The sequence below is a fragment of the Diceros bicornis genome, chromosome 9 (assembly GCF_020826845.1).
Source record: "Diceros bicornis minor isolate mBicDic1 chromosome 9, mDicBic1.mat.cur, whole genome shotgun sequence".
In the NCBI taxonomy this organism is placed as follows: Eukaryota; Metazoa; Chordata; class Mammalia; order Perissodactyla; family Rhinocerotidae; genus Diceros; species Diceros bicornis.
Genome location: NC_080748.1, coordinates 5266255 through 5488557, shown reverse-complemented (window position 1 = coordinate 5488557; position 222303 = coordinate 5266255). Strand labels below are relative to the sequence as shown.

The window sequence follows — 222303 nt, the reverse complement described above, 5'->3', positions numbered from 1 at the left end:
TTCAACATAATAAAAAAGATCTTTGCTATTAAGTGCATATCTGTAAGTAGTACCATGCTGGCATTATTAACCATTACATCCTTTTCCATTAGTAAAGAACATATTTCTTAGCAAGAGAATTTTCTATTTCCAAAAGTGGCAGCTTAAACTTAGTGGACAAAATGTGCTTATTCACTGTAGAAACGAAGAAAAATTTTATTGTTATTGGACACTGGGATGAAATACATATGGCCTACTGTTAAAAAGAGAAAACTAGCTTGAATGGCAACATTGTTTTTCTTTTGCAGCTCACATCAGATAGTGTTATAATTTTTGTTTCAACCATCAAACATACTTTAGAAAACTCAAGAGGAGAAGGAAAGCCTGTTGTATTTACTGATCGTTTTGCTTACTACGTTCTTTCTTTCTGATGTTCTTAGTTTTTTCTTCTATCTTTTCCATTCTTTTCAGAAAACAGCCTTTAGCCATTCTTTTAGGGTAGGTCAACTGGTGACAAATTCTCTTAGGTTTCCTTCATCTGAGAATGTCTTCATTTCCTCCTTTTCCCTGAAGAATATTTTAGGTCTATCTATTTGGGATATAATCCTGTTTGGGGTATAGGATTCTGGGTTGATAGTTCTTTAATTTCAGCACTTGAGAAATATTGCGCCACTTTCTTCCAGCCTCCATGGTCTCTGATGAGAATCTGTTGTTATTCTAATTATTTTCGCTCTATAGATAAGATGTTTTGCTCTGGCTGCCTTCAACGTTTTTTCTTTGCTTGCTTTTCAGAAGTTTAATTATGATGTTTTCGCTTGGATTTCTTTGGGTTTACCCTGTTTGTGGTTCACTCAGCTTCTTGAATATGTAGGTTTATTACTCTTGCCAAATTTCAGAAGTTTCCAGCCACTATTTCATTGAGTACTTTTTCATCCCTGCCCTCTTTCTCCTCTCCTTCCAGGATTCCAATGATACAAATATTATATATTTTGTTACAATCCCTGAGGCTCTGCTCACTTCCCAACCCCTCCGCCCCAGTATTCTATCTTTGGTTCACAAATTCTTTCCTCTGTCCCCTCCATTCTGCTCTTGAGTCCATCCACTGAGATTTTTATTTCAGTTATTGTATTTTTTAGTTCAAAAATTTCCATTTGATTCTTTATATCCTCTATTTCCTTGCTGAGACTCTCCATCTTTTCATTGAGTGTTTGTAATTGCTCTTTGAAGCATTTATTATGGCTGATTTAAAAATCTTAGATAAGACCAATATCTCTGTCATCTCACTGTTGTTATCTATTGATATATATATATATTTAGATCTTCCTGGTTCTTGGTGTGATAAATGATACTTAGTTGAAACCTAGACTTTTTTGTTTAATGTTCTGAGACTGGGTGTTTTGTTTTAGCTGGCTTTCATTGACATTGCTCTGGCAAGGAAAGAGGGCCATGCTGCCTCCTTACTGTTTGGTGAAGGTAGAAGTCCCCACTCAGCCTCTTGTGACACTCAGGGTCAGGGAAGTCTCCTTGTTAGTGCTGAGCAGGGGTGGAATTACCTGCTCTCCATGTTGTGTCCAGTGACATCATGGGAGTGGCCTCACTACCACTGGGCAGTTCCCTCCAAGTTTTCACCCTGGAAACTACTGCATGCACTTGGACACCTAGCTCAAGTGCTCTCTCCAAGATACAGCCTACCCCGTCCACCTCTTAGATGTGTGTTCCCTCCTCCAGGCTCTGCAGCACTTTGTACAAACCTCTCGCCCAGCACACATCACGCTGTGCTGTAACGATTTGTTTACAAGCCTGTGGCTGCTCCTAGGCTCCTTGGAGGCAGAGATCCAGTTCCATTTCTCTTGTAGCTCTGGGCCCAAGTGCAGTGTAGTGGCAGTAGCACAAGTGTCGCAGGCACTTGATAAGTGTTTGCTGAATAAAGGAGTGAAAATCACTGCTTGTTAATCACTCTTCCACCCTGGAGTCAGAGAGGGGTCGGCCCTTATTAAATGTGATCTTGATCTCTCTGAGTCTCAGTTATGTTATCTGTAAAAGGGAGATAATACTAGTGCCTATTTCAGAGATTTTATTGGTAAAGATTAACTGATACACTGCAGGTAAAGTACTCAGCCATGTGTCCAGCTCATTACTATCCTTTTAAAGTATTAGTGATTCCTGTTACCTTGGGTAAGTCACATAACTGCTCCCACGTCAGTGTGCCCATCTGTAAAAGGATGGAGTAGGACCGAGTTATTTCTAAAGCTGTTATAGCTTTCAAGAGTCGTTTTAATGAGATGCTACAACAACCCCTATTTAAAGTCGGTGTTTTAACATGCTCATATGATTCTGAAAGGGCTTTTATGTAATAAGCCGTTTTTTAGAGTAAGCAATCTACAACTCAGGGTCATGGGAACATGGGATAGGGTCTAAACCAGCTTTGGTAGAAATGTATATACCTGAGAAGTGATTTTTATGAAATCTTTTTTTAAAGTTACTTAAATGTCTACAGAAAATAGAGAAACTACTTTTTAGCTATTAACCCAATATAACTGTTGCTCGGTTTTTATTGCAGGAACCTTCTCCAAATCTGCCTTTACCATGAATTAACCATCGCAAGATCATACTTTCCATTGGTCACAATAGTTGGTCACAAAAGAAGTAATATTTACACTGGATAATGTTTCTCAGCTTACAAATATTTTCATGCCCGTGATGTCATTCAATATTTGCCACAAACCTGAAAGATGGCAAATATTGGGAATTCATTTTACAGTTGAGAAAACTGAGGACTGGGAGACTTGCCTCACAAAACTAGCATGTGGCCCTTCTGTGCTCTGAACCAAATCTTGAGATTTCCATGTCTTTGTCAAAAATTTTGTTCAGGAAAGGGAAATGCATTCTTCTTCAAAATAAATAACCCTATGATGGTTAATTTTATGTGCCAACTTGACTGGCCACAAGGTGCTCAGATTAAACATTATTTCTGGGTATATCTGTCAAGGTGTTTGGGGACGAGATTAGCATGTGAATCGGTGGACTCAGTAAAGTAGATCACCCTCCCCAATGTGGCTGGCCATCATCCAGTCCATTGAGGGCCTGAATAGAACAAAAAGTGCAAGAAGGAGGAATGTGCCCCTTTTTTCCTGCCCCACTGCTTGAGCTGTAGGATCTCTCCTCATCTTCTCCTGGCCTTGGATTTACACCATGGGCGCCTCTGATTTCCAGGCCTTCAGACTCGGACTGATTTATACCACCAGCTTTCCTAGGTCTTCAGCTTGCGGACTTATGGGACTTCTAAGCCTCCATAATCATGTAAGCCAGTCCTTGTAACAAATCTCTCTCTATATATAGATAGATATAAATATAGATGATATAGATATAGGTCTCTTATTGGTTCCATTTCTCTGGAGAACCCTGACTGATATAAATCCTCTGCTCATAGCAGCATTATTCGCAATAGCCAAAGAGTGGAAGCAACTCAATTGTCCATCAATGATAAATGGATAAACAAATTGTGGTATACACATACAATGGAATACTGCTCAGCCTTAAAAAGGAAGGAAATTCTGATACATGCTACAACAGGATAAACCTTGAAGACATTATTCTAAACGAAAGAAGCCAGTCACAAAAAGACAAATACTATATGGTTCCACTGATATAAGGTAGACTAAATCATAGAGACAGAAAGTAGAATGGTGGTTGCCAAGTCTGGGGGAGGTGGGGGGAAATGGGGAGTTGTCTTTTAATGGGTACACAGTTTCAGTTTGGGAAGACAAAAAGTTCTGGAGATGGATGGTGATGATGGTTGCACAACAATGTGTTTGTACTTAACACAACTGAGCCGTACACTTAAAATGTGCTAAGATGGTGAATTTTATGTTATGTGTGTTTTACCACAATTAGAAATAAAATACATGAATAACCCTCTGGGGGACTCCGGTCTGTGGAGGAGGAGTCATGGTCACCTGCTCGTGGCCACTATCATCAGAAGCCTTCAGTGGGGTTGGCTCAGCCACCCAGAATCCGGTGTCAGCGTTGCTAGTTTCTGCTGTCTAACACTGAAGGGGTTTGTCTTTCCGAGTTGCCCTGTTCCACTCGCAGGCCCCTTCAGAAGCTGCACACCACGTGTGTGCAGGAGCAATGTGAGGGAAGGGTCTCACACCAGGGCGTGTGAGTGGGGACCCAACTGCTGTGACTCTCTAGTCTTAGGGGACAGAGGAGGGTGGGAGTGAGCTAAGGTGGAGTACACGCTCCACCGGAGGGTGCTTTCCATCCATGTGAGGGGACTTTGGTCTATTGCTCTTCTCAGGTCGTCAAATCCAGCAGTCCCTATTCTGACTGTACTCTCACAAAAGTCTCCCTCCCTCCTTACTTCGATCTTGTTAGAATCCAATTATTTGGCCATCCTTCCTCAGGCTCTCCTTGTGTCTTTTCTTCTCCTGGGGGTTGATCTCAAGTGAGCAGTCTGTGCTTAACTGTGTATCCTGAGATACACAAGTTATTAAGGCTGTGCCTGTGCGAAGAAGAAAGTACTTCTCTTTCTAAACAAAATTATAAAAGATGTTGGCACCAAGAATTTTTGGTTCAAATCTCAAATCTGCCACTTATTAGTACTGTGATACTAGGCAAGTCACCCCACAATCAAAATTCTGTTAGTGTCTTTGTTTATTTTGTTAGGTTTTGAATATACTGTTAAGATCTTAGTGTTTTCAGTTCAATTCAACAAGTATTTAATGAACACCTATTATGTGACTGGCACTATCCAAGGGGAGACATCCTCCCTTCCTTCCTTCCTTCCTTCCTGTCTTCCTTCATTCACTCAAGACCTTTTTTTGTGTTTACCTTCTATGTACCAGAAACTGCACTATATATTGAGGATACCTGTGTAGAAGACAGACATGCTTTTTGCCTCCTAGGACTCTCAGTGGAGTAAAACATTTAAAAGTTATAATGCAATAGCCTAAAAGGTATGATCAGGAAGTGCAAGTGCTGTGGCAGTACGTGTGAGAGTACCTGAGCCAGCCTGGAAAGGACACAGAAGGCGGCCCAGAGGACATGATGCCTGCCCTGAGACCTATGACAAATAGGAGATGGCCAGATAAGGGGAGTGCAATGGTGGTGAGTGGGGGGAGTTGCAGTGTGGCTGGAGCTTTATAGTGCTGAAGGAGATTCAGGCTGGAGATACAGGCAGGGGCTGGACCACAAAGGGCCTGATGAGTCTTGTTGAGGAAACTGGGCAAGGTTTGCCAAAGATGGTTTTTGTTGCTTGCAACCAAAGAATCTACCAGATTCAAATTGAATCATAGATTCATACATCTCAAAGCTAGCAAGGAGCTCCAGAGATAATCTGGTTTGGAACCAAGTCTTTGGGCAGATAAGGTATTATTAACTTATTTTATAGATGAGGTGGATAAGTCAGACTGAGGAAACGTAAATAACCCATCCAGTGTCACAGTGAGTGAAAACAAGAACTCAGGCCTCTTGTCTCTCAGGATGGAGTGGTTCACCCACTGCCATCACATGTTTTTATCACACGTGGTTTCTAGTATAATGCCTTGCTTTGTGAGGGAATCATTTTTGTAGAGATAGTAATGCAGAATTTAAGCATGTCAGTTGAAAACAATAAGAGGAGAAAGCCACATTAAGCTGGTAAAAGAGCGAAAGTGCCAAATAGTGCTGCTTCCAAGATTTAGAACAACCCTTTTGGATTTTTTTTAACAATCCCCCATGTTAAAACACAGTTCTAATCTTCCTTAACTTGGCTTTTCCTGGAATTAATCCTCCCCTTACCCAACTGACTCTTTTCTTGTGTTGAGCAAAACAAAGTTATCCCTAGTGACTTCAGCAGCTCAGACCCTGTTCAAGAATGCAAGGGCCCTGGAAAGGATCCATCTAAAAAGGCTGGGCTAGGAGCCACCTTGTGGACAAGGCTGTGCAGACCTGGCTGTTTCAAGAGGCCAATGCTTTGGAACAGACTTGTATAGCTGAAGTATTTTTCAAAGTAATAAAAATGTTTAAATGAGTCCTGTGTTTTATTACACCTCCTAGGAAACCTTTTTCCAAATAGAATTTATCTCTAGTCTCTGTTGAGTGCACACAGTACCGGTTTCTGCTAGGGTATGGTTCATAAGATTACAGAAAATTGCGACGTTAGACCAGAGCAGCACTGTGGTCTGTGGACTTCAGAGGCTCCACGAGGTCCCCTTTTCCAACTGCATATCTGGGGGAGGCTGGACTTTCTCCATCAACCTCAACAATATATCACAACAGATTGAATGTGGAGGCAGAAATAAGAATCCAGGTGTCTTCTATTAAACCAGATATTCAAGAGATTTGCAAAATATAAAACAATGCCATTCATGCTATCACCATAACTTTTGTTTTGCTTTGGAAAAGAGAGTTATTTTGCATAAAACATGTTATGTTAACATGTAATGTTTTTTTTTCAATTAATAAATATATTTAAAATTTCTTAGTTTTACTTTCTAGTATGAAAAATTTGATAGATATAATCTTTTCTACACCTTCACTCCACACACACAAAGCTCTTCCGAGTCTTCAATAATTTTTAACAGTGTAAAGGAATCCCGAGCTCAAAAAGTTTGAGACCGCTGAACTAGAGCAACGTACCCTGACGCGCGCGGGCAACGCCGCAGATCACGGACGGTCGGCGCGAGCGGTCCTGCGCCTTTCGCGGCCCTGGCTCGGGCCCGCGTAACGACGTAGAATCGGGTGACGTGCACTGGTCTTTCCATCAACCTCCGCTTTGAAGGCTCGACTTCTCCCACTCGTATTGGTGCCCGTATGAGACACCTTATCTGCCGCTGCACATCCTTGCTCCTCACTGGCTCTGGCACCCTTGGGCGCACCCTTGGGCGCCGCGGGACACCGGCTGTGCGTGGACTCCACCAGCGCCGTGTGGCACCACCAATGGCAGTTGCCTCGCGCTCGCACCCCGGGACCGCTGGCCCCACATTTGAGAAGCCACAAGCGCAGGGACAGTGCAGCCTGTGGGGCGGACCTCTGACCACCGAGATTTAGGAGAAAGCAGGTACGTTGTTCTCCTTCCTGCCTGCCATGCACCGTGCTCAGAGACAGGTCTCTCTGAAGACGGTTCAGGAGCTGGAGCACTTGGCTGTGCCAGGTGTGGGTGGTGACCGGCTCCTGCGCCCCTGCTGTCAAGCTCCCGCTCAAAAGTGTAATTCTGTCAGTTAGGGCTAGGCAGAGCTTACCGTCGACCGTGTTCTCAGCATCCGCAAACTCTGAGCGACCTTCAGAGCGAGCAGCATGTCTGTTATAGTTGTCTGGCGTTTAATTTGACTCTGTCACAAGTATTAAAGCAGCAGCTTCTAAAACTACAGTCTTTTAAGAACTAAGCTTTCGAGTTTCCTAAAGTGACGTTCTTTTCTATTATCCAAAATAACAAAAATGCTATTATTCACTGAGCAGTGTATTCAGGCTCTCTCAAAGCTCTCAGAACATGAAGTGTCTATCCTTAACGAAATTTGTTTAAAATTGTGCATGGGTCAAGCTTATCTAGTGAACATTTTATATATTAAACGTGAAATCAGGAATTCTCTTTTTGTTAGTTTTCCTTTATCCCATTCACTCTTGAAAAACTTTGAGGCATAATTTATATAATTCATGTCATAAAATTCACACAAAAATATACCATTCAGAGCCAGCCCTGATGGCCTAGTGGTTCAAGTTCTGCACGCTCCGCTTAGGTGACCCAGGTTCGGTTCCCCGTGCGTGGAAGCGCGCCAGTCGTCTGTCAGTAGCCATGTGGTGGCGGCTCACGTGAAGAACCAGAACTCACACCTGTACACAGCTATGTGCTGGGGCTTTGGGTGGGGAAAAAGAAAGAAAAAAAAGGAGGAAGATTGGCAACAGATGTTAGCTTAAAGTGAATCTTCTCCTGCCAAAAAAAATAAATAATTAATTAAAAAATATACCATTCAATGCTTCTAAGTAAGTGTTTCTAGTTGAGCAACCATCACAATAATCCAACTTTAGGATATTTTCATTCTCCTAATAAGATCCTTCATGCCCATATACCATCCCCCAACCCCAACGCCAGGAAACCACTAATCTGCTTTCTGTCTCTATAGATTCACCCTTTCAAGACATTTAAATAGAATTATACACTATGTGGCCTTTTGTGACTGCCTTCTTTGACTTAATGTTTTTGGGCTTCATTCATGTTTTAGCACGTCTCAGTATTTCATTCGTTTTTCTGCTGAATGGTATCCCATTGTATGGATGTAACACATTTTGTCCATTCACAAGCTGATGGATATTTGGGTTTTTTCCTGCTTTTTGGCTATTATGCATAAGGCTGCTACGAACATTTGTGTGCAAGTGTGTAGTTATGTTTTCATCTCTCTTAGGTAGATGCGTAGGAGTGAAATTGCTGTGTCATATGGCAAATTTATGTTTAGCCTTCAAAGAAACCGCCCAACTGTCTTCCAAAGTGGCTGTTTCTCTCATTTTTAACTGCATTAGTGGTCTTACTGCAATCTTCACAGCACCCCCAACTTTACAAATCAGAATACTGTATTCAATAACAACCACAGTGGCCAATTTTCAATGTAAATTATAGTCTTGTCATGCAAATAGATGTGAATTGAAATAGTTGTACCTGGCTTGCCTGACAATGGGGCAGTCACAGTTATGCTTGCATGAGGGGCTCTGGGGGTAGGGAAGCTTTATCCAGAAGAACTGCACCCTTGGGTCCACGTTGTTCACTTTTTCTTCCCCAGCTGTTGCCCTTTCCCCTCCAGGACCACTGCAGTCCAGTGAAGGGTCAGTCACATGAACATCAAGCATCGCTGAGGGCAGTGGCCACTGCAGTCTCTATATGACACTCAAGGTCACTTCCAGGTCTGCGTCTCAGACACTCCCCTCAAGATCAACTCAGCCCACTCTCCTTTCTGGTTGAAGAGCCTGTGTCCTCTTTCTGATCGCCAGAGGAGTACGTGCTCCTTGTTTGACTTAGGTCAACCTCTCCTGGTCAAAGTGCTCTTTGCACAGCCACCTCTCTCAATAAAGAGAGGATGTCCTGGTACGCTTGGTCATAGGAAGACTGTTTGCTGACAGCCCTTGTTCAACCCTCAGCTGATCTTCTCCTTTTCCTTGGAAAAAGATTCACTCTTGGGGCTGGCCTGGTACCGTAGTGGTTAAGTTCACATGGTCTGCTTTGGCGGCCCAGGGTTTGCAGGTTCGGACTCCAGGCGTGGACCTACACACCACTTATCAAGCCATGCTGTGGCAGCATCCCATATAAAGTAGAGGAAGATGGGCATGGATGTTAGCCTAGCACCAATCTTCCTCAGCAAAAAGAAGAGGATTGGCAACACGTGTTAGCTCAGGGCTAATCTTCCTCACCAAAAAAAAAATAGATTCATTCTCCCATCCCTATCCCCCTTCTCCCTCCTCCTTCTCTCTCCACTCCCCCTCCCCCTCCCTCCTCCCTTCTTTCCTTCCTTCAACAAACCTGCATTGAGCACCTACTAGTGCCAGACATTGTGCAAGGAAACAAGAAAACAAAATAACTGAGACCCAGTCCTGCCATTGGGGAGCTCACACCGTTGGGAAGACAAACACATAGACTTTTTTGTTTTGTTTTGTTTTGTTTTTTGGTGAGGAAGATTAGCCCTGAGCTAACATCTGCTGCCAATCCTCCTCTTTTTGCTGAGGGAGATTGGCCCTGGGCTAACATCTGTGTCCATCTTCCTCTGCTTTGTATGTGGGAGCCTGCCACAGCATATCTTGATAAGTGGTGCCTAGGTCCATGCTCGGGGTCTGAACTTGCAAACTCCAGGCTACCGAAGAGGAGCATGCAAGCTTAACCACTGTGCCACTGGGCCAGCCCCGGCAGATTTGTTTTTTTAATATGATAAATTCTGGGATTAAAATAAGCAGGCTTGGGCCGGCCCCGTGGCTTAGCGGTTAAGTGTGTGCGCTCCGCTGCTGGTGGCCCAGGTTCGGATCCTGGGCACGCACCGACACACCGCTTCTCTGGCTATGCTGAGGCTGCATCCCACATACAGCAACTAGAAGGATGTGCAGCTATGACATACAACTATCTACTGGGGTTTTAAGGGGAAAAAAATAAATAAATAAAATCTAAAATAAGCAGGCTATTATGGAAATAATGAAAAACATTTTTAATATTTTTTGATCTGCCTTTTATTTTTATTGGAAGAATAAATGAATAATTGTTTTAAGGTATAGAAATTGAAAAATTTTTATGACGTCAAATTTGATGTTATTTTCTTTGAAATTTTTAAATATGTATTCTTGTCTATTCAGAAATTAAACATTGATCTCTGTTTATTCTAGTGTTCTTATATTTTCATGTGTACATTTAACTCATTAATCCATCCAAAACATGTTTTCATGTATGATGTGAGAAGACTCTGACAATTTTTTTTCAAAAGAGTTCATGTATTTAGTGTACAATCAACACCTACAAAGCAACAAGAAAAATAGTAGCATCTTGATATAAAAAATGGGTGAAGACTATGAACCAGAAATACACAGAGGAAATACAAGGCACTAATACATATATCACAAATATTCACCTAATCTTCGCTAGTAATTGAACAAATGCAAATCAAAACACTGAGATATCATTTTTCACTTACCAACGTGGCAAAGATTAAAAATGATAGCATTCTCATTCTAGAATGGTTACATTGAAATAGACACTCATGTGCTACTGATAAAAGTAAAAATAGTTACAACTTTTCTGGAAAATGATTTGATGATAACTTGTAAGGAACCAATAAAAAATGGGACAAACATTTATGCACAGCAGTATTTATTCCAATACATTTATAGTAGTATTTTTAAAAGGCAATTACACGTCCAATAATAAGAGGACAATTAAAAATATTATGGTATAACTCTATGCCATATTGAAATTTCACGAATCTTTAGAAATCCTATTCTCAAAAGTTTTTAATGACAACCTAAATGATCGCTATATAATGTTAAGTAAAAATGCAGGATACAAACTGTATGTATAGTGTGAGCTCAATTATGGAATGTAGAGAAGAAAAAAAAGAAAGAAATATATAAAAATTTTAAATGTCTGAAAAGAAATATGACAAAGTGTTAAAAAAAATGGTTGCCTCTTCTGGGTGGTATGATTATGGGTAGTCTTTTCTTCCTCCTTCTTTATATTTTCTATATATTTCTAAATTTTCTACAATGAAAGTATGATTCTTTATATGATGATTATAAGGAGGTAAAAATGGGTATTGGGCTCTAGGATCTCTAAGGCCACTTTTATCTCTAAAATTCTATATACTTCACAGTACATTCTTATCACTAGGGTTTTCTTGACATTCCACTGATAATAGCAGAATATATTACAAGTTTGCTAATAGCAATGTTGTTTTGGCATGTCATTGCCTGAGATTTCTAAATCTTGGACAAGACTTCAATGTTGTCTGTGGAACTTAAGTGCAAGATTGTGATCTTTTATGAAGTGTATCAATGCTGCCAAAAGACTGAACATCAAGATAGTAATGCAAGGAGATGATAATAAAGTTTTACTTGGATGTCAGCATCGTGGTGGAGTAAGTTGTTCTATGTGTCTCCCATCTAATTACAACTAACTGGACATCCATTAACCAACAGAGGATTCCCTACACAACACAACAGGATGCCTGAGAGATACACACACTTAATACATCTGAAGGTGGGTGGACTGGATTCCTGGGAAGCAGTGGAACTAGGGGAACAGACCCCTCCCCTTTCCTGGTGGCAGCGATCCAGGTCACGGGTCCTCATACAGTGGCCAGTGCAACTGTGAGTAGAGGCAGGGGCAGCCCAGCCCACACATGAATGCTTTTGGTGTAGTAACCCAGCCTGCAAGAGCACCCATCTACCACAGTGGCCCCACCCATGTGCACACTCCCCACCAAGTGGTGGCAGCTCAGCCTGTGCAAAGGTGCCCTGCCCACCAAGTGTAGCAGCTCAGCCAGACCTGCCTGCGGAGCACAGCAGCCTTGCCCACGTGAGCACAACTCGCCCATCTAACGCAGCAGGCCCCTCCACAGCCTGCCCACCAAGCACAGCAGCCCCACCTGCATAAGCACAACCTGCTGAGTGGCTGTGGCCAGCCCATTTGAACACACAGTGGCCCGACCAGCACAACTACCAGCAGACGAGGCAGGACCAGAAAATGCAGCCCCTGCTCCTCCTCCAGCAGTGGCAGGTGGAATTTGCAACCTGATACTACAACAAATGTGCCAGCAAAGGATCAATTCATCAAACATGATGAAGAACTACAGTAACACTGAAGAACAGAAGGAAAATGACAAGTCTCCAGAAATCAAGCCTGAAGTCACAGAAGGTTACAATATAAATGACAGAGAATTGAAAATAGCTGTCAAAAAGAAACTCAGTGAATTACAAGAAAACACAGAAAGACAGTTCAATGAGCTCAGGAATAAAATTAATGAACAGAAGGAGTACTTCACCAAAGAGATTGAAGCCCTTAAAAAAAAAAACTATACAGAAATTCGGGAGATGAAGAACACAATTAGTGAGATAAAAAATAATGTAGAAACCATAAAAAATAGAGCAGACCTTATGGAGGAAAGAATTACTGAATTACAAGATAGAAATCTAGAAATGCTTCAAGTGGAGGAGGAGAGAGAACTAAGATTTTTAAAAAAAGAAGAAATTCTTCAAGAAATATCCAACTCGATTAGGAGAGGCAATATAAGGATTACAGGTATCCCAGAGGGAGAAGCAAGGGAAAAAGGAGCAGAGAGCTTGTTCAAAGAAATAATAGCTGAGAAGTTCCCAGACCTAGGGAAATCACTGGACTTATAAGTACATGAAGCCAATAGAACTCCTAATTACATTAATGCAAAAAGACCTACTCCAAGGCTTATAATATTAAAACTGTCAAAAGTCAATGACAAAGAAAAAATATTAAGGGCAGCAAGGCAGAAGAAAATAACCTACAAAGGAACCCCTAACAGGCTTTCAGCAGATTTCGCAGCAGAAACCTTACAGGCTAGGAGGGAATGGAATGATAGCTCCAAAATACTGAAAGGCAAAAACTTTCAGCCAAGAATATTCTATCCAGGGAAATTATCCTTCAGATATGATGGAGAAATAAAAGCTTTCCCAGATAAACAAAAGCTGAGGGAGTTCATCAGCACCTGACCTGCCTTACAAGAAATGATGAAGGAAGCCCTCCTACCTGAAAAAAAAGGCAAAGGTTTACAAAGCTTTGAGCAAGGAGATAAATAGACAGACAAAAACCAGAAAGTTGCAGCTCTCTATCAGAATAAATTAGCAAACATTTAATTTTAACATAAAAGATAAAGGGAAGGGAAGCATCAAAAATAACTATAACCAGGGCCAGCCTGGTGGCATAGTGGTAAAGTTTGTGTGCTCGGCTTCAGCAGCACGGGGGTCATGGGTTCAGACCCTGGGCACAGACCTATGCACCGCTCATCAAGCCATGCTGTGGCAGAATCCCATTATATATATATGTATATATATACGTATGTGTATATATATATACGTATGTATATATATACATATATATATCAGTGACAATCTTCCTCAAGCAAAAAGAGGAGGATTGGCAACAAATGTTAGCTCAGGGCCAATCTTCCTCACAAAAAAAAAGAAAAAAGAAAAAAACTATAACCACTTCAATTTAGTCTCAAACTTACAACACAGAAAAGAATAATTTATGACAACAATAAGACAGCAGGGGAAGAGGAAATGGTTGGAGACAAGGCTAATGGAGATAAGAGGCTATCAGAAAATGGACTATCTCATCTATGAGACCTTTTACACAAACCTCATGGTAACCACTAAACAAAAAATCAGAGCAGAGCCACAAATCATAAATAAAGAGAAAACTGAGAAAAACACCACAGAAAACTACCAAACTGAAATGGCAGTCAGAAATAGAAGAAAAAAAAAAACAATGGAAATATAAAACAACTGGAAAACAAAAGATAAAATGGCAGGATTAAGCCCTCATATATCAATAATCACTCTAAATATAAGTGGATTGCATTAATCAATCAAATGACACAGAGTGGCTTTTGATTTAAAAAACAAGACCCAACAATATGCTGCCTCCAGGAAACACATCTTAGCTCTAAAGACAACCATAGGCTCGGAGTGAACCGATGGAAGATGATACTCCAAGAAAATGGCAAGCAGAAGAAAGCAGGTGTAGCCATACTTATATCAGACAAAGCAGACTTCAAGATAAAAAAGATAATGAGAGACAAAAAGGGGCAGTATATAATGATAAAAGGGACAGTCCACCAAGAGGATATAACAATTATTAATATATATGCAATGAACACAGGAACACCAAAGTATATAAAGCAACTATTAACAGACCTAAAGGGAGAAATTGACAGCAAAACAACAATAGTAGGAGACCTCAACACCCCACTTACATCAATGCATAGATCATCCAGACAGAAAATCAACAAGGAAACAGTGGCCTTAAAGAAAACACTAGACCAGATGGACTTAACAGATATACAGAGAACATTCCATCCAAAAACAGCAGTATACACGTTCTTCTCAGTGCACATGGAACATTCTCAAAGACAGACCATATGTTGGGAACAAGGCAAGCCTCAATAAATTTAAGAAGAGTGAAATCATCTCAAGCATCTTTTCTGACCACAATGCTATGAAACTAGAAATCAACTACAAGAAAAAAGCTGGGAAACTCACAAATTTGTGGAGACTAAACAACATGCTACTGAACAACCATTGGATCAATGAAGAAATCAAACAAGAAATCAAAAAATACCTGGAGACAAATAAAAATAAAACACAACATACCAACTCTTATGGGATGCATAAAAAGCAGTACTAAGAGGGAAATTTATAGCAATACAGGCTTACCTCAACAAACAAGAAAAGTCTCAAATAAGTAATCTTAAACTACACCTAACAGAACTAGAAAAAGAAGAACCAACAAAGCTCAAAGTCAGCAGAAAGAGGGAAATAATAAAAATTAGAGCAGAAATAAATGATGTAGAGACTAAAAGAACAGTAGAAAGGATCAATGAAACTAATAGCTGGTTTTTGAGAAGATAAACAAAATTGACAAACCCTTAGCCAGACTCACTAAGGAAAAAAGAGAGAAGGCTCAAATAAATAAAATTAAAAATGAAAGAGGAGGGCCGGCCCCGTGGCTTAGCGGTTAAGTGCGCGCGCTCCACTACTGGCGGCCCAGGTTCGGATCCCGGGCGTGCACCGATGCGCCGCTTCTCCAGCCACGCTGAGGCAGAGTCCCACATACAGCAACTAGAAGGATGTCCAGCTATGACATACAACTATCTACTGGGGCTTTGGGGGAAAAAAAAAAATGAAAGAGGAGAAATTACAATGGATGCCACAGAAATACAAAGGATTATAGGAGAATACCATGAAAAACTATATACCAAAAAATGGGATAACCTAGAAGAAATAGATAAATTCTTAGAATCATACAACTTCTAAAAACTGAATCAAGAAAAAATAGAGAATCTGAATAGACCAATCACAAGTAAAGATATTGAAACAGTAATCAAAAACCTCCACAAAAAACAAAAGTCGAGGACCAGATGGCTTCTCTGGAGAATTCTACCAAACATTTAAAGAAGATTTAATACCTATCCTTCTCAAACTATTCCAAAAAATTGAAGATGGAATGCTTCCTAACTCATTCTATGAGACTAACATCACCCTGATACCAAAACCAGACAAGAACAACCCAAAAGAAAAATTACAGGCCAATATCACTGATGAACATAGATGCAAAAATTCTCAATGTGATATTGGCAAATTGAATACAGCAATACACTAAAAGGATCATATCCCATGATCCAGTGGGATTTATACCAGGGATGCAGGAATGGTTCAACATCCGCAAATCAATCAATGTGATACACCACGTTAATAGAACAAGGAATAAAAATCACACAATCATCTTCATAGAGGCGGAGAAAGTATTTGACAAGATCCAACATCCATTTATGATAAAAACTCTCAACAAAATGGGTATAGAAGCAAAGTACCTCAACATAATAAAGGCTGTATATGACAAACCCACAGCCAACATCATACTTAATGGTGAAAAACTGAAAGCCATTCCTCTGAGAACAGGAACAAGACAAGGGTGCCCACTCTCACCACTCTTATTCAACTCAGTACTGGAGGTTTTGGCCAGAGCAATTAGGCAAGAAAAAGAAATAAAAGGTATCCAAATTGGAAAAGAAGAAGTAAAACTCTCCCTGTTTGCCAATGACATGATTCTATATATAGAAAGCTGTGAGAATCCACATAAAAACTATTAGAAACAATCAACAACTACAGCAAAGTTGCAGGGTACAAAATCAACTTACAGAAATCAGTTGCATTTCTATACTCTAATAACGAACTAGCAGAAAGGGAACTTAAGAATACAATCCCATTTACAATCACAAGAAAAAGAATAAAATATTGAGGAATAAATTTTACTAAGGAAGTGAAAGACCTATACAATGAAAACTATAAGACATTATTGAAAGAAATCAAAGAAGATGGGCTGGCCCCGTGGCTTGGCAGTTAAGTGCGTGCGCTCCGCTGCTGGCGGCCCGGGTTCGGATCCCGGGATCGCACTGACGTACCGCTTCTCCGGCCATGCTGAGGCCGCGTCCCACGTACAGCAACTGGAAGGATGTGCAGCTATGACAGACAACTATCTACTGGGGCGTTGGGGGAAAAATAAATAAATAAAATCTTAAAAAAAAAAAAAAAAGAAAGAAAGAAATCAAAGAAGACACAAAGAAACAGAAAGATAGTCCATGCTCATGGATTGGAAGAATAAACATAGTTAAAACGTCCAGTAGTATAGTAGTATACCTAAAGCAATTTACAGATTCAATGCAATCCCAATCAGAATCCTGATGACATTCTTCACGGAAATAGAACAAAGAATCCTAAAATTTATATGGAACAACAAAAAACTCCGAATAGCCAAAGCAATCCTGAGAAAAAAGAACAAAGCTGGAGGCAACACAATTCCTGACTTCAAAATATACTACAAAGCTATAGTAATCCAAACAGCATGGTACTGGCACAAAACCAGACATCACTTCCCTTACAATGGGTTAGTACTTACTGCTACTCAGCTCGCAGTCAAGACTGGCCTGAAGGCCTGCAGCGCCCTCTGTGCCTATTCATCAGTTCCCTGCTGAAGATTGGTCTGCAGCTCCCCTGCTTAGGCCATTGACTGGGTAGGAACAACCACTGAGTATTCTTAAGCTGTTCTTCCACAGAAAATGAAAATAGGTTGATGGAAAACAAACAGTTTCTAAAAAAAAAAAGCATATCTTTGTACAAGAATTTTTTTCTGCATCTCTAATTATATCCTTACGAACATTTTGAAGGCCCCTGTTACATATTTCCAAATTGATTTCCCAGAACTGTTGTGCCAATTTATACACTCACGAAAGTGTTAACTTCATAATACCTTTCGTGAATGTTATCTTTATTTTATTCTTTAAATATTTCATTTCTGTATTTTGAATAAATATACAACATGATGTTTCACATAGGCTTTTCTTTCATTCCAGAATTGTGGCTGAGGCCCAAAGCCAGGGACAAAAGATGTTAAGAACTCCACATTCTATGTTCAGGAAGCCTTTGAGACCCCTCTGGATGTACTGAGAAATGCTAGGGGCAGCCCACCCTATCACGGATCAGCTTTCCAAACGCTCGCACTTGCCCAGTCAGCATAAACCTTTTTGTTCCCGCTTGGACTTCAGCTCATCCCGAGTTGTGGCTGATCAGGACACCTGTGTCACCTAAGCATGGGAAGAGAAACTGGGGAGAGGTGAAGGGTGAGAGGGAAGGCGGACGAGCAGTCCACGGTCAATCGTTTGGCTGGATGTCTCCCCTTGGGTGAAGTAAGATTGTGTCAGTTGAGCGGACACTGTGGATGACAACCGGACCTGAGACAGCCTATTCAAGAAGGCTGCCCACTGGGCCAGGTGTGGGAGATATGGAGGACCAAGAGAAGCAGGAGCCTATACAAGAGGCCACGCTGGAGCTGGACTTCACATATCGGGGGGGTGCAGATTCACTCCTCCCAGAGCCCTCCAAAGGACCCCTCCCCATGCACCCATGGAAGCTCTGCATTTGGAGGGCTGCCTCACAGAGCATCAATCAGCATTAGCCAGAGAGATAGGGACGACCAACAGGATGTGGGAACTTACCATGAGGTAATGAAGTTTAAGTCCCAGGGCCCCTCACCTGCATGGGCCCATTTTGATTTTAATACTCAAGGGTCATCAACATTTTATAAATTTGTATAAGCTTCAGGTCTGGATCCCGGATCTGCACCTGACAGGCAGTCATACAAGGAAACCTCTGTCTCCCACACTCTTCTTTCTTTCTCCAACACCAGAGATGCCAGGAAAGAGATCTACTCACTTCCCACTTCAGGCATCAAGGCACCTGTGCAGTGTGCATCCAAAGTAAAGAATTTGACCAAAATGTCTTTAAGGGACTGGCTACCCAGTGGGAAAGGGTAGTTTAATTTGGGACAAAGTTATTGGGGGGGCATATATATATATATATATATATAAATACATATTTCCTGTTTTGAATCTAGACTCAACTAGATTCAAAAGTTATAAAAAGGTACATAGCTGTGGTTCTCAAACTGTGTGCTGAGGTGCCCCGTGCACAGCAAACTCACAGGGGCAACAAGGGATGTTTTCAAATTTGTCAGCAGACAGCGTGATGTCTCTTGGACACCACTGTAACTACTAGCTCAAGGTAGCTCACAGTTTCAACATTAGATCACACTGCATTCCTTGCAATGATATATATCTTTGCGAAGCTGGGATTTTGTGGGTGCCATGCTAAAAGCAAGCATCTTGTGAACAGCAGTGTGGAATGGGAAATGAAGGTGGCGTCAGTGTCTGGTCTTGTTCCAGGATTTGAGGAGTTGTGCAGTGCCCATCAAGCACACACATCCCATTAGCAATTGTGGTTACTTAAAAACGAAATAAAAATAGCCTTTTTCTTTCAACTTATATGAATTTTTTTTCACATGGCTAGTAGATTTTTAGGATACAAATACTTATTGTTTGGAACTAACTACATAATAAATAGAACTATTCGACATTTCTTTTGGCCTAAGGGCACTGAGAAAGTATTACTGAGACACTAAGCACACAGGGACTGAGACAGCGTGGGAACCTAGGGCGTGCAGCAGTCAGGTCTCTCTCCTCCGCCGGTAGCCAGAGGCAGCCACAGAGACTAGATTCTTGTGTGTCCTAGAGATACTTAATGCACATAATACTAGCTAACATTTATTTAACTTTTACTTTTTGCCAAGCACTATCTTAAGCTTCGTATTTACTAATGAATTTAGTCCTCTAGGTTGCAGGTGCTATTATCACTCCTGTTTTACAGATGAGGACACTAAGTCTCAGAGAAGCTAACCAACTGCCCAAACCCTACACATGCTAACAGCTTCAGGGCCTGAGCTCTTAGACCTACTCTACAGTACCTTTGTGCGAAGTTTGCATATTATCTTTAAAAACATGTCAATTTAATAAGGAAAAAATGCCAGTTGTCTGAGTATTAGTGAAGTTAAACACTTTTTCTTATGCTTATTGATTATTTATATTTATTCTTTCTATGACTTTCCTTCTATGTGAACATTTTTAAGCTTTTAAAATGTCACCCCTTTCTAGGACGTCTCAAAATCAGTGTTAATTCTTTTGAAGTACCCAATCAGGCAGAACGCCTGACTACTGGGCTAACTGGAATCTTCTACTCCTCTAAGCTTCAGTAGATCAAATCCATTTTTTTAAAGTAGAAGTTTATGTTCTAGGGGCTGGCCCAGTGGCATAGTGGTTAAGTTTGTGCGCTCTGCTTCGGCGGCCCAGGGTTCGCAGGTTCGGATCCTGGGCGTGGACCTACACAACACTCATCAAGCCATGCTGTGGCGGCATCCCACATACAAAATAGAGGAAGATGGGCACAGTTGATAGCCCAGGGCCAGTCTTCCTCAGCAAAAAGAGAAGGATTGGCAACAGATGTTAGCTCAGGGCTAATCTTCTTAATCAAAAAAGAAAAAAAAAGTTTATGTTCTAGAGACAGAAAACTAAACCTGAGCTTTTTCCCTCATCGCTTCTAGATTAAAATGGTTATTTGAGGAAAATATAAAGAGAAGAATCTCCCTACCTCATAAAAGAAACCTTAAAACGGTTGTCTCTGACAATCAACGATTGTGAGAAACCACTCACCGCTACTTGCTTTTCTAAGATCAAGTGAGTGGTTCTTTTTCAAAGTCTGGGGAAGAAATCAATGTTATGTGACATCTTCTTGTCTAAGTTCCTTGATGTTTACAGTTTATCTTTGCTGATTGTTCTTTGTTTCTCCATGTGGGGATTTGTTCCATATCTGAGTTGAACTGAAGGGTTTTGAACTGGTAATGCTGAGACATAGATTTAGCAAATACCAGTCCATCTGAGTTCCAGTACAGAAAGCAGCAGGTGAGGACCTCAACAACTGTTGATTTATGTGAAGAATTGAGTCCTGAAGATAAAAATAATTAAAATAGGACTAGCCCGGTGGCATAGTGGTGAAGTTCAGCCCACTCCACTTTGGCGGCCTGGGTTCGCGGGTTCAGATCCCAGACACAGAGCTACATCTCTCATCAGCCATGCTGTAGCAGCAACCCACATACAAAGTAGAGGAAGATTGAATTGGCACAGATGTTAGCTCAGGGCTAGTCTTCCTCAAGCAAAAAGAGAGGAAGACTGGCAGCAGATATTAGCTCAGGGCTAGTCTTCCTCAGCAAAAAAAAAAATAATAATATTAAATTCTTTCTCAAACATTAAACAGTCTAAAACCCATTTTTCTTGTAAGTTTCCTTTTATTATATCAGTGATTAGTCCAGTAACGAACCCGCAGCACGATGATCACGTATCAGCTGTGATCTAGACTGTCAAGGAAAGATTGTCCCCATAGAGCATGCTTTTTCATAGATAACTTCTCTTTTTTTATCCAAAGATTGTTTTATAAAAATATACAGGATTCTTTTTTCCAAATAAACCTGTATTTTCCAATTAAGTCTGGGGTCTTTAGGAACTGGTAAAATAATGAGCTACACAAGGCATATAAAGATTAGGAAAGGAACGAGCTAGAAACTAAGATAATGCACTTTATAGATGAATCTATGAGTATTTTTAAAAATTATTATTTACTTTTATTAAAGAGAAATAACTAGAATCCACCTTTGAGATTTCAAGAAGTCTTTAGTACTTGGAATGAGAAACACTTTAAGGCTAGAGAAAGAAAACAAAATTGTTGCCCCAAATATGACGGCAGGTTTTCTTCCTAATTAAATTAGTTGTTTTTACCCCAGAATTTTGAACTTAAAGAACTGTTGAACTAGAGAAGAGACTTCAGTTAAAGCCAGAGGCAGCCCCATGATGTGTATCTCCTCAGGCAGCGTGGGAATTTCCCACTGCAGTTGTGAATTGTGATAAGTAGGGGTTCAGAACTAAAGGCTTAGAATGGCCTAAATGAGCTTTGGTTGCTCTGTCCTGATCTTCCATAAATAGCTTTTCCAGAGATCATCTAGATTTTGTTTAGATTTTTCTGCATGTTTCTCTTCTAGGCCAATGAAATTTATTCTAAATAAAAGTAAAGAGATAACTGTTGCAAGTTTTATTTCTTCACAATAGCTTTCATGATCACAGCTGAAATAAACACAGATATAAGGTAATAAGAACACCTGTAGAAATGCTCTTATGCACATGTACTCGGTGGTTTGATTTCCTTTACTCTGGAATATACATACAGAATATACCAATATCAATACGCTTGTCTGTACCTAATCCAGTAGATAATTTTTTGTGTGTGAGGAAGATCAGCCCTCAGCTAACATCTGCCAATCCTCCTCTTTTTGCTGAGGAAGACTGGCCCTGGCCTAACATCCATGCCCATCTTCCTCTACTTTATATCGGACGCCGCCACAGCACCGTCTGACAAGTGGTGTGGTGGTGCGCGCCCGGGATCCGAACCCGGGCTGCCAGCAGAAGAGCGCACGCACTTAACCGCTACGCCACGAGGCCGGCCCCTCCAGTAGATAATTTATCCTGAATTCTCTGCAGTGTTTTAGTCTAGAAAGTACCATAGCTTCTCTGACTTCCAAATCAAACCAACAAACAGCAGAGGGAGCTGGTGATGTGCTTTTGCAAGTGAGATTTGCACTCCTCAAGGATCCACAGAATTTCTTGGCACGCTGTTTCCAAGGAAAGGAAAGTAGGAATTCTTCATTAAAACACCTGTAAATTACGATATTGTCTTTTAGTAATTTCTTTTTATATCTATATATTCTAGGAAAGTGTTGTTGAACCTACAGTCACTTAAGAACAATATTGTGCAGATTTCTATTATGTCAAGGCAAATCTGCTTCATGTGCTCTCCCCACCCCCAAAACACTAGACAATTGTCAAAGGATCCTTGAATGGCGTGGCTTACTCTGTCCTTGAACCATTATGGGCCCCTACTATTTGTTCATTCCATATTGAGTCAACAAAAATATATTGAGCAGCATTATGTTATATTCGATGCGTGTACTGAGCATCCATTCGCACATATTGAATGCTTAAAATTGAAGCTTGAATGTTTGAAAATCCATGGGAGTCTCTACATAAATTCATCACAAGTTTTTGCAGGACAACAGTATAAAGCAGATAGGCTTACCTGATTCAGTTTATAAGTTCTATAGGTCATTACTTTCATCAAACTTGAAATTTGTAGCATTTACCTTCCAGATTTAGATGAATTTAGAACTTTGGAGAGAGAATTATTTTAAAGATACAGAAAGAACACAGTTTTACTTCAAATAGGACTCTTTTTTCCTTTTAAGTGAATGTGTGGGGACAGAGTCAGGAGAGCCTGTTGGGGCAGTCTTTTTTTTTTTTTTTTTTAATTGATTTTTTTCCCCAAAGCCTCAGTAGATAGTTGTATGTCATAGCTGCACATCCTTCTAGTTGCTGTATGTGGGACGCGGCCTCAGCATGGCCCGAGAAGCAGTGTGTCGGTGCGCGCCCGGGATCAGAACTCCAGGCCACCAGCAGCGGAGCGCGTGTGCTTAACCACTAAGCCACAGGGCCGGCCCATGGGGCAGTCTTGATGAGAGATGGGCTTGAGCTTTGTTTGAAGATAAATAGGATGAAAATCATTGCAGGAGGAGGGATGGTGTGACAGGTGAGGGGAATGACAGATGAGGGGAACAGGAGTTGCGGAGTGGAGGCCAGAATGCAGATGGCATGGCTGGTCTCTGGGAGAGTGGGACCAGCCTGGCTGAGGTAGATCATGACTTCTCTAGTTAAAAAAGCAAACAAACCAAGTCTTGCCAAATACTATGTTCCTTCCCACTAGACATATCAGAGGATGCTATTCCAAATCGATGCATTCTCTAATGTGGTGGTTCTCAAAGTTTTTGTTTTGGAACTCCTTCACACTCTTAAAAAGTATTGACAAAGGACCCACTGAAAGCCGAGAGGTCCTCTCTCTGCTGAACAGTTATCAGGACAAGCAAGGAGTTTTCCTGACTCTCCCTCTGGGTGTCTTGTGAGGATGGCCAGGGAAAAGCCAGGCAAGTAGGCAACATTTCCCTTTGCCCCTGTGGCTGCCAGATTCACTAATTTTGTTGGCATCAGGTCCACAGTGATGAAGCAGGGCTTTGTCCGGCACGTAGAAAGCCAGATCCAGAAGACCTCGCAGTGTAGAGCCTCCTCTCCCAGGAAGAACTGCAAAGGATAAAGAATGAGGAGAAAATAGAAAATATCAGACAACTGCTAACAACTGCCTAGTGTGCACGTTGTACAGAAAAACCTTGTCTTTATTGCAGATCTTTCTCAGTGCCTCAGACCCAGAGGCTTTAAAAAGACCAGAATATTTTGGGACATTTGGCAAAATACGTAAAGTTGCCATCAATAACAGCACATTATATTCAGGCTCACAGGGTCCAAGAGCCAGCGTTCATGTCACCTATTCTGGTCAGAAGATGCTCTCAGGGCCACGCAGTTGCGATGACACGGTGGAGACAGCAGAACGCCTAAGGCATCTCTAGGTACAACGGAGTACTGCAGCTGCTGTTCCAAGAATAAGCACCAGTTCATATTTACGTGAACTGGAGGACAAAGCAGAAGCACACCGAGAATATGAACAGAAGCCGCTTCAAGAATTGTATAAACCAAATCTGAGTTTCCTCCGACTATCCGTGGGTTTAAATGTTAAGAATAAGAACAAAGTGATACCACTGCAGAGCCCTATCGACAAACCAGATTCTCTCACAGGGGATGGTGATGATCCCCACAGACATCTAACAGGAATAGGCCTTTACTACCCCTTGGTTTGTCCAAATTCAGCCCAGTCATCTCTGTCAGTTCATGCAGTCACAGGGCACGGTCTCCTTTGGAAGGAGCAAGGACAGAGTCACAGCTGCTATTCTCAGACCACCCAACCCTATCCCAAGTGGATTTCCTCCTCTCCCTAGCCCCACCACAACACCCAGGGACTGGCCCACAGCACCTCCTCACACCAGAAACCATGCCACCGTCATCCTCTGCCCACTGGCAAGCAGCTTTGGCTTTGATTTTTCTAGACACCCAGAGGGCATCTTGACATTTCATCCCTTTGATGTCACTTGAAAAGCTTAGCAGGCCTGCTTGAGAGGAACTGTCAGACTAAGACTGAGCCTCCCTTTGGCCCACCTCTCTTCCAAACTCTCCTCATACTCTACAGTTGCCAATGGTCCAGACTCTGGATTCTGACACCCTGCAGCATCCACTAATGCCACCTCTCTCAATAGTCCCTTTTCAGGCTTGCCACAGAGGAACCCTTAATTTTAGCAGCTCCAGGTGGTTTATAAGTCATTCCGTTTTCCAGGCCAGGAAGCCCCCTACCCTCGGATGACCTTCCCACACAATAGCATCATGCACTTGAACTGCACAGCAAACCCCACCTCAAATAGTAACTTCTTAAACTTGAATCTCCTGCCATGGCACAACATAGCTCTGGGAGGGGTCCCTACGGCAGGTAGGTTCATTTAAAACCTTTGAGAATCTATAAATAACTCATGACTTCAGGTTGTTGGGTCAGTAGGGTTAGTCTCAGAAATTTCTCTGGAATAACATATAAGATCTTTATCACAATCTCAAAAAATTTTAAACGGATGGATGCCTTATAATATTGAGCTTTATAAGAAAGGTAGAATGTTGTACCTGGTTATTGGTTAGAAGCATTTTACTTAATGGGAGAGTTGCTAAGTTTTTATATGTCATATAAATGAAACAAACAAAAAGAAGAAGAAAGAAAAAAAAAGAAAAACAGACACTAAAACTATGGTGCTGTCGAGTTCAACAGCATAATAAAAGTCCTGATTTTACATTCTAAAAGTAAACTGGTTCACAACACATGGACAGAGAGAACTGTTTAGTGGTTACCAGGGGCAAGGGGGGTCGGGGGGGTGGGCACAAGGGGCGGAGGGAGGCATTTATACGGTGATTGACAAACAATAATGTACAACAAAAATTTCACAATAAAAAAAGTAAACTGGTTCAAAAATAATTGTCAAGATGATAATTTGTGAGAGCAGGAAGGATAAAGTCACTCTCCAACTACTTTTTGGAATTACTTTGATACACATACACACGCACACACACATACATCGAAACTGTGCTATATATTAATAAAGTACTTAATATTTGAAAATTCCAAATATTAACATTCACAGACATATCACATGTGCAGAAATATACGTTCTGTGAAAAACAAATATTTTAAAGAGATATTTCCCTTTTGGTCTGTCATGTTTTTATTTCTGGGGAAACACATTACGTTCCTAAAAATTTGATACCATAATACTTCTGGTTCTGTAGTGCTGCCTTTGAAAGTTTCAGAACTTTGGGTTATGAGATCCCTTAACATTTTCTAGATCAAGTATCTTCTATATCAAAGGGAATTATTCTTATTAAGTGTCTCATTTTGGGCCGGCCCTGTGGCTTGGCGGTTAAGTGCGCACGCTGTGCTGCCGGCTGCCCGGGGTTCGGATCCCGGGTGCGCACCGACGCACTGCTCCTCTGGCCATGCTGAGGCCGCGTCCCACATACGGCAACTAGAAGGATGTGCAGCTATGACAGACAACTATCTGCTGGGGCTTTGGGGGAAAAATAAATAAATAAAATCTTTAAAAAAAAAAAAAGTGTCTCATTTAATTTGGGCTTTAGAGATGCCTATTAAAAAAAATTTTGATCGTCTCTTGAGTCTCTCAAGTAAATACCTTAATCTTTCATTCTGTTGCATAATTCATACAATTCATCTACATTCCTTGTCAGGGCCTTTAAATTAGGGCATAGTGTTATCCTAATAATACGCTGCTTACCTGTGAATACTTACTAGTTGTACAAGTGGTAAATAGTACCACTACACTTCCAGTACTATGTTTAATAGAAGCGGTATGTGAATGGGCATATAGTTGGATCCTGGTTTTTTATCGGTTCAGCCAATCTATGTTTTTTGATTGGGGAATTTAATCCATTTACATTTAAAGTAATTACTGATATAGAAGGGCTTACTATTGCCATCTGAAAATAGTTTTGACCTGTAGACCCTCTGAAAGGGACCCACTAGGTATTCTGGGACCTCTTAGATGTCCCAGGTCACACTTTGAGAACTGCTGCTCCAAGGTATTTCATCAGTGTGTTTATGTTGACAAGAAGTTTATGACTTGACAAATGATGCTTCTGCAAAAACACATGATGGTCCCTTGGTAAACACAAAAACAAACCAATATGCCTGGTTCCAATTATCGTGAAAAGGTAAAAAAAGTGAATACTATATTATGGGTTGTACAAACATAAGGAATCTGATAGTAGTCCCAGATTACTTTGCCATATTTCATAATTTAAGTCTGAGAGAAAGACTCAGATAATGTACTAAACTGTAATGTCAACTTCTTCACAGGTGGCATAAAATTCAAGTTACTGAACATCTGAGCACCCAGTAGTGCACTATCAATGGTTATAGCAAACGTCATGACATTCCCAGAACAAACTCTCTTTTAAAAAGGAAAAGCTTCATACTTTCTATAGGCAGTTTTGCTTTACTTTCTATATAATTCAAGTTTGACATAGTTTTTTTGTGTGTTTGTGTGAGGAAGTTTCGCCCTGAGCTAATCTGTGCGTCTTCCTCTATTTTGTAGGTGGGTCGCCGCCACAGCATGGCTGACGAGTGGTGTAGGTCTGCACCCGGGATCTGAACCTGTGAACCCAGACTGCAGAAGCAGAGCATGTGGAACTTAACCACTACGTCATGGGGCCAGCCCCTTGACATAGATTTTTTTTTTTTTTAATAATTTTATTTATTTTTTTCCCCCCAAAGCCCCAGTAGATAGTTGTATGTCATAGCTGCACATCCTTCTGGTTGCTGTATGTGGGACACGGCCTCAGCATGGCCGGAGAAGCGGTGCATCGGTGCGCACCCAGGATCCGAACCTGGGCCGCCAGTAGCGGAGCGCGCGCACTTAACCACTAAGCCACAGGGCCGGCCCTTGACATAGATTTTTAATAGAGTCTTCACAGTAGGCATAATTGAAAAAGTTGACATGATAGTTTGAAATTTATTTACTTAAGCTATAATCATTCCAAGTGATTTATTCTCTACCTAGAAGCAGTATCCTAGAGTTAAGAGCACGGAGTATGGAGCTAGAAAGCATAGGTTCAAATCCCAGTTCCACTATTTCTGAGCCAACTTACTTAGCTGCTGTATGCCTCAATCTCCTCACCTGAAATTTGGGATAATAATAGTATATTATCTCACAGGGTTGTTGTGAGGATTAAACGAGTTAATAGAAGAAAACAGCTTACTGTTGTTCACATGGTAATTGTGCTGTAAACATTAACTATCATTACTGTAGCATTCCTAAATTGATTGGAATGTTTACTATTTTGAGATATACAAATTCTTGTATATTTCAATAATCTATATGTTGGTCTATGATTCTCTGACACCAAGTGGGTGTCCTACAATTCAACTCAATTCTGACACTAACTACTCAGTGTTAGTGCAGACCCACAAATTAATAGCTCAGTCCCACAAGTCTGCCTCCACTTCAGATGCTTGTTGCAAGCCTGTACTTCTGACTCACCGGCTATAAATCAGGGACCCCTACAACTCCCTGTTTAGGTTCAATAATTTGCTAAAATGGCTCACAGATCTCTGGACAACACTTTACTTACATTTACTGGTTTATTATAAAGGATACAAATGAACAGCCAGATGAAGAGGTACATAGGGCGAAGTCTGGAAGGGTCTCAAGCCAGGAGCCTCTGTCCCCATGGAGTTGGGGTGTGTCACTGCAGGTGGATGTATTCACCAACCTGGAAGCTCACCAAATCTTACTATTAAAGAGTTTTTATAGAGCTCAGTCTCCAGTCCCCCTTCTCCCTGGAGGTTGGTGAATGGTTCCAAAACCAAAGGAACCAAGCTTCCTACCCTTTAACCACTTGGTTTTTTGGGTGACCACCCCATCCTGAGGCTATCTAGGGGCCCCACCCTAAGTCACCTCATTTGCATAAACTCAGGTGTGATTGAAGGGGCTTGTTATGATTAGCAAAAGACACTCCTATTGCTCCGGAAATTCTGGATTTTAAGAGCTCCTTGCCAGAAACCAGGGACAAAGACCAAATGTATTTTTTATTATACCACAGTTGGAAAGGAGTGAGAGAAATGATGAAAATGAATTCACTGCTGTTATTTTAAATACATTAGTCTTATCTTCTCAACTAGACCTCAAACTCTTTGGAAACGAAGACCATCACTTCAATTTCAATTTGTCCTACAGTATCAAGCACTGTGCCAAATAAGTACTCAACTGATAACAGTAATACCATGCATTCATAGAATGCTTTATAGCTTCACAAAATTGTCTCAAATGTATTATCTTTTTTGAACCTCACACACTTGTGATGGCCTCCATTTTACAAATGATCAAACTGAAGTCCTAAGATGGTGTTACTTACCCAGCAAATATATCCCATTAGAAGCAGAGAAACAGTACAAACTCAGTTCTTCTGACTTGAATTCCAGCCCTCGTCTACTCGATCACAAAAGATATTAAACTGTAAGATAGGTGACTGGTTCCACTTGGCTTGGTCCTAAATCACTTAACTTCTCTAGGTTTTATTTTCTTCATTTGAAAAACAGGAGATCATTTTTTTTTTTTTTTGTGAGGAAGATGAGCCCTGAGCTAACATCTATGCCAATCCTCCTCTTTTTGCTGAGGAGTACTGGCCCTGAGCTAACATCCGTGCCCATCTTCCTCCACTTTATGTGGGACGCAGCCACAGCATGGCCCTACAAGTGGTGTGTCGGTGAGCACCTGGGATCCGAACCCGGGCCGCCAGCAGCGGTGCGTGCGCACTTAACCGCTATACCACAGGGCTGGCCCCTCTCTTCTAGTTTTAAAATATCATTGTCGGTGATCTACAATAGCTGGCTTTCCCCTTGCACTACAATGTCAGCAGTGGAGATAGTCAGTAATTATGTTTTTGCTTAACAAATGTTCCCAGAGAGCCACTAATTTAGGAAAGACACAAAATTTAGTAAAGTTGGCTATACGACAAATTCCACTGGTTTCTATTTAAAAAAAAAACAACCAAAACCCAAAACACCAAACCTATCTTTCCAAGGAAAAATATATAATGTACTCAACTAATCACTTTTGGTGAAGAATAAGTAAGAATAATTTTGGAGCCCATGACATCATAGGTGTTAAAGGAGTACCCTAAGATTAGAGGAGATGTCTTTGTGACATGTTCTTGATTTCAGGAATGTTTCAACCTGACATCAACACTTTCCTAAACCTTAAATATTTCTCTCTCACGCCTAGTGAGAAATTATTGGAATTTGTACAACTTTCTTCTCTTCTATTTCAGGATATGAAGAGCATGTGGTTAGGCTCCTTACCCCTTCCCAGGAGAGTATGACTGTTGAATAATAAATAGAAAAATAACTAGAGTCAGGCATTGGAGAGGAGGTTAAACTAGTAGGTAAATTCTAGTGTCTTCCAATATTGAGATTCTACAACTTCAATGTTTCCCTGCCCTAAAATTCATGGCTCCCAGTTATGTGAGATGTCTGTAACCCACTCTACAAAGCCTTTAAATTCAAAACACTAATTTCAAAGGAAGCATACTCATCCTCACATTTGATAAAATACTTTTCCTTCTTCCTCTTTCTTAAAGAATGTCTAGATGCAAAATTCTTACGTAATTGCACAAACCAAATGCTTTGGAACACAAGGCCCAACCTGAAGCATTATATGCCTCAAACATTTAATGTCACAAACTATTCATTTGTCTACACTTTTGCAGATATAGCATTTATCTGCAGTAATTACTCTTTGCAACAGCTATAGACATTTTGTAATCTTTTTGCAGATTGCTATACTTAGTCAAATATTTATTGAGTGCCTACTACATGTCAGGGACTATGTTAACTACTTAGTTTCACACAATTCTTAAAATAAAGAAGGCCATTAACTGCATTTTGACTCACTTTACCATTATGTAATGAAATAAAAGTTAAACTTCCTTTGTTTCTCAAGCAACAAAACCCTTGTTAATTCACTTTCTTAACTTCAAGAGAGATGTCAAATACAAGAAACAACCTGTTGCTTTTTTTTTTGATGGAGCTAATAATGCAATTCTGTTTGCAGTGACATAAAAAATAAAACTTACTTATAACTAGGAAGAAGAAATAGAGGAAGATTTCAACAGAGGAAACTTAGAAACACTGAAATGCGTTTGACTTTCTGTGTCTCCCCAAGAAACAGAACAGCACCAAAAGGTAGAAATTATAGAAAAGTAGATATCGGCTCAGAAAAAAAAACCTTCCGTCCAAACAACTTTTCTAGCAGTTAAAGCTAGTTTGAATACTGAAATAGCTGTTCTAGGACCAGTTGCCTGGAACGTTGTAAAGGAGATTGAAGCACTGGAGGGAAAGTTGGATTACTAGATACTCTAATGTACTTTTCAGCATGGATTCCGCAATTAACATTACTATTATGAATTCCTTAAAAACGACAAAACTGTTGGCAACTGAGTTCTTACTGGACTCAGGAAGCCAGGTAGTCAGGATACCCCCTCTCCTATGTGAGACAGCCCTCGGAAAGAGCAAACGGTAAGAGAGGGTGGGTTTTCCTGCCAGGGTCTCGCAGCGACCTTCTGTCCAAATCAATTCGGACGAATCTCCTGCAGGACTTCCACTAAGAAAACGAAGCGTTCTATCCTGGAATGCTCTTTTTTATGGCAAAGAGGGACAGAGAAGTAGGACGCAGAAGACGGAGCTGTTAGGCACGGAGGCGCACTCTGAAGGGAGGAAGTGGGGAGAGCGGTTCCAAGTCAGAGCCTGCGGGGCGTGGAGCGTGGAAGAGAAAGGAGGGGCAGGGGCAGATGGAGTGAAGGGCAGAGAACCGAGGGAGCCGGCCGGCGTCTCGGGCACTACCGGTTGATGCGGCGGAGTGTGTTCACGGTGGAGGGAACCCAGCGGGTCCTGGGGACAGGCGCTGCAGAAGCCGCCAGGAAGGGGCGCCGGATAGCACGCATGCGCGGGCAAGGAGCCGCGGGCGCCCGCTGCGCGCGGCCGTCGCCGTCTGGGCCAGCCGCCCTGGCCTTGCCCGGCGTCGGACTGCGGGCGCCACAGCCCCGGCGAGGCGGCCTGGCTCACGCTCCTCTCCATCTCTGCAGCCCAGAAGCCGGAGGCCACGCCAGCCGCACAGAAGCTGCAACGCCGGCGGCGACCGCGGCTGCGACGGCCGCTAGGAGCGCGAGAGGCTCCGGGGTCGCTGCGGCGATTGGCCGGCCGCGGCGCCCGCTCCCAGAATGCAGCGCATGGCGCGTCATTGAAGAGAGACCATGATGGCGGCGGCGCTGGGGCCCCCAGAAGTGATCGCTCAGCTGGAGAACGCGGCCAAAGTTCTGATGGTGAGTGCGGCGCGTCCCCCGCACGCCGGCACCTGGGGGCCTCCGACTGGCCCTGCTGTGCTAGGCTTTGCCGCCGCTGGGCTGGCGACCGGCAGGGGCCTCCAGGGACCTCTGGAAGTGGAGGAGGTGGTGGTGGCGTGGCGCAGGATTCTCCATCCCACTTTCCTCTGCCTTCGTCCTCCTTTTCCTGGGGCTGTCCCCTTCCCCTGGATGTCCGGCACCCCAGCGGGACACGGAATATGGTGTTGTAGGAAAGAGTTTCCTGGGCCACGGTCTTCGCCCTGCATGCTGCGGCCCACCGGGGCGAGGGTAAGGCGCGGGGAGCGAGGTCAGGTCATCCCCGAAGGGCTTTGGTCGGGGGCTGTGTGCTAGCCGCTGGGGAGTTGGTGTCAGGAGGGGAGAGATGGCCCAGCCCAGGTGCTGTTAGCCATCCTCGTTCCCTTCGTGCATTCAGGTCCTTAAGCGCTTCTTCTGACCTGTAGCCTCCTCGGGGGTAACCGCAGCCGGCAGCACGTGGAAGGACCGGCAGGAGAGAGGGGAATCTTTGGGACCAAGGTCATTGGGGCAAAACTTTTTCCAGGACTGAGCTCCCTCTGGGTCGCGCATTAACTTCGTTCTTACACTATACAATACACAGTTTGATGAGTAGGTTCTTTACTCAGGGAGTTTGGGAAGGCCAAGTCAAAGGTTCCAAAAAGTATTCCACGCAGGGAGTAGAAGTGAGGATAAACTATATTCAGTTACTTGGTGAACTGTGTGTTTGTATTTGTTGGCCCACTTTTATTTTTTAAAGTATAACCTCCGTGTTTGTAGATTTTTTTTGGCAGTTAGAGGCTCATTTGATTACTTGAATTGATTCAGCCTTTCTGAGAATTGAATGCAGCCAGCTTTGTTTCCTTTTTGGACTTTTTTCTTTTCCTTTTGTTTCGGTGATTGAGTTATGTGTTCGAGCATCACATTTAAAAATATTTGAACTAATTCTAACATAGTTTGTAGTTTCATTTATTAAGTTTTGTTTTCACACGCACAACACCAGATAGGTCATGAAATTTAGCTCATGCAATTGAGAAGTATAATAAAAAGCGGGATTTGCTTGCTTCATTACGAGCAAAGTTAAGTGAATCGTTTTGTCACAAAACTGAGTAGATAACGTTTTCAGACTCTTGCAAGTCCAGGAAAAACTACCTAGTATCTCCCTTAATACGAGGTTCTTAAAATCCCCGACAGCATTTCCTGAAATACCTGAAAATTTTCTAGGAACTAGAAGCCTCATTTTCGTTAGAAGTGTTTGATTTAAAAAACACTGCTTTAGTTCTTACATTGATAACATAAAATTAGTGTTCTTCATCATTGGCCTGAATATTAATTGGTATTTGTGCTTGCCAGTACCTTCCCTCTTCCCTGACAAAGCTAGTTTTATCACCTATAAGGGAGTAGCTGAGAAGAGTAGTAGTAAGTACTGTTTATTGAGGGCATACTACATGCCGTAGACTGTGTTTGAGACTTTACATACTTCATGAATCCTTGCAACAGCTTACAAAGTTGAGAGCGAGTTGAAGTGGCCCAGATTACAGTTACTAAATGGTTAAATTAGGTCTAGAACTCAGGTCTGTCTGGCTCTAAAGCTGGATCTCTTTCCACTCTACCTCACCACCTCTCATATATGTTGTATAGATATCCGTTTATGTACTTTTTAATCTTTCCAGAGGAAAAGAGTATTAAAAAAATATTATGTTATTAAAAATAGGAAATTCGTTTTTGGAAATTTCCACTTACTTTCAAAAATGTGTACCAGAAATGTGTAAGAGTATCAGTTACTGCATTATTTCTCAGTATGAAAGCTGCATTCCAACTTATTAATAACAGCTCACATTAGTAAGTGCTTACTATATACGAGGCACTATGCCAAGCACTTTACGTATTTTACCTTGTTTAATCCTCAGTAACTCTCTGAGGTGGGTATTATTACTTTCATTTTATAGACTAAGGGGCTCACACATGTAAATACTAAGTAATTTACCCAGATTTTCAAGGAAAGTGGTAGAGTGGGAACTCTGACTCCAGTCAGTCTGTTACCAGTCTGTGCTGCTTAATGTCTAGTGTAGTGAGACTAGAAAGCAGATAAATTGATTCATTTCAGGATAGTTAAGATTGTTAAATCTATTTCAATTATTAAGCATTAGAATATTAAAAAAAAAAAAGTGGGTGATTTTAACATTTATCCACTTGTGGGTCAGATGGATATCTGTTTGAGGAAATCTTGTTTATAGAAAATTGCTATATATTTTAGCTGTTAATATGTTTTGGGATTCAAGTAATTAGTGATGTCTTTCACAATCATTTTTGCTTAATTTTACTCTTTGATAGTCTGTATATTTCTTTAATAAAAATCAGCATAGAGTTTTAGTGTGTAGAACACTCTCAAGAGATCTTTTAGGACAGGTCTTAGGGAGTCCACGGCGGATATCAGAAGGAAATTGTAAGCAGATTTTGGGGTGCAAATACAGTTTTGGTAATAGATTCTGTAGCTTTTACCAGCTTCTCTCAGGAAGTAGAGACCTAGTCTGATTTCCTAAAATTAGAACCTAGTCTAAGCATTTCTCCCTTCCATTCTACAGATGGGGAAACTGAGGTTCAAAGAGGTAGAAGTGACTTGACGGAGGTAGATCACAGAAGAAATTAGTGATGAGAGTGATCCTGAACCCGGGTGACCAGACTCCCATTTCAGAACTCTTCTGAAATTTTTACTCAACCATGTTGCTTCTCAAAGTCAACATATTATAATACCATAAATGTTACATTTTATTACCTGATGGGAAATTTCTAGATGTGTTTTTGGATATTCCAGTTGTTTCACTGTGAACCTCTATATTCAATCTTGTTTAGGTTATTGGATAAGCTGCCAAATAAAGTAGTATATTAGACCTGTAGAGTAAAAAAGATATTTATGGATTTTATAGGTCTCAATCTATAAAGAGTGATTTCTCCCTCAAAGGTAGTAACAGAATATTTTCTGTAGATGCTTGTAAATACTGCTTAATCTGATTCTAAACAGTGAGGTTACTTGCTAGAAAATAAACTTGAAAATGAACAAACTAGAATGAGGAAGGACTGTTGTAAATTAATAACAGCATGCAAGTGAAGTTATTTATTCTGGAAGCATTGTGCAAATGGAACATTATTTAAATAGGTCCTGAAAATTTCCTGTCCAAAAAGATTCCACTTGTTGGCTTTTGCTTAAGATACCTAACCCTAAATTTTTGAGAGGATGTTAAATACATATCAGAGTTAGGTAAAATTGACCACACTTCTGTGCTAACATTCTCATCTGTGAGAGTCTCTCTGACTATATGAACTTAACAGGTTATATTTACAGACCTGAAAATTTGGTGTTGTAGATACATTTTACATTATTTAAAAATGATAACTAATACTGGAATATATTATTTTAAAATATATCAACAACACACAGATATACAGAATAAAAAGTGAATCTTCCTCTCCCTTTCCCCACTCTCAGTCCCCTCCCTAAGTAATCCGTATTAAGTTTGACTATACTTTGACCTTTTTTCCTATGCTTGTACAATATATGTTATGTAGTTTTTCTTTTTTTTTAACATAAATGATATGCTATAAGTATTTTCCTTGATTAAAAAAAAATTGTAGGGATACCTTTCTGAAGAGTAAGAAATTCAAGCTGTGCAGAAAGGTATGCAAGGGAAAGTAAAAGTTCCCATTCTTTCTCTTCAGAGGTGACTGTTTCTTGGGTATCCATGTTGAAAATCTGTAAACATATAAGAGCATACATACATCATTTTTAAAAATGTATTTTTTTACATAAATGAGATTGTATGATCCATATCCTCCTGTAATTTTCTTTGTTCACCTCATTGTGGATGAATTTTAAAGGAAATTGTTTCCATTTTCTTTTTTTTGTGTGTGAATAGATATGAAATGTAAGTTGTGTTTTGATTTTGGAGACACTATAATGGAAAAGTTTAGTGTTCTTTTAGTATTAATATCACGTTTGTTTGAACCATAAATCCAAAGTGTGTTTTATTTATTTATTGTCTTGAATTTCCTTGGTTTTGTTCCCCTGCTCCTTAGACTGTTAGAGATCGTCCTTAGTGAGTGTGTGCGGTGATAGTGTAAGATGATGCTAAGCACGTATGTTAACTGATACTTTATAGAATAGTAATTTCATATATTTGTTTTAAAACCAGAATGGATTTTAATATATCTAAATCCAATTTTAATGAAGGACTAGTTTTCGTAGTTTTTATTGTATTGGAATTTGGTTAATATTTTGAAAGCATCTGCAAAATTGAAGTGCTATACAAAAATTCTTATTTGATTCTCACATCAATCTTATGAAGTAAGTAGCGAAGAGCTATTCTTAAACTTTATAAATGAGAATATCTGAGATTCAGAGTGGTTAAGTGATTGGCCTGCGGTCATATAGCTGATTTGGATCTGGAATTCCATCTGTGGCCACTCATTCATTCTGGAGCATTTCTTTAGTATATGTATGCTAGACATGATGCTATATATGCTGAGGAGACAGGAGAAAGACTGACCTTGTTTTCAAGGAGGTCATAGTCTAATGGGGGAGAAAGGCAAACTTTAGCAATTATTAGGTAATGTTATAATAGAAGTATATACTTTGTTCTGTGAGAGTACAGAGAAGGGACATCTGTCTCAGACTGAGATGGGGACCTAGAAAGGGCTTCTTGGAATAGGTGATCCTTAAGCTGAGCCATGAAGGACAAATTGGAGTTTTCCAGTTGCGTAAGGGGTATTCCAGGTAGATGTATGTATTTGCATGGAGGCCTAAGAGAACCAAATGCATTCTGTTTGGGGAATATTTGAGCATTTATTTAGTAGATATTTCCTGAGCCTCTTGTATGTATAAGGTTCAATGCTTTTATCTTTTTGTGATCAATAATTCACATCATAAAATTAAGAATTTTGGTTATAGCATTTACTTTTCTTATTGGAAATATGCATTATATTGAGTAAGCATTTTTATTTATTTCAACCTTGTCTTCTGATCTTTGCTGTGGGATTAGATATTAGAAAACTCGCACTAGCAGAATTCTTTTTCTCAAAAAACTAGTTAGCAGGAGATTTTTATTTAAAATTCAGTTCAATTAAATGTGTATTTTGCAGTGAGACTTGTGTCAAACTTAACTAATTGGAACATAGCCAGTGATCCAGAGAAGAAATGTGAAAAGACTTTTGAAGTGACCTGTAGATATCTAAAAGGCAGTTGATAAAATTTAGCAGCATTTTATGATTAGAAGGAACTAAACTAGGAATTGAAGAAATTCTCAATACGATAAAAAATAGTTTTTGAAAGCACTAGTAAATGGTGACACGTTTACGAGTAAAATAGGGAGTCCTAATATAACTATCATTCAACACCTTCTGGAGGGCCTAGCTGATTCAGTAAGATAAGAAAAAGGAATAAGTGCAAATATTAGAAAGAAAAGTAAAAAAGATGATTATTTGTAGGTGGTATTCAGAAAAAAAAATCCAAGGAAATTAACTAAAAAACTATTAGAACCATTAGTTGTTTGATAAGGTGGCCAGACATAAGACACAAAAACCAATTGCAAGATTCCCTTATATATATACAACGATGATCAGCTTAAAAAAGGAAAAAAGATCTCATTCATTAGGAATAAAAATTGTAGGGATAAATTCTAGGACACTATTTAATAAGAAACATGCAACATCTTTATGAAGAAAACTAGACAGCTTATTTGAAGAATATGAAAGAAGATCTGAATTAAATGAAGTCTTAGTTCCTCAGTCCAAAGAATTAATCCGGTTAAGGTGGCAATTCCTCCCTCAATCTATAAATTGAATGTGATGTCAATCAAAATCCCTCTTCCCTCCTCACCCATGTTTGAGGTGGGAGAAAAACTTGACTAATTAATTAGAAAATATATCTAGGAGATTAATTGTATGAGAATAACAAAGAACATTTTAAAAAAGAAGAATGAAGGTTTGGGGGACTTGATGTACCAGGTATTAAAATGTATGAAAAAACTAAAGTAATTGAAACATTGTAGCACTGGCATGGGAAAAGAATAGAAAGTTGAAACAGAATAGTTCAGAAACAGACCTGTGATTAAAATGATATTTCCAATTGTAAAGGTATAGGGAAGTGGATAATGCTAGTGGAAGTATAAAAAGCTACAAGTTTTTGGTAGATAGTTTGGCAGTATGTTACAAAAGCCTTAAAAATGTATATTTCCTTTGACCCCACCTATTTCACTGCTAGCCATTTTGTTTAGCCTCTGGAAATACTTGCACATACACAAAAAATGTTTACTGTGGCATATATACCTTGCTATAGCAAAGAACTAAAATGATGTGAATGTCTAGTTGAAAGAAATTGGTTAAATAAACTATGGTATTCTATACAATAGAATTTTATGGAACTCTTACAAAATGTGGATCTAATATGTGGTAGGTTTTCTTTTTTAATGGAAAGAGTCTCAAAATAAGTGAGTGAGAGAAAAAAGTGCAGAACATAATATGATCCTATTTTTGTTTTCTTAAAAAAAATCTGCTTATATTTGTATATGCATAGAAACAGAATTGGAAGATACATACTAAAATTTTAAGAATGGCTGTCTAGGGAATGGGATTGAAAGTGGCAAGAGTCCTCAATTTCTGTGTTTTAATGTAATTTGAATTTTTTATGATATAAAAATATTGTATCACAAATAATATGTCATTTTGATAAATTTGAATGTTGCATGTGTTTTTAAAATCTATGACTATTTTCTTGAGTTCTCTATAATTTTATTCTAAAGAATATTAAAAGCTGTATCCTGGCTTAGGCTGAGTAAAGACTAGATTTATGTTTTTGCATTTATAAATCACGTCATCCTATTTCTACAGATTTGTTTAATCACTGCTAGTTAAGCATAACCTTGCTAGCAAATAAAAGGAAAAATATTCTTTTGAGAAAGAGCTACTACAAAACCAATAAACTTTATTCTGGAGAAGAGATAGGGATGTATTCTCAGGCCAAGCTCTATTCACTTGTAATTGTGGGAAAAATTAGGCCCACTATAAAGTGACAAAGAGAATATTCTAGAATAGGGGCTTTCAAAGTTTAGAAGGTGCATAACCAGTCTTAGAATGATTGCTAAAATTGCAGATTCCTCTGTCTTAACTATAAAGGTTCTGATTTACTAGGCTATGTCTCATTCCGTTCCTTCCTCTTCAATGGCTTTCTGAGTAGGGTTCTGAAAGCTCAGCGTAGTTGCTAGCCTGTGCCTCATACTCTAGCCATAAGGCTGTTTCTATCTACTGTCTTTGTTTTTCAGCCAGGGCTGGCTACATAATTTGCAGGGCCCCATGTAAAATGAAAATGTGGAGCCACTTGTTCAAAAGGTAGGAAAAAAGTGCCATTAGAGGTTCTAAAATATAGGAGTTTTTCTTTTAAAAACACGTATTATATTACTTATAAAACATAATAGGGATAATAGTGCTTTATGAGTAACAACAAACAAATTGCAAAAAAATAATATTTTGATATCATAATTTTTATATAATACAGTAAATAGTGCTTTATGTGATACCAGGGCTGATCATAAGATTTTTTTGGCTTGCTTTTCTACAAATTTATTAAGTCATCAAAATCTTTACCTTGAGCAAGTTCATTTTCCGCCAATATAATTGAAAGTGATGTCAGTTGCTCTTGGCAAATGCAAGATTGCGAATAATTTTTTATTTGACTAGGATCTTTGTGTTGATGCAACTGTTTTCAAGAGCTGTTAAATTTATAGGTTGTGATGGTGTTGTGCTCTGATTAATTATTTACAAATATGAATTTTAGTACATTTAGAGCTGATAATTCTTTTTTTTTTTTAAAGATTTTATTTATTTATTTTTTCCCCCAAAGCCCCAGTAGATAGTCATATGTCATAGCTGCACATCCTTCTAGTTGCTGTATGTGGGACTCAGCCTCAGGATGGACGGAGAAGTGGTGCCTCGGTGCGCGCCCGGGATCTGAACCCGGGCCGCCAGCATCGGAGCGCGTGCACTTAACCACCAAGCCACGGGGCCGGCCCTAGAGCTGATAATTCTTGCAGAACATTTTTTTCTAGAAAGATTTAGCTCTTCATATAAATCAGTTTCATGTAAGTTGAGTTTAATTGTAGATGTAAATTTATACAATATTTTAATATTTCCTCTGACACTTCTTGTTACTCCTAGAGGTCATACAAGAAACCAAAAGTAGCTTAATGATTTGTATATGATTAAAAATGCCTGTTTATGTATGCATCCTGCCATTGTATCTTCAATTATAAGAAAAAAGGAAAATTGTCTTCCTCATTAATAAATTGTTCATCCAGAGCCTTATGTTAAAATAGCATTCTTTTCCATTGAATGCCGTGATCTTTAAATTTAATTTCTGTTTCTAAGCCTGTAGATATTTGCTTCTCTGTAGCAGTTTTGGAAACCAGAGATTCTAAACTCTGAAGTTCTTTGTTTTTTTTTTAAGATTTTATTTATTTATTTTTTCCCCCCAAAGCCCCAGTAGATAGTTGTGTGTCACAGCTGCACATCCTTCTAGTTGCTGTATGTGGGACGCGGCCTCAGCATGGCCGGAGAAGCGGTGTGTCGGTGCGCGCCCGGGATCCAAACCCCTGCCGCCAGCAGCTGAGTGCGCGCACTTAACCGCTAAGCCACGGGGCTGGCCCTGAAGAGTTCTGATAACTCCCTGATATGCATTATTGCAGTGTCCATGTGTACACTTATTTTGTAATTTATTGACACGTTTACTGCCTGAGTTCCTGTCACAGTGCTCAGGCTGGAGAATTAATATTTGTGCAGGTGCCTCAGGGATAGGCTCTGGGGATGGACAGGTAAGCTGGCCTCCCACTGTGGATTGTGATGCTGCTGCCAGTCTGGGTCCAGGTCCCACCCTAGCCACCTTGGGGGCCTGTGGCCCCCAGACTACCTCGAGGCATGTGCATGTGTGCCTGGCCACCAGGCTGTCTTCACTACTCCCATGTATGCTTCATTGTCCCATTGGGCTTCACGTAACACAACACAAGTTCAAAGGTAAAATTGTTAAGAATTTCATGATGGCAGTAGCAGAGTATCAGATTAAGCATGGGGCCCTTTTGAGAGTTGGGCGCAAGGTGACTGCACAGGTCACAGACTCATGAAGCTGGCTTTGGGCTCCATCATACTGGAGTCCATCATATTTGATCTGCTCCCTCCTTCCAGAACCTTACATGTATGGATTCCCTTGGCTTGGAACACCCATCTCTCTCTTTTGCCTAGTTCACATTTAATTCTTCAGATCTCAGCGTAGTTGTTTACTTTGTCAAAAAAAGCCTGACCACTCTGAACTAGATTAAATTATTTTTTATAGCACTGTTTGCTTTAGTAACATTTATCATACCTGCAATTTTATGCCATGAATTTGATTATATGATTGACTCCTCTACTGGATTGTAAAGCTCCATGAGGACGGGGATTCTGTTTGCTCATTGTTGGCCCACTGTCGTGTCTGAAGCATCTAGCACATGGCCTGGCATGTAGTGGGCATTTGATAGTAATTTGTGAACTGAAATATATGAACTAACTGCTTTGGGGGAGGCATACAGTGTAGTGGTGGGTTTCAGAGACAGATTACCCAGGTTTGAATTGAGGTTTTATTACTGCTTGCTCTGTGTGAGGCTTTGGATAAGTTTTTATCTTTCTGGCTTCTTAGATTCTTTCTCTCATCGCTTTTTCTCTGTATCAGCCACATGCTTTCAGTCCTTCTTCAATCCTTCCCTCTCCTGTCCGCCATCCTGCCACAGGACCTTTCATCTACTATTCCCGCTGCCTAGAATGCTCTTCTTCACTTACCTAATCCTTCAGATCTCTCCATAGTCTCTTTCTCAGGAAAGCCTTCCTTAGCTTCTCTGAGAGGTGAAATTCACCTGTCCTATACTTGGATCACTGTGTAGTTCTTTCATAACACCTACTGCATTTGGAATTTTACCTTTTTTTTTTGTGATTAATTAATGAATGTTGGTCTCTAGACTCTAATATGTATTAGTTTAGGGACCTTGTTTGCACATAGTAGTTGTTCAGTAATAATTCAGAGTGAAAAGAATGAATGAATAAATGATGAAGGGAGTAGTGTGAGATGAGCCTAGGGAAATAGGCAGGGGCTAGCTTATCTTAAGGCCTTATTTGCCAAAATAATTAGCTTGAATTCACCCAGTAGTGTGACTTGTCAGATCTGTGATTTCAATACGTCAGTGGCAGAAGTGTAAAAATCTGATCTAACATAAGCAAGATGTGAGGTAGGAAACAGTTAGGAGGCTGTTGAAGTTGTTCAGCAAAGAGATGATTGCTGAATCTTTGTTGAGATTCTGAACAAAACCACGGTAGGAGGGGATATATTAATATTCTTAGAAATTTTTTTTAATGCCAAAGTCACTCTTATGCTAATGGAGAGTGAATATATATTTGGAGGAAGCTGGGGAGTACCCCAAAATAGCTTGTATAAGCTCAAAATTCCTTTTTTATCTTAAGAAATTAGTAGAAATTTTATTTTAATCCATAATATATATCCGTTTTCATATAAAATTATTTGACCCCAATCTTTGAATATAAGTTTAATAACTTTAGAATGCTGGTCTATCTTTATTTTGTGGTGTTGTGACAGGAATCAGAGAACTAATTAGAAAACAACAGTAGTAAGATAGTGACCTAATCAGATGAGATATTAGAAAAATTACCATGTTGTTATATTAGTAAGCACACATGGAAAATTATTGAATTTAGGAATCGAAAGGCAGTATAACATAGTCTAGAGCCAGACTACCTGGATTCTTCTTGGCTCCCCATTGAGTAGCTATATGACATTTGGCAAGTCATTTAACCTCTATCTGTCTGTTTCTTCATCTCTAAAATAGGAAATGATAATATCTACCTCAGGAAGTTAACGTGAAGATTAAATGATTTCATTTATGTTAAAAGGAAAATGTGGGGGCTGGCCTAGTGGCATAGCGGTTGGGTTTGCTGGTTCGGATGCTGGGCGTGGACCTACTCACTGCTCATCAAGCCATGCTGAGGTGGCATCCCATGTAGAAGAACTAGAAGGACCTACAACTAAGATATGCAACTATGTACCGGGGCTTTGGGAAGAAAAAAGAAAAAGAGGAAGATTGGCAACAGATGTTAGCTCAGGACCAATCTTCCTCAAAAAATGTCGTGCCTGGCATGTAGTAAGTGTTCTGTGAATATTATTTGTTACTTTGTACTTTAATGTGTCAAATAACATTGCATCAAAGCAGGCAAATCAAGGTAACCTTATAGTAAGCACTCAAATATTTAAGTTAATTAAATTTCTTCTAGAGTAGGACTGATAGAACTTTCTGTGTTGATGGAAATGTTCTGTATCTATACTCTTCAATATGGTAGCCAGTAGCCACATGTGGCTGTTGAGCACTGGAAATGTGACTAGTGCAATGGAGGAACTAGATTTTTCATTTTAATTAATTTAATAGCCACATTTGAGTGGTGACTACCATATTGGGCAACACAGTTCTAAAATGTGGCTGTATGTCTCTTTGCATTCATCTTCTGATTTGTCAATACTAATTCCAGATTTCAAATAATTCTCATAGGTTCTGTCATTACTTCTGGTTGTTGCATTCCCAACTGTCAAAATGCAATACTGATTCTAAGTATCAAATGCATCTTTAATAGGTTCTATCCTATTATTATTATTCTTTCTCTTGCTCTAGAATCATCAGAACACAATACTTTTGGTGAGGAAGACCAGGCCTGAGCTAACATCTGATGCCAATCCTCCTTTTTTTTTGCTGAGGAAGATTGGCCCTGAGCTAACATCCGTGCCCATCTTCCTCTACTTTATATCGGACGCCACCACAGCATGGCTTGACAGGTGGTGCATCGGTGCGCACCCAGGATCCAAACCTGCGAACCCCAGGCTGCTGAAGCGGAGTGCGCGCACTTAATTCTATGCCACTGGGCTGGCCCCAAGACAGTGAATTTTTTCATCACCTTTATATACATGCCTACCTCTGACATTTGTCTACTTATGAACTGTATCAAGCAAATTTTTTATATAGACATCATAAAAAAGTAAAGAATACTGTCACATATCCTTTTTAGCAAAACAAGTTGGTTTAGGTTCTTGTCACAGAATATTGGGTAATGAAGTAATTCTCATGTAAATGACTCACTGGATGAGAATACCATATTTCCTGTTTGTCCTTGGAAGTATATTGTTCATTCATTGATTCTTAAGTTTGAGAAAATTCATCTAGGGCAGAGTTTTTCCACTTGGTCACTATTGACATTTGGGGCTGGATCATTCTTTGTTGTGGCAGGCTGCCCTATGCATTGTAGGATGTTTAGCAGCATACCTACCGTATTAGTTGGCAGTGGCACTCCACAGTTGTGGCAACCAAAAATGTCTGTAGACATTGCCAAACGTCCCCTGGGGGACAAAATTGCCTCGGTTGAGAACTACGGATCTAGAATATCATCATCTGAAGATTCAAGGTCTGAGATTACACTTATATGATCAATTTTATCATCATTAGTAGAGTCTGTCCATTAGAACTTTCTGCAGTGTTAGGAATATTCTATACCTGTATTGTCCAATGTGATAGCCACCAGCCACGTGTGACTATTTTTTTGTGTGTGCGTGAGGAAGACCAGTCCTGAGCTAACATCCAATGCCAATCCTCCTCTTTTTTGCTGAGGAAGACTGGCCCTGGGCTAACATCTGTGCCCATCTTCCTCTACTTTATATGGGACGCCGCCACAGCATGGCTTGCCAACCGGTGCGTCGGTGTGCACCCGGGATCCAAACCGGCGAACCCCAGGCCCCCGTAGCGGAGTGCGTGCACTTAACTGCTTGCGCCCCTGGGCTGGCCCCCACGTGTGAGACTATTAAGTATTTGAAATGCGGCTAATGCAACTGAGGACCTAAATTTTTTTATTTAATTTTAACTAATTTAAATTTAAGTAACCACACGTGGCTAGTGGGTACTATATTGGACAGTACAGGTCTAGAGTGCTCCTAGATGTGTCTTTTTGCATTCATCTTCTGATTTACCTCATAATTGTGAAATATCTTTCCTTGTCAGTTTTCTTCTCTTTGTCATTTTGGGTGGAAAATGAAAAATTCTGAATTCTTAACACTATTCAGTGAAACCTAAAAATAGATTACAAAGATGGTGTTTCCAGATTTCTTTTATATTTTCTTGAAATAGCATGCTGTACTTTGAGTAATGTAGTAGAAAACTTGAGGATAATGTAATAGCACTGACTTATTTTGCTATTGCATCACTTTTCTAGATGATGTCATCATTTCTTGTTTTTTAATTTTGTTATTATTTTAGTCTTTTCTTAGCATAGTTGGGAATAATTGATGAGTTTTGATGAACTAGCACAATGTTTCAAGATATAGGAAAAATATCACTAAGATCTCATTATGTATCTTAGACTTATAAAAGGGTCCAGAGGATCCATAAGTGACTTCAAATTAGAATGAGTTTTATTCCATTTTTTTATTGATGTCATAGTAGTTTATAACATTGTGAAATTTAGTTGTGCATTATTGTTTGTCAGTCACCATATAAATGCGTCCCTTCACCCCTTGTGTGCACCCCCAACCCCCTTCCCCCTGGTAACTACCGACTGTTCTCTCTGTCCCTGTGTTAGTTTATCTTCCACATTGAGTGAAATCATGTGGTGTTCGTCTTTCTCTGTCTGGCTTATTTTGCTTAATGTAATACCCCCCAGGTCCATCCATGTTGTCGCAAGTGGGACGACTTTGTCTTTTTTTTATGGCTGAGTAGTATTCCATTGTATGTATACCACATCTTCTTGATCCAATCATCAGTCGAGGGACACTTGGGTTGCTTCTACTTCTTGGCTATAGTGAATAATGCTGCAATGAACATAAGGGTACATAAGCCTCTTTGGATTGTTGATTGTGGGTTCTTTGGATAAATACTCAGTAGTGGGATAGCTGGATCATAAGGTATTTCTATTTTTATTTTTTTCTGGACTCTCCATACTGTTTTCCATAGAGGCTACACCAGTTTGCATTCCCACCAGCAGTGAATTAGGGTTCCCCGTTCTCCACAACCTCTTGAACGTTTGTTATTTTTTGTCTTGGTCATTATAGCTGCTCTAACAGGTGTAAGGTGATATCTTAGTGTAGTTTTGATTTGCATTTTCCCTGATGATTAGAGATGTTGAACATCTTTTCATGGGCCTGTTGGCCATCTGTATATCTTCCTTAGAAAAATGTCTCTTCATATCCTCTGCCCATTTTTTGATCGGGTTGTTTGTTTTTTTGTTGTTCAGTTGTGAGTTCTTTATATATTATGGAAAGTAACCCCTTGTCAGATATATGATTTGCAAATATTTTCTTCCAGTTGGTGGGGTGTCCTTTCATTTTGATCCTAGTTTCATTTGCTTTGCAGAAGCTCTTTAGTCTGATGAAGTCCCACTTGTTTATTTTATCTTTTGTTTCTCTTGTCTGAGTAGACATGGAATTCAAAAAGATCCCTCTATGACCGATGTCAAAGAGTGTACTGCCTATATTTTCTTCCAGTTTTATAGTTTCAGGTCTTACCTTCAAGTCTTTGATCCATTTTGAGTTAATTTTTGTGTATGGCAAAAGATAATGATCTGCTTTCATTCTTTTGCATGTGGCTGCCCAGTTTTCCCAGCACCATTTTGAAGAGACTTTCCTTTCTCCATTGTATGTTCTTAGCTCCTTTGTCAAAGTTTAGCTATCTGTAGATGTGTGGTTTTATTTTAGGGCTTTCAATTCAGTTCCGTTGATCTGTGTGTCTGTTTTTGTACCTGTACCATGCTGTTTTAATTATTATTGCTTTGTAGTATATTTTGAAGCGAGGGGTTGTGATGCCTTCAGCTTTGTTCTTTTTTCTCAGGATTGCTTTGGCTATTCGGGATCTTTTTTTGCCCCATATGAATTTTAGGATTCTTTGTTCTATTTCCAAGAAGAATGTCCTTGGGATTCTGACTGGGATTGCATTGAATCTGTAGATTGCTTTAGGTAGTATGGACATTTTAACTATGTTTATTTTTCCAATCCATGTGCATGGGATGTCTTTCCATTTCTTTATGTCATCATTGATTTCTTTCAATAAAGTCTTATAGTTTTCATTGTATAGGTCTTTCACCTCCTTGGTTAAATTTATTTCTAGATATTTTATTCTTTTTGTTGCGATTGTAAATGGGATTGTCTTCTTGAGTTCTCTTTCTGTTGGTTCGTTATTATAGAAATGCAACTTATTTTTGTAAGTTGATTTTGTACCCTGCAACTTTGCTGTAGTTGTCGATTATTTCTGATAGTTTACCAATGGATTCTTTAGGGTTTTCTATATATAAAATCATGTCATCTGCAAACAGTGAGAGTTTCTCTTCTTTGTTGCCTTTTTGGATTCCTTTTTCTTGCCTAATTGCTCTGGCCAAAACCTCCAGTACTGTGTTGAACAGAGTGGTGAGAGTGGGCACCCTTGTCTTCTCCCTCTTCTCAGAGGAATGCCTTTCACATTTTCACTGTTGAGTATGATGTTGGCTGTGGGTTTGTAATATATGGCCTTTATTATGTTGAGGTACTCTCCTTCTATACCCATTTTGTTGAGAGTTTTTATCATGAATGGATCTTGGGTCTTGTCAGATGCTTTCTCTGCATCTACTGAGATGACCATGTAGTTTTTATTCCTTGTTCTGTTAATGTGGTGTATCACATTGATTGATTTGCAGATGTGGAACCATCCCTGTGTCCCTGGTATAAATCCCATTTGATCATGGTGTATGATCTTTTTAATGTATTCCTGTATTCAATTTGCCAATAGTTTGTTGAGGATTTTTGCATCTATGTTCATCAGCGATATTGGCCTGTAATTTTCCTTCTTTGTATTGTCCTTGTCTGGCTTTGGTATCAGGGTGATGTTGGCCTTGTACAATGTGTTAGGAAGTGTTTTCTTCCTCTATTTTTTGGAATAGTTTGAGAAGGATAGGTATTAAATCTTCGTTGAATGTATAGTAAAATTCTCCAGAGAAGCCATCTGGTCCTGGACTTTTATTTTTTGGCAGGTTTTTGGTTATTGTTTCAATCTCTTTATTGTGATTGGTCTGTTCAGATTCTCTATTTCTTCTTTTTTTTTTTTTTAAAGATTTTATTTATTTATTTCTTCCCCCGAAATCCCCAGTAGATAGTTGTATGTCATAGCTGCACATCCTTCTAGTTGCTGTATGTGAGACCCGGCCTCAGCATGGCTGGAGAAGCGGTGCGTCGGTGCGCGCCTGGGATCTGAACCTGGGCTGCCAGTAGCGGAGTGCGCACACTTAACTGCTAAGCCACGTGGCCGGCCCTCTCTATTTCTTCTTTTTTGTTTTTTTTTTTTTTGAGGAAGATCAGCCCTGAGCTAACATCCATGCTAATCCTCCTCTTTTTGCTGAGGAAGACCGGCTCTAAGCTAACATCTATTGCCAATCGTCCTCCTGTTTTTTCTCCCCCAAAGCCCCAGTAGATAGTTGTATGTCATAGTTGCACATACTTCTAGTTGCTGTATGTGGGATGCGGCCTCAACATGGCTGGAGAAGCGGTGCGTTGGTGCACGCCTGGGATCTGAACCCAGGCCGCCGGTAGCGGAGCGAGCGCACTTAACCGCTAAGCCACGGGGCCGGCCCCTCTATTTCTTCTTGATTCAGTTTTTTGAAGGTGTATGATTCTAAGAATTTCTCCATTTCTTCTAGATTGTCCATTTTGTTGGCATTTAGTTTTTCATAGTATTCTCTTATAATCCTTTGTATTTCTGTGGTATCCTTTGTAATTTCTCCCCTTTCATTTTTAATTTATTTATTTGAGCCTTCTCTCCTTTTTTCTCAGTGAGTCTGGCTAAGGGTTTGTCAGTTTTGTTTATCTTCTCAAAGAACCAGCTCTGTTTCATTGATCCTTTCTACTGTATTTTCGGTTTCAATTTCATTTATTTCTGCTTTAATTTTTATTATTTCCTGCCTTCTGCTGACTTTGGGCTTTGTTTGTTCTTCTTTTTCTAAGTCTGTCAGGTGTAGTTTAAGCTTGCTTATTTGGGATTTCTCTTGTTTGTTAGGATGGGCCTGTATTGCTATGAGTTTCCCTCTCAGGACTGCTTTTACTACATCCCATATGAGTTGGTATGGTGTATTTTCATTTTCATTTGTCTCCAGATATTTTTTGATTTCTCGTTAATTTCTTCAGTGATCCATTGGTTGTTCAGTAGGATGTTGTTTAGTCTCCAGATCTTTGTCACTTTCCTAGTTTTTTTCTTGTAGTTGATTTCTAGTTTCGTAGTATTATGATTGCAAGTGATGCTTGTTATGATTTCAATCTTCTTAAATTTATAGAGGCTTGCCTTGTTTCCCAACTTATGGTCTGTCCTTGAGAACGTTCCGTGCCCGCTTGAGAAGAATGTGGAATCTGCTGTGTTTGGATGAGGTGCTCTCTAGATATCTATTAGGTCCATCTCGTCTAGTTTTTTGTTTAAGTCCACTATTTCCTTATTGACTTTCTGTCTGGATGATCTATCCATTGATGTAAGTGGGGTGTCAAGATCCCCTACTATTATTGTGTTGTTGTTAATATCTCCTTTTAGGTTTGTTAATAGTTGCTTCATGTGCTTTGATGCTCCTGTGTTATATATATTTATAAGTGTTATGTCTTCTTAGTGGAATGTCCCTTTTACCATTATATATTGATCCTCTTTGTCTCTCATTACCTGTTTTATCTTGAAGTCAGCTTTGTCTGATATAAGTATGGCTACGCCTGCTTTCTTTTGTTTGCCATTAGCTTGGAGTATTGTCTTCTGTCCTTTCACTCTGAGCCTGTGCTTGTCTTTAGAGCTGAGATGTGTTTCCTGGAAGCAGCATATTGTTGGATCTTGTTTTTTAATCCATCCTGCCACTCTGTGTCTTTTGATTGGAGAGTTCAATCCATTTACATTTAGAGTGATTATTGATATATGAGGGCTTAATGTTGCTATTTTATTGCTCACTTTCTGGTTCTTTTGCAGTTCCTTTGTTTCTTGTCCCATGTGTTTTGGACTACCAATTCAGTGTGGTAGTTCTGTATGGGGGTCTCTTAGTTTTCTCTTTACTTACCGTATGTGTCTCTCTTCTGATTATTTGTTTAGTGGTTACCATGAGGTTTGTATAAAAAAAATCTCGTAGACGAGATAGTCCATTTTTTTTTTTTTTGTAAGGAAGATCAGCCCTGAGCTAACATCCATGCCAAGTCCTTCTCGTTTTGCCGAAGAGTACTGGCCCTGGGATAACGTCTGTGCCTATCTTCCTCCACTTTATATGGGACGCCGCCACAGCATGGCCTGACAAGCGGTGCATCAGTGCGCATCCGGGATCCGAACCCAGGCCACCAGCAGTGGAGCGCACGCACGTAACCGCTATGCCACAGGGCTGGCCCCCTGAGATAGTCCATTTTTTGATGGCTTCTTATTTCCTTAGGCTCCTCTTCCCCTTCTAATTTATTATTATCACAACTTATTCCATCTCGTGTTTTGAGTTTGTGTTTCAAGTGATGAGGTTATATTTATTTTTGATGTTTTCCTTCCCTTAATCTTTGATGTTATAATTAAGTATTTGCTAACCTGTTCTGATAGAGAGCTGCAATTTTTCTATTTTGTCTGCCTATTTCTCTCTTTGCTCAAAGGTTTGTATCCCCTTTCTCTCTTCTTGTTTTTTTCAGGCATGGGGGCCTTCTTGAGCACTTCTTGTAGTGGGGGTCCTGTGGCAATGAACTCCCTTAGCTTTTGTTTATCTGGGATAGTTACTATTTCTCCATCATATCTGAAGGATATTTTCACTGGATAGAGTATTCTTGGCTGAAAGTTTTTGTCTTTCAGAATTTTGAATATATCATTCCACTCTCTCCTTGCTTGTAAACTTTCTGCCAAGAAATCAGCTGAGAGCCAGTTAGGAATTCCTTTGTACCTTTTTTTTTTTTGTCTTGCTGCCCTTAATATTTTTTCTTTGTCATTGACTTTTGCCAGCTTTACTGCTATATGCCTTGGAGAGGGTTTTTTTATGTTGATATATTTAGGAGATCCATTGACTTCATTCACTTTTATTTCCAGCTCCTTCTCCAGGTTTGGGAAGTTCTCAGCTATTATTTCTTCTCTGCTCCTTTTCCCCTCTCTTCTCCCTCTGGAATACCTATAATCCTTATGTTGCGTTTTCTAATCGAGTTGGATATTTCTCGGAGAGTTTCTTCATTTCTTTTTAGTCTTAGTTCTCTCTCCTCCTCCATCTGGAATATTTCTGCCTTCCTATCATCAATATTGCTAATTCTTTCCTCCATATTGTCAGGTCTGTTTTTTAAAGATTCCAGATTTTTCTTTATCTCCTCCATTGTATTTTTCATCTCCAACATTTCTGATTGGTTTTTCTTGATAGTTTCAGTCTCTTTTGTGAAGAAGTTCCTGATTTCATTGAATTATCTATCTGTATTTTCTTGCAATTTGTTGAGCTTTTTTATGATAGGTATTTTGAATTCTTTGTCATTTAGGTTATAAATTTCTCTGCTCTCAGGATTGATTTCTGGGTGCTTGTCATTTTCCATCTGGTCTGGAGATTTAATATATTTTTGCGTACTGCTTGAGGGCATGGGCTTATTTTTCCTCATTCTCAAAATATCTGGTCACAGCTTCCACCTGCCGCCACTGAGTGGGGCAGAGCTATGTAGTTTGAGCCTGCCGTGATATGCGGGCACTCTGGCCAACCGGTTGTACTGGAGCGCTGGGCAGGGTGAGGGGCTCTTTCTTTCACCTGCCCAATCCCAGGGGCTTCTTGCTCTTCCCTTGCTATCTGCTCTCCTGGGATGCTAGCTTGATGAAGACACCACTGCAACAGTTCAGTCCCTTCCATATGGGAACTTCCCACAGGCTGTGAGAGAACTTGGAGAGGGATGGTTTTCCCGTGGAGGGCCACCCCCCTCCCCCCTCTCACTGTAATTGCTGTGCAGTCCCGGTCCCAAGGTCATTGTCGTTGGGGAAGGAGAGGAGTTCCCCTTACCTCCTTCCGCTTCCTCTGGGGGTTCCAGCACCTCCACCTTCAGATGTAAGGCTGCGTGGGTCTCTCAGACGTCTTTTGTGTTGTGTGAATGTCATCTGTTGGTATTTGAATGTCCTTTTTGTTGGATCTTGGGAGGAGAGTCTAAGGGGGAAAGCTCACTCGGCCATGATGCTGATGTCACTCTCTTATTCCATTTTTTAAGAAGTAAAATTTCTCTGTATTCTTTGGAAGTCTTTTAATAAAAAATTAAAATCATGAAATATCAAGCATTACAAATAAATAGAACTGCTTAAAAAAAAATTCCAAATATTGAGTCCAGTGGACCCTGATAGTATACTAATAGTTACTGAGAGTTTAAAGGAATGTCTTTATTATCTCAACATTAGGTATGATGTTTGCTATAGTTTTTTTTGTAAATTCTCTTTATCAGGTTAAGGAAGTGTCCATAATTCCTACTTTGCTACAAGTTTAGTCATGGATCTTAATTTATTAAACATGTTTCTGCATTTTTTATGATAATCTCTTTCCTTTAATATGTTAATGTGGTGGAAGATATTAGTTGATTTTGTAATGTTAACCCAGTTTTGCATTCCTAGGTTTAACTAACTTGGTCACAGTGTACATTATTATCTTTATTTATTTATTTTTTATTGATGTCATAATAGTTTATAACATTATGAAATTTTCATTGTACATTATTGATTGTCAGTCACCATATAAATGCCCCCCTTTATCCCTTGTTCCCACCGCCAACCCCTTGCCCCTGGTAACCACCAATCTGTTCTCTCTCTCCGTGTGTTAGTTTATCTTCCACATATGAGTGAATTCATGTGGTGTTTGTCTTTGTCTGGCTTATTTTGTTTAACATAATAAGCTCCAGGTCCATCTGTGTTGTTGCAAATGGGACAATTTTCTCTTTTTCTGTTTTAACTAACTTGGTCACAGTGTACATTATTATCTTTATTTTTTTAAAAAATTCCATTGTTGGATTTGGCATGTGAACTATCTTAAGATTTTTTTCATCTCTGTTCATGAGTAAGATTGACCTGTAAGTTTCTTTCTTGCACTGTTCTCGTCTGGTTTTGGTATTGGCATATTTATGCTAACCTCTGAAAATGTGTTGAAGAGTGTTCCCTTTTTTGTATTCTCTTGAAATCTGTGTAGGATTGGAATTATTTGTTCCCTGCTGTTTGGTAAAATCATCTGGGTCAGTGAGTTTAACATGTAGTTTTTAGAAAAACTACAGCAGTCCACCCTTATCTGCAGTTTCAGTTATCCTTGGTCAACCTTGGTGCAAAAACATTAAATGGAAAATTCCAGAAATAAACAATTCATAAGTTTTAAATTGCGTGCTATTATGAGTGGTGTGATGAAATCTTGTGCTGTCCTGCCCCACACGTGAATCATCCCTTTGTCCAGAGTATCCCCGCGGTATGGGCCACTCATCCGTTTGTCACCTAGTAGCTGTCTTGGTTATCAGATGGACTGTCATGGTATTGCAGTGCCTGTGGTCAAGTAACCCTTATTTTGCAGAATAGTGGCCCCAAGGCGCGAGAGTAGTGATGCTGGCAATTCAGATATGCCAAAGAGAAGCCATAAGGTGCTTCCTTAAAGTGAAAAGGTAAAAGTTCTTGACTTAATAAGGAAAGAAAAAAAATCATATGCTGAGATTGCTAAGATCTATGGTAACTTTTAGTACGGTATGTTGTTATAATTATTTTTATTGTTAGTTATTGTTCTTAATGTCTTACTGTTGCCTAATTTATAAGTAAGGCTTTATCATAGGTATGTATGTGTAGGAAAAAACAGTAGGTATAGGGTTCGGTACTATCCACAGTTTCAGGCATCTGCTAGGGATCTTGGAACATATCCCCCAAGGATAAAGAGGGACCACTGTATTTTCAGCTGCTTCATTTTATTTAATAGTTGCTATTTCATTAAATAGCTTTGCTATTTCTTCTTAAGTCAGTTTTGATATATTTTTCTAGTGATTTGTCCATATCACATGAGTTTTTATGTTTATCACCATAAAGTTGTTTTTCTTTTAATATCTCTTTATTATATGAGCTATCTGTAGATACAATCTCTTTTAATCTTGCCTGTTTATATATTTGTGTTCTTCTTCCCCTCACCTCCCTTCTGTGATTAGTCTTGCCAAAAGTTTTGTCAATTTTATTAGTCATTCCAAAGAAGCAACTTTTGGCTTCTTTGTTTATCTCAGTTGTATATGTATGTAATTTCTGTTTCATTGTTTTCTGCTCTTATCTTTATTATTTCCTCCATGGTATTTTCTTTGGGTAGGTTCTGCTATTTTTCTAAGTTCTTAGTTTGGATGTTTAGCTCATTTGTTTTAATTTCTAATGTAAGCATTTAAGGCTATGCATTTTCCTCTAGTACTCTATTTGTACACTACAAGTTTTTATTATATGAAGTATTTTTTCATCAATTCTAAATGTTTTGCATTATGATTTCTTCTTTCATCCTTGAATTTTTATAGTTTTTGTTGTTGTGAAATCAGGTTCTGACTTAATTGCTCTGTGGTCAGAGAATGTGTCATGTATATACCATTTTATTTAAAGTTTGTTTGGATATGCCTTATGGCCTCATATGTTGTTAGTTTTTGTTCAGTGTGTGTTTGAAAAGAATGTGTGAAATCCAGTTAAAGGCGCAACCTATTTATGTGCATTGAATTAAACTTGTTAAATCTTTTAGTCTCCATAAACTAGCAGTTACCTAGTGAGGTGTGTTAGTGGATTTGTTAGTAGTTCTGTCATTTTTTTCTTTACATATATTTGAGGCTATGTATTATTTACATACCATTTTAGTTGACCCTTTTATGATTAGTAGATGACCCATTTCTCTTTAGTAATATTTTGCCTTACATTTTGTTTTTTTCTGATGTTGTCATAGCTACATCAGTTTCATTAACTTGCTTTTGATTAAAATTTGCTTAGCATGACTCTTTCCATCCTTTTACTTTCAGCCTTTCCGTGCCCTTCTTTTTTTGTATGCATGAAGTTGGATTTTCTTTTTTATCCAGGCTGACCATCTTAGTTTTTTATCTAGAGTGTTTAGTTTATTTACATTTATTTGTGATTACTGGTAAGTTATGATTTATTTATATTATTTTGTGCATATATGTGTGTGTGCTTCCTTTTGCCTTCTTTTGGGGTTTGATAATCTTTTGTTTCTCATTCCATAGTTTGAATGTTATAATGTATGTTCTTTACTTTTTGTTTTTATTTTTTTATTGACCATGGTAGACATTTTAACTTGCATACTTAATTTAGTGAAAAGTTAATCTGTATATTCTGTCTCAGCTGGAACAGTAGAAGAACTTAAAAACACTCTCTTGATTTATATGCTATCATTGTCCAGAATTTTAATCGTCTTTTTAAAATTTCACAAATTAATTATTTTTTAAATACAATCAGTATTTGTTTAGATTTATGCACATAGTTATTCTCTCTAGTCTATGGTCGTTTGCATTCAAGACTTCCATCTGGGCTCACTTTCTATCTGGAAGTATATATATCCTTTATAATTTCCTTAAGGAAGAGTGTTTTGGTGGTAAACTCGCTTGGTTTTTATTTACATGAACATGGCTTCAGTTACATTTTAGTCCTTGAAAGATTGTTTCCCTGGATATACATTTCTAAGTTAATAGTTATTTCCTCTCAGTAATCTGAAAATGTTTTTCTGTTTTCTCTCATCTGGCTTCTCATTGCTTTAAGAAATCATTTTCAGTCTGTCACGTCTTTGAAGGTAATCTATGTATGTTTTTGTTCTTTTTTTCTGGTTTTAAGATCTTCTTTGTGATTTTTGGATTCTTCAGTTTCACTGTGATATCAATAATGTGAATTTTTTTCCTTTTTATTCTTTGTGGGATTAATTGGGCTTTCAGATTTTGAGCTTTGGTGTTTCTCATCAGTTTTAGAATACTTTCTGCCATTATCTTTTTGAATCTTTTATCTTTCCCATTTTTACTCCAAGCTTTGTCAGTCAGGATCCTGGCAAAGGAACACTCAAAGGGGTAATTGAATAGAGTTAATGAAGGAACTCTTGACAGAGGCTTGGGGAGGGGTAAGGTGTAAGGGAACCACAATAAATGGTGAAGCCATTCCTGGGGCCTGAAATGGCAGGGACAGGGAGTGGAGAATTTGAGAGAGCTGTCGCTGTAGGAGAGAGCAGCCCTATAGGAGCTGTAGCTTTCAGTGGAGAAAAGGAGCCACCTGGCCTGAGGGAAGGGGGTGAGGAAGCCTGGACGAAGTGGTCCCTGAAAGTTGGCCTCCTGCGGCTCTGAGTAGGACAGAGAATTGGCCTTCACTTTGTCCTCAAAAACTCTTTAATTTTTGTATCTCTCTGCATTTTCAATAATTTTTCATATCTGTCTTTAGTTTTCTTCTCAGTGTGTCTAATCTACCTTGTAATCTGTCCATTGAGTTTTTAATATGTTTTTATTGAGGCATATTAGCATGTAATAAAATTTACGAATCTTGGGTGTCCAGTTTATGAGTTTGGACAGTTATATATAACCATGTAACTACCATCCAAACAAAATATAAGGCTACTGATATTTAAATTTCTCTTATTATATCGCCCCTAAAAGTTCTGTTATCTTGCTCCTTATACATGTATTTTTTAATTGTGGTAAAATATAACAAATTTTACCATTTTAAGTGCTTTCACATTGTTGTGCAACCATCACCACTATCTCCAGAATTTTTTCTTTATCCCAAACTGAAACTCTGTACTCATTAAATAATAACTTCCCATTCCCCCCACCCCCCCAACCCCTGGTAACCACTATTCTGCTTTCTTTGTCTATAAATTTAACTATTTTAGGTACCTCATATAGGTGGAATCATGCAGTATTTGCCTTTTTGTGTCTGGCTTATTTCACTTAGCATGATGTTTTCAAGATTCATCCATGTTGTGGCATGTATCAAAATTTCATTCCTTTTTAAGGCTGACTATACTACATTGTATGTATAGATTACATTTTGTTTATCCATTCATCCATCAGTGGACACTTGGTTGTTTCCACCTTTCGGCTGTTGTGAATAATACTGTTATGAACATTGGCGCACAATCTATTTGAGTAGTGCCTTTAATTCTTTTTAGTATATAGCTAGAAATGAAATTCCATCTTGTATGGTAATTCTGTGTTTAATTTTTTGAAGAACTGCCATACTGTTTTCCAGAGTGGCTCCATTTTTTGCACCATTTTACATTCCCGCCAGCACGGGGCAAGGGTTCCAATTTTTCCACATCCTTGCCAGCAATTGTTCTTATCTGTTTTATTGATGTTAGCCATTCTCATGGGTGTGAAGTATCTCATTGTAGTTTTGATTTGCATTTCCCTAATGATTAGTGATGTTGAGCCTCTTTTTATGTACTTATTGGCTATTTATATATCTTCTTGCGAGAAATGTGTATTCAAGTCCTTTGCCCATTTTTTAATTGGGTTCTTTGTTTTTTTGTTGTTGAATTGTGGGAATTTTTTAAAAACATATATTATGTTTTGACATTTCCAATATCTGTGTTTTGTTGGTCTGATTCTTTAATTTGTTGTTCAGCAAACTCATGGTGGCTTGTTTCCTCATGTGTTTAGAAAATTTTGACTATTAGCTTTGGAAGTGTTTCTGGAACACTCTGAAGCCTGGATTAGGGTGCACTACTTCAAATGCCTAGGTGCATGACTAACATAGGACTACTTTAAGTTTATTGGCTTGAAGTTTTTTGGACCACATGTGTCCTGTTGAAGTGGAGCAAGAAACCTATTTAAAGGCCTACTCAGGGTTGTCTGAAGTAATTTTCCCTCTTTCCTCTGTCGTTAAGATCCAGACTGGAAAGTTTCTCCCTCCTTCCCTTTTTTTCCTTTCTTATGCTGAGGATCCCAGCTTTATGTGGAAGAATGTCTGTCTTGTTAGATCCCTAACCTTAGGTGAGCACTGGCTATGTATCTCCTGTCTTCTATACATTGGGCAGCTGTCAAAATGGAAACTCAAGTTCCCTTGGGGTTGGCATATGTCTCTAGGGGAAATACATGAGTGCTTGCTTTCATCTTTGGATCCCTGCTTTTGCTTCCTTTTTAGCTTCTGAGGATCCCTTAATTTCTTGTCAGTTTAGCAATACATTTTATTATTTTATTTTATTTATTTATTTATTTTGGTGATGATGATTAGCCCTGAGCTAATATCTGCTGCCAATCCTCCTCTTTTTGCTGAGGAATATTGGTCCTGGGCTAACATCTGTGCCCATCTTGCTCTGCTCTATATGTGGGACGCCTGCTACAGTATGGCTTGATAAAGCGATGCATGGGTCCGTGCCTGGGATCCGAACCTGTGAACCCCAGGCCGCCGAAGCAGAGCACGTGAACTTAACTACTCTGCCACCGGGCTGGCCCCAGCAGTACATTTTAGAAATTTTAAAATATTTTATCCATTTTTATTTGGTTTTAGCAGAAGAGTTATTCAAAGTATCTAGTCAGCAGTACCATCAGGAGTGGAAGGCTCACTCATTTAAAAAAATACAATGTTTCAAATAAATGGAAAAGTACCTAGAACAATATAAATCAGACCCATGTATACACCTCCTAGGTTAACAAATGTTAATATGGCCATTTTACTTATAATCTTTTTTAAAAAAATTATACATTGCAGATATAATTGTAGCCCCCTTTGGGTCCCTTTTAGATCCCATTCTCCAGTCTCTGTTTCTTCCTCCACGATAACCACAATTTAATGTTGTATATCCTTCCCTTCCATGTTTTTACAGTTTATCCAGAGGTAAATAATACGCTACATATACTTACTGAATTTTTAAATTTTTATGTAAGTGACATGTTGTACGTGTCCTGTCATTTACTTCTTTCATTCATGTTTATTAGCCATTTTTTACTTTCTACTCTGTGAATTGTCTAGCCTTCTGTTCATTGGCCATTTTTTTGTTGCGTTGTGTATTTGGATTGGATTTGGCAGCATATAACAGAAAACTCCCAAAATGGTGTCTTTAAAAAAAGAAAGGTTTAGGGGCCGGCCCGGTGGCGCAAGCGGTTAAGTGCGCGCGCTCCGCTGCGGCGGCCCGGGGTTCGCTGGTTCGGATCCCGGGCGCGCACCGACGCACTGCTTGGTAAGCCATGCTGTGGCGGCGTCCCATATAAAGTGGAGGAAGACAGGCACAGATGTTAGCCCAGGGCCGTCTTCCTCAGCAAAAAAAGAGGAGAATTGGCGGATGTTAGCTCAGGGCTGATCTCCTCACAAAAAAAAAAAAAAAAAAAAAAAAAAAAAAAAAAAAGAAAGGTTTATTTTCTCTCACATAAAGTATGGAGTTATACCATCCAGGGATGGTCTAGTGACTCCAGGATATCATCAGGGGCTCATGCTGCTGTGCTGCTGCTTTTTTTTTTTGCTATTCTTAGCTGGTGTCTCCCATCTTCTAGGTCTTCTTATGGTTCAAGAGGATTAGTAGAACTATAGCCATCATATCCTTTTCCAGGGAGCAGGAAAGAAGATTCAAGGACAAAAGAAAAATGTGTTTTTAGCTGAGTCAGCTCCCTTTAGGAAGCCCCACCCCTAACTTTGTTTACTTCTTATTGGCCAGAACCTCATTCCTTGTCTCCTTCTGCCGGGAAGGGGCCTGGGAAATGTCATTTAGCTGGGTGCATTGCATTGTGTTCTATTACTAAGGAAGGAGCAGAGGATGAAGATTGAGGAGGTAGCTGTCAGTTTCTGCTGTGAGTTATCTTTTTCTTACTCTTTTGTGGGAGTTTTTATGTTCTGAATATTAATCCTTTGTTAATTATATGCATTGTGGTTTTTGTCTTCTAATCTGTGACTAATCTGTCACTTATGGTTAAGTTTAGAAGGTTATAATTTTAATATCATTGAATTTATTAATTTTTAAAAAGGATTTGTGCCTTTTATTTATTGTTTAAAAAATGCTTCCCTATTCTGACAGTCTCCTATGTTTTCTTCTTAATGTTTTTGTTAATAGTTTTTTAAAGTTTTGCTTTTCATTTTTAAATCTTTAATTCATCTAGAATTTAGTACTATGTCTGCTATGAGTAAAGGTCTAATCTTATGTTTTTGCTTATGAATAGCCGGTTTCCCAGTGCCATTTATTGTATAGTCTAGTCTTTCCTCACTAATTTGTTGTATATCATGGAACTCTTTCTGGGAATTCTCTCACCTGCATTGTTTGTTTTTTCCTGCTCTAATGCTGTTTTGAAAAATTATTATTAATGTACTGTTATAAGTGTTCATATCTGGTTGGGTAAGACTCCCTTCTTATCATTCTTTTCCCAAATTTTTTAGTGGTTTTTTTTTTGAACCTCAAAGTGTAATTTATTGATTTATTGGGGTCTAATTGACATATAACATTATATTAGTTTCAGATTTACAGCATAATGATTCTGTATTTGTATATATTGTGAAATAATCACAAGTCTAGTTAATATCCATCACCATACATAGTTAAAATTTTTTTCTTGTGATGAGAACTTTTAAGGTTTACTCTCTTAGCAACTTTCAAATATGCAATACAGTATTTTAACTATAGTCACCGTGCTGTACATTACATCCTATGACTTATTTATTTTATAACTGGAAATTTTTGACCCTCTTCACCCATTTTGCCCCCCCACCAACCACCAACCACCAATCTCTTCTTTGTATCTATGAGCTCATTTTTGTTTCTAGATTCCACAAATAAGTGAGATCATATAGTATCTGTTTTTCTCTGTTTGACTCATTTCACTTAGCCTGGTGCCCTCAGGGTCCCTTTTTCCAAATTAATTTGACACTTTTGGGCCTTTCTCTTACATATGTTAGGATCACCTGGTCATATTCTGAGATGAACCTTATTGGGATTAAAATTGGAATTGTATTAATTTTGGGAGGCCTATATATACATTTTTAACTGCAGTTCTCTTATCAATTATGAGTTGCATTCCTTAGCATCATTAAATGGGGACCCTGACGAGCTGAGAGGTATCCTTGCCCAAGGTTTCCCAAATGTGCTGCAGAGATAGAATTAGAAACCAAGTCTTCTGATTCAAACTGCTGTTCTTTTAATTAAAATAGACTGTAAGGTTGTTTAAAGGGATTTCTAAGATAGGGTAGACCTGTTTGTAAACAGAAAGAAGGGAGCCACTGCTAAGGATAACTTTAAGATAGGATAAAGAGAGAGTGAAAAGGGATGAGGAAGAAAATGCCCAAGTGAGGTGAGGGGAGTAAGTGGGGTAGGAGGGAGGGGGATGGGAGAGGAGGAGGAATCAGATTTAAGAGAAAGTTATAGGGAGGGAATATTTTGTAAGAAATTGGGGAAGGTGATAGAAGGAGAACATTGGGGTGAGGAGAGATTTTGAAAAGGAAGACACAGAAAGGAGCTCATCATACAGGAAGGCTTTTACTTTTGGAAAGTAAAAAATAAGGTCATTTTCTGAGAGAAAGGAGTGATGGGTGTCAAAATGAGATGAGAGGTTTGAGAGGAAAACAGATTTGAAAGGACAACTTTGGGCTATATGCTAGAGAATCACAAGAGATTAATTACTTAGGACAGTGTCTCTCAAATTTGTTTAGTGGAAAGGTCCAGGATCTGGAATTTACTCTCTGTGGAATATTATGAAATATTGATGTGGTAAATTTAAAATAACCAAGTGTATCATTTTGTGTTATGGATTTAAATTTAGATAGGAGCAGTGGTAAGTTCCAAAGATTTAAGAAAAGATTAAAGAGAGAAAACTAAAAATTGAGCAAATTCTTATTATTAACTCAAAATCTTTAGTGAATGAATCAAAGACTACTATATACATGTTTTATACATGTATAAAAATCTGTGATTTTTTAAAATTTGAACACTAAACCATGCTCTCTAAAAGATGAGCGAGGAATTAGAGCTAAGAAAATCCTTAATATGAGCTCTATGGCATGACTTCAAAACAAGTTTTCTTGACTACTTTTGTAGCGTATTTCTTGTCTACAAGTCGTGCCTGAGTTTTCAGTCTGACTCTGATGTCCTTACTTTTGTTTTTTCATGGTCCTATAAATAATGATATTTATAGTAAGCCAAGAATATTAGTATTCAGATTTCTCTAGTAACTATCTGAGAGATATTACTCTATCCAACTATGTATCCTCAACAGTAATATCTAAAAGAATTTCAAATCATGGGCTTTGATGTCACACAGGCTTAAGGCCAAATTATGATACTTATTAACTTTGTGATCTTGGGCATGTGACAGTCTTTGAATCTCAGTCTCTCCATATGTAAAAGAGAGGAAGTAATTCCTACAGAGATGTTACTGGGATTAAATGAGAGAATGTAATGTAAAGTACTTAGTGCTCTGCATGGCAAATAAATGGTGCCATTGTTGTTAATAACAGTAATAAAAGTTATCATTATAACTGCCCAGGGAAAGAAAGTCTAAAGGTTCCATAAGATTTGACAATTGAGATTCCTGACTTTTTGAGGACAAGTTTAGTAGCGTGATGGGGGAAGAAGCCAGAATGCAATTAGTGGAGGCAGAAATTGTAGATTATCATAATTATTTGTGTGACTATTTGATTACTGTCTGTCTTTTCTAATATACCCAGACCTCTGTAAGGGAAGGGACTGTTTTACTTACTTTTGTATCCCTCGCTTCTGGCATGGTGCTTGGCATATAGTCAGCCCTCAGTAAATACTTTTTTTTTTTTTTTTAATTAATTAATTTTTTTCCCCAAAGCCCCAGTAGATAGTTGTATGTCATAGTTGCACAACCTTCCAGTTGCTGTATGTGGGACGCGGCCTCAGCATGGCTGGAGAAGCGGCACGTTGGTGCGCACCCGGGATCCGAACCCGGGCCACCAGCAGCGGAGCGCGCATACTTAACCGCTAAGCCACGGGGCCGGCCCCAGTAAATACTTTTTTTTTTTTTTTTTTTTTTTTTTTTTTTGTGAGGAGATCAGCCCTGCGCTAACATCCGCCAATCCTCCTCTTTTTTTTTTTTCTGGCTGAGGAAGACGGCCCTGGGCTAACATCTGTGCCCATCTTCCTCCACTTTATATGGGATGCCGCCACAGCATGGCTTGCCAAGCAGTGCGTCGGTGCGTGCCCGGGATCCGAACCAGCGAACCCCGGGCCGCCGCAGCGGAGCGCGCGCACTTAACCGCTTGCGCCACCGGGCCGGCCCCCCCAGTAAATACTTTTTGAAGAGAAATTATTTAGGGACTTTGGTTCTCTTGATCTCTCTCTCTCTCACACACACACACTGTCTCTACTAAAAACTCATGTTAAGTATGTCATTTAATCCATTCATCAGTAAATAATCTCCAGAGTTCCCACTTTAGATGGCCCTGGCTCTGAGCCACTAATGGTGTTTCTTCAGGAGTTTTTGTAAATTGAAGGTGGCTGGGCTAGGCCAGTGGCATGGTGAGGGTTAGGGCCAGAAATACCAGTATATTGAGTTAGGGATTGTGAGGTTCAGGGCTTCTACTAGTATAACTCCTTAAAACACCGCTCAGTCTTTCCCTATCCTTGCCTTTAATTTTCCTGAAGATACCTGGAATTGGTCTTCTGCTGTTTCCTTTCTTTCCATCACTGCTCTCTACTCCCACTTTCTATTGCTTCCGGCTTTTTGATTCATTTGATTCCGTCTCTGAAGTGTGAGCTCTTTTATTAAAGTTTTTATTATTAGTGACCTTGAGAGAACATAAACGGGCAATACAAAAAGGCTTCTTTATTATTTCTTTACTGAAGCTTCACAGGTTATATAAAACACTCTAATGTCTGTATTGGGTTTGGAGGAAGATTGACCCTGAGCTAACATCTGTTGCCAGACTTCCTGTTTTTGCTGAGGAAGATTGGCCCTGAGCTAACATCCTGCCCATCTTCCTCTGTTTTGTATGTGGGATGCTGCCACAGCATGGCTTGATGGGTGGTGTGTAGGTCCACGCCAGGATCCAAACCTGTGAACCCCGGGCCACCAAAGCAGAGAGCGCGAACTTAACCACTACGCCACCAGGCTGGCCCCTAGGCTAAGAGTTTTAAGGGGAAATTTGCTTCCTTTCTATCCCAAGCCTTAAGCATGATGAGTCCTACATAATGCAGAGCCACCTAAGTGTAGTTTCTGTTAAAGAGTTGGGACCGTGGGGTCAATTTCCACCTCTGCTTCCTACTTGACCATGAGCAGATTATTTACTTACTCCATTCCTCAGTTTCCTCATCTGTAAAATGGGGATAATAGTAGTATCTACTTCATAGGGTGGTTGTTAGGATTAATGAGATTATATCTATCTATCTATGGAAAATAATGTCTTGCAATGCTGAGTTAACTCAGTAAATGTTAGTTGTTGATATTATTATTGCCTCTCCCTTTTGTATGTGCTAAGCCCTAGGAATTTAGAGATGCATAGAATAAAGTCCCTGGTGTCAAAAACTAATAGAGAAAAAGAAAGAGGGCCAAATAAATACTTGCACTACATTGTTGGTTAATAAAGATATGTGGTGCATTATGTGAGGTGGGGTAGAGACACCATTTCTGTTCAGGCCAGCAAGGGAAAGGTCAGGAAAGACTGATGATGATGAAGGAGAGACTGAGGCAGAGTTTTGAAGGGTGAGTTCTGATTTCTGAAGAGGAAAGAGTTTGACAGGTAAAGGTTTTATAGGTCACTACTACTTGGGGAACTTGGAGGGAAAAGTACGTATTTTTGGTTTTGACTCTCAACTTGTTGAATCTGTGAGGGCTGGGAATCTGGGTATTTTTTTGCTGGGGAAGATTAGCTCCCAGTGAACATCTGTGCCAGTCTTCCTCTACTTTGTATGTGGGTTGCTGCCACAGCACAGCTGACGAGTGGTGTAGGTCCACGCCGGGATGTGAACCTGTGAACCTGGGCAGCCGAAGCAGAGCATGCCAAACCCAACCATTATGCCACGGGGCCAGCCCCATGGGAATCTGTTTTTTTTAAAAAAACTTTTTTTTTTTAAATTTTATTTATTTATTTTTCCCCCCAAAGCCCCAGTAGATAGTTGTATGTCATAGCTGCACATGCTTCTAGTTGCTGTATGTGGGACACGGCCTCAGCATGGCCGGAGAAGCGGTGCGTCGGTGCGCGCCCGGGATCTGAACCCAGGCCGCCAGCAGCGGAGGGCGCGCACCTAACCACTAAGCCACGGGGCCGGCCCTCTCAGGACTTTCTGATGCAGGTAATTTGCTATTTGGAAATCATTGCCCAGCCGTTTTCAAGAAGAAAGAATTTAAAGTTTTGGTTTTGGAAAACTAAAGTGAATACCATATTGCCATTTAATGTATTGACTTGATGATTTTATTGTTTGTATGATAATGTTCAACTAGGTGATTAATATAAATTAATTTTTAATTTTTTTTTTAATTTTGTTTTGTTTTGTTTTGTTTATTTATTTTTCCCCCAAAGCCCCAGTAGATAGTTGTAGGTCATAGCTGCACATCCTTCTAGTTGCTGTATGTGGGATGCAGCCTCAGCATGGCAGGAGAAGCAGTGCATCGGTGCGCGCCCAGGATGCGAACCCGGGCCGCCAGTAGCAGAGCGCGCGCACTTAACCGCTAAGCCACGGGGCCGGCCCTAAACTAATTTTTAGATTATACTTCATTCTTTATGAAATTTGATATTTTTAAATGGAATATCATTTTTTGTTATATTAAAATTATATTCAGATCTATACCTTATGAAGTGTGTGGATATCAGGGTGTCCAAAGATGATTAGCTTTAGGAACTATTCTGATTTGTAGAATAAACTAGTATATTAATTTGCAAAATTACGCATGTGTAGTGCTTTTCAAGAATGATGAGAAGAAAGAATATGTAATTCAGTAATCCTCTGGGTAATCCATAGTTGATTTGTATTCATAGCAGTATAGCATGTGGTAGTAGTGTTTACTAGTATGCTGTATACTCAGGGTATAGTCAGCTGGTATTAACAATGAAATATCTTGTAAAAACAAACTCATCTTGTTGAATTAGGGAAAATGGTGAGAATGAAGAATTGCAAATAGAAGGACAAAAATATTTATATTCAGCATAGTTAGCTCTTTACAGTATTTTATTGATAAAGCTGTTTTTAAAAAGGTATTAAAAATTTAACACAATTCTTTAATGGAAATATTTTCATTTTTATCTAGAGAGCTGTAGAGGGTGCTGTATCATTAGGAATAGTAGTCTGAGCTGGCTTCAGCGCTAATTTTAAGAATCCCTTTAGGCTAGAGTATCCAAGTTAGTTAATTTCTCTTGGATGTACATCTTTTTTTACTATTTTAACTGAAATTAGAGTTACTAATGTTGCGTAATTGATGTAGTTTGTAAAGAATATTGATCTAATGTACTTGGTTGCAAAATGTTTTTCATCTTCCAGATTCTTTGAATATAGTTGAAATTATGATTTCTCCACTTTATATTGGTTACAGTAACAAAGGTTTATTTTTCTGTTATCTACCCCCACTCTCCCCTCCAAATTGAGAATTCTGATGTTTTTATTGGTAGGCTATATGTAAGCGGTCTCTTCCCCTTCTCTTCAGATGGGTCTCAGTAGGTCAGAGATAACCAAACCATATAATGCGAATGTAGATTTTAGGCAGGTCTGGTTCAGAAGAGTATCATATTTAGAAGAAACATTGTTAGAACAAAATGGAATTTAAAAACCTGGGTAAACTTTAAAAGCTGTTTTTGTTAAGATAGAAATCTGGCTTTTCTGGCTGATTAGTTTATTATTCAGCTAGGAGTTTCATAAATTCCAAACTTTATGGTTCCCTAATTTTTCTGGTTTAATGGTGATTTTAGAAAACTTGAGGTAGAATTATCTGATAATACTTTAGAAATCAATTTTTAGTAGCTTTACACTGAGTTTCACTAGTGCTGAAGAATTTAGAAATTATTTGAATTTGGTCAAGTTAGAGTGGTATGTTTTGGAATAAAAGGCAATAGTTAGCTATGTTTCAAAAATACAAAAATGTTAGAGAAGTATCTATCATTCTAAAATGTAGACAACTTTAAAGTATTCACCTAAACCTTGCCAGGAATTTCTTCTTTTTTCCTGCAACTATATTTTAAATATTTATTATTAAGTTTTATACTATAGTTCCTTAAAAAAATTAAGCAAAAAATTATCTTCCCATCGCCCCCTCCCCCCAAAAAGTGAAAGAATCTTCTCTTGTTGTGGGTAAAAGGATTGCTCTTGGTCAAGCTTTCTTATTAAACAAGTGTACTCTGTTTTTGTTTTTTAACTCTCAAGGCACCACCTTCCATGGTCAATAATGAACAACGCCAGCATGCAGAGCACATATTCTTATCATTTAGGAAATCAAAATCACCATTTGCAGTTTGCAAGCATATTTTGGGTAAGTAATCATTTAAAAAATATTTTTACATAATCAAATCTAGTTTTTCTATCTTGAACATTAGATATTTTAAAATGCTTTTAAAATAAGCAGGTTTGTACAGTTATAATTTTCCATTAGTAATCATTCTACTGCTGTGGCTTTAAAGATAGTCCATAAAGCTGGACAGAAAACTTTGTTTTTACTCTGGATTTTTTCCCCCCTAAATAGAATGTCCAGCAATTTGTTTTATGGTTGACCATAACATGAAGGCTGTTAATGGTGAGGAAAAAAACTAATATTTTTTCAATTGTTTTCAAGTGTGATATAATTTATTATAGGAAATATACTATAATATGTCTTATCCCAGTGTTTTAAAATTAAGATTGTTTTTGGAAGTTTCTACAATTTCTTTCTTTTAGATTTTTTCGTAATTTTTTTTTTTTACCGTATAGTTTGTTCTCAGCTTGCTTAGCAAGTATTAGTCAGTTCTGTGTAATAGGTTATCACTGTATATCTTAAAGCAAAGCGTTGATTTCTACTCTTGTAAAAAATGTTTTGTGAGTACCTTGTATCTGACACATGTACGGAAATGATCTCTTTCCATTAAAAATAATCACAAAAGTTATTTCTTGTCCAAGGATGGCATTTTCTAAGAGAGAGAGAGAGTGTCTTCTGTTTCTTAGACATTTTTCAAGAATACTAAGAGAATTTTCATTGGTCATTGTTATTTTATAATCTGATTACTGTTGGCTGTTTTTCTTAATTGGAGCCATTTTTTGTAACCCATGTTTAAGGCTCTGAAAGGTATTTGAGTTATCCATGACCACAGAATTGGTTAGTTGAGTATTAGAACTTAAAATACCTGACGTTTTATTCTTCTGCTTTTAGTAAGACTTGTCTGTTAGCTACCAGTACTCTGGTTTCTAGATCGAAATCACCTACAAATAAAGTTACATGTTAACAATCCTTTACATATGAGTGCTCATAAGTGAGAATTGTTAGATTGGAGTAGAAAGAGCACTCGTGTAGGAACGATGAGATCCAACCGCCAGTGGTGCCTGCTGCGTGGTGTCCTTGAGGAAGTCACTTAACCTTTCTGAGCCTTTTGTCATCTGTGAAATGGGAATAATGATGCCATTTTCCTTAATGGACTTGGCTATCTTAAGTTGTTGTGAGGAGCAAGTGTAATAACATATAAAAGCGCTTTGTAAACAGGAGGATAAATGTCATGACCCCCATTACCTCATTTCAAATAGCTTTTAAAACTACGATAAACTTAAAAAATGGTCTTTTCTGTTTGCAAGGAGCTAACAGTGGTGGTGAAGGTGACTGTCTCATTCAGGAGCTAGTTCTTACCATTAGAGGAACAGTTTTAATAACCACCTTTTAAATTCGAAATGAGGCAGTTTTGAATTTTTTTGTCTTTGAATGGTCAGTTTTTATACTTGGGTGAATTTGTTTCTGGCACTAAGAAAATTTGTTATCTTATGCCTGTGGAAAATATTTAACTCAATGTTAAGTTAAAAGAAGCAAAAGTGAACGTCAGTGTTAAGAATTTAAGGGAGCCTTACTTCATCCTTACTGCCTTGAAATTGTTCAGCATTAAGAGATTTAGAGAACCATTTTGTTAAACTAGTAACCTGAAATAATTCGAGTCTGATTTTCTCGACATATGCCTTAACTACATTAGCTAGGATTCCATCGTGTTTTGTCTGACTTTCTGTTGTAATTCACTTGTCATTCTGTACTAGTTGGGAAATAGTTGATCTAAGTTATAAGTATTTTATTAGAGTATATTTGTTTATACCACTCTTTCCTTTTTAGAATATGTATATTTTATGAAGTGCTATTGCTTTGTTATGATTTGAGCTTGTTTGGGGATACTTTTGTTTTCCTGATAAAAGTTTCTAAAGAATAGTATTGCTAGTTCCAGCTGTGCTTTTAAAATCAGTTTGGATTTTGAGACATTAACTATTTAAAAGATTGAGTGCATGTATTACAAGCATAATCATTAATGTACTGCAAGGCCCTGTGTTACATTAATGTTTACATCTAAACTTCACAGAAAATCTTTTAACTCCTTACTCAGTTGCCACCAGCACAGAAGGGTTAATTCCTCTAAGAAGACTTCTCATACAAGTGGCAGTCAATCGCAATTCAGAATTTTCACATTCTTATTTAGGGATTATGTGTCATTTTTATAGAACATTTGGGTAATATATTCTAATAAGGGGGAGACTTTCTCTTTGATGCTTCCCTTTTCTGGTCTCTTAAAATTCTTCCTTCCCACTTCTAACTTAAGTTTTATTGTGTTTCTTATTTTTCTTCATTTCTTTCTCTTCTTATCCTTTTGTTTTCATTCTAGTTTTTATTTTTTTGCTCTTTTCTGTGTGTGCACATGTGTGCGTGTGCATGTTGCATGCTTGTGCATTTTGTCAGAAGAGCACTTGTAGACTTCTTCACCTTGGAATTCTTTGGCACTTAGGATTTTACTAGTTTTGTAGGGTTGAATGTTCCTTCAAAAAACCTGTGAGTTCTGTTCTTATAAAGAAATACCCCCAAGCAGTGAGGGATTGGTTCAACACTTCTGGAGCTAACTTGAGCATTCTTTTGTCCTTCTCTCAGGGAGAAATGGATTTCTTTTATTTCTTATCTCAGAAGTAGCTGAAAGAAAACAAAATGAAACCTGAGACTTACTATTATTGGTTGGTGTGCATATAGGCATCATTATTGGTTGATGTGCATAGGCATCATTAGGCAGCCTTTGGACCTTACATTACCTGTGCTTTGGACAGAAATCTCTGAGGCCAGAGAGGTGATTGTAGTAGCTGAACTTCTGGGGCTTGACTACTATTAGGGTTTTATTTTTCTTTTAAAAATATTTTTTTATGAGAATATAGTGCTTTTCTTTTCTTATTATTTACTTCACTTTAACTTTTGTCTTCATGGCTCTGTCTAGTTTCGGATGGCTGACAAGATACAAATGAATTTTATTTACGTAATTATTATCAAAGAAAGTTACCTTGATAGGAAGTGAAAGCTTCCTGCCCAAGTGGCCTAAAATAGTTTATCATCTAGACAGTGTCCCAGTCAGTAGAAGATCATCCTAAAAGTATTAGAAATTCTAGATGAATTGTGAGTTTTTCATGAAGACCTTGCAATTTCGAGCATCTGTAAACAGAGGGCAAGAATAAGGCTCCTGTGTCCCTGTGAAGTCCTAACTCATCTTCTGCTGGTAGGCCTCTGGAGCTCCTTCTAGCATCTTTTGCACATTTATATTATATATAAGTGCAGTATATGAAGGCTAAAAACAATTTTTATGAGAAAGTGTAATTTATTAGGTTAGGAAAATTCCTTCTTATAAATTCGGAGTTTGAGTTTCTTTATTTTTCGGATTCCTCCGTTCTTAGAGACTGCTTCGTATGGGAGTGGTAATTTAGAGATCTTCATCTTCATTTAATACTGTGTAGCAAAGGTATCTAAGAAAAAAGTTACTTTGAAATCTTTTTAACGTCATTCACCTTCCGTAATTATGTCGTCATCCTCGGTCCGTCCCCCCTGCCCCCCCCCCCCAAAGGCTAAGATATAAGCACGCATAATTAGAAATAAACGTGTTTCACTGCTCAGGACAACCAGAAGGTGCTTGTTTGGTCTTATCTTCATTGGCATATGCATTTAGGGGTGGATTAGTATTGCTCAAGGAACATTTACCAGCCATGTGACCTTGAATTTCCTCTCTTAATCTCTTGGTGCATCAGTTTCTTCAACTGTAAAATGCAGGAATTGAATTAGATGGTCTTTGGAGTTCTGTTTTTAAAATTCTGTGAGTCCCTAAGATTTGCTTCCTTGTTAAAATCCAAGGTTAAGGATTTCAGGTTTCTTGTCCTTAAAATTTTTACTATTGTGATAGAAAATGAAGATAGGCAAACAACCAGCATTTTCTTTCAAGAAGAGGTTTATAATAAGAGATTATTCGAATTACTTTTATGAACCATATTTCTCCTTAAGTGATCTAAGTAGATATAGCTGTTGCTGTTTCAAATCCTCTTTGAATAAAACACTTATTTTTTTCTCCTAGAACTTTAAACACATCTTTTTATAATAGGTTTACATTTTTGGAAGCTATTGCTTCAATTATTGATTATATTTTAAGATTTCTAAATTTTTTGTGAGTTCTGATTATCATCTCAATTAGAATTCATGTTAAGATAGCATGGAATAATCAAACTTAAAAAAAATAAAGGTCCAAATTTGTTCCTCTTACTAGTTTTGGTATGTTCAAAATTCCCATGTAGTAATCTAGTATGATTGAAATTTATGTAGGGTATGCATTTTCTCATACATTTTTATAGCTAATTGTGTCAAGGTCACTTGTAACATTTTTAAATAACCTGAGCTTGAATAGGAGAGAAAATGATGTTCCTGACTATATCTTCATGCTCTTCTGCTAAATTCTTGAAGGTGCCATTCTATGCCTAGAGCTAATTTCTCATGGCTTTCAGATACTCATGTCTAGTAATCTTGGCGAATAACCTGGATTCTAATCATAGACTTTTCATGGATTCACATGATGGTTATTTTTTAGAGCTTTGGAAAATTTCTACTTTTTCTTGACTTCATTTTGACTGTTTCTCCCTTTTGATAATGCTGTTTGGAAAGTTGGTATTGGTGAATAAAAGAAAAAATAGAAAATTAACATAAAATATTTCTTAGATATGTTAATTTTCTATATTTTCCCCTCCTGATTCAGTTTTTAGTTCAGATACTGTAACTTGCTAGTTAAGGCTGGATCTTTCTAAGTGTAGCTTTGGGATTTTACTCAGTTTGATCAGTATTGCAATCAGAAAATTCACAAGAACTTCTCACCTTGTGTAAATATGACTCTTTCTTTTTCTTTAACATTTTGAGAAAAATAACCTAAATGGGATTCTGTTTGTTTCTGAACTTGCTATTGGAGATGAGTCGTCCTGCTGAAAGCTTAATTAGTTAACAAACTGAAATATTTTAACAGCATGGCTCATCACAAATAGTAATGTTCAAAGACTAGTTTATTAAGGTATTTTGCAGATACAAAGTTCTGTTTTGCACAGGGTGAGAATCTCTTGGGAAATTTTCTGATAGCTTTATATTTTTATTTTTATTTTTTTTAAAGCTGTGTTATTTTTTAGTTCTTCATGCTTTGGAAGTAACAGTTGAAGAGAGGTGAGGAAAGTTTGTGAAAATTGTGATCGGTGATTAGCTGCCACCTGCCTGAGGTGTCTTCTGAGAGGAACTAACCTCTTTGTGGTGCTAGAGCAAGGTCACTGGATAAAAAAAAGAACAGGTAACCATCTTATTCCTTGTCTGAAAAGTTCTGTTTTAAAATTAATAAATGCAAAATGTTCAAGGGAAGATGAACTACTGTTTAAAGAAGTTTCTGATTTTCTCCTCAGAAACGAGTAAAGTGGATTATGTCCTCTTTCAAGCTGCCACAGCCATAATGGAAGCAGTTGTCCGAGAGTGGATTCTCTTGGAAAAAGGTAGCATCGAGTCACTACGAACATTCCTTTTAACCTATGTCTTACAGAGGCCTAAGTAAGTACATGGAGGAGGTATTGCTAAAATACTTTTGCTAAGCTTAGCCTTTTTGAGTTGTTTTTGTTTGCATTTTTTTCTTTATTTTTTAATGATAGATGTTTATGATTAAGCTCTATGGGGCTCATATTTTAAAAACTCATACACACATAATTGTAGGTTGTTTTGGTACTGAATGAAATAATACTTTTTATTTAAGCTTATAATACTAGGTTCTGTTTCTTTGAAAAGATTGTGCTGGATTTTAAGTGTTTTTGTTGTTGAATTCTGAAGATTTTGGTTATAAATAAAAGTTGATCTTGGACTCAGTCAAAAATCCTTTATAGTTATTCTTCTTTTGGTGCTTGGTAAGTATTATAAGATATAGGTGAGTATCCCAAGATGGGGTGAGGGAGGAAATCAGATACTATTAACAAACCAGGCATTACGTAGAAGTGTGCATTAAAAAGGTTGTAAAAGAAAAAGCACCAAATTCTTTAACAGTTTCCTTTGGGGAGGGGATTAGGTTTGAGAAATGAGGTGAAAGTGAATTTTCTTTTTACATTGTACACAGTATATTATTTAAACGTTTTATGAGATTGTGTACATTTATTGCTTGTATGATTTTTTAAAAATATATGAGGAAAATTATCAACCACACAACTTTTCAGAGAAATTCATTTACTACTTAAAGTATCCCAAATACCAAGTCTTCTTTTAAGAAGTGGCAGTGCACATTGTATGTGTGCTGTTTGTACAATTGAATACTTTTTGCGTAGATGTTCATTTCCAAATTCAATGAAAAATATTTGTTATGCCATCAGAAATGCTGGTAATTAGGAATGTTGATTAATGGTGATAAACGTGCACAACACCTTAAAAATAATTGAGCATACTGTCCTACCTTTGTTCCTACTGACTGTTCACTAGCAGTCTCTGAGTTCATGATATTTAATAATAATTACTGGTATGACTTTAGCACTCAGTTAATTGCCAACTGCTTTACATATAGAAAAATGCATGAGAGAAAGAAGCCAGGGTTTACTTAGCCTCTTAGCATTACAGGTTTAGTGGATAATGTGTTCTATAGGTGAGTGGATATATATGTATGTTAGGGGAAGGTATGGCTTATTTTTTCCAGTTTTAACAGAATAAGGAAAACCTGCCCCGGTTTCAAACCTTTCTCGTCTCCTTTGTGATGGTTTTATTTATTTAGTTACTTAGTTAAATTTCAGTTTGCTGTTTGATGAGGCCATTTGGGTGTGGTACTAGCTTGCCCTAGATCAGCTCATTTATCACTATTTTCCCCCACCCCCCAACATGGGGACCACTGAACTCTGGAGAGCTTTGGTAGACTTAAATGTCACAAATTTTGATTGTGTGCGTGTATGATCTCTTATATTATCCAAAATAATCTCACCCTTGAATAATTTTGATTAGTTCAGAAGCTATTTTAGAGTTGATTGCAGGGTTCCACATTGAAATAGTTCACTTATATATTTTCTCTCAAACTCTTATTTTCAGAAAAATAAAAAAACTTTCAGCAAAGTTGAAAGAATAGTGCAGTGAACACACACATACCCTTTCCCTAGTAGAGGCTCAGTTAACATTTTGTCACATTTGATTTCATATGTATATATATATGCATTTTCTCCTAAACCAGCTGCAAGTGTGCTGCAGAAATCATGACACTTCATCCTTAAATACTGTAGCATGTCTCTCCTAAGAGCATAATCTCAATACCCTTGGTATTAATAATTGGTATTTATATTACCTAATATAAGTCTGATTCCATATTCTGATTTCCCCAGTTGTCTAAATAATGTTATTTATATCCTTTTCTCCTTTATAGGTTATTTTTTTGATCCAGGATTTAACCACAGATTATACATTGTATTTAGTTGTCATATCACTTTAGTCTCTTTTAATCTAGAATAATTCTGCCCTTTTTTGTCTTTCATGACACAGACATTTTTGTCTTGTAGAGTGTCCTACAGTATAGAGTCAAGTTAAAACTTCTGGTATACTGCATAGGTAGAATGCTACATGTTATGGAGTATAGAATATTACATATATAATGTTGTGTACTTCCATTATAGGCACAGAATTTTTTCTTTCTTTTTTACGTTTTCCTCCTGAGATAAAATTTGCGTAGAGTGAAATGTGGAGTACGCATTTTTAAGGAGACAGTATAGCATAATGGTTGAGAAAGGGACTGTGAGTCCCACTTCTGCCACTTATTAACTCTGTGACCTTGGGCAAATTATTTAACCTCTTTGTGCATTAATTTTCTGATTATCAAATAGAGTGAATAATAGCACTTACTCAAAAGATTTTTGTAAGGATTGAATGTATTAATTTTTGAGAAGTTATTTTATATAGTCTTGCATATCATAAGCACTCAATAAATGTTAGCTATTATTATTTAATTTCCTAGTAATTTATAATTCTTGCCAATAGAGACATTTAAAACTAGTTTTACATACATTTCTAGTAGTAATATTCAGCTTTATGGATATTTTCTAGTAGTATTTGAAACTATTGCATCCCCCCAGAAGTACAAAAATTCCCTTTGGTCAACTCATATTCTTGCACATAATAGGATCTCTGCATTTATTTGCTTAATGAATGCTTCAAGTGTGTGTTTTGAAGGAATATTTGTCACTTCAGTCTTGACATAAGGAGACAAGTTTGTTCATTTGTATAAATGTCTAATAAATGCCTGTTATGTGACAAACTGTATTTTTGTGTGGGACTACAAGAGCATGCTTAGCATGGCAGCCAATCTGGGAGATCAGGTTAAACCTATAGTAACAGATGCTTTATGTTATGTGAGATGTGGAGGGAGCCCTCCTTAGTAATGACCAGCCGTGTGTAGAGGAGCTGTTCAGGGAATGCTTTCTGGACAAAGTGGCATCATAGTCTTAGAAGAGGGTATAGTTCAGAGGCCTGAAAGTGCATGAGCGTTGCGCCAGGAGCTGAGAGAAGTTCAGTGTATCTGCAGCTTTGAGTGTACGTGGAAGGGGTGAGATTAGAGAGGGGAGCAGGTACCTGGCCATGAAGGGCCTTAGGAGTGGGTGACCATATCATTTCTGTCCAAACGGGGACACTCTTCAGAGTAAAAGAAAGCACTATTAATAATTCTGTTGGACAGCAGGTAAATTGGCAGTGTCCCAGGAAAGCTGGGATAGGTCCCACAGCTTATAAGCCATGTTAAGGAATTTGGGTTTTATCCCAAGGGCACATAATTGTTGTATCCTTGTGGCGTTTTAGAGGCCGGATTATAAAGTTCAGAGTTATGTTTTCTGAGCCTTACTTTTAAGAAACAGTTGTGAAAAGGCACTTAAATCTCTCTGCCCTTGTGGTCTAATGGGCTTTGTAGAATGCCTTCACTTGGGGTTGGTGCTTCTGCCACCACACTGAGGAACAGAGCTTAGATATGAACATTTTGAAAGTTTTTTAGAATTTGTGTGTTTCTATGATGTATCTTGGATAGCTAGCATGTTGCCTTTTCACATTAAAGGGAGTGGATTTACTGCTGGTTGGAGATGCATATTAGATCAGAATTTCTCTGTTTATTGGTAGAATCTAAATCTGGCTCCTAGTGAATTGACTTACATCTATTGAACACTGCCTGAAGCAGCTAGCACTTATATAGTGCTTAGTATGCACTAGGCACAGTTGTAAGAACATTTAGTCTTTGTAACAACCCTGTTACTGTTATCCCCATTTCACAGATGAGAAAACTGATGCTCTGAGGGTTAACTGTCTTGCCCAGGGTCACATAGCCTGTAAATAATGGAGCGTGGATTTGAACCCAGGTCTTTTGTCTTTGGAGTCTGTGCATAACCAGTAGGCTATACTGCCCTCAGATGTAAGCAGTGTTATTGTAGCTTCAGGCATAGTGAGAAATTTTGAAGTATTTTGATATTAGATTTATGTAAAAGTTTTCACAGTGGTTTTTATGTTTTACAGCCTCCAAAAGTATGTTCGGGAACAGATTCTATTAGCAGTAGCAGTAATTGTAAAACGAGGATCATTAGATAAATCAATTGACTGCAAAAGCATTTTTCATGAAGTCAGCCAGTTGATAAGTAGTGGCAATCCCACTGTGGTAAGTGTGTCAACTCTTTGTGTTTATAAATATTTAAAATTTTTATTTTGTATTACACAAGTACCATTATAGCAACAGTAATGGATATCTACATAAAAGAAAAAGTGCGCAGTCTAAGAAACCAAGCAATTTTCATTTGTTCATGTTTTCTTCTAGTCCTTTTTTATATGTGTACCTACTATAGATACAGTGTACTTTGCTTTTTCATTCGATTCTGTTTTTCCATGTTGCCATAGTGTTCATAATCATCGTAATGTTCATAATCATCATGTAGTATTCATAATCATATTTAATGGTGTAAAATATTACAAGCTAATATACCATAATATTTTTAACCACTTTCCTTCTGTTGAACATTTTCCTCCATTTTTAATAAAATTTTGACAGCTACTAGTGATAATAGAAAGGTTTGAATAAAATACTTGACATAAAAATTATTACATGTTGCTATGCTAATAGGTCATGGTATAGGATGACTACCAGTTGTTCCTGTCACCTGAACAAATTGAGAACCATTTTTCTTGACTGAATTACTCTGGGGAGGGGAGCCCGATTGTTGTTTCTTTTTCTTCTCCTTTCAGTCTCCTGTCTCCTTTTGGAGAACGAGTTGTGCCTAGAGAGTGACTGGCTGTAGCCACTCTGTCAGAGGCAGGAGGAGTTGGTGTTAATGATCAGCTGTGATCCTAAGTTAGAACTATTGACTTTTATCAGCTGAATGGTATTTAACTCATGTAGACTTGGGATTGCTAATACCTGGCTGTTCTGATTCTCAGGTATTAAATCTTTAAATCTTTAAATCTTTTTTCTCTTTCCCAATTTCTTTAATCATTTTATTTATTTATTTATTTATTTATTTATTTATTTATTTATTTTTATTTATTTAGTGAGGAAGATCAGCCCTGAGCTAATATCCATGCTAATCCTCCTCTTTTTGCTGAGGAAGACCGGCTCTGAGCTAACATCTGTTGCCAATCCTCCTCCTCTTTTTTTCCCCAAAGCCCCAGTAGATAGTTGTATGTCATAGTTGCACATCCTTCTAGTTGCTGAATGTGAGACGCGGCCTCAGCATGGCCGGAGAAGCGGTGCCTCAGTGCGCGCCTGGGATCCGAACCCGGGCCGCCAGTAGCAGAGCACGCACACTTAACCGCTAAGACACGGGGCCGACTCTCTTTAATCATTTTAAAGAGATCTATGTGAGGGTGTACACCTTACAAATCTTTATGAATTACATCTTCAGTGGCCCCTCAGTGAGTGGTGTGATTTTAAAAATTTATGTAATTTATTGGATGGTTTGAGGTTAGGATGTGGTGGTCCATTTTGGGACAGCTGTACACATTGTCCCGTACTTTCCAGTGTCTTGGATTTCTGCTCCCCTCACCTTTTACCATCCACAGATGTGCACTCACCTCCCGGCTCTAGCCATCTGCCCTCCACTCTGGCTGGGACCCCCAAACTGACGTACCAGGGTCTCAACTGAAGGAATATGTAAGCAAGTTGTTAGGACTTTGGAACTTCCTATACATACATACCCTAAGTATTTTTTGTTTTTACTTTGTAATTCACCAATGGTCATGTGTCTATTCTTTTTTTCCCTATCAACCTTATTGAGGAATAATTTACGTGCATTACTACATCCATTGAAAATGTACACTTTGATGAGTTGTGACAGTTATATATACCAGTGAACTGCCACCACAGTCAAGATATAGAACATTTCTACCTATATTTTGATTTTTGATTGTGTGGATATTGTGTTCTATGCCATTTTTGTGGCAGATTTCTTTAAGAGTAAAGCTGTCCAATAGAACTTTCTGTGTTGATGCGAATATTCTGTATCCATACTCTCCAATATGTAGCCACTATACTAGCCACGTGTGGCTTTTGAGCCTTTGACTGGTTAGTGTGACTGAGGAACTGAATTTTTTACTTTATTTATTTATTTTTTGTGAGGAAGATTGGCGTTGAGCTAACATCTGTGGCCAGTCCTCCTCTTTTTGTTGAGGACGATTGGCCCTGGGCTAACATCCATGCCCATCTTTCTCTACTTTATGTGTGGGATGCCTGCCACAGCATGGCTTGACAAGCGGTGCATAGGTCTGTGCCTGGATCTGAACCTGCGAACCCCGGGCCGCCAAAGCGGAATGTGTGAACTTAACCACCATGCCACCAGGCCGGCCTCAATTTTATTTAGTTTTAATTAATTTAAATTCAGATAGCCACATGTAGTTAGTGGCAACTGTATTGGACAGTGTACTTCTAGAGACGTTGATAATCCAAAGGTAATTTTATGTCCTTTTGACTTAATCTTAGTATTGTACAATTTAATTGTTTATGTAAAACTAACAACTTCAAAAATGTGTGGGTTTGAATCATTATGAGTCATTTTGACTTTGTTTTATGTAATGAGAAGCTCTCTTGAAAATAGTCACCAAATAAGATTCCATTTAAAATTTTTGAGATAAAAATGATTGGGAACCTATTTTTTACTTACATTAATCTTTGCACTCTCAAAATTTCTCTATGGGTAGACAGGGTCTCCATTTCTATGAACAGCTTTGCTCTTGAGATGCTGATGCTTCAGAGTTGCCTACATTAGTTGTATTGTTCTTTGCATGGATTTTTTTTAGCATTTGCTGCTAACTAATGGCCATGTGTGCAGTCCATGGTCATTGATCGTCAAGGGAAGAACAAGTGGTTGATGTAACTAGCCAGACCTAGTAGGGAAAAGGTTTGGAACTGAGGCTGCTACTTGGAAATATTATCCTAGCCCCTACTGTCCTGAATCAAGTTACTCTTCGTATTTTAGATTCTTCTTAAGGACATATTGTTTCATTTGACAATCTGCAGTAAATGAGTCCAGCTCATTCTGTTTGACTGGGATTTAAACTTGAGGAATCTAACCAGTAACTCTGGGATCTATATGTTTATGACTAATGCCTTTTTCCTTGTTAGTTTGGTGATCATGTCAGCTGGGATTTCAGTATTAAGACAGAATTTCTGTGGCTTGTCCTCATTCCCCACAAGTAGCTTCTTGGCAACTGGATGCTGAAGGCAAGGATCAAGAGTCGCTTGCCTCTCTCAGAAAGGAGCCCATACACAGGAATTGTGTTCTCCACTTCCTTTCCCCTGGGTAATTTGACCCACCACAAAAAGTAGTCCCAATGCAATGTGGCTATTGGGATTCTTTTGAGCCGCTGAAATAATTGATGACCTACGCACTGCTCATCAAGCCATGCTGTGGCAGGCATCCCACATATAAAGTAGAGGAAGATGGGCATGGATATTAGCCCAGGGCCAATCGTCTTGAGTAAAAAGAGGAGATTGGCAACAGATGTTAGCTCAGGGCTAATCTTCCTCATCAAAAAAAAAAAAAAATTCCTCCATTTATACTGCAAGGTTAAATGCCCACCATGTGGCTATCTTTGTTTGGCCTGGCCCAGCAGTTTGAAACTAGCTCATTCTGCAGGTCTAAAAAAATAAGGTTACAGACCAGTGAAACACTTAATGTATATTCTTCTCTCTTTATCTTTGTCTCAGACTGTTAAGAATTTGTGGGATTGGTTCAAGAATTTACTTAAGATTTTCTTGGTGTTAGAGACATGAAGAGCAGTGGGAGAGAGGTTTAGAGCTGATAAGAAAGTAGAATGATAAAATCAGGGCATTGATATAATGTTGGCTAGAAACTTTTTGTGTGTGTGTGTGAGGAGATCAGCCCTGTGCTAACATCTGCCAATCCTCCTCTTTTTTTTGCTGAGGAAGACTGGCCCTGGGCTAACATCCGTGCCCATCTTCCTCCACTTTATGTGGGACGCCGCCACAGCATGGCTTGCCAAGCAGTGCGTCAGTGCACGCCTGGGATCCGAACCGGCGAACCCTGGGCTGCCGCAGCAGAGCGCACGCACTTAACCGCTTGCGCCACCGGGCCGGCCCCGAAACTTTCTTTATAAAAGTGATTTTTGTTTGAAATGAAGAAATAATTGACTGATGATTTTCTATGGAGGAAAGAAAGGGTTGACCTCATGAATTAAGTTAGGTAACTAACTTTCTCTCCACACCTCTTCTAGAATGATGCTTCTATCAACCTTTTTTGGCTAGAAACTGTGTATAGTCTGGCTTTCCCTTTTCTCTTTCTAAGAGTATATTTTTTGGTGGTCCATCCCCTTGTACTAGTCTAATGTACATGTTTAAATAAGTTTAGGGGCAGTATAATATAATACAACACTGATTTTGATTTTGGATTCACACTTAGGTTTAAATCCCAGCTCTGCCATATATTACCTACCTAACTTGAACAAATTAACTTCTTTAGGCGTTAATTTACTAATATGTAAAATAAATGTGATAATATCCATTTTTGGGGCTGCCCAGAAGAGGACAGAGGACGTTAAATGAATTTAATAAGCATTCAGCAAGCGTTTGGTTTATCTCCCTTATGGTCTCACATCCTTTTCTTTATAGAATCTTGGGACATGGACTATTAAATTTTCTCTTTTTCTATCAAATAGTATTTTAAGTATTGACAATCAAGAAAGTATTTATGCTATTATCCATGAAAGAAAACTAATTGTGTATTTAAAAAAAATAACCAACATATTAGCTTTCCTTTAAATGCTTTAAGAAGTACCTAATAGTCTTAGATCTCTACAGATAGTTTTATGGAAAAATATCTAGTTCATAAAATATTTCCTAAGGAGATTATATTATTTATATATAATATGGTTTTCCATGTATCCTGATGTATTATTATTGTAATTATGCTTGTACAATTATTAAATAATATGTTGTTTCATGCCTGTCTTTGTGGGCAAGCTGTTTTTCTTCTGTGGTTATAAAGGTTACTGTGGTTACTTCATGTCAGTTTGCAGTAGTGTCAGACTCACTGTCTACTAATTTGAGAGAGATAGGTATGGACCCTTTACTTCCTAAGGAAAGTAGCTAAATTTTTTATTTTAAATTAATGTTTAAGCTAAATTTTTAATCTATTTCATTTTTGTTTTATTCCCTTTGAAAGTAGTAGGCATATGTTAAATCGCTTTTAAAGCTGTTTAATTTAGCATTTAAGCCTCCTTTCTTCCTCTTTGCCACGCTAGAGAGAAGTGGGTGAGAAATTCACTTGTCTACAGTAGTGCTGCCCCTGGATGTGATAGCCAACTTAATCTCTCTTATCACAAGTCTCATTGATGTTTGCTTAGAAGAGCAGCTGGAAGTCTGCTTTATGTATGGCAACCTTTCATAAAGTTTATTCTTGGTAGTAAAGCTCCTGGGGTAAGAGCCAGGCTATTATAAGAGACAATCCTCTCTCTGAACAAGAGTATTTTATTTTGTCAGCTGGAGTTAGTGTTTGAGTATCTTGTGCTTGTGACAGTAAGCTGGTGAGTAAGGCAAGCTATCTCTGAAGGGTATTTTTTCACTATCATGAAATTAATGGCTTTTATTGGAAATAAGAATGCTGCTGTAAGACTTTGAATGTGAAGACAATGGTTACTTAAGTTGTTGGCCAGTAAATTAACTTGTAAATTTTTAGTACTTCAATGAAAGAAAACATATTAGACTCTTTCATAACCTTGAGACCTCATTGAATTTCATCTACTTGTTTTACTTATTTAAATTTTCTCTTTGAAATTTATCAGCAGCTGAAAAAATAAGGAACATATCATGTATTAATTCTCTACCTTCCCTGGTGTTAATAGTGTTAGGCATAGAAGCAAACGTTGATTCATTTATCCAAGTGACATTTACTGAGCATCTACTATATTGCTTTAGTGATGCTTTAGCTTAGTCTTTCTTTTTTTAATCGATAACTTATCTTATTTTAATTTGGTGGAATGTAGCTAACAATCAACAAGTAGGACCAAAATAGGTGGTTTTTGTGTGTGTGTGTGTGTGTGTGTATGAAGAATTTTTTTTTATTGTGAAATTTTTGTTGTACATTATTGTTTATCAGTCACTATATAAGTGCATCCCTCCACCCCTTGTGCCCACCCCCCACCTCCCTAGCCCCTGGTAACCCACCAAACAGTTCTGTCTGTCCGTGTGTTGGTTTATCTTCCACATATGAATGAAATCATACACTGTTTGTCTTTCTCTTTCTGGCTTATTTCACTTAACACAATACCCTCCAGATCCATCCATGTTGTTGCAAATGGGACAGTTTTGTCTTTTTTTATGGCTGAGTAGTATTCCATGGTCTATATATACACCTAGGTGGTTATTTTTTATGATAATGATAGAAATACTGTTGCCACTTTACCTTATATTATCATAAGGTGCTGCATTTACGTAGTACTTTTACATGCACTAATTTGAACCTTAGGACAATTATGTGAATGAGGCAGGGCAGAGGGTAGTAACCCTTTTTATAGATGAAGAAGCTGAGGCCAAGATAGATGAAGTGATTTGTCCTCAGTTACTTGAGGTGGTAAATCTGGGACTGTTAGAACCCAGATTTTCTGACTCCTTTGTCTAAACAGTAAGAATCTGGTACTGGCCTCCTGAAAGGGTCCCACAGAGTGTTTTTATTTAGAATTTATTTTGGATATAGTTTTAATAAATTTTGTTATTTGGTTTCTAACTTGTTGACAATGAAAATTGTCAATTTAGAACTACTCATTAGTGCTGGTCAGATTGTCAGCAGCAATGAATGATAGACACCAGCGAAGGATGATTAAGAAAAAGTATGGCGCAAACCTAAACCAGAACGTGCTGGGCTTTGGGGCCACTTTGTCAAAGAGAGGAAAGCCCTGTGCGTTTTAGTGGATTCCAGGTATTCACTTTACAACATCGTATAATAATTGCTTTAGAAAGAATTCTTTTGGAAAAATTTACCTGAAGTAAATTTCATTAAAAATGTTTGCTTGCATATAAATGTCGAATCACTATATTGGTCACCTGAAACTAACATAATATTGTATGTCAACTATACGTCAATTAAAAAAAAGTTTGCCTGCTACATTTGGAAAGTTAACAGCTATTCACTTAATTCTTTATGATCTTGGGTAAATGAAGCATTGCTGTGTTAACCTCTTATAAGTCTAAGATTTATACTGGTCTAATAATTTTAATATGATCCCACAGTATACTGCTTATCAATCAGTCAACTTTGATCTGATTTCATTGAAATGCATCACTCTAAATTATTTACAACAGCTTTTGTTTCTGACTCTTTTAAGTATCAGAGTCACTGTCTCTAGTACAGAAATAATATCTAGCCCTGACTGTGACAAAGGGCAGAGAGGCAGCACTTGAAGGTACTGATCGGTAGAGGGGGAGTTAGGAGGTAATAATACACTTGGGATGACGGTTGAGACCTAAAAATCTGAAGCAAGCAGACAGGAACCGTCTACAAGGGTAAGAAAAACAAAAACTTGTGATCTCTCATAGGCAGATTTGATGCTTTTTTCTCCCTTTCGTCTATTTTCTGTCCTCACAAGGAGCTGTCTTTTTTTCTCCCTTAGGATTTCACTTTTGGCTTGCTTCCCTAGCTGTCTTCATTACAATACAATGCTCCTACCAGGAGAGTAACTTTATTTTAATGAGGTTTAATTGATAATTAAATACTGAAAATGAGTAAATATACTGGGAAATGAGTCTTAGATACGTGTGATATGTTTAATTCTTCTATAAATAGGGAGAAATACTTTGTTGATAAGTATAGAAGTGCTTTGCTCTCTTAATGTACAATCGGTGCTTAATTATTCATCATTCTCCAGGAATTTCTGTTAATTTGGCACCTTTGAGCTGTAGTAGTATAGTATAATTAATGTTTATGATGCTAATCTCAAATCCTTACAGGGCTTCCAAATTAAGGAGCAATTAAACTGTTTGGTACTTTTAATGATGAAAATATCTTACTGAATTTTAGTTCTTTGAAAGCTGGTTTAGGTAGGTTAAAACCAGCATTTTTGATTTCTGGTAATACCTCTAACCATGCTGCATAATTTATTTTTATGTATTTAAGTCTTTGAGTTGTAAATTAGTAAGAACACACCTGATTTTCAAAATTTGTCTTTTTATTCCGAAAGTATAAAGTGGAAAAAAGTAGGTTACAAAACAATACATGTGGGTTGATAGTGACATTGTAAGTAATGTTTAACTATGTATTTAAAAATTGGAAAGCTGTAAACAAATGGTACAGAAATAACCTCTGGATACTAGGATTGTGGGCAATTTTATTTTTTTTGTGCTTCTCTTTCTCCTTTTTCTAAGATGAGGATATACTATTTTTGTAGAAAGAAAAAGTTATTTAAAAACAAAATATTGTTATGTTTGTTAGAGAGCGAAGTCTATAACAAGAATGCATTTTGTTTAATTATCTCGTATGAAGATGTACTTTCTTTTATGGATGAATTTGTACTTCAGTAGTGTGCAAGTTTTCTGTTGTGGAGGAATATCTTTATTGCTACATCTCAAAAGCAGTCCTATTCTACTGAGGGCACCTTGTTTGATGAAGTTTATAGCTAAATAAGACTTTTACTTTTAAAAATCCTTCCTTTTTCTGAGCAGTGGTAACCTCAGAAAGTTTCTCACCTTTCATTGCTCCTGCTCCTTTCCTTCACTCATTTTTTCATATTTGGACCATAAAACACAATGGATGTAATCTTGGGAAATGTTTATTTCACATAAAAATAAAGCTTTATTGTGAGTACATGTTTCAATCATTAATTAGAGTTGTGTTACTAAAAATTTGAATATGATCATAGTTTAAAAATACCATTTTGTGGTGAACATACTTTGGCACTAAAAAACAATTTGTGGCAAGTTGTAAATTACTTGTGCAAAACTATTTTATATAATTTATTTGCAAGAATGATAAGTTTGTGTTGAATGGATGCTTCTGGGCTCTTTTTAGCTTGCATGGTTTTGTATAAGTTGTGTATGAATTCTGTTTTAAATTGATTGATTATCTCATCTGAGATTCTGAAATTAATTTCCTTTTTTAGTAAGACACATTTTCTTAAACATTTAGGTATCTGTTCACAATGTTCTCTTCACTGAAGTCTTATTTAGAAAGGATAGGAGAAAAGCAAAAAATTATGGGATACTAGAATTGTTCTTAGAATCATAGTATCTTGTAATACATCATGTTAGATCCTTGTGAGTTAACTTCTCCCTTCGAATTTCATTAATTTGAATTTAATACCTACTTTCCCCACCAAAGCCTAGCTATGTTTAACCTGTGTTCATAGTTGATCCCAATGGTATTTAAATATATCTGTGAAGTTTTGATTTGCTGGCACTTGAATCATTAATCATCACTTTGAAAGAAAGCCATTTTTTAAAATTGATGTCTTAATAGTTTATAACATTGTGAAATTTTGGTTGTACATTTTTATTTGTCAATCACCACATACGTCTCCCTTCACCCCTTGTGCTCACCCCCAACCCCCATTGCCCCTGGTAACCACAATACAGTTTTCTCTGTCCATGTGTTGTTTTATATTCCACATATGAGTGAGATCATATGGTGTTTGTCTTTCTCTTTCTGGCTTATTAAAAGAAAGCCATTTTTTAAACTATAATTTTGTTAACTAAAAAAATGAAGGGAGGGGCCGGCCCCATGGCTTAGCAGTTAAGTGCACGCACTCCGCTACTGGCGGCCCGGGTTCGGACCCCGGGCGCGCACCGACGCACCGCTTTTCTGGCCATGCGGAGGCCGCTTCCCACATACAGCAACTAGAAGGATGTGCAACTATGACATACAACTATCTACTGGGGCTTTGGGGGGAAAAAAAAAGGAGGATTGGCAATAGATGTTAGCTCAGAGCTGGTCTTCCTCAGCAAAAAGAGGAAGATTAGCATGGATGTTAGCTCAGGGCTGATCTTCCTCACAAAAAAAAAAAAATGAAGGGATTGTACTTGGTAAGTTTCTAAGATCCCTTTAAACTGTAAAATGAAGTGAGTATGTGATAAACTGTTTTCTCTATAAGAGGCTTTTTAGTGCCTGGTTTCTCAGACCAGATTCTTTCCTCCATGTGCCTCGGGCCATGCAAAGGTAGTTAAACTTACTTGTGTACTTCTCTTGAAGATTTGGGGAAGAGGGGACATTTTTATATTATAACAAATGTATATTTTGAAGTAACATTACAATGAGAGAGAGAGAGAGTGTGTGTGTGTGTAAGCTAAACCAGGCGTATTCAGAGTACTTTCATCATTGTTGAAGGCAGCTTGGTCTATACCCTCAGATTCCTGAGGGAATTTGTATGTATTCTGTGCTGTTAGGGCTTCTTGGTGTGGGAAGGTGTGAGAAACTGCTTTAATGTATGGACTAGTGTGCCATCCATAAATATTAATTATACAGTCATGCTTATTTTAGTTGAGGTTGAGGGAAATAGGAATTTAATTCTTTTTTACATTTTTTAGAGGAAAATTTCAGATGTATACAAAAATAGTTGAATAGTGTATTGGTCACCCATGTAACCATCATTCAGCTTCAACAAATATCAGCTCATGCCAATCTTTAGGAATTTAATTTTATGTGTATTTGCTAAGATTTTCCAAGATAAGCATCTGTAAGGTCAAGGTACTGACATCAGAAGCATTTCTGAACAAAGATGTCGCAGTTGGTGGGTGGGTACGACTGTGTTCAGCTGTTGTATAAGCTTGCATAAATAGTATCATCTTGACTTTAATCTTTCGGTTGTTCAGAGGTAGTGTGCATATTTCTGTTCAACCCCTGGAAACTTGCCAAAATAATTTGTATCCTCTCCATCCTTGGCACCTTGACTCTAAATAGTCTATGAATAAAAGCAATCAATTGATATTAGGAGCCTGTTGGATAGAGCCACTGAGAAGGAAAATCTTCATTTTCAATTAAAAAAACTTGAGTACTACCTGGTTAATATTTTGGAGCCTATAAAATATGTTTCACTTTTCATCTGTTTGGAAATACGTTTTACAGAAATCAGAACATAGCATCACACAGACCTGGGTTCAAATTTCATCTGGCCTTAATTACCCTCTCCGAATCTCACTTCTTTCAAATGTAAAATGGGGATGTAGATTGTTGTGTGAATTAAATGAAATAATACATTCAATATTGATTATCTTAAAATATCATTCCCACTCTGCGATTGAGTAGGAGTATGTCCTGAGTTCAAGTCTTAGATGGATTTGTGTAACTGGAGTTGAGGAGGTACTGTTAACAATTACTAGGACACTTAGAAAGGAGAGCTAATCTTTATTTTGTTGTATCATATTTCCTGACTGGTAGGTGTAAGATCTAAAGAGATAATGGAAGATCTAAAGATTGAAAATGTTTCATTATGTTTGAATAAATATTATATTCAAACAAAGCATTGGAAAAACTAATGCCTTACAGTCATTTCTTATCAAATAATTACAGCAAACTCTGGCCTGTTCTATTCTGACTGCACTATTGAGTGAATTTTCAAGTTCAAGTAAAACTAGCAACATTGGACTGAGTATGGAATTCCATGGTAACTGCAAAAGAGTTTTTCAGGTATTGGTGTTTTTGTTCTTATGTTTTAATCATTAGATTGTTCGCTTTTTACTCAATCTGTTCCTAATGGAATGAGAACATTTACTTTATCTAGTTGAATGATATCCTGTACTTGAAGATTTGTGTTGTGATTTCCTAAGATATAGTAAAGTGATAGGTTTAGTGAACATAGTTGAAAATTTAAAATTACCTGTTTAATTCTAGTCTTAAAACTATAAGGACCCTTAGTTTATTTATTTTCTTATTGTGTTTGGATAGAACTAATTCAATTGGTGGGACTCTGCTGGCTTTAAAAATAGTCCTGGCAGAATGCCAAAGAGGGCTGTGTATTTAAAATGTTATTACAGATGATGTGGACTCTGTCTTATATGTATTGTTTGGCTCTGAAGTAAAGTTATGTGAAGGCATTGGTTTAAATCCCAGGGCTCTGGAGTAGAGCAACGGACTCCTTCAGCTCTCTAATAGTTGTCAAAGACTCGCTTCTCTGCAGAGTAGCATGTATATTACAGTAAATGTATTCAAACTGGTGTCACTTGAAAGCATACTGTGATCTAAATTATGAGCAGGCCTAAAAATGGAAAATGTTCTTAAAGAAATAGTGTTTTCCATTGGAAATTTTAAATTTTTGTTTTGTTTTATGGCTCTACAAGGGAATAACATTTTGAGTAAGCTTCTGATACGAAAATATTTGTGATTTATTTACTACAGGAAGAAGACCTTCGTCAAATCTTCTTGTTAACTGTGGAAGTTCTGCAGGAGTTCAGCAGGCGGGAAAACCTCAATGCTCAGATGTCTTCAGTATTTCAGCGTTACCTTGCACTTGCCAATCAAGTCTTGAGCTGGAACTTTCTTCCTCCAAATTATATCCTTTTAACAACTAAAGAGTTTGTGGTAATTTTCATAGATGACTTAATTATGGCTGAAAGTACTTTCTCTCTGCAGGTTTGTAAAACATGTTGAAAGAAAATAAGAGTCTCTTTTAGAAATGGAATTTAATTTCTTTTATGTTATAGTACTACAATGCAATGGACTACTTAGAAGATTTAAAATTTCTTTTACAACTTTGTAGAAGAGGGTTGAATAAATGGAAACATTTGGTGGATATTGAGGCTCCTGCTAACTAAGGAATAGCAGGAAGGAAAAGGAAAAAGATGGGAAGTGCATTTTTATCAAAAAACTGAATCATTTTCTCCTTGTAACATGTAATTACATTGGATTTTTTGACTGACTTTCCTTAAGGCTACTTTGGCCTTCTCAAATTTGATCTTTAAGAGATGATGATATTGTTTCAAGTGTAGATAATAAGGTAGTATTTGAGTTTTTTCTTCGAAGACTTTTCCCAATATAAAAATATGAAAATTTTATTTCTAGCAATTTATTTATTAGTAATACAAAATAAGTTTAAATGGGTTATATTATAGATACAGAGTATCTGCTTTTTTATCACTTACTAAAGTGGAGAAATATGTGTGTTAGAAAGCAGTTCCTTAGTTTAAAGTTCATGATTTGCTCTTTTGGAACATTTGCTGTCCATTGATAGATTGAAAGCAATAATATGTAGTGGCTACCCATTTGTATCATAGTTGAGTCAGACAAATCTAGGTTTTCAAGGCTCAACTGATCTTAGGCAAATTACTTAACCTCTCAGAGTCTCAGTTTTTTCAAATATAAAATGGAGATATGGATTGTTGAGTGAATTAAATGAAACAATACACTTAAAACACTAAGGAGTTAGCTACTATTGACTGAGCTCTTAGTAGTTGCTTTGAATAAAGAAGTTCATCAGCTAGCTAGCTGTGTTAATGCTCTTTTTTTTTTTTTTTGATCTGATATACTCCTTGTTGTATACGAAAAGTGATTTAACCTGTTCTAGATGTCTTTAATCAGTCTTTTCTTGGGAGCCTGCGGGAAGGGGACATCTATTTAGGAGAAGACAGATGATAAACACACAGGAAATATTCGGCCGTATCAGAGATTTAGGATGAGACTCATCTTTATTCCAAAAGAGCCAAGAGCTGCTACATTCATATACATAAATATTCATATACATAGCTATATAGATAGCTAATTATTTGTGGCTGGTAAAATTGTGGGATTTTAAGGGGGTAGAGTGTAACTTTTTCTTCTATTGCCAGGCTAATACTATATTCATATAATAGAAAATTAACTGTAAAATGCTGTATAGGGTAGTGCATCTCTGACTCAAACTTTGAGTTCTCCGGTTTTCTTTCCCAAAGGCAGTCATGGTGAGCTGGCTGCTTCTCGAGGAAAAGCTTACAGTGAGATTAATCACTTTCTCCTTTTATCCCTAGTCTCTAGCATCTTTCTCCTGATCAATTTTATATCTTCAATATATTCTTGGTTGTTAAGAGGTACATATTTTCATAGGTTTGCTTTTTAAAAAATTTCTCTTTTGAGTATTTGCTCCAGTTTTTGTTAGTAAAAAAAAAAAAAAGATGTTGCAAAACTTTGAGACAGATTTAAAAAGTAACAGGCCATATGGAACTATCAAAACATTAATTATATATGTAGGGAAAATCAATGAATGTTATGCTGCATATATTGTAGCCAATTTTAAAGTCTCTGTTTTAAGGGAAAATGTAGTTGGCTGAAGAGTAGTGACTATTTTGTAAAAGGAAACAGTGCTCTGGGAGTTTGGAAACAGAGTTTGTCTACAGATACACACACACACGTATTTTTATACAGTGTTTAGATAAAGCTTTGGAAAACGTGCCATCTAAAAATGATAAGCACTACTACAGTGTTGCCAAAGGAAATAATTCCTTGTTTAAGGAAAAGTAGATCGTGATCTTGACTTTTTGGATTACAAGTGAGTTCTTATATGACTGTAGATGTTTATATAGTAGCCAGTTGTTGGCTAATGAACTAGAGTTAAGTATTCCTACCTTTAATTGGATTAGCTTTAAATGTAGGAGAAAGAATGTGGCAATGGGATTAAACTAAGCTACATTTTCAGTGTTAATTAAGGAAATTAGTTTCAAGGGACCCAATTCTGACATAATTTCTAATTTTGGCAATTACTTGGAGGTCTCCTATTCAGTCAATGGGGAAGGAATTGAATAATAATTGTTTAGCTTTGTACTTTGAAGAGGGTCTAATGTTCAAATTTATTTATTTTTATTTTTATTTTTTTTTTTGTGAGAAAGATCATCCCTGAGCTAACATCCATGCCAATCCTCCTCTTTTTGTTGAGGAGGACCTGCCCTGAGCTAACATCTATTGCCAATCCTCCTCCTTTTTCTCCCCAAAGCCGCAGTAGATAGTTGTATGTTGTAGTTGCACATCCTTCTAGTTGCTGTATGTAGGATGCCGCCTCAGCATGGCCAGACAAGCAGTGCATTGGTGCGTGCCTGGGATCCGAACCCAGGCCGCCAGTAGCAGAGCACACGCACTTAACCGCTAAGCCATGGGCCCGGCCCCTCTAATGTTCACATTTAACTTAGTTAATATATATTAAGTTGATGTCTTTTTAGAAAATGATTTGTCTTTTAGGATAGATGAATAGCCAGTAGACCTTGTAAAAATGTGTTGTGTATTTTGTATCAAATATATTTGATCATTTGGAATGGTATCAAGTTAAATTATCAATATCAATCCCTATTCATATTTGTTTTGTAATCTGCTTTCTTTTTTGTATCTTTTATTTTGATGTAATTTTAGACATACAGAAATACCACAAAAGTGATTGAAAGAATTGCCATATGCCCGTTACCAAGATTCACCAACTGTTAACATTTTGTCCCATTTATTATTCTCTCTCTTTGCCTGCACACATATGTGTGTGTTTGTCTATAAACACATTTTCTTCCTGAACCATGTGAGAGCAGTTGCAGATGTTACACCTGTTTACCTCTGAGTACTTCACCACATGTTTTCCTGGGATCAAGAATTTTGAAATTGCACCACGATTCTTATAGGAGGATGTCTTATAAAACTATAGTACAGTTTTCAAAATCAAGAAATTTAATGTTAATATAATATTATCTAAAATATAGTCCATATGCAAATTTTGTCAGTTGTCTCAATAATATCCTCTACAGCTATTTTCAATACATTGTATTTAGTTGTCCTGAGTCATCTTTGACCTAGAACAGTTCCTTAGCTTTTCTTTGTCTTTCACTAATCTGACAAGTTTGAAGTGTATGGGTCCATTACTTTTTAAAATGTCCCTCAGTTTGGGTCTCTCTGATGTTTCCTCATGATTAGATTCAGGTTTTTCCTTGTTTTTTTTTTTTTTTTTGTAAGAATACTATAGTGGTGATATTGTGTCCTTCTCAGTACTTTATGTCAGAAGGCACATGATGTCAGTTTGTCCCATTTAGGGGAGTGTTCACTTTGATCACTTGGTTAAGGTGGTGTTTGCCAAGTTTAGTTTTTCCAGTGTAAAGTTGCTGTTTCTTTTTGTAATTAATAAGTGATTTCTAATATTATACTTTAAAGCAATAAATATCCTGTTCCTCCTAAAAGTTTCAACCATTAGTTTTAGCATCCGTTGGGGATTCCTGCCTGAATCAGTTATTATTATGATAGTTGCAAATTGGTGATTTTCTAATTCCATCATTTCCCTTTGTGTTTATTTGCTGGCATTCAGCCGTAAAGAAGAGATTTTCCTTCTTCCTCATTTATTGATTAATTAATTTGTGTCAGTATTGACTCACGGATTCTAATTCTTTGGAATGGATTGTAATCTGTTGCTATCATTATTATTTTGGCGCCCAAATTGTTCCAGTTTTGGCTCCTGCCAGCTTACTTCTGTGTCCTTTTGATTTGTCCCACTATTCGAAGTGTTAACTGAAACAACTAAGGTTAAATTTTTAGGAATGAATGGTTTATTTTAGATGTTCTATGAAGAGTCCACTCTATTTAAAAGTTTGCTTTTAAATGTTTAAAAATTTTAAAAATTGACCTCCCTTAAAGATAATCTCTGTGTAGAAGCACTGTATCTGTGCCTATTCTCTAGGTAGTTTTCATTGCAGTGATAATTGGCTATTTTTGTGTGTGTGTGCGGGAGATTGGCCCTGAGCTAACATCTGTTGCCAGTCTTCCTCTGTTCTGTTTATGGGATGCCGCCACAGCATGGCTTGATGAGCGGTGCACAAGTCCGCGCCCGGGATCTGAACCTGCAAACCCAGCAGAACATGCAAACCCGACCAGTACGCCACCGGGCTTGCCCCTTGGCTATTTTATATAACTTTGTTGAGATGTATTTCACATACCGTAGTATTCAGCCATTTAAAGTGTATAATTCAGTAGTTTTTAGTGCAACGATCACAGCCTTGTGCAGCATCACTGTCATTAATTTTAGAACATTTTCATCACCCCAAGAAAGAAGCCCTGTATCTATTAGCGGTCATTCTCCATTGCCCCCAAACTCCCCAGCCTGTGACAATCACTAATCTCCTTTCTGTCTCTATGTTATTTACCTATGCTGGACATTTCATATAAAGAGAATCATATAATATGCAGTCTTTTGTGACTAGTTTCTTTCACTTAGTGTAATGTTTTCATGATTCATAATGTTTTCAAGATTCATCCATGTTGTAGCATGCATCAGCACTTTATTCCTTTTTATTGCCACAAAGTATTCTTTTGTAAAGTCTGTATCACATTTTTATTTATCTGTTGATCTGTTGATTGACAGTTGGGTTGTTTCAGCTTTTTGACTATTAATGAATGATGCTGCTGTGAACATTCATGTATAAGTTTTTGTGTGGACTTAACATGTTCATTTCTCTTGGATATACCTAGGATGTACCTAGGAGTGGAATTGCTGGATCATATGGAAACTCTATATTGAATCTTTTGAGGAACTGCCAAGCTGTTTTCCAAAGTGACTCTACCATTTTACATTTTCACCAGCATTATGTGAGGGTTCCAATTTCTCCACATCCTGGCCAACACTTGCTGTCTTTTTGTTTATAACCATCCTGTTTGTATAAAGTGGTATCTCATTGTGATTTTGCTTTGCATTAATTTGATTTTGCTGGTTAATGTATTGAACATCTTTTTATGTGGTTATGGGACATTTATGTATCTTCTTTGGAGAAAGATCTGTTCAAATCCTTTGTCCATTTTTTAATTGGGTTATTTGTCTATTTAACATTGAGTTGTAATAGTTCTTTATATATTCTGGGTACAAGTCCCTTAACAGATACATGATTTTAAAATATTTCTTCCCTTTCTGTGAATTTTATTTTTACTTTTTTATGGTGTGCTTTGAAGCACAGAAAATTTTAGTTTTGATGATGTCCAATTTATCTATTTTTTCTTTTATCATATCTCAGAAACCACTGCCTGATCCATGGTCATGAAGATTTATGCCTATGTTTTTTTCTCAGACTGGCTGCTTACATATACTGATATTGAAGTTTTTGATCCATTTTGAGTTAATTTTTATGTATGATGTGAGGTAGTGATCCAACTTCATTCTTTTGCATGTGGATATCCAGTTATCCCAGATAACTGACTATTGATTGGAAAGGTAGAAGAGGCTGGTGGAGTAGGAAGTACCTGGGATTGTGTCAGGGTGGTGAGTGATTGCTGTCTCTGTTGAGATGTAACTTAGTTGCCCTAACATCAGTTTTTAATTTGGAATGCAAATGGGTTGATAGAAGGAGAAATTGTTCATATGAATCAATGGTCTATAAAGTTAAATATGCATGTTTAGCCTACCAACTTTGTATTTAGGAGGTGTTACATAAATATTTGTTGGCAAATGAAAAGATGTGATTGTAGATCAAAATGTATATTAGGTTGCCTAAAAGAGAAATTTGAGGCTTTAGCTGCTGAAGCTTTTAGAAATTTCTTATAGAGAGGTATATAAATTATGACTATAAAATGTTATTTGGAAAACCAGTATAGCTGACTCAGTAGTGGAGCTTGGATTTGCAGAGGTATATTGACAAAAGAATACATGGATTGAATATTTAGATATTTATTAATATTTAGGAGTATTATCATATTTAATAACTTGTTTTGTAATGATCTTTGGTCAAGATTTACGTGCATACAAAGTTTCACTAAAGACATCATAACTCTACAGCAGTGGTTCTCAGTCAGAAGTGATTTTGCACACTTGGGACATTTGACAATGTCTGGAGACATTTTTGGTTTTCACAAATAGGGGAGTGCTACTAGCAACTAGTGGGTAGTGGCCTGGGATTCAGTTAAACATCCTACAGTGCACAGGACTGCTCCCCACAACAAGCAGTTATCGTGCCCCAAATATCAATAGTCATCCACACAAAAACTTGTGTATGAATGTTCATAGCAGTATTATACATAATTGGCGAAAAGTGGAAATAACCCAAGTGTCCATCAACTGGTGAATGGATAAATGTAGTTTACCCTTATAACAGAATATTATTCATCAGTAAAAAGGAATGCTAGTACTGATACATGCCAGAACTTGGATGAATTTTGGAAACATTATATATACTAAGTGAAAGAAGCCATTCACAAAAGACCATATATTGTATGATTTTGTTTATATGAAATGTTCAGAGTAAGCAAATCTATGGAGAAAGAAAGATAAGTGGTTATCTAGGGTTGGGGTGGTTGGGAAGAAATAGGAGGTGACGGCTTAAGTGTATGGGGTTTCTTTTTGGGGTGATGAAAATGTTCTAAAATTATATTGTGGTGATGCCTATATAACTCTGAGTATACTAAAAACCTTTGAGTTGTACACTCAATGAGTAAATTGTGTAGTATGTGAATTAAGTCTCAGTAAAGCCTTTAAAAATAGCAGTTATGCTGAGGGTTAGAAATCTGACTCTACAGGTCAACTGCCCACAGTCAGTGGAATGTTATTTTGTAGGGGGAGATTGGGGGTGAAGATAAAGTTTTGGGAGCTGTTGCTATGATGAGGTCATTGAAGTAAAGGGAGTGGGAGTGATCATTCAAGGCGAAGCAAAGAAGACCAATGTCAGGACCTTTAGGTATAACAATATTAAGAACCAGGGAGAAGCAAAAGAGATTGAGCAGGCCAGTTTAGACAAGTGGAGGGGAGAACCAGGCAAGGAGTCTGTGGGAAGCAAAGATAAATGAGTGTTTCAAAGAATAAAGGTAGTAGACGTAGTCTGTTAGTGATGGGTAGGATGTAGATTGAAAATAGGCCATTGGATATCATTTAGGACATAGATAATCATATGGAGATTTGTGTATGTGAGTGACGAGGGTTGGGGGAGGCACAAAAGCCATACTCACTGATTGAGTAGTGATTGGTAATTGATGAAATAGCAAGTGAAATGTAGATATTTCATGGAGCGTGGACTATGAGAGATCGAGGGAGTGGGAGTTTGGGCTGACTGAATGTTTGGTTTGGCTTTGTACTTTAAGCTTTGGAGAGATGAACCTGTTTATTGGCCCGAAGGGGGGATGTCAGAATTTAGGGGGAAAAATGCAATATTACAGTGTTAGATAGGCCAAAGATGTAGATATTGAGATAGCCCAGGATGTAGTTTGAGATAGTGAAGAAGAGTAAGTTTTAGGACACATGGGGTGTCTGCCTTCATGATCCAAGTTTCTTAGCTGTTAAGTGCTGATTTGATCAGCTTTGTGCAGGTTTGTTCAAAAGTAGAGGAACAAAGTGGTAGAAATCAGCATCTGATGGAATTTTAAAACATATTTGTGTGTGTGTATAGCCATTGTGAAGTTTTTTCTTCAGTCCTCTCTTTTTTGAGTTTTTTCCCCCAACTATTTTCTCTCTATTTATACCTAGTATTGTACACATTAAAAAGCAAGTAGATCGTAAAGTTATTAATCAATATATGAAGTACCTTCTAGAGATATTTCTGCATTACAAGGAAGGTATCCAGAGGAACCAGTAAGAATTTCTGACTTTTGGCCTTTGGAAGAAAAGGTTATTTTGGGAGTAGTCCCTTCAGTCTTAGGTCATAGTTGATTGTACTGAATTATATTTTACCTAGAAAATATTTTTAAAAATATTTTTAAAAATATTTAATCTGGTAGTTCTTATGTCTCTTCTGTGTCCCCTGTCCCTCCCGTCTTGCTATGATAGCCCACTATACCACCTATAGTTATTATTATACTACCGTATAGATAGATAACTATCGTAGATGGTAGGGCCTGTGACTGTAGGAGAAAGTTAATGAAACTGCTTTTCTGATGTCGACCAGCAGGTGGTTGGAGAGCAAACGAGGGAAAGCCCGCTAAGTTGTTTGCTACTGCCTGAGCAGTGCAATGCAGTTTTATTTTCTCTTTCTAAGCCTGCAGATTTCTGACTTATTGCTGTATATAGTTTAAATCAGTGCAGGAGCAGGGAGGAATGGATTGAGCTTTAGAAAAAGGTCTCCCTAAGAGGAAACTTGCTTCCATACTTTTTAACTCTCTTATCTCAATTGCTTAGTAATTTAAGGCCACAGGCAACTTAGAAACTGAACTTTACATGCCAGCTGCAGCAGCGTCCTTTGGGGCTCCTCACCTTTGGCTCAGTAAGTTTTATCACTTATGCAGGTGTCTGTTTGGGCAAGGCTGACTTAATTGCTTTAAATGCAGTGTTTCTCACTAGAAAATGATTTCTTTAAAGTTATTTAAATACTTATAAATATATCCCTTGAATTTTTAATTCCATGAACCTGTCTAGGTTATTTCAGTTCAATAAATTCTTAATGAATGCCACTTCTTCCAAGGCAGTCCTGGACTGTGTTAGGAAGCTTAGGGTTTAAGATTGCATTATTTGGAAAGTAATATTGCTGGGAAGATGGTAAGAGAGCTACCCACTGAATTACTTGTTTTTCTCCTGTGTTAGGTTTGAGTGAGAAGTGAATGCTCAAGAAATTACAATTGTATAGAGAGTTTTGGTTTATTAATATCTCAATTGAATTCTTGAAGACCTTCTACACATTTAAATTTTGACAGCAGGTTTTTTTTTGTTGTTAGAAAGCTGTGATTTAGAGAGAGGATTAAGACCTTGTGGGTTTAATCCTTTTATGGGTTAAATAAACTTTGCTTTTGCCGTGTTTAGAAATGTACTTCCTACCCTGGTCAGTTGTCTTTAGCAGATTTTGGTCATTATTTGCATTGGGGAAAAGTGTTTGTCTATGTGAATCTGTTACCATCAATGCAAAGTCATTGTTCTACTGACAGTGGGCTGGTAGCGTGATCTTCATATATAAAGGTTACGGAACTGCCCACCCTAAACAGTTCTTGTGAGAGATCCCAGGGATAAGTATGAACTGTGTGGCTCCACCACTTGGCTAGAATCAGATTTTTAGTTTTTTGAAAGAGAGAACTATGCCTTTTCTCTAACTTGTCTGCTATGGTGACTAGCCCTACACCAGGGTAAGTAACCAATATGTTGGAATGGAATACAAAAGAGAGCGTGATAGCTTGGAAGTTCTCTGACCCAGTCACCAAATGGTCATCCACACCTAACGTGTAGCATTTAACTGAATAAAAGTAATGGAACTGAAGTCTAATTGGGGTAAACATTACTTAATGTAACCTTTTGGATATTTAATCTTAAATTCTCTATTTTTTTAAATCTACTTTGGATGGTACAGTGACACGTTGCTTAACGACAGCGATACGTTCGTTAGGTGATTTTGTCATTGTCCGAATATCATAGAGTGTACTTACACAAACCTAGATGGTATAGCCTAATACACACCTAGGCTATGTGGTGCTAATCTTAGGGGACCACCATCGTATTTGCAGTCCATCGTTGACAAAACATTGTTACGTGCCACATGACTTGAAATATTCGTTGTACATCAGATTAACTTCACAAAGCACAAAGAAGTAGAGGATTGTCAGAAGACTTTGATTAAGATTTTTTTTTTTTTTTTTTTTTTTTTGGTGAGAGAGATCAGCCCTGAGCTAACATCCGTGCTAATCCTCCTCTTTTTTGCTGAGGAAGACCGGCTCTGAGCTAACATCTGTTGCCAATCCTCCTCTTTTTTTTTTTTTTTTTTTCTCCTTCCCCAAAGCCCCAGTAGATAGTTGTATGTCATAGTTGCACATCCTTCTAGTTGCTGTATGTGGGACGCGGCCTCAGCATGGCCGGAGAAGCAGTGCGTTGGTGCGCGCACGGGATCTGAACCTGGGCCGCCAGCAGCGGAGCGCGTGCACTTAACCGCTAAGCCATGGGGCCGGCCCATGATTAAGATTTTTAAACTCACTTTTATAATAAGTCATCTAAAATGTCTACTTAATTTTAATACATTATGCCTTATGTCTTTTCATTAAAACAACAGTTATTCTTGGTTGATAATTCATGTTCAAAAACTTATGTTTGGCATTGATAAACAAAGACACATGTGGACATAGCATAAATTTTGAGGCTCAAGAAATACTATTTTTTTCTTTTTTAAAAAGAAACATTGAGATGTAATTCATATACCATACAAGTCACATGTTTAAAGTGTACAATATTTTTTTTTAGTTTATTCACAAAGTTGTGCAACCATCACCACCATCAATTTTAGGGAATATTCATCACCCCAAAAAGAAACCCCACACCTTTTAGCGGTCGCACTCCCCTATTCTCCCCATTCCCCCACCTCCACCCCCCTCCGTGGGAACTACTAATCCACTTTCTATCTGTATAGATTTGTTTATTCTGGATGTTTTAGTTAAATAGAATCATACATATGTGGGTTTTTTGTCACTTGCTTCTTTCACATGGCATGTTTTCAAGGTTTATTCATGCTGTAACGTGTATTAGTACTTCATTCCTTCTTATTGCCAAATAATATTCCATTTTATGGATATACCATATTTTATTTCTCTGTTCATCTGCTGATCAGTTGATAGTCATTAGAGTTTTTCCATTTTTTGAAAACAATATTCAATATAGAATAATGCTGCTATGAACATTTGTGTACAAGTTTCTATGTGGATATATGTTTCCATGTCTCTTGGGTATATACCTGGGAGTGGAATTGCTGGGTTATATGGTAATTCTACATTTAACATTTTGAGGAACTCCCAGACTGTTTTCCACAGCAGCTGCACTATTTTACATTAACATTGCAGTGTATGAGGATTCCATTTTGTCTGCATCCTCACCAGCACTTCTTGTCTGTCTTTTTGTTTATAGCCATCCTATTTCGTATCAGGTGGTATCTCATTGTAGCTTAGATTTGCATTACCCTAATGATAAATGCCATTGAGCATCTTTTCACTTGGTTATTGGTCATTTGTGTATCTTCTTTATAAAAATATCCAGATCCTTTGTCCATTTTTAAATTGGGTTCTCTTTTTAAAATTTTTGAGTTGTAGGAGTTCCTGTATGTTATAAATATATAAAGCAAATCCCTTAGCAGATATATGATTTTCAAATATTTTCTTCCATTCTGTGAATTGTCTTTTTTACTTTCTTTTTTATAATCCAGTTTTTTTTTATTGTGAAATTTTTGTTGTACATTATTGTTTATCAGTCACCATATAAGTGCATCCCTCCACCCCTTGTGTCTACTCCCCACCCCTCTTGCCCGTGGTAACCACCAAACAGTTCTATCTGTCTGTGTGTTGGTTTATCTTCCACGTACGAGTGAAATCATGCAGTGTTTTTCTTGCTCTTTCTGGCTTATTTCACTCAACGTAATACCCTTCAGGTCCATCCACATTGTTGCAAATGGGACGATTTTGTCTTTTTTTATGGCTGAGTAGTATTGCATGGTATATATATACCACATCTTCTTTACCCAATCATCAGTCGAGGGACACTTGGGTTGCTTCCGTGTCTTGGCTATAGTGAATAATGCTGCGATGAACATAAGGGTGCATAAGCCTCTTTGGATTGTTGATTTCAGGTTCATTGGGTGTCTTTTTACTTTTTTAATGATGTCCTTTGAAACAGAAATTTTTAATTTTGATGATGTCTCTTTCATCTGTTTTTTCTTTTGTTGCTGATGCTTTTGATAAATTTAAGATGGCTTTGCGTAACCCCAAGTCACAGATTTTTTAAAATAGATTTGTTTTTTAGAGCGGTTTTAGGTTTACACCAATATTAAGCAGAAGGTACAGAGATTTCCCATATACCCTCTTCCCCCACACATGCCAGAGTAGTACATTTGTTTATAATTGATGAACCTACATTGACATGTCATTATCACCCAAAGTCCATCGTTTACATTAGACTTCACTCTTGGTGTTCTGTGGGTTTGGTCAAATGTATAATGACATGTATCTACCGTTATAGTATCATACAGAGCAGTTTCACTGCCCCCAAAATCCTTTTTGTTCCACCTGTTCATTCCTTCCTCCCCCCCCGAAACTCTTGGCAACCACTGATCTTTTTACTGTCTCCGTAGTTTTATCTTTTCCAGAATGTCATCTAGTTGGAGTCGTACAGTATGTAGCCTTTTCAGATGGGCTTCTTTCACTTAGTAATATGCATTTAAGGTTCCTGTATGTCTCTTCATGGCTGGATAGCTCATTTCTTTTTATCACTGAATAATGTTCCTTTGTCTGGATGACAGTTTACTTATCCGTTTACCTACTGAAGGATATCTTGGTTGCTTCCAAGTTTTGGCAGTTAGGAATAAACATCCATGTGTGGGTTTTTGTGTGGACATAAATTTTCAATTCCTTTGGGTAAATAACCAAGGATTGCAATTGCTGGATCATATGGTAGGAGTATGTTTAGTTTTGTTAAGAAACTGCTAAACTGTCTTGCAAAGTGCCTATACCATTTGCATTCCCACCAGCAATAGATGAGAGTTCCTGTTACTCCACATCCTTGCCAGCATTGATGTTGCCAGTATTCCAGATTCTGGCCAATCTCGTAGGTGTATAGTGGTATCTTGTTTTAATGTGCATTCCTCTGATGACATATAATGTGGAACATCTTTTCATATGCTTGTTTTCATCTGTATATCTTCTTTGGTGAGGTGTCTGTTAAGATCTTTGGCCCTTTTTTTTAACACAGTTGTTTGTTTTTTGTTGAATTTTCAGAGTTCTTTGTATATTTTGGATAATAGTCTTTTATCAGAAATATCTTTTGCAAATATTTTCTACCAGCCTGTGGCTTATCATTTCATTCTCTTGACATTGTCTTTCACAAAGCAGAAGTTTTTAATTTTAATGAAGTTCAGCTTATCAATTCTTTCTTACATGGATTGTGCCTTTGGTATTATATCTAAAAAGTCATTGTCAAACCCACGGTCATCTAGATTTTCTCCTATATTATCTTCTAGGAACTTTATAGTTTTGCATTTTGTATTTAGGTCTGTGATCCATTTTGAGTTAATTTTTGTGAAGGATGTAACGTCTGTGTCTAGATTCATTTTTTTGCATGTGGATGTCCAGTTGTTCAGGCACCATTTTTGTTGAAAAGCCTGTCCTTGCTCCATTGTATTGCCTGTGCTCCTTTGTCAAAGATCATTTGACTACATTTATGTGGGTCTTTTTCTGGTCTCTCTATTCTGTGCCCTGGATCTGTTTGTCTGTTCTTTCTTCAATACCACACTGTCTTCATTATTGTAGCTTTATAATAGGTTGGGTTGTGTCAGTCCTCTGACTTTATTCTTGTCCTTAAGGTCACAAAGATTTCATCCTATGTTTTCTTCTAAGAGATTTATAGTTTTAACCCTTACATTTAGGTCTATCATACATTAGGTCTGTCATCTATTTTAATTTAATTTTTGTATATGATATAAGGTAGGTGTCCAGCTTCAGTATTTTGTACGTGAATATCCTGTTGTTCCTGCACCATTTGTTGAAAAAAGTATTCTTTTGCAATTGAATTGTCTTGGCCCCCTTGTGTAAAATCACCTGACTGTAATGTGACAGTGTACTTCTGGCTTCTCAAGTCTATTCCATTGGTCTGTATGTCCATTATTGTGCCAGTGCCATGCTGTCTTGATATTATCATAGCTTTGTAGTAAGTTTTGAAATCAGGAAGTGTGAGTCCTCCAACTTTGTTCTTCTTTTTTTATGATTACTTTGTCTTAGTGTCCATTTGAAATTTAGGATCAGCTTATCAATTTCTGCAAAAAAGGCAGCTGGGATTTTGATAGGGATTGTGTTGAATCTGTAGATCAATTTGAGGAGTATTGCCGTGTTAATATTAAATGTTAAATTTTCCAGTCCATGAGCATGGATATCTTTCCATTTATTTAGATCTTTAATTTCTTTCAACACTATTTTATAGTTTTCAGAGTAGAAGTTTTGCACTTTTTTTGTTAAATTTATTCCTGAGTATTTTATTCTTTTTAATTCAGTTATAACTAGAATTTATTTTTAAATTATTTTCATATTGTTCATTGCTAATGTATAGAAATACAAATTCTGTATGTTGATCTTGTACCATGTAACCCTGTTGAACTTATTTATTAGCTCAAATATTATTTTTAGTGGATTTTTTTGGATTTTCTGTATATGTGATGTCATCTGCAAACCATTATTTTTTTGAAAGATTATTAAATTTACATTTTATATGTGCAGAAGATGATTTGTAAAAGTATCCTCCACCCAAGGCTTGAGTGGTGCAAAGTCTACGGCTCCTGGGATTTGATAGATGTTTAAATCACCCCCTGTCCTGGTGAAGGTGATTGCTCTGGCCATTCTATTCTGCCTGGTCTCACTCTCTTGAAAGAGACTACTGAGACGAAATCTACTTGCTTTTTTTCTGTTTTAGATCACTGCTGTCCAAAGAAAGTGTCCTAGTCCTATGATCCTCTGTCATACCATCATCCCCATTTAAAAATGGGATCTAAGATCCTAGACGGTCTGAAATCTGCCTCCCTCTCAACACTCTCTTCTGCTCTCTTTTTGTTAGAGCTGCACTCACAGACCAAGTTTCCTTCTGCCCTGGCACCTTTGCACATGGAGTTTCTCTGCCTGGATACCTTCTCCCCTTTGCCTAGTCACCTCCTAATTGTGCTTCAATTGTGTCCCCTAGATTAGGTCAGATTTCTTTTGCCATGGCTTCTCATATGCATGTTATATATGATTTTCTCCCATTTGGCTGACTTCTCAGTTGTAATTTTTTTATTTGTTAGCTTATTTGAGTAATGTCTGTTTACCCACTTGTTTGGGAGCTCAGAAAAGCATGGGTCATGGTTTTGTTCACTGTATTGCTAGCACCTTGTACAGTGTCTAGCATGTAGTAATAGATGCTTAACAAATATATACTATTTAATTATTGAGGTAAGGGGATTCAGAGGATTATCTCAGTTCTTGGATGTTTGTTTATGCTATTAAGATTGTTTAGCTGTTAGTTCACCTGGTGTCCATAAATGCTTAAGGGTTTTGGCAATGCTAATCATAAATGACAATATCATTTTGTAATAAGAATGTTTGGCAGGTATGTTTGGTATGTTGGCTTCAGTAGTAATTCTTTTTTTAGTTTGATTACACTGCCTTTTATTGGTATTCTATTTTTGTGTATCTGATTTGGTTTTGGTAAAAATTCTTTTTTAACTTAATCTGTTGGGGAAAGCTAACTGGATCATGGAATAGTAATGGAATACAGAAGCTTTCACTTAAATTAGGATTTCCACTAAAGCCAGCATTGCTATTTGGAGGCAAGCCTTGGAAAAACATTCAGGTGAGGTCAGTTCTCCTTTATTTCAAAGGACTTTTGATTCTTGGACTAAGTGCTATCTGTAAAACTAGGCTCATTGGTTCTGTGCTGTGCCAGAGAGAAAAATAGCAGTTTTTGTTGTTAGAAAAATTAGTAGTGACAGAGATTAAATATGTAAGAAGAAAAACTGGGCTTCCCCTTGCTTATAAAACTCTGTTTTACTAATGAGGTGGGATAAAAAGAATATAGGAAGATGGAGAAATTATTTATTACTTTTGTAAAATGTCTATTGTTGCTAAAAATCTTTCTATAATATTGTAAAGTACTATGCTTGTAATAGGCAATGCAAATGTTCAGACTCTCCATATTTGCTTGAGGATAATTTGTAGTTATTATATGACTCATTTAATTGTTTTTTTACTGTCAGTCACCACCACAAAATGATACCCTTACTGAAAGTTTTAGTAGATGAACAAGACTCATTTGCATATGTAAGGACCTGTAGTATTTCCAAAGATAACTTTTTCCCCTTCATGTTAAGAGGTATGTACTTACTGATAATACTGTTTGTTGTTCAAGATAGAAAACTTAGTAGGATTTATCCAGGGACAGTCGGTAGCAGGGAGTGATTAAGCTCTGTCCTCTGGCTCTGAGCCGAGTGTGTGTGTGTCTCTGGTCACGCAGTTATAGAGTAGGGCAGGTGGTACATTCATATGCCTTTGATTTCTCAGAAGTTGGTGAGCGTTCCCAGGCATAGAATTTTAGATCTAGGTAGGATCGTTGTGGGAGAGGAGGCTAGGGAACAGAGAGTTAATTCTTCACTGTTCTGTGGTTGAGTTTATATCTAGCAGTTGAATTTACATCTGGCTGCAGCTGATTTTCCAGGGGATTAAGATAGCGTTCAGTTTAGGAGACTGGTTAGGGCTTAGTACTTCAGAATTTGAACCCTTGCTGGAAACCTTGCTAAGAGGGAGTGGGCTTGTGTTTGGTACAATGACAGAAAAGTCATTGTACTGTAACTCCTGATTCTTGAATTTGGTGAAAACATGGGAAGGTGAAGTCAGATTAGATGTGGATGACAAATTTTTAAAAACACAAAGGATTATTAAAAGACTGAAAGCAACTCTATATGGCTATCTTATTGGTTAAATTTTACTTTATTTGGTTATAAATGAATTATTCTGATACAAAATATAAATTACCTGAGTTCAGTATTTATTTTAGAAAATTGTATAAAGCCATAGCCTCGGGAAATTCTTGATTTAAAATCTGATTTGAATTTTGGTAAATGATAGCTTATTTAACTGCTATCAATCTGTTGTGACCATTTGTCTCCTAAAATCTGACGGGAGTATAATACATGTAATAAATGATTAATTAGTAAATAATCACTTTATTGTCAGACATCTGTTGGTGATGTATTTGGATAAAAAAGATAAAGCAATATAATGTTTAGATATGACATGTTAAAGTAGTACTATAAACCAAAACTTTTGAAACTTAAAAAGGAAACTATTGTTTTACTGAAACTATTGTTATTAAAAGAAAGTATTGCTTTATTTAAACTTTAAATAATTTTTTTTCATAATTTTATTTATTGTTTTCCCCCAAAGCCCTAGTAGATAGTTGTATGTCATAGCTGCACATCCTTCTAGTTGCTGTATATGGGACGCAGCCTCAGCATGGCTGGAGAAGCGGTGCGTCAATGCGCGCCCGGGATCCGAACCTGGGCCGCCAGCATTGGAGTGTACACACTTGACCGCTAAGCCATGGGGCCGGCCCCTAAATCATTTTTTAAAATATTATCTTAATAATAGAAGTGCTAGATTTCTGAATTTTAGTGGTAGTCTTTTGTTTTTTTTAAAGTATTCTACATTAAGAATTATTTGGGGTAGACGTGGTATTTCTGAGTCTCTTGTATGTACATGCAGAAATAGTCAGTTAATTGGTAATACCAAGTTAAAAATTGAATTACCCTAATTCTTTACATTATTTTGAATGTACAGATATGGTCCAGATCTGTATATGACTATTCTATTCACATTGTGATATGCTTCTAACTAGTTTTTTAAATTGAAAAGTAATATGTGTACATTTATAACAACAATATTTCAGGTAATACAGAAGGGTTCTCATAGACTCCAGAGACAACAACTTAACAGTTTCACAGTATAATCTGCTAACTACAACATATATTTCTTGTCAGGATAGCATTATTCTTGAAAATTTGTTCCATTCATTATTATACTGTTCTTTTTGTTTTTATGTTTAACTTTTTATTAAAATGCTGTTGGGGATGATCCCATGTTCTTTTAGTAGAGAGATTATTTGTAATTAAGTTATGTGACTGTGTCTTATTGTACAAACTGGAGTATGTGTGCATTTTTATTATGAAAAAGGATATTGTTAGTGGTAGTGGTAGGCTGACTGATAAAGAGAAGGTAGTTAAGTTTGCAGTGTTGTGGATTAATTCTTCAAAGAACAATAAGCATAACCTCTTTGAGAAGTGTGTTACAAACGAGCTTTCGTAATAGAAGGCAATTATCATGCCAGAGATAAAAATCCTTTCCAGGTTTGGAGTTGGAACTCACATGGAACTTTAAAATAATGTTGGGGAAAAGTATTTTCTGGTAGATATCACATATTAAACTCACAGGTCTTCATGTGCTGTTGGCAACATGTAAGGAATTCAAATCTTAAAAATACGCTGGCTGTCGGCTTTTAAAGGAAATTTGGCCATACAGACTGAGTACTAGGGACGGTATGTTTAAAACCGACCAAGATCAAGAGAGGCTAAAACCAGAATTTAGAAAAAAAAAATTTGAGCATTATTTTGTGCCTGGTGTTTAGGTGAGCAATTGCAATTAATTCCATTTCATATCTGGAAAAAACCCTCTCTTATACTTATGTCTCTTCCATTTCCTCTTTTTTTTTTTTGGTGAGGAAAGTTGGCCCTGAGCTAACATCTGTACCAATCTTCCTCCATTTTGTATGTGAGTCACCACCCTTGATGAATGGTGTAGGTCCATGCCCAGGATCCAAACCCTCGAACTTGGGCCGCCGAAGCAAAGCATGCCAAACTTAACCACTAGGTCACCGGGTTGGCCCCTCCATTTCCTCTTAATATAAATAATTGATATCTACAAATATTTATGGAGCATACATGTTTTATACTTAAAAAAGATAGAAAAGAGAGGCTGGCCCAGTGGCGTAGTGGTTAAGTTCGCGTGCTCCACTTCAGCAGCCCGGGGTTTGCAAGTTCGGATCCCAGGCACAGACCCACGTGCTGCTCATCAAGCCATGCTGTGGCGGCGTCCGACATACAAAATAGAGGAAGATGGGTACAGTTGTTAGCTCAGAGACAATCTTCCTCACCAAAAAAAAAAAAAGAGGATTAAACAAATATGTTAGTTTAGGTTTAGTTTCCTTTTGTAATATTTATTAATCTTTGAAGTTATCTCCTCCCACTTACTAAAGAACACAGACAAACCCTTGCTGTATTATAACTGACAGGCTTAATTAGAATGCAGGAGATTCTTTTCATTCCCTTAGAATGAAATTTTTGTATTTCCAAGAATAGCAAAATCCGTAAATATTACTCCCTTTACTTCTGCCACCAATATTCTTCCTCTGTGCTTGAACTTTTAGGTTTTAACTTTCTCTTGCAGTTATCAGCCCCTGAAATATTTGCCTCTTTTACTCTGAGAGAGCAGCATGCATTTGCTAGCTGCCTGGTGGCTATGTTAATGAGAAAAGTGACAAATGGTCTGCTTTGAGACCAACTATTTTATTCTAGTTATGTGAATCCATCTCATATCCCACCTAATCTAAAAATAAAATCATGACCCCTTTTGTAACCATATAAAGTATTAATAAATTCTGTTATTTTCCTAGTTAAAAGTGTGTAGTAATTATACACTTATATTTTGTTTGTTAGATTTGGATATCCAACAAATGAACAATTTATTATCATTTTAATATCATATTTCAAACTCCCAAAAAAGTGGAACTAGATTGTTATAATTTCTTTGTGCGTCTTTGCTTAACACAATGTTCAATATAAGTAGTTAATAAATACTTTTCATCACTGAACAATTTACATACCAAAAAATTGCCTTTTAATTAATAAAATGGGACATTGAAAATTAAGGGACTAAAACTGGAAAAGAATAAAGGGAATATTTTTTATGAAGTACAAAGAATTTACTGCCTTACTCGGATGCTTTATTTCCTATTCACAATTCTCCTTTTTTTATGCCCTAACCTTTTATTGTGAAATATTTCAAAGATACGCAAAAACAGAATACCCAGCTTCAGCAGCTCTAAGTTCTTGTTTCGTCTACACTCTCCCATCCCAGGTTATTGTGAAGCAAATCCTAGACATCAGATAATTTCAGCCACAGGTATTTCAGTTTGTTTCTCTAAAAGATAATCAAGCCTTCATTTTTAGACAACCTGTAAAAAGATCTCATATTCGCTCAGTGTATTATATTCTGAGTGAAGAGCACCAAGACCAAAATAGGTACCTAGTGAGAAAATGAAATCTTTTAAGAAACTATTGACTTACCAATAACTCAGTATCTATGAGCTGATTTTTTCTTTCTTTCTAAAATTCAGGCTTTCTTTATTTGGAGTTCCAGCAGTTCCTTTCTTTTGGCTTTTGATTTTTCCTCTGCATCCCCACAAGGGGGCAGATAAAGGAAGAGAAAAGTGAAATTTAAATGAACCTTATTTGAGTTTCACTTTCATTCATCAATCAAATAGAGTTGAAGCACGTTTTTGGAGTGATTTTTCAGAAATAAGCAGTGACTTCTCTTCTGCAATAACTTGCAGTGCCCTTCCTCGCTCTTCAGAGACAAAATAATATTAGATACTTAAAACAGGGGTTAAGCAATAATCTTTAAAAAATGGTTTCTGAAGCATTGTTACAGCCTTTAATTTTCTCTGCTGATGATTTGGGCTTTAATGAAAATATAGCATTTGAACTTATATCTGATTTTTGCAAGCTATAGTTTAGGAAACTGTTGTTGAAATTTCTCATTGAATGATGAGGACGTTGCCTAGTTGATGTATTTTAGTGGGCATTTGATTAGCAATGGAAGGGGCATAACTACTGTTTTTATGCCCAAATGGCTTTCCCATTTCCTAAAAATCTCAGTTACTATGTCAGTGTTATTGAGTGCATTATGTTCATTAACACCTACAGATATATTATGGTTACTTTATGTATGTCAGAGACAGTATTCTATTTGAAACATGTTTGATATTGAACACCATTTTTTAGTCTGTGGACATTTTAAATGAGCATCTATAGAGTTTCATGTAAATTAATTATTTCTTTGTGGTGAAACTGGTATTTGGATACTCTGATGTGTGGGAGTTTTTCTTCTTCAATGTGATGTATGTTTGCTTTTCTTATTCTTTTTTGTTTCCCAGTGAATATACTTCTTTTAGGAAAATGCTGTTTTTCCAAATAGACTATATGAGACTCACATTTTGTATATGTGGTTTTAGTTGTTATAAGATATTGGGGGGAAATAATGGGATAAACATGCAGAAATTGATTCTTCTTTTTTTGTATATATTTTGGCATCTGTTTTGCATTACTGTTTTTCCTTCTGTTGCCACCGTTAAGATCTCTGATTATCTAAGTTTCTATATCCCTGCAGCATGACATATAATGAAACTGTTTATCTTACATTCCTGTAGCATTCTTTTTATCAGCACTTAATGCCTTTTATTCCTTAGCTTCATGCGTGAATTATGTAGCATATGTGAAGAGGCTTAAACTGTTTCCATTACATTCTTTCTGGATGGCTCCTGTTATATTTAGGATATACTTATACTTTAGACAAAGTAAGAATGTTATTGTTGTTGACCTTGACAGCAGATAACTGGGCAGACATTATATAGCGATGTTTGAATCCTCACAAAATGTGCTGTTAAAGCCAACAGAGTCCTGGCGGGATACTCTTCTGGACAGCAGAGTTATGGAGCTTTTCTTTACAGTAAGTCTTACTTTTCATGTCTGGTAGTAAAAGGCCATGGAAAAGTGCCACTGAAAAGAGTACATGCTTTTCTATTTTTCTTCAGTAGAACAAGACAGATTGCTTTTCTCCTCTAAAGCCTTCTCTTCTAATCAATATATCTGCTTAAACAGAAGTTATGTAGAAATATTCTTGTTAATTTATAAAAATGTTATATAATTATGAAGGATTTAATATCCTAGAGCTAAAGTTCTGAAACTTCTTGGTCTCAGGCTCCCTTTACACTCTTAAAAATTATTGAAGACCCCAAAGAGCTTTTGTTTATGTGTTATAGCTATTAAGATTTACCATATTAAAAATTCAAACTGAGAACTTTAAAAAATAATTTATTAGTTCATTTAAAAATAGCAATACCAAACCATTATATATTAACAAATAACATTTTAATAAAAAGTAGCTATATTTTTGATAACAAAAAAAAGCTTAGTGAGAAGAGTGTCGTTGTTTTACATTTTTGCAAATCTCTCTAATGTCAGGCGTAATAGAAGACAGCCAGATTCTCATATCTGCCTCTGCGTTTGATCGGTTGCAGTATTACACATCATGTAGCCTTGGAGATACTCCACTGTGTACTTGTGTGGCAATAAGAATGGAAAAGACAAATACTGTCTTAGTATTATTATGAAAATAGTTTTGCCCTTACAGACAACCTGACAGGGTCGTGGGAACCTCTAGAGATCCCTGGACCACACTTTGAGAGCTGCTCCTCTAGAGTAGTGCACTTTTTATGTACTAGTTATCAGTCAAGTGTTAAGTTAGTTTTATTGAATAGCAGTTTATTTCCACTATAACTTTAAATAGTCCTTTTTATTATTTGCTAAATATCAAGAAGTAAGCAATATGTTCCTATGTTTGCCTGTGGGAATCCATGATATAATGATCAAAAGCTGGGGAAAAAATACATACTATATATATGTTGGGGGGGGGTGTGTGTGTGTTAGATGCTGAGTTGCCATTATAGGGCAAGCATACAAGTAAGTTAGATATAATGACTGGGGCAAAAATACAGGTAAAAACCAATTAAAGAGAAAAAAAGAAAGCTGTTTTGCTTAATCCCAACCGTTAATTATAGTTTCTTACCTTTTCATTTGTTTTAAAAAATTGACTTTTTTAAACCATTTTCGCACCACTGACATGTTGTTATAGAAAATACGTAGAACAAGGTTATTTACCTGTGAGTATACATAAAGATGTTTTCTCTAGAAATGCTCAGGCAGAGCATTACCTTGCATTTGCGTAATTCAGAGAAATGATGACTAACAACACTATCAGTGTCAAAGAGATAATTATAGGTAAATTTTAAAATTCTGTTGCCTGCCTCATCTGACAGAAATTGTTTTGATTTGTATCCAAGTTCAACTCTCTGCATTATTCATTTGACTGAAAGTAGATCCCATTCCAGCAGTTTTTGAAAAGGTGAAAAACTTGCTGGCAGTACTGGAAACAACTACTCCAAATCTGAACAGCTGTCTAGACAAACTAGACAGCTGCTCCTGTCAGCTGTGGACTGCCACAAGCAGATAACTTTTGAATTTGAAAGTTAACCCTTTTTCACTTCGTTATTTTAACAGTTTTGTGTCTGTGGCCTGTTATTTTCATTTAAGCAGTTTATAAACAATTTTAATTTTGTTATTTGTTACAAAAATGGCAGTAGCTCATCTTTTTATGTCATTCAGTTTTTGTTCAATTTATTTTCAGTTATGTGAGTTCATTTCCTAATTTAAAGCAGTTTCCCACTGGATATCACTGTTTCTATAAATTTGCATCAATAAACATAAATAGACATAAATTGCATGAAATCAAGACTTGAAATCTGTTGATCATATCTGAATTTAGGAATATATTAGGTTGCATTCTGCCCCTCAGAAGTTTACGAACTTCTCAATTTTTCTTTCTCTCATTAGATGTTGGAAAAATCACTCTCCTTAGTTTTCCCTTCTACCTTTTTAACAAATTCTTTCTGATCTTGTTTACGGTCTCTTCTTTCTCTGCTTTTGCATAAAATACTGGTGTTGCTATCTTAGTTCTCAACTCTGCTTACTGTATACACTTTCCTGGGGCTATCTCTCCTACACGTAGGCCCTCAAGCACCACTTCTACACACTGATGACTCCTAAATCTATATTCAGCACAGGCTTCTCCAGAGTTCCAGAGTCTTATAATCCAAGCACTTACTGGATGTTTTAATTTGGATGGCCCACAGACATCTCCGATTCAACATGGTCCAATAGAGTTTATCATCTTACTTACTTGCTTCTCTTTATTCCATGTCTTACTTCAGCAATCACCTCCCTGGGTGTTCTGCTAGACTTTGGTTTTCCTAATCCCTTTGCTTCTTTCCCTATTCAGGTCATCAGTTCAGTTTTTAATTTGTGTAATATAATTCAGATATGGTAGAACGCTTTGTAATGCTGACATTGGAAGAAGGGCGAAAATCTATATTATATAAGAATTAATCATTGATTTATCATGAGTTTTATGTGATTCATATTTCAGAGAACATAAATTAAGTTTGAACAGTACAGGCAGGCTCTGCAGTTTCTTATTTTATTTTATCACATAGTCAATATTTGCTGTTTCTTTGAAGGTATTCTTTCTTTTCATTCTTCACTTTCTAGACTAGGTACAAGCAACCATTTGGCTCTACGATAGAAAAGAAACCCTCTGTTGTCCTAGATTGCGCTGTATCCATTGATAGAATGTTTCCTTGGATATTATGTTTGACTGTTGATTAGATTAAAGGCACAATGGCAGAAATTGTTACAGTTTTCAGATAAGGAAGTTAAGAATGAGCTTTGTTCAAAAGTTCATGAATTAGACAGTGTGGATATATGAATTTGTATATTGTACTTTTAATTTACTATATAAAACTTAAAATATAGTAGAATATATTTTGAAAAACATTTGTGTTGTTCTAGACCAGGGGTTGGCAAACTTTCTGTAAAGGCCAGGTGTTGAATATTAAGCTTTGCAGGTCATAGGTGCTCTGAGACTACTATTCAGCTCTGCCATTGTAGTACAGAAGCAGCTGTAGATGATACCTCAACAAACAAGTGTGGCAGTGTTCCAGTAAAACTTTATTGACAGTCGTTAAAATGTGAATTTTGTATAATTTTTGCATGTCTTGAAATATTATTGTTTGATTTTGTTTTTCCCAACCACATAAAAACGTAAAAACCATTCTTACCTCACAGGCCATACAAAAACAGGCAGGAAGCCAGATTTGGCCTGTGGGCCGTGGTTTGCCAACTCCTGTTCTAGACCAAAGAGGATAACTTATTTTAAGCATGTCAGTAGATAAATTAACTTTGTAACTTTTACTGAATTTTTAATATTTTAAATTTCTTAGAACCTTAAGAAGTTCAGGGATTAAAGATTAATGGAATCAGTTAGTGAATAAGGATTTGTTGAGTGTCTGTTCGCTGTGTCCCAACACTGTCCCAGTGAATATTTAAGAGAAACCTTCTAACTTCAAGTAATTTATAAATGATTGTAGAGTCGGTGAACATAACCTGAAACAAATAGAGAATAAGTGTTTAATATGGTGTGCCATTCAGAAAGCAGAAAGATTGGTGTAGGAAAAGAAGGGCTGGAGAAGTCAAATACTTGTACAAAGTGAAAAATGGTCAGTAAATGTGGTGGTGGATTAAGATAAATAATTATCTATGATTTCTTTACTAAATATATTTTTCTTATTCTAATTATGTCAGGTCACAGAAATGAACCATCTTTAAAATCTGAGAATATTAATTAATAACACTGTAAAATTAGGGAGCAATATTTTGGGAGCATTTCCTTCATACATAACACTGTATACCAGGTGTTTCACATCAGTATTGCATCATTGAAATAAAAGCTGGATGAGCTTGAAAGTGGATTTAAATAAAAGTTTTATTTAAAAAATTTTAGTATTTATTAATAATGATGTAGGATAAAATGAGAATCAAACAAATTGTAGGCCATCTCAGAGTTAATGAAAGAGTGCTTATGTATTGGTTGAATGAATGAGTGTCTGGGGATTGACAGGTATATTGGTTTTCTAAGTGTGCAACTGTTTACTTCCACTAAAGTAGCATCTATATACTGTTGACTGAACTTGTCTGCTAACTTTAGCAAGAAGCTGTAGCTAGGCATAGTTAACATAATACAGATGACTGTCGTTGTTGCTGTTTTTAGAAGAAGCAGTACGTCTGACTGGCTGGCATCTGTTTCTCTCTTTGTCATAACATGCTGGAGACAGTTCAATTTTCAAATTGTAGGTAGCCCTCAGTGAAAAATTAATTGATATGTTTAAAATCACGTCCTATGATGTAAAGTGGACTGAGGGACAATTTTCAAATTTAGTTTAATTCAGCAATTAATTTTCTAGAAATAACCAGCTACAGTGAATTTTTCTCTTACCTCATTCGGCATGATAGACACGTGACCCTTACAAAAGAAGAATTTATTTTTATGGATTAGTAATTCTTTCTAACAGGTACATCGAAAAATCAGAGAAGATTCAGATATGGCACAAGATTCTCTGCAGTGCCTTGCCCAGTTAGCTTCTCTTCATGGACCCATCTTCCCTGATGAAGGATCACAAGTTGATTATCTAGCACACTTCATTGAGGGATTACTGAATACTATCAATGGGTAGGTATACTTGCCCTTTATAACTGAAAAAGGAACTTTCAGTTTTTTCTTTAACAGTGGAAGAAAAAAAAAACTAGTGCTTTTTTTCCTTTTTATATTTTGAAGTATAGTTATATGGGTAATTTGAAATTAATACACAGACATGCCTTTTAAAAATGAATAGGTGATAATATTTGCATGCATGCAAATATTGTGACTTTTCTTCTACTACCACTTAATAATGCTCATTACTTGATTTGTAGAATTGAAATAGAAGATTCTGAAGCTGTGGGAATCTCCAGCATTATCAGCAACCTGATAACTGTGTTCCCTCGAAATGTTTTAACTGCCATTCCAAATGAACTTTTCTCCTCCTTTGTTAACTGCCTCACACACCTCACTTGTTCTTTTGGGCGAAGTGCTGCACTAGAAGAAGTGGTGAGTGACTATTCTAAAATAAATCGCGTCCATTTTTCAAAGGAAATTTGCTATGCCTTTGGTACATTTCTCATGATAAGTAATTATTTTAAGTGAGTGCTAGCTATTGTTAAAATTGCATTTTTGTTTATATGTGCAGATTATTTGACAATCTGTGTGGGGGATCATGACCTTTAAAATATTGTGGATTAAAATAACTTTAGTAGAGTAAATTTATTGGTCTCAAGATTTTAACTTTGACATAATTTAGTACTTGAATGTGGGAAATGGAATGAAATATTTATATTAAGAATTATGTTGAAAGCCCATATTAACAATAAAAACTTTAAGTTTAAAGGATGCTGCTAACTTTGTGGTATGATTGTGATTATGTATAATTTTATATATTTTCTGAGAATTTAAAAATTTTGGACTTATCTGGAAATTAAATACATATAATTTGGTTCTAGTTGTAACCATGCTTACTTTGATTAGACTGTGCTCTTTAATTATTTTTGGTACCATGGTTTAATAGTATATCTTGGTAGAATTTAATTTACATTAAAATTAAGACCAATAACAGTACTAAAGATTTTTTTGTACAAATTTTCAAATGCATATTTTCCTAATTTTATATTTAGTTTAGAAACATGTACTAAAACTCCTTGACACCACAGCTGCGTTTGTAACAGTTACTATGAATAACTACATTAATCGTGGGAAATAATTGATTTTTTCCTACAAAGTGGTTATTAAATTGTTGAAACTAAATTTTCTTTTTATGAATCAAAATGTGGATCTTTTTCAAAGATTGTAAGGGCAAAAGAATGTTTGTAGATATCTGTTAGAATTTCATGTTAAATCCTAACTGAGTTGTTTTATTGGGTGTCTGGCAGCATGTGTGTGAGTTTTGCGTATCCCTTCAGAGGTGTTCAGAGGATAAAGAACTTGGGAATGATTGTGTTTATGTAGCTGGGTACTTGAGTGGTTTGATGAGGAAAGGGACCAGGTCAGGCAGATGTTTATGTGTTGCAAAAAATATAGGTAGTAGAGGAATAGAAGTTTAAAGGTATAATATGTGAGATATGAATTTCTCAGGGGGAAATTATGTACTAAGCATGGAGATACAGGGAAATTTTAAGCATTTAAGCTTTACTCAGACCCCTTTCAAATTATCGCAGATTCTGAATCAATAAGGTTTCATTTAACATGGTTTTGTTGTACTTTATTTTCCTCCTTGGTTTGTTGTGTTTTCTCTTCTAAACTAGGTAGATTAAATGGCATGTTGATCATATATTTAGAAACACAGATACCTTTTAGTTTCTGTTTCTGGGTTAAGGATGTTCCTAAACATTATATATAAAAACTGCTGAAAGATATATAACATTCTTGGTTTGCAGATTTTAAGTTTAGAATTTATGTATTTTAACCAGGAGACTGACAACTTTGAAAACAATTTTTCTCTCAAGTTTTGACATATACAGAAAGCCTAGATCCACTTTCAGAAAAGTAGATGTGTGTTGTGCTTGCTTGACAAGAAGGCATGCTCTGGTTATGTCATACCTAATAGGTTTCATTTAAGAAAAGTGTTATTTCTTTCAATTGATGTGTTTATGATATTTAAAAAATGTTTTTAAAAATAATCTTCCCTTACCTATTGAAAAAGGCAGAGGGAAAAGGTTTGTCTAAAGCTTTGCATCACTCATAGTAGCCAGATGGGTGAGGTTTGGTGAAGTTGAGGGTAAGGGGAGGCCCCTCCATGGTGAGTTGCCAGACTAAACGAATCCTCCTAAATGTCATCTCAACGTCATATAGTTTTCATTATATCTTGTGTGTGCTGGGGGAGCGGGGCCTGGGGAATGTGCAACTAATACCAATGTACGTGAAAAAATCTAGCCAAACCAGAGTGGAACTTTTGGGACACGGGCCACATTGTCTTGTTTCCTTGTGCACCCAGTGATTGTAGTACTAGTACATAATACGTAGTTGTTGACCTGAGATAGAAAATATATGTATAAAGAAATGATCTTTTAAGTAAAAATTTCAAAATTGAGGCATATAGCAAAAACTGCTTTGGGGGTCAGCGTGGTACAGAAAGATCTTGAACTTTGGTGGGAGATAGTACAGTCATGAGCGAAGTAATCATAAACTACAGGACCTGGGGCAAATTGCTTAACCTTTTTTGAGCATGTTTCTTTGTTGATATAGTTAGGATAATTTCTTCTGATGTTTTATAGGGTGGATTAACTATATGAAAGTGCCTGAATTGTGTGCACAATAAAAGGCAGAATAATTATGATAAAAACGAACCTTTATAATAGCATTTATTGAGAGCCTGTATTGTGTGTACTGTCTTACCAAGTAATACTAGTTCTTGACTTTTGTTGTTTTGTGTAAACCAATAATTTTAATATTAGTTTTCTTTATAATTTTAATTTTGTGAAATGTTTTCTGTTTTTCTTTAATATTGAAGGAGTTTCTTTTCCCAATAGGAAAACAGGTTCATCATATACATTTTTGTTTTATTGTGATAATATTTTTTTCAGGACTATATTTATTTAGGAATACATATAGATTGTTTCTTTTTTTAGAAATTCATGTCTCTGATGGTGATTATGTTGCTGTAGCAAGAATAAAAAAAGAGCATCTTCATGAGAAGAGACATTCTTGATACTAATGTGTGTTCATGAAGTATGTCCTTGATTGGTGGCTTTAGCCTGTGTGTGAAGAGACTGTTATTCATGCCTACCCCTCAACTTGCAGTGAACTGAAAGTCTGTGCTCAGAAAGAGCAATTCCAGTCTTCAGCCAAGTTGTTCATTTGGCTGTTAAAATTTCTTGGTATTATTTGAGGCTTCCTGAAGCCAAGAATTTTTTCATTGTATCCAGAAATCAAATTATTGTCTATTGCTGGACTGAAGAGGTGAGAATGATTGTAGAGATGAAATTATTGCCTTAAAAATTAAAATCCTAAAAAATAATTGTTCATATTATTATGTCAACTATTTTATAAAATGTTTACAATACTAGTACATGCATTTGAATTGATTGAGTGAAATTTAAAGAGAGTATGACTTGAATTGTATACTCTAGTTTGTTTCTTGGTTTCTTTTGTCAGTAGAAAATTTTAAGTTCAGCCCCCATTACGTTCATCAGACAGAAGCCATGTAACATGTTGAGTTAACTCAACAGAGCAGCCATCACGATGCTTATACATTGAAGTGTATGTGTGTTTGGATGTGCATGTAAGGGAGGGGGTGGTAGATAAATTTTCTAAAGGGAGAACTTTATGTTTAATTTTGGTACATTTGTAGTCTGATCTCATGCCCAGCAGGACAAGGTAATGAAGAAAAAGATAATTGATAAAGTTGTGAGAAAGTCCCTTATAGAGTGTAATGCAGTTGGGTGAGTGAGTATATTTAAAGTTTAGCATTCTTAATTCAAAATCTAGTTTCTCTAGCTCAGTAGACAGTTACTTTGTGGAGAGGAGATGTGGTGAAAAGGAATACATTGAAGCCAAATTACAGAGTGAGAAAGGGTAAGCAGAAATTTAGGGAGACTTTAGTGATAAGAAGGAAAGCAATAACTTACTTTGTGGAATGGTGATGTCAGTAAAATGCAAATGTACCAAATGTCTACCTTGACTCTTAACTCATACAAGGATGGGATTATTTGAGAAGCCATGCCAGCCTCCTCACCCAACAGTTCTGACGGCTAGGAAAGAATATATTGATGATACTGTAGAGAGCAAGGTAGCTGTCCAGCCTCATTATGTGCATTCATTTCCGAAAAGAATTAAATGAGATTCATGAGTGTTTTTTAACCTTTGCACATTTAAATATACTTCTTTTTAATACTAACAGTAGCTTTAGCTCTATGAGGATATGTGGAAGAAAATTGGTTATTATTACACCTTGAGTATAGATTCTTATTCAAAGAAATCTTTAAAAAATAATTTCTATGTTTTATTTAAATCTTATTGGATCATAATTTTACCATGCAACGTTTCCTGAGTTTTATATGAGTCAGCTCTGATTTTTTCAATCTGCCGCGCCAGTCCTAGTGCAGAACCAGTGTTTAAGTTTTACAGAATTCTTGCACTTGAGATAGAATATAGTACATTTAGAATAAAGCTCACCTACTGTCATAACTATTGTTCCATGTAGTATCCTTTGTATTGTCTAGAATACTAGCATTAGAAACATAACCAGGTCTAATGGTCTAGGGGTTCAAAAATGAACGCTAGAGTGAAGTAGAAAAAGGGAATTATCCTTCTACATCATGTAAGCCAGGTGAGTCCCTGAAATGGCAACCCCCTAGGAGTATTGCTGGATTAATTCAATTCCATAAATATTTATTGAATACCTGCCATATGCCAGGCTCAGTGTTTAATGCATATACATTCCTTAGCATTAACAATTTGGAAATTAATTTACATTTCCAAAAGGAAGAAAGTATGTTAATCCAGGAGGGTAACATTTAAAAACTGTTTCTGAAAATTACAGCTCAGACTCTTGAGTGTTTTTGTAGAATAGATTTTTTTTTTTGAGTGATCTGTCCCTAGGCTGCTTCTAACAGCTGCAATACTTGTCCACCAAGTCAGTTTCTTTTGGGGAATTTCAGAAGCCAGGAGTGCTGTCAGCTGCATAGCTACTCTGAAGTTAAATTAATTCTGTGCTGTAAGAACTGGCTAGAAAAAAATAATAATAAGAGAGTGAATTAGTTTTTTTGCATTTGGCTTTCAAAGACTTCTAAATTCTTTTTTAAATGAGAGCTCATGACGTTTTAGTTGTGACATTGTGATTTTTCTCTATATTCCTATATTTGCCTTAAATGAGACTATACTAGAAAAAGAATCTAAATACTTATAGCAGATGAATAACAGCATAAACTAATATAATTCAGTCTTTAATCTTTCGGATCTCCTTTCTTGTTTAATGTTTTACACTGTGCAATACATATATCTTGATTGGACTTGGGGGTTGTAAATTTTAAACTTGTGAAATACTTCATTCATATAAAGTAAAATTTTATATGTATATAAAAGTTATAAAGAATAATAAAAAACTGTGTACCAACCATCCATATTAAGAAATAGTATATTATATTAATAGAACCTCTTTTTCCTTACCTTTACCTGGAGTTTTTTTCCCCCTTCTCTTATTGCAAGCACGTTTTTCGTTGCTAAGTTATTTCTGCCAAAAGATATTTTCATCACGTTTGCAAATGAACACTGCTAGTGAACTTCCCTGGCCAGTGTTCTTGGCACTTTTTTCCTAGCCTCTACAATCTCTGATTGTTTAATTTGTTTTCATTCCCAAATCCTTGTCAAGAGTAATGTAGTAGCAGCAGCCTCAGGCTGGAAATATGGAACACGAAGTTAAACAAGGTTAAGGAACTTCTTAAAGGTTACTTCTTGGATATAAAATTTTCTGTGTGAGAACCCATCTTATTACATTTTTTATGTCTATGAATCGTATGCTTTTCTTAACTATCTTATGTAATTTATGATCACATATGAAGAAAATACTAATGATCAAAGAAAGAGCTTTCCGATTTCATGGAAAAGATTTGGATTTGTCATGTTTATTATTTGCTGTTTGTAGGAGAAATCTATTGTAGTGGGATGGATTATAGTAACCATAGTACTTTCATAGGTATGAGTAGATTTGGAGTTGTTTGCAGCATAACAGTCAAATTTAGAACTACTCTAGCATAAGGTTTACCTTGTATATAGGATTTATCTTGTATACTTTTATAATATCTGATATAATGTATACACCCCCACACTTTATTTTTTAGAGCAGTTTTAGATTCACAGCAAAACTGAGTGAAAATACAGAGTTCCCATATATGCCCCCTACCAACACACGTAGCTTCCCCCACTATCAACATCCCCCACCAGCGTGGTATATTTGTTACAATTGATGAACCAGCATCGACACGTTCTTATCACCCAAAGTCCGTAGTTTGCATTAGGGTTCATTTTGGTGTTATATGTTCTATGGGTTTTGACAAATGTATAATGATGTGTACCCACTATTATAGTATCATATAGAATAATTTCACTGCCCTAAAAATCCCCTGGGCTCCACCTATTCGTCCTCCTTCTCCCCAACCCTTGGCAAACACTGATCTTTTTACTGTCTCTGTAGTTTTGCCTTTTCCAGATGTCATATAGCTAGAATCATACAATAATGTTAGATTTTAATCTCTGAAATTCAGTTCAGTGTCAAAAAGGGGAGCAGGTTCACTTACTGAAAATTTTCTTTCCAAAGCTTCATTTGGCAGCATTTTCGTAAATAAAATTAACCATTTTTGTATATTCACATAATTACCCAACATAAAAGCAGATTTTTTCTGTGGCTGAAGAGCTGCCGATTCCCTCCTCCATACACTTCCAAGTTAATTATGGGCGTTGAAATGTAAGTGCTGATATCGTATTTTGATTACCTTCTCCACCCTCCATTCCCAAATGGAGTAAAGTGGGGTCAAGTAGTCTCATAAGCTCTAAGCCCCTCTCCAAAGCCTTTCTGGCAGCAGGCCTGACAATACCCAGGGCATGAGCACATAGAATCTAGCTGGGACTCCTTCGTCATCTCTGTGCACGTGCTCTGGCTTGGCTGCTGGGTGTTGGCCAGAGTGTTCGTGGAGCAGGGCCAAGGTATTATGAAAAAGCACTTGGTTAGGTTTCAGTTCTCTGTGATTAGACTGAAAGATTTAGTTGCCAATTGTCATCAACCAAATTTCTAACGCTTTGCCTGATGAGTTACTTGTATTGGTGTCCAAGAGGAACCAGAAGGCTCTTCAGGAGTTTTTAGTTCTTATTTTAAATTGCCATCCAATGAATAGGGGCTCTTACAGTTAGCCTGTGATGTTTTGTCTAATATCAGGGCTTTATAGGCAGGATTGTTGAATGCTCTTTCAATAATAAAAAAACTTACAACGCTTTTACGTTTTATTTGTACTTTTCTGTATATGAATAATTAAACTATGATAGCATGCATTATATATGTACTAAAGAACAACAAATATAGTTCTTAGAAAATGTCCTGCTTCTTCCTTTTGAGACACTGGAGGTCAGAAGATGCTATTCCATAAGTTCCTCTTAAGATATGTTACCAGACTGTTTATTTTGGCAAGATAAACTGTTAAGACTTAACAAATGATGTCTGCAAAGCACATGCTTTGTTAAGTATATAAACAGGCCGCAGATGTTTCTATGGGAAGAAAGTATCTTATTCATCTCCGTATTCCAGTGCTTAACTCTTAGTGTTCAATAAGTTTTTGTTGAAGGAATAAAACCACCTTCTCCTGTTGCTAATAACAAATTGAGCACTGTGCTTGCCCATTTTAGCACTGTTTGATCATTTTATATAGATGATTTTATTATATAATATTTGATACACACAAAAAATAAAACATGGATGTCATTCTAACACATAATAAAGTGACCATGAGTGAACCCACGACCAAGCTCAAGAACATTACCAGTACCTCAGGTGATGTTGCTAGTGTACTCATCCCAGATACACTCCCTAGCTGCTCACCTCTTCCACCCTGCAAGAATGGTGACCACTGTTCTGAATTTTATCATTTTCTGGCTTTAAAAATTTTGATCATTTATATGTATAAGATAATGTTGTGTGAAAATTATGCCACAATTTGTTTTTCCATTTTGCTGTAAATGAATTTTTTGAGTTTCCCTTTTTTTGCCCTTAACAGTGTTACAGTAAACATTCTTTTACATGTTTCCTAGCACACATTTGTGCAAGATTTTCAAAGGTCTAAACCTTGGAATGGAATTTTTGGATCATAGAATATGTAAATGTTCAGTTTTAAAAGATAGTTTCAAATTGTTTGCTGAAGTGATTGGATCAGTTGCGTGTTCACCAGTAGTATGAGTTCTCATTGATCCATGTCTTCACCATCACTTTTCGCTGAACTCGCAAGTATAAAATATGGTCTTAATTTGCTTTCCCAAGTACTAATAACATTTAAGCATCTTTTCATACATATAAATATATAATTCGCATGATTATTCTTATGATATGCTTGTTCAGTCCATTGCCCATTTTCGTATCAGGTTGTTTCTCTTTTTCTTACTTATTTGTAGAAATTCTTTATATATTTTTCACACTGATTTTTTGTCAGTTATTTGTGTCGCAGATCTATTCTCCCAGTTTTGTGGCTCCCTTTTTCACTTTATGGTAATTTTTTTTTATTGTGAAATTTTTGTTGTACATTATTATTTATCATTCACCATATAAGTGCATCCCTCCACCCCTGTGCCCACCCCCCTAGCCCCTGGTAACCACCAAACAGTTCTATATGTGCGTGTGTTGGTTTATCTTCCACATATGAGTGAAGTCATGCCCAGTTTGTCTTTCTCTTTCTGGCTTATTTCACTTAACATAATACCCTCCAGGTCCATCCATGTTGTTACAAATGGGACGATTTTGTCTTTTTTTATGGCTGAGTAATATTCCATGGTATATATATACCACATCTTCTTTATCCATTCATCTGTCAAGGGACACTTGGGTTGCTTCCATGTCTTGGCTATGGTGAATAATGCTGTGATGAACATAGGGGTGCATAAGCCTCTTTGGATTGTTGATTTCAGGTTCGTTGGGTAGATACTCAGTAGTAGGATAGCTGGATCATAAGGTATTTCTATTTTTAATTTTTTGAGGAATCTCCATACTGTTTTCCATAGAGGCTGCACCAGTTTGCATTCCCACCAGCAGTGAATGGATTAGGGTTCCCTTTTCTCCACAGCCTCTACAGCATTTGTTGATTTTTGTCTTGGTGATTATAGCCATTCTAACGGGTGTAAGGTGATATCTTAGTGTGGTTTTGATTTGCATTTCCCTGATGACTAATTCAGCATCTTTTCATGTGCCTATTGGCCATCTGCATATCTTCTTTGGAGAAGTGTCTGTTCATTTCCTCTGCCCATTTTTTGATTGTTTTTTTTTTGTTGTTGTTATTCAGTTGTGTGAGTTCTTTATATATTACGGAGATTAATCCCTTGTCAGATATACGGTTTGCAAATATTTTTTCCCAGCTGATGGGGTCCCTATTCATTTTGATCCTGGTTTTATTTGCCTTGTGGAAGCTCTTTAATCTGATGAAGTCCCATTTGTTTATTTTTTCTTTTGTTTCCCTTGTCTGAGTAGACATGGAATTCAAGAAGATCCCTTTATTGGTGATGGCGCATAGTGTACTACCTGTATTTTTCTCCAAGAGTTTTATAGTTTCAGGTCTCACCTTCAGGTCTTTGATCCATTTTGAGTTAATTTTTGTGTATGGCGAAAGAAGGTGGTCTACTTTCATTCTTTTGCAAGTGGCTGTCCAGTTTACCCAGCACCATTTATTGAAGAGACTTTCCCTTCTCCATGGTATCTCCTTAGCTCCTTTGTCAAAGATTAGCTGCCCATAGATATGAGGTTTTATTTCTGGACTTTCAATTCTGTTCCATTGATCTGTGTGTCTGTTTTTGTACCAGTACCATGGTGTTTTAAGTACTATCGCTTTGTAGTATGTTTTGAAGTCAGGGATTGTGATGCCTCCAGCCTTGTTCTTGTTTTTCAGGATTGCTTTAGCTATATGGGGTCTTTTCTTGCCCCATATGAATGCTAGTATTCTTTGTTCTATTTCTGTGAAGAATGTCCTTGGCATTCTGATTGGGATTGCATTGAATCTGTAGATTGCTTTAGCTAGTATGGACATTTTAACTATGTTTATTCTTCCAATCCAAGTGCATGGAATATTTTTCCATTTCTTTATGTCATCATTGATTTCGCTCAGTAATGTCTTATAGTTTTCATTGTACAGGTCTTTTGCTTCCTTGGTTAAATTTACTCCTAGATATTTTATTCTTTTTGTTGCAATTGTAAATGGGATTGTCTTCTTGAGTTCTCTTTCTGTTATTTCGTTGTTGGTATATAGAAATGCAACTGATTTCTGTAAGTTGATTTTGTACCCTGCCACTTGGTTGTAGTTGTTGATTATTTCTAATAGTTTTCCAATGGATTCTTTAGGGTTTTCTATATATAAGATCATGTCATCTGCAAACAGCGAGAGTTTCACTTCTTCCTTGCCTATTTGGATTCCTTTTATTCCTTTTTCTTGCCTAATTGCTCTGGCCAGAACCTCCAGTACTGTGTTGAATAAGAGTGGTAAGAGTGGGCACCCATGTCTTATCCCTGTTTTCAGAGGGATGGCTTTCAGTTTTTCCCCATTGAGTATGATGTTGGCTGTGGGTTTGTCATATATGACCTTTATTATGTTAAGGTACTTTCCTTCTGTACCCATTTTGTTGAGAGTTTTTATCATAAATGGATGTTGGATCTTGTCAAAAGCCTTCTCTGCATCTATTGAGATGATCATATGGTTTTTATTCCTCGTTTGGTTAATGTGGTGTATCACACTGATTGATTTGCAGATGTTGAATCATCTCTGTGTCCCTGGTATAAATCCCACTTAATCATGGTGTATAATCTTTTTAATGTATTGCTGTATTCGGTTTGACAATATTTTGTTGAGGATTTTTGCATCTATGTTCATCATGGATATTGGTCTGTAGTTTTCCTTCTTAGTATTGTCTTTGCCTGGCTTTGGTATCAGCGTGATGTTGGCCTTGTAGAATGTGTTGGGAAGTGTTCCATCTTCCTCTATTTTTTGGAATAGTTTGAGAAGGATAGGTATTAAGTCTTCTTTGAATATTTGGTAAAATTCTCCAGAGAAGCCATCTGGTCCTGCACTTCTTATAATCCTTATGTTGGATTTCCTAATTGAGTCAGATATTTCTCGGAGAGTTTCTTCATTTCTTTTTAGTCCTAGTTCCCTTTCCTTCTCCATCTGGAGCATTTCTGCATTGCTGTCCTCATTATTGCCAGTTCTTTCCTCCATATTGTCAGCTCTGATGCTTAAGGCTTCCAGATTTGTCTTTATCTCCTCTGTTGTGTTTTCATCTCTAAGATTTCTGATTGGTTTGTTTTTACAGTTTCCATCTCTTTTGTGAAGAAACTCCTGATTTCATTGAATTTTCTGTCTGTGTTTTCTTATATTTCATTAAGCTTTTTTATGATGGCTATTTTGAATTCTCTGTCATTAAGGTTATACATTTCTGTGCTTTCCAGGTTGACTTCTGGGTGCTTGTCGTTTTCCTTTTGGTCTGGAGATTTAATATATTTTTGCATGGTGTCTGTCGGTGTTGGCTTACTTTTCCTCATAGTGAAAATATATTGTCACAGTTTCCTCTTGTTGCTGCTGGGTGGGGGTCAAGGGCTGTGTATTCTGCTCTGCCTCAATCTGCAGGCACTCTCGTCAGACCCTGGTTGATCTGAGGCGTGGCTGAGTGGAGGCTGCTGGGCGGGGAAGTGTGGGAACAGCTGGAGCTGGAGCATAGGAACAGCTGAGACTGGAGCACAGCTAGACTGGGGCAGCTGGGGCTCAGGTGCAGCTGGAGCAGCTGCAGCTGAAGTGCCACTGGGCCAAAGAAGCTGGAACTGGAGTGCGCTGGGCCAAAGAAGGAACAGCTGGAGCACTGCTGCCCCAAAAAAGCTGGAACTGGTGTGCGCTGGGCCAAGGAAGCTGGAACTGGAGCGCGCTAAACCGAAGAAAGAAGAGCTGGAGTGCCACTGGGCCAAAGAAGCTGGAACTGGAGTGCGCTGGGAGAAAGGAGGAGAAGTTGGGGCGCAGCTGGGCCAAAGAAGCTGGAACTGGAGTGCTGTGGGCCAAAGAAGCTGGAACTGGAGTGTTCTGAACCGAAGAAGGAAGAGCTGGAGTGCCACTGGGCCAAAGAAGCTGGAACTGGAGTGCGCTGGGACGAAGAAGGAGGAGCTAGTGCGCTGCTGGGCCAAAGAAGCTGGAACTGGAGTGCTGTGGGCGGAAGTTGCTGGCGCCAAGTCAGCTGGAGCCTGTGCACAGGCCAAGCTGAAGCAGCTGGAGCCAGGGGTCAGGGCAGTGGTCAAGCCGAAGGAGCTGGTGGCGGGGCTCCGTCCAGCCGAAGGAGCTGGGGCCATGTGATGGGGAAGCCGGGGAAGCTGAGGCCGTGGCATGGTCCAGCCAGAGCAGCTGGGGCTGTGGCATGGTGGGGTCTGAGCTGCCGCTGCCTTGGTGCAGGGGCACGGGCTCCCCTTGTTGCTGGTCTGGCCCGGGCACTTGGGGGCCGCTGCCTGTGGGCTGGGGCCTGGGCGCCTGGGGGCCACTGCGTCCGGGGCCAGGGCTGAGCTGAAGCACCGGTAGGTGGGCCGGGTGGGGGAGGGGCGCTTATTTCGCCTCCCGGATCTCAGAGGTTTCTCACCTTGCTGTCTCTGCTCTCCTTAGCGGCTAGCTTGTTGAAACTACCCTGGCAACAGTTCTGCTCCCTCCATGGGGAGATCTCCTCCGGCTGTGAGGGGTATTGGAGTGTGCTGGTTTTCACGTGGTGAGCCACCCCTCCCCCTGCTCTAAGAGCGGCGTGGTCTCAGTCTCAGGGTCGCAGTCCTCCGGGAGGGAAAGGAGCTCCTGTTACCTCCTTCCACTTCCTCTGGGGATTCCAGCACCTCAGTCCTCCGTGATGCACCTGCCTGGGTGCATCAGATGTGCCCTGTGTTGTGTGAATAGCTTCTGTTGGAATATGAATGTCGTTTTTGTTGTGTCTTAGAGGGGGAGAGTTCAATGGGGGAAGCTCACTCCGCCATGATGCTGACGTCCCACTCTAAATTGCTTTTATAAAAGATTTTTCTAATGTTAAAATTATCGTTGCGTTTGTGAGTTGAACCCAACGTAATGATTTGTTTCTTGTCAGAGTTATACCAGCTTTGCAGTCACTCGCCAACTCATTCTCTTTTTCTCTTCTCTGGATCAGTTTGTGTAAGATTGGTTGTTTTTGTTTTATGTTTTGTTTTGTTTTTTGCTAGTTCAGTAGATGTCACCTGTATATCTACTGAGCCTAGTATTTTCTTCTGGAGAAAAGTGTAGACTAACTAAAAATTTTAAATTGTTGTCTATGGGAGTATTCAGGGTTTTTTAACTGATCCCAATACCCAGTTACGTTTTTTTCTAGAAATGTGTCCGTCTCTTGTAAGTTACGTTTTTACTTTTACTTTTTTCTTCTCATTTATAATTTCAATTTTGTTACTAATATAATTTCAGAATACAGTTTTAATGTTGTGAAAATGGTATATGCTCATTGGTAAAAGTAACTCAAACAGTACATAAAGTTAAAATTCTCCAAAAATCCCCTCTTGGCATTTCTTTACTCACACATAGAGCTAAATACCTTTTTCCTCCTAATTATGGACATTTAATACTTATTGTTTTAAAAATTTTTTTGAAAAAGCAAAAATTTAGAAGTAAATCAAATCACTTGTAGTTTCACTGCTGAAACTTGTTTTTATTAATGTTTAGATGTATTTTTTCCAGATTTTATGGTATAACAGTCTTAAAAACAAAACCATTACTTTTTATTTATATTATTATGAGTATTTTCTTATGTCATTAATTGGTGTTAGAAATCATAGTTTTTAATGTAAAAGATTAGGAGAATGGTTCAGTAAATTTATTTGCACTGTTTTTAGTAAGGCTGCAGCAAACATTCTTCTATATGTCACCATGTGACTCTCCCATTAAGTAGACATTCTTAAGTCAGTTTCATTTTCAGTTAACCCTTCAAATGGCATCTTGTCTACATAAGGCCAGTCTTCACAGCTGCTCTTCTGTGAAACAGGCAGACTTTGGAAGAATGAGTATGACATAGAAAGAAAGAAGAAATTTTAGTAACCTAGCAGTTGAAACTATATTAGAGATTATTTTATTTTTTCATAACCCTCTCTCTTTGTTTCATACAAGATTTCTGGTAGCTTATTAAAAGAACATTTAAAATGAAATCATCTTTTAAAACTTGCAAAAGACAATCAGAATTAAATAAGAGTAGAAAATCAAGATTAGAAAAGAAGAACAATCTTGATACACAGGCTATAAGCTTATCTATATATAGTAAGTTTGACTTTTTAGATCTGAATTTGAAGGTCTTGGAATGGAATGGGACATACAGTTCCTTAGGAGGATCTTATGCAAAAAGGAAGCGTACCTGCTCTCAGAAGAACTTTTCCTAATATTAAGTAAAAACAAAAATAGAAAAAAAAAATCTCTTGCAAAGTTTCATATAGGAGATAGTGAATGATATGGAATACTCAATCTCATGACAACGAATAATGTTCGAACAGATTGTATTTGGCTATTTCTTACAACATTCTTTAACTTGCAGTATACCACCAGGGTCTGGTTATTGAGTTTCTTTTTTGAACAGTTGTAGCTATTTTAAACATTGATTTTTCATGACTTTATTTTTCCTTAGAGACCTTAGAACAAAAAGAACATTTACTATCTTGCAATTAGTGATCTAATTTCTCTTGTATCTTGAAACATTTTGCTGTTTCATGATCTTAAGAAGTATTTCACCATTACTCATCAATTCCCACCTATAATTAAAAAAAAGATTAAAATAATAAGAGACTAGAGGAATGATGGAATCACCTACAAGGATGACATAATAGTGAAATGAATCAATACAAATGAAATAAATAGCTAGTATTCGTTATTTTTCAGTTTTCTAATTGCATTTCCTAAAGTGTGGCATAATCTTTCAAGAAGCTATAAAAGAAGTCTGGAGACTTCTTCTAAGTCTTTTTTTTTTTTTTTTAACATTTAATTGGATACAGTTTGGAATTCAGAATTTTTCATTTTCTGCCCATAGGAACAAAAAGAAGGAAATTGCCAGAATAAGACATTTCACAGTGATAAAATGACTCATAAGATGAATGTAAAGACACAGCAGCACTCTAGGCTCTAATAATGATGGTAAAATTGATAGTATAAGTGAAATCTGGGACTGAGTTTTAGCTGATGGTGTTCTAGATAAATTTTCTCAAACTCAACAATTCATGAGCAAACAATATATTTCGAAGGACAAAAAGAAAATATGGCATTCCCATTCAGTCGGTCATTCCACAGGAAGAACTTCACCCAATGTTTTGTGACAAGAGTTTGGATCATCACATTTTGCTAAAAGATGATGATAGTATTGCTTCATCTTTTTTGATGTTCATGCAACAAAGTTTACTTAATATGGTTTTAATTGTATTAATGCTGAAAGCAGTATGTACAAACATGGTTGGAAGGAAATAAATGATGTAGAAATGAAAAAAAACTGAATCCATCATTTTCATTGATTATAAATCTAAATATGTTATTGCATTTCTAGAGCCAGGAATATGTCTGTCCTTCAACAAAATTATGAGCTATTAAAGTTTTCAAAAGTGTACTGCATTTTGATGATACATGGGCAAGAAGCACCAGCATTAATAGTAAATTAGAACCTATTAGAGGTAGATTTTATAAGTACAGATGATCCTCATTATTCACATATTCCATATTTGCAAATTCTTTTCCTTTCTCAATTCCGTTTGTAATCCCAAAATCAGCACTCAAGGCACTTTCATGATCATTCCCAGACGTGCATGCAAAGAGTGACGAAAGATATGAATCACCTGGCATTCTTGTTCCCAGCTGAGGTCAAATTAGGCAAATGTTCTGCCTTCTTGTTTCAGCCCTCATACTGTAAACAAGTGTCCTTCTCATGGTCTCCAGTGCTACATTTTTCAAGTTTTTGTGTGAAATGGGGTATTCCAAATTTTTGTGACAAAATACTGAAGTTCTTCCTGTGCAGTGACTGAGTGGATTATTTCGCTGTTCAAAATGGTCCCCCAGTGTTGTGCTGAAGTGCTTTCTGGTGTTCCTAAGTGGAAGAAGGCTGTGATGTGCCTTATGGAGAAAATATGTGTGTTGGATAAGCTTCGTTCATGTGAGTTGTAGTGTTGTTGGCTGTGAGTTCATTATTAATGAATCAACAATATGTATTACTAAATAAGGTGTTTAGAAACAGAAACACACGTAAAACAAGGTTATGTATGGATCAGTTCACCTATACATGGTGAAAAATGTAGTGACCAGAGAAGGAACCTAACCCTGTATTCGCTGGTTCAGTGTTCCCGGTAACCTTATAGATCATAAATACCACAAATTTCGAGAATTGACTGTATACAAGATGAATATGTTCCAGTTAGTTGCATTCAAAGAATGTTGCCCATTTTTGACATATATACTTTCAAGGCCAGGAAAATATGGAATAAAAATTTGGGTTTGCTGTGTTTAAATTCTTATTAAAATTATCTAATGAAGTTCTTTTCACTTTCCTTCCATTCTTTTGTAAATTTTTCACAAAATGAGTTAAAAATATAAAAAAATTGGAAAAGATCCATTTGATCCAGAAAATGACTATTTTTCTTTGTATTCTGTGGGTTAATAAAAGCTGAAGGCATAAAACACAATTCACTGGAAGTAGTTCACTTAGGTGCTTAGATGTTATTATCTGGTAGTAGTATTCTGGTGGTCTGCCTTCATTTGGAATACTTGAAATAGATCTTCCATTACTTTTATTTTTTGAGTCATTGACAAATTGAGCTAGAATAACAGTTTGAGATGGTGCTTTCTGATGAAGGTTCCAGAGTTCTGTATTTGTAGGATGAGGCCTGTCTGCTTGCTTTAGAAACCGGAAAAGCAAGTTATAGATTAGACCTATAAACCTTTAGTATTCCTGGGTTCACCACCTATTAATAGAAGGTCAGAAATTGTGGATTGTGCCAAAACCTTTTTTAAGAGTGAATACATAGTTAAAAGACTCTACTGCTTTGTTTGTAACAAATTACTTATGAGAGATGCTGTTGTTAAAAACTGACCCTGAAATATATGTTTATCTCTTATGACCTTTAGTGTATTTTCTGAATTTTTTGTTTGCTTCTCACTCTTCCCCATTGGACTGAGGCTCAAAAGCTTCGATGGTACGTTATTTAGGTTTTTGCACTGAGCATAGTACTTGACACTAAGTATTCCCAGTTTCACTGAATAGTGACCTAGGGAATTTGTGAATGTAGAAACTGACACACAGATTAAATTGTGTATCCAGATTACTAATTAATGGCAAAATTAGGGTATGGAATCTTATTAGAGTGTCACAGAATTAAGTGATATGTTAACACTTTGAGATCCAAAGAGGTATCCTTAATCACTAGGGATAGAATCTTTCTCCTCAATATGGCAGAACACTAGACTTGGAAGTTATTTTAGGACACAGTTTGTACATGGTGAAAAACTTAATAGCAAGCCTGCAGGATTGTTAGTTTCCTTATAGTTTGTATTGCTTGCTGTCTGTTCAGCTTTCCCACTCTCATCCTCACACACTTTTGTTTCCATGAGTCCATGTGCTCGTGGTGTTCCTTCTGCCTCAGCACCCTCTCAGGCTCCTGTGTAGGCCCTATCCTTGCTTTTCTTTTTTAGTATAAAATGGTAAGGAGCATCCATGAAGTTCTTCCCATGTATTCTTAAATATGCTGAGTAAGACAGTCTATTTTCATCATTCTTCAGTTTTTCTAAAATCATTTAAAATTGTGTAGTAAGTACACATTTCATGTTTTTGTTCTAACAGTTCTCTTCTTGACTACAGAAAAATGTTAATATTGTTTTTATTTGAAAAAGACATTCCAGAAAGCACTGAACAGCTGGTCTTCTAAAAACATAAACATTAATTCCTGTTGTCCTAAGAATTATTTAGATTAAGTTAGAAAAATTTTAGAAAATTGGATAAAAAGCCTACACATTTTTACTGTAATGTTTGAATAGTTACTTTTAAAACAAACTCGGTTAGCTAGATTATTGAATAATATTTGAGAACCTTTGTTAAAAGAAAAACTTATAAAACTATTTATATGTATAGCAATGTGAATCTTGTTATAATGCCCATCTTATTTCTCTGGCCATTTGTTCTATGAATGTTCTTTTCTCTTAGCTTGATAAAGATGACATGGTATACATGGAAGCATATGACAAATTGCTGGAGTCCTGGCTAACTTTGGTCCAAGATGACAAACATTTCCATAGAGGCTTTTTTACCCAACATGCAGTTCAAGTTTTCAATTCCTATATTCAGTGCCACCTAGCTGCTCCAGATGGCACAAGGAATTTGGTAAGTTTTAAGCCAGGTTGTAATTAAAAATCTATTTCATCATAGGCTCTGTTTCATCTACTTTATCTTATTATGCATTGTATAATACTAGAAATTTAGGATGAGCTCCTTCAGAAGATTTGCTGAGAGCATTAGCTGGAGAGCAAAAGTGGTCCCTTTTGTCTGAATGAGTTCATGTTTTATGAGATGTTGCTTGTAGTTACCTCCTTTCTCTTCAGTTGTCAGTTACCCACCTGTGTCTTCCTAGTTGTCAAGTGATGTGAATGACTTCTTGTATTCAAAGGACCATGCATCTTAAGATGTCGGATCTTTTCAGGGATAGAAGTTAAATTCTCTGGTGTGGGAGGTGGGTTGTGGGTATGCAGTTAGCTGTGTTTACATATATGTGCCATGGGGTAATATGCCCTCTTCTTCTTTCTCTTCTGTATTTCCCCCCGCTTTTTGGTAACTGCTAAGGCTCTGAGCATAGTTAGATAGATGTCCCTAGACAGGTGCACTCAAACGTTGTCTCCATCTAGTTCTTTTCATGTATAGTGCCGAAATTATTTTACAGTGCAATAGAAATGCATGATTATTTGAACATAGGAGTGCAGTTCCTCATTTGTATTTCTTTCATCAATAATAGACTGCCAATGGTGTGGCCTCTCGTGAGGAAGAAGAAATAAGTGAACTTCAAGAAGATGATCGAGACCAGTTTTCAGATCAACTAGCCAGTGTAGGAATGCTAGGAAGAATTGCTGCAGAACACTGTATACCTCTTCTGACAAGGTACACACAGTCCAAAGAAACCCCATGGAGCAAATATTCTTTATTCTCAATTCCCTGGAGAGCACTTAAAGTGTTTAAAGACTTTAAACACCCCCACCCCGTATCCCAGCACACTGGAACAAATGGACAGAAACATACTCATGATTGCATTCCTTGGCTTGTACATTTGGAGCCCAGGCACTACAGCATAGATGGCAGAGAGATTATGGAAAACATGGTATGAGAAATGATTTGACCCATATCAATAAAACCTTGGAATAACCAGTTTTCAAATGCCTGTTGTAAACCTTGATTGTTTGTAAAGCAGTGTTTTAATTCTGTCATAAAGAATAAATCACAATTCCTATAGTGCTATGAGAATAGTTGTGTATATAATAAATATTTTTGTATATGTGTTTTTGTGCTAACATCTTAATTTATGTTGTCTAATAAATGGAAATATAAGATGTTCTAGGTCTTTGCTTGTTGAACTTTATGAAGCTATTGGTTTTTTTTCCTCTTTTAGTTTATTAGAAGAAAGAGTAACAAGGCTCCATGGTCAGTTACAACGACATCAGCAGCAATTACTTGCTTCACCTGGTTCAAGCGCTATTGACAACAAAACGCTTGATGATCTGTATGAAGATATTCACTGGCTTATTTTAGTTACAGGTTGGTTTGGTGTTTCTTTTTAAAATGTAATTGCCAACTGAGCAGTTTAAGCCTTAAAAGAGGCTTCATATATTAAAAACAATAGTCCATACATAGTATTGGATGAAATTTGGATGTAGCTAACCATATGTCACAGAACTTAGGTATTATTGTTGTTGTCATTATCATTATCCCCATCATATAAATGAAGAAGCTGAGACTTAAAGAGTTATAAGAAATTAGTACTTGGTCACACTGCTATTAATTTTTGGAGCCAGAATGCAAATCTAGGCAGTCTGACTTTTAGGGTCTTCTTCTGTAACCATACTATCAGTGTTTCTGTATTTTAAATAATCAGGAAAAAAAATCTTAATTTTTGGAAAGGCGTTCCCAAATATTGACTTTTGATATAGATAATAGTAGAATTCTTATTAACTTTATAGAATATATTACTGAAAATTATTAAAAGGTAGTAGATTAAAAAGCCTACATGTCAGTATGAATTATAAAATTGGTGAATAAAACATTTGTCCTTTGTCCTTTCCTGTAGTTTTGAGAGTTTATTATCTGAGAAATAGAAAGTTTCTTCTCATCAAACTTGAAATTAACATATTAACATTTATAATTTACTGTTACATCAATTTATATGATGTATATAAATCAAAATAAAACTGAAAAAATTTATAGTGCAATTTGATAAATGTAGATTTGTTAAGTGTTCATTTTTAATTTTTTTTAAACTGAAGGCTACCTCTTAGCTGATGATACTCAGGGAGAGACTCCGCTAATACCTCCAGGAATAATGGAATATTCCATTAAGCATTCATCTGAAGTTGACATTAATACAACACTTCAAATTTTGGGATCTCCAGGAGAAAAGGCTTCTTCCATCCCAGGGTACAACAGAACAGATTCTGTGATTAGGTAATATGAACTCTATAGCTGTGCTCTTGTAATTTATACTGTTTTATAAATTCTGAGTTGATGGGTAGATGACTGGAGTGATAGGCACGTTGTAAATCTGATACATGAAAGAAAATAAAACTTGGAGAAGCCTTGAAATAAACAAGGATGGCAAGTACTCAGTATATTTAAGCAGTGCCACTCTGGTGAGAATTGACAGCTATATCCAGTACTAAGGAAAAGAAATGTAAAATTATTCTAAATACAATGAGACTTTGAAGGGACATTCAATCTCATGTTCTATGAACATATCCCTTGTCCCTCAGAATGTGGTACTAATGTGGGTACAGGCAACCTAAATGAAAGAAACAAAGAATATGAGATTCTTAGAAAACAAATGAACATTAACTAGTATTTACTGTTCATAAAGCTAAAACTACATTTCAATGGCTTTCTTAAGGAAAACTATGATTCTTATATTAGAAAATGAAAATATTTATCCTGAATGTGTGGGACTTGAGAGCCCTGTCAGGTGAAGTTATAAGACAGTAGTGTGCCCCAAATGATATAATTCACTTTGATCTTCCTAATAGTAATGGCAAAATTTTCATTAATTCTTAATGGCGAAACTAAGGAGGGATAAATTTGGACTAAATATCCTCCTAAATGTGGATTTGAAAATAGTATTTTAAGTTTCAGAATCTTTAGCTTTAAATTTAGATAGCAGGCGGAGATATCAGTAATGAAATAACATTGGTTTTTGTCAGTTGCAAAATCAACAATGAAACAGAGTGCTGTCCACCTCATTCTTTTTATTTTAGTGCAAAAATACATGGATATCATTTAAACTTGTGCAGTAGAAAATATGATTTAAAAAAAATTGAACTGTTAAGCTAATATCAAGGAAATGTTTGGGAATTTATTTCCTTTATTGTTGCATTCTTTTGGTTGAAATAAAGTATCAATGCTCTATTGAAAAAATTTTATCTTTTCCTTTTGGGATTACTATAGGCATTAGATTAAGTGTCTGTGGAAATCATTGCTTTTGCTTTGGTTTGATTCATGATGAATGTTAATTTCAAAGGCAGTTCATTTCAGGGTGCTGTCATATTATATTCTTTGTCATATTTCTTGCCTGGGCAGTACCATCAGGAATGCTTTCCTTGTATTTTCAGTGCTTTTTCAATTTTTGCTAGTCCCAGGCATCAGTGTGGGAGCAAAACATTCAGATATCTGAGAGCACAGACTATGGAGGGTTGAGGTGAGGGTTGGAACAACAACAACAAAATCACCATTTTTTTTTTAGTCCAAAGAATTAATGTGAAATTGAATGGTATATAGGAGAACTAGTCCTTGTTTGACTTAAAAAATAGTTTATATTTCTTAAAGAAATTGTCATTTGACAAATAATTATTGAGGACCTACTATGTCCCAGGCACTATTCTAGGCATTTGGGAAACCTCAGTGAACAAAACAGACAAAAATCGCTCCCCTTTTCAAGCTCCTTGAAGGGGAGCAATAATAAATAAGTAAATTAAATAGTAAATTAGAAGACCATAAGTGTGTGGGTAAGAAACTAGGCAGGGTGAGGGGGTCAGGATTGCAGAAATTGTTTGTAATTTTAAATAGTACGACCAGTGTAGGCTTTATTTAGAAGGTGACTTGAGGTTGCCACCATGAAGGCCTGGGGGAAGAGCATTCCAAGTAAAGGCCCTACAGTGTGCCTGGCATGTTCAAGGAACAGCAAGAACTGCCGTTGTGGGTTGAGCAGAGTGAGGTGGAATTGTGTAGGAGATGGACTAAGAGGGGAAAATAGAGAGAAATCATCTAGTCTTTAGGCCTTTGGAATATCTTTGGCTTTTGCTTTGAGTGAAGTGAGGTGCTGTTGTAGCATTTTGAGCAGAAGAGTAACTTGTGTGTTAAAAAGGTTACTCGCTGCATTGAAAGTAAACCAGCAGGGGCAAAGATGGAAGTAGGAAGATCACTTAAGAGGCTAATTGCTGTAATCCTAGAGAAAGATGATGGTGGTCCAGACCAGAGTGATAATAGTAGAGGTTATGAGACGTTAGAGAGATCTCTGTTTGACTCATTTGCTGACTTTTGGTTTATGAAATGCAAAGGTCATCAAAGATTAATTTGGAAAGTATGGGAAACTGTGAGTGCTGTCTGAAATATAAAATACTTTTAGATAGCTTGCTTAAGAAATTGAGGTAGGATTGGGGTATTTCAACAGTTCAAAAAATATTTTGACGTCTTCATCAGTTGTTTCTTCAACTCTCCTATGTGCCAGGATCTGAGGATACAATGAAAGTGTGATAAGAGTGATATAGGAGCACCCCCAAGTTCACCTAACCTGTTGGTAGGGGAGGATCAAGGGAAGGGCTTCTTGGAAGAGATGTCATTTAAACTGATAGATACTTGAGGGATAAATAGGAGTTTGCAACATATAGAGGAAGGTAAAGAGTATTCCAGGCAGGGATGACAGCAACGAGAAAGGCCTGGAAGTGAGAGCATGGCTTAAAGCAAGAGAGAGTTTGGTATGGCCAATGTGTAAACATGGAGGGGAGAGGTATTTGATGAAGACGGAGAGGTTGGGATGGACACTGTGGATTGGGCTAATGAGGTAGGAGTAAAAATGGTGAAAAGGATTTGAAATAGGGAAGTGAACTGATCAAAATGTTTTAGAAGGATTATACTGTGGAAGATAGATTTAAAGGATGACAAGGCAAGTTAGGAAGCATCATCATTAATAGTAGTGGATTGAAGATGGAAAAAGGCAGACGGATGTGAGAGGTGTTTCAGAGGTAACTCTGCAGGACTTTGCTGATGGATTGAGTATGGTGATGAGAGAGGAAGGAATGAAGAAAAGCTCCCAGGAGAGCCTCAGATTTATCTGCCCCAGAACTGCCCTAGAAATAATTTTTGATGATCATTTTCAATGATTTTTGGCATATAACTTGGAAGAAGTTCAAATAATTCCAAGACCTTACTATTTTAAAAATACCTTCCATTTATTTATGAGTGAGTTTTCTCAGTGTTGATATCTACTGGAATGAAAAACAGGAATCAAATTATGCCCAACTCTATCTCATTCTAACAATAACTATTTTTTCACAGATACATGAAGTAATTTGGAAAAATAAAACCTCCTACATTAATCTCATTCAGAGATTAATCATCATTCAGATGCACAAAATTTTATTTTTATGTTTAGTAATTTATTTAAACTTACATTTTCCTCATTTGTGAACTAATAAGTATTGTGATGATAATTCAATCCAGAAGACATTTTTAAACATGGTCTTATGATCATTGGAAATTTTAAAAATATATATTTTGATATCTAGACATTTGTTTCAGAGAGGTATATGGTGTGATCAATATAATGAGTAGAAAAATTTATTATATTAGGATAATATTCTAAGGGGAAATGAAATGGAAATAAAAATTTAAGGAGAAAAACAAACAATGTAAAGTTTCCAACTGTTGAAGAAAAACTTCTTTATTTTTCAAATGGATGATGGTATCAAAACACTATGATAATTAAATTCCAGTGCATAAATTTGGTCACTGTAACTATTTAATTAAAATTCTGTTAGGCTGCAAATTATATCATTTAAAACTATTTATTCTTATGGGACAAATGTAATACATCAACTTACATGTATTGTGAGGTTGTTGGGATATTTTTGTTCACATATGCCCTAAAATAGTTTTTTAAGGTTTGAGCATTGGTGGTATAAAGAGTATGTGTCTAGCAAGAAAAGAAGAGATTGTGAGGGTAGAACCTTAAAAACCACCTGATTTAAAGAAGGTCACAGGAAAAGGAGGAGGTCATAGACTGGGAAAAGTAAGCAGATAGATTAGGGGAAATATGGGAGGTATGGTGCAAGGGAAGAAATAATTTCAGAAGGGCAGAGTGGTCAACAGTATGTAGTACTTCTGAGACATCCAGTTGGATGAAGAACTGAAACATATCCATAAGGTTTCATTACAAGGAGATGATTTCAGTCATCTTGAAAGCAGTAAGGAAAGTAGCAGAAGCCCAACTCCAGATGATTTGAATCCCTCTCTTCGTGCTGATATTTATAAAATGGTGTTTTCATGAGTTCTTTCCATTAAATCCTTTGCTTCTTTGCCTTTTAGCTCAAGTCAAGTTAAATATGGGTTATGTGCTCTCCTACTCCCACCCCCAGAACAAAGACTTTTTTACTTATCTGCATATCATACTATGTTATTAACACCACACGGTCATATGAATTACATAGTGTAGGAAACAATATGCATGCTTATGTAGGTAATGTTTCTAGCAAAACTTTTATTTTAAAGTACCATTAAGAATCAAGTTTGTTAGGAAATAAATAGGACTACCAGATTTAGAGACAAGATACATTGTAGATAAGTCAGTTACCAGATCCTACACCATAAAATGACCAGTGTATAAAAACAAACAGTGCTAACCATGGAAGTTTTAAGAAGTGATGGAGTGCTGAAGAATTTAGCATTTACGCTGAACTTTTAATTTTATGTATTTCTCCATTTTGAATTCGAAAAATTTTTTAGACAGTAATGCTGAGATTTGCACATGGAATTACAGGTTCAACAGAAGGATGTCTCTAGCCATGACTCTCTTCCCTTTCTTTGTTTTGTTACCGACTTCCTGAAAGGTCACCAATGAAGTGGGGCTTTTGTGTGTGTGTGTGTGTGTGTGTGTGTGTGTGAGGAAGATCAGCCCTGAGCCTAACATCCATGCCAATCCTCCTTGGTTTTTTTTTTTTTTTGCTGAGGAAGACTGGCCCTGGGCTAACATCTGTGCCCATCTTCCTCCACTTTATATGGGACACCGCCACAGCATGGCCTGACGAGCGGTGCATCGCTGTGCGCCTGGGATCCGAACCCCGGCTGCCAGCAGCAGAGCGTGCACACTTAACTGCTATACTACGGGGCCGGCCCTGAAATGGGGCTTTTGCCTACAACCCTATTGATGAAAATTGCAAGTATACCCTGGCCTAAATCCAGAGAGTTGAGAAACAAAAAAAGACTTCAATTTTAGAAAAAAATATGGTTAGACAACCAATAAATACATAAAAAAATAAAAGACTTCTTTTTTATACCTACAGGCTGTTGTCTGCCGTTCTGAGAGTTTCAGAAGTTGAATCTCGAGCGATAAGAGCAGATCTCACTCATCTACTAAGCCCTCAAATGGGCAAAGATATTGTTTGGTTTCTAAAACGCTGGGCAAAGACTTATCTCCTGGTGAATGAGAAACTGTATGATCAGGTCAGAATGTAAAACTGTTTAACTTCATTTGGAGTTATGATGATGGCAATTATAGAAATGACAACATTTTTCTTGGTGATTTTCTCATCAGAACGTAACTAAGACTTGAACATTTTCCGCATTGAAAGAACTGTATGAATGGCATGCTATTTTAATAACTTTTCTTAGAGCACATCATTTGATTCAGCTTATTTTAACCAATATTAAGTTACAGATTACTATTTGGGAATGGATTAATTTATGTTCTTTGTTTTTGATGTAAATAACATGTTAGTGTGTTAATAATAGAGTAATTAAAGCTAACAGGAAAATCACAGTGGAAAACATAAGTGGATTGAGGATGTCTCTTTTGGACTTACGGAAATGAATACATTTATAAAATTGATGTGAAGTAAACAGTACTTCAGATTTAGATGCTAATTTCAGTTTTATTTTTCTATGCATCAACTGATCTTTCTTTCTGACCTTCAAAAATTTTTCCCTCTTAAGATAAGTCTGCCCTTCAGTACAGCATTTGGAGCAGATACAGAGGGTTCTCAGTGGATTATTGGCTACCTCTTACAAAAAGTCATCAGTAACCTCTCAGTATGGAGTAGTGAGCAGGACCTTGCAAATGATACTGTACAGCTCCTTGTCACTTTGGTGGAAAGAAGAGAAAGGTAAGCTGATTCTAAGAGGCAGACTCTGTGTGTGTGTGTGTGTGTGTGTGACAGTTGAGGATTGTGTTGACTGTTCAAGGATTTGGCATCAAAGAATATTATGAGTAACATATATATTTAATTTCGTAATTTATAGTTTTAAAAACACTTTAATATAGAATAGTCTCATTTGATTTTTCAGGTATCCTATTAGTATTATCCCATTTTAAAGATGAGAAAAACTGATAATTTAGTAATTAATAATTAATTTAATTTAATTTTGCAAAGTGAAATTGTTAATGCTTTCTATAACAAATTCTGAAAATGTTTTCATTTTTCTTACTACACAGGAATATGATTGTTATTATTGTTATTGTTGTCATTGGCTACTATTTATGGAATTCTTACAATTTAGTAGGGACTATTCCAAGCATTTCATATATAGTATCTCATTTAATCATTACATCAGTCTCAGCCATGAGATTTAGGGCTGTTATTACTGTTGTTATCTCTATTTTACAGATCAAGAAACTGATAATTAAGAGAGATTAAATAAATTTTACATTGTCAAACGACTAATAGGATTTGAACATAAGCTTCTGTGACTCCGAAGTCTATACCAAATTGTACTGTACTTTAAAAATTAATTAAACCCAGTTACCTTCCATTTTTGTTTACTTAGTATGCATCCAATGTAAGTAATATATCTTATGTTTTGTTATTTCTGCCTGTAGGGCAAACTTAGTAATTCAGTGTGAAAACTGGTGGAACTTAGCCAAGCAGTTTGCAAGCCGAAGCCCACCTCTGAATTTCTTGTCCAGTCCCGTGCAGAGAACACTGATGAAGGCTCTTGTTTTAGGAGGTTTTGCACATATGGACACAGAAACCAAACAGCAGTATTGGACTGAGGTAACAGTTCCCCTTATTTTGATTGCACTCTCTTCATTAACCCTGTAGTTGTTTTAGCTATGTGTTGCCATAAAATAGTCTGTGGGGACATAAACATTTCAGTCATAGCTTTTCTGATATTTTTCCCTCCCAATGAATAGGTTGAAGCTTATGTTTTACAACTATCATCTTATGATTTATCTATATCTGCTCTGATGACATTGAAATTATCAAGTGTTCCGAGGTTTAGGCACATTTTTCTGCAACCCAAATTAGAGCCTGAACTGGTATATTAATTCTTCATTAGGAATCAGTGAAATTTTGGGCCGGCCTCGTGGCTTAGCGGTTAAGTGCTCGCGCTCCACTACTGGTGGCCTGGATTCTGATTCCAGGCATGCACTGACGCACCGCTTCTCCGGCCGTGCTGAGGCCGAGTCCCACATACGGGAACTAGAAGGATGTGCAACTATGACGTACAACTATCTACTGGGGCTTTGGGGGAAAAAAAAAAGGAGGAGGATTGGCAATAGATGTTAGCTCAGAGCCGGTCTTCCTCAGCAAAAAGAGGAGGATTAGCATGGATGTTAGCTCAGGGCTGATCTTCCTCACAAAAAAAAAAAAAAGAATCAGTGAAATTTTCCCTTATCTTGAACAAGGAGATGCATATTAGCCATTGTATTAGTTTGCTAGGGCTGCTGTAATAGCAGAAAGTTATCGTCTTACAGTTCTATAGGCTAGAAGTCTGAGATCAAGGTGTTGGTAGGGTTGGTTCGTTTTTAAGGGCATGAGGGAGAATCTGTTCCGGGCCTCTCCCCAAGCTTCTGGTGGTTTGCTGGCAATCTGGCATTCCTTAGCTTGTAGAAGCATCACCCTGATCTCTGCCTTCATCTTCACATGACATTCTCCATGTGTGCATGTCTGTGTCCAAATTTCCCCTATTTGTAAGGACACCCACCCGTCATACTGGATTCGGAACTCATCCTGATGACCTTATCTTAATTTAACTAATTACATCTGAAACAACCCTATTTCCAAATAAGCCTGTGTGCTGAGTTTTACTGGGAGTTGGGCTTCAACATATCAATTTTTGGGGACATATTCAACCCATAACAACCCCCATGGACACATTGCCTTAAATAATAAGCTTTAAATCAAGAACCAAGAGTCACCAGTATATGTAGGTTGCCAGCCTGTAATCCTTGTGACTAGAGTACTCTTGATGTCTGAGAAGGGGCACAGTAACAGAAGTAAGCAGTTGTCTGTGACTTTAGAACCAGAAGGAAAACCAGGCTGACCATGTATTTCTAGTTTAAATAATTGTATTATCATATGTATAGCTTTAAATAGAATTATCTTCATAATTTACTCTTATACTCAGGGCAGGACTGATCATCTGAAGTTATGTTCTATGCCAAGAGGAATTGGAAAGGAAAATAACAGGCGAGAACTTTGTGTTGTTCTTGATTTTATAGGAAGGAGGTTGGCCAGCTGCAGCCCACAAACCAAATCTGGCCTGCTCTGTTTTGTATGAAATAAAGTTTTATTGAAACACAGTCATGCTCAAACATTTACATCTTGTTTCTGCACTATAATGCAGTTGTAATTGAGTAGTTGGGCCAGAGATGGTGTGTCCTACAAAGTCTAAAATATTTACCCTCTGGTCCTTTATAGAAAAAAGTTTGCTAATCCTTACTGTGGAGGCTTAATTTTTTTTTAGCTAATCAGTTGGAAAGAGATGAGGATAGTAGCAGAATTCTGCGAATGGCATTGAGGAAGTCGTATTCTGTGATTTGTGTTATTTCTTTTTCTTTTCTTTTTTTTTTTTTTAATTTTTTATTTATTTATTTTTCTCCCAAAGCCCCAGCAGATAGTTGCATGTCATGGCTGCACATCCTTCCAGCCGCTGCATGTGGGACACGGCCCCAGCATGGCCAGAGAAGCGGTGCCTCGGCGCACGCCCGGGATCCGAACCCGGGCCTTCAGCAGCAGAGCGCGAGCACTTAACCGCTAAGCCACGGGGCCAGCCCTCTTTTTCTTTTTTGAACCTAAATTACTTAAGGAAGTGAGATGATGGCATGCATTTATGTGCTTTTCCATAAATAATAATTTTCTTTTTTTTCCCTAGTTTTATTGAGATGTAATTGACATACATCACTGTAGAAGTTTAAGGTGCACAGCATGATAGTTTGACTTATATATATTATGAAATGACTACCACAATAAGTTAGCATCTATCATCTCATATAGATGCAATAAAAAGAAAAAGCAAAAAAAGTTTTTTCCTTGTGTTAATAACAACTTTCATATGCATCATCCAGCAGTGTTAAATATAGTCATCATGTTGTACATGACATCCCTAGTACTTATTTATCTTAGAACTGGAAGTTTGTACCTTTTGGCTACCTTCCTCCAATTCCCTCTCCCCCCACCTCCTTCTTCTGGTAACCACAAGTCTTTTTCTATGACTTTGTTTTTGTGTTTTCTTGTTTTTAGATTCCACATATAGGTGAGATCACACAGTATTTGTCTTTCTCTCTCTGACTTACTTCACTTAGCATAATGCCCTCAGAGTTTATCTATGTTGTCACAAATGGCAGGATTTCCTCGTTTTTTTTTTTTTTTTATGGCTGAATAATATTCCATTGTGTGTATATATACACCACAACTTCTTTATCCATTTATCTGTCGATGGGCATGTTTCCATGTCATGGCTACTGTAAATGTTAAATAACAAAAATTCAACTGAGTAAATTTAAAGATCAAATTGGCTTTATTAAATGATTCATGAATTGGGCAGCATCCCATCTAGCAAATAGAGAGCTCTCTTGAGCTGCAGAAAAGGAAAGGTTTTTAAAGGGAGCAGAAAAAAGGAAATTATTAGTGTAGAATGCATTGTTTTCGGCAAGGTTGCCTTCCTAAGGAAAACGGAAGGGGTCTCTCAGTGGATTATCTCACTGGTGCTGACCAGGAAATTCCAGGTTGGATGGTTAAAGGTCACATTCGAGGGAAGGTTGAAATTGCAGTTAGGTTAGGTAGTAAGTTTTGGTGGAGCTTAGCAAAAGTGACTCCATTTGGGGCCTGTTGACTCCTTTTCTATTTATTTATTCATCCATTCTTTATTTTATTGAGTTAATAACATTATATAAATTTCAAGTGTACATCATTATATTTCTATTTCTGTGTACATTGTCTCCTTTTTAACAAAATAATGCTGCTGTGAACACGGTGGGGCGAATATCTTTTCAAGTTAATGTTTTTGTCTCCTTTGGATATATTCCTAGATGTGGAATTGCTGGATCATATGGTAGTTCTGTTTTTAATTTTTTGAGGATCCTCCATACGGTTTTCCATAGTGGCTGTACCAGTTTACATTCCCACCAAAGTGCACAAGGGTTCCCTTTTCTCCACCTCCTTGCCAGTATTTATCTCTTGTGTTTTTGATGATCGTACATTCTAACATGTCTGAAATAGTATCTTATTGTGGTTTTAATTTGCATTTCCCCACTGACTAGTGACGTTGAGCATCTTTTCATGTACTATGTGTTATTTCTTTATGTATGCCAGAAGTTATGATGACCCTCAAAATGGACAATGTAATGTGTGGTTCAGATATTCTTTGTTTTCTGTGCTTTTTCTGCCTCCAACAATTAGAAATGTTTTGGGGAGACTGCCTGGTGGCCTAGCGGTTAAGTTCACACGTTCTGCTTCGGCGGCCCGGGGGTCACTGGTTCACATCCTGGGCACGGACCTACTCACTGCTCATCAAGCCATGCTGAGGTGGCGTCCCACATAGAAGAACTAAAAGGACCTACAACTAGGATATGCAACTGTGTACTGGGGCTTTGGGGAGAAAAAAGAAAAAGATGAAGACTGGCAACAGATGTTAGCTCAGGGCCAGTCTTCCTCAAAAAAAACAAACACAAAGAAATGTTTTGGAAAGTGAATATTCATCCAAGTTGAGGAAATAAAGTTGAAGAAATAAATAAAGCATGTGAATCAAACTTTTAGAAAATTTATGCTTTATTTTTGTAGGTTCTTCAGCCACTTCAGCAGCGGTTCTTAAGAGTGATAAATCAAGAAAACTTTCAGCAGATGTGTCAGCAAGAGGAAGTCAAACAGGAAATCACTGCCACACTGGAGGCCCTTTGCGGCATTGCTGAGGCTACCCAGATTGACAACGTAGCAATCCTGTTTAATTTTTTAATGGATTTCCTTACCAATTGCATTGGATTGATGGAAGTTTATAAAAATACCCCAGAGACTGTCAATCTCATAATAGAAGTTTTTGTTGAAGTTGCACATAAACAGATATGCTATCTTGGAGAGGTAAGCACTTTCTGATTTTATCCTATCAAGATTAAAACTTAAAGTGGGGCTGGCCTGGTGGCACAGCGGTTAAGTTCGTGCACTCCGCTGTGGCAGCCCAGGGTTTGCAGATTTGGATCCTGGGTGCGGACCTACGCACCACTCATCAAGCCATGCTGTGGCGGCGTCCCATATAAAGTAGAGGAAGATGGGCACAGATGTTAGCCCAGGGCCAATCTTCCTCAGCAAAAAGAGGAGGATTGGCAACAGATGTTAGCTCAGGGCTAATCTTCCTCACCAAAAAAGCCCCGAAAAAGGTGTTAATAATAGTAATTTCTTTGGCTTGATACGTTATTCAATTAAACTCATTCAAACGAGGAATATGATAAAACGAATGGATTCTGGTAGAAAATTTTAACCAGTTTCTGTGATAGAACCCTAAGGCTTAAAATTTTAAATGGCAATTTGTGTCTTTGCTTTGTAAATCAGTTGAATGTTTAGACACACTAAATTCTCTTATATTCAGTAAGCAAAGATAGTATTTTTGTCCCATTAAATTACACTAGTTCTCCTCATCCTAGGTTTTGCTCTTCACAGGTTCATTTACCTGCAGTCCAGCTGCAGTTCTAAATATTAAATGGAAAATTCCACAAATGAGCAATAAATTTTAAATTGCACGCTGTTCTGAGTAGCATGATGAAATCTCACAACTTCCCACCCCATTCTGCCCTGTCTAGCCTAGGACATGAATCATCCCTTTGTCCAGTATATCCACTCTGTATATGCCATCCACCCATTAGTCACTTAGTAGCCATTTTGGTTATCAGTCGACTGTCATCAGATCGACTGGCTGCTTATTGCGTCCATTAGAGGGCTGTCAGTGGTTTCGGGCATCCACTGGGGGTCTTGGAATGTATCTTCCTTGGATAAGGGGGGGACTATTGTATTTAGAAAGCTGTTTTAAAACAGCCTTAAAGGAATGTATTTGTATTTGTTAGCAGATTAGTATAAATCTTATTCTAAACCATTTAATATAGGTTCCTGATTTGTAATTTTTTTTTTGTTAGAGCAAAGAAACCTGCTCAAAAGTAAGGTTATATTTTATCAATATATAAATATAGTCACAGATGCATTACTGAGTGGGCAGGCCAGTGCCATTTATTCTAACATTTAAGACCACTGTTTTGTACTTTGTGCTTTTGCAAATAAAACAATTTTAAATCTTAAAATAATAAATGTTATACAGGAAGTTGAACAGGATAAGTAAAGCAATTCTGTTGCCAAAATCTTATCATCTTCCTGATATGTATTATGAAATGAACAAAAAAATTGGATGTCAAATTTTATTGTTAGAAAACTGCTATTTTAAACATATCTGTAATCTTTTTCCTTTTTGTTAATGTTTTAGTATACTTTAAAGCAAATAGAGCTGCTATTGGAATTCAGAGTAAATTTATTAGGTTATATTTTTAAATTTCTTTAATATTTATATTTGTTTCCCAGCTAGGTTCTGCCTAGTAGCATAATTTATGCATGCTTTCTTACAGTCCAAAGCTATGAACTTGTATGAAGCTTGCCTTACTTTGTTGCAAGTATATTCTAAGAATAATTTAGGACGGCAAAGAATAGATGTTACAGCGGAGGAAGAGCAATACCAAGACCTGCTTCTCATTATGGAACTTCTTACTAACCTCCTATCAAAAGAATTCATAGATTTCAGTGATACAGGTAAGTTGTCATGTGATGGTTTTTAAACTTTGTTATTGTTGTTTTTATTAAAGCAAAGGAATGTTTTCATTAAGTGGAATACCATGAGAACGTTCAGTTTACAAAATACAGTCATGCTTCACTTAATGACTGGGGTGCATTCTGAGAAATGCATCATTAGGCAATTTCATCATTGTGCGAACACTATGGAGTATACTTACACAAACCTAGATGGTATAGCCTATACACACCTAGGCTATATGATACTAACCTTTTGGGACCACTGTCATGTTTGCGGTCCGTTGTTGACTGAAACGTCGTTGTGCACCCCATGACTGTAGATGAAAGTCGATGTCTTTGATTGAAGTGAGAGTGGCACCACTTGCCCTTCTGCTTGGCTTTCCTGTTATAAGAATGATAGTAATAATGTCTTCAGTTAATTCAATTCGGTTCTTACTAAATGCCAAGCACTGTGTATCACAACAGCACAAAGTAGGTACCATTGTTACGCTAATTTTATAGATGAGGAAACAGGCACAGAGCTGTTATGTCATTTGCCCGCAGGTAGATAGTAAGTTGCAGGACTGGGATTCACATCCCAGCATTTGACTTCAGAGGCCAGTCTCTTCAGAGTTATGCTTTATTGACTATAATCATTCCTCAGTATCCTGAAGTGGCCACCCCAGAAAACCCTAGCCCTTTCCAGAGTCCAGCTTTGGAACCCTTATTGGGGTGGGAAACACTAACTCTGGAGCTGACAAGCCACACTTTAAGACCTAACCTGGTGGCTCACCAACAGCATGATGTTGGAGACATCAATTAGACTTTCTATGCCTTTACTAACTGTGAAAATGAGTATGATAATAAATGCCTTTCAAACTGTTTCAAGCATTAGCTATAAAGTATCTTTGGTGCTTAGCATTGTGCCTGGCAAGCAATAGGTAAAAGATAGCTGTTATTATAGGCAAGAACTTTATCAGTAACTGAAACCTCATTTATCTGTTTAGTTTTCCTTCACCTGCCTCTTACCCTACTGCCAACTTTGCCTTAAAACAAAAGGGATCTTGTTTTCTAAGAGAAAAACGAATCCTATCTAGCAGCTTCTTTCGTGTGTTGTGCAGATATTTGTGGTAGTGGACTCTTTTGACTTCTTCCTTCTAAGATACTCTTTCTAATTTGGATGCTGTAACATTACACTTTACTCATTACTCCCAATACTTGAGATTGTTTTTTCTCTGTTTCCTTTATTGGTTCATTTTCCTTATTCACTGAACAATGTCTTTTTTCAGTGTCTGCCGTGTCCTAGGCACCATCAGCTTCACAGTCTAGAAGGTTTACTCTCCTTCGCAGTTAACTAGGGGTACCTAGGGGAAATGGTTTGAAAAGCACTGCCCTGCACTTTCTCTCAGTGAATTCTTTCTATACCAAAGCCTCAGCTGCTGCTCTTTTTCTAGGCCCAGCTGCTTACCCAAGTGTCATTTTCATGTTTTCTGATTCCTTCAGGTTGTTGCTTCTTAATCCAGAAGTTCTTAACCTTTTCTAGATCAGAGGTGCCTTTAAAATCTGAAGTAGTTACTGAGCCTTTCCCTTGAAAATTATGTTATACCAACCCCACAGAGTTTCACATAACTGTATTAGTTGATTTGTGGACTCTTGGGAACTCTTCGAAAGACTTTCCAGGGGTGTGAGGACCCAGGTTGAGAGTCCTGTACCTTGAGGAATCTGACTCAAAGTTAAGAACTAATATTGAAAGGGATGGAAGAGCTATTAAAGGCATTGGGGGGGAAAAGCCCTTTCAGTCTCCCAGGTTTACGGCACAAATTGCACTTCCTCCTGCCTACCATTCTAAGAACAAATTGTAGAACAAACAATAAAGGTAAACAGTTGAGAGGGAGGTCTTCAAAATAAAAAAAGCAAAAAAATTAAAATCATAATAAAACAGTAAGAAAAGAAATTGAGACTAAAATGCTCAGGATTGAAAGTACAAAATAAGGGGAAAAAGAATAAAATGAGGGTAGGTAGGGTTGAAATTTAGAAGAAAGAAAAATGAAGACAATTAAAATAGAAAATGATAAACAGCATTGGCTGATAAAATCGATGATATAGAGGAAGATAATATTTTTAAGTAATTATTTTAAAATAAAGATATGAGATAAAAATAGAAAATATTTTGTTTTTGTTTTTTTTTTGTTTTTGGTGAGCAAGATCAGGCCTGAGCTGACATCTGTCGCCAATCCTCCTCTTTTTGCTGAGGAAGACTGGCCCTGGGCTAACATCTGTGCCCATCTTCCTCTACTTTATATGCGACATCGCCACAGCATGGCTTGACAAGTGGCGCATTGGTGCGTGCCCAGGATCCGAACCTGCGAACCCCAGGCCACTGCAATAGAGTGTGCGCGCTTAACCACTATGCCACCAGGCTGGCCCCAAAAATATTTTGAATATTATGAAATAAAATTAACATACTAGGTGAGATATTTAAAGCATAACTGGAAATGGGCTTCTGCGCTATGTTCGTGAATCCTTTGCAGAGCTCGTGACTAGAGAGCTGAGTCAGTCCCAAGCGTTCAAGCCGGGCCAGCCTTTACAGGGCCCGAGAGCCCTGGCTTGTTAGGAGAGAGACCCAGCAGCTGTGGCTGAGCTCAAAGACTAGCCTCCTGCAGCTCCAGAGCAGGCCCAGGCTGCCTACTGAGTGGAATCCATGTTCCCCAGTGCCCGGCTTTGGAAAATGGAATTCTTCCAACTAGAACTGAGACTCCTGGGGAGAAGTTCAGAATTAGGCTGAAAAAGTGCTTTTTAAGTAGAAATGCTTTTTTTTTTTTACTCCATTTTACATTTTTTTTTTTTTGTTATGAAAGTAATATGTTCTTAGAAAAAATTTTAAATACAAAGACAGAAAAATCACCCATACATTGACATAATCCAGAATCAAACTATAAATTGCATTTTAGAAATTTCTCTTTTGGTTATTTTGTACAATTTTCTTTGTGATAACACTCAAATATAAGTTTTATTCTGCCTTTTTCATTAATGTATTGTTAGTCTTTCCCTTGTCATTAAAATTTTTCGTGACTTTTTGATGGCTGCATGATATACCACATTTTGGACTTTAACCTGTTTCCCTAATATTGGACATCTGGAATGTTTACAATTTTGTTGTTATAAATAGTGATGCAGTGGTCACTTCTGTGGATGAATCTCTGAATTTCTGATTCTGTCCTTTGTATATACAATGCTCAAAAGGCTCTTAATATATTGCTTTTGAGGGTAACTAGCACACTATATCCTTACCAACATTTAAATGTTATCATTTGAAAGTCATTTTTAATTTAATGCATCAGAAGTAGTATCTTTAAAAAATTTAAAAATTTGCATTGCCTGAGTAATGCTTAGAATGAACTGTTTTTCATTGGGTTTGTGGTTTTGTTAGATGTTTGTTTATGGATTTTGCTCACTTATCTATTTAGGCCTTAGGATTCTTATTCATTTATATGCATTCTTTACAGATTAAGGATAATAACCCTTTGTCATGTTGGTAGCTTTTTTTTTAACTACTTTCTTTTTTATGTAACATTTTAATTTCTATATTTTCACCCATTCTTTTTCAGCTTAGAAAAATTCCACACACCTACACGATAAAATAAATATTACTGTGGAAATTATTTAACTCATAGTACATGTTTCAGTGGAGTAGATTTTACTTTTTAAAACATTGATTAAACATTAGTTTTACTTTCATCGTTATAGAATAGTAATGTAAACACAGAGTATCTGTAATAATGTAGAAACACAGAATATCTGCTTCAAGTCTCAGAGACCCTAAAAAATAAAATACAAAGGATGACCCAGGGCAAGACTTACCAGATGTCTTTATTATCCACTCATAGATTTATTTTGGCTTAGGAGTTTGAGTCTATTTTCACTTTCCTGAGGGTAGAATATATGCAACTTTGTAGGTTTATTGATGTTACAACTATAAGATTGCATTTTTATTTTAATAGATGAAGTGTTTAGAGGACATGAGCCGGGGCAAGCGGCAAACAGATCTGTGTCAGCAGCTGATGTTGTTTTATATGGAGTAAACCTAATTCTGCCCTTGATGTCGCAAGATCTTTTGAAGGTAATTGAAGAAAGTGAATGTGAACCTTAAAACTCTAGATGCTCAAAGTTTAAAGATAGTTAAGACAAAAATATACCTCTGATTTAATTAGGGAGGTTTGAGTATCTGCTTACCTGTTAAGTACACATGAAAATAAAACGTTTCCTTGCTATTACATGTTATTCACACTCTGCATGTACATGTAGTTCAGTACACAGGCCCTCGCTTAATACTGCCCCAGAGTCCTTTGTTCACTGATACATTAGTGATGGAAAAAACCTAGTTCTTTTAGAAACTGAGTTCTAATGTTAGCAGTTTTGATTCACTCGTAATTTGTCATTAAGCAAATAAAGTAAGTTATATGTTTAGGTGTATTCCACTGATAACTTTTTGAACGTCATTCTCAGGTTGAGGGATTGAGCAATGGAAGGCATTTTCTAAGCTACTTCATGTAGAAAAGGGATGGTAAGAAACCAAGACTAATATAGTTTTTAAATTCTTATACATTCTGACCACGTAATGCCTTGGTTTCACCAGTCAGTATTGAGGGTGTGGTGGTGATGAGGCTGCCCTTTCTTCTTTCCCTAAATACCATAGGGGAGGGGAGTCTCTTTTCATGAGTTGTCATAGGGGGATAAGGGTGGGGACAAAGACAAGGACGGAGAGGAAGAGGGAGGAGTGTGTGTGTCTGTCTGTGCATGTGCATGCATGCACTCCCGTACACATCTGTGTATGCATGCACAGATAGAGTGGGAGAGGAAAAGAGAGGTAGTAGGAGGGAAGAAAGGAGAGATTGAGAAGCGTTTGGAAGTTGAGTATAAGAGTAAGAGTGCTGTTAGGTTCCCACATAGCAGGATGTGACCACATGCTTCTCTCCTTAAGAATGTCTCTACTGGAAAGGATTCTGATGATGCATGAGCTAGGTATTCATGCAGCAACCAGTAGCATGGGGAAGTTTAGTAAACTCTATTGATTCGCTTTTAGGGTTTTTGGTTTGGGGTTTTTTTTAATTGAATAAACCATTAAACATTTAGATGTGCATTTTCTTAAGTGAGGTTAAACTGTAGATTACCTACTTTTTCCCTCAGTTCTCCAGGACTGTCCAACCAGAGAACGTATTTTGGAAGTGTGAAGGACTGAATACTCTGTTCTATGCATAATCTTAACAATTTGTATTACATTCTTGTATTTTTCCAACATGCCTGAATGCAAATAAACACATTTACAAAAGGTTTTTATTGATAGGTCATTTAATAATTTGAGATTTGGCTGCTTTTTCAAAGTAAACGCAGAATATCTGGAATTGGCTTTAGCTTTTATTAACTGTCCAAAAGGTAATTGTTTCTCCTATGTATTACTTTCATGTTAGTTGCTAAAATATTCCCTTTATTGTAACTTATATTTACATTTAATTAGGTCTTCATGTTTTCTATATCTTGTATGTGTTTTGAAGAAATCATTATACTTAGAAGCTTGTCAGTTATTTGTTTTATTGCACTAAGGAAAGCAGAAATTAGATACCATTAGGCATCTAAATATTTAATATTTCTCTTTCAGTTTCCAACCCTTTGTAATCAGTACTACAAATTAATCACATTTATCTGTGAGATTTTTCCTGAAAAAATACCACAGCTTCCTGAAGATCTTTTTAAAAGTCTGATGTACTCTCTAGAACTAGGAATGACATCATATCCTTTAAATGAACATCTTTATTACTTGTCACTTGGGGGAAAAGATCTTACCTGAAGAAAAGTTTTTAAAATTTGTATTTTTATTTTTTCTTTTGTGGTTCACTTTTCTTTCTTAAAAAAGTAGTCATCTCTATAATTGCCCTAATTCTGTATTTCTTTCATTATTTTGCTTCATCTTGTCCTCCTTTCACAGATCCCAGCAGCATTTGGCCCCTGGTCCCAAAATCACTCTTTCATTAAGTGCCCTGGTAATGTCATATGCTGTTGCTGAGTCTCTGATCTTAGCGGCCTGATAGGAGAGAATAATATGGCTTTTTATCAGATATATGTATTATAATCAGAAACACATTAGAAATCTCCAGTCCCAGACCCCAGACACTTACGGATCCTCTTAAAAACACTGGAAATCTTTTTTCATATAGCTCAGTGAAAACATATTGCACACTAGTATAGTCACTTATCTGTGTTCATTTCTAGAAAGAGTCATCCATTTGATAATAGCTGTAATTTTTTTATGTGTCATAAGTCAAGTATCTCTACTCTGGTTTGTTCTTTGACCTTCATGATCAGAATGAGTTCAGAGGTTTGCCAGCTTTGCCTGGAAGCTTTGACACCATTAGCTGAACAGTGTGCAAAAGCACAAGAAACAGATTCACCACTTTTTCTAGCAACACGGCACTTTCTTAAGGTAAGGTGTTTGGGTGGCATGTCATGAAATCATCTGTTTTGATAAGGACAGTCAGTGCACATAAAGCTTCCTTCAAATGAGGAAATGCTTTCATAGAGGAGGAAATAATTATTTTCTGTTTACTGTGTTTTCTGGAGGTTAACTTCCTGGACACACTTTTCTCCACTTGTATTTTGTGTTCCTAAAAATTTATGTGGTAAATATAACGGGGAATTTGATAATTTGATTATTTTGTATACCAGAGCAAGTAATAACATCTGTATATTATCCTATTTTTTAAAACTCTTTTTATTTTCAGATTTGTTTAACAAATAATAAAAACTGTTACCCCTCTCTTTTTCTTTTTTGGAATGGGGTGGGGCTGTAGGATTATATGATCATCATCTGTCTTTATTTAGAGGTTTTATCATGTACTTTCAGCTGGTTTTTGATATGCTGGTTTTGCAAAAGCACAACACAGAGATGACCACTGCGGCTGGAGAAGCTTTCTACACATTGGTGTGCTTGCATCAGGTACCGCATGCGTGTCTCTTCCTGGGACTCTTCTCGTTCCATTTAGCAAGGACATTGTTTAGACGTAATGGGCCATTAATACTTGCAATTCTTAGAGGATCTGTGACTCATTTCTTTAGTTCTCTTTCATTGAGGCTGTATTTCTTCACTTCCTCAGTAGTTCTAACTTTATATTTTGTGTTTATTTGACAAGCTATATGTCAGTTAATAGCATTTATTTTCCCTTCTGCACTGTTATGAACCATCCTTTGCATTGATCACTGCCCTAAAGCTTGTCCTTGAACAACTGTACTAGGAACCAAGAAACAGACATGAAAGAATAATGGAGACATGGTTTCTGTCCTTGAGGAACTCACAGTTTTATAAGTGAAACGAGATGAATAAGACTGGGGACCCAGAGGAATCTTCCTTCAGAAAGCCTGGAAAACAACAGTGTATTACTTCATATTACCTTGTGGAAAACAGTGTAATTTTTTTTTGAGCTTTTAGGCTCTGAAGCACTCACTGATTGGGGGGTAATATAACAGAAGAAAAGTTATGCTAGCTCACCTGTCTCCCTTCCATACTCCAGTAGAGGAGGGGCTCATCATGTGTGTGAAAAGACTCGTATTGGATCATCAGCTGCTTGTTTCCCAGTCCACCAGCTGCCCTGATGCCCATGTACATGTCCATGCCCAGCATTATCAAGTGATTGGCTAGAGAAGCTTTGGCTTTTTCTTTTAAGTATAGAGGCCATAGCCTTTGCTGTGGCTGGTACTCAGGGTTTGATTTTATTTCCCTTTTTAAAAAAGATAGGCTTTTGATGAGGTCTTCAATACTTCTTAAAGACTCCCTTCCAACAGACTTCCTGTACCGTCTGCACCCCATGCTGGAGGTGCTGGGGGACTTCATTTCTTGCTGTCTGCTATAGATATCACTTTCTGCAGATAGTGCCCATCTCAGGTGGTGGCATTTCTCTGTCATTTGACTTCCTTGTTGCTTACTAGGGAGATAGGCTTCTTGTCCCCACATATGTAAGCCATTACATTCTGATTGCCTTTTTAAAAAACATATTTACTCATTGTAGAAAAGAGAGCAGGGACTTGGGATTGGCTAGTATATCTTGCTGGTCTGGTCCCAGAGGCACTACTGTTTCTTGTGAACAGGGAAATGATTTGAGTTGGTACTTGTCCCCTGTGAGCAGGCCTGTCCCCTTGGATAAGGCGGTTAGGGCAGCCACCCTGGCTCCATGCTTGTGGGTGGGGGCGTGGGGTGTTGTGCCTTACTACTCTTTTCCAAATGTCATTAACATTTGGTTTCACCATTTTGGTCTATCGTGACAGCCCAAGAAGCTAATGAAAAATAGTAACAGACCAGCTTTTTTTCAAGAAAGCTTATTGTGGAAAGCTGCCCTGGTTGAGTTTCTCTTAACCCCACACTCACTCCTCTGTATAAGGCTTTATCATGGAGGGCATTAAAAACAGAAAAACTGCACATACACGCATGCGCCCCCTATTCCTGTGTTTATTAAGCTCCTTCTCCTACCTTTTCTCCAAGAGCCACCAGGTTTGGAGCTACGTTTGCACATTCAGAGTGTTCTGCTTCCACTTTGAGAAAGGGCTGAAATACACGCCTCCCACCATGCCATCTTCTTCCAAATGACTCCTGTCTGTATTTTTGGGGATCTGCTGTCCTCAGAACTATGTTGACAAGATGTCTATATAAACCTCTGGGAAGCTGTTGAAAGTCAGGTTGCAGACTTAGGTTATGTATAAAATGCAAAATAAATATAAATAATGTGCTTTGAAAACACAGAAGAGGCAACACAACAAAATTGGTAGTCACATGGGCTCTGGAGCCAAATGGCCTGGATTCTTGCTTTTTAAAGGCAATGTGATCTTGGACATATTACATAATCTCACTGTATGTAAGAATTTCTATCTGTAAAACAGGAATATAAACAATACCTACTGCATAGGATTGCTATAAAAAGTGAGTTTTTAATGTAAAAGATTGGAACTGTACCTAGAATATAGTGAACTTTGAGTAAATAACTATTAAAAAGAGCTGTTAGACCCTGCTTTTTAGAATCCCACAATCCAGTAACTGATACGATCTACTTGTGTGATATTTGAGGAAGATAAGTGTTCTTATGTATACTTTGTCTCTTCAATAGGCTGAATATTCTGAATTGGTTGAAACATTACTGTCAAGTCAACAAGACCCAGTTATTTACCAGAGATTAGCAGATGCCTTCAATAAGCTCACTGCAAGCAGCACTCCTCCCACGCTGGATCGGAAGCAGAAGGTGGCCTTCCTAAAGAGTTTAGAAGAATTTATGGCAAATGTTGGTGGTCTCCTTTGTGTAAAATAAACAACAAAACTTTGTGCTTAATTAGATCCTTTCTGCAAAGTGCACTGAATTGCTATAAGTTGACTTGAGTCTTGTCCTGTTCTTCAGTTCTTTGGCCATTTTGGATTTTGGAGATCCTGAATGCTTGATGTGTAATGCCATGAAACAGGAGAGGTCAACTTTGAATCAGCTTCTGCTGTTAGGTGTTAGCCACAATTTGTCAGATATGTCTTGTAGATTTTGAACGGTGATGTAAAATTTTCAAAACGAAATTCCATATATGTGCGAACAGATATGGGCACCATGGAATACATATTCAGTGCCTTTTCCCCCTTTATCAAAACATTAGGTGGCTAGCCAAAGTTTAGAATTTTTGTTACTAAATATTAGATGGATATATGTTTGGCAGTGTTTCTCAAAACAGTGTCCGTAGATCACCTGCATCACTTGAGGAGCTGGTTGAAAAGGTGGATTCTTGGGCCCACGTGTAGAACTCAGAATCAGAGTTTCTTTTTGCTGGACCTTGGATTCTTTATTTTAATAAGCTCCTCCCCTCTGCCACCCCAAAAGTTTTGAATCAATGCACAAGACATTGAAAACTCTTAAGAGGTCTTGTGCTTTCAGACCTTTTCCTCCCTTTGGTGATTAGGTTTGTACTTCATCGGGAAGGAAGAAACACCAGGTGTTTGTTGGCTTCTTTTTAGCACATGCTCTCACTCTCTTTCTTTTTTGTAACATCAACCTGGTGTTGCAGGTTTCATGTAATAGAGGTCTCTAATCATACTCCGATGCCTGAAACGTGTATATTTTTGTTCCATAACAAGAACTTTAGGAACTGTAGCCATTTCATTGCCTTAATTTTAAAAAGAAAATACAAAAAGGAACAGATTTGTTTTAAGAAATCAAATCTTGATGCTTCAGAGTTGGTTTGGGGTGTTAGCTGCTATGAACCTGGTGCCCTTTTGATCGTGTATTTATGTTGGTTTATGAGTGAAATGAAAGGCTCATTCATGTGTAGTCTGACTTTTTCAGTATGTTTCTATCTAGCAACGTAGCCCATGACTAATAATCTACTCTGAATGGTTTGCTTAAGCAATAACTGTTTTAAAGGATGTGAATTATTGATTCATACAGACTATTATACATTGGGGCATTAGGGGCAATAATTATGCTAGAGTGGGTATTATCTTCATTTCACAGGAGTCACGTAAATTTAATTTAAGAGATTAAAAAATTCACTTTAGATCCTCTAGTTTGATTTTTCTAATCAAGATTTTTGTACTGCTGCCATACTCCCCTTAATTCTGTCTGCCATCTTAAATTATGGAAATAAAAGCTAATTTATAAATCACAGGCATATAAAACGGCCCACTGCAATGTCAAAATCACACAGCACAGTGACAGAGGACTCTGGTGCAGATGCCCTCTGAAATTGTGCTTCCGAGCGGTAGGCTTTCTCCTTCTGCTGTGTTCTTAACACCTATATGCTAAACTGTCCTTCAAATGTAGTGTTAATATCTGAATTGCATATAGTATACATACCTTCACATATGCTGTGCAAAACTTTGTATAACACTGTGCTATTAACAGTTATAGTTAACAAAACTGGAACATCTAAATTACATCCAGCCTGTGCGTGTCATGTTAGACACAAGTGAATGCAGAGCCTAGAGCCGTGACTTTTTGAGGAACGTTTCTCTTAATTTGATCACCATTGAGTAACAACTGAGGTGGAGCAAAAATATCTTAAAAGACAGCTAGGAAAAAACTAACATTACTCTTCATGAAATATAGATATTGTTGTATTTTTAAAAATACTTTGAACAGTGCATTTATTTTTAGATTTTTTTTTTTCCCTTAAAGAACTTGAAGTCATAGACAGCAGTAGTCACTTTGTTTTGCATTGTTCTTGATGTTTTATATTTCCCAGCTCCATCACATTTTCTCAGTAGTTGTGAGCGATGCATATCTGTGTGTAATAAGTGTAGTCCCTGTGCCAAAGGGCACTGAAACATGCAACTGACTGGATAGGTCCACTGGCCATGGCAAATCTATAATCAAGTCTTTGTTAAAAATAAAGATGAGTGGGAGAGGAGTGCCTTGGTAAATAAAAAGGCATCTGTATTTAATAAATTTTATCTAGACAGAAGTATATTTGCTAAATTTGCCCAGATGCTATTATAATACTGCAATTTCATTAGATCACTTTTAATTAAAACAAGAGTTACTTCAGATTGGACCAAATAATACTTAAGGTATCACCAGAATGTCGATTAGTGGCAAACTGGAAAAAAAAAGCCACCACCGTTTTTTAGGTAATGGGGATGCCACTTAATTGCAACAGCTAGACTCTTTTCAGGGTGTTTGTGTAATGTTTTCCTGATTGGATGTATGTTTAGTTTGGGTCTTCTTTTGTTGTATTCAGTTTTGTCTTTAGCTATGTTTGTTGGCGTTTCATTTTGGGTTTTTTTTTTAATGCTCTTGGCCCAGTGGGTGTCAAGAACACTGGCTTAATTCTAGTAAATTGATTTTTGCTGTTAGAACTGACTATTAAGTTGTCAAAAGAATTTTAAAAACAAAAACATTATTTGTGCCCCTTTTTTATATATGTTAAAGGGACAGTGTGGAGTATTTGATATTTTAGAATTTTGTGTTTTATAAAATTTCCATTGTTCATATATAGTATCATTTAACCTCTAGTTTTCAATTCATTCTTTGTTTGATTTTATTTTCCTTGGCCCATTTGTTTCCCAAGGCACAATCTCTATGGAGTCCCAAGGCACAGTCACTAAGGACTTTGTACTTTCACAATTTGTATTCATGTAACAGCACATGTAACTATATTCTTACAGCTCTGTTAAAAGCATTGGTTTGCTTTTATGGTCCTTCTGGATGGGTGGCTGCCTGGATAGTTAAACTACTTGACAGTATTTAACAGTGTCCTTTTTAACACAGTTAATTTGAGTCTTTCTGCCTTGCTGTCTCTTAATCCGTTGGAAGACAGTGGCATGTTAACATCACTGCATTGAGTTTTTGTCTGGTGTAAAGTGTGACATTTTATGTAAAAAAAACTTTGCAATTTTTTTCAAACTAATTTTCAGAATTTAGTCTTATTTCATTGTAAATCATGTATCTAATTATGTTATAGTACTCTGTTCAGCTGAGATGATTACTGCTTTTTTTTTCACGGTTTTTATTTCAAAACCAAGCATCTCTATAATTTCCCCCTAGTCAGCATTATTTAACACTCCCCTTACTGTCTTTAATTGAACTTTCTCTCTTAACAAAAATGTTGTCTTTGTATTTCTAATATCACCATATTTCCCATTTCTGTTAATACTTGTATGAACCCCTCAAGTATTGAAGGGAACTAGCTGTCAGTTTCAAAGATTTCAAGTTTGAGTGTCCTAGTATACACTGCTGATTGAATCCTTAAAATACTATTTTTGTCTATTATAATTTTACTTCTTTCTGTTTGCCACCTCTGTCATTAGAGGTGGTTGTCATTAGACCTTAAAAGTTAGCTGTCTCTGGCAGATAATTATTCGTTCCTAAATAAAATATTAACCATTAAAGCAGAAGGAACCTCAATACTTCTTAGGGTTTTTTTTTAAACCAGAGAATAAGGAACTGATTTAGATGTGAGTTTTTCACATTATAATTTTCTGTAAATTCTACAAAACAACATAGCTTGATTTGAGAATATAATAATGTTTTAAATTATTTTAAAATGTAAGTGGGTATTCTCTTACTTGGTAACTATGTTCTGAAAACACTGCATTTAAGAATTCTTTAAAAATTGATTTTCTAAAATTAAATAATGTCCAAATTGGGGTATATTGCTGAGCTCAAATTGATTTGAAGTGCCATGGTTCAAGCTGAATTTTAAACATTTTAGTTTAAATATGAGAAATGTGAAGTATTCCTGATTGATTATAATGAGACCTATGACATATTTAGCCAAAGAATATATTTGGTTCAGGTAAAGATATAAGCTTAGTAATGGGCATCCACTGTGTTCTAAAGAGGATGGATGAAGTGATCTGTTTCTGGCCTCTGGCTTTCTCTGTAAGTCTTTGTCAAGACGGAAAGGTTCTAAGGTAGCTTCCGTGGTGACTGAAGTGTAGCTTGCACTAATGTGAGTCTTAGGACTCCTGAGGCTTATATCGCAAACCATCGTGATGCACCTCACCCACTCTGGTTTGCTGTTCACCTCTTCCCAGGCCTTCCCAGCAGTGGAGAGGTTTTATTTTTTCTTTTTCAGACTATATTCTTAAGCCTCTTAGCTATTAGGAGCTGTCAGATATGTACTAATAGCTAATTTTCCTAGCCTGAAATTACATACTGCATCTGCACTATGTACCTATTGGGGATCTGACCTCAAGTGTGTTCTGAGCCCAGGTTTCCTAGTGTGGTGTCTTTTACCACATAAAATTATGACAAATTGCAAATATTGGTATTGTGATTTGGTTCTCTGTACAAAGAAAAAAGCTCCATGCAGTGAGTTTGTGGTTTAATGGTCACAAAATGTTAGCACTGCTACCATTCAGCACGTGTAAAATTTTTTAAATTTATAAATATTAAAATTTTAAACTTACACTAAGACTTTTCAGTTTTTTAAGAGACCCAGGGACGAGTGTACTGTTTAAAGATTTACCTCTATTAACATTACTAATGAAGGTATAAAGTTGCATTTAATTTTTCAAAAGATGCTACAGTACGATTTTAGGAAATGAGTTAAGGCTATGTGTTAAGCCAGTTACAAGCTGAATATCAAATTGATAAAATTTTATTTGTATTTTTTAAATCCATAAATTGGAGTTAAAATGTGTCTTTTCACTAAATATTTTTATTACATTTTTGTTTTGACCATGTGTGATTTGTTCACGGGTGTTTAGCTAGACTATTTTATGAAACTTGTTGAAATGGTGCTAGTTCTTTTACCATCATAGGATAATTGACACTGGGGACATTACATAGTCATAAAATAATTTTAAGTAAAACATGTGATGACATATCTATGTAGATAAAATAAAAACATTACCTTCTGGGAGAACACCCAACCCTAATAGACTATCCAGGATTCACAAAGAAAATTCAGAGTTTTGTTTACATTCTCTAATATTGAGCACATTTATTTTTATCTCAGCTCACAGTGTTAGAAACAATTTCAGAGTTATTAGTTAAATCATTGGATTTGGGGCATATTTGTAGTAAATATTTTTAGTAGTTGGGGTCATTCTTTTTGGCCTTTCAGGGAAAGTGGAAAATTACCATTCTGCTGTGTGTCAGACAGACTTTCACCCTTTACCTACTCTTAAATCTTGTAAACTTATGCAGTGAAAAGTGGAAATTTTTAAGAAAAAAATGCGTTTTGAAAATATATTTATTTTAAACTTGATTTTGCTTTGAATATTCATTGATTTATAATGGTATTTCTTAGGTTATATTGAGATTTGATTCCACTCCAAGGATGGATAAAGAAAAATTGGGTTATTTAAGAGGACTAAGTAGAGTGTGTGTTGAGTTTTTGTTTCTCCTTTTATTATTAAGGGTGGGACCTTAGGCGCAGGCTAATCGTCTGTCATTTGAGAGAGCCATTGATGATTTTAAAGGTCCCAAATATAAAAATCTGGTATTGTTTTTTAAAAGACATCTTTAAAATAATGGTACTCTCTAAATACAGTTTGCTTATATTGAGTAGTTTAATGAATGATGCCTTTGGTGCGTTGATTAGATTATGAAACATTTTTGGTTTTTAGGCATAGGAACCCAGATTGGGTCTCGTGCATTCTTTGTAATCTCAAATGGCAGTGCAGTTTGACTTTCTTTTAAAACTAAGTGGAAGCAAAGGGCATATTCAGTGAAAACAATGAGAAAATCTTTTGCTTAGAAATTCCATAAAGTACTAATGGCAGCATACTGTCTGAGTTGTAGGGCATAAATCAACTTCCTACTGAACTCTTTCCATGTAAGTTGTTTTTAACCTCTAGCGTGCGAGTGAACTGAGGTCAGGCACTGATGCTTTCCAGAGTTGATAAATGAAAACACCGAAGCAAAGAGAGCTTACATAGGGATGTGCTAAGTATTTTTATTCCCATAGTAGTTAGCAGTTTTGTTCTTAAGTTTTGAGAGTGTTCACTTCTGATTGCTTTGCCAGGTTAGTCCTCAAATATTCCTTTTATTAAGCCCACAATTTTAGGCTGCCAGTATTCATTTGTACACCTGCTTATAACTGCACTGCCCTGGATGGTTCTTTATGAGGACTGAGCTGGCAAAGCTCTTTAAACTGGTAGAGTACAGGGTAGAGGCAGAGAGACCTAGATTCAATTCCTAACTCAGCTACTTAGGGTTTACATTAATTTCCACAGGTCTATCATCTATTTCATAGGACGATAAATGTTGTTAATTCTTCCCAAAGAAAAAATTTAGAACACAGTAATGGATAAAATATAAGAGTAGCTACTCAGTAAATTCTATTAGATTTAAAGATTATTTCGAAGAACACATTTTGCTCCATTAGATAATGTGTCCTAACACAAAGTCTAATACCAGATAGTCATTAATTATTTTTCAATACAGTGGTATCTTCACATCAGTACAGTGTGACCTTACAGCCCTAGCCATACCACCATGGTGGTACTGTGATAGAGTTCGCCATATTATTTGCTGTATCTTCCTTTTTAAACGAGAAAATTGATCTAAGTCAGTTGTTTTGGTTTCTGCTGAATATGCTATTATTCCTACAACAAGAAACTCCTAACAGTGATTTCCAAAGTGAGTTTCATGCATCGCTAATTCTTCATAATTTAGCTGTTATCAAATAAATTGGAGAAATAAAACAAGTTTCTTTACTGTGTGAAGTGAAAGGATTTACTACACTAATACACAGTGTGAAGCTATAGAAGAAGATCTTTATTACATTTTCCTCAGTTTATTGAATAGTCTCTCCTCAAAGCTTCCTTTGGGACTAGAATTCTAGGGAACATGCTTAGTTACTTTGAGTAATTTGGTGATAAAGCACTCAAAGAATGGAAGAAAAACACCTGAATTGGTGTTCTTGTAATTATAGGTAATTACTAGTTACTTTTACAAAAGAAACATTGAGTCTAGCTTCATCTTTATCCTAAGAGATCTTTCCAGAGTAATCTCCATTTCTTTTATATACCATTTCTGAAGAGTAGGAAGATGAACAAAAATCATTTCTGAGTACACAAAAGGAATAATTGCTGAATTGAAATTGATTTGAAAGCATCTTTCAAGTCCAGTTTAACTTGAGAAGTAATTTTCTCTTTACTTCAATGAGAATCAAATTGCCTTTCATATTTTAAATTTTTTATGACTTGCAAAAACCATTAAATTACAATGCAAACATTTCACTAGGAAAATTTTAATCTTCATGTATTACTGTGACATGCTGTCTGAGTAATCAGCGCTGTTGGTGGAGGTAAAACTATTTGAACTTCCTGACTTTGGTCACTTTAAGTATAAAAAGAACGTATAGCAATACACGTTACGTGAAGGTAACTATTGTGTCTCACATGCCATGAAAGCAGTTGAAACTTTGAAAGCTTAAAAAGATCTGTTTCAAACCAAACCTAATTTGCTTCTGCATAAACTTTGCTGTTAAATTATAAACCAAGAAAGTGTCCTAAGTATAGAACACTACCTCTGTAAAAGTATACTGCCATAAAAGTTGGTAATTGTTTCTTGTTCATGTTATTGATTTTAGTTTGTTTTATATATTTTCTTTTCTGCTCCTTTGCTAAGTTACACCTGGTTTTGAAAATTTGGTTTAATAGACTTGTCATCAGTTCAAAGCAAAGTAAAAATAAAACATGGATTACTATAGACCTGGAAACAGTATTTAAAATAGAAATTATGGTACCCCCAAAGTTGTAAACCTGTTTTATGCACTACTAAATGGCATCATTTGACAGCTGAGCAATTCATTTATATCTTCACCTTATACCAGAAAGGATTTAAAGCTATTGAGCAGAATATATAAAACTTAGCAAGATAATGAAATTGGTAAAGAAAATGACAGAAAGGAAGGTAGCAACATAATATAGATTGATTGCCTTGGGGAATGGAAAATAAATGTATCACTTACGATTTGGTAACTCCCAAGGTGGAAGGGTACCTTACTTTTAATAAGTGCCTGTTATGTGCCAGGTACTGTGCTAAATGTATTAATATGTATTGATGGTTGCATTCAACACTGAAGGCTCTGAGAGACTAACAGCAAGTCCACTGACCAAAAAGTATCCCACGTTTTGAATCGTTTTCATAGAGAATGTTGTTGCCTTAATTAGATTATTTGCCAAAGTAGTAGCTGGTCGTATTTCAGTGTGAAGACAGCTGTCTACATCATCTGTTCACCAATCACATCTTGCACTCATTTACATCTCTTGCATTCTTTGCAGCTAATCCCCAAATGAAAAATACATATGGCTAGACATATTAACCATATTAAGTTTGGGAAGGCAAATCATATTGAAGAGGAAGTCTGATTAAAGTGCAGAGTTTAAAAGATTTTTTCTAATCCTATCAATATTACAAAGCCTCAATTTCTCTATTATAAGACTGAGTAGACTAGACAAACGAAGCCTTGATTAATATTTGTGAAACGTACATCTACTGTCAAGTGCAAGATGGTAGGTTTCTTGGAATGCGTTTAACTTGAAGGGAATCTAATTAAAACCTTAAAAATGTTTTCATTGCCAAAGATAGAGAAACTGAGGGAACAATTCCCAGCGAGTGTCAGCCCTCGTAGACCATTAGTGCGGGATTGAAACGCCTCCAGAAAACTGAGTTCCCAGGCTTTCCGGGAGCCCTGGGGCTGGAAGGTGTGGGCATGCGCGAAGGCGGCTCGGGTCGGCTCCGCCCACTGCTCGTGGGTTCTTTTCCTGGGGCGACTGCGCACGCGTGGCCGGTGAGTGGACGCGCTGGGGCGCGGTAGTGGTTGGGGGGCTGGGTTTTGAGCTGCTCAGCGGCTTTGGAGGCGGTTGTGCTTGTTTTTCAGTTTCTCACCCTTTCTCCAGTGCAGCAAGGGAGGAAGGGGTTAATTAGCGCTGTCCAGGGAATGGCGGGCGAGCTGCAGACGAGCCCAGAGGGGGGCCTGGGTCCCGGTTGTGCGTGACCGGCCTCGTGGGCCCCGGCGCCGGACTGGGCCGCGCGGCCCGGGCTGCGGCCGTCCGTGTGCGGAGGGGAGGTTCACCCCCGGCTGCGGCAGCACGCGGAGACGGCGCTTCCCTCCGAGCAGGGACGCGGCCGGGCCTGCTGGCCTTGACCGCCTCTGCGGCCTCTTGTCCAGGCAGGGCGCCGCGTCGAGGGTCAGGAGGCCGGGCCTCTGCGGGGCGCAGCGCGTGTGCAGCAGCAGCCGGCCCCGCTCTCCAGGGAAGTCCCCGGCTGGCGAAGGCCGGGGCACGGGAGGGTCGTCCTCGGGACCCCGCCGGTGGAGACACTTCCGGAGCAGTGACGTGAGGCAGAAGGGTCTCCGTATGGGCTGTGCTTACATGGAGGTGTAGAGAGCAGAACTCATCACGTTGTACATTTATGATCTGTATTTCGCTGGAGGTCGTTTACCTCCGTTTTTTTGTTAGTTTTAAAAATAACAGGATAAATAGAATTTTAGAAAAGGAAAAAGAAAGAACCATTGTAGTCACAGGTAACTAAGTATGCAAAGATGAAAAAAAAATTATAGCAGATTATAGCCCTTTTCTGACAGTAGGTCGAGTTAAGGGTAGAATCATACAGCAATATGCATCAAGTATTTAGGAACATCTAGGCCGTTCTTATCCATTCACAGAAGAAGCCCGGGTCATCGTCCCGTCCCCGCCCCGACCCCCCGCCCCCCCCCCCCCAGTTTACCCAGAAGTCTGGAGTGACTCCTAGGTTAATACTCTTTCCACTGGGTCACGCTGCCTTGACCGAAATTACTTGCAGAAGGCAATATGATACTGTTCAAATTTATACAGTGGGGGAGGGAGGGACTTGCTTTAAGTAAATTTAATATATGGAAATTGAAGAATTTTATGCATTTGAAACATAACTTTTAAAGATTACATTAGTTATATTGAGTTAAGTACTCTAAAGAAATAGAAAGTAACCACAGCCCATTTGGAGCCTGCTAATCCCTGCTGATGCTGCACGTTAACGTGTCCAGCCCTTTGCTCATGCCTTCCTTCTGTAATCCTTCATCCTTTCCTCTCCCTCAAGGCCAAGTGAAAATGCCACCTGCTGTTTCACTTCTGTCCTCCACCCGCACATGCTCTTTACTCTGGTCCTATGGCGCTAAATGGTGCTTCTCTAATAGAGGGCCCACCACATTGTCACAATTATTTGTCTATGTTTCTTTCCCTCTAGAGCAGGGTTTCTCAACCCTAGCACTATTGACATTTTGGGCCAGGTAGTTCCCTGTTGTGGAAGGTTGTCCTGTAAACCTGCCTCTACTCCCTAAATGCCACTAGCACCCTCCCCAGTTGTGACAACCAAAAATGTCTCCAGACATTGCCAAATGTTCCCTTGGGGGGCAAAATCTTCCTGGCTCTCCTGTGAGAACCGCTGATCTAGAGTATGAGCCACATACAGCTGAGCGTCAGTTTAATAGGAATATAACACAGCATTTCCCAATCTGTGTGGAGTTGAAAGTCTCTTGCACAGCCATTTCACAAACCCACTTGAAAAATTTTTAAATAATGCAATGCTGAAAGTATGATAAAGTAGTGAATTAAGTAAAAAAATTAGTATATTAAAACTAAAGTTCATTTAATTTAGTCTTTAGTGATGTTTATTACATAAATAGATTGCAGTTTTTCGCTCTTAAGACGTGATACATTCAAACTCACTTTAATAATGTAGGAAACGGTCTCTGACTGCTAAAATTGCAGCCCCCTACCCTGTCTACATGTTCCTCCATTGATCTTATCCTCGTCCAATGTATATTTTATTCCTATTGTTTATAGTCTGTCTCCACCTCACTAGAATATAAACTCCAGGAGGACAGGGACTTTGATTCCCATCACTAAGAACAGTGCTTAGGACAAGGTACTGCCTTAGTAAATGATTGTCAAATGAATGGATTTGATCAGCTTTAAAAATAAACTTTTATTTTTGGATCAAAGTCATACTAAAATGTACATTGAAATTTAATTGCCTTTTACAGCTATGAAAGTAGACAGTTTGCTTAAACTGCCTTTTGGAATTCTTTGTTTTGTACTTAAGTCAACTGGATTTTTTTTTTTTATGGTTTTCATGCTTTATTTCTAAATGATTAACTAACAGGTTTTAACCTGCAGTTTGAAAGCCCTTTTCCACAGATGCAGCTATGGAAAGTGTTTAGTATTAATAAATACAAATTCAAATATTCCTGTCTATATCAGGGATATACATATGTGTATATATATGTGTGTGTTTATTTAAATGTATATAGACACACCCACACACACATATATGTACACACACATACATACACATTTCTTTGTCCTTCAACTCTTCTAGGCAGTCTCATGGTGCAGCTTTGGTCAGTAACTCTTTGTACGCTTCAACTCTGCTGGGACATGTTGGATTTTAATAGTTGCGTGATTCTTTTCCTGACCGAAACTCTCAATGCTGAAAAACTAAACCAAAATGAAACCTATTAGTAGTTTGCACATCAGTTTGCTGTTTTCTCAGTCTTTCTTAGTTCAGGATGCACACAGACTAATCTTTGGAATTTCCACTTGGAAATTCTCCAGCTTGATAGCTCCTGGTATACTTTCCTAAAAATTGATTCTTTATGTTTATTGCCATAAACTAGAATTACTCATTTTGAGCCTTCATAGCATTCCTCGGTGAGACTGCTGCAGATACTTCTGTGTTGACTTAAGTAATTTTTATTCTAAATTATAACCTCAAAAGTAAAGAATTCATAGTGCTTTTGATCCTTATACAACTATAAAACCAAACACATTCTCAAATTAAATATAAACAAAACTATCAAACAATAAAATTCAAATTATCAGTTCAGTGTGAACATTATTTTATTGCTGAGTAGGTAGGCAGTTCTTTTGAGATTATTCCTAATTTACTTTGAACTGTTAATGAATCAGTTCTTCTACCACTCGATGCAAATGCTGTTTCCTCTACCTTGAATGCTGCTTCTCCTTTCTTTGCCTAAGGAAGAATTTTATTCTTTAGAGCCTAGCTTAAATATCACTTCTTCAGGGAAACATTCTCTAGTAGCCAAAGCCATAACAACCCAATCTAATTACCTAGCTTAACAGCTCATTGATGTTTAATAACGTTTGTTCCCAATATTTTTATTGTGGTACTGTACACATAACATATAATTTACCATCTTAACTGTTTTTCAGTGTACGGTTCAGTAGTGTTAAGTACATAAGACACTGTTGTGAAACCATCACCACCATCCATCTCCAGAACTCTTTTCGTCTTGTAAAACTGAAACTACACACATTAAACTCCCCATTCTCCCCCCGCCAAGCCCCTGGCAACCCCATTCTACTTTCTGTCTCTATGAATTTGACTACTATAGGTACCTCATATAAGTGGAATGATACAGTATTTGTCTTTTTGTGACTGGCTCATTTCACTCAGCATAATGTCCTCAAGATTCATCCACATGTCTGTAGCATATGTCAGAATTTTCTTCCTATTCAAGGCTGAATAATATTCCTTTGTATGTATATCCACTCATCTGTTGATGGACACTTGAGTGTCAGTCTCTTAAATCATGCAGAAAACAAAAAGAGTTACAAATCAAAGTTACAATAATACTAGCTTTTATAATTGTCTATATATTTACTTTTACTGAGATCTTTATTTCTTCATACGGCTTTGAGTCACTGTCTAGTGTCCTTTCATTTCAACCTGCAGGACTCACTTTACCATGTCTTGCAGGGCAGGTCTAGTGGTAACAGACTCCCTCAGCTTTTGTTTATCTGGGAATGTCTTGATTTCTCCCTCACTTCTTTTTCTTTTTCTTTCTTTTTTTTTTTTTTTGGTGAGGAAGATTGGCCCTGAGCTAACGTCTGTGCCCATCTTCCTCTATTTTGTATGTGGGACGCCGCCACAGCATGCCTTGATGAGCAGTGTAGGTCCACTCCTGGGATCCAAACCCCCGAACCCCAGGCCGCTGAAGCAGAGTGTGCCGAAACTCAACCACTGCGCCACCAGCCTGGCCCCTCTCCCTCACTTTTGAAGGACATTTTTCCCGGATATAGGATTCTTGGTTGATTTTTTTTTCTTTCAGCACTTTGAATATAGCAGTCTACTGCCTTCTGGTCTCAAAGTTTCCGATGAGAAATCTGATGGTCTTATTGATGATCCCTTGTATATGACAAGTCACCTCTCTTGGTGCTTTTAAGATTCTGTCTTTGGCTTTCGATAGTTTGATTACAATGTGTATTGGTGTGGGTGTCTTTGAGTTCATCATTATAAGGATTCGTTAAGCTTCTTGGATGTTTATAGTCATGTTTTTCACCAAATTTGGAAAGTGTTCAGCCATTATTTCTTCAAATAATCTCTCTGTCCCTTTCTCTCTCTTCTCTTTCTGGGACTCCCACAATGTGTATGTTGGTCCACTTGATGGTGTACCCCAGGTTCCTTAGGCTCTGTTCACTTTTCTTCAATCTTTTTTTCTTTCTTTCCTCAGAGTCGATAATTCCAATTATTTTATCTCCAAGATTGCTGATTCTTTTTTTTTAATTAAACAGTATCCTGAAATTTCCAGGCAAGTTTTTTTTTTATTATTATTTTTTATTTATTTATTTTTTGTGTGTGAGGAAGATCAGCCCTGAGCTAACATCCATGCTAATCCTCCTCTTTTTGCTGAGGAAGACAGGCTCGAGCTAACATCTATTGCCAATCCTCCCCGCTTTTTTTCCTCCCCCAAAGCCCCAGTAGATAGTTGTATGTCATAGTTGCACATCCTTCTAGTTGCTGTATGTGGGACACGGCCTCAGCATGGCCAGAGAAGCGGTGTGTCGGTGTGCGCCCGGGATCCGAACCCAGGCTGCCAGTAGCGGAGCACGCGCACTTAACCGCTAAGCCATGGGGCCAGCCCCCAAGTTTGCTGATTCTAATGCCTGCTTCCAATCTGCTTTTGAATTTTTCGTTTTAGTTATTGTAATTTTCAGCTCCAGAATTTCTTTGTGGTTTCCTTTTATGTTTTCTGTCTCTACTGATATTTCCATTTTGTTCATACATCATTTTCTTAACTTTTTCCACGTCTTCCTTTAGTTCTGTCACCATCTTTAAGACAGTTGTTTTATAGTCTTTGTCTAGCGGCCGGCCCCATGGCTTAGCGGTTAAGTGCTCGCACTCCGCTACTGGTGGCCCAGGTTTGGATCCTGGGCGCACACCGACACACCGCTTCTCTGGCCATACTGAGGCTGCGTCCCACATACAGCAACTAGAAGGCTGTGCAACTGTGACATACAACTATCTACTGGGGCTTTGGGGGGAAAATAAATAAATAAATAAAGTCTTTGTCTAGTAGATCTGCTATCTGATCTTTCTCAGGGATGGTTTCTGTTGATTTACTTTTTTCCTTTGAATGGGCCATACTTTCCTGTTTGTATGCCTTGTGATTTTTTTTTTTTGTTGAAAACTGGATATTTGAGTCTAATAATGTGGTAACTGGAAATAAGATTCTTCCCTTTCCCCAGGATTTGCTGGGTTTTGTTATTGTTTTATTATTTTTGTTTTTTCGATTGTTGTAGGCTGTCTTTGTGCTGAGGATCAGCCTGAAGTGTAACCTTAAGGTCTCCTCAGGTCTTTTCTGAGCTTACACTTGTTCCTGGGCATGCACAGTGACTTTCTAAATTTCCCCATATATTTGGTTGCTTTTTATAATAGTCTAGTGCTTAAATGTCTGGCTCCCAAAAGGGGAAAAAGAGAAAAATGAAAGAGAGGAAAAGGTGCTGGCCCTTTAAATCCCCTCAGAGTTGTTTCAAGTGTAGGGGGAGTGCTTGCAACAGTGGGAGCCCTGCAACGATGGCTGCCTGACTTTGTGTCTGTTCCTCCACAGTCAAAAGCAGTGATTGGTGATCAGAACACAGATCCCCGATATTTGAGGGACAGAGACTTTATTGCCTATCCTGGCTCCCACAGGTTGCATATCACCTGCTCCTGGAACTGTTGAAACTGTGTGTTCTTAGATTTTGGATTTGTTTACTTGGCACCCATTAACTATAGGGCCAAACTAATGGCCAAAGTTGTTTACATCTTTCCTGCAAGCCAGCTCTCGTGGGCACATAAAAGCCATACCAGGGGCAAGCCCCAGTGGTGTAGTGGTAAGTCCTATCACAAACCTCGCAACCACAAACTATAGAACGTGTGTTTTGCCTCCCTGCCCAATAGGGGACATCTCCACCTAGTTCCTTCCCACCACCTTAGCAATAAGGGTGTAGTCCCAGTTCTCTCTCTCTGCTTCCTTGTCCCTGCATGTGACAAGTTTTATGTGGCCCTTCATGGTGCACCGTGCCTCTCGTTTCTAGAGGAACTGTGACTAACATTAAACTTTTCTTTCAGTGGCATTGAACTTTCCATGTCCTCACTCAGTCAGCTCTATAAATTAAGACCTGAGCACAAAACAGGAACATGTGCACAGCTTCCTGACACAGGGATAGGGAGTGGGGCATGGGTAGCCACTGCCAAGCTAAGTGCCAAAAGTGACTGAAATTAACCACAATTTAAATCTTCCCCTGGAAGTTGCAAGCCTTCGAATAAACTATTGAGTTCCAAAATAGTTACATCAGACAGATTGTACCAGTGTAATTATCTAAATATGGAAACAGTCCTCCCAGAATCCTCTAATGACCTTTATATATGTACACTCTCTTTCACCATTCATTCCCATGGGTACCAGTTGGATGTTTTCAACCTCCAGAACTGTCTCACCTCTTTCTGACCACTTTATTTTGAGGCTGTAAAATGATGGATCTGCTGCATGGTTGATTCACTGAATTATTGCCTACAGTTGATATAGTGATAACTATATTTCATCAAATCTGAGATGCCATGGATTGTAAGAATGTACCATCACTTTGAGAAAACATGCTGACCATTAAACTTATACACCGTTATTTTAAAGTCACGTCCTGATTTCAGAGCTGTTAAAATGAGGAAAAAAAAGTATATCTTAAATCTGTGAATAGAATATTTGTTACAAGTCAGTCAAAGCCAAAGTTAAATCCTGCTGGCTACCAGTGGCATTCACTATGCTCGTCAAGTTTCTTATCACACTTCATATTATTCCCTTTAAATTACTGATTTCCTATGGTCCAGTTTCAGCCATTCACTTTTCTGGCAATTCACTTTTTGTAAAGTGGACAGTCATGAAAGTACTAAAGTATCTTGTTTAGTAGTTGTGATGGATACCATATTATTAATGATATACTGCAACTTCAAATAATAATGGTAGGTAATATTTGTATTTCTACTGTGTGCCAAAGACTATTAGGCACTTTATAGGTAGTAACCCATTTAACTCACAATAACCCTATTAAGTAGGTGTTATTATCCATAAATATGGAGATAATATAAAATTATCTCTATTTTATAGGTGAGGAAATTGAGGCACAGAGAGGTTAAATACTTGCTCAAAGCTGTGCAGGTAGTAAGTGGATAGCCGTGATTTAAACCTGGGTAATTTGGCCGGCCCCGCGGCTTAGCGGTTAAGTGCGCACACTCCGCTGCTGGCGGCCCGAGTTCGGATCCCGGGTGCACACCGACACACTGCTTCTCTGGCCATGCTGAGGCCGCATCCCACATACAGCAACTAGAAGGCTGTGTAACTATGACATACAACTATCTACTGGGGCTTTGGGGGGAAAAAATAAATAAATAAAAATTAAAAAAAAAAATAATAAACCTAGGTAATTTAGCTCCAGAGTCCATGCTCTTAATACCGTATCATACTGTTTTCTGAATGTCTAAATAACAGCAGAAATGCTTTTCCACAGTTGGTATAAAGAAAAACCATGAAATATCTGCTTCAGGTAAAAGGTATTTAAATGAGCTAGTCCAATAAAGTACTGGATGGAACATCTGTCTTGAGATGGATGTGTGCACACATTGCAAATAGTTTACAGTGGAAATTTTTAAACATTTAAAACTAAAACCCTTGCATCGTGATACACGACCCAGTACACACATGTATATTTATGCTAAAACATTTCACAAAGCGATACTTCTACTATAGGCCATATACTTTGATACATTTTTTTTCTATTTATTAAAAATGCTGATGTCCCACTATAATAATTTCATAACTTAATGGGGATCAACGTACAGTGTAAAAAATATGTATGGAAGGACGACAGATGAGTTATTCCATGAGGTTTATTCTAAGTTCTCTGAAAGATTTCAGTACTCTGGTTGAGGCATCAAACTGCTTGGAAGCCGTTTCAGGTGCTTCCTACTTACAGAATCAAATCCACAGGTCTCTGCTGATATGTAATAAAAATTTTAAAAATTATTACATGTATTATTCTCTAAGCCTATCCCTCATTCCCAGGGGTAACCACTACCTTTAAACTTTAGTTTTTCATTCACTTGCTTTTATCTGCGTGTTTCTGAACTTCATTTAAGTAGAATCATTTATACTATGTATATTCATCTGTAACTTTGTGATTTACATGTTCTTGAGATGCATCCTTGTTAGTACATATCACTGTTAATTATTTTTTTACTGTTGTGGACTTCCACTTGGAGTAACAAGGGCTAAATTTCCCCTCCCATCTGATATAACTAAGAAAACAGATGAGAAATGTGAAAAAATGTTTTTCAAGATATTGGACACCAGGCAACAAAGGGCAGTGATCCTTGAGACCGAGGAACAGCAAAGATGAGCCTGATGATTGTCCCATCTTACTGCCTTGAAAAGTTTCCAGACTGCTAGACAGGGAAGAGGAACCCAGGCTGAGCCCAGCCAACTCACTGAGTTGAGGAAATTTTGCAAAAAATCTGGGGAAGCCAGTGTGGCTAGAGTGCCAGGCAGAGTACCAGAGGTGAGAGAGCTGTGTAGAGAAAGAACTCTAGACATCTGCAGAGAGACCTCCTTGAGAAACTACGTGAGGCTAGGAAAAGAAGTACTTGAAAGGATTTGAAGGAACAGAATTAATTCAAGACCAGGAATAGTGCCTGTTCCCACCAACTGTACTGCAAAACCTTACAGTTCATGGGGCGTTGAATAGAATACTTAGAAACATTTTGCCACAGTGGTGAGTAGTAATTAGTGCTAGGCTAAATGCTGCTCTGCTCTCTACTAACAGTCTTAGAAGCAAGACCTGAAAGGATCCAATTGTTTCCAAGTAACTTAACTACTGTGTCCCAGTACAAATCTCAAGAATATTTATATTCATAAATATTAATTTATAATTAAATTTAAAAATATTTATACTTAGAGGAGTACAGAAATATCTACCATCCAACAAGTTAAAATTAATAATATCTGGCATTCCATAGAAAAATAACCAAGCATGCAAAGAAGCAAGAAAATACAACCCATAATAAGGAGAAAATCAATCAATTGAAGCTGACCCAGAACAGACACAGATGTTATAATTAGTAGGCAATATGGACAGTTATAACTATGTTCTGTACATTCAGAAACCTGGAGGAAAGATTGAATGTTAAGTACAAATATGAAAGATATAAAATCAAACTTCTAGAACTGAAAACTACAATATCTGAAATGAAAATTACATTGGATGAGATTAACAGCAGATTGGGCATTGAAGAATAAAAGATTAGTAAACTTGAAGATCAGAAATAGAAACTATCACAAATGAAATACAAAAAGGAAAAGATGTTTTTTAATGAATAGAGCATCAGACAACTTCAGGACAGTTTCAAGCTACATAATATATGTGTAATTGGGGTCCCAGAAAGGGAAGGGCAGCAGAAAAGTGTTTGAGAAATAACGGCCAAAAACTTTCCAAATTTGAGGAAAACTATAAACCCACAGATCCAAGAGGCTCGGTAAACCCAAAGAACAAGAAACGTGAAGAAAACTCCACCAAGGCACATCATAACCAAATGCTCAAAACCAATGATAATGAAAAAAATCTTAAAAGCTGCCAGGGAAGAAAGACACAAAAAGTAACAAAAATAGGGTGACAGCAGATTTTATTCTATAAGTAATGCAGCCAGTAGACAGTGAAGGAACATCTTTAGGGTACTGAGGAGAAAGAAACTGTCAGCCTAGAATTCCATGGCACAACAGAAATATCTTTCAAAGGGTAAGGTGATATAACGACAGTTTTAGACATACAAAAGCTGAAAGAATGCGTCACCAGCAGAACTGCCCTACGAGAAATTTTCAAGTCATTGAAGCAGAAGGAAAATGACAAAATAGAAATATTAATACAACAAAATGAAGTACACTGTAAATGGTTACTTTGTAGGTAAATATATAAGATTTTTAAATTTAACAATAGGGTGTGGGTTTATAAAAAATTACAATATGTAGGACAACAGTAACACAAAGGCTTGGAGGAAAGGAATGGAAGTATGTATACTATTGTAAGGTTCTAATACAATATGTGAAGTGATATAATAACATTTGAATGTATGCTGTGATACATTAAAGACATATACAGTAAAGCTTAAAGCAACCACTTAAATAACAAAGAATTATAGCTAGTAAGCCAACAAAGGAAACAAATGAAGTCATAAAATGTTTTCATTGCTGTATAGTATTCCATTGTAGGGATGTACAATAGTATATTGTATAATGTCCAATGGTTGGACATTTCAGTTGATTTTAATTGTTGCTATTACACGTTTCTACTTTGAACATCTTTTACATGGCTATTCATGCAAATCATAAGAGTTTCATATAGTTATGTGGTCTGTATGAATATGTAGATATAGAATTGCTGAGTGGAAGAGTGTAGGGGTAAGGTCAAATTGTTTTCCAAAATGTTTTCTTCAATTTACATTTCAACAGCAGAGTAGCTAGTTTCCATTACTCCACATCCTCAAAAATATTTGGTATTATCAGGCTTTTTAATTTTATTCAATCTGGTTAGGTGTGTAGTGGTATCTCATTATAACCATAATTTGCATTCTCTGATAACTAATAAGGTTGAATACCTTTTCATATGATTTTTGACTATTTATATGTTCACATATCTTTTGTGAAGTACGTGTTCAAGTCTTTTGCCCATTTGTCTTTTGCTATAAATGGAATTTTTAAAAAATGTTCAAGTAATGTACAGGAAGGCAGGAAAATGAAACAGGAATGAAAAAATAGTGAACAAACCGCAAATAATAAAATGGTAGACTTCACTCATATATCAAGAATAACATTAAATGTAAATGGTCTAAATACACCAATTAAGAGACAGAAGTTAGCCGAGTGTGTATTAAAAATAAAGTACCTAACTATTTGCTGTCTACAAGAAACTCTCTTCAAATATGATAGTATATGATGGTATAGGTTGAAAGTCAAAGGAGGGAAAAATATATACCATGCAAACGTTAATCAAGGAAAAAAATAAAGCAAGAGTAGCTTTATTAATACTAGATAGAGTTCAGAGCAAAGAAGATCACCAGCAACAAAGAGAAACATTACATAATGATAAAAAGGTTTAATTCATCAATAACACATAGCAATTCTAAATTTGTAACACCAAACAAGAACATTTTAAATTACATGAAGCACGAAGCAAAAAGTGATAGAACTGAAGGGAAAAATAGACAAATCTACCATTATAACGGGATTTCAATTCCCTCTCAGCAACTGATTGAACTACTAGATGGGAAACCAGCAAGAATATAGGAGGACATCATAACACCATCAACCAAAATGATCTATTTGCTTTTATTACTTTTTTTTTATTGTGAAATTTTTGTTTTACATTATTGTTTGTCACTCAACATATACATGCCTCCATCCACACCTTCTGCCCATCCCCCCACCCCCCTTGCCCCTGGTAACCACCAAACAGTTCTCTCTGTCCATGTGTTGGTTTACCTTCCACATATGAGTGAAATCATGTGGTGTTTGTCTTTCTCTTTCTGGCTTATTTCACTTAACGCAATACCTTCCAGGTCCATCCACATTGTTGCAAGTGGGAACGTCTTTTTTTATGGCTGAGTAGTATTCCATGGTATATATATATACCACATCTTCTTTATCTAATCATCAGTCGAGGGACACTTGGGTTGCTTCCATGTCTTGGCTATAGTGAATAATGCTGCCGTGAACACAGGTGCATGAGCCTCTTTGGATTGTTGATTTCAGGTTTGTTAGGTACATACCCAGTAGTAGGATAGCTGGATCATAAGGGATTTACATTTTTAATTTTTTGAGGAATCTCCATACTGTTTTCCATAGAGGCTGCACCAGTTTGCATTCCCACCAGCAGTGGATTAGGGTTCCCATTTCTCCACAGCCTCTCCAGCATTTGTTGTTTTTTGTCTTCGTGATTATAGCCATTCTAACAGGTGTAAGGTGATATCTTAGTGTGGTTTTGATTTGCATTTCCCTTATGATTAGTGATGTTGAGCATCTTTTCATGTGCCTGTTGGCCATCTGTATATCTTCTTTGGAGAACTGTCTGTTCATTTCCTCTACCCATTTTTTGATCTGGTTGTTTGTTTTTTTGTTGTTCAGTTGCATCAGTTCTTTATATATTATGGAGATTAATCCCTTGTCAGATATATGGTTTGCAGATGTATTCTCCCAGCTGGTGAGTTGCCTGTTCATTTTGATCCTGGTTTCATTTGCCTTGTAGAAGCTCTTTAATCTAATGAAGTCCCACTTGTTTATTTTTTCTTTTATTTCCCTTGACTGAGTAGACATGGAATTCAAGAAGATCCCTTTATGGGCGGTGACAAATAGTGTACTACCTATGTTTTCCTCCAGGAGTTTTATAGTTTTAGGTCTCACCTTCAGATCTTTGATCCATTTTGAGTTAATTTTTGTGTATGGTGAAAGAAGATGGTCTACTTGCATTCTTTTGCAAGTGGCTGTCCAGTTTTCCCAGCACCATTTATTGAGGAGACTTTACTTTCTCCATTGTATGTTCTTAGCTCCTTTGTCAAAGATTACTGCCCGTAGATGTGAGGTTTTATTTCTGGGCTTTCAATTCTGTTCCATTGATCTGTGTGTCTGTTTTTGTACCAGTACCATGCTGTTTTAATTACTATCGCTTTGTAGTATGTTTTGAAGTCAGAGATTGTGATGCCTCCAGCTTTGTTCTTTTTTCTCAGGATTGCTTTAGCTATTTGGGGTCTTTTGTTGCCCCATATGAATTTTAGGATTCTTTGTTCTATTTCCATGAAGAATCTCCTTGGGATTCTGATTGGGATTGCATTGAATCTGTAGATTGCTTTAGCTAGTATGGACATTTTAACTGTGTTGATTGTTCCAATCCATGTGCATGGGATGTTTTTCCATCTCTTTATGTCATCATTGATTTCTTTCAATAAAGTCTTATGGTTTTTACTGTATAGGTCTTTCACCTCTTTGGTTAAATTTATTCCTAAATATTTTATTCTTTTTGTTGCTATTGTAAATGGGATTGTCTTTTTGTGTGTGTGTGTGAGGAAGATCAGCCCTGAGCTAACATCCATGCCAATCCTCCTCTTTTTGCTGAGGATGACTGGCCCTGAGCTAACATCTGTGCCAATCTTCCTCCACTTTATGTGGGACACTGCCGCAGCATGGCCTGACAAGCGGTGCGTCGCTACGCGCCCAGGATCTGAACGCGGGCCACCAGCAGCAGAGCACACGCACTTAACCACTACGCCATGGGGCTGGCCCCTGGGATTGTCTTCTTGAGTTCTCTTTCTGTTAGTTCATTGTTGGTATATAGAAATGCAACTGATTTCTGTAAGTTGATTTTGTACCCTGCCACTTGGCTGTAGTTGGTGATTATTTCTAATAGTTTTCCAATGGATTCTTTAGGGTTTTCTATATATAAGATCATGTCATCTGCAAGCAGCGAGAGTTTCACTTCTTTGTTGCCTATTTGGATTCCTTTTTCTTGCCTAATTGCTCTGGCCAGAACCTCCAGTACTGTGTTGAATAAGAGTGGTAAGAGTGGGCACCCTTGTCTTGTTCCTGTTCTGAGAGTAAGGGCTTTCAGACTTTCCCCATTGAGTATGATGTTGGCTGTGGATTTGTCATATATGACCTCTGTTATGTTAAGGTACTTTCCTTCTATACCCATCTTGTTGAGTTTTTATCATAAATGGATGTTGGATCTTGTCAAATGCCTTCTCTGCATCTATCGAGATGATCATATGGTTTTTATTCCTAGTTTTGTTAATGTGGTGTATCACATTGATTGATTTGCAGATGTTGAACCATCCCTGTGTCCCTGGTATAAATCCCACTTGATCATGGTGTATGATCTTTTTAATGTATTGCTGTATTCAGTTTGCCAATATTTTGTTGAGGATTTTTGCATCTATGTTCATCATGGATATTGGTCTGTAGTTTTCCTTCTTAGTATTGTCTTTCTCTGGCTTTGGTATCAGCATGATGTTGGCCTCATAGAATGTGTTGGGAAGTGTTCCATCTTCCTCTATTTTTTGGAATAGTTTGAGAAGGATAGGTATTAAATCTTCTTTGAATGTTTGGTAAAATTCTGCAGAGAAGCCATCTGGTCCTGGACTTTTATTTTTTGGGAGGTTTTTGATTACTGTTTCAATCTCTTTATTTGTGATTGGTCTATTCAGGTTCTCTATTTCTTCTTGATTCAGTTTTGTGAGGTTGTATGAGTCTAAGAATTTATCCATTTCTTCTAGATTGTCCAATTTGTTGGCATATAGTTTTTCATAGTATTCTCTTATAATCTTTTGTATTTCTGTGGTATCTGTTGTAATTTCTCCTTTTTCATTTCTAATTTTATTTATTTGAGCCTTCTCTCTTTTTTTCTTGGTAAATCTGGCTAAGGGTTTGTCAGTTCTGTATATCTTCTGAAAGAACCACCTCTTTGTTTCATTGATCCTTTCTACTGTTTTTCTGATTTCAATTTCATTTATTTCTGCTCTGATTTTTATTATTTTCCTCCTTTTCCTGACTTTAGGCTTTGTTTGTTCTTCCTTTTCTAATTCTGTTAGGCCTAGTTTGAGGTTGCTTATTTGGGCTTTTTCTTGTTTGTTAATGTGGGCCTATATTGCAATGAGTTTCCCTCTCAGGACCGCTTTTGCTGCATCCCATATGAGTTGGTATGGTGTATTTTCGTTTTCATTTGTCTCCAGATGTGATTTGATTTCTCCTTTAATTTTATTGATGATCCATTGGTTGTTTAGTAGCATGTTGTTGAGTCTCCACAGTTTTGGGTCACTTTCCCAGTTTTTTTTTTGTAGTTGATTTCTAGCTTCATTGCATTACGGTCAGAAAAGATGCTTCTTATGATTTCAATCTTCTTAACTTTATGTAAGCATGCATTGTTTCCCAACATATGGTCTAATCTTGAGAATGTTCCATGCGCGCTTGAGAAGAATGTGTAATCTGCTGTGTTTGGATGGAGTGCTCTCTATATATCTGTTAAGTCCATCTCCTCAAGTTTTTCGTTGAAATCCATTATTTCCTTATTGATTTTCTGTCTGGATGATCTACCCATTGATGATAGTGAGGTGTTAAGATCCCCTACCATTATTGTGTTGTTGTTAATATCTCCTTTTAGGTTTGTTAATAGTTGCTTTATGTACCTTGGTGCTCATGTGTTGGCTGCATATATATTTAAAAGTGATATGTCTTCTTGGTGGAGTGTCCCTTTTATCGTTATATATTGCCCCTCTTTGTCTCTCATTACCTGTTTTATCTTGAAGTCAACTTTGTCTGATATAAGTATGGTAACACCTGCTTTCTTTTGTTTGCCATTAGCTTGGAGTATTGTCCCTTCCATCCTTTCACTCTGAGCCTGTGTTTGTCTTTAGAGCTGAGATGTGTTTCCTGGAGGCAGCATATTGTTGGGTCTTGTTTTTTAATCCATCCCTCCACTCTGTGTCTTTTGATTGGAGAATTCAATCCATTTACATTTAGGGTAATTATTGATATATGAGGGCTTATTGTTACTATTTTATTCCTCTTTTTCTGGTTCTTTTGCATTTCTTTTACTTCTCGTCCCATGTGTTTCAGATTACCAGTTCAGTTTGGTAGTTCCATATGGGTGTTCTCTTAGTTTTCTCTGTCTTTATCGTGTGTGATTCTGTTCTGATTATTTGGTTAGTGGTTACTATGAGGTTTGTATAAAACATCTCATGGATGTGATAGTCCATTTTTTGATGGCGTCTTATTCCCTTAGACTAAGTTGATTCAATCCTTTCCTCTTACCCTTCTAAGTTGTTGTTGTCACATCTTATTCCTTCCTGTGTTGTGAGTTTGTGTTTAACATGATGAGGTTATATTTACTTTTGGTGCTTAACTTCCCTTGATCTTTGGTTTTATAATTGTTTGCTAATCTATTTTGATAGAGAGCTGCAATTTTTCTGGTTTTGTCGACCTATTTTCCTGCTTGTTCAAAACTTTGAATCCCCTTTCTCTTTTTTTTCCTCAGGCGTGAGGGCCTTCTTGAGTACTTCTGGTAGTGGAGGTCTTGGGGAAATGAACTCCCTTAGCTTTTGCTTATCTGGAATAGTTATTATTTCTCCATATCTGAAGGATGTTTTTGCTGGATAGAGTATTCTTGGCTGAAAGTTTTTTCCTTCAGAATTTTGAATATATCGTTCCACTCTCTCCTAGCCTGTAAAGTTTCGATCTGTTTGCTTTTATAGCACATGCCACCCAACAAGAGCAGAATGCACATTCTATTCAGGCACCCATGGAACATTCTCCAAGATAGACCATATCCTGAGCCGTATCAAAAATTTCAACACTTTTTTTTGTGAGGAAGATCAGCCCTGAGCTAACATCCGTGCTCATCCTCCTCTTTTTGCTGAGGAAGACCGGCTCTGAGCTAACATCTATTGCCCATCCTCCTCCTTTTTTTCTTCCCCAAAGCTCCAGTAGATAGTTGTATGTCATAGTTGCACATCCTTCTAGTTGCTGTATGTGGGACACGGCCTCAGCATGGCCGGAGAAGCAGTGCGTCGGTGCGTGCACGGGACCCAAACCCGGGCCACCAGTAGCAGAGTGCGCGTACTTAACCGCTAAGCCACGGGGCCAGCCCAGAAATTTCAACACTTTTAAAACAATTGAAATTATACACAACTAGAGAGCAGATAACAGGAAATCTCCAAACACTTGGACATTAAACAACATACTTCTAAGTAATATATGGGCCAAAGAGAAATCCTCAAGCGAAATTAAACAATACATTGAATGGGGCCAGCCTGGTGGCATAGTAGTTGGGTTCGACACACTCCACTTCAGTGGCCCGGGTTCGTTGGTTCAGATCCTTTGTGCAGACCTACACCACTTGTCAGCCATGCTGTGGCAGCGACCCACATACAAAAAATAGAGGAAGATTTGCACAGATGTTAGCTCAGGGCTAATCTTCCTCAAGCACAAAAAAAGAAAAAAGAGGAAGACTGGGAACAGATGTTAGCTCAGGGCGAATCTTCCTCAGCAAAAAAACAAAATACATTGAACTGAATGAAAATGGAAGACTATCAAATTTTGTGGGACGTTGCTAAAAGGGAAATTTATAGCACTAAATGCTGCATTTATTGTTTCGTTTTCATTCAGTTCAATGTATTTTTTAATTTCTTGTTAAATTGAGAAAGTTCTCAAATCAGTATCTAAACTCCCACCAAAAAACTAGGAAAAGAAGAGCAAAATAAATGCAGAGAAAGCAGAAGTAAGGAAATAAAGAGCATAAATCAATGAAATAGAAGTTTTTTTAAAAAATAGAGAAAATCAATTAAGCAAAAACTGATTCTTTGAAAAAGATCAATAAAATTAACAAACTTCTAGTAAGACTAAGAAAGAAAATAGAGATAAGACAAAAATTGTTAATATTAGGAATAAAATGGAATATCACTACAGAGCCTAAAGAAAAGACAAGGGAATACTACAGACACTCCTATGCACATAAATTTAACACCTTAGATGAAATGGACCTATTCCTCAAAAACTACTAGTTACCAACACCCACCCAATATGAAATAGATAATGTGAATGGTCCTATAAGTATTAAAGAAATTGAATTTCCCATAAAAGAAATCTCCAGGCCATAGATAGTATATTAGTCTGCTCAGGCTGCTATAACAAAACACCACAGACTTAAACTTCAGGAATTTATTTCTCACAGTTCTAGAGTCTGGGAAGTCCCACGATCAAGGTGCCAGCCAATTCAGTTCCTGCTGTGGGCTCTCTTCCTGGCTTGCAGATGGCTGCCTTCTTACTGTGTCCTCACATGGCAGAGAGAAAGCAAGCTCTGGTATCCTTTTCTCTTGTAAGTGCACCAGCCCTATCAGATTAGAGTCCCACCCTTATGACTTCATTTAACCTTTATCACCTCCTTACGTCCTGTCTGCACATATGGTCACACTGGGGGTGAGGCCTTCAACATATGAATTTGGGGGGAGTGACACAATTCAGGCCATAGCAGATGATTCCACTGGAAAATTACACCAAATGTTTAAAGAAGAATTAGCACCGATTCTACTCAGTCTCTTCCAGAAAATAGAAGAGGAGATTATTTGAAACTTGTTCTATGCGACCAATATTACCCTAATACCAAAATAAAAGAAAGTACCAAAACAGGAAACTGCAGACCAATATCCCTTATGCACATAGGTGCAGAAATCCATAACAAGGTATTAGCAAACAGAATCCAGCAATATATAAAGAGAATTATGTAATACAATTATCTTAGTCTGTTCAGGCTGTTATAACAATAGTATAGACGGGGTGGCTTATAAACAGAAATTTCTTTCTCATATTTCTAGTAATTCCAAGATCAAAGTGCTGGCAGATTCTGTGTCTGATGAGAGCCTGCTTCCTGGTTGACAGACAGCTATCTTCTTACTGTAACCTCACATGGCAGTCTTTTTTTTTTTATGTCCATTTTATTTATCTATCTATTTTTAATTTTTGAAGTGTATTTATTCCTTCAAATGTACTTGTGATTTTTTTAATTAAGGTAACGTTGGTTTATAACATATAAATTTTAGGTGTACATCATTAAATTTCAATTTCTGTGTAGACTACATCTTGTTCACCACCCAAAGACTCATTACCATCCATCACCACACACATGTGCCCACTCACCCCATTCACCCTCCTCCCTCCCCCTTCCCTTCTGGTAACCACCAATCTAATCTCTGTGTGTGTTTGTTATTGTTGTTTTTATCTTCTATTTATGAGTGATATAATACAGTATTTGACCTTCTCCATCTGACTTATTTCACGTAGCATACTACCCTCAAAGTCCATCCATGTTGTGGCAAATGGAAAGATTTCATCGTTTCTTATGGCTGAGTATATTCCATTGTGTATATATACCACATCTTCTTTATCCATTTGTCCCTTGATGGGCACTTAGGTTGCTTCCAAGTCTTGGCTATTGTGAATAAGGCTGCAGTGAACACAGGGGTGCATGTATCTTTACACATTCAGGTTTTCATGTTCTTTGCATAAATACCCAGCAGTGTACTAACTGGATCATACGGTAGTCCTATTCTTAATTTTTTGAGGACTCGCCATACTGTTTTCCATAGTGGCTGCACCAGTTTGCACTCCCACCAGCAGTGTATGAGAATTCCCTTTTCTCTACATCCTCTCCAACACTTATTATTTCTTGTATTGTCTTATTAATTATAGCCATTCTGACAGGCATGAGGTGATATCTCATTCTAGCTTTGATTTGAATTTCCCTAATAATTAGTGACGAACGTCTTTTCATGTGCCTATTGGCCATCTGTATATCTTCTTTGGAAAAATGTCTGATCATATCCTCTGCCCATTTTTTGATTAGGTTGTTTGTTTTTTTTGTTTTTGGGATGTATGAGTTCTTTATATATTTTGGAAATTTACTCCTTGTTGGATATATGATTTGCAAATATCTTCTCCCAATTGTTAAGTTGTCTTTTTGTCTTGTTGATGGTTTCCTTTGCTGTGCAGAAGCTTTTTAGTTTGATATAGTTCCATTTGTTTATTTTTTCTTTTGTTTCCCTTGCCTGGTCAGACATGGTATTTGAAAATATGCTGCTAAGACTGATGTCAAAGAGCGTGCTGCCTGTGTTTTCTTCTAGAAGTTTTATGCTTTTGGGTCTTACATTTGTCTTTAATCCATTTTGAGTTAATTTTTTTGTATGATGTAAGATAGTGGTCTACTTTCATTCTTTTGCATTTGACTGTCCAGTTTTCCCAACACCATTTATTGAAGAGACTTTCCTTTCTCCATTGTGTGTTCTTGGTTCCCTTGTTGAAAACTAGCTGTCCATAGATGTTTGGGTTTATTTCTGGGCTCTCGATTCTGTTCCATTGATCTGTGTGTCTGTTTTTGTGCCAGTACCATGCCATTTTGATTACTATAGCTTTGTAGTATATTTTAAAGTCAGGGATTGTGATGCCTCCAGCTTTGTTCTTTTTTCTCAGGATTCCTTTGGCTATTCGGGGTCTTTTGTGTATAAATATAGATATATTTATATATTTTCATATAAATTTTAGGATTCTTTGTTCTATTTCTGTGAAGAATATCATTGGAACTTTGATAGGGATTGCATTGAATCTGTAGATTGCTTTAGGAAGTATGAACATTTTAAACTATGTTAATTCTTCCAATCCAAGTACACGGAATATCTTTCCATTTTTTTGTGTCTTCTTCAATTTCTTTCAACAATGTTTTGTAGTTTTCGGTGTACTGGACTTTCACCTCTTTGGTTAAACTTATTCCTAGGTATTTTATTCTTTTTATTGCAATTGTAAATGGAATTGTATTCTTAATTTCTGTTTCTCCTACTTTGTTGTTAGTGTATAGAAACACAACTGAATTTTGTATGTTGATTTTGTATCCTGCAATTTGCTGTATTCATTTATTATTGCTAATAGTTTTTGGGTGGATTCTTTAGGGTTTTCTATGTATAAAATCATGTCATCTGTGAAAAGTGACAGTTTCACTTCTTCTTTTCCAATTTGGATCGCTTTTAATTCTTTTCCTTGCCTGATTGCTCTGGCTGGGACTTCCAATACTATGTTAAATAAGAGTGGCAAAAGTGGGCATCCTTGTCTGCTTCCTGTTCAAAAAGGGATAGCTTTCAGTTTTTCTCCATTGATATTCGCTGTGGGTTTGTCATATATGGCCTTTATTATGTTGAGGTATTTTCCTTCTATACCAATTTTATTCAGAGTTTTTATCATAAATGAATGATGTATCTTGTCCAATGCTCTCTCTGTGTCTATTAGATGATCATGTGATTTTTATTCTTCATTTTGTTAATATACTATATCACATTGATTGATTTGCAGATGTTGAACCATCCCTGTATCCCTGGGGTAAATCCTACTTGATCATAGTGTATGATCTGTTTAATATTGCTGTATTTGATTTGCTAATATTTTGTTGAAGATTTTTGCATCTGTGTTCATCAATGATATTGTCCTGTAATTTTCTTTTTTGGTGTTGTCCTTGTCTGATTTTGGTATCATGGTAATTTTGGCTTCATAGAATGAGTTAGGAAGCTTCCCCTCCTCTTCAGTTTTTTGGAAGAGTTTGAGAAGGATAGGTATTTAGTCTTCTTTGAATGTTTGGTAGAAGTCACCAGGGAAGCTGTCCAATCCTGGACTTTTATTTTTTGGGAGGTTTTTGATTATTGTTTTGATCTTTTTATTGGTGATTGGTCTATTGAAATTCTCTATTTCATCTTGATTCAGTTTTGGAAGGTTGTATGAATCTAAGAATTTATCCATTTCTTCTAGATTATCCAATTTGTTGGCGTATAGCTTTTCATAGTATTCTCTTATAATCTTTTGTATTTCTGAGGTGTCCATTGTAATTTCTCCTCTTTTGTTTCTAGTTTTATTTATTTGAGCCTCTCTCTTTTTATCTTGGTGATTCTAGCTAAAGGTTTTTTATTTTGTTTATCTTTTCAAAGAACCAGCTCTTAGTTTCATTGATTTTTTTTTCTATTGTTGTTTAGTCTCTATTTCTGCTCAATTTTTTTTTTTTTTTTTTTGCTGAGGAAGATTAGCCCTGAGCTAACATCTGTGCCAGTCTTCCCTTTTTTATATGTGGGTTGCTGCCACAGCATGGCTTGACGAGGGATGTAGGTCCGTACCCGGAATCTGAACCCGTGAACCCAGGCCGCCAAAGCAGAGCACGCCAAACTTAACCACTAGTCCACGAAGCCAGCCCTTCCGCTCTCATTTTTATTATTTCCTTCCTTCTACTGATTTTGAGCTTCATTTGTTCTTCTTTTTCTAGTTCCTTTAGGTGCACTGTTAGATTGTTTGAGATTTTTCTCGTTTGTTGAGATAGGCTTGTATTGTAATAAACTTCCCTCTTAGAACCGCTTTTGCTGTATCTCATAAATTTTGGTATGCCATATTTTCATTTTCATTTGTCTCCAGGTATCTTTTGATTTCTCCATTGACCCAATAGTTGTTCAGTAGCATGCTGTTTATAATTATTTATTTATTTATTTATTTTTTCCCCCAAAGCCCCAGTAGATAGTTGTATGTCATAGCTGCATATCCTTCTAGTTGCTGTATGTGGGACGCGGCCTCAGCTTGGCCAGAGAAGCGGTGCGTCGGTGCGTGCCTGGGATCCGAACCCGGGCCACCAGCAGCGGAGTGCGCGCACTTAACCGCTAAGCCACGGGGCCGGCCCGGTAGCATGCTGTTTAATCTCCACATATTTGTGGCTTTTCCAGTTTTTTTCCTCTAGTTGATTTCTAGTTTCATACCAATGTGGTCAGAAAAGATGCTTGGTATTATTTTAATCTTCTTAAATTTATTGAGACTTGTTTTGTGGCCTAATGTGTGATCTGTCTTGGAGACTGTTCCACATGCATTCAAAGAGAATGTGTATTCTGCGGTTTTGGGATGGAATGTTCTGTATATATCTACTAGGTCCATCTGTTCTAGTGTGTCATTTAAGGCAGATGTTTCCTTCTTGATCTTCTGTTTGGATTATCTATCTGTTGGTATAAGTGGAGTGTTAAAGTCCTCTACTATTATTGTATTACTGTCTATTTCTCCTTTTATGTCTGTTAATATTTCCTTTATATATTTAGGTGCTCCTATTGGGTGCATAGATATTTACAAGTGCTGTGTCCTCTTGTTGCATTGTTCCCTTGATCATTATGTAGTGCCCTTCTTTGTCTCTTGTTACAGTTTTTGTTTTAAAGTCTATTTTGTCTGATGTAAATATTGCTACCCCAGCTTTCTTTTCATTGCCATTTGCATGGAATATCTTTTTCCATCCCTTCACTTTCAGTTTGTGAGTGTCTTTAGGTCTGAAGTGCGTCTCTTGTGTGCAGCATATATATGGGTCTTGTTTTTTATCCAATCAGCCAACCCATGTCTTTTGATTGGAGCATTTAGTCCATTGACATTTAAAGTAACTATAGATATGTACTTATTGTCATTTTGCTTTTTTTTTTTTCTGTGTGTTTTTGTAGTTCTTCGCTGTTCCTTTCTTCTTTTGCCTTCTTCCCTTGTGGTTTTGATGGCTTTCTTTAGTATTAGGTTTAGTTTCCTTGCTCTTAATTTTTTGTTTATTTATTATAGGTTTTTGGTTTGTGATTACCATGAGGTTCATATTGTAATAACCTATGTAAACAGCAATCTATATTAAGTTGATGGTCTCTTAAGTATGATCTCTTGCTTAAAGCTGTACTCTTTTACTCCCCTCCTCCCACATTTTATGTTTTTAATATCGTGTTTAACCTCTTTTTTTGGTGTGTGTATCCTTTAACCTCTTATCATGGAAATAGATAATTTTAGTACTTTTGCCTTTCGACCTTCATATTAGCCTTTATAGGTAGTTGATCTGCCACCTTTACTGTGTATTTGCCTTTCCCAGTGATGAATTTTTTTTTGGATAATTTTCTTATTCCTGCTTGTGGTCTTTTCTTTTTTACTTAAATAAGTCCCTTTAACATTTCTTGAAAGGCTGGTTTATTGGTGGTTAACTTCTTTAGTTGTTGCTTGTCTGGAAAGCTCTTTATCTCTCCTTCCATTCTGAATCATAATCTTGCTGGGTGGAGTATTCTTGGCTGTAAGTTTTTTCATTTAAGCACTTTAAATATATTGTGCCACTCTCTTTCAGCCTGTAAGGTTTCTGCTGAGAAGTGGGCTGATAATGTTATGGGGTTTCCTTTGTATGTAACTTGTTGCCTTTCTCTTGCAGCTTTTAGGATTCTCTCTTTATCTTTAATTCTTTTTTTTATGTATTTTTTTTTTATTTTGGGTGTTTTTTGAAGAAGATTGGCCTTGAGCTAACATCTGTTGCCAATCTCCCTCCTTTTTCCCTGTTTTCTCCCCAAAGCCCCAGCAGATAGTTGTATGTCATAGTTGTACATCCTTCTAGTTGCTCTATGTGGGATGCTGCCTCAGCATGGCTTGATGAGCAGTGCGTAGGTCTGCGCCCAGGATCCGAACCAGCAAACCCCAGGCTGCTCAAGCAGAGCACGTGAACTTAACCGCTACTCCCCTGGGCTGGCCCCTGTTTATCTTTAATTCTTGACATTTTAATTATAATGTGTCTTGGTGTGGGCTTCTTTGGGTTCATCTTGTTTGGTGTTCTCTGTGCTTCCTGTACCTGTATGTCTTTTTCCTTGCTTCAGTTGAGAAAGTTTTCAGCAAATATTTCTTCAAATAGATTCTCTGCCCCTTTGTCTCTCTCTTCTCCTTCTAGAACACCTATAACATGGATGTTAGTACAGTTGATGTTGTCCCAGAGGTCCCTTAGGCTGTCCTCGTTCTTTTTAATTCCTTTTTCTGTTCAGCTTGGGTGATTTCCTCTAGTCTTTCATCCAGCTTGCTGATCCATTCTTCTGTATCATCTACTCTGCTTTTGTTTCCCTCTACTGAATTTTTCATTTTCATTATTATATTCTTCAGTTCTGATTGGTTCTTTTTTATATTTTCTAATTCTTTGTTGAAGTTCTCACTGTGTTCATCTATTATTCTTCCAAGATCAGTGAGCATCTTTATAATTATTAGTTTGTACTCCTTATCAGGTAGATTGTTTATCTCTGTTTCGTTTAGTTCTTTTTCTGAGGCTCTGTCATGTTCCCTTATTTGGGACATATTCTTTTGTCTCCTCATTTTGCCTGTTTCTCTGTGCTTATATCTATGTGTTAGGTAGATCAGCTATATCTTCCCAGCTTGGAGAAGTGGGCTTATGTAAGAGATGCTGTATGAGACCCAGCAGCCTGCTTCCGTCTCATCACCATTTCCACATGTTCCAGGAGTGCCCTGTGTGTGGGCTACATGTGTCCTTCTGTTGTGTGGGGTTTCTTTTAGTGTAGGTGCATGGGGAGGCTAGGCTATCTCCCTGGCTGGCCGGTTGTAATGCTCAGCTGTCTGTGGCTGCTGTGGTCCCTTCAGTCACTTTATTGGGTGTGGGGAACCCCCACACAGTTGACTACAAAGTCTAATAGCACATTCCTGCTGCAGTTTTGCTGTTAAGTGAGTAGGCCCCCAGCACAGCTGATTGCTGGGCTCACAGGCTCACAATTGCTGTAGGCCTCCTGCCTGCAAGGCTGTTTTCAGCTCTCAGTAGTGCTGGGTAGGACCAGCTCCAGGTGTGGCAGCACACAATGGTTTCAGGTGTTGGAAGGTTGGGCAGATCCCCTATGTGGCTGTTTTTGGAAGCACAAGTCTGCTGCAGCTGACAAGCCCCACCACCCGCAGGCCCACACACTGGGTCAATGTAGTCTTTCCCTGTGTACACACCCTGCCCTGCTGAAGCGGACCCACTCACCCTGCTGAAGAGGCCCCACACACTCAGCCAATGCAGCCCACCCCTTGCTCACGCCCTGCACCACAGAAGTGGACCCACCTGCCCACTGCAGAGATCCCACACACCCTGTCTCTGCAGACACACAAGTTGCCAGAGGGCTTGCTGGTGGGTAGAGCCAGTCCCTAGGGTGGGCTGCCTGCCCTGGCTGAGCTGAATTAAATCAGTGCTCTAGTGGGTGTTGCTGACCCTGGGCTAACAGGCCAGGGGAAGAACTCTAGTGGTGTCTGCCAGCTTCTGTGTCAGCATGCCTTACTAGGTCACAGTAACGGCTGCTGCCAGTGTCTCAGTCCCTGGGGAGGTGGTCCCAGCCACCTCCTGCCTGCCTGAGATGCACCCAGGCTTATCAAGTGAGTCTCTTTTCACCAAAGGACTGTGCAACTTGCATTCTGTTGATTTTTCATTGCTTTCCAGAACAGGTGAATTTGTGCATGGGCCCTTAAGAGCAGGCTTTTCTTTCTCTTGTGTGTGACAGCTTTTCTGGGGTATTCCCCATTGTTTTTAATAGCCAGCAAAGCCAGATATTATGACACTTGTCTTGGTTGTGCTGGGTTCAAAAGCTGTTTATTGTGGCAAAGCTTTCCCACTCATATCCCCTGCTCCTCCAGGGAAAGTTTCGTACATTAAGATTGCTCCCAGCCGTGAAGCGCTGTGGGTGGAATGTGGATTTTTCCTTTCCAGAAAGGTATTTTTGCCTCTTCCACCTCAGTCAGCGCTGTCCCTTGTTGTGGGGGTTCGTTTTACCCAGTTTCCGGTTCTCTCTCAGGGGAAATTATTCCCAAGGGTAATTGTAAATTTATTGTGTCCATGGGAGGCAGTGAGTTCAGAGTTCCCCTATGCCACCATCCTCCCAGCAATCCTCTTAGTGGTCTTTTTTATAAAGGAATTCATCCCATTCATAAGGGCTCTGCCCTCATGACCTAATCACCTTCCAAAGGCCCCACCTCCAAATTGGGGATTCCTTTTCAACATATAAATTTGGGGGAACACAAACAGTCTATAGCAACAATTAAGTGGGACTTATTCCAGGAATTCAAGACTGGTTCAATATTAGAAAATCAATGTAATCCATAATATCAATAGGCTAAAGAAGAAAAATCACATGATCATATCAATTGATGCAGAAAAAGCATTTGAAAAATTCATCACCCATTCATGATCAAACTCTTACAAACTACAAAGAGGAACTTCCTCAATAAAGAGCATGTACAAAAAACCAACAGCCAATATCCTACTTAATGGTGAAAGACTTAATGCTTTCTCCTTGAGATCTGGGACAAATCTAGGATGTCTGCTTTCACCACTCTTGTTCAACGTAGTACTGTAAGTCCTAGCCAATGCAATAAGGTAAGAAAAGGAAAATAAATGGCATCCAGATTGGTAAGGAAGAAATAGAACTATCCGCCAGATTGGCAAGGAAGAAATAGAACTATCCGTGTTTACAGAGACATGATTTTCTAAGTAGAACATCCCAAGGAATACATAAAGAAGCTCCTAGAACTAATCTAAATGAGTTCCTCATGGTTATAGGATAGATCAAAACAAAAATCAATGGTTTCCCAATTTGAAATATTTACAGTATTTACAGTCACTTTCCCAAAATGAAATAATTATGTATAAATCTAACAAAACATGCACAGAAACTGTATGCTGAAATTTTAAAAGGCTGATGAAATAAATCAAAGAACTAAATAAAGGGAGAGATGTACCATGCTTCATGCACTGGAAGACTTAACATAGTAAAGATGTCAATTCTCCCTAAATTGATACACAGATTTAACACAATTCCTATCAAATAAATTCCCAGCAAAATTTTTTGAAACTATAGGCAAACATTCTAAAATTTATGTGGAAAGGCAAAAGAACTAGACTACCTAAAACAATTTTGAATAAGAATAACATAGGAAGACTCATGCTACCTGATTTTAAGAATTAATGTATAGCTACAGTCATCAAGATAGCGTGGTAATGTCAGAGAGATAAGACATGTGGATCAACTGGAAAGAATATAGAACCCAGAAATAGACCCACACAAATATGCCCAGCTGATTTTTGACAAAAGCAAAAAAGCAAATTTTTTTTGTGTGTATGAGGAAGATCAGCCCTGAGCTAACATCCATGCCAATCCTCCTTTTTGCTGAGGAAGACTGGCCCTGAGCTAACACCTGTGCCCATCTTCCTCCACTTTATGTAGGATGCCGCCACAGCTTGGCCTGACAAGCAGTGCATTGGTGCGCGGCTGGGATCCGAACCCCGGGCCGCCAGCAGCGGAGTGTGCGCATTTAACTGCTACGGCATGGGGCCAGCCCTAGAAAAGCAATTTTTAAAATACCCTTTGTAACAAATGGTGCCAGAGTGATTGGACATCCACAGACTCCCTGCCCACCAACCCCCAAAAGAACCTGACCTAAAACTCACACCTTATGTGAAAATTAATTATTTCAAAATGGATCATAGATTTAAATGTAAAACTATAAGACTTCTAGGAGAAATTTTACACACAGAAATTCTTTGGGACTTAGGCCCTGGCAAATCTTTCTTAGACATGGCACCAAAAGCAAGATTCATAAAAGAAAACATTGATGTATTTGATTTTGCTAAAATTAAAAAAATTTGCCCCATAAAAGACTCTGGAGAGGATGAAAAAACAAGCTAAAGACGTGGAAGAAGATATTTGCAAGCTACCTATCTGACAAAGGACTTATATCTAGAATATATATAAAATTGCATAAAGAACTCTAAATTTAACTCCACAGTAAAAACACAGTCCAGTAAGACCAAAAAAAATGAGCAGATATTTCACCAAAATATATATGGATGGCAAATAAGCATATGAAAAGATGTTCCACATTATTAAGTGTTCAGGAAATGCAAATTGAAACTACCGTGAGATAGCACCACACACCTACTGAAATGGCAAAAATAACAAATGCCAAATCCTGGTGTGATGCGTTGCTGGTGGGAATGTGAAATGGTACAGCCACTCCGGGGAAAGGTTTGGTAGTTTCTTAAAGAACTAAACATAGAACCATTCACAAAAGACCACATATTATATGATTCCGTTTGTATGAAACATGCAGAATAATCAAATGTATAGAGACTGAAAGTAGATTAGTGGTTACCTTTGGCTGAGTTTGGTTGGGGAAATAGGGATTGACTGCTAATGGGTATGGGGTTTCCTTTGGGAGTGATGAAAATGTTCTAAAATTTGTGGTAATGGTTGCTCTGAATATACTATAAGCCATTGAATTATACATTTTAAATGGACAAATTGTATGGTAATTGAATTATATCTCAATAAAGCTGTTTTTAAAATTGCACAGATTACTTGAATATTTCTAAAATAATCTACATGATTACAAAGAGAACTCCAGCTTCTCTGGCCACAGTGAACTTCGTGTTTCAGGAATTCAGTTCTTAATTTGATGAGACCATCTTTTATAATTCACCATTATGAAATAAATCATTTTGATGTTCTCAAAATAAACTTACTCTTACCATACAATCCAGCATCATAATCCTGGACATTTATCCCAGAGAAATGAAAATTTGTGTCCACACAGAGACCTGTACATGAATGTTCATAGCAGCTCTATTTGTAATAGCCTAAAATTGGAAACAATCCAGATGTCTTTTAGTGGGTGAATGGTTAAACAAAGTACGGCCATACCATGGATTACTACTCAGCAGTAAAAAGCAGTGAACTTTTGATACACACCACAATTTGAGTGAATCTCAAGGGAATAATATTGAGTGAAAAAAGTCAATCAAAGAAGGTTATGTAATATGATTCCATTTATATAAAATTCTTGACACAACAAAATTATTGAAATGGAGAACAAATTAGTGCTTTCCAGGAGTTAGGAATGGAGGCAGGGAGGGGTATGACGCTAAAAGGATGTCCAGCAAATCTCTGTGGTGCTGGACCTGTTCTGTATCTTGTCTGTTGCAAGTGGTTCCACAAATCTATACATGTGTTAGCCTTACATAGAACTACACACACACAAATGAGTGTGTGTAAAACAGGTGAACTCTGAATGAGGTCTGTAGATTGTACCATTGTCAATTTCCTCGTTTTGTAAAATATGTAAGATGTTACCACTGAGGGGAAAATAAGTGAAGGATACATGGACCTCTCTGTATTATTTTTGCAACTTCCTGTGAATCTATAACTATTTCAAAATAAAAAGCTTAGGAATGAGAATTGGGTCACAAAGGAAGAATGTTCTCGTGTCCAGAATGTCAGATTCCTTTTCAAAAGGAGATTATGCTGATTTAAATTGTTACCCACATTAGAGAGCATATCCATATCACGACCTTCGCATCAGCATGGCCATTCTTTTGATTTACTTGTGTTATCTGTCTAGTCTTGTTTTGGCTGTCTGTTTCCCATACTGAGGCTATATAAGCTAGCCAAAATACTGATAAATGGTTTAGTGCCATGATTTGTTTGATGTATATATAAATAAAGCTTTATTAATCCAGGATAAAAACATAAAACCTGCGTGCAGATGTTCCTAGTAGCTTTATTCATAATAGCCAAAACCTGGAAATAATCCTAATATCCTTCAGTAAATGAATGTTTAAATAAATTTTAGAACCAGCATGTCAATTTCTGTTTTAAATAAATAGATGAAAAACTGTGCTTGGGATTATGTTGAACCCATTGATCAATTGGGGGAGAATTGACACCTTTATAGTACTGATTTTTCCACTTCATGAGTATAGTATACTTCTCTTTTTATTTAGGTCTTTAATTTCTTTCAGCTTTGTAGTTTTTAGTATAGAGATCTTACAAAATCTTTATTTTAAATATGTTCCTTTTTTACACTATTTGTATAAAATTGCTTTTAAATTTTATTTGCGTTTGTTTGCTGCTATAATTCAGAAATGCAATTAATTTTTCTGTATTGATCTTGTACTCTGAAACTTTGATAAACTCACTTATCAGTTCTAGTAGTTTTTGTTGTTGAGGTTGGTGGTGCTTCCTTAAAATTTTTTTTAAAAATAAACTTTATTTTAGAATAGTTTTAGATTTATAGAAAAATTGCATGGGCCGGCCCTGTGGCTTGGTGGTTAAGTGCGCACGCTGCAATGCTGGTGGCCCGGGTTCGGATCCCGGGTGCGCATCGAGGCACCACTTCTCCGTTCATCCTGAGGCCGAGTCCCACATACAGCAGCTAGAAGGATGTGCAGCTACGACATGCAACTATCCACTGGGGCTTTGGGGGGAAAAAATAAAATAAATAAAATCTTTAAAAAAAAAAAAAAAAGAAAAATTGCAAAGATAGTACAATGAGTTCCTATATACCTATACCCAGTTTCCCTATTATTAACATCTTATGTTAGTGTGGTACATTTGTCACAATTAATGAAAGAATATTGATACATTATTATTAACCAAAGTCCATACTTGATTCAAATTTCCTTGGTTTTTATCTAATATCCCTTTTCTTTTCCAGGATCCCATCCAGGATGCTACATTACATTTAATCATCATGTTTCCTTTGGCTCCTCTTTGCTGTGACAGTTTCTCAGATTTTACTTGTTTTTGATGACCTGACAGTTTTGACAAGTACTGGTCGGGTGTTTTGTAGAATGTCTCTTAATTGGGGATTGTCTGATTTTTTGTCATGATTACACTGGGATTATGGGTTTTGGGGGGAAGACCATAAAGGTGAAGTGCCGTCCCCTCACAACATATCAAGGATACGTGTTGACATGACTTATCACCATGGACACTGACATTGATCACCTGGGTGAGGCTTGTGTTTCCTCAGGATTTCCTCTGTGAATAATCATGTCTACAAAGAGCGACAGTTCTTCCCTTCCAATCTTTATGCTTGCTTTTTTTTTTTTTTTTTGCCTTTTTGCATTAACTGGAAAGGCCAAGACAATGTTAAATAAAAGTAGTGAGAGAAGGTGTTCTTCCTTGTTGCTGAGCTGATAGAGAAAGCATTCAGTGTTTCACCACTAAGTAAAATATGAACTTTATATTTTTTGTAGATGCCCCTTCTCAGACTTAAGTTCCCTTCCATACCTAGTTTGCTCAGTTTTTAACATGAATGGATGTTGAATTTTGTCAAATGCTTTTGTAGTATCAATGCAAATGATCATATGGCTTTTTTCTTTTATGCTGTTAAGCCAGGGGTCAGCAAACTTTTTCTGTAAAGGGCTGAATAGTAAATATTTTAGGCTTATCATAAAAGCAATTGTAGACAATATGTAAACAAAATGGTATGGCTGTTTTCCAATACAACTTGATTTACAAAAACAAGCTGCAGGCCTGATTTTGCCTGCAGGCCCTTGTTGCCTGTGACTAAGATTCTTTGCTTGACTCATCTTTAGTCAGGCTCCTGAACCTTCTCCTAGGCCCACCTGTGCACTTCCTTGTAAAATCTAGTTTTAGCAAGAACCCTGCTGTATCACTTTAACCAGAACACCCACCCTTGGTATCTGATCACCCTCAGTATCTGATCAGGTTCTTCATCCCCTACCGGCCCCCAGGGGATCTCTGATCACCTGGCCTGTCTTCAGCAAGAATCCCGTTAATTCAGTTTAGCCAGAATTCCCCTTACTCCATGTTTCCTCTTAGTAATTTTCGACCCCCCCCACCCTACTCCTTGGCTATAAATTACCTTTTATCCAGGCTGTACTTATTGAGCGCAGTTCTATACTGAAGTCTCTTTTCCCATATTACAATAATCCTGAATAAAGTCTGTTTTTACAGCTGTAACTACTGTCCAGCTAGGGGTATTTTTTGATACTTGATCCCTGTATTAAATCATCCTTGTATTCCTGAGATAAACTATACTTGGTCAAAATGTATTATCCTTTTTATATATTGTTGGATTCAATTTGCTAATATATTATAAAGAATTTTAGCTTCTATGGTCATGTGAAATATTAGTCTGTGATTTTATAATAGTTGACAAGTTTTCGTGTTAGATTGACAGTAGCTTCATAAAACAAGTTGGAAAGTATTCCTTTTTCCACTGTTTTCTGGATGATAAAATGATTAATATTTCTTCTTTAAATGTTTGATAGAGCTCACCAGTGAATCTTCTCAGCCTGGAGTCTTCTATTTGGGGAGGTTTTTGATAACAAAATCAATCTATCTTTCATAAATATAGGCCTATATGCTTCCTTAAATAACATAGTTTGGTTATACTTGTTTTTGAACTTTATATAAATCCATCATATATGTCTTGTGTTTTGCTCCTTCTCTTCCTAGAGGGAAACTGCTTGTTCGTAGAGCGCTTATTTATGTTTCTAGATTTAACCTGAGACCAGATGTTTATTGCAAGCTTTTACAGATACAGCTTTGATGAAGAAAGGAAAGAAGAGTCAACAAGCTATTTGTACTTCATGAAAATACATTGGTTTGTTCTTAGTTGGTACATACGATGTTTTTTTGTTTTTGTTTTTAGGATCCTAGGCGGAAGGGCTAGCTCTTTGATTTTGAAAAGGAGAACAAAAGCAGCAGCTAGCAGGCAGTTCTCATTTTAAACAACTGCTCAGCACCTTTTGCACACTCTTCCTAAGCCTGGGGAATCCTGCATATTAGAGGCCTGCTTTTCCAGCTGCTCTTGGTGGCGCAGGCCTGAGGCTAAGACAGTCATCAGATACACCCACACAGGCCTTGGCGTAGGAGGGGAGCAACTCGACGAAGCTTTTGAAGAATCTTGGCTGATTTTCAACACATTACTTACTACAAAATTTAAACATAATGTTTTGTTTTTTTGTGTGTGTGTGTGTGACGAAGATCAGCCCTGAGCTAACATCCATGCCAATCCTTCTCTTTTTGCTGAGGAAGATTGGCCCGGGGCTAACATCCGTGCCCATCTTCCTCTACTTTATATGTTAGTGCGCTTGATGTTGTCCCAGAGGTCCCTTAGACTGTCCTCACTCTTTTTAATTCTTTTCTCTTTTACCTGTTCACCTTGGGTAATTTCTTCTAGTCTTTCGTCCAGCTCACAGATCCGTTCTTCTGTATCCTCTACTCGGCTGTTGAGTCCCTCTAATGAATTTTTCATTTCCAGTATTGTATTCTTCATTTCTGATTGGTTCTTTTTTATATCTTCCATTTCTTTGTTGACATTCTCACTGAGTTCGTCTATTCTTCTCCCCAGATCAGTGAGCATCCTTAACACTCTTAGTTTGAACTCTCTGTCAGGTAGGTTGCTCATTTCTGTTTCACTTAGTTCCTTTTCTGGGGTTTTGTCCTGGTCCCTTACTTGGAATGTATTCTTTTGCCTCCTCATTTTGCCTCTTTCCCTGTGCTTGTGTCTACGTATTAGGTAGGTCAGCTACGTCTCCTGCTCTTGGATAGGTGACCTTATGTAAGTGATGGCTTAGGAGGCTTCCAGTGTGCTTCCCTCAGTTCTCAATGTTCCAGGGGTGACCCCTATGTGGCTACGTGTGTCCTTCTGTTGTGGCCTGTTTGCCCTCCCTGTAGGTGCCCAGGGAGGCCGAGTTATGCTCCTTGCCAGCTGTTGTAATGCTCAGCTGCTTGTAGTTGTTGTGGGCCCTTCAGTCTCTCTATCAGGTGTGGGGAGCCCCAGCACAGTTGGCTGCAAGTTCTAATACCATATTTGTGTTGCAGTATTTCTTTTAAGTGAGTAGGCCCCCAGCGTGGCAGGTTGTTAGGCTCGGGGCCTTACAATTGCTGTAAGCCTCTAGCCTATTAGGTCTCTTGTCAGCTCTCTGAGGATTGCAGCTGGGTGGGGCTGGCCTCAGGCACAGGAGCACCCAATTGTTTCAGGCTTTGGAAGGTGGGGCAAACCCCCTATGTGGGTCTTTGAGAAGCACAAGTCTTCTGCAGCTGACAAGCCCTGCCGCCCACAAGTCCACACACACAGTCAACACAGTCCTGCCCCGTGTGTGTGCCCCAACCTCCCGAAGCACACCCAGTCTCTCCCCAGCGGGAGCCCCACACACTCCGCCAGCGCCCCACACTCTCCACCCGCTCCTTGTGTACACCCTGCCTCGCTCTAGTCGGCTCAGTTGCCAGGCTGCAGAGAATCCAGTCACCAATCTATGCAGGCCCACAAGTTGCCTGAGGGCTTGTTGTTGGGTGGGGCCAGTCTCTAGGGTGGGCTGCCTGCCCTGGCTGAGCTGGACCAAATCGGTGCTGTAGCGGGTGGGGCAGACCCTGGGCTTGCAGGTCTCAGGGAGAACTCCAATGGCGTCTGTGTCAGCACGCCCACACCAGGCCACAACAATGGCCGCCGCCAATGTCCCAGTCCCTGGAGAGGTCTCACCCCTCGCTGAGATGCACTCAGGGCCTATTAGGTGAGTCTCTTTTTGCACCTTTCTTTCTGGTGATTTTAGGATGCTTTCTGAAACGGGTGAGTTTGCGCGTGGGCCCTTTAAGAGCCGGTTTTAGTTTCTTTGTGAACCGGGTTTTCTGGGGGTGCTCCCCAATGCTTTAGTAGCAGGCACAGTCAGATATTATGCCGCTGGTCTCGATTGTGCTGGGTCCACAAAATGCCCACAGCGGGGGCGCTCCCGGCTCAGGGCCCCGCGTCTCCAGGGAGGGTGCGTACCTGTGAGCTGCTCCCGGCGGCCGTGAAGCTGGCGGCTTGTGAAGGCGGCGTTTTTCCTCTCCAGAAGGGAGTCTCTGCCTCTTCCACCTCAGTTAGGATTGTCCGTTGTTGCAGGAGTTCCTCTCATCCAGTTTTCAGTTCTGTCTCAGGGGTAATTTTTCCACGAGTAGTTGTAAATTGGCTGTGTCCACGGGAGGAGGTGAGTTCAGAGTCTGCTGACGCCGCCATCTTGACTCCCCCCCTTCCTCTGCTTTATATGGAACACCACCACAGCCTGGCCTGACAGGCGGTGGGTGCATCGGTGCACGCTCGGGATCCGAACCCGGGCCACCGGCAGCGGAGCACGAGCTTTTAATTGCCTCGCCATGGGGCCAGCCCGAGACATAATATTTTAAAAATGAAATAGGATGCTGTTTTTTGTGCTCTTAGATAACTTTGATTTAAAAATGTGTTTGGTACCTGTGTAGTAAGGAATTTGACCTTACCCAGGGAGAGGTTTGGCCTTTGTCATGGCTCTTGGGTGGTAGCCTGTAAACACTTGGACTTTCCCGAGTCTATCACTTGAGACTATTCAGAATATTTTTGTTATTCATCGATAACAAAGGCCATATCAGTCCGACCTCAGGGATGGGGGAGCTGGAGACATTACAACCAGGTGGGCAATAATTCAATCAATCACGCCTTCATAATGAAGCCTGAATAAAAACAGGACACTGCAGCTTAGCCGAGGTTCCCAGGTTGGCAAAACTCCATGCATGTTGTCACATGTTGATGCTGGGACAGTAACGGGTCCCGAGGGCAGTGGAAGCGTCCTGTTTGGAACTCTCCTAGACTCTGCCCTGTGCATCTCTTCTTTTGGCTGAGTCTAATTTGTATCCTTTCCCTGTAATAAATGTGACTGTGGGTATAATTGCTTTCAGTGAGTTCTGTGAGTCTTTCTAGCAAATTATTGAACGTGAGGGTGGTTTGGGGAAGCCCCTGACCTTTGCAGTTGTCAGGAGTGGTGGGCAGAGTTGCTGCCTGGGGAGCTGTGTCTTAGCCTCACAGTTTGGCAGCCCCAGGTAGCACCACGAGGAGTAACTGTACCTGGCCATCAGTACCTACAGTCCACCTTCCTCATCTCCCTCCCTCTGTTTTACTTTTTTCTCTTTTTCCTTGTCATCCCTTTTGTGTTTCATATCTCTTTCTATGCCCCTCCTTTTTATCTATCCTTTGCTTATCCTATCAATAACACCCATGAGCCTTAGACCACCTAAACAGTGACATTTAAGCATGAAAAGATCTTTGATCTGGAGACTTTACTGTGAAATGTCTGCACGTGGCCATTGGGGTACCAGAAGAAAGCAAAATATCTTTAGATAATTTATGGTAAAAGTTTCATTCTGCAAGGAATCATAAAAAATGAAAATCTCGGGGCCGGCCCGGTGGCGCAAGCGGTTAAGTGCTCGTGCTCCGCCGCGGCAACCCAGGCTTCGCTGGTTCAGATCCTGGGCATGCACTGAGGCACCACTTGGCACGCCTTGCTGTGGCGGTGTCCCATATAAAGTGGAGGAAGATGGGAATGGATGTTAGCCCAGGGCCAATCTTCCTCAGCAAAAAAAGAGGAGGATTGGCAGATGTTAGCTCAGGGCTGATCTTCCTCACAAAAAAAAAAAAATCTCATTTGTAAAAATTGAATACATTTAAAGGAAAAGTCTGCATTTGTTAAACTGTAGTTCAGTGGAAGCCTCTGTGGATGTTTCATCTCATTTAAATATGTGTTTCCCTTATAAAACTCACTTTCAGTTTGGATCCTTGCTGTGAGATAAAAACTTTTTAATTGTTATTTGATGGGAAGGAAAGAAAAAACCCCACAACACTTGCACTTATTTATCTACAGGTTATAGACAATTTGTGAAATGAGCGATTCTGAAGATGACGCTATCCCCCAGCTGTCTTCCCACAGCTTAGCAGCTCTCCAGGAGTTTTATGCTGAGCAGAAGCAGGAAATTGACCCAGGCGGTGATGATAAATATAACGTTGGAATAATAAAAGAGAACTGGGTAAGTAAATGCATTCCACATCTATCAGGAGGTATTAGTGTGGAGCCTGTTCTGCACCCAGCACAGTGTTTGTCTGTATCCCACCTAATGCCCAAATCTATCTGCTGAGCATTCGGGAGCTGAACCTATTTGGGGAACTAAGACAGAAGGCAGTCCATGAATATTTTAAGACAGCATAAATGCAGATTTTCCTGGTTCCGGCTCTCGGGCTGGTTGGTGATCGGCGGAGGGGACTTTTCAGATAGGGGAACGGCATGTCATTATGTCCAACACAAACTTGTGCTTCCTTCTTATATGCTGACACATTCGATTGTTTTTTATGGAGCTCAGCAGTCTTTGGGGAAAGGGAAAAATCTGTATCATTGCAGGCAATAGGGTAACTGAACTTAAACATGTAATGAAAAATTGATGAAAGGGAGCTTTTAAAGAAGATATTAATAGTGTCTGGTGCATAGTATGTACTTTAATTGTAGTTTTTGGTCCAAATAAAAGTAGGAATTAAAAGAGAAAAAAAATGAGTTGAGAGAAACTCCTAACCTAAGGTGGAATCTACAAATTAAAAATTTTTTTTTTTTTGGTGAGGAGGATTGTCCCTGAGATAACATCTGTGTGAGTCTTTCTCTATTTTGTATGTGGGATGCCACCACAGCATGGCTTGTCGAGCAGCGTGCCCGAGATCTGAACTTGCGAACCCCGGGCCGCAAACCCTGAGCTGCTGAAGCGGAGCGTACAGACTTAACCACTAAGCCGCTGGGCTGGCCCCTAGAAACTTAAATTTTTTGAAGGCCGTAGTTGAGAAATAGAGGAGGCTTGAATTTTCTGTCTATGAGTGCCCTCGATAATAGATTTGTCTCTCTATCCCTTTGCAACTGGAAGGAAGCTTTTGTATGCTTATATATATATATATTTTTTTTTTAGTCTTTTACATTTTATATCGAGTCTGGATCTCCTAAGTTATATAAAATTTTCCTGTTTAACATCTATTTGAAACTGACTGTGATAAAAATGTTTCTTTCCATTTACTCTAAAATGTTCCACCCACACAGAGCTTCTTTCTCACCCTCTCCCTTCTCTGCGTGGTCTTGTGCTCTAGCTTGATGCTTCAGGACATAGTAAAGATCAGAAGCTTGAAGTGCTGCATTATTCCTGAGTAGTTTACATTATTTTCTTGTCCTTCTGCCTAATTTTTTAAATACTGTGTACTTTTTCCTGATTCTAAAAGTAGTCTGTGTGTGTTATAGAAAATATATAAAAACATAAAGAAATGAAAGTTAGTCCTAATCCTACTACTTGGAATTAACTATTTTTATAATTTTGACACTTCGTTTTGTTTTGTTTTGTTTTGTTTTGTTTTTAAAATGAGGTATAATTGACACACATTATATTAGTTTCAGGTGTACAACATAATGATTCGATATTTGTATATGTTGCAAAATGATCACCACAATAAGTCTAGTTAACATCTATCACCATACATAGTTACAGAATTTTTTTTCTTGTGATGACAACTTTTAAGATCTACTCTCTTAGCAACTTTCACATATGCAATACAATATTATTAACTGTAGTCACCATGCTGTACATTACATGCCCAGGACTTGCTTATTTTATAACTGGAAGTTTGTACTTTTGACACTCTTAACCCATTTCACCCACCCCCCAACCCCTGCCTGTGGCAACCACCAATCTGTTCTCTGTGTCTATGAGCTTGTTTTTTTCTTCTTTTTAGATTCCATGTATAAGTGAGATGATATGGTATTTCTCTTTCTCTGTCTGACTTATTTCACTTAGCATTATCATGTTGTTGCAAATGGCAGGATTTCCTAATTTTTAATGGCTGAATAGTATTCCATTGTGTATATACACCACATTTTCTTTATCCATTCATCCATTGATGGGCACTTTGGTTGTTTCCATATCTTGGCTATTGTAAATAATGCTGCAGTGAACATGGGGGTGCATATATCTTTTCGAATTAGTGTGAATTAGTGTTTTCATTTTCTTCGGATAAATACTCAAAAGTGGAGTTGCTGGATCACATTGTAGTTCTATTTTTAACTTTTTGAGGAAACATTACTGTTTTCCGTAGTGGCTATACCAATTTACCTTCCCACCAACAGTGCACAAGGGTTTCCTTTTCTCCACATCCACACCAACACTTGTTATTTCTTATCTTTTTGGTAATAGTCATTCTAACAGGTGTGAGGTGACATCTCATTGTGGTTCTGATTTGCATTTCCCTGATGATTAGTGATGTGGAGCATCTTTTCATGTACTTGTTGGCCGTCTGTATGTCTTCTTTGGAAAAATGTCTATTCAGGTCCTCTGCCCATTTTTTAATCGTATTGTTTGCTTTTTTGCTGAGTTGTATGAATTCTTTATATATTTTGGATTTTAACCACTTATGAGTTATATGATTTGAAAATATTTTCTCCCCTTCAGTAGGTTGCATTTTTCATTTTATTGGTGGTTTCCTTTGCTGTGCAGAAGCTTTTTATTTTGATGTAGTCCCACTTATTTATTTTGGCTTTTGTTGCCTTTGCTTTTGGTGTCAAATTTAAAAAACCGTAGCCAAGACTGATGTCAAGAAGTTTACTGCCTATGTTTTCTAGGAGTTTTATGGTTTCAGGTCTTAGATTCAAGTCTTTAATCTATTTTGAGTTAATTTTTGTGTATGGTGTAAGATAGTGGTCTAGTTTCACTTTTTTGGATGTGGCTGTCCAGTTTTCCCAACACCATTTATTGAAGAGACTGTCTTTTCCCTGCTGTAGATTCTTGGCTTTTTTGTTGTAAATTAATTGACCGTATATGCATGGGTTTATTTCTGGGATCTCTGTTCTGTTTCATTGATCTATGTGTCTGTTTTTATGCCAATACCATACTGTTTTGATTACGATAGCTTTGTAATGTAGTTTGAAATTAGGGAGTGTGATGCCTGCAGCTTTGTTCTTCTTTGACAACATTGCTTTGGCTATTCCGGGTCTTTTGTGGTTCCATACAAATTTTAGGATTATTTGTTCTATTTCTGTGAAAAATGCCACTGGAGTTTTATATAGGGATTGCATTGAATCTGTAGATTGCTTTGGGTGGTATGAACATTTTAACAATGTTAATTCTTTCAATCCACCAGCATGGAATATCTTTCCATTTATTTGTGTCTTCTCCATTTCTTTCTGCAATGTCTTATAGTTTTCAGGTCTTTCATCTCCTTGGTTAAATTTATTCCCAGGTATTTTATTCTTTTTTTTTTTTTTTGTGAGGAAGATCAGCCCTGAGCTAACATCCTTGCTAATCCTCCTCTTTTTGCTGAGGAAGACTGGCTTTGAGCTAACATCTATTGCCAATCCTCCTCCTTTTTTTTCCCCCAAAGCCCCAGTAGATAGTTGTATGTTATAGTTGCACATGCTTCTAGTTGCTTTACGTGGGATGCGACCTCAGCATGGCCGGAGAAGCAGTGTGTCAGTGCACGCCCGGGATCCGAACCCGGGCTGCCAGAAGCGGAGCACGCGCACTTAACCGCTAAGCCACGGGGCCGGCCCTAGGTATTTTATTCTTTTTGATGCAATTATAAAGGGAATTGTTTTCTTATTTTCTCTTTTCTGATAGTCTGTTATTAATGTATAGAAATGGAACAGATTTCTCTATATTGATTTTGTGTCCTGCAACTTTACTGAATTTGCTCATTAGTTCTAACAGTTTTGTTTTTTTTTTTTTAAGGAAGATTTTCCCTGAGCTAACATCTATTGCCAATCTCCCTCTTTTTCTTTTTTTCTCCCCAAAACCCCAGTACATAGTTGTATATCCTAGTTGTAGGTTCCTCTGGTTCTTCTATGTGGGACATCGCCTCAGCATGGTCTGATGAGTGGTGACCAGGTCCACACCTAGGATCCAAACCGGCAACCCCTGGGCCGCCGAAGCAGAACACATGAACCCAACCGCTATGCCACTGGGCCGGCCCCCAAGTTCTAACAGTTTTTTGGTGGAGTCTTTAGGGATTTCTGTATATAATATCATGCCATCTGCAAATAGTGACAGTTTCACTTCTTCCTTTCCAATTTGGATGCCTTTTATTTCTTTTTCTTGCATAATTGCTCTTGCTAGGACTTCCAATACTATGTTGACTAATGTTTTGTTTTGTTTACAAAATTGAGGAAATCTCCTAGGAATTAAAAAAAATTGACAATGATATGAAGCATAGGGAAGAAAACATTATAAAACTAGAGGATAAATCCAGGAGGCTCAATATTCAACTAATTGGAGTTCCCAAAAAATAGAACAGAAAACAAAGAGGGGAGGAAATCTTCAAAGATTAATATTAGAAAATTTCTGAAAACCAACGACCCTCACTAAGATATGATTATGATAATTGTGAAAACACAGGTGACGAAGAAGATCCTAGAACTTTCCAAAGGAAAAGCAGGTCACCTACAAAGTCTCAGGAGTACGAGTCATATTGCACTTCTCAGTAGCTTTATTGGAAACTAGAAAAAAGTGGAGCAATACCTTCAATATTTGGAGTGAAAATTTTGTTCATCCTAGATTCTATACTCAGCTGAGCTACAAATAAAATATGAGGATAAAATAAAGACATTTTAGACATGGCAAGTCTCATGACGTTTGCCTCCCATGCACCACTTTTCACAAGCTGCAAGAGGACATTGGAAGAATTAGGGGTAGGTTCAAAGAAGCCAAGCAAATGAAACAATCATACATTTATTAACTCTAGGAAAAACAAAAGGTACCATACTGGAAGGAAATGCAATCATAGTATATTACTTGGCTCAGCAGTGAACACTGATAATTGATTTTAACTAACCAAAACTTAGGTTACAACTATATCAGGAGGGTGAGGGATAGGGGAAAGGTGTGTATGAGACAGTGAAACCCTCATCTACCGTAATAAATACGTAATATAAAGTAGGTTAATGAAGAGATAGCATTTAAAACATAATACTTACAAATATGGGGATAGGGGCTGGCCCTGTGGCTTAGCGGTTAGGTGCACGCGCTCCCCTACTGGCGGCCCAGGTTCAGATCCGGGCGCACACCGACGCACCACTTCTCCGGCCATGCTGAGGCCGCGTCCCACATGCAGCAACTAGAAGAATGTGCAACTGTGACATACAACTATCTACTGGGGCTTTAGGGAAAGCAAGGAGGAGGATTGGCAGTGGATGTTAGCTCAGAGCCGGTCTTCCTCAGCAAAAAGAGGAGGATTAGCGTGGATGTTAGCTCAGGGCTGATCTTCCTCACAAAAAAAAAAAAGAAAAGAAATATAGGGATCAATGATTAAAGGAAGAGCCAAGAGTTGAAAATTCCTTCTGAGGAGTGGGACTCAGGGTGGGGAGATGTGGGCAGGGGACTGTTGTTTTTCTTTATAAGCCTAGGAGTGCTTTTGACTTTTAAAGCCATGTTCATGTAACATATTGATTAAAGAGTAATATTTTTATTTTTTAGAATGATATCAGGAGAGCCAAAACACATCATTGTGCCCTGACAATGTTGGAGTGAGGGAGAAGGGCAGCTTAGTAGCCAGCCATCAGAAAACTCTACTGCCTTCCAAATCAAGTGAAGCAGAAGCCCCTACATACTGTGTGCCCCAGGGGCTTTCCTCCAGCTTTCCTAGGCAAAGAAAGAGAGTCAGAGCCTGGCATTTTTCCTGTAGCTAAGAATGGTTAGACATAGACATCTAGAGGCAGATATGGATGATAAATAGATGGCAAGCAAGAGGATATATTGGAGTATATGAGGAAGCCATTTGATGTAAAACTAAATCATCCTGACCTTGTTTTTCCAAAAGGGTCCTGTGGCCTCTGAACATTCATTGTATATCTGCTTTAAGCAATTAACATGTCCCAAAGAGAAGAATAAACGCCCTAAGGATAAGGATGCAACTTCCCCAACATTGACATTTCCTTAAGGATAAGCATTTCTCCCTAGGCTAGGATTTGATTGCTGTGCTCATCCTGTGACCACCCAGCTCAAGACAACAGACCTGCCACCAGCCACACCCATGGAGACAGCAAATCTGCTACCTGCTCTCTCCGTCACTTGCTATGCTAACAGGGCAATCTCGTGACTGCTGTAAAAGGGACACTGCAATCATATGTGATACATGCTCTTTGACGGTATATAACTGCTCTGTACACCCCACTTCTTTGGTGCCCTTCTTTCCTTGGGGAAGAAAGGCCCTGGGCTATATGGTCCTCAAATTTGGCTCATAAATAAACTCACCCCAATTTTGATTTATAGATTGATTATGGATTATTTCTGTCAACATAGACATCGACGTGAATTCATATGTACAGTCATGCATTGCTTAACGACGTGGATATGTTTTGAGAAATGCGTCATTAGGCAATTTTGTCGCTGGGCAATTTTGTCATTGGGCGATTTTGTCGTTGTGTGAACATCATAGAGTATACTTACACAAAGCTAGGTCGTATAGCCTACCACACACCTAGGATACATGGCACTAATCTTACGGGACCACCGTCTTATATGTAGTCAGTCCATCATTGACCAGAACATCATTATGTGGCACAAGACTGTACATATATCCAAATGAATATGTACATTCTATCTTTGGAAACATTTTTTCCCTTGGTATTTTGTAGGTAAACAATCACATAACATGCAAATACTAGCAGTTTTACTTCTTTTTTGACTGTTATTCATTCATTTGTTTTCTTGCATTAAATTAGTGGCTAGGTCTTACAGTAATGTTACTGCACCAGGTCCGTTTTTGCCCGCTACCTAGAAAGCCAATCACCAACACGACGAGATTGCAGAGAGAGAGGGTTTAATCACCAGGCAGCCAAGTGTGGAAACAGGAGAACCAAGTCTCAAATCCGCCTCCTCAAAAATAGGGACTCGGGTATTTAAGGGGAAGGGGGCAAGGTGGTCTGAAATGATTGGAGGTGAGGAGAGATGAGGTAAGTGATGATCTGCGCAAGCGTAGTCAGGCTTCATGCCTCTTGGTAGGATGCATGTTCACAGAATGGCAGCATTAGAATGCCCTGAGAGTGGAGTTCCAACTTCTTGCCGTCAAAAGGGCCCAGTTGATGGGTTGGTGGTCTCAATCAGGCCTGAAGTGGATAAGGGGTTCAATTCCTGAAAAAATAGCTCAAACACCCATTACCATGGTGACCCCGGCTCCAGGGGGATGTTACCTATAGGAACCTAGTGGGAGTCAGATAGCACATTCCCTAAACAGCACAGTTAACAATGGGTAAGTTTATCATGCAAATTTAAGTCATCACCTTCCGCCTTCTGTTCTAAGTTTCTAGGTAAGGCCATCCCCTCCTTCTTCCTGGTACAGGGAAGAAGATACCTTTACAAATGGAGATTTTCTTTACAAATGTAAATGTCTTTTATAAAGGGCAACCAGAACTAAGAATGGGCTTGGCACGGACCCATTCAGATACCCGATGTCTATGGTAATGGCCTGTTCTGGGGGCAGTCCTCCCATCCCAAATTCCTTTGGTTAGTTAGTGGGGGTGGGGGCCAATTCTGATCCCCCATAGTTACTACCTGCTTAATCATCAATGGCTGTTTGCCGGTTTCAGTAAAATGTTGAATAAGAGTATTGAAAGCATTGTTGCCTTGTTTTTTATCTCCTGGGGAAATTAAAATCATCCCTAATTTACAAATGTGAGTAGATAATTAAGGATCACTGGAAATTTAAAAGAAAATCAATCAGTACGATAGAAGGAGCAAGATGAAAAACAGACAACTTACCCCTGAGGGAAAAACAAGTGATTCAGGAAGCATTTATAGGGTGAAGACGAGAGGCCCTGGACGGGGAGCACAGACTGGGTTTGCTGGTTGTGTCCCTGCAGCGTGGTTTCACACGCTCTTCCCTCCTCCGTGTCTGTAATTCTGTTAATTAATAGTTGAATGTAGAGGCTTAATCAGATTCAGCTTCAGTTTTTGTTTGGCAAGACTCTTACAAAGGTAGAGTGTGTTCTTCCATCAGGAGCAACATTCACTGGCTGGCTCCTTTTGTGATGTTAGCAGCCATTGATACTCAGTGCCTGGATTCCATCAGTTATTTAGGGCCTTCTATTAATTTAAAGTAATTTCAAAGAAAAATTAGTTTTAAAAAGAAAAAGAAAAAGATTTAAACATACGCACAGTGGTACAGTAGGTATAAATTAAAAGAACAAAATTTACGCCGATTCTAAAATGGTCTCCATTCAACCCTGTTACAGCAGCTCAGCCAGTTTTGGTATAGTCGGGAGACGGCTCTGCAGCTTGCAGAGGAAGCAATTACAGCTGCGGGACACGGTGGCAGGTGAGGCTCACATTGTCTTTGTCTTTTGTCTTTTAATCTAAAGTAATTTTTTAAATGTCCGTCTGAACTATAATCTGCAAAAATTGTAGTTCGTGGTTTGCAGAACAGGAGGAATTAAGAATGGCTCTCATACTGAGTACAGGGACACACTCAGAAATCTATTCGTTGTAAGATGTCTTAACTCTGTTCTTTATTTTAACATTTTCTAACCTGGGTATAACCCCTAGAGTTGGTTTTAAAAGAAAAAATCTCAATGTTTGACATTTTGAAGTTTTAAGAATATAGGTTTTCTTTTTTGTTAATTTGGTTTTTATTTTTATCAAAATTTTGCATGCATATAATTTAAAGTCAGTGGTCTTAAAAGATGTGTTCAAAAAAATATCCATTGCTAATTTCCCCGTTGTTCAGCCTCCCTTTTCAACTCCCTTTCAGCTGATTCTCTTGGTATTTACAACCATACGCTTGTGTTGGCTCTTCTCGATTGGTCACTTGTACGTCATCTCTTGACTTTCCATCGTAGAGAATGAGGGCTCTGCTCCCCTTCATACTCCATCTCTACCACATGCGTGCGTGCTTTCTGTCCACACTCTCAGTAGAGTTACATCCTCATTTTGGTTTATGTTGTTATGACAACAAATGTTCTTTACAGCTGAGTCTTTTACTTTTCCTGTTCTGTACAATTTTTCATTTTCTCTGAAGAAAATAATTCTATTTTTTATGTATTTCTATGTCCATATCACTAATTAACCCTCAAATTCTCCCCCAGTTCTGTAAATCTCCTATCAACAAATTAAAACATATTTCAACTCCTTGAAAAAAATCTCTCCCAGGGCTTTGCAGCCTGCTCTGGTCTGGACTGGTGGATGTCCAGCGTGGCTGCAGCTCTTTTATCTCCTTCACCATCTGCTGAGAAGTCCTTTCACCTCTCTTTTGTTCTAGATTCCTTGTTTCCGGTACCCCAGTTCTTAGTTTACAGCTTTATCTTGGTTGGTGGCATCCTTCAATAGTTTCCACAGAAAAGATACATGGGAGGGAAATTTTAAAAAACCTTTCATGTCTGAAAATACCTTTATTCTACCCTTACTCTTGGTTGTGATAGTTTTGTTGGGTATCAAATTCCAGGTTTTGTGGGCATTGCTTCGCTGCCTCCCAGTTTCCATGGGTGCTATTGAAAAGTCCAATGCCGTTCTGATTTCCTGTAGGAAACCCGTTTTTTGCCCATCCCTGCCCACTGCAAGCTTAGGATTTTCTCTTAATCTCCAGTATTCAATGTGTCTTGGTGTGGAGCTTTCATCTGTTGTGCTGGGTGGAAAGTGTTTTTGTTCTCATCACTCGTGTCCTTCAGTTTGGGAAAATTGTCTTAAATTATTTCTTTGATTCCCTCCCCACTGTTTTTTCTGTTCCTCTTTCTGGAACTCCTATTATTTGAATGTTGGACCTGATCTTCTACTTTCTCTCTCTCTTTTTTCCATCTATTGTCTTTTTTACCTTTTTTACTTTCTGGGAAAATTTCTCAACTTCGTCTTCTAAACTTTCTACTGAGTTTACCATTTCTGTTATCACATACTTAATCATCTGTAGTTCTTTTTTGGGTCTCCAAATATTTCTTTATTATTGTATCTTGTTCATCCTTCTGAGGATATTAATTACAGGATTTTTTTAAAAAGTTTTCTTCCTCCTGCGTAGTCTGTTTACTCCAACATGCCTTTTCTGTTTGTATATTTTGGCCTCTAATATTGGATGTTTTCCTTGAATGTCTGTTGACCTTCTGCTGTCCATTCATATTTAAGGGTAGGGCACTTAAAAGCTGGATGCTTTGATCCATGAGCAGGCCTTATCTACTTTGGTCTCTACAGTTGGATAATCTGGATGAGGTTTTTTATAGGGAACCCCCAGTGTCAATATGTCTAGGTCTTTCCTTGTGGGCTGGTCAGAGCTCCAGGGAAGAGCCTTCTAATATCTGCCTGGAATTATACATCTCATTGATGTCATCCTGGGAGGCACAGTGCTAAAAAAAGGCTGGAGGTTTCGATATCCAGAGAGTTTAACTTAATCCTTGTTATTTCCACACGGCACCTCATCACTAACTGTGCCTGGCATTCCCCCTATGAGCTCCCCCAATCCAGAGAACATCCCCCTAGTTTTTTGTCCTAGTTGTGGAGGGGCAGATACCTGGAGGCTTGGGTTAGAGAAGAGAATCCTGGGAACAAATTCTTTGTTAAATAGACCTTTCAGTGGGTTCTCCTGGCTTTAGCCCCACTCTCTCCTCTCCTTCTTGAGTTACCTGGTTCTGCCGCTTGCTGCGCCTTTGGGGCTGCTGCAGTGCAAACCAGGTTGCTTCTCAGCTTCCCTGGCTGCCAATTTAGGGTTTGGCTTTCTTGGGTCTGCTGCGTCAAATGCCACCCATCCATTTGCTTTTCAGCTTCCTAAGTGTTGTTTCTTTTGTTTCGTCTCGCATTGTCTTTGCTCTCGGAGGCTTATGCTTAAACAACAAAACAAAACAAAATTTTACTCATGTTTTATTTAGTAGGCTTTCATGAGGGAGCAAATCTAAATGAATGTGTTCCATCTGTCATCTTTAACTAGAAGTCTTAAGTTTTTCTTCTTTCTATTCTTTTTCTTCTTAAGTTATATGCAGTTTATTAGGTTTTTCTTCATGATGATGTTTTTACATATATTTTCTTTTTTCCATTAATATGAGGGCTTTGGAAGCAACCTTTTATTTTTTCTGAAAGGCATCATGAGTATTTTTAGGAGCTCTGTAAACTTGTAAAGAGGAATAGTCACAGTAGCATTTACTGAGCACTCACTGACTGCCCTCTCCTCTGCGGAGGTCATCTCCTTTCATCCTCACACCTCTGTGAGGTGGTTACTATTATCCTCTTCATTCTAAAGATAGACTCTGAGGCCCAAGAGATTAAGTCACTTGCAGGAGGTCACCAGCTGGTGAGTGGAAAAGCTGGGCTGCAACCCAGGCCCTCTGATTCCACTGCTACGTAATAAACAACATTATTTCCACCGAGTTCATCACACTCTGCCTTCATTCCTTCTTGCATCTCAGACCACTTCCCTTCTGCCTGAAGTACGTCCTTTGGAATTTTACGGTGAAGGTCTGCTAGTGACAAACTCTCAGATTTTGTTTGTCTGAAAATATCTTTATTTTATCCTCTATCTTGGAAGATTTTTTCATTGTGCATCCAGTCCTTGGTTGCTGCCTGTTATCTTTCAGCACAGTGAAGGTCTCATCCCATGTCCTCTGCCTCCCCCTCCTGCTCCCCAGAGCTCTGGCAGTAGCCTGGCTGGGCTCTGGTGGTAAGAAGAGCTGCAGCAGGGAGAGTCGTGCCCCTTCCACCCCGGGGTGGGACGTGCATGTTTCCCGCAGAAGCGTTACATGCCGTCACCAGACTTTATTACACACTTCCGATGTATTGGGCTGAGAAGCCTTTTTAGCCTGGTATGGGTACCTAAGCAGTGCATGTAACATGTCTCTGTTAAGAAATGCATCTCACAGTTTTAAAGCTGAGTTTAATTTTTAAAAGAAGTACTTTTTTGAATGATAATATACATACATGATAAAAATCTAAAAGTTACAAAGGGGATTGAGAAAAAAATTCAGTCTCTTTTTCCATTGTCTGCAAGTCTCCCCAGTTCCACGCCCATGAGGCACCGTGGTCCCTGGCTCTTGTGCATCTCCCAGAGATCGCAAGTGTGTCTATGAGCTTATATTCTTGTACTCACGAAAACATAGTTTACGCTCCTTTTCCTTGAATATCTTGGAGAGTAATGACTACAGAGTATTCCATTGTAATAAATGTACCACCCTCAACTCAATATTTCAATATTTAAGTTACTTCTAGCTTTTTTAGCAGTTGGTTTTAAAAGTTACCTGTTGGAACACTACCCATTCATAGACTGGGGACTGCTTGTAATGAAACATTCTTTAATTTCCCTATTCAAAAAAGAAGCAGAAATTCAAAGTAGCTTGTCTGCCTGAGACCTAATTTTAATGTATCTTTTTGGAAAACTGGAGTTATTTAGGCAGTTATTTGAGATTTTTCTTTAAAGATTATGACTATTACGAAATAATTTCAAAATATTTAGTTTGAGACTAAAAGTATTTGAAATAAATGTTAAAGGACTACCATGAAAATAAGGGATAAATTTAGGCCTCAGGCTATCTAACTTTTATCCTAATGTGTTCCTTTTTTACGTTTTTTACTATATTTTTTTACATTTTTTTGCTTTACATTTTTTACTATAAAAAGCACATTTATCCTTTCATACCTTAAAATTATGAGTTACAGATTTTTAAATACCAAATTCCTTACAAGTGAGGCAGTATAAAGTTTTCTCTTGAAATTTACTGCTGTTACATTAGTTTGCACTATTATTTCCTTTAAGAAAATTTGAACACAAGGACCTATATTTTTTTAGTGAAGCTGTTGCTTTTTAACACCATAAACTGTTCATTAAAGATCTTTCATGAATGTGTTAATTTGTTTTCTAGAATAGCGTGTGTGAGCGCCCCCAGTGTTTACCAGAAACTGAGAGAGCTGCATAGAGAAGACTTTTCTGTATACATCTTTGAATATGACAAAAGATTTGCCATATATGGCGAAGAGTTTATCTTCTATGATTACAATAATCCATTGGATTTACCTGAAAAAGTTGCTGCACATAGTTTTGACATCGTGATAGCAGATCCCCCCTATCTTTCTGAGGAATGTCTCAGGAAAACGTCAGAAACCATCAAATATCTGACTCAGGGCAAGATTCTGCTGTGCACGGGTAGGTGCCAGATTGCATGGCTCACAAAAGCTGGTGACAGTGGATATTCAAGCCTTAGGTTTCAAGAGTTAGAAGAGACCTTAGAACTCAAAGCCTGAATCCACCACTCACTGTGTGACCTTAAACAAGTTATTTAAGGGGCCGGCCTGGTGGCGTAGCGGTTAAGTGTGTGCACTCCGCTGCTGGCGGCCCGGGTTCAGATCCTGGGCGCACACCAATTCACCGCTCATTAGGCCATGCTGTGGCGGCGTCCCATATAAAGTGGAGGAAGATGGGCACAGATGTTAGCCCAGGGCCAGTCTTCCTCAGCAGAAAGAGGAGGATGGGCACGGATATTAGCTCAGGGCTGATCTTCCTCACACACACACAAAAAAACCAAGTTATTTAACCTCTCTGTGCCCGGTTTCCAGTTTACTGGGACTGATAACACTGCTTGCATTTCAAGGTTATTGAGAATTAAGTGACACGATACACACAGAGTGGGGTCTGCACATAGCGAGTGCGCGATGAATGTTCTTTTTACTTATCATCATCATCATCATCATCAGTAGTAGTAGTGTTTGATCCGACCTCTACACTTGATAAAAGAGAAATTTGGAATCTATAGAGTTTAAGTGGATTGCTTAAGGTTCCTGAGCTAGACATTAGATTAGGTTTATTAAAGCAGAAGAGTTTTCTTGCTGGTGAGATTGATGTATTTTCTGAAGGTGGATATACTGACATATGACCAGGAAGTAAAACGTTGACCGCTGGTCTCTCTCCTGGGAAGCCTGGAGCCCAGACCAGCAGTGCTGTTGTCCTCCTGCAGCCCAGCCCCGCAGGCCCCGCTCCTCCCCAAGCGCCTGGGGCTGAGGGGCCAGTGCTGCCAGGAGCTATCTTCTGTGGGGTGTAGAATTGCTTACTTAGTTGGGAATGAGACTTTTGTTCACACAATAATCTTGATTTAATGCTTATTAATTCAACAGTTGTTTACTAGCCCTTTGTGCCAGCTGACAGCCAGGTGTTCTGACCTCATGGAGCATACATTTTAGTTTTAGGGGATAGATTATATGTAACAAAACAGAAGAAATGAATTACTACTTCTGATAAGTGTAGTGAAAGAATCAGAGAAAGGCGGGGTTGGCACAGAAGATCATGAAGGGGTACTTCAGATAGGCTGGGGGGTCTCCTGGAGCAGCAGCATTTCAGTGGAGCCCTCCAGGGGAGGCCCCAGGGGGAGCAGCAGGGCCGAGGCAGGGAGTGATGTGGCTGGAGCCCAGTGACGAGCCAGAGGACCCCCTGCAGGCGCTGGTCGGAGTTGAGATTTTCTTTTCAAGTGTTCAGCCCCAAAGTGACAGGATCCAGTTTGTCTACAGAAGTTTGCTTTAACTTTGTACACAAAGGGATTTATGGGGCGAGTAGACGCGGGCCCCCACGGGTGTGGCCGCAGCCTCTCGCTGAGACAGGGGTCTGGACAAGGTTGTGACAGTAGGCAGGAGGGCGGGGAGTGGAGTGAAGATATACTGTGGAGATAAAGTTGGAAGAACTTACTATGCTCGGAACGTGGAGGGTGAAGAAGGGGAAGAATCAAGGATGAGCCTGGGTATGGGGCCTGGTGGGTATGTGTGGGCTGGTGAAGCGCTTCCTGCGGGGCCCGTCGGGGAGAGGCGCCTGGAGGCATCCACAGTCCACAGCATCGGTGGTGCAAGACAGGCAGTGGGGTGAGGACTGGGCGGGAGGGAGAAACTGGGGCTGGTCAGCCCAAAGCTGATGTGAGTGTGTTCATACGAATTTGCAAGTTTAGATATCACTGAAAAAGGGGTTCTTGACTTAAAGTTGGAAAACACTAGTTTTTAGTAACTTTTTGCTTTCCTTGTGTTACTTTGTGGAATATAATTTATTTCTAAATTTCTAAATGACTCAGCTTTGCAGAGGTAGGAAAATTATTAAATAAAAAAGAAAAGGAAAAAATAGGTAATTTGCAAAAATGTTGGAGAAAGTAAAACGGACTATGAAGAATTGACCCCCTCGTTTGTTGAGTAGTGTTGTTACCACCCCAGGTCCGTTTTTGCCCGCCGCCCAGAAAGCCAGTCACCGAGACGACATGATTGCAATGAGAGAGGGTTTAATCACAAGACAGCCAAGTGAGGAGACGGGAAAATGAATCTCAAATCCGCTTCCCTGAAAATAGGGACTCAGGGATATTAATGGGGCAGGGGGCAAGGTGGTCTGAAATGATTGGGGGTGAGGAGAGATGAGGTGATTGATGATCTGAGCAAGCGTAGTCAGACTTCATGCCTCTTCGTAGGACGCATGTTCACAGAATGGCGGCATCAGCATGTCCTGAGGGTGGGGTTCCAACCTCTTGACGTGAAAAGATCGCTTATTGGACACATGTCTGCGTGGGCTCAGTTGATGGGTTGGTGGTCTCAATCAGGCCTGAAGTGGACAAGGGGTTCACCTCCTGAAAAACAGCTCAAACACCCATTACCATGGTGACCCCAGCTCCAGGGGGATGTTACCTATAGGAACCTAGTGGGAGTCAGATAGCGTATTGCCTGAACAGCACAGTTAACAGTGGGTAAGTTTATCATGCAGATTTAAGTCCTCGCCTTCCGCGTTCTGTTCTGATAAGTTTCTAGGTAGGGCCATCCCCTCCTTCTTCCTGGTACAGGGAAAAAGATACCTTTACAAATGGAGATTTCCTTTACAAACATAAATGTCTCTTACAAAGGGTAACCAGAACTAAGAATGGACTTAGCACGGACCCTCCCAGATACTGGGAGATGTCTATGGTGATGGCCTGTTCTGGGGGTGCAGGCCTCCCACCCCAGCCTCTTTTGGTCAGTTAATGGGGGTTGAAGCCAAAGTGTCTTTCAAGCAGAGACATATTTTGAGGTGGCCAATTCCAATCCCCCATTGTTACTAGCTGCTTAATCATCAATGGCTAACTGTTTGCCGGTTTCAGTGTTATCAAGCAATTGCTCCCCATGTTCTAGTCTAGATTCCTCTGTGGCTTGTGATGGTACCGGGTGCACGGGTGGTATTTCAGTCTTCCAGTTCATCTGGTTTGTTCTCTTCAGGGGCCGTCATGGAAGAAGAGGCAGCGAAACTTCTTGGAGTGAAGATGTGCAAGTTTATTCCAGAACACACCCGAACCCTGGCAAATGAGTTCCGCTGTTATGTGAATTATGATTCTGGGCTGGACTGTGAAATCTAAATGCAGATAGTAATATAACACAGTTAGGGACCTTGGTGACATTTCCTTCTTTTTGTTTTCTTAGTGGGTTGAAAAGGTGTAACCTCCTCCCCTTCCCCCCAAACTAGGGCTATCCCTGCCCTAATTTCCACAATAAAGACACAACGTCTTACTGTGATTTCCTTATTGAGAGCCTCTCTAGAGCTCAGCATGCTTTTGCCAACTTGAATCCACGGAATTATAGTTGGAAAAAAATCTTAGAGTCCATCTAATCTACTCTCCTCACCTAACATAGGTAAAAATTGAAGTACAAACACTTAGTGGCTTGGCCAAGACCTAAGATAGACAGAACCCTGGCCTCTGCCTCTGGCCATACGGCCCCTTAAAATGGCGTCCTTCTGATTCTGCCCAGTGAACTACTGGTTCTTCCCAGAGGCTCTCTTGGAGCGTCGCAGGACTTGCAAGGGGCCCTCCTCTGCTCCTGCCCCTCAAGGAGACATGATTTGCCTCCATGAAAAAGTTGATAATCCTAGCAACTAGTGTCTGAGAGCCTCGTGGACTTTTCCTCCTCCTCCATTCTTGGAAGGATGACAGGAAGGCAGCCCAGGTGCCCTCTGTGCACGGCCCAGCCCCAGCATCCCCAGCATCAGCCACATCAAATGCTCCGAGCCACCTGAGAAAATGGGAGTGCACCTGCAAACCAAGACCCCATAGCAAAAAGGAGGTGAGGGGTGTGCTAGACTTTATTATTCTTCAAAAATATTCATCATACATCCACACCACAGAACACTACTCTGCAATCAAAAGGAACAAAATGTTGATACCCACAACTTGCATGGATTTCAAGAGCATTTGC

General features: G+C 37.9%; 2 protein-coding genes and 1 pseudogene across 5 annotated transcripts; all 3 read left to right on the top strand.

Annotated features, from left to right (window-relative positions):
* The first annotated feature begins 23309 nt into the window (after positions 1 to 23309).
* On the top strand, positions 23310 to 31316 carry LOC131410386 (CCR4-NOT transcription complex subunit 4-like; annotated as a pseudogene).
* A 416-nt stretch (positions 31317 to 31732) lies between these two features.
* On the top strand, positions 31733 to 158759 carry XPO4 (exportin 4). Of its 3 annotated transcripts, XM_058547827.1 has the most exons (23): positions 31733 to 32030; positions 67395 to 67500; positions 72915 to 73056; positions 77011 to 77149; positions 88491 to 88607; positions 89316 to 89469; positions 111016 to 111128; positions 115645 to 115802; positions 116045 to 116219; positions 134094 to 134270; positions 134896 to 135038; positions 135544 to 135689; positions 136415 to 136592; positions 141692 to 141851; positions 142341 to 142510; positions 143224 to 143398; positions 147410 to 147703; positions 149230 to 149410; positions 153391 to 153509; positions 155046 to 155176; positions 155750 to 155867; positions 156288 to 156380; positions 158536 to 158759. In XM_058547827.1, exons 1-23 carry the CDS (start codon positions 31962 to 31964, stop codon positions 158731 to 158733), a joined length of 3456 nt encoding a protein of 1151 aa, XP_058403810.1. In that variant the 5' UTR covers positions 31733 to 31961; the 3' UTR covers positions 158734 to 158759. The 3 variants fall into 3 exon arrangements, with proteins under 3 accessions (XP_058403810.1, XP_058403809.1, XP_058403807.1); XM_058547826.1 differs by lacking the exons at positions 31733 to 32030; positions 156288 to 156380; positions 158536 to 158759 and adding an exon at positions 72651 to 72805 and having other exon boundaries at positions 67435 to 67500; positions 155046 to 155813; XM_058547824.1 differs by lacking the exons at positions 31733 to 32030; positions 156288 to 156380; positions 158536 to 158759 and adding an exon at positions 72635 to 72805 and having other exon boundaries at positions 67461 to 67500; positions 155046 to 155813.
* Positions 158760 to 167577: 8818 nt separating this feature from the next.
* On the top strand, positions 167578 to 221625 carry EEF1AKMT1 (EEF1A lysine methyltransferase 1). 2 transcript variants are annotated; one of them, XM_058547828.1, is made up of 5 exons: positions 167578 to 167647; positions 205023 to 205185; positions 213399 to 213481; positions 217989 to 218269; positions 221332 to 221625. In XM_058547828.1, exons 2-5 carry the CDS (start codon positions 205042 to 205044, stop codon positions 221466 to 221468), a joined length of 645 nt encoding a protein of 214 aa, XP_058403811.1. In that variant the 5' UTR covers positions 167578 to 167647; positions 205023 to 205041; the 3' UTR covers positions 221469 to 221625. The 2 variants fall into 2 exon arrangements, with proteins under 2 accessions (XP_058403811.1, XP_058403812.1); XM_058547829.1 differs by lacking the exon at positions 167578 to 167647 and adding an exon at positions 202846 to 202889.
* The last annotated feature ends 678 nt before the right edge of the window (positions 221626 to 222303 follow it).

Coding starts and splice junctions, on each gene's coding strand:
- XPO4 (XM_058547827.1), top strand. CDS start 31,962: ATGATGGCGGCGGCGCTGGGGCCCCCAGAAGTGATCGCTCAGCTGGAG. Junction 88,608..89,315: donor ACTGCAAAAGAGTTTTTCAG/GTATTGGTGTTT, acceptor TATTTACTACAG/GAAGAAGACCTTCGTCAAAT. Junction 136,593..141,691: donor AGAACAGATTCTGTGATTAG/GTAATATGAACT, acceptor TTATACCTACAG/GCTGTTGTCTGCCGTTCTGA.
- EEF1AKMT1 (XM_058547828.1), top strand. CDS start 205,042: ATGAGCGATTCTGAAGATGACGCTATCCCCCAGCTGTCTTCCCACAGC. Junction 205,186..213,398: donor GAATAATAAAAGAGAACTGG/GTAAGTAAATGC, acceptor ACCCTGTTACAG/CAGCTCAGCCAGTTTTGGTA. Junction 213,482..217,988: donor GCTGCGGGACACGGTGGCAG/GTGAGGCTCACA, acceptor TTTGTTTTCTAG/AATAGCGTGTGTGAGCGCCC.